General features: G+C 44.7%; 1 protein-coding gene across 1 annotated transcript; it reads right to left on the bottom strand.

Moving 5' to 3' along the window:
- Window positions 1–84,385: 84,385 nt before the first annotated feature.
- Window positions 84,386–184,712, bottom strand: HUNK (hormonally up-regulated Neu-associated kinase). Its single transcript, XM_031458775.2, has 11 exons — window positions 184,378–184,712; window positions 146,293–146,585; window positions 133,369–133,424; window positions 128,270–128,405; window positions 115,819–115,946; window positions 108,346–108,481; window positions 103,779–103,941; window positions 100,333–100,416; window positions 95,259–95,306; window positions 90,266–90,446; window positions 84,386–87,661 (listed from the first exon to the last, which is right to left on the bottom strand). The coding sequence occupies exons 1-11, from the start codon at window positions 184,636–184,638 to the stop codon at window positions 87,003–87,005; spliced, it is 2,145 nt and encodes a 714-aa protein (XP_031314635.1). The 5' UTR covers window positions 184,639–184,712; the 3' UTR covers window positions 84,386–87,002.
- Window positions 184,713–288,358: the final 103,646 nt, after the last annotated feature.

Raw genomic sequence — 288,358 nt, 5'->3', positions numbered from 1 at the left:
TCTTCTTGGTGAATTGTGTATAGGAAGGAAGACCATCACATGACATTGTGTATAACTCAGTACGTTACAGCTACGTTGGCGGGCCAAGTTGTTACAGTAATGGGTTTTTGTAAAAATTTAATCTGTATCTCTATTAAAGAAATGCATAGCCCTAGTTTAAAAAGTCAAACAGTATTAAAAGGCTTCTATTGAAAACAGCAGTCCCCTGACCCACGTCTCCCCTTATATTTAATTTCTCCTCCCCTGAGGCAAATACTTCCAAATGTTTTAAGATGTTTCTTATGGCTTGCCTCTGTGTTTCTAAATAATATGTGTATATTTCTGTTCTTTGATTTCTCTACTTTGGATGTTCTTATACCCCACTCCTCCCTCCCCCAGTACTCACCTACACTTCTCTGCCTCCCAAGATCCTATTTATATATATATGAAACAATGTTTGGTCAAAGAGTATTCAGGGTTTGTGTTTTTTTGACCATGTAAATATAATCACAGAAGAACCACAGAGCTGATCATGATTTCTTTTTCTTTCTTGTACAGAGCTTTTGTTTTCCTAGAGTTAGTAATTGCCTTATTTTTAAAATTTTGCTTAACTTTCTGTGTACTTGCCATTAATTTGTTATCTCTACCAGAGCTTAAATTCCCGTGACTATCAGTACATCAAGCTCCATTTTTATCTTAGATATATCTGTCCTGGACGATTTCTTGACTTGCTTCCAGAAAGACCCCAGACTGACCCCTGGAAAGACTCCAGACACCAATTCTGTCCCTTGCCTTCACACTCGTAGTAGGATTTCCCTTCATTACCACCATGACCGTTCCCTTCAGCTCTTTCCCACGTTGGCGCCTTTGTTTCCTTGGCCTCACATGGTCTTCTTTGAAAAAATTACTTCCTCTTGTTGGTGCAGCATCTTGGTAGGTGGAGTCTGTGAATGTCAGAAAAGAACTTCATTCTACCACCAACTCGATTGCTAGGTTGGCTGGTGTGATGTTTAATTTTCTATGTCAACTTGGCTGGGCTAAGGGATGCTCAGATAACTGGTAAAACATTATTTCTGGGTGTGTCTTGTCTGTCGGGGTGTTTCTGGATGAGATTAGCATTTGATTCAATAGACTGAGTAAAGAAGATCCACCCTCACCAAGGTGGGCGGGCCCAAATAGAACAGAAAAGTGAAGGAAGGGAAACTCACCTCTCTTTCCTCTTGAGCTGGGATGTCTATCTTCTCCTGCCCTTGGCCATCAGAGCTCCTGATTCCCAGGCCTTCAAACTCTGGGACTTTTACCAGTGGTCCCTAAGTTCCCATGCCTTCAGCCTCAGACTGAATTATACCACTGGCTTCCCTGGTTATTCAGCTTGTAGATGGCAGACTGTGGGACTTAGCCCCCATAACTGCATGAGCCAATTCCTGTAGGAAATCACCTCCCACCTACATTTGCATCTATGTCATCTAGAGCTATATCATCTCTCTTTTTTGTTGTGTTTCTTTGGAGAACTCTAACATAGCTGGGTATAAAATTTTAGTTCACAAATAATTTTTAATCAGTTTTAAAAGCATTGTTCTATTCTTTTCCAGATTCCATTATTACTATTAAAAAGTCTAATACCATTCTGATTCCAAATCCTCTATATGTGGCCTATTATTTTTTCCTCTCTTGAAGTTTTAGGGTATTTTTTTGTGCCAGCTCTTCTAATGTATACAACAGTTTGCCTTCATGTGGGTCTCCTTTTTGTTCTTTGAAGAAGAATGTAGCCCTTTCAATCTGGAGATAAATGCCTGCAGCTGGAAATTTTTTTCTGTATTTGTTCAACAACATTTTCCTCTCTATATTCTCTTTTCTCTTTTTCTAAAACTCCTATTATTCAATGTTGGCTCACTTAGACTGACTCAGATTAGATCAGATTTTAATTACCTTATCTCCTCTTTCCTATTTTACCTTCTTTGGCTTCTCTCTGGGTGATCTTTTCAACTTTATCTTCTAACTCTTCAATTTTTTTTCTTTTCTATTAATTAAAAAATTTTTTTTCTCTTATACTTTGACTTTCCAAGAGCTTTTTCTCATTCTATATGTTCTACAAACATTATCTATTTTTCTTAGCATCAGCTTTTTGTTTCAAATATGTAACACCTTTTCATCTTTCTGAGGAGAACTTTTGAAAGTTTTATTTAAAATTTTTTCTTCTACTCTGGTCAACCTCTGTCTCCTTTGAGTTCTTCTTGTCTGTGGTTTTTTCCATCTGTCATTTATGCTAGAAGTTTTCCATCAGGTTCCTAGTGACCCCGTGGTTGTCCCTTTTTAGTCAAAAGAGGGATTTCCATTTGGGGTGATGAAATGTTTTAAAACTAGATAGACGTGCTAGTTGTACAATATTGTGAATGTACTGACTACCACAAAATTGTTCATTTTGAAATGGTCATTTTAGATTATGTGAATCTCACCAAAATTTTTTGGAAAAAAAAGAGAGCAAAGCACAAAACTGCACTGGGACTAGGAGCTCTGTTGTGCATGGGTCAGGCCCACTGACTGGTAGACCTGCTCCCAGGGCACTGGCCAGGAACCCTGTCATCTCATTAGGGATTTCCAAGTGTCAGTGTCCAGTGGCCTTTCCCATTAGGCAGTACAGTTTCCCCAGTGAGGAATTTACAATCTCTTTCCTGGGTTTGGGTATAAACCTGGATCCCAATATCTGGGAACTCAAGAGTGAGGGAAAAGATGTGTTGACCTTCACCTAACCTCTTTTTTCTCAGTGTGGCTTTTCATCCCACCCTGCTACTCAAAGTTACTTGGGGTCAACCTCCCCAGAGCATAAACTCTAATGCAGTTTGCTGTCAGGTTAGGAAGGGACAGTCCCCTGGCTGCATTGATCTGGGAGCTTTTCCTCATGCTGACCCCGATTTTAGTCCCACCCACATCCCTGCTGTCGTGGGTTCTAGGATCTCCAGATCTTGAGAACTTCCAAATTTCTGCTTCCTTTTTGATACTCAGGGGTCTTTACCTACCCCTCAGACATAGAGTTCCTGTGTGTGTGTGTGTGTGTGTGTGTGTTTAAAACGCAAAGATGCCATCCTCTTGGCTTAAGATGTTCCTCTGGGAGGCTGCTGCTGAAGCTTTGTTCTCTGAAGGAGGGCAGTGTGGTGAGATGCATGAACGCAGGATAGGGGTTGAAAGTCTTAAGGTCTAGTCTTCACTTTGACTCCGGCTGTCTGCACTTGAATATGTTAAGGGGCTGCTCTGCATTCCAGTCTTGTGACTATTTCCTGATCTGTTAAGTGGTGGGTTGAAGGCAGATGCCCTTGCCAGTCCCCAGAGCCAGTGCTCGGGCAGAGGCCTTTGGAAGATCAGATGTCAGCCCCTTGGGGAGTTAAGAATTACTGGGAGTCCTTTTGAAACCTCGAATCGTCATTTAATCTCATCCGTACCTTTGGAGCAAGATTTTCAGCTGAAGGTAGAAAGGACTAAAAGTAAGAGAATACCTGAAACACAAGATAATCCCTAGGGGAGAGAACTATTGAATAGAACAGGAGACCAGGGTTTAGCCTGTTGACTGAAAATTGATACGCTTTAAATTTTCATGCGTAAAGGATGGCTAAAGTTTGCCTCACATTCCTCTACTCAATGACCTTTCTCCTTCCTTAGATCAAATTCTGGCTCTTTCTGGCTTCACACTGACTTTCCAAATTGCTGTTGAAACGGGTATATCTGCAGAACTCACTCTAGAGTGTCTCATCAGCTCATTAGAAAAGCCAAAACAAGCCAATGACGCAGAACAAATATTAATTTTCTAAAAAGATTTTAAAAAGTCAGCCTCGTTTATGTCCAGAAACCACTTTGGAAAGGAGGGGAGCCGCAGGGATTTGGGGAGCGGGTCTGGGGTACAGAAGAAGATACAGGCACTTAGTTAGGCAGGATGCCCTTTAGACATTAAAAAAAAAAAAAAAAGTAGAGCCCTTTAACGCTGTATTCAGAATCTAGGCTAATTCTGAAACTCCGCTGTTAATTTTAGAAAATGAGAATTGGAAGCAAGTTTGTGTGGTTTTGGTTTCATAAGTCTTGTGAGAACCTTCGCTTTCAGTTGTGCACCTCGAATGATCCCTTTCTCCCCCGCCTTCCTTCGTCTTTCACTCCCCTCTTCTTTTTATGTACTTGCCTTTCTCATCTCTTCCCAACCTGTCTCTCTGTCTCCCCTCCCACAGCCTGCCGGTTCCTAACACGGCTGAGACCCTGCCCCAGCCTTGGGGGCTGAGACGGGCACACAGACCTCCCCCCTCTGACTGCCCTTCCCTCCAGCTCATGGCCTCTCTTGTCTGTCGTCAGGCTAACCTCCATGGGGCCTCTGAATCAATCCCTTTGGGTCCCTGATGTTTCTCTTCCAAGTTGAAAAGTTTAATTGTAAACCAGAGTGAGGCCTTGGAGGCTGAGCAGGGGAGGGTGGACTCGATAGATTCTGCCCGACCAGCAGGACACGGTCCAATGCCCACCAGCGGGGTCCCTTGGGGTTCAACACCCCGCAAGGCTGTGCCCACTGACAACTAACCAGCACGTGATGACTGACAGCTTGCTCTCTCTACACGCACAGTCTGCTCTGCTCATTTTTTCATTGAAATCTAATTTTCCTCTCAGCGCGTCTTTGCCTGACTCTCACTTTTTTCCTCTTTAGGGTGAATTCTTCAATCCATATGTCTGTTTTAACTGAGAAGTGTTGGGGAGCACAGATGGTGAGAAGGGAACTCACAAGGTAAACTTGCATCATCCTGCTGCGTCCTAGCTGAAGGGTGGCTTGAAAGGTGAAAAGGGGAAACTCAGCTTCCTTTGATATGTTAAATCAAGTTCATCTTTTTGCCTCCTTGACAAATGAGTGGAATTAACAGCTGGCTTTTTAAAAAGAAGGGTATTTTTAAACATACCTGTAGTCCAAAGGACCTCGGAATGCCTGTCAAACGTGATGCAAAATCCCGAGCCAGGGAAGGAAGACTCCAGCTGGGGTCTCCCGGCGAAGATCACGCGGCATCCTGAGTTCCTGCGGTTCAGGTAGGAAGTACCTGGGAGGCCAGGGGATCCCCAAATGTGTCCCAGCTGATTTACTGTGCAATTTTGAACCATTTAGTCTCTGCTCCACTATTTCCTTATGTGCACAACCTAAAAGCGTAAAATAAATCCTGAGGGGACTTTTCATGGCACCTGGGGCCTGGGGAAGAAGGGTTTTGCAGTGTGTGCCCTCTGGCATAGGCGGGGTGGGATTGGCTGGAAAGCCAGTTGTTGGGCTGGTTTCTAAGGGTGGTTGTGCCTCAGTTTCTCCCTTCACTCGCCTTTTGCTGTCAACCTTTCCCCAGGAACCAAATTGGAAGATATTTAATATTTGTAGAGACAAAGATTTTCTCCTCTACCAAACTGTACTCAGTTGCCATTGAACTCTGCAACTAGGCCTTGACTTTTGGATTTTCAAGTTGGTCTCTGCATTGTCCAGTTTTAGCAAGAATCCTGCTAAGTCAGTTTAACCAGAATCCCCTATCTTTGATATTTGAGCGTCCTCCTCCACCACCCCCCAGGTGATGTCTGATCACTCTGACCTGCCTGCAGCAAGAATCCTGTTTGGTCTGTTTAGCAAGAATCCCCTTTTACCCCCTCAAGTTTCCTCTAAGTCATTTTCTGTCCACTGACCACCCCCCCCCCCCCATCCTGCTCCTTGGTTCCGAAATCCCATTTACCCATGCGGTACACAGAGATGAGTTCAATTTCTCCCCACTCCAGTGGTCCTACGCCTGTTGTCATGGCCCGCCTTGAATAAAGTCTTCCTTACCGTGCTTTCACAAGTGTCATTGAATGATCTGTCCTTTGGCAGTATTTTCGACTTAAATGATTCTTTCACTGCTTGTAATCCCAGCCTGCGACAGAGCTGTTGTTACGGTTGTTGCTTCAGATGAAGAAGAACTAAAATTCAAACAGATTAGGTGCCTCACCCAACCTCACACAGTCGGGAACTGAGTTTCACCACCATCCGGGTCTTTGACTCGCAAACCCACGTGCTTGCAGAAATGAGGCAGAAGTGAGGTGCATCTCTAGTCTGAAGAATCCTTGGAGCAAAAAGCATTCATGTCAGGGCTGAGTTAGGGGTACCGTTTAGGTGAGTTCTCACCCCCTACCCCAATGAACAGGGGCAGTTTTATCTGCTAAAACAGGAAAGTGCTAACTCTGACTCTACAATAACAGGTGCATTTCCCAAGAAGGTAACTATCCTAGCAGCATCTAAGCTTTGAAAAGTGCACTGGGAATGGTCTGTTGGATATTTTGGGCCAGATCTGTACCAGGGGAAATCATTGGAGTGATTTGGAAGAGCTTTTTTAAGCCCACCAAGCCCTGAAATGAGGTGGTGCGTCATCCAAGACGTCACTTGCTTCTTAAAGGCTCTCCAAGGCACCCGTTCGCACCAGCAAATCTCAGACGCATTGCCATTGGGTCAGACTGGGAGCTAGGGGACACTCTGGAAGAAATGGATCTGAAAGGAGCCCAGAGACTTTACCGTTTAGTCGACAAGCTCAGAATAAGGAACTGAAGAGAATATATAGTCCTCATCCGGGCTCTGCTGGGGTTGCTAGGAACTTGTCATTAAAGGCTGAGGGCAGTGGGTTTGAGATGAATGCTGCTCTTTATGAAATGGTCCAGCAAGGATGTTAGAGAGGAAATCCAGGGGAAAGAAAGTAGGAATCATGTGAATGGGGTCTGAATTCTGGACCAATTATTAACTACTCGAATGGCCTTGGAGAAGTAACCATTTCCCTTTTGTCCTCAGTTTCCTCATGTGTACAGAGGTAGTTAGGCAAGGTGATCCCATTTTTTAAGCCTCCTCTAACCATCTGATGTTCTTTAATCTTCAGTTTTCTGCCTCAGCTTCCTCAGAGTCCTGAGAAGGGTCAGGGCAGAAATGGGTATTTATAGTTACAAAGACTTCCATGCACATTATCTGAATTGTTAAGATAAGCAACCCAGTTTCCCCCAGGCTACTGGGAGGCCTGAAACAGACAGGGATACATGGAAAAGGCACATTCCTTGACCAATTGGAAGAGGCAGGGTAAGCCTCCAGGAGCTGACCACGCTCAAAACTAGACTAGCTGCTTCTCAGCACAAGCTTTTGATTAACCTCTGAGGTGATGATTCTGTTTGTGGTTGTGTGTTTTTATCCCTCCTTCTCTCCCTTCCTCTTTTCATCCAACCACCCCGCCATCCATCCTTTTATCCACCATCCATCATCCATCCATTTACCCATCCATCAGCCATCCATTTACCCATTCATCAGCCATCCATCCATCCACCCATCCATCCATCTATCCATCAACCATCCATCCATCCATCCATCATCCACCCATCTAGCCAGTTCATCCCTCATTATCTATTATTCTCCAAAAGTGTTTACTGAGAACACACTTGGTTCATAGGGGCTGTCACAGGCCCTCTGTGGGATACAAGGGACATGTTGAAGATGGGAGCCTTGTTTTGATTTGGGAAGATAAACTCCTGAAGCAAAAATAATACAGCTAGAAAGATCAGGGCTGAGGAGGAGTCACAAAGGAGTCGTGGGACCCTCTTCACCCCTTCCTCCTCCTCCATCCCCTTCATCCTCTTGGACGCTGGGTAGCAGGCCTATCCCTGTCAAACTCCTTCCTTTGCTGAAAGTAATTATGTGGTCATATTTACGCAGCTGAGAAAAGAAAGTCATGGAGTCACTTCACAAAGGCTTCCTGAGTGAACGGTTTTATTACTGCAGTGGGGCCCTCCTACTCACCCGGGGGAATGTCACTGCAGTAATTGGGCCCTGACTTGGTTTTCTCAGAGTGTATTAATAATAGTATTAGTAATAGTAGTAATAATAATAATAAATTAGATGTGTCCTCTATTGGACAGAGCCTGTTAGTGTAATTCCCATTCAGCTTGTCATTTTATCATTAATTATAAAATAAATGAATAGTTAAAAGGATAAGTGCTTGCTATGATGCTCTGTTCTGACCATCCCACCTTTAGGAGGTTGTGGTAAAGCTGGACTTTGTTCTATAATCAGTGTGGGGAGGTGGGCGTGGTCTATGGGTCATCTACCACATCAGCAGCTGTGGACGGTTAGCGTGGAGAACTTCCACATGTTAGAAGGGTTCCCACTGAAGAAGGAGGATGTTTGTCATGGGTTCACCTGCAAGGTCAAAGCTAAGGCAGAATTAGTTCAACAGAACTTTAGTTCAACATAAGAAATGACTTTTTGAAACAACCAAAATGTCCATCAAGTGAGAAATGGATAAACAAAATGTGGTATACCCATACAATGAAAGGCTATTCAGTAACAAAAAGGACTGAAGCATTGGCACCTGCTGCGATGTGCATGAACGTCGGAAACATGATGCTAAGTGGAAGAAGCCAGTCACAAAAGGTCGCAGACTGTATGACTCCATTTACATGAAACATCCAGAACGGGCAAATACATACAGACAGAAAGTAGGTTAGTGGTTGCTTCAGGCTGGGTGGTTGGTGGGAAATGGGGAGTAACTGCTAATGGGTACCGGTTTTCGGGGGGAGTTGGTGGAAATGTTCTAAAACTGATTGGGTTGATGGTTGCACAACTCTGTGAATATATGAAAAACCATCGAGTTGTACAATTTAAATGAGTGAATTATATAATTTGTAAGTATCTCAAAAATTAATAAAAATTAATTTGCCTGTTTTTAACTTATTTAAAAAAATGCAACTACTTTTTAACAAGGAGAGTAAAAGAATACATAGTGCTCGACCTGTGGAAAGCCCTGGATACCCCAGCTCACTTCTGTCCACTTGTCCAGCAATGGAGAGACTTAGCTGAGACAACAGGAGCTCCTGTCACCCCTGGAGACACCAGGAAATACTGGGTCACCATCTGTTGGTGGTACAAAGATGTTTCTTGCAGTAAGAGGAGGGTCTTGGTTTGGACTTTCTTGAAAGTAACACTAAGGCTTAGATTTGGGGCAATTCATTGGTTTGGGAAGCATCCAGGAGCCAGGGCGAGGAACAGGGGAAGAGCTCATGTTGGGTGCATTATCAAGGTCAATGCTGGGGGAGGGGCCTGACCCTCCTTGGAAGGGGTCCTCCTGGGATGCATACAGAATGCCTCTCCCAATGTTCTGCTTCACGGGTGGAAGGCTGACCTCCTGTCTACCACCTTCTCTCCCCACTGGCTGAGGGCCATCCCCAGGGTGTGTTCAGTCCCCTGCACTTCCAGCCTGTTTTGTGTGGGGGATAAAGGGACAACCACAAGCCCCCAGGGGTTAAAGCAGATCTGGAGTGGGATGCCAAGAGTGAAGTGGGCCTGGGCTCACACAGAACCTTCCACCATGGCTGTGACTGAAGTCAGAGGTGGCTCAAGGAGATGTGTTATGGACGCTGCGCACATCTGCCACAAAGGGCAGTTTTGGCTCACACAAGTGATTGAATGAATATAACTTTTTTTTTTAATGAAGTAAAATAGAATAAAAATGCTCTAAGGGGATTGTACCTGAAAAATATCATTTCGGGACATTTTTGTTTTGTTACCTGCTGAATGTGTCTGGGTGCATATGGATGTATTGGGTTATGACATTAGATGTACTCATTTCTAAGGCCACAGTGAAAAATGCTGTTCAGCTGGAGTAATCTCAAAATTCCAAAAGGAAAGTTCATTTTATAATAAGTTTTCAGGTTGTAGAGGAGAAAACTGAAGCATTGTGTGTCATGATGGGAAGGACAAGAATGAAGTATGACTCCAGGGAGATCTGGGCTCTGATCTTGTCTCTGTTTCTTAGGGATGATGTGATCTAGGACCGCTTACCCGACGTAAAGAGATTTATTTTAAGGAATTGGCTCACGCAACTGTAGGGGCTGGCAAGTCTGAAATCTGTAGGGAAGTCCACTAGGCTGGAAACTCAGTCAGTGCTTCCTTGTTACAGTCTTGAGGCAGAGTTTCTTCTTCTTTGGGAAATCTCAGCTTTTGCTCTTAAGGTCTTCACCTGATTAGACTAGGCCCACCTGCATTAAGGAGGGTAACCCCCCCCCCTTGCTTAAAGTCAACTGATTGTACGTGTTAAGCACATCTACAAAATGCCTCCACAGCAACACCTAGATTAGAGTTTGATTAAATCACCAGGGGCTATGGCCCAGCCAAGTGGACACATCAGGGTGACATCACACCTGACCTACAGGGATTTAGACCAGTAGCAGAAGGTAAGCTCATTCTCTGCCAGCCTTAGAGTCAAGTGCCTTAAGGAGATTAGAATTTGACGCCTGAGGCTTGTGTGCTCTGTTATCAGAAATTCTGGAATGTTTGAGCCCAACTCTGCTCCTAGCTTTCTAGCTGAGAGAACTCAGACACAGAGAATTTATCCCACACTGTAAAGGTTCCACCATGAACATGTGGCCAAACCCTTGCTCAGTGACACATCCTGTCTTTCTTAGAGAGAGTAATGGGTTCCAGAATGCTAGTCTGCTCCAGCCAAGTGGAGAAGGAAATGCTGTGTTTTCACAGTATCCCAACTTCACTGCAAGTGCTTCTTATTCTCTTGCGCAAGGAGATAGTCATGTTTTCATTTGATGGTGAGCATTACTGAGAGCACGTTTCCTGTGGAGAACAGACTCACTTCCCTTTCTCACAGGAGGATGAGAAGGACTTCTTGAGAGGAAAGGGGGCCACAGCTGCTCTGGGAAACTCAACCCACTCTCACATGGATGGGTTTTCAGTCATCAGAACCAGATGTGCAAGTGTGTCTGCACCCCTCCGCCTCCCACACGGTGGCCAAGCCCGGAAGCGGGGCTGTGGCTTCCTGAAGGCTCTTCCGTGTGTTGGGTGCCTGGTGGGGAGGGGGCTCTGTGGCAGGAAATGCAATGGTCTTTCTCTCAACCCTTCTCCCTCCTTGCCCTCTGGCTTTCTAATCATTTCAACATGGAAGCGACCAGCCTCAACTCGGGGTCCTCATCTTTATGTGTGTTCAGTTCTTGTGCTAGAGTTTCAGAGCGGTTGGAGTCGGTCAAAGCCCTAGTCTTCTCAGTGGCTTGTGAAGAGCTTAGTTTAAGCTGCACTTTTGTCTGTTTTATATGTTGCAGATCTGTGTGAAGTTTCCTTTGAGAAAAACAAATTCCACTGCCTATATAAAAAAGGTCTGAAAATTATTGCCAAAGATAATGGGAAATTATTTAAGGTGATAGCCTTTGATGTGATGAATGTAACAAAATGTTAAAACTTAAGGGAAAAATCACTAAATCACATATGACCCTCCAAAATCCTATTTTTCAATACCCTTGTTTATAGCCTCCTCTGTAAGAGTCAAAGACTCAAACATTCCCGTAGACAGTCAGAAATTATGGAAGAGGCAAAGGTGTACTTGACACAAAGCGAAACACAAACACATCTTACTTGGACAAAGTTGGGAGGGGACCCAGGAGCCCAGTCAAACATATACACGCATCAGGGCAGAGACTGGGCTATGGGGCGTGGCTTTTCTTCTCCAAGGGATGGGGCAGCTCCAGTCTTGTCCCTGTTTCTCTGACCATAAACAGGAGTCTGCCCATTCCAGCAGACCCAGCTGAACACCGGTTTACCCTCAAATGGACAATAATCTCCCAAGCTTCTCATCTCACACTCAGAGAACAGACCAGGTCCAGCCAGGAATACAACCCACCTTTTAGATGGGAGAAAGCCCTGTTGCTTACAGAAACCTCAAGTTACCCCTAGTTCCTTAGGTTTCTTCATGTGTATGTAATTAAACAAAATAAAACGATATTGTTTGGCCTCTGAAGGAAAATAAACACCTTCTGAAATAAAAAAGGCCTCGTGTGATGTTGACTCTTAGTCGTACTTTTGCTCATGGGACATAGTAGTTACATCACAGCCAGTAGTTACATCACAGCCAGTAGTTACATCACAGTAGTTACATCACTTTTGCTCATGGGACATAGTAGTTACATCACAGTAGTTACATCACAGCATGAGAAATCATGCTGGTGTTTCTGCCAAATCAAAAGTCCAATGACCATCTGACATTCTGCTCGAGTGGTGGCCTTTGCTTATATTGACCCAGATAATGGCAAGCAAGTGTATGCTCGGGCACAGGGGCTGATGCCAAGAATGGTGAGGAGGCTCCAGTGAGGGAAAGGGCCAGGCTGGGGTGGCTCTGTGACAGCTGATGGCAGCAGGGCATGTCTCTGGAGTTCTAGGAGCCACAGCATCAAGGAGCCATGAATAACATCCCACAGAATCCTGCAGGTGGATTTGTGGGTTTTCTGTCTCATGCATTCCCCCTCCCCGACACTCACCTCCCTCAATCACACCCAGGTGGACCCCATGATGGAAGAAGGTTCTTTTCTTGGTCTTGATCCAGGTCTTCTCTCTTAGGCATTTTACTGCTGTTGGGAACAGGAGGGCAGCAATGACAAAATACTTGGCTCAGATTTCCTAGTTGACTAACTTTCCCTGCTTCAGTCTTCATCTGAGAAACCCAAGCATTCCTACCAAGTGTCCTTGAGCCTGGGAATCTGCATCACCTCCCTCTTCTGCCTCTCAGCCCCCTTCTTCCACAGGAAGGCAGAAGTGTCCCCCACCAGGGTCTCAGTGAAAAGCAAGATGGCAGAAGAGGGCTGGTAGGAGAGCCAGCCAGGGCCACGTGCACCGCGGTGAGGACTTTGAATTTGATTCTAAGCAAGAGGGGGTGCACTGGTGCATTTTGAGCAAAAAGGTGACAGGGTCACTTCAGGTAATTCTGGTTATAAAGGCTCTCCACTTTCTGGGTGAATGGCCTGTTGAAGACAAAAATGGAAATATGGACACCAGTTGGGAGACCATGGCAGTAGTCTAAGGAATAGGATGGGGATGGGGCAGGTGAGAAGGAGGTGAGGCTGGAAGGGGAGAAAGATGAAGAAGAAGAGATGAAACTTGGCCCTGTAGCATCCAAATGCTCTGAATCCTCTGAATAACCCTGGCAGTGAAGGGTTAACTCTTATGCGAGTAGAAGGCATTCTCTTGGGCTTTCCTCTAACCAGGGAGAATGACCCTGTCCTGCCTGCATTAGCTGAGTGGAGAGGATTTATGCCCGGAAGAGCAGGGGTTTCCCCTCAGCCTGCCTTAGATTAGTCACCGTCCGTCACCCAGCAGCTTGAACTCTTGAGCCCCTTGTAGGGAGACCTACCTGGTGCTGAGGGGAGGAGGGAAGAATCTGGCCTCTGTTCAAGAGAACTTATATAGGGAAGACTGAAAAGAAACAAGACAAAGCTCACCATCAAATAAAATTCAACTTTCAGAAACACAGCTCCTCACTGTGTCTGATCCAGCACATAGTTTTAGAAAGTTGCTCTCCGGCTCACCCAGTCCCCAGACGAAGCACATGCTCTGATTAGATTTTAATGAGGGAAATATTTCCACCACAGAAATTAATCACCATGTGCTGAGATTTATAGGAAGAGTGATTTTGGTGGAGAATGATTTTTTTCCCTCCACAAATGACAGGAAAATGTTTCAATAGAAGACAGAGCACTGAAAATGAAACTTTATTTGGTTTTGGCATTGAGGAGAGAGTCACAGATAGTAGTAGCTGTCACAGAACTGCTTTAAGGTATTATCTATTAAGCGTAAAAACAGTGTATCACTAGCAAGAACAACCACACAAAATGTAAAGTCCTTGGGTAACATTTAAAGAGGATTTCAGCTACAAGAGTGCTTAGGCGATCAGGGTTTATTATAGTCACACACCAAGAAGTTACAGGACAGCATTTGCAGAGTTTGTGAACTCAGCAGCTTGTTGACATCAAGGTTCTATGCCTTCTCACTGAGATTTTCTGGGCTTTTGCCTCATGGTCACAAGGTGGCTGCCAGCACTCTAGGCACTGTATTTTTACATCATGGTGTCCAAAAGCACAAAGTGTGGATGGATGCCTCTTTGTTTGCCTATTTTTATCAGGGAGGAAATCTTTCCCAGAAGACCCTAGCAGACTTCCTCGTCTGAGTCCCAAGCCTACTCCTAAACCATCCCTGGCAAATTTTGATTTCCCGCCATGAAGTTAGGTGTACCATCTCTGAATGTATTGCTGCTCAGTATCTGAACAAAGTCCCAAGATGGGTTTCAAATATATCTAGCAACATACCATAGTGCTATGGATTGAATGTTTGTGTCTCCCCAGTAATCAATTCATATATATATATGTATTCATATAAATTCATATAAATAAATATATGTATATTTTTAATGTCTCTCTCTCTTTTGTTTTTTTTAGGGAAGAGGTAATTAATTCTATTTATTTTTAATGTTGTTACTGGGGATTGAACCCAGGACCTCGTGTATGCTAAGCAGGCACTCTACCACTGAGCTATACCCTCCCTTCCAATTCATCTACTGAAGCCTAAACCCCAATGTGATGGTTTTAGGAAGTGGAGCCTTTGGGAGGTAATTGAGTCATGAAGGGATTAGAGCTGTTAGACAAAGAAGCCAGAGAAGAACTCACTCTCTCTGTCTCTCTCTGTCTCTCTCCCTCTCTGCACATCACATTCCCTCCACATGAACACAAGCAGAAAGCAGCTGTCTGCAAGCCAGGAAAAGGGCCCTGGCCCTCACCAGAACCCAACCATGCTGGCACCCCAATCTCAGACCTTCATCCTCCAGAACCCCAAGGAATAAGTTTACGTTGTTTAAGTCACTTAGTCTTTGATATTTTTGTTACAGCAGCCCAAACTGACTGATACACTTAGTTTATTATTATAAATATATTATTATGATGATGATTTATTATTATATATTATTATTATTTACTGAGTAAATGAACCATGGACCAGGTCACTTGCTTTGCATATATTATCTACTCTTTATAACACCCAGTGAGTTAGACATCATCTTTTTGCAACTGAGGGAATTAGAACTTTGAAATGTAAAGCAACTTATCCACAGGCTCACAGAGATAAGGAATTCACATCCTATTCTAACCAGCTCTAATGCTTGAGCTATTAATACTTTCCTATGGTAGGTAGAGGGAAGGGAGAACAGATTCACCAGAAACCTATTTTTAAGGTGACTCCTGGGAGATAATGCATTCTGAGTGAAGAATGAGGCAGGCACGCCCAGACTAAGCCAGTGAGAAGACTTTGCTGGTCAGAGGGAATGAGCAATCTGGAATATAGCACCGCATCTGTTGGCTCAGTCCCTGTTGTCTGACACATTATAAGATATCAGGGTTCAAAGAACACTCCTTGGCTACCTCTCTGAGTTGAGTGGAATGATGTAGCAGTTCCCTGAGGCTGCCAGAACAAATAACCACAAATTTGATGGCTTAACACAATAGAAATTTATCCTCACAGCTCTGGAGGCCAGAAGTCCAGAATCAAGATGTTGCCAGAGCTGTATTCCATCCAGAAGCTCTAGGGGACATTGCATTGCCTCTTCCTGTTTCTGGTGGCTGCCAGCTTTCCTGGGCTTGTGGCTGCATCTGTCCAATCTCTGTCTGTCTTCATTGGCTTTCTTCTCCTCTCTCTGGTGTGTCTCTTATAAGGATAGTTGTCATTGAATTTGAGACCCATATAATTCAGGATGATATTGAGATCCTTAATTTAACTACATCTACAAAGATGTTTTCTCCAAATAAGGTCACATTCACAGGTTCTGAGGATTAAGAATTGAACATGCCTTTTTGGAAGTCACCATTCAACACACTATAAGCAGTATAAGGCTCTTTTGGTTTTATGTGACAGGCACACTACCCAAATTAAATAAGCTAAAGGAAATGTGTGGGTTTATGAAAATGGGAAGTATAGGGGAGGTTCTAGATTTCAGTGGATCTAAGTGCTCACATGACGTTAGCAGGGTTCTTTCCTATCTTTGATTCCATTTCTCAGCTCTGCTTGTCTCAGTTTCTTTATTCTTTCTGCAGACCTTTCCTGTGGGGCTGTCACCCCCACACTCATAACCTTGAAACCTTGCTGTTGAAGAAGACAGCAAGGGGTAGCTGTTCACAGTCCTTTGGAATTCCTAAGGAAGACTCTGATTGGCCACCCCAAGTCACATGCCCATTTCTACAGAGGAAAGTGTTGGGGGAAGGGCTTTACAATGATTGACAACCCCATTAGAACTATATGGAAGAGTGGAAGCATAGTTCCTCCAAGGAAGTGATGTTGGGCAGGCAAATGAAATATTTCTACCACAGGACATTCTTTCCCCCTCTGCTACTCGAATGAGGCACAGCTTTACATCTAGAGGACTGTAGGCCCCTGCTTCCGTGAGAGATAAGCAGCAGATAACACACTAAGTTACAAATTTGCATTAGGAGACAGTGGAATTTACTCATGACCCCATGTAAGAAAGACACCTAGGTGGAGTCCTCAAAATATTTGTTGAAGAAAACCACATAGCAAATGAGAGTCTCTGCATATATTTACAGGCTGGAGGGACTTGGAAATAATAACAAGAAAAAAATACCCAGAAAGGCCACAAATGTTTGCAAATTAAGCAACACACTTCTAAATAACCCATGGGTCCAGTAAGCAATCACAATGGACATTAGGAAATATTTTGAACTGAATGCTAAGTAAGTTGTGACATATTGCAGCTTATGGGAATGCAGCTAAAGCCATACTTAGAGGGACATTTATAGCCTTAAATGCATCTATTGGTTGGGGCAAGGAGAACTGAAAAAGTGAGCTAGACATAAATTTCAAAAACTTAGGGGCTTTGTCAAAATGCAGGAATTATTGACTCCTGTAACTGAAAAGTCCAAGTAAGACTCTGTCTTCAGACATCTAGATCAGAATGTCAAAAAATATCATGAGATAGTAGCTGCCCATCCTGTTTACCTGCTTGCCTCCAGGTTGAATTTATTCTCAGGTAGGTTATGTTCATGTGCTGGTGAAGACAACCTAGGTTTAGATCTTCCAAGCTGAGTGGGAGGATAGTTCAGTGAAAAGAGGAATAAATAGTTCTAAATGGCTCCAGTAAATGTTTCTCCATTGATTCTGAATCATCTGGCTTGGGCCCCATGCCCACCTCCAAAGCAATCAATGTGGCCATTGGAATCCCACTGGATTTGAATATGAAAAAGATGATTTGTTCACATTTTAAAATTTAGTGGTTACTAGGAATCAGCATGCATCTTAAAAAACAAACCAACCTCATTCATTTTTGTTTTTGTTTTATTTTTTAATTCAAGAGACTTCTCCTTTGCATGATTTGATTTCCACGAAGCATTTGAGAGTCTACCATGATACCCTTGTGGTGGAAGCGGCGGACTTTTACTCAGTGCATTTGTAGCCGGTTGACTGATGATGATCACTTCATTCTTTTTCTAACTAATTTCCAAGCCATCTGCTTAAAATTTGTTGATAATCAGTGTGACAGGATGCCTTTCCAACTGACGTTCTTCTGGAGAATTCTCTCTAGTGGGTAACCCAATGCTTTTTTTTTTTTCTGCCTCTGGCAGAATTTCTTTTCAGTATTTTTCTTAGACAAATGTGTAAGAAATTTTTTTTCTTCAGTTTTGAAGATGATAGGAAATAGAAAGGATAAGATCGTGCCATAAGGGAACATGTTGAATTTGACTAGAATTTTGTTTTGAAGGGATTAAGATGAACTTAAATAGTAATGAATACAAAAGACTGAATTTGATTTAAAAAATTCTCTTGTCCAAGTTTACAGGGTAGGGAAAACATAAGTGGCAGCAGCTTATGTGCAAAGTCAACATCAAAGTGAGGCACAGAGCAGCTCAGCTCCTAAGGAAGTGAATGCAGCCCATGTGTCAGGACACCAGACCACAGTATTCCTGCAGGATGGTTCCGTGTTTGCCCCGGGGTTGCCTGCCGCTCCCTCCAGTTCTAACAGTGGGTTTGGTTCCTGGGGTCTCATTTTAAGGCGGGGCATTGACGACCTTGAGAGTCCTCCAGTCTAGGCATTCTAATTAGTGAGGAATTCAGAACCATAATGTAGGAATACTGGATAGAGGAATTGGTTATATTTAGCCCAGGGAGCTGGAGATTAAAAAAAAGAACAGCTGCTTTTAAATATTAAAGGGCTGTGATGTGGAGGAGGAAGCAGTCTTGATCCTGTTACTCCAGAAGATGCACTAGGAGAACAGGAGGAATTTTTAAGAGAGTAGATTTGACTCAGGAAGAGATACTTCATAATAATTCAAACTGGTAAAAAAAAATTGAGCACCTTCTCCGGCCCCTGCTCATGAGCTCTGGCTGATGCTCGGGGAACTTCTTCAGGCAGAGATGGTATTTTTAGGAGTTTCCACATCTGTGAAGGTTGTAGATGGAACCTTAAAGTCCTGACTGAATTTCACCAGAATCCTAGGGACCCATGAAGAAAATCTGAGGGTCTTAATGAAACACAAGACTAAATGAGCCAAAACTGTGACAGAGCTACTGAAAAAAAAAAAAAAAAAAAGCAAATGTGATCATTTCAGACAATTCTGGGCATGTTCTCATTGTCATCTCATTGTCACCTGCCCCACCCAAGCCTGGCTCTGGACGTTCGAATACAGCTGTATTTGGTTGGCCTGAGTTAACTAGAAATTTCTATTGTTCTGGAAATGCTTTTAACCAGAGCTTTCTTCAAGTAGAGATAATCTTTGAAATGCAAACATTCTAGTTCTGGATAGTACCTTAACGTAAGCTCACCGATTCTAGGAACAAATTGCCAGCATCCTTTGTTCTGCAGAGTGCCTGATTCTCGGCGACTCCCTGCATTGACAGAGGAGGTGAGAAGACCCAGCTTGGAAGGTGGGGGGCTCTGGGGAAGTCTAGCTTCCATTCTTGGTGCCTGGGGCTGTGGGATGTAATCCCTCAAGACGTCTCTTCCTGCTGGGAAGGAGTTTCACTGTGAGTTCCAGGCTGTTCTCTGCAAGGAATTTCTCCAGGATGGAACAGTTGACAGAGAGAGAGAGAGAGAGAGAAAGAAAGAGAGAGAGAAAGAGAGACAGAGAGCAAATAATCACAAAGGCCAGGATCCCAAATACACAAGGGACTCTATTGGTGTGGGAGAGCTATAGCCTAGAAGAGAAGAGGCTGGAGGCTGGACGCTTTGCACAGTAAGGTCAAAGGAAAGACATGATGGGAGGAAGCAACTCAGAAAAGCAAGCATATCTGATGAAGATTTTTCAGTAACAGAAAGAACGCTAACGATGCCTAACATTGTCATGTATTTACTGTGTCAGGCATTGTATTCCCTCCTGCCTCCCTTTACATAGTTATCTCAGGTGACCAAGAAGAAACAGGTAAAGGATGAACAAGTTGTCAACAGGAAGAGGTCGGTCAAGTCTAATTTTCACCCTTTTTAGAGACTGATAATAGCAACTCGTCAGTGAAAATCAATAGCCAATCTAGGAAAGAAGTGGAAAATTTTCTTCAAGCCGAATTTGAGGATTATAACCTGGGAACAGCATCTCAGAAAGCTCTGAGAACTGTTCTGCCTGTTAGATGTCAAAACACAGTTATTTAAGTTTTTTTGAGTCAGAGGGCTGTGCATTAAATGATGTATAATTGACAGCTTACAGAATCCAGATCTGAGCGCCGTCATGACCCCTTACGAGATCAAGAAGGAATGTTATTTTTAAGGACTTGTCTTGTCGCTGTGAGGAGAATGCTGCTCTTTATGGTTGAGCGGGTATTTCTGCTGCTGGGGGAGGTTTAGTCAATGAATCACGCAGACACACAGTGCAGGGAGAGAGGAGGCCAAAGGGCAGAGAAATTTTTTATGTTTCAATATTTTTTGTCTTGCCATAAAATATGAATTTTATTTCACAAACCCTAGTAGTTGGAAATGTTTCATCTACAGTTTACTGAAGAGAAAACTCAGATACAGAATTTAAGTAACATGCCTAAGACCACACAACATGTGGAAGAGCATTTGAGCTCAAGTGTTTGGGCTCCAGGCTGCACCATGTCATGCAGAGCATGACCAGGCAGCTGGCTTTGAGATGAGTGATGGAAGTCTCTCTATCCCCTCTATGAAATCTTCAGTAAAATCAGTGTTGCTCACTAGTTCTTTAGGTATGCTGTCCTCTTTCTGGGGCCTGGGAAGAGAGGCTATGTCTTGCTTTGAGATGGACCAGGGATGAAAATAAGGGTACGTGTGGAAACAGGTGACATCAAGGTTACAAGAAGGCTGAGCAAAGGGAAGGAAAAATTCTTTCTAAGACCTAGAGCAGAGGTAGACTAATCTCTCCACAAAATCTCTCATGATGCAATAGTCTCCTTGCTTGCCCAGTCCAAGCCCAACCACAGCATCATAGAAAGAAGAGAGCCTGAGCCCATTTCCACACATGCTCTGGAACACTCAGAAAAGGTTAAGTCGTGCTGCGGTAACAACGATCCCCAACCCACAATGACTTACAGCCACAGAAGTTTATTTCTTGCATAAGTTTCATGTCCATCATGGGAGACTACATCATGCTTCATCTTCCTTGGAATCTAGGCTGATGAAGCAGCCTCTTTCTGGATCGTTGTCTGGCTTGTGGAAGAGGGAAAAGATACACAGAAAACCAGGCTTTGGTTCTTAAAGCTTCTGCCTGGAGAGGATGCATGTCAGATGACTTTTGCTTGCATTTTTGGCAAGAGCAAGTCACATTGCCAAGCCTGATGTTGGAGGATGAGGTGGGGGACAGTGAGGGAGCATCTCCTTCAGGAAGGGCCAGTAAATATTTTTGAATAATAATAATACCATCCGTGACAGTCTCAAAGCATTAAATCCTTGAGGACAGATGAAAAGTTCGGCCTTTAGCACCATGACCGTATAAAGCACTTTTGCCCTTGAAATTAACACATCCTAGGAGGAGGAATGAGGAGCATGGAAGAGAAGGGGGAGCAGAGAGGAGCCCCCTAGAGGCCAAAAGTATACATTACTAATGACAAGAAAAAGGGGACAGTACAGCTTCAGCTGGTTAAGTGATGAGGGTGAATGCCCTTGGCCCAGGGAGGAGGGGAGGTTACAGAGAGGCCCATCCAGAACGCAGGCCCAGAGGAGGAGAACCTGGCACAGCCTGGGGCTATTGTCTGGTTAGAAAATAGAACGACTATTTTCCTATGACCCAGTTTTAATACTGTGAGTTTGTAAGGAAGCTGAGGGAGCCAAACTTTAATCTCTAAAGAAGCTTAATTTCTGGTGAAAAAAAAAAGCACTTATCTACAGATAAGTACAGTTCAGTTCAAGTCTTAGACTAGAAAAAGTAAGTCAGAGAGGAGAGCGGGTCAGGGTGAGTGGCTCAGAGGGAGTGGTCCTCAGTCTTCTGAGTTCATACGCTCTGGGGTTGACAGTCAGAGGACAAAAACCACGGCATACACATTTACGAATACACTTATGTGAACTGGGCCAGAATATCTTAAATTAAAAGTGTTATCAGAATCTGGGATATAACATCATGGGGCCCTGAAGTTTTCCTACAACTCCTAAAACCCACTCCAGAGAGGAACCATCTGATTTGACCTTTCCATTGGCTGTTTGAGAATTTGAATAGTTTTTAAAGGGTTCTGGCCAACTTCCTCATCGAAGATATCATCCAGGGGAAAGTGATGGATTGTGTTGGTTAACAGGCAAAAGCAGGAGACGTGTGAGCAGATATTTCAACAGGAAAGAGTAGGTTTAAGTTTAACTCTCATGTTTTCCGGACACCAGTAAGTGTGCATGATAAAAAGCAAATGACTTACTGATCCAGGTAGGATACATTGGTTCAGCTGCTTTAACAGAGATGAAACTAGGGGCAACTTAGACAAGAAAGAAGGTTTGTTTTCCTCTCCTTTGAGGTCTGAGTTGTCCAGGGCAGTCTGAGGGGCTGGATGTACAAGCAGTTCTGATCCACCAGGTCAGCCAGGGAGGCGGGTCTTTTCTTCTTGCTGCTCCACTGCTCCTGTGGTCTCATCCCCATTGGACCTGGTTCACTCTCCCTAAGTCCACCTTCCAGCCCAGATAAATGGTGTGGCAGGCAAGCACTTCCCTGAAAGGTGAGATCCTGGGGGTAACACACATCACTTCTGCAGCATCCTATTTGCTGGAACTTAGTCACGTGGGCATGGCTGGCCGCAAGGGAAGCTGGGAAATGTAGTCCAGCTGGGCAGGTCTATACATCACGGGAGGAAGGGAGGGTAGATCCTGGGGAACCATGCTCAGTAAACAGTATATGATATACATCCCTACGAATCAAGAAACAAAACTCTATGTTGTTAAAAATCCCTGAATAGGATGCTATGGCTAATAACTGCAAATACGAATATTTCTCAAAGTTAAAAGAATCAATGGTCTTCAGCCCTGGGACCTCTCTTTGGCAACTTGAAGGTCTTTATAGCCATTCACCAGCATGACAGATCCAGAAGGGAGATGCTCTTGGTGAACTGGCCCATGGACCACATACTGTCTGGTCCCAAAGTCCCCCACTCAGGACAGCCAAACCTTCAGAGGTCCTGAGTTGCCCCATGACCTGGGACAAAATTGAGGAGAAGAGGGAGTTTGAAATGAGACCCTCCTCCCCTACTGTGTCTGCTGGACTCTAAGCGGCTGCAAAATTCAACATGCCTCTCATCAAAACAGATCCTCCTGCTTCTTTCCTGTGCTTTTCTCTCCACGGAGGAATGAGGCACCTTCCTGTCCTCTACCCCTCTCCCCACCACTCTCTTCCTACAGGTATAATGACCCCCCCCCATCAGATAGCAAAACAAAAGCCCCCGTGCAATTGGCAAGGTAATCCCTATAAAAGCTAGTTTGTGTTTGTGGTTCTTATATCGTCCCAAATCCCCATTTCAAGCAAGTAGCCAGGGTTTATAATTCTTCACCAGAGAAGCAAGCTGGGCCCACTGAGGGTGAGTGAGTGATGTCTCACAGGCCACGGACAAGATATAATGCAGAAGGACCTTTCCAGTGGTCCATCAGAGTCCCATTAGAGTCCCCACAGGCACTCAGGTTTCCACGGAAACTGCAGCACTGTCCTCGACTGTCCAGGCAGATGCCTCACAATGTCAGGAAAGCAGGCTGGCTGTCAGCAGGGTGGCGGGTGTCCCGTGACAGCAGGGAGGGAGAGCGCGGCATCGCCCGCAGGTCTGGGATGACAGTGTGAGGGTCAGGGCAGTGTCCCTGCAAGTTAAGCTGCTGCTAAAAATGGCAGCGGAGACAAGGTTTGCAAAGCAGAAGGACGTTCAGATTAGCCTGGCCTCCTTCCCCTTCCCTGGGGCCCAGGAGCTGTCTGTGAGCTGTGTCCGGCTGGTGCCACCATGGGCAGCCTGACATTCCTCATCTGTGTCCCTCACTGGGGTCTCCTAAGGAGATGGACAGATTGGGGAGGGCAGGGTAATGGATAGAAAAAGAGGGGACAGGAGAGAAGGAGAGAAAGAAGCAAGAGAAATGTTGGAAGGGGGTGGAGGGAGGGAGGGAGAGAGGAAGGGAGGGAGAGAGGAAGGAAGGAAGGAAGGAAGGAAGGAAGGAAGGAAGGAAGGAAGGACGGAAAGTTATTTTGTTAGCTCAGTTTAGGGGCCCAGGCATTTCCATTTCAAACTCCTCCTCATCCCAGGTGTTATGGGTTCAGTTGTATCCCCTACCCTGGAAAAAAAACAAAAAGAGACATGTTGGTATCCTAACCCCCAGTACCTCAGAAAGTGACCTTATTTGGAAATAAGGTCATTGCAGATGTAATTAGCTAAGATGAGGTCATATTGGAGTAAGACAGACCCCCTACTTGAATATGACTGGTGTTCTTTTAAAAAGACACAGAGACACAGGGAGAGGCCATGTGAAGATGGAGGCGGGTTGGAGTGATGCTGCCACAAGCCGAGCAACATCTGGAGCTACAGGAATCTGGAAGAGGCAAGGAAGGCTCCTTCCCCTGCAGGTTTCAAAGGGAACACGGCCTGGCTGACAACTTGATTTTGGACTTTTAGCCTTCAGATCTGTGAGATAATAGATTTCTGTTGTTCTAAGCCACCCAGTTTATGATACTTTGTTATAATAGCTCTAGGAAATTAGGACACAAGATTCTGGAATGAGGTTGAGGGCCCTTGAGGAAGGTGGCCACAACAGTGGAGCTGGCCACTCCTGGTCAAATGGTGGTGGATCCTGGGGGCTGAGTGGCCATGGAGACGGTCCTTGGCAAAGAGCCCACCCTTGGCATGGGGGTGGCAGAAAGGGTGAGGGCACAGGCAGGTGATGGGACATTTGCAGCTCATGAGGCTGGGGCAGTCTGCTGATTGTGATCTTTGCTGCAGGGTGCCTCCTGGACATGAGGACAGTGCCCCTTGTAGCTTTGTAGTGGCCATGTTTTCAGACTCCTTTAAACTCTCTTTATCCTGGCCTCCTCCACTTCTGCCCACATCCCTTCTAACAAAAGCTCTCATCTTTCCCTACAGATGCTTTGGTGGTCAGATGTAGAAAATACTTGGTTGTCCAGTAAAATCAGAATATTGCAAAGCTGCAGTGGGGGGAAAAAAGGAGTTCTTATTCCTAGAGCCTTCCCAGGGGAACAGGGGCTTCTCCAGAAGTGTGCTTTCTTCTGGAGGAGATGGGGTACTTGCGTTCCAGTCTGGGAAAGGTTTTCCTCTCCCACCAAGAGCCAACTGACACTTCTAAGAAGAAAGTTGGGTTGGAAGGGAGAGAGAAGAAGCAGGTAGTCTGTTTCCTGAAATTCATCCATGAAAATCATGTCTCTCTTCAGCTGTGGTCAGGAAAATGATCCCAGGCAGAAAAATAAAAGAGCAGTAAAAATTAACCCAAAATATATCCTCGACCCAAATGTAAAACACAAAACTATAAAACTCCTAGAAAATAACGCAGGAGAAAACACATGACCTTGAATACGTAGATGCTTTTTTAGATACAATGACATGATCCATGAAAGAAAGAATTGATAAGCTAATTTTAACTTAATTAAAACTAAAGCTTCTTCTCTGTGAAAGTCAATATTAAGAAATTAGAAGACAAGACACATTGGAAAAAATATTCGCAAAAGACACATCTGATAAAGGACTGTTACCCAAAATACACAAAGAAGTCTTAACATTCAACAGTAAGAAAACAAACAACGCAATTAGAAAATGGGTCAAGATTTTAACAGACATCCCACCAAAGAAGCCATACAGGTGACGAATAAGCATATGAAAAGATGTTCCACATCATTTGTCATGGGAGAAATACAACTTAAAACAAGGTATCAGTGCACACCTATTAGAATAGCCAGAATCTGGAACACCAACATCAAATCCTGGCAAGAGTGTGGAGGAACAGGAACTCTCACACATTGCTGGTGGGAGTGCAAAATGCTACAGCCACTTTGGAAGATAGTTGGCAATTTCTTACAAAACTAAACGTTCCCTTATCATATGATCCAGCAATTGTGTTTCTTGGTTTTTACCCAAAGGAGTTGAAAACTTGTGTCTACACAAAAATCTACACACGATGTTTATAGAAACTTTATTCGTGGTTGTCAAAACTTCAAAGCAAACAAGATATCCTTCAGTAGGTGAATGGACTTAAGGAGCCATCAAGATTAGAACCTACGTGGGGAGACTCCGTCTCTTTAGCTACACTGGACTATCTCATTGTTACACACTGGATTCCACTAATAATATTCCCCCCAAATACGGCAGCTTCAGTGAGCTGAAGACTTATTTCTCTCTCATGAAACAGTCCAGACAAGTCGTGCAGGTTCTCAGCACCACTTGTTCTCAGCTGTGTGTGGACCCAGGACCTTCCCAGCTCCTTGCTTTACCATCCATAAAGTCTTCTCTTTGAACAAATTGTCAAAGTTGGCTCTCCACCACCTCCACATCCCAGCCCATGTGAAAGGGACAAGGAAGGAAGGAAGCAGGAGCATCTTTCCTATTATGGGAACACCCCAGAAGATGCACCCTCTGTTTCTGCTCATGTCCCAGTGTCCTGAAACTGACCATATAATTGGTCATACTTAGCTGCAAGGGAGGTTGGGAAACACTGCCTTTTAGCTGGATTGACCAAGCTGAAACTTCTATTACTATGGAAAGGAGAAAAGAATATTGTAGGAAACAAGAGCAGTCCCCACCACAAAGCTAATAGGGATTTCCTTCATCAGAGCTCATACAGAAGGGATGAAGTTTGTCCAGGAAGTGGGCATAACCTGGATCAGGACTCTCTGATCTGTTTCCCCAACGTGTGCTCTTGGACTTCACAGTGACCTCCCTAGTTTAGGTCTTCAAGCCTCTGGACTATTTCCATAGTTGGTCTTTTTAGCTCCTGTTTCTTTCCCATATAATTTTATATATCACCAACAATATTCTAAGTTGCATTCTAAAATTCAAATCTAATTATGTCAATTCCCTGCTTAAAGCCTTTTGATGGCTCTCCACTGCCTAGAGGACCAAGTCCCATGCACTTGGCAAGGCACTGGAATCCTGGTCAACTTTTAACTCCCACCTTGGGCTGCCACCACATCATTACCCTAAGCTGGAGGCATGGAGACATTAATAGCTCTCAAACTGCTACAACCTCCCACTTGTATACCATGTTTCATTGCCCTTGTATATGATGTTTCTTCTGCCTGGAAGGCCCATCCTTGCTTTATCCTTCAGATGAACTCAGTCTTCAAAGGTTGAGGCTCAAGATGTAGTTCCAGTGTCCTTCCTCTGTAAATGTAAATTTCTTCACGCCCTCCAGGCAGGGTCAGTCGCACAGAGAGTAGTGGGAAGCTGGCAGGCCTTGGAGTTAGACACCCTGGATGCAGCACTCACCTCTGCCACTTACTAGCTGGGCGAACCTGGACAATTTCTTAAACTTCATTTTTCTTCATTTTTCTTATCTATAGGATGGAGCCAGTCATACTTACATCATACCATTATTATGAAAAATAAATAAGATTTGCATATACAATTCCTGACCCATAAAAGGTGTTCAACTCACAAAAATATTCTTAAAATGATTAGTCTGTGAGTGAGTTAGGGTAAAGCTGAACTACTGTAACAGGTATACCCTAATAGAATGTCTGGAGAAATGGAATGATCTTTATCTTGAGAGGAACTCGGGTTATGTGGGGGTGTATTTGTCAAAACTCAACCATTATGCATTTAAGGTTTATGCATTTCACTGTATGTAAAATATTCATGAAGAGGAAAACAGTTATTGAGGTCTAAGTAGTAATACACACGCCAACGTACTAAGGAAAAGTATACAGATGTCGGCAATATACTTTGAATTGTGTCCAAAAAGTGAAAAGGACTGAAGGATGGATAGTTAGGTGGAAAGATGGATAGATTTGCAGTTTTTTTAAAAAGGGTAGTGAAATATTAATGGTAGATTCAAGCTCTGGGCATATGGCTGCCCACTGAACAATTTTTTTTTAAACTTTGCTCTATGTTTGATATTTTTTGTAATAAAAACAAATAAAAAGACCCCATCATAAAGTGGCTTTAAATTTCTCCTTGTTTTTCTCCACCTCAAGTAACAGTTCCAGAGTGAGTGTGCCAGGTTTGTGGGCAGTTCTGTCCCATCTGCTCATTCAGGGGTGCCAGGCTTGTGGGCAGGGACTCAATTTTTTTCCAAGTTGTCAAGTCATTGCTCCATCAGCCTATAGACCCAAGGACATTGTCCTCATCTATGGCCAAAGCTGGACCACTCTGTCCCGGTTCCAAGGGAAAGAGTGTGATAGACATGCCATCTCTTGAGGCTTAGATTCAACTGTAGACAGCATGACTTTTGTCGATACTCCATGGCGAGAACTGAGTCTTGTGACCACATGTGACCTCAGAAGAGGCTGGGAAATAAGTAAGTCTATGCTCAGGAAGAAGGGGAGTATCCCCTACTCTGTGTTCTCTGAGGACACTCCAGACAGCCATTTATCACACTGGACTGTAGTCATTTGGAACCTGCAAACTGCTTGAGAGCAGAAATAGTGCTTTGAACCTCTTAAAATCACAAAGCCTGAAATGAGATAGGTGTTGAAAAAAACGTTTGGTAAATGAATGAATGCATGAAAATAAAAATGCATAAATAAATCAGATGAAGAATGAATAATACCTTCTGGAACCATACATTTCTCAGTATGTACCTACTCTTATTTATGGAAAGCAAGCTGTCTCTTGATACTGTAGATCTATAATATACCAATTCATCCAAATCAAGTAATTCCTTATTGAATTTAAGCCTGCCTCCCTCCCATCCATCCTCTTTCCTCAAGCTTTATCTTCATGAGGGATAAGAACTACTCTTTTACAAAGTTTACCAAACAATCTATGTGCCTTGGAAGAAGAACATTTAACCTGATTAAGAATGAAAACTATTTTCCACATTATTAAAGCACTTGAGAAACACCAATTTGGATTAAAATAATGTGAAATGGCACATGAAAATTGTCTACTTATTATAATCGACCCATAAGACTTTTACTTAATTACCATTAAAAAAAAGTCTATGTAGGTGCTTAGAAGTAATATAATTGTGTTTCTTCTATTATATTCTGTAATTCTAACTTTCATTAACTTGTATTGAGTTCTTTGCCAATTGATCCAAATTATTGTGTTTTTACCACAATTCTCCAACATTTAATCTGAGATTTAAGGAAACATGATAGTACTGTAAATGGCATTTAGCTCAAGTTTTAATTGGATCACTACTGAAAAAAAGAATAGAAAATCTAACTTTCTCTATTTTGATGAGTTTGCCTTATAAAACCTACAGAACTGTCCTTTCCAACTGTCATGTCTTTTTTTTTTTTTTTTTCTTTCTGCTGTTCAATTCAGGGACCTCCTGCTTTTCTGCATTCACATCAAGATCTCCACATGTAGCTGTGCGTTAAAGAGTGAATTTCCCAGGTTATTTTAACTGGATCATTTTGTGTCTGTATATTGGAACTTGTTTAAATCAAGCTGGTATGATATGCAAACGCTAGCCCAGAAGATGTGGTGAATTCTGAAGCTTCAGGAGTTGACTGTCACAAAAAGGATCTCATTTGGATAGGTATGAGCCTGGGTGTGTGTCTGATCAGAGAAGGCAGTAATACGGAAAAGTAAGAATTCTATAGGAGAACAAGCAAAAAGAAGGATGGCTTGGACATGAAGCAGTGAAAGCTGCAAAGGCCAACTAGGAGGTCAGTGGTGGGAAGAGGCCGCCGTAAGCAGCCTGGGAGTACTAGAGGAGACCTGTCAACTTGGACAGGAATAAGACTGGAATATCTCCAAAGTCTGGAATGAAGATGCTGATTGCTTCTCATGGGAATTCTGGCCAGGTGGGTTAATGCTGGAATTCCACTTTTTAGGGTTGCAAAGTTCAGGACTGCCATCACATCTGTCACTAATATGTTGTGGGTCTCCAAGAACATTTTCACTTTGACACCAATTGCAAGTTTGAGCCAAGACCATTACCTGAAAACTGGGTTTGCTTCTTGGTGGGTGTGGAGCCAAAAGATACAACCAGGTCAAAAACTGGGAGAAAGAAAGATTTATTACTTGCAGCAAGTAAGGCGGATGCTAGGGATCTGGCCCAAAGCAGTGTCTCTCCCAAACTGGGGAGGTTTGAAGCTAAAGGAACACGCGTATTCATGAAGGGGTTTGGGCGGTAGAGAGAGCCCAAGCTTTAGTTGATGGAAGAAGTCATGAGGGTCAGAAAAGGTCAACATCATCATCCCTTCGGTTCCAGTTGATCTGGTGGTTGAGCTCTTCAGCTCTTCTTTACAGTTGCCCCAGAACTGGGAGACTTTACAATTGACTGTTATCTTTGCTATTGTCAAGTTCCTTACCTAACAACAGTCATTTGTTTCTGCATTCTTTTGTTCTTTAAAATCATTAATTACTGAGACCTATGCAAGAACAAGCATTGTGGCTTAGGTCACAAAATGGCTCAGGCCAAAAATGGCTTCTCTTATGTCAAGAAAGCCATGCCTGGTTCTCATTCTCCAGGGACCCCCTACCCTATCTGCTTACAAGACCACCTTCAGGTTCAATAATTTATTAGAAGGACTCATAGAGCTCAGAAAAGTCATTATACTCATGGCTACAGTTTATTAAAGTGAAAGGATACTGATTAAAATCAGCCAAGGGAAGAGAGCATAAGGCAGGGTCTAAGAGTCATCAGATGCAAGCTGTACCAACGGCACCGAATTCTCCGTGATACTTTATGATGTGCAGCAATATGCATGGAATATTATTAACCAGGGAAGCCTGTGCCTTGGTGTCCAGGGTTTTTACTGGGGCTCAATCATGTAGACATGGTTGGTGACTGCATGGCTGACCTTTGTCTCCAGCCCCTCCAGAGGTCAAGTTAATACCACGTGGCCCAAGGTCCCCCACCATAAATAACATTGTTAGCATAAACTTTCCGTCATGGCCCAAGACTCCTGGATAAACAAGGCATACTTATCAGGCAGGGCATTCCAAGGGCTTACAGGCTATCTCTGCAGCTGAGGGCAAAGTTCCAACCTTTCTTTGAGCAAGGTAAGTCCTGTACCACACACAAGGGTCATTCTTGATTAGCGGCCCTATCCCCAGGGCAGATCAAAGGATCACGTCCATAGCAGAGCATCAGATAGAAACTCAGCTGTTCTTGTATTCAAGGGATAATCTCAGAATTAACATAGGAGATAAAGCTCCAAAGTCTGGACAAGGAAGATGAGCAGACATGAAGGTGGGAGTCACATCCAGGGCTGAGATACCAAGAACTTGTTCTTACTGGGTGCTTCTCCTGTGCTGCTTGGGTTCCTCTCTCTGGGTAAAAAGTCTGGGACTGGAGTGGCCCAACTGAAAAATATCCAACCAAATAGATATTTGGGATCACATTGGTTATGATGACTAATCTGGGCACCCGAAATTTTCCTTCTATATATAGTTTGACCTGGTTGTAGAGCAGATAATTGTATCCAGAATAACCAGCACTCCAATTAGGCTGATGGACAAGCACAGGGCCTGGGTGTAGGAGTAGACAATAGTCTCCAAATGGCATTCAAAGAGGCCAAGCTCCCCTTCTTCTTGCATTGGGAAGCAGGAGTGACCACAGGTGAATTCAAATTTCCTCAGGAAGATTCTTCACAAGCTCAAGAATAGCAGAGTCTATACCCATGTCTGTCCTGCCAGGAGAAGAAACAATCCAAAACCAGGCTCCTCCACCATTTCTTAGACTAGGTCATATTGGATTGGAATGGGATTACTGAGCACAGAGCATCTGTAAGCCAGAAATCAGATGGAAGATGCTTATAAAAAGACTTTGGCAAAGCCTGTAGCCAGCACAGTCACTTAATCAATTTATACTGAATATTTATTGAGCACTTCCTGTGTACCTGTCAGTGGATTAACTCCAGGGATATCACCATAAAGCTTACTACTAAGGAGCTTATGTTCCACTCTAAGTCAGACATTTACTGAATGCCCACAAAGTGCAAGGTACACATTCTCGTATTTGTCCAGGGTCTATATAGATTATGTGATGGTGGCATCTGGTTTGTCCATGAAAGGTAGTAGTTAGGGTCTAGTTGTTGCTCTACCTTCTCTTCCTGGATCCCCATGGGTTTCAGAGCTTTGGAGGAGTTCTAGAATCCCTAGTGACCAAGAAAAGGAAAATGCTGTGAATGATTAGGGAAAGGACTGAGCAAATCAGCTGGACACCTGGTACTAAAGTGAATGGCTGGAGTACATTCTGATCTGGCAGGTTCAACCCACACAAGTTTTTAATTTGGAATATCAATTTGGCTGGATCCTCTCCTGCAAGGGTCCCTCTCCATCAAGGGCTTTCTCTTCTCAGAGGAGTCCTGGGCTTGATGGACAAAGATTGCCTTAGAGGACACTTTCTGGAAACTTCCACTTCTCTCCTTGAATGATGACCTTTTTCTTCCCCACAACTTATAAGCCCTAAGGATTCATTTCTGGGCAATGAGCAAATATTAAGAATCATTTCCCTATTTCATTCACCTCAGGACCCAATGTGGTATTTGATTCTGATAAGGCTTCTTTGTGCGTGAGAAACTGTTCTGAAATCTCCCAACAAAAAAACAAGTCATATTATATTGCATGTATGGGAAATCCACACCATTGCCCCTCCTCCCTAGTGAGGGTAATTGCTGCCAATTCATGGTGCTATTGTGAAAATGAGTCATTTGGAGGGGTTCCAAAATAAGCAAAGAAAGGAGGATAGCAGATTGGACTGATGGATTTGGTGGCATTAAATCACAGATCTAAATGTGGTATACTTTGTAGAGTTGCATTTTTAATCTTTATTGAGAATGTTGATTAAAGAAAGAAGTTACCTTGATTTGTGACATTTGGTAATATGATTATATTACCCTTTAAAAATTTTTATTTTTGACTAGATAATACATGCACGTGTTTTGAAACAAAATGACATGCAAATGTCCACATTAAGAAGTCATGCTCCTAATCTTCCCCCATTAGCTCTTTCCCCAGAGGTAGCCACTTTTGCATCATTTTGTTTCTTTATGCAAATACAAGAAATGAGGCTTCATCTTTGGTTTGGGGAACCCCACACTAGAATTCAGAGCTCGTCCCCTAACTGTAAATTCAAATTAACAGATAACTCTCCAACCTTCTCCACAGCGAGGGCAAGATCATATGATCTAGGCTCAGCCAAAGTTGGAATTGGAGGGAGGTGACATACTAAAGCCAGCTCAGGGGAGAGTCTTTTCCATTGCAGGAGCAGCTACATCTCATTTCCAGAGCCAGTGAAGCTACTGGTTCAAACTGTAGCATTTGGGGTCCAGGGCCAATGGGATCAGCAGTGCACACTGAGGCATTTGCAGACCCAGATTAACAGTGAATCTAATGACTCAAACTCCAGGCCTCCTCACTCGAATGAGCCTCTTCCAAAAGCTGGAAGGGGGTTCCAGCAATGTATTGACACATTTTTGAAAAATCTGCAAAGGTCAGATATTTTAACTGCAATTAGTTAAGACTGTCTCTTTCCTCCCCAGCTCACCATTTGTCACACTTCCTTTTGTTCTATGTGGTGTTGGAATGGCTGCAGTATTTTGCAAACAAGCTAATTGTGGGGAAGCTGAGTTAGGGTACCTTTAATTTGGGTTTAGTGTGACACTTTTATGTGGTTCATGATTACTTCCATAGTCTCTGCTAGCCAACCTGGGGACAGAATGGCTGCCAGGAACATTTCTACTACCCACAGTGCAAATTCACCCAGCCTCAGGTCGTGAAGGTGCACGGCTAGAATTTGTACTGCAGTGTGGATGTGTCCCTGGAGCCAGGCCCTGGAACTATGTGGAGAGTGGAAGAGAAATGTACAATGTACAGTGCCAGAAGCTCAGCTATGGAAAAGCTTTCAAACTCTTGAGGATTACAAATGAAAATTCCCAAATCTGATGACAATCCAACTTTACAGGACATTGCTAATAATGGGTACGAAGCTGCAAAAAACTTTTGTAAATTATAAAAAACATAAAACCAGTCTGGATCTCAGCCAGGTGACCAAGGTTAACATCTGAAGGGATGAGAGTGGTACTTCATCTGTGTGGTTTTCCTCCCCAAACCTAGAATCCCAATCAAACCATGAGAAAAACAGACAAACCCAAATTGATTGGACATTCTACAAAATATCTATAAAATTCACAACTGGCAAGGTTACCAAAAAGGAGGAAAGTCTGTGAAACTGTCACAGACCAGAGGAGCCTAGGAAGACATAATGACTAAATGAATGTAATGTGTTATCCTGGAACAGAAAAGGGAGCTTAGGGAAGAATTAATGAAATTCAAATAAAGTGTGGAGTTTAGTTAATAATAATGTTTTAATATTGATTCATTAATTGTAACAAATATATACATAGCCCAAAAATGAAGTGGAAAAAATGTAATGTAGCCAGTGTGTCAGGCAAATAATTAAACTATTATGTAATATTTCTGGATTTTGTGATATTTATGATATATATCAATTTTTAAAATATTTAAATTTCTGTGATTTTTTTCTCTCATTTTAAATATTTGCTTTTGTGCCTAATTTTCTGTTCCTGATTTTTTTTTTAAGGATGGCCCCTTGAAATCCAAATCTGCCTCTGGGTACCAAGTCCAACCAAGTTCCTACTGCTCACCGCATAACAGGCCAATAAATCGAGAGATGAGCTGTTGGGGTGAGGAATATGGACTTTATTAGAGAAGATGGTGGACTAGTGGCCCAAAGAACCATCTTCCCCCAGTTAGAATTCAGGCTCCATTATACTAAAAGTGAAACGAGTATGTTTGGTTGCTGCAAACTTCTTGGTGTCAGAATGGTATCCTTTGTTCTTACAGCTGTCCAGGTAGGTCAGGTCACAATGTTCCTATAAACCTCCACCAAGACAAAAGTTATTCTCTGCTCTGCAACATGTTACCTCTCTACAAATGGAACCTTTAAAGGTTGGAGTCCTTAGAATGGGCCATCCTGTATATCTCAGGCTATAGGCAGCATTCTTATAGCAAAAGCGATAGAATACAAAGGTGTAAAAGAAACAGATCCCATATGGAGTCACATTTGTTCTTCCCTATTACAGGTGTATATGTACAGCAGTGGGTAGTAGTGTTATCACTGTACCAGTCTATAATATGGTGGGAGGCATTTGTATTGTTCTTTGGCCCTCCCAAAAGTCAGAAAAATATTTAAATATTATTTAAATAAATTCTTTCCTTTTTTTTTTTTTTTTTTCAGAAATCATCAATAGTTTGTTCCTGCTGCTTCTAAATGAGAAGTTGGACATCATTTAAAGCAGTGGTTCTAAGCCCTGGCTGTACATAAGAGTCCCTGGGGGTAAGGATGGAGGTAGGAGGCTAAAATATACTGAGGCCCAGTCCCAGATGTTGAACCAGCATTTCCAAGTGTAGGGCCTAGGTATCAATAGTATTTAAAACTATCCAGATGATTCTAATATTCAGCCAGGATTGAGAAGCCACTGAATAGAGTCTGGTCTCCAAGTGGTCCAAGTCAGCTATTTATGTTATGAGTCCTAACTTTGTGCCCATCATCATTGTGCTTGGTGTGACGGATGCACAGAAGTGTGAAACAAACCATCAAGGAGCCTTCAGTCTGGCCATCCCGGAGTGAGGTTGGGGTGTCTGGATTTCCCTGTAAGAAGAAGCTGAATAGAAAATTGAGTGCAGGCTGCCTGTGGAACAGAGCAAATGAGAAGTGTCCGGGAGAGCTGTGTCTTGCTTTATCAGGTCTAGGGGTGGTGAGAGATTCTTAAAGAGTGTTCTATGAATTCCCAGAAGCTTCCAACAAATTTAAGTCTATGAAGAACCTTCCGCCAGAACTCTCAACTTTGACATTAATGGGGAGAAAGATGATCTCAAATGGCCTGCAGACCCCAAGCTTCTGCCTTCATGGAAACAGAATATAAAAGCAATAGCAAGGTTTTGGCCTGTTGTTAAGAAAACATAAAGGGAGAGAGGGAGAGAGAGAGATCGATCTTGCTTGCAATAGCAACAGAAACACAAAATGCTGAGGAAACAAGAGATATACAGGATCTAGAGTCAGAGAACTACAAACTTTACTGAGTAAGTTTTTTAAAAACCTACTTCATAAATAGAAAGACTAGATCAGGAAAGCTTAACATCGTAAATCCCAAACTAACTATATACATTCATTAGAATTTCAGTCTGTACCCCAATAAAATTATTTTTGGAACTTGATAGTGATTTTAAAGTTGATTTGGCAGAAAGTGTGAAGCTGGTCAGTTAAAAAAAAAAAAAGAAGAAGAAGAGGGAGGAGCATTGATCTTTACCAAATATCAAAACATAGTTTTAAAGTGATAAAAATATAAACAGAAAGATACTATCTTAGGAACAAACAGATAAGGAACAGAATGAAAAGTACAGAAACAACTCTAAATTAATTATTATAAATAACCAGGATATGATAAAGATGGAATTCCAATTAAGTGGGAAAGAATGAACCACTCAATATATCATGTTGGAATAACTGGCTAACCATTTGGAAAAAATCAAGTTGGATTTCCTCCTCAGAATAGCCACAGTAATAACTTGCATATGGTTTATATGTTTAAAAAAAAACATAAAAGTACCAGAAGGAAAAAGAAGGTAAAATTTTATGTAAACTTGTAGTAGGGAAGCTTTCTAAGCATAACACCAAAGGAAGTATCAATAAAGTCACATACTGGGAGAGATGATTATAAAAATATTGTAGACTTATAAATCTAAAAAAAAAACCATGAAAGGTAAATCACATCTCGGAAAACAGCCATGACATATGTGACATACATAGGATTTAATATCCTGAAATACAAAGATATTTGACAGACAAAAGAAAAAAGTTTAGTATAAAATAAGAGCTAATTTCCTACAATAAGTGCACACAGCCAATTAATGTACCAAAAAAAAAAAAAAGCATTCAACCTTCTTAGTTAATAGAACTCATATGAAAACCAAGAGAAGCCACTTTGGTCTAAAAGATTAGCAAAGAGGAAATGGAGAAATAGATTCACCTCCAAAACATATAAACTGACCACATCATTTCTGGGAGACAATTAAGCATTAAATCTTCAGTCTTTCAAAGATTCATATCCTTTGGTCCAGCAGTCTCCTTTTGGGGAAGTCATTCTAAGAACCAATGACATAAAAGCACAAAGAGATAAAATTAAGTAAATGTTTAGGCATCGGCAAGGGAAGGAAATCTTTTTTTTTTTAAATAAAAGAATTACAGGGGTAGAAGAGAGGGAAGGGGGATGTAAGAGGTGCAAACTATCAGGTATAAAATAAGCTACAAGGATATATTGGCCAACACGGGGAATACAGCCAGTATTTTATAATAACTACATAAAAGGAGTAGAACCTTTAAAAATTGTGAATCACTATAATGTACACCTGTAACGTAATTTTGTACATCAACTATACTTCAATAAAAATTAAAAAGAAAAGAATTATATATTTGATATTTCAAAAAGGACTAGAGAACTATCATCATAGATAAACCAGAGTTTTGTCGCACCTTTTTTGTAATTTTACTCTTGGTTTTAGTCCCTCATTTGAACTAGATAAGGGAATGCAGTGGAAGAAACCATGACTTTTTTTCACTGTTTCATTTATCTTTAGATCTTGGTCTGCACTCTGCATAAGGACATTCAATCGACTATTAATACTTACAGTAATGAAAAACTAGAAAAAAAGATACACAAAACAATAAATGACCTGCTGAAAATGTATGACGTGGTCTTGAAATGGACTACTAGGAGCCACTAAGAATTATAATGGCAGATTTCTATTTATTGACATTGTAAGATACAATTTAAGAGGTAAAGAATAAAGTTCAAAGCCAATAATCTGGTAAGATCCTGTTTTCCTTAAGTAAATATTTAAAAGTGTATTTATGTATAAAAAAAGAACAGAAGAATACAATGAGTGTGGGAATGAGGAGAGAGGATGGGCAGCATTTTTTAAGTCTGTATTTTCTAAATTTTCTATGTTGAAAATGAATTACTTTGGGAGTAAAGAAGAGATGTTAATGGAAATTTTTAGCCACCCAGTTGTAATATTTTCTGGAACAAGGCAGGGTGTAAATTAATTATTTAATTGAAGAAAAATAGAGTCACTGGCTTCATTCGGCCAATCCTGTCTCCGAATAACTAAGCCGTGTGGACAACATCGTTATTACTTGCTGCAGATTCAAAAACATTTGATCTTTGTGCATCGGTCCTCCTGGTTTTCTTGGCTCCCCCGAAGGTGCCTGGGGGTGCTCAGCCCTTGTTAAAGATGAGTGAGCCCAATCCCAACAAGGGAAGTGGCCGGCCCGGTGTCGCGGGGAACAACAGCGACATCGCCGGGCCGAGCACAGGGCCCCAGGGCTGCTGCCTTCTATTGCACAGCTGAAAAGTTGGTTGTTTTGCCAATCCTTTTCTGTGCATTCTGTCCAGGCACCTCCTTTAGCAATAGATTCAGGGCCTCTCCCTTCCTCCTTTATTGCGATGGGGGGATAGGGGCAGGGGTCCCTTATTAGGCAAACAATTGTGGGGCATCCCCCCCTTCCGTGGGGGAGAGAGAACATGGACAGATTATTATGCTGTCTCAAAAGGAGTTGGTGGAAGCCTAAATACAGCCTGTGGGAGCCCAGAGCTTGAAAAAGGGTTGACACCTTAGGGGACGACACGACGAGGCAGACCACACAGATGGAACATGGTTACAGTTGGAAACCTGGGGAGCAAATAGGACCTGAGGGAAGGCAGCATGAGGCTTTTGGTCCGTGGAGCCCAATATTTCCCGGGCACCTTGACGGTCTCTCTGGGAGGCCTCATGAAGATTGTTCCCAAGCCTCTCTCCAGGTGGCCTGTGATCACAGCAAGGACCAGTGGGGGGCGCTCCCAGAGGCAGACCCCAGCGCTCCGGTTAGCCCCTCTTAGCCTTCTTTTTCATGCTGCCACCACTGGCTCACACCGCAAGCACATGCTGCCTTTCAGGATGGAGAACAGGCTTAGCCCAAGCTTCCTGCAGCATCGTGTTTGGCAGAGAGGTCGTCTAAAGTTCTACCTGTGGTGCAGGTGTTCCTGGGACAGAAGGAGCAATGCCCAGGGAGTCCCATAGTGCCTGTGTTGTGCTTGGTGTCTCAGCTTCGTTGCCTGTAAAGTGGGGATGCTAATATCTCCATGCAGAGCTATTAGAGAACTGAGTTAATTCAGGTAAAAGACTGGTGCTCAGTAAGCATCAGTTACCACTTGGACCGCAGTCTCTTCTTCTAGGAAAAATGCAAGGGTTGGTGGAGCAGCATAGGTGGTCCCAGCCAGCTCAGTTCTCTGTGAGTCAGTAGCAGGAGAGCCACCCTCCTCCCCTCACAGAGCTGATTGCTCTCAACAAAGGGGTGGCTTTTCACATCACCATAGAGTTTCCTGAACAGATTTTTTATATCCATTAGCTGGATGCTATAACTAGAATATCTTTTGTTTTTCTAGAAAAACATATTTTAGCACTATATTCTGGCGTATTTTATTCTTTTATCCTTGCTTAAAGAAAATCTTTCAAACTGCTTGTCTTCCATGGAAAAATAGATAGTACACCATTTCTGGAAGGATCTCATAAATGATTTAATATCTTAGCTTAAAGCAAATTTACTGTAAGATAGTTGCAAAGCTAATACTGACTTAAGAAAAAAATTTTTTTTTTGCCAGCTCTGCCCAGCTGCAGAGAGGGATCTCAAGTGAGAATCTGAAGTTTCAGCTCAAGTGTTACACGGAAGTGCATTCGTGGCTGGGCAAGCGCGAAGCAGCTGTCAGGAGGCGGTTCCCCTGTGGAGGTGGATGGGGGAGGTTGGGGGAGCTGGGTGGGAGGCTTTGGTCCGAGGGTCTCTGAGCTTGGAGTGTGCGGAGACTGAGATGGGCAGGGCCGGGCAGACACCAGCGAGCTGGGTGAAGGGCCCCTCCTGGGAGAAGTCAAGCTCGGGGGAGAAGAACGGGAGGGACTTGCCTGCCTGCCTGCCTTCCCTTCCTTCTCTGCCTCTTAATCTCCTCCTGCCCCTCCCCGCTTCTTCAGAGGGGATACAGCAGGCAGGGGAGCCAACCCACAAAGCATGCTGGGAAGGACATTCCCCCCGTGGAGACATGGAATCGAATGAGATAATAATGCATTGAAAGCATTTCCTCGTTTTTCAGATCACATCACAAGTGCTTCTTCACTTCAGACCCAACTCTCATCACCTCCACTTTGAGGAGGAAAGAGGGACACAAGGGGAGCTGGTGACTTGGCCCCCATCAGGGTGCCCAGTGTCTGGGAGAGGACGCCGGCTTGGGCCTCCTGCTTGCGGCCCACGCCCCTTCCGGCCTGGGCTACACCGTGCATCACCTTCAAGAACCCCTCGAGCAGGCGCTGTTATGCCCACACCCCGGGCTTGGGAGCCCAGAGCGGGTGAGTCACCTGCTCGTGGTCACCTGGGTGGTAGGAGCCCGAGAGCCCGCCCTCCCCAGCTCTGCCGCACTCACCTCGCTCCTCTGAGAGTCCACTACCCCCCGTCCACACTGAGTGTCTTGTTTTATTTACTGCTTACAAAGTCCCATTTTGCCAAGGCCAGATGACCAGTCCCAGGCCAACCATCAAGCTCTTGGAGTTGATCAAAAAGGCAGGACACATCCAGGATCTTCCAGCGCCCACCCAGGGCACCTCTCCCACACACAGGGGCTTGTGACACACTCAGCTTGGTCTGTGCTACAATGACAATAGCTGTGCGGGCCTCCCCGCCTCCCACATGGGGCCTCAGACGGCTCAGGTTCAGGAATCTTGGGGAGCCCTGGAAGCAGCTGGAGAGCTGGCATCAGCCCCTCCAGGAAGGTCCAGATGGGCCTGGAGTGTAGCCAGAGGCCTCTGCAAACCTTGGCTAATGCTGCGGAATCTCCAGCACCTTCCATGTGAAAGAGGGAAGAGGGGTTAATGGGTTTCTTCCCACAGAGGGGACCACCTGTGAAAACGGCGGGGCAGGAAGTCTAACCATTGTGAGGCTGCTGAGGGACCCTGAAGACGGACTGGTTTGTTCCTCTCAGGAAAAGACAGAGTGGCCCCTTAGAAGCACCAATTTTATCCCAGGGTCCCAGCCACTCACTGGGGGCAGCTTTACCTGTCCTGGTGTCCCCTGCCCTAGTGGCTTCAAGCCCACATCCAGGGCCTGCACAGGCCTCTTCCCAGCAGACACCTTTTTGGGGCGCACACCCTAGTCCCGAGGGGTGGCCGAGGGCTCTGTGCATGCGTGCGCGCGTGTGTGTGCAGGCTGGGACCCACACACAGCACAGAGGGTCCTTGTACATAAGCACAAACAGTGGATGCCCAGGACGAGGGGAGAAGAGCGGAGAGTGGGCCTCTGTTCGCACTCTTGTCCCAGCCCCGCAGACACAGAGAACGGGCCCGGGCCCGGGTGTCCCCCCAAGCCTCCTGACTGCCCTTTAAAAAAATTTATAAAAAGTGAAGCCAACAAAATAATACCCTGCATTATTTCAATAATATTACATAAACTTTGTAACGTATTTATGAAAAACACAGAGAAGAAAAAAGAGGAAAGAAAATGCACCTCAATTCCATCCCTAGAGACAATCTCTGTTAACATTTTGACATATTTCCCCAAAACTGAGCCACCGAGGCCTCCACCTACTGGGAAGCCAGCGGGCCTGCTGTGCGTGGGGTCGAGGTAAGGGCACGAGCCCCGGGCTAACACTGCTCTGCTCCCGTCCAGGTGTGCTGCCGCCGGCAAGCTCCTGAACCTCTCTGTGCCTGATTTTCAAAGCTCACAGGAGAGCGTGTGCTTCCTAGGCCTCTGTGTAGGAAAGAGCTTGGAGGTCAAGCTGTTTCTGCCTCTGTTGACTGGTCGCCTCTCTGACACTCATGCTGGCGACTGTCCATTCTGAGTTTGAATACCTCTTGCGTAAGACTGTCGTAAGGAGATGTGTGAAATGCTTGGAAGAGTTCCATGCACAGAGCAAGTGCTCAATACATGTTAGCTATTGGGATTCAGAAGGCCAGCAGTAAAGGTGCTTCATTTGTTCGTGACCCAAAGGAAAGAAATGGGATCAATTGGGTGGAGCTACTGGGAAAGATTTCGGCTCTATTGAGGAGTGGCCACAGAGGGGAGGGTAGTAGTAAGTTCCACTTGCTAGAGGCATTCAGACTCAGAATGGACAGTCACCAGCGTGGGTGCCAGAGAGGCGACCGGTTGGCAGAGGTGGGAACACCTTGACCTCCCAGCTCCTTTCTACACGGAGGCCTAGGACACACACAGTCTCCCGTGAGCTTTGAAACTCAGGCACAGCTGCCCCCAGGACTACCCCCTCCCTCTGGAAAAGCCAGCTGTTATGGGTTGAATGGTTTCTGTCCCCCCAAAATTCACATGTTGAAGTCCTCACCCCAGCACCTTGGAATGTGACCAACAATTGGAAATAGGGGCACTGCAGATGTGATTCGTGATGGCAGTGTCATACAGGAGCAAGGTGGCCCCTGATCCAACATGACTGTGTCTTCATAAAAGGGGGCCATCCGGACACAGACAGACACAGGGGGAGAGCACCACGTCAGGACGAAGGCAGAGAGGGAGCAGATGCGTCTCTAAGGAACACAAAAGAGCGCCAGGAAAACACAAGAAGCCAGGGGAGCGGCCTGGAACAGCTTCTCCCTCACAGCGCGCTCGGGAGGCAGCAACCCGGCTGACATTGTCCAGCCTCCAGACCCGTGGAGGGGACTCGGGTGTCGTCTCGGCCGCCAGCGTGGGGTGCTCTGTCAGGGCAGCCCGAGCAGAGGGAAGCACCAACCGAGGGCTGCTTTCCCAGCTGCACGGGAACAGCCACGCGCGTCACCTCCTCTGCGGGTGGCGGCCCATCTTCCCTCCCTGTTCTTCGAATGCATGCAGGGGGTCCAGCAGCCAAAGGGTTGCTGGTTGGAGGCAAAGCCATTCTCTAAAGGATCAGCCGTGGGGCAGCCGCCTCCTCTGAGCCCCTCCTGCGAGAGCAGCCTCCCGGGCGCAGGAGGCTCCCGCTCTGCTGAAGTTTTGAATGATCACCACGCAGGGAGAGGGCGGCCGTCCCCCTGCCAGCGGTCAGAGCCCCTCGGCTCAGATTAAAGCCTCCACGGGGCCACAGGACAAAGGGAGGAAAGAGAGAAAGAGGAGCACGGGCAGCCAGAAAGCCTGCTCCGCCGCCTCCTAATGACCTGCTTTTAGAACAGGCTCCTTTTATCCTGACAACGGTTTAATTCAAGCCACTGGGACTCTGCCCTTGGCCTAAGTTCACACCAGCTGTGTGTAGGCTGAATGCACCTTTAAAAACCAGAACCCACAGATCTCAGCATCCTGGTGTCAATCCCTCCGGGAGGACCTAGGCTGAAGGGCCAGGAACCTGGGCATCCACCGTCCCCTCTCAGCTCCTGAGACTCTGTAACAGCAACTCGCATCTGCCCAGCGCACAGTCCCCGTCAGGCACTACGACGTGCACTTCATGTGTTCTGCGTCTTTCATCCTCTCCCTGTTCGGGGTATGTGTGTGGTGGTGGTGGTGGTGTGGTGGTGGGAGGGTCCTTCATTAGCCCATCTCTCACACAAGGAAAGTGAGGCCTGAGGGACTAAGGAACTTGCCCAAGAGCTAGCGGATGGTGGAGCCCAGCTCTGTGCTCGTAACCACCACGCTAAACAGGGTCTGCCTTGGCTACGTCCTCCCCACTGTGGGGCGTCCTCAGGGAGATAGCAGGCAGGCCAGGAGGGCTGGGAGAGGCCCCTGAGTTGTGAGGGGCAAGGTGGAGGTCCCTCCAGAGTCTGCTGGCCCTGCAGAATGTAAAACCACATTCTGTAGAGCTGAACAGGGCCTTGACAATCATACAGTCCCCATTTTTTTTTCACAAAGAGGCTGAGATCTAGTGAGGTGAAGTGACTGGCCCCAAATCCCAGAACAAATTAGTGGCAGAACCAGGCCACGAGCAGATGTCCTGGTTTCCAATCCAGCAATCTTTGTTAAATACCATGTTCCATCGTAACAAGAGGGAGTTATTTTCTTCCACAGCCTGAGAGATTCATAAAGGATGCTGTGAAACGCTTTCAGATCGCTGAGGCTGTGATGTATTTGCTCAGGTTTGCCACGGCAGAGCTTTTGTCGAGTCTGAAAAATGGGGTAGATACTGTGACTCCCAGCTGGGACAAGTGCCCAAACTGCTGCAGGCAGACTTCCCCGAGGGAGAGAAAATGCAGGCTGGAATCTCCTGGGACCATATTTTAGGTGTGAAGTTGAGTGAACTAACCTTTTGCTAAAAGTCCATCAGTCCTATGTTTATTGTACAGATCACTGATTATGTTAGCTGAAGATAAGGGACTCGTTTTAGCCCAATATTCAGAGACAGTTAAGAGAGGGAGAGAGGAAGAGAGAGATCAACTGTTGGTGGTTCTTGAGGCATGTCTACAAAACTTTTCCATCCATTCAACCACTTACCCATCTGTTCATCTCTCCATCCATCCACCCATCCATTTATCTCTCCGTCCATCCATCCATCTGTCTATCCATTCTTCCATCCATCTTTTTATCTATCCATCCATCTGTCCATCCAACCACTCATCCATCCACCCATCCATTTATTCACTGTTCCTTACTCTGTGCAAAGAATTCTGCTAGACCTTAGGATTTACAAAAGAATAAGACCTAGTTCCTGCCCTTAGAGGAGCTTGGATTCTAGTGGTGGGGTCATGTTGTAAACTTAAAACTACAAACTCCATGTGTTCAATGAGGGAAATAGCCAAAAATCTGATTCAGCTGGAGAGGGCATCTTGGAGGGAGTGACATTTAGTTAAGTAGGGATTTGTTAAGCAGAAAATGGGGGAGAAGGAGGGCATTCCAGATAGAGAAGCAAAGATGAGCAACAGCATTGGGGTAGGTTGGGCAGTTAATGATCATAATCCTTGGGTTAATCTGGAGTCCAAATCATGTTTGCAAGGTGTGTTCCCAACTTTTGTCACAATCAATTCTCCAGCAACCTTATGAGGTAGGGAGGGTGATGCCAGGAAAGGAAATGTGGCATTTGCTCAGAGGCACAAATGACACCAAACAGTTCACGTCTTTTGAGCCCTCACTCTGTGGCGGATAGAGCCATCCTTGCAGGCACCACTCCTACTTTCTGGATGAGAAAATAGAGACTTAGAGAGTTAATGAACTCACCCAGGGTCACACACCAGCAGGTGACAAAGATCAGCACCAGTCTTCGAGCCCAGCCCAGAATAGATACACCCCAGTTCTTTTCGGTTGATTGGAGAGGACGAGCTTGGATGATGAAGTTGGCAGCGGTCCCAACACTGGAGTTTAAACCTTGAGTTTCAGCTTCCTCTTTGAGTAAAGATTTCCTATGAGTCGCTCTCAGATGAGTAGACAGGCTGTCCTGAGGAGATGCTATGAGCAACAAAACAGGCAAAGCAACCCCCGGCCCAGGAGAGATGTCGCAGCTGCCGAACGCACCTACTCCCGTAACAGCCTCACGTTCTTTGTTCCCCCGCGCTCGCTCCCATTCCCTTCTCTCTCCAGATGGATTTTATAAACAAGATAAAATCGAGACTTAAAAGCTAAACAGACTCCACGAGGTCTCTTTCACTGGCCAGGGCAGCCCAGCACTATTTTTCCATATGTTTTTTGGGGCCCATGTCTAGGAGGGGCCAGAGGTAAGGAGGGCGGGGAGGAAGCTAGGGCTGGAAGAGCAAGGGGGGGCTCAGGACCAGGTGAGGGCAGGGAGATCTGCATCCCCTGAACCAGCACTGTGCCTCCTTATCTTCATGTTTTATGACCAGAACCACCCCCACTTTCCTCCTCCCTCTGCCCCAGTAACCCACCCAGCATCCTGACCGCTCTCTTCCCAGTAAGGGGAGGCAGTAGGTCAGCCCCATACATCACCCTCAAATGCAGGCCCACAACGTTCCCATCATCTGCTGAGAACACGTACCCCGAGGCTGGGCAGGGATGGGCCAACCCCTGGGCTGCAGAAGGGACCAAGCTACCCTGTGTGCACTGGAGGAGGCTGGGCAAGGGATGGAGGCCCCAGGCGGCAGTGGTTGTGGGGCCAGGGCCTGCTGTGAGTCCCAGTTTCCTTTCTCTCTTACTAAGTGAGGTTTGCAGCGTAAAATAGGCTGCAGGTCAGTATCAAACTGTGAAACCACCAGGGCATTAAGACCAAAACCTTCATATTTTACTGTTTAAACTTGGTGGGGGGAAAAGGCAAAACTGCCATTGGACTGGCAATTTAAGCAAGTTCACTACATGTCGGTATCACGACTGCAGGGCAAGAGAAATGCTGTGACAGGCAACTATAAAAATAGTTTAAAAAAAAAAAAAAGGTGAAGAAGAAGAACCAGTGAAAGACCAGGCTGGGATGTGAACGCTAGGCAGTCTGGTCTAAGCGTCTGTAACCTTACCCGCTGCACCATGGGAGCCATGCGACATGCCTTCCCCAACATTAAGCATTCGGACTTCAACAGGCAAAGCTAGGCAGAGCACTAATCTTGTCAAGAGACCCAGAGGATAAAAACAACTGGACCCTCCACTTCCAGCTTTGGAACCTGAGGGACAGATAGGGTGGGAAGTCCTGGGAGTGGAGAATGGACTTCAGTCTGGTCTGGGGGCTGGGGAGTCCATCCTGTAAGCTCTGTTTCTCAAAGGGTCACCTGCTGAAGAGTCAATCTGAGGGATTGTTGAAATGCAGGGTTCTGTGCCCAGACCCACAGATTCAGAACTTGGGGAGGTGGGGCTCTGGGGATCTGCATTTTTAACAAACTCTCCCTACCCGCCACCTCCCACACTGGCCTCGGTGAGGCTGCTGCCCAGGAAAGCTGAAGGAGCAGCACGTTGACTGCTCACCTCCCAGTTCACCATCCGGACTTCACATCTCTCCTCCCAGAGGCCAGGCGCTCTGAGTGTGGGGTGTGGATAAGCAGGTGGCATCTGACAACACACAGACCTTTCACTTATTAGGGAGCAACTGTATTCACACGGATCACTAGGTTCTTTGGGATGTGTATCAATCAGGGTTCTCCAGATTCTCTAGAGAAATAGAACCAATGGGAAATACACGCAGATGAATGGATGGATAATAGATGATAGATGGATGGATCAGTAGATCACTAAATCCATCCACCTTTCATCTACAGGGTTTATTTTTAAAGATAGGCTCATGCAGTCATCGGGGCTGTTAAGTCCAAAATTTGTAGTTCAGGCCGCGAGGCTGAATATTCAGGCAGGAATTGATGCTACAGAATTTATTCTTCTCCCAGAAGCATCAGTTCTCTCCTTCTAAGGCTTTTCAACTCATTGCATGAGGCTCATTCCCTTTACTGAGGGTAATCTCCTTTACTTAAAAGTCAATTTATGTAGAAGCAGTTACATAAGTGGTTACATAAGTTGTAACCACTTCTACAAAATACCTTCCCAGAAACACCTAGATTAGTGTTTGATTAAACACTTGGGCACTATCGTCTCGCCAAGTTGACATATGAAACTAACCATCACCAGATATTTCTTAATTAACTTACATTTACCCAAGGTAGAATTGGAAGGAAAGAACATTTATTAAACAACACATAGTAATATAACTCTACAATTTATGGCAAAAGCTGACTTCAAAGAAAAAAACACCCCACATCTACTGCCAGATAGAATCTTTTTAAGCTACCCAGAGGCAGAGGGTCACTTCAGTACCAAGAATCTCAGGTTCAGCAAGCAATGGCCTTGCGTAATCCCAAAGGATTCTGTCTCATCCTGCCTCCTGGCAGACATGACCTCTGATCTCAGAATGAGCACTTTAATTAAGATGAATGTTTATAAGCACCGAAGAAAAGTAAAATTGTGCCTTAATTACTTTACCTCCAACCAAATAATCTTCCTAGGTACTCTTTCTTTCTTACCAAGAAACTTAAAAGAGACAGTGAGAAGGGCTGGAGCAGGGGGACAAGGCTGACGGAGAATTAATATGTTTGCCTAGGTTGAGGTTCTCAACACGGGGCCCGTGGGTTTCCTGCGAATCTCTGCTGGCGCATATAAAATGTGCACGTGTGTTTGTGCGTGCCTTTTTGATGTGCAGAGAAGCCATCCTTTCATCAGATTCTCAAAAGGGTGACTCCCAAATAGATTCATAACCTTCCCACAGCATTTGGGAAGATAATTCCACCTAGTTTAGAGGACAGTGAGGTGGCTGATCAACCAAGAACCACATAATGTGATGTTTTAAAATATACTTGAATTTTTAGAGCAGTTTTAGGTTCACGGCCAAACTGAACAGAAGGTACAGAGATTTCCCGCGTGCGCCCCACCCCCCGTGAATATATAGCCTCCTCAGCTGTCAGCATCCCCCACCACTGTGGCACATCTGTTCTAATTGATGAACCGACATCGACAAACGATTATCACTCAAAGTCCAAAGTTCACATTAGGATTTGTGCTTGGTACTGTACATGCTGTTTGGATAAATGTATGACAGGTGTTCATCATCAGAGCATCACACAGAGTGGTTCCACTGCCCTAAAACTCCCCTGCTCTGTCTTTTCATCCCTCCCTCCACTCTAACCCCCAGTAACCACTGATCTCTTTACTGTCTCCATAGTTTTGCCTCTTCCAGCATGTCACACAGTCGGAACCATGCAGTATGGAGCCTTTTCAGATTGGCTTCTTTCTCTTAGTAATACGCATTTAAGTTTCTTCATGTCTTTTCATGGTTTGATGGCGCATTTCTTTTTCATGCTGAATAATATTCCATTGTCTGCAGGTACCACAGTTTACTTACTCACTCACCTACTGAAGGACATCTTGGTTGCTTCCAAGTTTTGGCAATTATGAATTAAGCTGCTATAAATATCCATGTGCACATATTTGTCTGGACCTAAGCTGTCAACTTCTTTGGTTAAAAGGAACACTGTCGCTGGATTAATATGAATTTTATAGATCCATGAGGTTTTCTTGATGGACTTGAACACTGATCAAACCAGTAGATGGAAAAGCTATTCCTGAGAGTGGAAGGGCTTTTCTGTCTGAGATAGCAGGCTCACAAACTGGCAGGACGGAGGGCTCTGGAGCTGTGCAGTCCGGGTTCAGGTACCAGCTCTACCACTCACGAGCTGTGTGGCCGGGGCACATTACTCGCCTCCTCTGTGCCAGTTTCCTCATGTGTAAAACGGGGCTGGCGATAGCAGCACCCACCTCATGGTTCTGGGAGGTCTAAGTGAATTAACACATGTAAAGTGCGTAGAGCCACTCTTGGCACAGAGTGTGTGTTAGATTTGATCAAGCTGGGAGCATCCAGGGTCGGCCCAGGAATTGGCCTTTTTAATAAGCTCTCCTGGAGATTCTATTTGCAGGTGCAGTTATCCACTAACCTGCATGTGCCTGTTCACAGCAAATCACCACACCACTCACAATGCACAGGAATACCTGTGAGCCTCTGAGCCTTAATGCCTGTGCAGCTGGCAAACCAGCTGGGCACCGCCCTGGCTCAGAGCAGCCCTCTCTGAGAGGCACCTGTTACAGCTGCAGACGCCACTTCCACACCCGGGGCTGCGGCGATGGCAGGAATGGCAGCATGGCAGCTCATGTTTCCTGGCAGCACGGAGGGAACCACAATGATGGGCAGAGCATCCCGACACAGCCAGTGGTTCCCTCCAGCCCTGCCCCAGGCCACACGAGCACCACCTACACCGCAGCACCCACTTCTCACTTGCTTATGGATCCCTTCCCCAGGTGCCTTCTCCCACCCTCTGCTCCCCAGCTCCTCTCTCTGGCCCTGGCTTCTCTCTCTTGGGCTTTCCACTGTGGTCGCCCTTCACTGCCAAAGTTAGAGAGGACCTGCAACAGAGGGGGACAAGTCTGACTCCATATTGGATCTCTTTCTTTTACTTTGACCTTTGTATTCTATTGCTTTTGCTACAAGTTAATCATTAAAGGGATTTTGCCTCTGAGCTTAAATTATACATAAGGGCCCACTCTGGGAACCCTGCCTCCTAGGTAACAAGCATTAAGCTAAAATACCTTAGTTAGCTCCTAGGAAACAGCCTGACCAGGCCCACTTGTGAATGACCGCAGGACGGAAGAAATTAACACATCCCCTCCTGAGGCTGACCCGAGCCAGGATATATTTGACTTTACTCCTTCGCCTTATGGTATAAAAGAAGCCTGAATTCTAACTCAGGCAAGATGGCGCTTTGGGACACTAGCCCATCGTTCCTCAATCTGCTGGCTCTCTGAATAAGGTCTCTATTCCTTTCCCCAACAACTCATCTCTCGATTTATTGGCTTGTCGTGTGGTGAGCAGCACAATCTTGGATTTGGTAACAGACCGAGGGGACATTTAGGCTCCAAATTGTCCTAGAGGCTGATGGAGACAGATGACCTGGCCTCCTGGCCTCCAGGAGACAGATGACCAGACAGACGAATTTCTGAAAAATCCCTGGAGGCCTGCAGGCAGGGGATGCTTCCAGACAAATCAGCCAGACCCAGGCCCAGTCACGAAGGTGATGAACAGAATTGCTGGAAGCGGAGGGCTAGGTCCACAGGAAGCAGCACCTCGGTCCCTGGGCCAGCAAGAGCAGAGCCCCAAGTCTGGGAAGCCTCTGAACCAGGTGGTGACACGGTGGAAAAGGTGGAGAACTGGGCCCAAGGTGGAGCCCGACCTGAAGGCCGGAGGTGAGCAGAAAGAGGAGGGAGGCCTGTGTTGGAAGTGGATTAACTCAAAGGTGAAGGAAAGAGGTCATTGTCCATCTGCAGGAACAGCTCTCAGCTTAGCATTGCTCATGAAGACAGGGCCTGCATCCACACATGGACACCATCCGCACGTGGACATCCACATGTGACTCCAACTGTGAGGGGGCCGTACAAGAAGACATAAACGTGGACATCCACATGTGACTCCAACCTGGGACAGCCGTACAAGAAGACATAAACGCCCACGCTAACAGCGACCACTACTAGAGTTCAGCCAGGCATGCTTCCAACACGTGACAATAATGCCGTAAACTGAGCCTTAGTGTTACGGGCCCGGGGTGGAGACTCTGGAGCCAAGAAGCGTGGTTCAAACCCCAGCTCTGCCACTGACTAGCCCTGTGGCTTTAAACTAGTTCTTTCATTTCTCTGGTCTCAGTTTTCCAGTCTGCAAAATGGGTGTGACAAAGGTGGCGAGTGTCCTGGTTGACATCCCACATTGTCCAAATGGTAAAAATAAATATTTAGACAAATAAAATGGCAGAGTGGCAGCCAGTGAGGGGAGCACAACTAACCACTGGTGTGGCCAAGGGCCTGGCCTCCAGGAGACAGATGACCAGACGGACGAATTTCTGAAAAATCCCTGGGTAATGGGACACATGTATACACATTTGGAAGAGGGGCCTGGAGGGGGGTCTTCACCTGGATAGTTAGTACAATGTTTCAGCAAAGCTTGTGGGTGCACATGTGAATGTCTGAGGGGAGACGATGTCCCCTAGACTCAGGCTGAGAATTTAGCATCAACCAAACTGGTATCAGAGGCCTCCGAGGTGGGGCCAGGGCCAGAGATGGCCTCGGTCAACCAGCTGTTGGTCCTTGCTGAGGACGGCAGTTCTGGGCACAGGATCTTCAGTACACGATGTACAAATGGTCGCTGGCTGCTGGGAGCAAAGCCCTCGCAGGACTTACCGGGCAGCTTCCGAGGGTGGCTCAGAGGCTCTCTGTGTCTTTCCTTCCCTTCTTCCCTCCTTCCCCATCCCACTCCCCTACCCTCAAGACTGCAGGGTGGGAGAAAGTCATGCATTGAATGTTTGGAAAGGATTAGTCCATAAAGCCAGATCAGATGGTTAGCTTTGGGGAGGGGGATGGAGGATGAAGTTAGAGCCTTCACTTCAACCTAGACTAAAATTAATTCCAGATGGCTTGAAGAATTAAATATAAAACATGGAACCATTTAAAAAAAAAAACAACTTCAAAGGTGCAGCGGGTTAGAGGATGATCCCACAGATGAATTTCCCAAACATAAAAACAAAAGCAGGAGTCACAAAGAAAGGCTTACTGGCTATGAATACATAAAGATACAAAACTTCTCTGCACCAGAAAACCACCCTAAAAAGTTAAAGGGCAAGTCACAAAATATTTGTAACATATACAACAGGGTTAATAATTATTAATACTTTTAAAATTCTTACAAAAGAAAATAAGAAAGTGGAAAAAATTACCAAAGTGGGTAAGAAATGCAAATATATATATATATTTCATAGAAGAAATACTAATGGAGAATATATATACAAAATGGTAAAAAAAAAAAAACCTGGAAATCAAATAAATACCATTTAAATCAACAACAAAATAAATTTGACTTATCAAAATTACACAAATTTTGAAAATTCTGTCATTCTGAAGATGTGATTTTGATCACATGAGTATATTGCCATAAATTAGTGCAACTTTTTGGGAAAAGCAACTAGAAGTATGTATAAAAGATTTTAAATACTTGCCTACTCTTAGAAAGGCAATTCTTTCTTTTGGAATCTATTCTAAGGAAACAATAAGAGACATAAGACATGGACGAAGACTTACATTTTAAAATATTTCCTGCAGCATTATTTATAACATCGGGAAATTGGAAAAAGCCCAAATGTCCATCAGCTGGATATTCATTTGAAAAAGGTACATCCGTGTGATGTAGTATCAACTATGACACTCATATGACACTCATAACGCAATGCTAAATGAATAAAATGGCACTCATAACTCAATGCTAAATGAATACAACTATACCACGTTATATTCAAATATAATCCCAGTTGTGGAGTGTCTCTTTCTTCTCCATCATGTCTTTGTTTCTGGCTCTGTCTCTCTGTCTCTCTCTGTGTCTCTCCATTTCTGTGTCTCTCTGATACACACACACACATACACACACAAGTACAACAAAATTAACCAAAATATTAATAGAGGTTATCTCTGAACGGTGAGTGAATTAGTAATTTTTTGTACTTTCTAAACAAATATGTAATATGTCTATGATCAGAAAAACCCCACATGCATATTATAAATTATGCAGTGAGAGCCCCGTCTCATAACAACAGAGGGGTGACGGCACAGGCTTTGCTAGCTGGTTGAGTGCACACTTACACAATCATGGCCATGGCCACCCAGATCCCAGAGCCATGGTTTGGGTATTTTAATAGACCACAGAAAATGATGGCAATGTAGGATTCTGGTAAATTCTTCCACTTTTGTGGAAAATTCTCCCCTGAGAGTTACCCAACGTGGACTCGCCTCTCTGACTCCTAAAAATGATCAGAGGAAGTGCCTCAGGCTTGGGGAGCAACAGTTTAGAGCAGCCACCAGCACACTCTGGCCCAAGGGCCAAATACAGCCCACCTCCTATTTTGTACAGCCACAAGCTACGAACTGTTTTTATATTTTTCAATGATTATTTAAGTACCTACATAATATCTTCGATTTCACCTCTTGGACCACAAAGCCTAAATTATTTACCAGCTGGCTCTTCCCCACTTGGTATTTGACTTATTTGCAGTTGGAGCTTATGTACATGTTAGTCAAATACAAGCAGCAATTTTCAAAAAGTAGTGCCTTTTTTGAAAACTAACAAGAGTGATATTACCTGTGGTTTGGGAGAACACACACGCAGGGACAGTTTATTCTCTGGTACTACTGGGGAGGGTGGACATTTTTTATCTCGTTCTTTACTATAATTTGAAATTACATATTGCAAAGCCTTTACTAATGCAAACTTATTCAGTTAGCAATTCCACTTTTTGGAATTTATTCTAAGAAATATTATATATGCGCACAAAGATCTTGCTACACAGGTGTTCACTGAAACATTCACCATGGAATTGAAAAATTGCAACCAGCCTCAATGTCCAGCAATCAGAAATTTGTTGGATATCCATGGATGTTATATTATGTGGCCCTAATACATACATTGTTGATAGACATGAACAGATGTTCATGATATGGTGTAGAGTTAAACAAAATAGATTATGACAATTACACAGTATGAGCCCACTTTTTATTATTATTAGCATGCATATAAAATTCCCTAGAAGAATATAAACAAAAATGCCAACAATGGTTATCTCTGTGTGATGGGATTGTGGAAAGTTTTTATTTTCTCCTTTTTTGCTTATCTGGACTTCAGGATTTTTATACAAAGAACATACAGTATTTATGCCTCTGCTCCCTTCCTACCCCTGCACCCTGACAAAGTAGACCAAAAGCTGATAAACATACAGTCTTGCTGACATGTCTTATGATATCTTACAGAAGTGTCACACAAATAGCATTTGGAATTAATTTTCCTCTTGTTGAAGTGAAGGATCTAATTTTATCCCTCTCCTCCCCACCCAAGGCTAATCAACTGATCTGGCTCTATTGACTTATCCTTTGCAAATGTTTACTCTGCACGACTTCCTCTCATTTTATATATAATCTTAATTGTACCAAGAAGCTCCATGCTTCTGTGTCTTTGGCTGCAAAATATTATACCCAAAGTTTAGTGGCTTAAAGAGTCACCATTTTATTATATGCTCAAGATGTTACCAATTGGTTAGCGTCTGATGGGGAAGAGCTTGTCTCTGCTCCGAATGGCACTAACTTAGTAGCTGGAGCAGCTAAGGCTGGCAGAACTGTTTCAGCTGGGATCGTATGTCTGGGGCCTTGGCTATCACTGTGGGGTGTGTCCCCTATTCTCCACTTTATCCTTTAAAGCAGGTCCTGACCAGCCCAGATTCAAGGGGAGGGAGTCCTGGGATAGGCTGGTTTCACCAAAGAAGCAATCTCCCACACTCAGCATTGACAGGAATATTTCAGCAATTTATCTGGAAATATACTCTGGTTGATTACTAATATAATTTATATTTCCCTATATAGGAATTCTGAAATTCACCAATACCTGTGAAAGAATGGTTCCCTATATATATTTTAGTACTGGTTTGTACTTCTCATTTGACATAGTGTGTATTTGATTGGTTTTTAAACTGACTACTTTTATATATGCCCCTCAACAAGATAACTGTTCTTCAGATACCAACATCTACTTGTCATTGCCTTAATAGCAGCTCATAGCATCAATAAATTTGAGCTCAATACTGCTTTGGCTCCAGACTTCTTTGGTGAGATTCAAGTTAGGCTAAGTTTTTTGGATACAAATTCCCAAAACGCTTCCACCCAGATGAGCGTTTATCAGAGTGTCAGGAAGGACTAAAAGAGGCTAGAGATGTTCAGCTGAAGCCAGTCTGGTTATAGTGAACAGCAGGAGCGTTGCCCGGTGGGTGGAGAGGAGTGTGAAAACCTGGAAGGTCAGCAGTGAATTATTTTGACCTCCCCATCCCTCTACCCCCACCCTATCCACCTGCACCATCTCCCCCAGGACCAGAATCTTGCATCAGCTTTCTCTGCTCTCTTCTGTATTTTCAACTTCTCCTTGTCTGCTGGTTCATTGCCAAAATATTATAAAATTCAGGTCCATCTCAGATTAAGACCGTACCAACAACACACACTGAATGTCCCTCAGGTCCTTGTACCCCACCCATAACTACTGCCATAGCTTTCTTCTTTTCTGGTACCTAACCCCCGACAGAAGAGCCTGCACTCACTGTCTGCCCTTCCCCAACTCCAGCCCTTCATCTCCACTTTCCCCTGAGAGGTCCAGACAAACTCACCCATGACCACAACTACCAAGTCCCTCGTACACTCTCTTCAACTATGTGGCTGATCTTCTCCACAGCACAGGACACTTTGATGCTTCAGTCTCTTCTTGGACATTCTTTTCCTCGGCTTAGTTCTTAGAGCATCTTGGGTCTCTTTCCATCTCTCAGACCAGCCTCCTTCGCAGACTTCTTTTTCTTTGCCCACACCTTCAATGTTGATGTGCCACCAAAAGGCTATCTTTGACCATCTTTTTCTGCTCTCAAGTTTATTCCACACAGGAGAGTCTTAATCTTGAGTCCAGGACTTCATTAAGATTCTGGAACCAGAAACCCTATGAAGATTTTTGAGTGTGCTATTTTTCAGGTAGAAAGGCCAGAGCTTTTAGTAGGCTCCCCAAGAGTGCTGTGACCCATAAAAGAGGAAAACCCATTGTCTGAGGCCATTCCACCTGCTGTCCTGACTTCATCGACCCTCCACAGGCTGAAGATTTGTGAATCTTCATCTCTGGCCCCTAGAGCTTTCTTAAGCTCCAGTCCTATGTATCTGACCAAATGTCCCACAGTTACTCCCATGTGTCTCATAGCAAACTCAATATGTCCAAAACCCAATTCATTATCTTCCCCTTTTTCCTTCTTACCAAAGCTCCCAAGCTAGAAAATTATCTCTTTCCCTGTCCCCATATTCAGTTGGTGGCCAAGCTCATCAGTTCCACTCCTTTTACATCATTTCTAGGCCTGTATCTTTCTGCCATTTCCACCTTAGCGCCTTGGTTTAAGTCAGGAGTTGATGCAGTTTTTCTATAAGGATCCAAATAGTAAACATTTTAGCTTTGTGGGCCATTTAGTCTCTGTCACCACTGCCCAACTCTGTCACTGCAGCTCAAAAGCAGTCCCAGATAACAGATAAATAAGTGTGCTGTGTTCCAACAGAGCTACTCATGGACACTAAAGTTGGAATTTTATATAATTTTTACATGTGACAATATATTATTCATCTTTTGATTTTTCTCAACCATTTAAAAATGTAAAATCCATTCTTAGCTCTTGGGCCATACAAAAACAGATGGCAAGCCAGATTTGGACCATGGGCCGTAGTTTGTTGCCTCCTCGCTTAGGACGTCGCATCTCTTTCTGGAAACAATCCTTCTTCCTCCAGGATTTCCCCCATCAGTCTGCTTCCCACGGGGCTCCTACAGAGATCGTCCAAAGAAGGAAGACGTGAGCACCACTCTCCAGCTTAAAACCCTCCAACAGCCCCCCATTCACATAAGAGTAGGGTTTCTCAACCTTGGCACTATTGGTATTTGGGGCTGGGTAATTCTTTGTTGGGGGATGAGGGGCTGTCCCATGCATTTAGATGTTCAGCAGTAACCCTAGACTCTACCCAGGAGACGCCAGTAACATCCCTACCTCCCTGGTGATGACAATCAAAAATGTCCTCAGATACTGCAAGATGACCCTGGTTGAGAACCCGGGCCCTGGGAGTAAAGCCCGGGATCCCTGCAGCGCACACAAGGTCCTCCCAGACTTGACCCTGCCCCCACTCCCCATGGCCCCTCATACTCCCCGCGCTCTAGCCACGCCAAGCCAGGCACCGCAGGCTTTCCCCACCCCCGTGCCCTCCTGCCTAATGGGGAAATGCCCGCTCATGTTTCAACATTCAGTGCAGCCCTGTCTCGTGCATCTGTGCAGCATGGGGAGATTTGAGCTATCCCTCCACCATGTCCTCATGGCCACCCCTACGTACTCCCATCAAAGCCCCTAAAATGCCCTCCAGTCCTGGTTTTCATATTTGTCTCCCATCTTAGCTTGTAAGCCCCTTGAGAGCTTGGATTGTGCCTGATCTGTAGCCTCGGCGCCTGGTTGAATGCACACACAGGTAAACTGAGGCTCGGGCACTCAGCATCTGTAATGGTAGAGCCCAAGGTCAAGAATTTTCACGGTGGAGCAGAGGCAGAAGACCAGTCTGTCCTAACCCCAAGCCCTCTACCCACACTCATGCCACGTAGACCTCCAAGCCTCAGCTGTTGGTTTCGGTAGTTGAAGACTTGACTCTTACCAATAAATGGGAACCATTTAAGGTGGAAAGGACAAACAGGGGAAGACAGTTTAGACACGTGTTGCTGCACCTAAGACCATCGACCCCTATTAAAGATCTGGAACTCACTTGCCAGTGGGTGAAGGCAGACCGGCTTACACTGTGTGACCAGCCTCTGCACAGACCTTGACCAAGGTGACCTAGAGGCTGACCCAAGGCCGGGGGAGCCGAGGCAAGTAGGAAATAAACGCAAGATGCACCCAGATCCCAGCAACCTGGATCCTCGCACGTCACAGAGGTTTTTCTAGTGGCTGCCAGCTGAGAAAAATGACTATAATTAACTCATGCTAAAGAATAATATTATGACACATGATTTTTGCAGCAGGCTCCTGAGCATCCCGGAGCCACCGACAGCCACACTACTTGAGACAGCCAGTTACTGTCTGAGATGAGGCATTCAGAAGCAGTTTTAGAAAAGCATTCACAGGACCATCAAGCATCTGGTTTTGATTTCAGAAACCCAAACCATAATAAGGCCTGGGAGTGGCCCCGAGGATTATAAAACAAAGGCAAGAAGGTGACAAGTAGCCTGGACCCCGTGAAGGCTGAGGGCCCTCCTGTTTGTGCTCTAAGGAGAAGCAGTGCCGTGGGCATAGGGCGGCGAGCTGGCAATCTGACTCCACCCAACACCCCAAGCCTCTGGTTTTGACACGAAGGATGGGGTACGAGTGTTCGGACATCTGGACCTCATTCAAGAAGCTTCCTCCGCCTGAGTCAGACCCTCTGCTTCCTCCTGCACGTCCTTCCCACGGGTACCAACCACCACCAGTCTGTGCCTGGGCAGGAAGCAGGGAAGTCAGGGCACCTGCTCCTTCCCCCAGACCCCGACTTTGGAGCATCCAGGAGGAGGGGCTGGGGCAAGGGGAGCAGACCTCGAGGCCTGGCAGCTGGAGGGCAGCCTGCAACCATCCTTCCAACCATCCGTCTTTCAGAGGAGGCCTCTGAGGACCGAGACGGACAGAGCCACCTGCCAGACTGTGACTGAGGGGGCTCTAAGGCCCAGCCCTAGAGGATGTGTCCCTTAAATGGTGGGAGTTCCCCACAGGGGAGAACCATGCAGCCCTCAAGAGAACGAGGGTACTCTTGAAGGGCTGAGGGGGCATCTTCAAGTCACACGGCAGAGCAGAAAAAAAAAGCGAGATGCAGAACTTCACCTGGGTGAAGAAAGGATTGAATATATGTATTTGCTTGGATGCTGTAGTGGGTTGAATTGTATCCCCTCCAAAAGCTATGTCCAAGTCCTAACCCCCCAGTATCTGTGAATGTGACTTACTGGGAAATAGAGTCTTTGCAGATGTTATCAAGTTGAGGATCCTGGGATGAGGTCTCCCTGGATTCAGGGTGGGTCCTAAATCTGACAATGAGTGCCCTTAAAAGAGGCAGGAGAGGGAGATTTGAGACACGTAGAGAGGCCACATGGAAAGGGAGGCAGAGATTGGAATTACGTTGCCACAAACCAAAGAACACGTGGGGTGACCAGAAGCTGGAAGAGACAAAGAGAGACTCTTTCCTAGAGACTTCAGAAGGCACACAAATAGCCCTCTGACATCTTATATTTGAACGTCCAGCCTCCAGAACTAACAGAAAATAAATTTGTATTCTTTTAAGCTATCAAATTTGTGGTAGTTTGTTATGGCAGCCCTGGGAAACAAAATTCAGATGCTAACTGCAAAGGATATTTTTGGAAGTTAATTTAGATTTTATTGAATAGAAGATCAATATAAAAAATCAACAATCAATAAATAATTAGAAAAGATTTAATCTCTACCATTTATAATAGGATCAACTATGTTAAATGTCCTAGGAATAAATATAATGAAAGATATACAAGACCACTACACAGAAAAAAAGCAAAATATTATTAAGAAAAATGAATGGTTTAATAAATGAAGGTATATATTAAGTTTATGAATTGGAAGCCTCCATAATGTAAAGATATCAGTTCTCTCCAAATGGATTAATGCAATCATAATGTAGAGTCAATACAACCACAATGAAAATCTAGGTTGATATTTGTGAAAATGGATAAGCTGATTCTAAAATGTGTGTGAGAGTCCAAAAGTTCAGGAACAGACAAGACAATCCGAGGGACAACAGCGACGCTAGAACACTTACCTTCCCTGGGAATCGAGTCTTATTACCAAGCTAGTCATTAGCGTAGTGTGTTATTGGCAAAAAGACAAATAGACCAACGGAACACAATCGAGTTTTCAGGAACAGAGACGCATACAAAGGAACACTTCTGTTTTTGATTTATAACAAAAGATATGCGCTGCAGAACAGAGGAGAAATGGGGGCTTTTCAATAAATGGTACGGGGTCAATTGGCTATCCAGAGGGAAAAATATTTCTCTGGCCAGCCCTCTCCCACCATACACAGAAATCAATTCCAGAGCAGTTGAAGGTTCAAGTGCGAACAGCAGAACAATAACAATTCTAGAAACACAATAGGGGAATGTCTTCATGACATCGGAGGAAGCAAAGTTGTCTTCGAGGCACATAAAACAATAACCATAGTGGAAAATATTGATTTACTGGATTTCACCAAAATGGAGAACTTCTGTTCATCAAAAGACACTATGAAGAGAGTGGAAAGGAAAAAACATAGAGTGGGACCAGACAGCTGCATTCTACTTAACTGACAAAGGACTTGTATCCAGACTATATACAGATATCTACTAATTTAGCAACAATAGCAAAAGACAACCCAGAGGAAATGATGAGTAAGAGGTCTGAATAGGCAGGCACCTCACAAACGAGGCTATCCAAGTGAGCAGCGAAAATAAACAAAATCAATTAAAAAAAAAAAAAAAACAAGTTTGTGGTCATTTGTTGTGGCAACTCAGAGAAACTCATAAAGATGACCAGAACATTTTGGAAATGCGTTTAGATCTGAAGTTCCCTGTCACGGATCTGCTGTGGATTAGGCCCTGCTGAGGCCACAGCCAAAACGATTTTTAATTAGTTAAGAAAAGTAAGTGAAAATAAATAAAAAAAGTGCTCAGTCTCATTCGCCGCCAGAAAAGTGCAGATTAAAGTCAAAAGAAAAACCATAGATACCCACTAGAAAAGCGAAAATGAGAAAGACTGACCCAGTCATTTGGTGGCAAAGATATGGAGCAGGTGTAACTCTTCATAGGCTGCTGAGCAGAAGGTAACCCTGCACGTGGCCTTGGAGAACTCGGGCAGCATTGACTGAAGTTGACTTAATGTGGAGGGAAAGAACCCAGGCTTAAAAGAAGACAAATAGAAAATTTTTAAACACAGACGCAGGCATGGGAAGGAGGCCTGTAAACCCTGCTAAGTTTCCACCTCTTGAGCTGGACCGTGGCTTCATCCGTGTGTCCATTTGTGATAACTCCCTGCAGTGTACGTGCATGACATTTCTGTGTGTAAGGTACACTTGCATGTAGGTATCTTAGCTAGCAATGAAAATTTTCTTTTAAAAAACTTTAGAAAAGGCCAGAAAAGCTCACAGTGAACAATAACAACAAAAAAAGGCCTGAAAAAATATTCCTGCTCAGGGAGGTGGAAATGAAAGGGCAGTGCAATTTTTAAAAAGAAAAATTCTTTGGTCCCCTTTTCCCTCTTGCCGCACACCTTTAGGGAGCAGAAACACCTTCCACGGCAAGAGGGTGGGAGAGAAGGAAAAAAATGGGGAGAGAAAAGGAGCAAGAGGTATTGGAATCAGGAAAAAAACAGAAAACAAAAAACCTGCTTGACACTTCAAATCCCAGCCCTTTGGCTGCCCAGCATCATTTTAAAAACTACAAACGTTCCTGGCCGTCAGCCCCTCGAGGTGTAGAATGGGTCCAATGGTTAAGTTTCATCAATTAGGCCCCGCAGATAAGTATTCAGGAATGAGGCTACTAGAGTGGAAGAAAGAGAAGAAACTGTGACTTGTAAATCGACCCGGGGTGGGGAGGGAGGTCAGGCTTAAATGGCTGATCATTAGAAGCCAGCCTAAGGGCAGCGTAGAAGTCCCAGGCACACAGGGGATGAGGGAAAAGAGATATTCAAGAGCTTGGAAAAGAGAACCCGCCAGCCTTCCAGTAACACCAAGGGTCCACCCACCTGTGAGCGTATGTCTCACTCTCCCTGACCGCTGGTGAATGAGCTTCATTCAAATCCCACCTGGGCTGGCGGTTCCCCATCTGCAGGTGACCAGCTCTGCCTCAAAGAGCAGTTTAACCTCCAGGCTCAGCCCTGCCCCACCCTTGAGAGCCTGAGGGAGGACTACTGAAAAAGCTGGGATACCAAGGCTCAGCGAATCATGGTGGCCTGGGGCCCCCAGCAGCTTCCCCGTGGTCCCCTTTTACCTCCGGCAGACTTGCCTGAGCACCCTGAGGGCCCAGCCTGCCCTCTGCCGTCACCCTCTGCTCAGCCAGCCCAGGCCAGGCTGGCTGCACCTCCTTCGTCCCCATCCCCATCAGCTGGATCCCCACGCACCTATCTCTCCACGGATGGCCTTTTTGGTTTCCAGGTCTGGCTCACCCGCCGCCCCGGAGCGCCATTCAATCAAGGGGGAAACTGCTGCTGCTGCTGTAACTATGCGCTTAGGTTCTGCTCCGTGCCAGGAATTGTTCTGAGTACTTTATCATCTAAAGCGCTTTGTCATCATGTGACCTCATGCCAACAACAGGTACTATTTATTGGCATTTTTATTTTACAGATGAGAAACTGATGCACAGAGCAGTTGAGAGACTGGGCCAAGGGCACAAAGCTGACATGTGATTGTACCAAGACTTAGCCATGCTATGCTGAGTCAGGCAAAGAGGAGGCTAGGTCCAGCCACAAAATGACACCCTCAGGATGGGAGCGATCACATAGAGCAAGAGGGCGAGAGGCTCCCCCAGGTGAGGCTGGTGTGAGGCTTCCGCTCCGGCCACCTCTGCCCGCCGACGGGAGCATAGCCTCTCCACACCAGGCCGGGGCCCCAGCGCCAAGCAGGGCAAGGAAACAGCCTCAGCCCTGCGTGCCGGGCACTGAAGCTGCTGCCCAGGAGGGCTCTGTCATGGGTCAGGTCCCTGCAGAGGGTGGAGCAGCTCAGCTACAGCTTCAGAACAAGACTGTGATCTTCCCACCCCTTCTTCCTCTTCCCGGTTCTCCACCATCACCACCTTCTGCTTCGTTTTTATTGTCTGACCCTGCTCCCCACTGGAATATTAGCTCTGTGGGTCCACAGTCCTCAATGGGTGGTTTTCCCATCTCTGCATCCCGGGCACCTACGACAGTGCTGAAAGCATCAGAGAAGCTCAATAGATGCTTATGAAAGAAACATACACGATGGATGTGAAGAAATACAACAAAATACATGCACGCTTTAGATCAAATAGACTCAACTCTGCTGGTCATTCTCCAGATTCCTCTGTGCCCTTTTCTGGGCTGCTTTGTGCCGGGAGGCTGACTCCCCTGCCTGCACTACCCAGGCCCTCTGGGACGCTGGTGGCTGTTGCTCCAGCAGCCCATGGAGCAGGGGAGGGGAGAGAGCAGGCAGCTCTCCTCGTCCCCTCAGCCATTCCTCACTGGGCCCAGATGACACCACCTTCTTCCTCCTCCCTCCAGGCCCAGGGGTGGGGACAGCTTCCCCTCTGGTTGGCACCTGGGGCCCCCCTCCCATCCTTGGTCCTTCCCTTATCCCTGCCCGGCTCAGGTACTGAGCCTTCATCACAGTCTCTTTATCTACACCATTTGGGATGAAGTGTTTCTTGCTGGAATCCTGTCTAATAACCCAGGCAACTCTCCTTTTCTACGAATATATGAGTTAAGTATCTTTTGTGTGGAAACAAATTATGTGAGCATTATTTTTCTTTCTTTAAAAACATTAAAAAATTTTGGCAACTCTATTTTTACATTATTCTCTATGATTGACTTAACAACTAAGTGTGCCTTGTATCTACATTGTGTGTGTGTGTGTGTGTGTGTGTTACATCAAGGGAGAACTTTTATTATAACTGCAAAATTTAGAACCCTCTAAAGAACAAACAATACCTTAAACAAAACAGAAAAGGTTTAAAAATTTACCTTGCAAAAAAATGGCTGCAAAATTTTAACTCCTCAAGATTAGTCTGCAACTTTAGGACTAATTTATTAAAATTATTAAAAAGTTTGAATGGAGTGTTGTTGCTGTTTAGGGTTTTTTCCCAATTGTTTTTTTAAAAAATCAATCAAAATTTGTTCACTTAAATGTTACTTGTACAGACTTCTAATAACAGCTCATACAAAAATCATCTCTATTATTAAAATCATCTCTGTTTCCATGTTAGTTAAACTTCAGTGAAGGACAGAGTAATAGTGAACATTTTATTTAAGTAAAAATACTACAGTAGTACTTAACTAATTCTACAGGGTCCGATGTTGTGAAAATAATGTATTCATAAGAATTATGTTAAAAATAGTTTGAGACAAAGAATTCATAAAAATTGTATGAAATTAAACTTTATTTTAAAATATTATCTTAAGATTATAATGCTGTATCTACTTAAATAAGAGCAACCGTAACATCAAAAAATAGCAGCTAAACTAGAGACACATCAAGGTTGCTTGAAAGAGAAAACATATGAGGATGTTGTGCTGCAGTTCTGAGTGTTCAGGACTCGGCTGCTGTGGACAATGAGTGAAGCCTGCAGGTGACCTCAGATCCCTGAGCCCTCACGGCGGGGCCCTAACCCTCCAGTTCCCTGGGGGCCCAGGGGTCCAGGAAGTGCCCTCGCTTGCCCGCAGCTGTGGGCTGCAGGTGGAGCAGCTGGAGCACAAGGACCCTTGGGAAAAGGCTGGAACTTGGACTCCATCCGGCCAACATCTGCCACTTGCGGTCATTGTCTTCTCTCAGGTCCTCCAGCTTTCTCCCCATCGCCACAGCCGCTATCCAGCATGCTGGGCTCTTTCCTCATGGATACAGATCTCCTTCTGATGGGAGGAAGTGGTTCTCTCCAGTTCTTTGCTCAAGTCCTCGGCCATCTTCTTATAGAGGTCACAGTCCTGATCTGCAGCTTTTACTTTTTTGCACAGGCTGGTAAATTTCTCCTCAATTTCTAGGTGCCTTGGTGATTCCCATGGGGGAAGGAAAAATCATGAAGCCAGGATTCGGGTACCTCTTTTGTTTCATATCAATTAAAATACTAGTATTTCACTTTTTAAATGAGACAGGATCACCATGCCCTGGTGATGAGATGTCCTCAGCAGAGTTCTACCCAAGACAGGAGTCAGGATCCAGGACTAAAGTTCCTTTCTCTCCAGGTCAAATGCTTGCGAAAGAAAGGCGTTGGGAAAATAAATCTTAGGAGATGAGAGATCTTCCCTAAGAGACTGGACTTGGCCTTGGAGGAAAAAATGGGAATAAGGTGGGGAGGAATTAGCCAAAAGAGTGGGAGGTGATTGGTTGCTAGGGGAGGAGACTGGGTTTCAGAACCTTCCTCCTCTCATCCCTGCTGCCCACTCCCCAGCATCATCCCCACTCCCTTCTCATCTTTTCCTTAATAATCCCCAATAATTCCAAAATGGTTCCAGGAGAGCGCTGAGGAAAGAGATGTGGGCCAAAGGCTCGGGGAAAAATACAAATGACCAGTAAATACAAGATGCTCAGTATCATTAGGAACTCCGGAAATGGGAATTAAAAACAATGACACAATTCTTTTGGAGGGTTTTAAACAACTGAGGGAGATGGTCTCAACTCTTCCAGATAAGGAGACTTTCAAGCATATAATTCCCTGGGTCTGCCTTAAGATGGACATGATTCTGATTTCAGAGTTCTTTTTTATGATAGTGAAATAATACTATTGTACCAACAAAAGTTGCAGGTATTTGGTGATTTAATAAAAGCATGGTATCCAGGGTTTATTGAAATCATAACTCAAGGCAGTCTTGAGAGATGATAGTCATTTTTTCTTTGCAGTTATCATGTGGAGATTTCATTTGGAGAAATCAGAGCCGACAACCAGCACTGAGTTTTGCAAGAGGAAATTATGCCATCTCTGTGCTACCCAGACCCTTCTCTTTCTTCCTTCCTTGGACTCCGCTCCCTGCCTCTGCCCCGACCCAGTCCTGCCTGCTCATGTGTCCACTGGAGTCTGGGTAGTAGAACTAATAAGCTGTTCAGGGTACAGTCTTTGTTAGATTTTTCTCCTTCCATGCCTAGAGAAAACTGAGATGTGGGGGCTCAGCTGAGAACTTTCTGGTTGGGTTCCCCTCTGAAATGAAGCTGAAACCACCTAGCATCACCTGTGAGCAGAAATACACACGATGGAACTTCCACGTGTCCCCTCCATTCCTCACTTGTTGAAGAACTGATTTTTATTCGATCCTCCGAAAACCGTTTCCTACTTCCTTCCCTTCTCAGTCTCCTATTCCCACCAGGAAAGAAGAAAGTTAAGAAATGAACTTGAAACTTCCAGCATTGCAGAAATGCCATAAGGCATTTATTTCTCTTGTGAAGGGGTCTTTCCACATCCTACCTCATAAAGTGACAGCTCTGCAAAGTGTCAGGAATGCAGGATGAGTGAGGGTCGCCTTCCACAAGGAACCTGGCAGATCCCTTGAAAAGGTCTGCAATCATCCTGAATGAGATGAAGGGAGAGAAATTCTTGCATTGCATTAAGACTTCTGGAATCATTTCCCAGTATGAATGCAAGAAGATTTGGTGAGATTTCCCTGGCCCCCACCAGTGTGACCATCAGGGAAGTTCACCAAAATATTTCAATCAAATAGCAGGATGACGTGAAACAGAAATGCTGGCAAAACCTCCTATTGGGGGCTTCTTTTATAAACTGGTCTAACTCACTACAGTGGTACATTTGGCCTCAAGCCTTTGAAAATAACAAGCTGGGGTTCACAGCCAGCAGAGAGGACCAGAGCTACGGGCCTTGCCTTGAAATTCCCGTTTGTGTCCGCCCAGGAGCTGTTTGGCACCATGTGGATGGGGACAGGCTGGGCGCCAGGGCGACATGCCGATTCCAGGCAGCTGATTAGGATGTCTGAGAGGCTGCCTTTCATTCATAGTTTCCCTGCCCTTTGCCAGCGTGAACTCCTCTGGGAACCTCCCCACTGGTCACGCTGGAAGGGGGCAATGCCAGGGACGCCCCTGCCACTCACACTCCTGGCTCAAACTCCCTGCGGCTGCAATCAGCTGCCAAAAAGAGAGGTCAGGCTGGGGGAGAGACGGGGAGGGGGGCCCTCAGCAGCAGCGCCAGGTACACCTGTGGCAGCCAAGGCGAGGGTCCCACGTCATACATGTGATCACAGAGGCATCGAGTGGAGGCCAAAGCAGGATTAGGCTGCCTTTTAGGCTGTGTGTCCTGCTAATGTATCGGTGACCAGCCTTCGCGCGGGATGTTAAGGATGGACTTGCGTCTTCCCTGCTCCCTCCCCGCTCCAATTCTTATGTTGAGGCCCTAAGCCCTGGTGTGACTGGATTTGGAGACAGGGCCTATAGGAGGTAATTAAGGTTAACTGAGGTCATAAGGGTGGGGCTCCAATCCTATATGCCTGGTGTCATTACAAGAAGAGTCTTTGGATCCCGCTCTGCACTGGGACAGAGAAAAGGTCACGTGAGGACATAGCTAGTCAGCCCTCTACAAGCCAGCAAGAGAGGCCTCACCAGAAACTAACCCTGCCAGCACCTTGATCTTGGACTTCCAGCCTCCAGGACTGCGAGGAAATAAATGTCTGCTGTCCAAGACACCTAGCCTGGGCTATTTTGTTACGGTGGCCCCAGCAGGCCAATAGACTTTGTGTGAAAATGGGGAAGTCCAGGGAAAACCAGGACAGGTCATTACCCTACCTGGAGGTCCCCATGCCCTCCGCTTCCCCGCTTGGAAAGCCACAAGCGTGTGTACTGCAGGCCCCCTCCCACCATGGGAAGGCCATTGCTCTTTGCCTTCTTTCTAAAGTGCACCAGTCAGCACCGGGCCATGGGCCACCTGCAGGGGCGTGAACTCCCAGGCACTTCCCCTCAGTGCCCTTGCAGGTGAAGCGGATCCAGCAGCAGGCGTCCGAAGGTCACAGGTGCAAGCAGGTAGGAGCGAAGCACGCAGAGGCTGGGGGATGCACGCCCGGAATGGGTAAAAGGGAGCCCTGGAGCTCTGGACACCAAGAACGTCCCCCGCTGCCAATATCCTCCCATTTTACAGATGAGCAAAGTGTGGTGCAGGGAGATTAAGCAATCTGCATGAGACTGACGAGCTTCAGTTTGAGACTCCTTGATTTTAGACTTCTGGCCTCCAGAACTGCAGAAGAATGATGTTTGTGTTCTAAGCCGCTCAGTTGGTGGTACATCTTTATGGCAGCCACAGGAAACCAAGCCAGGAGGGCTGTGTAATTATGGACTCGGGGGCGTGGCTGTAAGGGCCCCAGGTGGTGGAAGGCTGTTCTAGTGAGTGTAGCCAGCAAGGGCAGCTGCTGCTGAGGTCCTCAGGACCAACTGCCCTGGCTTCGATGTCCAGGTCAGACAGGGTCTCTACTGGAACAACGCTGCCTCTGCAATCAGCCACTGTTAGCTTAAACCTCATCCAGACCAAAGCTGACCCCAGCCGGTTCTTTTCCTTCTGAGCCTCAAGAACATGTGTTAGGAATCAGGATGCCCTGTGGGCCTCCTAGTGTGATAGTTCCAAGCCTGGCGGCTTATTGCACCAATAAGCTGAAAAGGAGCATCACGTATCAGGAAGCCTCGGTTCTCCCCTTTGGCGTCCCCGCTCCAGGTCATCAGGCTCAGGAGGTCACCCAGTGACCTGCTGGCTTTGCAGCCTGGGCACAGTGAGCACCACGAGGCTGCTCCTTGTAAGACCACTCATGGCAGGGAAGCCACAGCGCCTCGGAGGAGTATGAGGCAGCCAAGGATAACAGTATTTATGGGGAGGTTTTAGAGGCAGGGCCAAATGCTTTTGTTATGTATCTATATTTTGTTACGTAAATAAAGCTAGTGGCCACACAAATTGCATATGCAGTTAAAAAGAAAAAGATAATTAAAAAAAATCATATATCTTGATATTGCCCTGTGGTTATATAAGATGTTATCACTGGACCCAAACATTAGGATGACTATTAACAAAATGATAGAATGTAGCAAGTGTTGGCAAGGATGTGGAGAAACTGGACCCTTTGTGTGTCTCTGATGGGAATGTAAAATGGTGCCACCGCTGTGGTCAACAGTGTGGCAGTTCCTCAAAAAACTAAACATGGAATTACCATTCCACTTCCGGGGATACAGCCAAAGGAAGTGACAGCCAGATCATGAAGAGACATCTGTACACCCGTGTTTATAGAAGCATCAATCACAATAGCCAAGAGGTGAAACCAACCCAAGTGTCCATCAACAAATGACTAGATAAAGAGAATGTGGTCCATTCCTGCAATGCGCTATTATTCAGCCTCAACAAGGAAGGAAATTCTGACACGTGCTACAGGCCAGGTGAACCTTGAAGACATTATGCTAAGTGAAATAAGCCAGTCTCCAAAGGACAAACACTGTCTGCTTCCACATCTGTGAGGTGCCTAGAACAGTCAAATTCAGAGACAGAAAGTAGAATGGCTGTGGTCAGGGGCTTGGGAGAAGGGTGATGGGAGTTCTTGTTCAATGGGTACCGTGTTTTAGTGTTGCACGATGAAGAAAGTTCTAGAGATGGATGGTGGTGATGGTTGCCCAACGATGTGAATGTACTTGAGGACACTGAGTGGGACTGTTAAAAGTGCTTCAACACGGTCAATTTTACGTTGTGTATATTTTACCACAATTTTAATGAGTAAAAAGGATATTATCACTGGGGAAAACTGGGGAAGGGTATGTGGTCCTCTCCATACTGGTTTTGCAACTTATAGGAGCCTAAAATTTTTTTTTTAATAAAAAGTCAAAAAAATAAATAAAGTGAGCAAATCCTATCAGGGTAAGAATGTATTTATGAGTGCGTAGGAAAGAATTACAAGAAGATACACCAAATGTTTTTAGACGTGGGATTTGGGGGAAACATTCTTCTCCTTTTTTTCTTATCTTCTAGGCTTGCTAAAATTCAGCCGTATTATTCCAATTAGGGGGGAAGAAACCCTTCCTTTTCAAAAGGCTTCTGCTGTTTTTCTAGTCAAATGCAGAAACACGAGTCTCTGATATTAAAGGGCCTAAACAGAGTCTCATTTTTAGACCTCCAGCAACTCGCACACAACTGATTTATAAATAAATATTTATAGATGTATAAATCTATATTTATAAACACAAAGAAAATTTTGTTGAAGGAATTATAATCACCGTCCCTCTAATCAGCGGTGAGATGAAAACCAGCAATTGCTGAAAAGAAAACAAAGGTGTCGGTCACAGCCCAGGCTGAGGACGGGATGCTCTCTTCTGAACAGGGAAGAATGTCATTGTCACCAGCTGACTAGTGACCTTGTCACTGGCTATCAGGAAGCTTTTCTATGAAGGTCAGTCACTCCATGGGGGCTCTGGTGTCTTTCATCAGACTCCTCTGTCCTTTTCCGGCCCCCCCCCCATCACATCGCACCCCACAGAATGTGGAGGAAGGTTTACTCCAGAGGAAACATCATTTTGAGCAAAAATTCTCATTTCCTAGCTGACTGGCTATTGTAGGTTAAATTGTGTTCCCCCCTAAAAAAGATAAGTTGGAGTCCTAACTCCCGGTACCAAAGAATGTGACCTTATTTGGAGACAAGGTCCCTACAGAGATAATCTCCCAGCCAAGAAGAGCCCAAGACCAGCAGGAGCTAGGAGGCAGGCCTGGGAGACCCTCTCACCGCCCTCCGGAGGAACTGAACCTGTCAGCTCCTTGGTCTCAGGATTGTGGCCTCCAGCCCCGTGAGACGGTTTGTTTGTTGTTCAAGCCTCCCGGCCTGTAGTATGTGGCACTTTGTCATGGGAGCCCTGGGAGACTTACACACTGGGCTTCACTGCATCTTCCCAGCGGCTGCTTTCCCAACAAGCCCACATCAGGCCACCGAAGGGCAGCCTCTGCCTTTGCGTCAGCTGTTGTTAAATTCTCCTTCCTGGACCCAAATCTGAAATGGCTGTTTTCCCATGTCAACCTCAAAGACACAAGTTTGTCATCTCCAGCCCTTTTGCATTATTATTTTTTAAGTCTGATGGATTGCTCACCAAAAAACTGACTCCTAATACTGACAACCACTTGGAACGCCCCTCTCCCAGCTCATCATGGCCACAGCCCAAAACAGGGACCATGGGACCTGATGACCTTCAGGACCCTAGACACCAGCCACACTGGGAGGCCAAAGGACAGGACATGTGGCCCTGGGGTAACCTTTCTAAACAGCTGTTATGCAGTCCTGCATTTCCCAGGTCAGTGGGGTGCTTGGGCATGGCCCCAGATCAGGGCACCAGGTTCCCGCCCTGGGAGGACTGGCAGGTGGCCCAAATCCACAGCAGATGGTTTGGCCCAGAATCAAGGGAATTCATAGCCCACACATCACAATGGGGAGGGTAGTTGGTGGGTCCAAACGGGATCACGAGCTCCAGCTCTGAGTGGTTTGGCAACATGAAAAACTCACAATACTAACATCTCCAAACCTCAAACCTCCCCTGTGTGGGAAGGAAGGACCTGCGGGGCGCTTTCCCCACCCCGATTCTGCAGGGCTGCCCTGTCTGTGCATCCTGACCTCCAGCCCCTTTAAAGTCGTGCGTGTTGCTCTCTGGGCTTGGTGGTGGGGGAGGGGGGTAGTTACGGGGGGAAACAACTTGTTGTGCCCTTTTCTCTCTAAACTACTAAATTCTTGAGCGAACTCAGCACACATCAAGTCCAGCCAAAGATCAGGTCTTAAAACCAGGGTCAGATCTCTATTCATGTCATTGTGCAACAAATGTTGGCCAAATGCCTATCATGCTCCAGGCCCAGCTGGGCCTGGGAATACAAGATGAGAAAGCTATGGTTCTGAAGCTTGAAGAGCAGCTGTGAGTAGAAGGGGCAAGACAGATGCAGAAACAGACAACTGTAAACTAACACAGTAAGTTAGTGCTCAGGATATGCACCAACAGTTACAGGAGAATCAGAGAGGGCCACTGCATTTGACTAAATAACGCCCTCCCCCCAAAGATCTTAATAATCCCCAGAACCTACAGGCGTTACATTTTATGGCAAAAGGAACGTAGCAGATGTGATTAAATTAAGGATGTAAGGATGTTACCACGGGGGAGAGGGTCCGGGATTATCTAGGGGGGCCAGTTAATCACAAAGGTCCTTACAAAATGGAAGGGGAGGGTCAGGGTCAGAAAAAAGAGGTGTGATGGAGGCCGAGATAGGTGCTGAAGTGATGTGCTCTGAAGTGGCCAAGCCAAGGAATACAGGCGGCCACTAGAAGCTGAAAAGACAGAGAAACAGATTCTCCCTTCAGAGCCCCGAGAAGAAACCAGCCCTGACAGCACCTTGAGTTTAGCCCCATAGGACTCATGTCAGACCTCTGACCTCCAGAGATGTAGGAGAATACATTTGTATCATTTAAGCCGCTAAGTTTGTGGTTGTTTGTTAGAGCAACAATAAAAAACAGGCATGTGGGGACCCATTCCAGGAGGGTAGGAATGGGGACAATGATATCTCCTTGGGGACAGAACATTGGCCATAGTCTTAGAAAATGGACAGGAAAAGTGAGAGAGAGGGCCCACCCAGCACCGGAGACAGCAGATACATGCAGGGAAATATGAGCAGCTGAGCATGGCTAAAGCACGAAGTTATAGGCAAGGAACGGTGAGAGTTGAGCTTGGAAGACAGGCAGGGGCCAGATTGCACTGAGCCCTGTGTTCTTGCTAAGCAGAGAGGAGTCTAGCCTATGGGTGTTAGGGAGCCAATGAGGGGCCCTAAGCAGGTGAGTGACATGGTCAGAGTTTAACATTAGGAAAAGCAGTGGCCAAGAGGACAAAGGATGGATTTCAGATCAGTTAGATAGTTGTTGCAATAAGCTTGACCCAAAATGATAAAGATTGTTGTAAGGGCTATTGAAAGGAAGTGGTTACAGTGAAAGGATGAAAAAAGCAAGATCCTGAGACTGGTTGAACATTGGAGCCAAAAGGGAAGAATCAAGAATGACAGCCAGGATTCTGGCCCCGGGGACCTCGGTGCAGAAGAAAGGAGAGAATAGAGGAAAGAGAGCAGATTTAGGTGGGACACTGGTCCTTCTGGAGCTGTACATGCTGACTTTGAGGTACCTAAGGGATAGCTGAGATTTCCAGCCAGAAATTGGACACTCACGTCTGAAGTTCAGGAGGATCTAGATGTTAACAACTTCAGGAGTTTAAACAACGAAAGTTAAGTGTGATGGCTGGGAGGTGAGGGTGGGAGGTGGAACACCAACATTTATAAAGCAGGTGAGAGAAGAGGAAATCCAGAGGGAGACCAAGAAGGGAGAGTCAAAGAGATGAGAGGAGAATCACAGGACTGGGAGAGTAGAGAGTTTCTAGGGGAAAAAAAATGTATGAGTCAGCAAAGGCTGCTGTAACAAAATACCACAGATTGCTGGAAGTCAGGGTTGGTCAGTAGGGTTGGTGTCTCCTGAGGTCTGTCTCCACAACTTGTATAGATGTCAGTCTTCTCACTGTGTCCTTACATGGTCTTTCCTCTGTGTTTTTGCATCCAGGGTGTATTTTCCTCTACTTATAAGGCCCCCTAGTCTTACCCTATTTGGGGCCCACCGTTATAACCCTGTTTACCCCTAATTACCACCTTAAAAGTCCTCTCTTCAAGTACAGTCACATTGGGGTTAGGGCTTCAATGCATGAATTTGGGAGGTGGGGGGCTTGATTCAGTCCGTAAGAGAGAGAGTCCAGTGAAATAAACAAAAAACATTCATTGTGTTTGGCAAGGAGGAAGTTTCTAATGATGCTGGAGAACACTTTCAGGGAAGAGACAGGAGAAGATGCCAGAAGACAGTGATGCCTGCTGGATGGAACAGCATGAAGAGACGGAGGCAGCGAATGTGAGGGCATCTTTAATAAATTTGGATCTATTGGGATGAGAAGTGAAAGAGACAACAGATCCAAGTTGGAACTGTGTGGGGTCAATGTAGGGCAGGACTGGAGTGGCTCACTGTGGTGTACGGACAGCTTTGTGGGGAATTTCTGGGGGTGGCTCCTCGCCAGATGACATGTGGTCCTTCTAAGGAGAGTGTATTATTCAGGGTTCCCCAGAGAAAGAAAACCAATAGATTATACATATATATAGAAAGAGAGAGAGAGAGAGATTTTTTTATGAGGAATTGGCTCCTGTGATTATGGAGACAGAAGTCCCACAGTCTGCCCTCTGCAAGCTAGAGACCCAAGAAAGCTGGTAATATAATTTCATCCAAATCCAAAGACATGAGAACCAGAGAAGCATCTGGTGTAAATCTTAGTTCAATAGCCAGAGAAGATGAGATGAGGTGTCCCAGCTGAGCAGTGAGGCAGTAAAAAAAAAAAAGGGGGAGAATCTCTCCTACCTCCGCCTTTGGTTCTCTCCAGACCCTCAATGGTTGGATGATCCCATCCACATCGGGGAGGTGAGCGTCTGCTTTTCTGAGTTCACTGATCTGAATGTTAATCTCATCTGGAAACGCCCTCACAGACACACCCAAAATAATGATGAATCTGGGCACTTTGTGGCCAGACATGTTGACAGGTAAAATTAATCATCACAGACAAGATAAACACTTCTACGTGTTTGCTCCATGAATATCTGCCCATCCACTGAAGTGGATTTCTGTGAATCCAAAGGGGTGCCCTGTGAGACTGGAAGTCAAAGACAGATCTTCAAAGGGGCTTGCTGTAACCTGTCTGCCTGGAGGCAGCAGGACCTCCTACACCAAGCAGGCAGGTCTGTGCCAGAGGGTTGAAGAGGACGTGACTGCTGCCTCATGCCTGAGTAAAAATGATGGTGGTTTTAGGAGCAAAGAGTCTCAAATTTTTGCATTAAAAAAAAACAAAAAAACAATGAGCAAGCTAGACATTTGACTTTTTTTTTAAAGCATTTGGAAAAAAAGCCAAGAACAGATGGCAAAGAAGAGAGTTTTTGATTGTCATGGAAGATTTAAGAAAGGAAGGAGACGGTTCAGCGATGGAGCAGGGGGGAGTTGCCTTGTCACTCAGAAGAGCAATGGAAATGCTGAAAGGTCAGCACGTTGGACAATTAATTGTGAGCATGACGGCTCAAGTGTTACATTCAGATGCAAGAGGACTTGAACACCAGGGAAATTTCTGTGAAAACTTGCCAAGGATTTTGATTGATGAACTTAAAAGCAAAAACCCTTGGCATTTGCTCTGACTTTTCAAGGGGTGTTTGAAGAAATAAAGAAACCACACATGTTTTTGAGAAAAATAGTAACTGATCATGCAACATGGTGTTTCTATTATGATCCAGAAGCTTAAGTGTCAACGTTTGTGGTAGAAAACTTCAACAACCCTAAGTCTGAGGAAAAGCACTCATTTCAAAACAAAAAGGAAGTATTCATTTGTTTTTTTTACATCAGTGACATTGTTCATGCTCAATTCATCTCGCAAAAGCTGAGAGTTGATCAGATTTTTTTTATGCATAAACAGAAAAGTGATTGGGAAATGTTAAATACTTTTTTTAAAGACTGTCTATGATTTGCATCTCACCACCGGCATTGCTTTGGCTCACCACTTACATTCTGTCACATCGTTATTTGACTCTATTACCAAACTATTTCACCAGATAAGATTCCAAATGACTTTTGGTTGTTGAAGTATTTTTTAAATCCACTCAAAAAGGAATTGGACTTGACACTGTTGGTGGCATTCGGAAGTACATAATGAATCAGAGCTCCTTAGAAAAATGGCTGATTCTAGGACTGGGGCAGAGAAAACACAAGATGAGCCTGGAGCACCTAGGAGTGCTAGAAAATAAGGGAGTGCTCAAAAAACAAAAGAAAAGAAGCATATCAAGGGGACACAGGAACCAATCTGAAAGTTATTGATGGACAAGACTGGACCAATTTGGGCGACAAAATAAATTGTGCATATTGAGTTATAACTTAAAGTACAGAGCAGATGTCCCTGAGTCCATACCAATATTAATAAGTGATTGAAAGAATAAATAAATGGGAGGAAAGAGATACATCTTCCTTAAAGAAGAATTTCAAATAATGTGTGTAATACTCCTTCTTCCAGGAGGTAGAGCTCGATTCCACCTCTTTCCACTTAGTCACTGACTTCTAAAAACTATAGTAGAGAAAGGGAAAAACAGGAACTTGACAATGGAGAAACCTGGCAAAACCTACCTTAACCAAATAACTGAGGGCCATGTCATCACCATGTAAGGTGATGAGAAGAGCACTTCTCCTCTCCTTACAAGGACCCATACACATCCCAGTCTAATCAAGGAAACCAACAGACAAGCCCAGATTAGAGACATTCTACAGGACACCTGGTCAGTACTCCTCCAGACTCTCAAGTTCCTGAAAAACAACAAAAGACTGAGAAACTGCCACAGACCAGAGGAGACTGGGGTGACATGACAACTAAATGCAATGTGGTTCCCTGGATTGGATCCTGGAAGAGAAAGAAGGCGTTCATGGGAAAACTGGTAAGATCCAAACAAAGTATCTAGAGTTTAGTTAATAGTAATGCACCAACATCAGTTTCTTAGTTGTGACAAATACACTCTGATAATGTAAGATGTTAACAATGGGGGAAACTGGGTGAGGAGTTTATAGGTGACGGGAATTCTTTGTACTATCTTTGTGAATCTAAAATTTTTCCGAAATAAGAAAAGTCTAATTCAAAAAGATATAGGCACCCCAATGTTCATAGCAGCACTATTTACAATAGCCAAGACATGGAAGCAACCTAAGTGCCCACTGACAGAGGAATGGATAAAGAAAATGTGGTATATATAATACAATGGAATATTACTTAGCCATAAAAATGAAATAATGCCATTTGCAGCAATATGAATGGACCTGGAGATTATCATACTAAGTGAAATAAGTAAAATATCAAGTGAAAGACAAATATCAAGTGTTATCACTTATATGTGGAATCTAAAGAAATGACACAAATGAACTTACTTACAAAGCAGAAAGAGACTCACAGAGATAGAAAGCAACCTTACGGTTACCAAAGGTAGCATCATGGGGGAGATAAATTGGGAGTTTGGGATTAGCAGATACAAACTACTATATACAGAATAGATAAATGACAAGTTTCTACTGTAAAGCACAGGGAACTATATTCAATAGCTTCTAATAACCTAAAATGAAAAAGAGTATGAAAGAGAATATGTATATGTACAACTACGCTGTACACTATGTTGTAAATCAACTATACTTCCATTAAAAATTTTTTTTTAATTTTTCAAAATAAAATCATTTTTTAAAAAAAGACTACTGTGAATTCCAAGGGCAATACCAAAACAGAATTCCACAATAACAATTTGAAAAATGGCAGGAACACTAGTTAGACTCTGAGTTCATTCTCTCAAGGGGCTGAACTCGACTGTTTTTGTTTTATTTCGGTGAGGCATCTCTCCCTAGGAAGTGAGGCAACTTCAATGCCGATCAAGGCTGAGAATGCAGGTCCCCCACTCTGGTGCTCCGTGTGACAGCACAACACCACTGCCACAGGATAGCTTACACTTCTATAGCATTTACTTTGTACCCAACTGTTCTAAGCATCTTGTATATATTAACCATTTAATCCTCATTTACCCTATTACCCTGAATTCCTATTTTGCAGAAGATTCTAGATTTGATGCGTCTTCCACTGCACCATGCTAAATGGCATGAGTGGAGAGTGGGTTTCATGCCTCCATGTGGAGTTTGTACCAGCCCTTGCTAGCCCTTCATCCTTGGAGGATGAAACAAACAGGATTTGTGAATGGACTAGATGTGGGAGGTGAGAGGAAAGTGTGGTCCAGGATGATGCTCAGGATGGGGCTTGGGCAAGGAAGAGTCTGCAATGCCCTTTATTACAAGAGGGAGCTCAAGAGAAGCTGCTCGGAAGGATGAGATCATTAGTTTTGGATACACTGAATTGAACGTGGACCTTCTCTGGGGCTTGATAAGCATGCTTGAAGCTCCAGAGAATATTCTGATCTGAATATAGAGTTTTAGGGCCAATCACATCAATACTTCATAAACCCCTGAACATAGCATTCCCACAATTAAACGCCTCCTCACCTCTAAGTTGTCCCTCTGAGTGGTTCTTTTGTGAAAGTCTACATCAGAAGGTGACCAGAGCATCAACCCGGCCCCAGAGTCTGCCTTCCTTGGGGTGGACCTGCCGGTCACTACACGTGATGAGATGTGGATTCCTCTCCTTCCTGCCTCTAAACATTCCAAAGGCCCTACCCAAAGCATCACTTCCTAACACCCTCAATTCTTGACATCTCAAGACTTCACAGAGTTGACTGTCCTGTTGTGCCCAAAGCCCTGTGTCAGGTCCAGACTTGCCAGGCCTCTAGACCTGATGACAGTGGGAGAGAGTCCCTAACCAGTGGATTGGGTTGAATAGTGTCTCTATGTCCACCTGGAGCCTCAGAATGTGACCTGACTTGGAAATAGGAGTATGACAGATATAATTAGTTAAGATAAGATACTGAGTTAGAGAGGGCCCTAATCCAATGACTGGTGTCTTTGTAAGAAGGCCATATGAAGACACACAAAGAAAAATGGCAAGTGAAGATGGAGGCAGACATTGTAGTCATGAGCCTACAGCCAAAGGTTGCCAAGGATTGCCAAGAACTGCCTGGAGCTGGAGGAGGCAAGGAAGGATCCTCCCTTAGAAACTTCAAAGAGGGCGTGGCCCTGCTTGATTTCAAACATCTCTTCACCAGCACTGTAAGAGAATAAATTTCTGTTGTTTTCAGCCACCAAGCTTGGGGTACTTTCTCACAGCAGTCCTAGGAAACTAACACAGCCAGATAATGCAATGAGAAGACCTGTGAGATATGGAACATACACATGGACAATGGCCAGATCACATAGAGCAATGGAACCCTGATTCTCAACCTCTGCAGTAACCAGCCTGCAAACCCAAACCACACCGTCTGCAGCAATCAGCCCAGCCTTCAGGACTTGGTCAGTGGCTGCCAACTCCCCCTAATTTCACCCCTGCTTCCAACTCTGCTCCCCTAACCAATCACATAGGATGTCCTGCTTTCAGTTAGCCTGCCTCCAGCTTCTCCATGACAACAGCCTCCAATGGAGCACACCTGAAGCCTTCCCTTGATTCCACTATGCAGCTTTCCCACTCCGCTGCCTGCAGCTGAGTCTCTGCCAATTGCCAAGTGATGGTTCTGACTCCCTTGCTACAGTGAGCTCTGAGAAATAGCCTCTGTTTGTTCTCATTGGGTGGTCGTCATTATTTCCACACCTGGAATCTGCGGGTGTATGAGTTACAAGGGTTGCCATAACAAAACACCACAAACTGGGTGGCTTAAGCAACAGAAATTTATTTTCTCCCAGCTCTGGAGGCTGGAAGTCCAAGATCAAGGTGCTGGCAGGTTGCTTTCTCCTGAGGCCTGTCTCCTTGGCTTACATGTGGCTGCCTTCTCTCTGTGTCCTCACTTGGCCTTTCCTCTGTGCTCAGGCATCCCTGGTGTCTCTCTGTGTGATCAAATTTCCTCTTCTTGTAAGGACACTGGTCACATTGGATTAGGGCCAACCCTAACAGCAGCCTCAATTTAACTTAATTACCTCTTTAAAGGCTCTCCTGCCAAATACATTCATATCCCGAGATACTGGGGATTATGGCTTCAATATATGACTTGTGGGAGGACACGACTCAGCCCAGAGCAGTTTGGAAGAGACCAGGTCAGCTGGGGTGAGACAGAGTTGTGTGAATGCCATCTTGATTAGCCATCATGTCTCCCTTGTAAAAATGCATCATCTGTTTGCAGCTTTTAGGTGATTTGTGAGCAGCAGAGCTGAAAGATGGGGGTGACAAGACATGAAGTAAATAGAAAGAGCATCTCAGAGAAGAGCTTGGGCCTCAGTAAACTGGCCTAGTCAACAGCTGCATGGGTGGAGGGGGAGCCAGGTGACTGTCCCAGCTTCTTCCATAATCACGGCACCTTCTTGCCAAATCTCCATATAGTCACCAAAGGGAAACAGTCAAAAGGACATACATGCATTTGAGAAATGGGGACAATGGCTTCACCACACAACCAAGACCCATGATTAGTTGTTTCCAGGGTGGCAAATGGGCCTGTGTTAGGAGGAGGCAGAACTCGGGCTGTGCTCTGTGAAAGATGCCAGTACCCAAACTTAGAGTCCTATTTATTTACCAGGTCCTCCACTTTAATGTTTATAACATATTTGAGGACCTGTGCTCTGGATTAGAGGAATATTTTCCTTTCCCTTAAGTGCCCTTCAGTCAACTACTAATCTTTCATCTAACTCCTCTCAGCATTTACTCTTAATCCTATTTATTCATCAGTCCACCTACCAATCATCCATTCGCTATCAATCCAAACTGATCACCAATTCACCACTATCCATCTACCATCCACTACCCATCTATCCATCTATCCATCCATCCATCATCCATCCATCCATCCATCCATCATTCACCCATCCATCCACCACCCATCAACATGTCAGATGTACTCATGGAGGACTAGGAGTGTTCAGGGGAAGGTAAGACAAATCATTTGGGAATGTGGAAACAGCAGTTCCACATACTCTCTTCCCTCAAACACAAATCAGTTTCCTTCTTTCTAATATGGTCGTCACCATGTCCATCCTCTGGCCCAAAATTTGCGAAAGGGAGCGAGCAGACCCCAGACGTCATGACACTCCTAAGCAACTCCAGGGCATCATTCAATTCTGGGCTCTTCACGCCAGGAAGTGGGAAGAGAACTGACCGTGAAGGTAGATAGTTGGAGTTCTTCGTGCCCCTGTCTCTATTCTGGCCTCAGATGCATCATCCGTACGTACCCTGACCTCTGCTTCTTAAAATTATTCCCTGAAGTATGCAAAGCTGAGAGGACAATCAGGGACGGAGTCACAACATTCACACTGATTTTGCATCTGAATCCATGACACATGGTAGTTTTAAGGGGGAAAAAAAAAAAGGTGTTACCTTTTTTTTTTTCAAATCAGCAGTGAGTTACAAAAACTCTGCTCCAAGCAGTCACTTCGTGCTTATCCTGGAAACCCGTATTTCTTGCTGCTCTTTGTGGACTGCCCCAAACTCTTGGGGGCACTGAACCCAGGACTAGGTGACCCCCAGTTCCTTGTGATTCTGTGACTTGGGCCTGGATGTTCTGAAAATGAGATTGGCTCACACAGTTGAAGCGGCCATGGGTGGGAAGGATCTGAATGGGCTCTTTGGGGCTCTCTGACTCAGACCGCTTTCCGCGGAGGGGATGCTGGTCCCGCGCTGTGTCATTCAGGTGTGAGTAATGGCCCCGATTTGTCTACGAGGCATCACACAGCTCCACATCTGCTCTCAATTTAGACTTGTTCCCTAAAACGTTGACTAAGCTCTCTCTTTTCATAAGCAAGCAAGAGCCCATTTTTGAGAGGCTGTTCACAAAGAGAATGGGAGATGTCTTGAATGGAATGCGATTTGAGTACCAGGGCCACGCTCTGTTCTGCGCAGAGGAAGCAGGGATGAATCCGAGATGGGGTAGGGGGGACGAAGTAGCAGCGGCAGACTTGTGACCAGGACACTCTCCTGACACGTCGCCCTGCCTGTGGAGGGCAGCCAGCATTGGAAATCTACCAAAAACAAAACAGGAAGGAGCTCTCTTTCTCTTTTTTGCAGGTAGTGGGTTCCTAAAATGAAACATCTGTGGTCTGTGACGGCATTAATCCTGGTTCTGTGAACTGGGCGAGCTACCTAAACGTACATGTGAAACAGAAACAACTCACCCACTTCACAGGGGCCTTGTGAGGACTAAAGCAGGAGGCCTGGGGGGGACGGGGGAGGGTAGAGCTCAGTAGTAGAGTGAGTGTTTAGCACGCATGAGGTCCTGGGTTCAATCCCCTGTACCCCCATTAAAATACATATAAATAAGTAAACCTAATTACTTGCCCCCCCCCCACCAAACAACAACAAAAAACCCAGGAGGCTTAAGGGCCAAAATCTGTGTGGCTTGTTCTTCTCTGCAGTTTATACATTTTTAAAGGGTTGTTAAAATTAAAGCAAAACATGAAAAAGAACATAGGACAGACTGCATGGTCATCTGCTAAGCGTAAAGGACTTGCTACCGGGCCCTTTACAGAAAAGTCTGTGGGTCTCTGGATTGAAGGAAGAAAGACACTTGAAAATACCTGGCACAGGGCCTGGCACACAGGGGACGCTTGGTAAAGGTAGAATTTCACCACCAAAAGAGGATGGTTTTCAGGGAGTAATTTAGTTGTAAGAAAAGGGTAAATGAGATTCAACATATGGGACAAAATCTGTAGGGTTTGTAGAATATATAAATATTTCTATTTGGCCTCCCCCCGTGTTAGTCTGCTAGGGCCGCCATAACAAAATGCCACACACCGGGCGGCATAAACAGCAGACGTTGCTTTTCTCACAGCTCTGGGGGCCCCAAGTCCAAGATCAAGGTGTCGGCAGGTTCGGTGTCCCCCTTGGCCTCGCTCCTTGGCTGGCAGATGGCTGCCTCCTCCTCGTGTCTTCCCATGGTCCTCTCTCTGTCTGGTGTCCCTCTGTGGGTCCAAATTTCCTCTTCTTAAAGAACACCAGTCAGACTGGATCAGGCCCACCCCGATGGAGGCCTTATTTTTATTCACCTCTTTAAAAACTGTGTCTCCAAATACAGCCACATCTGAGGTGCCGGGGGGTTAGGCCTTCAACAGATGAGTTTTGTGGGGAAAACAACTCAGCCCATAACACTCCCTTTTAAATTAAAGGAAGTAATAATAAGTAACAATGTTTATCCCTTTATTCAGAACAAATAATCCTTACACGCTAAGAGGTGTCACAACTGGGTAACAATGAGAAAGGCTGGTCCAATTTTAGGGGACCTTTAAGTGACAGGCCTCTGTACCTTCCTTGTGGCAGAAACTTTACCTGCATCCCAAATATCCACATGTTCTCCCACATTTCTCAGCCTCGTGCTAGTAGGCAGGCACAGGACTAGTTCCAGCCCTCACAGAGCACCCAAGGGCCAGTGGAAACTCTTCAGCTCACCCTTGCTCTGCTGTGGTGGCCAGAGGAGCTTCATTTTGAGTGAACAGGACCACAAGCTGGAAGCAGCCTGGATCCCTGAGTCACCACATGGAAGGCAGGTGCTCTGGAGTCAGCCAAATGGCATAAACATTCATGGGAGTAGGAAACAAACCTTTATGGGACAAATCACAGAGATTTGGGGTTTAATCTCTTCTCATCACCAAGTCTGATCTACCTAACACACTGGTTGCCAGAGAGGAGCCGAACACTTGTGATGGGGTCACAGAGGCATTCTCATCTCAGACCTGCCATGAATGCACCACCTAACCTTGGATGAGAAGCCTTGGTCCTGATACTGGCTGGCATCCCACCCTTGTCCAGCCGGCTGTGGTAACAAGGCTTAGAAAGAATACATTCCATTATTCTGGAGAGGCTTATATATAATATCAGCCAAAGATTTTCCTTTCAAAATAACTATGGGCCGCCTTCTGAGCAGGGAATATGTTGAGTAACTAGCTCAGGCCCTTAAGTCAGAGCCATTTTTTTTTCTTTTTTATTCCGTGAATGATGTAGCTTCCTGGCCTTGTACTCTCTGCAATGCCCTACTGGTTAGTTGCCCAACTCCAGTTGGTCCCTGAGTTTTCTTCACCTGTCTACTCTATACTCCCCGAGCTGGTGCCCCCAAACTCCTCCTTATCGGCACACCAGCTCAAACATGGATATACTTGTGGAAGGAAATTGCCAAGGCTGAGGTGTCCCCTGCCCTTCCCCACCCCCAGTCCCTTGGTGCCATAGACATGCGCTCTCAGAGCTGTGTGTCCTGAAAACAGGTCCGCAGAAAAGTGCAAATATAGACCCCATTTGTCTTTGGAACCAGATGTCTGAAAAGCTCCCTTGACAAAACAAACCCACCACAAATAATACACTCATTTACTACTCAGGAAATACACTCCTTTCATTGGAAAGTGATGACATTAAGTTGAACCAGCTCCCAGTACTGCTCTGAATTATTCTAACTGTCTGTAGCACATAGAGGGCCTTACAGAGAAAACAAATACAATAACCAAGAGGCTTCCAGACGCCCCCTAAAAATAGCAGTCTTGCATTCTTTCTGAACTTGTATCACTGTATGACATGACTATACAGAAAATACTTTATTGACTTAATCCAGTAAAACGTAACAGCCTTTTCACAGCCAACGCAGATAACAGGGCTGTCCAGGGGTAGATGTTTACTTGGGGGATCTATTGAGAAGGAAAGTCTTTTTGCAGCTTCGAGTCGATAGCAGACAGTGAGTGGATAATGTGTGAGGTTCAAATCTCAAGAAGCTGCACGATTTTGGGAAGGACTTAAAACTGCAGCCCTGGTCCATGCAGAAACCTCAGATCCCTGTTGTAATGACGGTTTGATCTGCTGTTGACTTTCCCCTCTGCCCACGGTGGCTGTGCTCTCTGATTGCTCTGTGTTCTTTGAGGGAGGAGCCCTGCTCCCTAAACTCAGTCTGAGGCCAGCTCACTCAGGGGCCCTGGTGAGTCCTTAAACCATCTGCGGCCCCAGCTTTCCCTTCTTTCATCTCTGGTCCCTCTCTGCTCTAAAATGATCTGATTCCTGAAAGAAAACATCATCATGAAAACTATATACACCTTCTTACGCCCCAACCCCACCCAACTTCAGAGAGAGCTTCATGCAGTGCAAACTGTGGGCCTCCTGCTTTCCACCGTGCCACCCTCTGAGCCCCACTGCACGGAGGACATGGGTGGTATAGAGGAAAAACTTTTTGTGAAGAGTTACGAATAAATTTGGAACAGGGCCAATCCAAACAGCCCATCCAGGAGCCCTCCCATTCCACCTCATCGCCCCTCTCCCCACCGCCCTCCCCAAGGCCTGAAACAAGGACAAAATCTAGAAGTGACGTTCACAGGTGTTATTCCTCATGTGCCATTTTCAGAGTCTTCAAGGAAGATCATGACCCCGGCCCCCAACCCAGAAAGAAAAATGCTGATTCGCCTTGAGCTGCCATTTGCTGTACGCCAGGCAGATGGACTCTGCAGACACACCTGTTGCAAGTGAAATGAAGCCGAAAATGCTTTCAAATACCCACAACGCGATTCCGTCTTGCATCCTGTCAGTTGCTGTGCCAAGAACTTTACCTCGAAGATGATACGATTATTTTGCAACCTCCTCTTAGTTTTCAGATTTATCAGCAAAACAAACAAAGCAGCCAGAGTGAGGGAAAAGTGTATTTCACAGTCATTATAAAAGCACATATATTTAATCATGGTGACATAAATACAGTCCTTACTTGTGACCAAATCATACAATTAAGGTTGACTTTTCCTCCAGGACGTCACACGATGTTGGTTCAGCCACCTCCGTCGGTTAAGTACAGGCTGACTGAGCTCACAGGCGCAGACTAATGAGAGACAGTCATGGCTCAAACGAACGACACACTTGGTCCTTACCAAAGGGAGAGTCAAGTTTTCCATATAAATATAATAAAATAATAAAAGAATTTAACATTTCTTCTTTTACTCAATTTCATAGATTGGCCAGGTGCTCACACACACACACAATAGTTTTCCACCCCCCACCCCCGCACCCCCTCACTGGGTTCAGAATTGACCTGAGTTCACAGTTCAAGTTGCCAATGGTGACACGGTTGGTCAGTTGCAGGACCGTCTGCAGTGTTCTTGAAGTGTGCGAGGGACGGGAAGCGTCCCAACAAGCTAACGGTGACACACTCATGTTCTCAAGGCAAGTAAAACACAAGAAAGAGACATAAAAGGCCAGACGAAGTTCACAGGCACAGCTATGCAGCCCTCAAACCTGCAGAGGGGGCCCCTGAAGCTGGAAACCAGCTTCCGAAACAGCTTCTTCACCCATCAAAAACCAAAACTTCACGGCAGATGGAGAAAGGGACCTTTCTCCGATGCTTCTTTTCTTTCTCTCTGCTTAAAAAGCTCTATTTTCAATGGAAAGTTCCAGAACCCGGTCTGGAGCCAAACAAAGGAATGTCACCAACAGCCAGGAGCCTGACTGCCTTGGGCTGGGGCGATCCCATCAAGCGGGAAGCTGCAGCCCAAGATCCTGTCAAGCCAAGACTGGGCATGGGGGTGGCTTCCAGGGAGAGCCAGATATCCGTGCCCTCCTCACTCAGCCAGAGACGTGTGGGGCAGAAGGTCACCGCTGGTGAATGAGGAACCACTCCCACTGCCCTCTGGCGCAGGCTGGCTGCCAGCAGAAGTGAAGGCAGGCTTTGCAATGCTCCAGGCCTGCTTCAGAATCAGTGAGCTGAGAGGACCAGCCCTGGGGTGGCCACAGCGGTGGTTTCTGGTCATGCCTGCACCAACCAACAGTTAAAGACTCCAAGCCGCAGTGTAACCTGTCTCCCAAGCTGACGGCTATCCAACCCGTGCTGATTCTTCTTTTTCCGGTTCTGCTCATGACTGAGTGGTCCCCACCAAGTGCCAGGGCCCAGGGGAGCCAGCCCCAAGCCAGCTCCAGCCAGACATAGTCACACAACATGGAGGTCCACAAAACACGTATGCAGCGACGGCATGGACACAGACCCGGAGATGTATCTTTGGTTCCATCCTTGGCAAAAGGTGTGAAAACAAAACAAGGACTCAAAGCCTGTTTGGGGAACACCGCTTTCTTCAAAGAAGACGTGGTGCTGTATTTTGAACGTGATTCTCTCCAGGCAAGCCTCTCACAGCTCACTGCCAACTGGCGGAGTTCTAAACCAAACTTATTTTCTTGGCAGCTGGAAAACTGCATTGCACAGAGGTAATGGTGCCTTCTAGGTACATCCATATCCAACCTTAACCATTTTCTCTCTTTCTAAATAACCAAATCTGACTATGCTCTATAGCTCCAGAAGGATGGGGGCTCTGAGGATATGATGGGAAGAACACAGGGCCGGCTGTGATCAGTGACCACCAGCCACTAAAAACATCACCTGGGTGGGCTCTGATGCCCTCCACGCATATCCTCTCACAAGAACAGGAGTTTGCCGAAATCACTTTCCATCTCTCCATCCAGGTTTTTAAGAATTATGTTGCTTTGATTCAGTGATATCACATAAAGAAAAATCATCTTTGGGAAAGATAATTCAACTATTAGCAAGTTTCAACCAAAAAAGAAAAAAAAAAAGTCAAAACCTTGCTTGGCAAATGAGTGTCCCCACTGGTCCTTTCCTCTCACCAGGGTCCCTGCTGTTTGGACCAGTCTTTGATCAGATGCCCCGTTTTGCTCAGAGGGGTTGGTGCTGGTTTCAGAGGCTCCTGCCCATCTTCTTCAAGGGTTCCTGGAGGCTGGTGCTCTGGGGCACCAGCTCTTGCCACCCTGCAGGGATTCACTTCTAGGAAAGGAGGGGAAACCGTGGCCTGGGTGAACCCCTCTGTGAACCCCTCTGACTGCTGAAAAGGGAACCACCCGCTGAGAGGCACACACAGAACACAAAATGGAGAAAGAGTTCGAAAGGTCTGTAATTGGAGGAGCCCAGAGGCCGATGCACGGTTTTTGCCTGCCCGGGCCCAGCTGGGAGGCGGGCAAAGGGTCGGTGATTGGTGGGAGGAGGGAGGCCACGCATGATCAGAGCTGGCTGCACAGAAGGCCACCTCCCCGGGGATCCCAGCATCCCCGGGGGAACCTGACTTGAGACCAGGGTATGCGGGCTCTGGGTCTGCAGGTTTCAGCTGTGGGGACATCACACGTCAGGAGGAGGTGGGGCCGGGAAAGATGCTCAGTGAGAGGCCTCTGAGTCTTCACACCCTGATGGACGCATGGAGCTGCTCACTGCTTCCTGTGGAAACACCCAGAACCCCGCTGCTGGCCGAGTTAGCACTGGCCTTTGACCCCGTCAGCCACGTTGAAGGAGAGGCTCACGGGGGCCGTGGGCTGCAGCGGGGGCATGCTGGCCTCCAGGGGCCTGTCAGCTGGGGGCTGCACACTCTGGTGCCGCTTTCTCAGCATCTGTCCGACGCCCATCATGGGGAACCTGCCTCGGCTTTTCACACAGTGTGGGCTCCCCAGGGGCTGAGTGGAGCCGTTACCTGGCCCTGGGGGTGGGGAACACACGCCCTCCTCTTTGGGGGGGCTGTTCTTATCATCGTAGGCAAAGGAGACCAGAGTTGGGTGCAAAGGGGTTTGGAGAGCGGATGGGCTTCCGGGCAGCAGGACGGGCGAGAGCGTCCGCTCACCGGGACTCCCGCGAGCCAGGCCCCCGGGGGAGCTCAGGATCCTGTAGTGATGGGATGGGGACAGCACTTCCGTCTGCTCGTCGCGGTCCACGGACTCGAAGGAGCGCACCATGTCCAGCATCAGGGGGTCTTCCTTGGCGGGGATGCCGGTGCTCCCAGGCCCTGGCTGAGGGGGCTCCGGTTTCTTGACAATCTTGGGGGTCCTGGGGGGTGGCACCGGGATGAACTCCATGGAGGAAGAAGCCACACAATTGGAGTCCGAGGTTTTGCGGAAAATATTACGGCAGCCGAAGGAATCTGCACATCAAGGAGGCAAAGGAAATCATGAAGATGGCTATACCAACAGGGCCAACGGCCCTGCTGCCACCTGCTCCGACCTCCAGCGTGACTGAGACAGTGAGAAGTTACCCAGGGAGGCCAGGAGAAACCGAGAAGCAAACGGCCTCAGCATCTGACTCACCCTATGGGAAACCAGATGGTCGTCCTAGAACAGAGGGGACAGAAGGCTGGTGACAGGAGGCCTCCTGGGTTCCGATTCACCTCGTGGAACCAGCTTAACATCCACTCTCCTTTTGAATTCTTTTTTCCCCTCAAAGTAAGTTTTTAAAAAAATTTTTATTTACTTTTTAAAAATTGCTTTTTAAATTTTTTTAAAATGGAGATACTGGGGATTGAACCCAGGACCTCATGCATGCTAAGCACGTGCTCTACCACTAAATTATACCCCAGCCCCCTCTGCTCTCCTTTTGGTTGCTTAAAATTCTGGACCCCACCAAAGAACCTTTAAATATAAAGGCACATGGCTCAACAGAATGACCAGAAAACTGCTGGAAGGACATGGAATCCAACATGCTGAGGACTTGCAAATTTGGTCCTCAGGTAATCAAAACTGGAAGGAGGGTTTTGCTCATGACTTTTTTTTTAATTATGGTAAAAAATACATAACATAAGTTTATCATCTCAACCATTTTTAAGTGCAGAGCTCAGTAGTGTTAACTGCATTCACACTGTTGTGAAACAGAACTCTTCACATTGCAAATCTAATAGCTGTTGCCGGGGGCAACCGGTCTGTGAATCTGACTGCTCTAGGTCCCTCATATGAGTGGAATCTACAATATTGGTCCTTTCGTGACTGGCCTGTTTCACTGAAGGTAACGTCCTCAGGGTTCACCGGTGCTGTAGCATGGGGTCAGAGTTCCCTTCCTTTTTGAGAACTCCCTCATGACTTTTGGTCTCCCCGGAGCCTCATCTAGTTCTGAACAAGGGAGAAACACTCTTCCATCTATATATTTAGGGCAACCAGCCAATCCCCATGGCTTCCATCTCAAGTTGGCATAGACTAGAATCTAGGTTTGCAGATTCTGCCAGAAAAGAAAGGGAAAATCCCCACGAATGTGGAGCCAAGGGAAGTAAAGCCAAGTTCCTGGGGAACAGGCTCTGTGTCAGCTGCCTTGTTTTACCGTCACATTTTACAGGCCCCGTCGGGGCCGAGTGGCAGGAACAAGCTGCCACCACCGGGAGTGATTTCAGGGGCAGCCAAGGGCACTGGGAATCCTCCTCGCCTTACATAAATAAACACACGGATCCCGAAATAAACCTCCTCCTCAGGCCAGCACAGATGCCTGAGCTTCACCGGCAGGAAGAAGTAAGATTTCATTGACGGCTAACGTCTTCCAGGCTTCCAGCTGGCACGGGCGCCCCTCCCCTCTCCCTGAGATGCGCGTGCTCCCACCTTGCAGCCCAGCTTGTCCCTCCGCCCAGCCCTGCTCCCTTCACCTTCCCACACCTGTAGATCCTGGGAGGCTGCCTCACACACTCGCCCTACAAATCTCCCCCATCAGAGTCAGCCCCGGGGCACCGACCAGACCCTGCATCCTTCCCAGCAAGGAGGGCGTGGACACCGGCCCGACCCTTGAGCACGATGCCAGCTCCTCTTCGCCCCGCCCTCCCGGGAGGCCGTAGGCTACACAGGCCTGGAGGGAAAGCCCGAGAGCCAGGCTGCGCGTTTGGGAACCTGGACTCCATCACTTCCCAGCTCTCCGACTTCGGACAGCTCTCTGCTGTTTCCTCGTCTCTAGAAATGGGGGTGAGAATGATCTCACCGGGTTGAGGTAAGAGTTGAAACAGCGCCTGCCACACAGTGAGTGGTCAGTGTTAGCAGTTATACCATCTCCGGGCTGTTCTAAGCCAACAGGCTCTCAACTCCCAGGAGGAAGGAAAAACACAAAGAAACAGAAGACTGTTGGCCTGGGAAGGTACCAAGGAATGGACTCCACCTCTGAGGCCGCACATTTATCCCAAATACACAGCAGTGATCTAGACTTTCTTGCGGGTATTTCCACAGGACGCCGCTGTCAAGGGCCCAGATTCGCTGCTGGTCCCAAAGCCAGAAAGGAGAATCTCCCAAGGAGGGACAAGCACAGGCCCTCCAGTGAGACCTGCAGGACAAAACTGGACCAAGCGGGGTTGTCCTTTCCGGGTGAGAGCCAGTGTCTCAGTGTCCGCAGACCCGTGCCGCTCGGGGCTGCTTCAGCCTCCCCAGCACTTTCCTGCTTCCCCAGGGAACCGCTGGTTGGTGTCAGACAGCCAGGGCCCTCTCTGAACCTCAGTCACTTCTATTTAAAACAAAGGGATTGTACTGAACCCCATGATCTCTCCCATGCCACCCCCTTCCATGTAACAAAGACCTGTCCTCAATACCGTGCACACCATCTCCACTTTCCCAAGTCCTGCCTGCACAGGTGGCCAGCACCATGCCGCATGGACCCTGATTGTCCTTGGGTACCTCACATGTGTTAACTCTGCTTTCCCACGGGCATGAGAATGGGTCTGTCCCGGGGGCCCACACAGCCACGTCGCTGAACACGAGTGGCCTGGCCAGAGACCCCGGGGCTGACGCACCTTTGTCGGGGAAGCCGGGCTTGGCGGCCTTCCGGTCCTTCAGCAGGGCCCTGGTGTTCTGAGTCTGCGTGAGGAGCGAGGCTGAGGGCTGTTTGTGTGGTGGCAGGTTCTTGTCCAGCTTCTTGGAAAATGGCCGATGAAGAAAGTCCCCTCTTTTTTCTTGTTCTTTGGGCTTTTTATCCTTCAAATCAGAAGGAAACATATGTACTCAGATGCACACAAGAATATACAATGTGATTCCTCTTTGAAGAGTTGGGGGAAGGGATAAATTAGGAATTTGGCATAAATAGATATGCACTATTATACATAAAATAGATAAACAACAAGGACCTACTATATAGCACAGGGAATTACAGTCAATATCTTGTAATAACCCATAATGGAAAAAAATCTGAAAAAAATGTATGTATAACTGACTCACTCTGATGTACACCTGAAACATTATAAATCAACTATACTTCAATTTTTTAAAAAAGCCACACCTTGAAAAATAAAAAGTTATCGAAGTAGAGTTAAGAAACCCCAGTTTTTCAAAACACAGTGCTCTTAGCTGCATGTTGAACAACAGAAGGGCCGAGGCCCAGTGATGCTCCGGGGAACCCGCCTCCCTCTCTCTGGGCACAGCAGGCTTCAGTCGTCCCTCGCTGTCTGCACTGTGCTGTTTCAAGGTGTTCCAACAAGGACAAGGTCATCCCTGGGCGGTCAGTGACTCCAGAACACACTGAACAAACCGAGGCAAAGCAGATGAGGACCTGAGGAAATCTGCCGTCTTACTGAAAGCAGGGCCCTAAGATTCTGCCCACAGCAGTGGTTTTGCAAAGGCAGCTTTGCAAAGGAAACATAACCGCTTCCATCTTAACCTCAGTGTTGGTGTGTTTAGTCAATCCGAGGGGGTGGACAACAGCCCCCCGGAGCCCGGAGCCAGCCTGGGTGAGTTTCTGACCCCTTTCCCACCTCTGGTCGTGGGGCACTTACTCGTGTACTTAAACTGGCTCGATTCAGCGTTTGCGCTGTCAGTCTTACCTTGACTGAACTCAATTAGAATGTCTGATGGGAGTGAATCTGACTGTTTTCTAAATCTTCAACCCCACAGCCTCTGGCATAAAGCCAAGGCACGGAGAGAAAGTGTAATAAACAGTTATTGAAATATTGAAAAACAAAAACAAAAAAGCCAGTGGAAGCTGAACTGAATTAAAATGAATTGAGTTCAAGCTTCTGGGAAGGGTGATGCCACTAAGAAGTTTTTTTCCTGGCCCTAAAGATCGTGTTTGATGCTTGCTGGTAAACGGAGGCAACCCAATCCCTGACCTCACCCCGAGTGAGGGGGGACGGGGCAAAGGGGAGACAGATTTTCACATTTTTGCCTTAAACTTTAAGAGCATTTGCAATTCAAGAGAGCTCATCTATTTTTCATGGATGTTGTTGAAAAGCTTCTCAAGGAAACATCTCCCTGCACTTGCAGAGCCCTTTCTAATGAGGATTTTCAAAGCTTTTTTGGATTGGGGTTCATTATGCCGGGGTTTTGAGTGGGAAAGAACAGCAGGGAAGAGAAGGGAAGTGGGGACCCCCAGCCCAGCTTTGAGTGTCACCATGGGGACAGCAGCTCCCAGGAGCCTGGGCCTTGGCTGAGGTGGCTCGTCACGCGGGGGTGAGGCGGGAGGAAAAGAGGGGTGACACTTCCACAAATGCCTCCCCTCCGGCATCTGAACAGCCACCGATGCCTTCACTGAGGATGCCTGAATGCCAGATGCTGCTCTGGCAGGACCCACGATGAGGCAAATCCTGTCCTCCCCTCTTCCAGAGGACCCTGCAGTGGTTAAATCATTCACGTAGGAGCCAGACAACATCCCAGATTTTCACCTTCCTCCCTGAAAGTCCGTGTTCTGAACCCTTGACTCCACGCTGCCTTCTGGAAGCCTGGGGCAGGGCCAGGCAGTACCAGGGGTGGAGAGAGAGGCTGGACACAGCGACTGGCCATGGGCAGGGACCACATTGTAGTTCGAGGGCTACAGGTCAGTATCCAGGATGCTACAGGGGGTGGGGGCCATGTGCAGGATGCTATGAAGGGGAAAGGGGACATCTGCTCCTGGTCATCTTGGTCAAGGCCAAGCACAGTTCTCCACCACCTTCCTCTCCCTGTATCTACCAAACATGAACAGGCCCCCTTCTCTACGGCAAAGGAGAGTGAGTTTTCACGTTGCCCCCTCCCCACATTCCTGTCCCAAAAAGTCTGGCAGAATTCCATCCTTTGGCTCCGTTCTTCCTATCTCTGTTTTTATGAGAAAACTCATTCGTTCTACCTGTTTACATCTTAAACATGAAAAAAGAAATCAAATGTACTTTGGTGATACGTTATAAAACAGCATTTGGAAGAAAAAACAAAACTGAGTGTTCCCCTCCCTCCATCCTGTCTAAGGGTGCTTTTTAGAAGGATGAGCACTCCGTCCTTCGGGCTGCTCTGCGGTCCCCACACCTAGAGGGCTTCCTGCGTGGCTCCCTGCATTCACCTCAGCTCCTTCCCAAGTCTCCTTGGGTCCTCACGCTGGAGGATCAAGATACAAACTTTTAAGGGGCCAGTATCACCACCCAGAGTTCATGAATCAAAAGGTGTCCAAGAATGATTCTTCTGCAGAAATAGACCAAGCTTGGTTCTAGAAGTCTCTGCTGTAACTGACCAAGGGGTATTTGGCAACCAGTAGAAAGCCCAGATGCGGGCAGAAGAATGGGTATGTGGATTTATTAGGACTAAAGATTCCGGGAAGCCCTGCCTAGGCCCCCCTGCTGAACTTACTAACCCCAGGGTCTTGAACCCTGGTGCTTCCTCCAAAACCCTCCAGAGCACCCTTCTCCAGCTTAAAAGGATGGCTGACTTCATAGTGACCAGTTTTCTAGGGGGATGCCAAGAGTTCATCACCTGACCGCTCCCTGCAGGGGACAAACCCCTGGGTCAGTCCACATGGAAGGATCACCAGCCCGCAGGACACAGGTTTGTTTACAAGCAGCCAACCTCCTGTCTTCCAGACACAGGTTACAAATGCAACCGATCATCCAGTTTTACCTTTTCATTTGCATGGCCTATTTTCTCCAAAGGAGGTTTCCGAGGGAGCAGGATGCTAAATTGCCTTATGTAACAGAAACAGATCTTCAGAAGGACTAATTATGTTCCCCCTTCGACAGGCCTGCACCCACTCCCGCGCCCCGCCCAGCAACGCTGGCTGCCTGCAGGCCTCTTTGGTGTCCTGCTGATTCTCACGGGTGGGCAGTGCACCCCTCACCCACGTGCACCTGTCGGTGGGCAATGGAGCTGAAGCTGCCAGTTTGGGGGTCTTCTTTGCCCCCGCCAGCACTCATCCCGCACCCTCAAGGCAGAGCCAAGAGGAGACCACGTGACACACCGGATGCAAGCAAGCCCCACACAAAACAGCTTTTTGTTTCCTTTAAACCATTTTCCACCCACCACACATGTGCAAGGACATTTACAAAACTGGACACTTTGAAAGTGTGGCCCTGTGAAGGATTATCTACCCAAGACGTGTTGGATGTCATGGACTGTTTAAGGGAGGAGAGGAAGAAGCCAGTGAGGATGACCCACTGGGCTCCTAGAGGGGGAGGTCTGCAGGTTCCGCAGCCTGAACAAGGAGGAAGCCGGTCCTCAGCCTCTGAGACGTGAGCTCCCGGAGGCTGGTGCCTCTAGACTGTTCCCTGCGACTCCAGGTTCCAGAGAGACCCCTCCTCTTGCCTTCCCAGTCTCGCTCCTGAAGGCATCGTCAGGTGACCTTCGGCAAGTCACTTCCCCTTGAGGGCTGCACCTCCCCATCTGTAACCAAAAGGATGGGTCCCTCCCAGCTCTTTGGGGATACAAATGAACCTCACATCTCACCTGCTTCATTGCCTGCAAGGCTAAGGCATCCATCTAACAAGGACAGATGTGGCAATGCCTCCTGAGCTCCTCCCCCCCACCCCCCCACCCCGGCTGTAGGAAGAAGTGCTGCCTGGGGGCGGGGGCAGGGGCCCCCCTCACCCCTCGCACAGCGAAGAGCTGACCCCAGAGCGTGATGGCGCGGCAGAGGGTCTCAAAGTGTCCCCTTTGAGAAACCATCAAGACGGGCTCAGTGTGGGCTTTCTGGAGCCTGGGGTCCCCGTGCGGATGAGGCAACCTCACATGGCAGTTTGGAGCATCAGAACTAGATGTGGACTGTGGACACCCGGGATGGCGCAGGGACCCAGCTGTCATTTGTTCGTTGATTTTGGTTCCTTGCTGCCCATAACATAAGGGAAAGCCACAGAGGCCTGATTTTGCCTTAGGAAACACACGAATGAGTTGAGAAAAAGAGGGCTTGGTTCTTAACTTAGGCCACTGAGCCGGGAAGCCCTGGACTGCTGCAACCCCCACATCTATGCAGATAGAAACATGAACGCATAGCCAAGCGTGTAGTTATAGCAAGACAGTTTAAAGAAACAATAGAAGTCAACTAAACATAGAAAGAACTGGTCTGATCCGAGGAGATTCTGATAAATCCACTTACAGCGGGATTCTGCAGGTTTTAATTCTGGACAAGATGAGGGTGTGTAGAGTCCAGAGCCCCGGGCAGAGATCCGCCAGCCTTCAGAGCCATAGTGATGGCTGCGTTCATGTGCCAAGTTGGCTAGGCCAGGGTACCCTGTGTCTGGTCAAACCCCAGTCTACACGTTGCAGTGAAGGTATGTTTTAAATGTGATTAACATTTAAATCAGCAGGCTTTTTGAGTTAAGCAGACTACCCTCCACAATCTGGGTGGGCTTCATGGAGTCAGTTGAAAGCCTTAAGAGAAAAAGACGGAGTGTCCTGAGGAACAAATTCTGCTTCCAGAAGGCTCTGGGACTCGAGCTGAAACATCAACTCTTCCCTGGGTGTCCAGGCATCACACACACACACACACATACACACACACACCCTTTTGGATCTGTTTCTCTGGAGAACTCTGACTGTCCATCACAACCCCCTAGTTCTTACCTGTACAGCATGAAATTCAAGGTCTCTTGTCCAGGTGTCCAGGGAGGCCTGTAAAAAGCAGCATTTTTCAACAATTCAAGAAGCTGCACCTGTTGTTTATTCCCTAAACTCTACCCCCTACCACTGACAGCTCTGATGAAAGATTATTCATTTCAATATTTATAGACAAGAAATCAAATAGTGGTGGAAGCAGGCATCAGATGTCCTAATTCCTGCCCTGAATAGATTTTCTAGGTAAGGTTTTTATTAAAGTCTAGGACACGTAATAGAGGGGGCGCTTTGATGACCAGTAAGTAGTTCAGTGTTTTCTCAAACAGCAGAAGCATGTATGGAAATGGCACCCTGATGAAGAAACAGAACCGAGCGGGCACCTGGAAGTCCCTTGTGCCCCATGTCCTCGCCCCGTCCCCAAAGGTAACTACCATTCTGATTTCTAACAGCACAGCTTGACCTGATTCCAAAATTTATTTTTAAAATTTGTACAAATTCTGCAATAAGATACAAAGCCAACATTGTAATACTTTACCTTTAAACTTATAGTCCCCTTTAAGTGTTTATAGTCCCCCAAAATGCGTATGTTGGAATCCTAAGCCCTAGACCTCAGAATGTGACCTTGCTTGAAGACAGGGTCAAGACAGGCCTGTCACATCCCCTTTGAAGCCTGGGGACGGGAGTGGGGGTGGAGGGGAGTTGGAGGGGTGTGAAAGCTCACTCTCCTTTGCCTTTGAGAAGAGTAATTGTTCATGTTACCTTTACAGAGGTAGTCAAGTTAAGGTGAAGTCATCTGGGTGGGTTCTAATGCAGTGTGACTGGTACCCTTATAGAAAGAGGAAACTGATCGCAGACACACACACACACACACAGAACACGATGTGAAGATGCAGGTAGAGATCGGGCTGATGCTTCTGCAAGTCGAGGAACCAAAGGTGGCCAGCAAACCACCAGAAGCTAGGGAGGCATGAAAGAGATCCCTCCCAGAGCCTTCAGGGGAACCAACCCTGCCGACATCTCAACCTTGGACTTCTTGCCTATAGACCTGTGAGATGCCACATTCCTTTGTTTGAGGCACTCAGTGTGGGGGACTTTGTTATGGCCGCCGGAGCAAACTCATACGGTCCCTCCGCCACCCTCGGCACCCCTTTTCTTCCCAAACTGCAATATTGCTTTGACACTACAGAGAAGCCCTCCTCGTGCTACTGTACAGTTTCCTACAAATCAGCATTATTTTTAAAAACTTGAACAAAAATGGCTCTCTGTGGCTTCAATAAACCAGTTTAAAAGTGATGACCACCCTTCCATGACCCCCACAGTCCTCAAGGGCCTCTGTTTTAGGGAAAGGAGTCTCAGAGGCGTCACATGCCCATGGTGCTCTTCGATGAGACAAGTGTGTCATGTTTCCAGACACACTCTGCCTGTTACAGGAAGAAGAGGTAGAGAAAGTGTTCAAGTCGTAAACTGACAGCACTGTCATCCCAAGGGAAGTTTTTTAATTCAACTTAATTTGGCTCCTTTGTCTCCTAGGAGAAAAAGAACTGGAATTGAGAAGAAGAAAGAGGCCATCACATGACCTCGATGCCTGGACACGGCCCCAGAGCCCGTCTGTGTGCAACCTTGAACTTCTGTCCACTGCTCCTGCTCCCCACCCCGGCTCCCCTGCCGCCTGGTGGCTTCTCCTCCGGGACCGCTGATGGGAACTGGAAGGAAACCCACAGAGGCTCTGAGTGGGCTTCACCTGGGAAACCTGGCCTCCTTCAGACTTTCTTACCACCTTTTCTAACTGGCCCCATTCCACTTTCTAGGTTCCAACAGAGCCGAGTTGGATAATCTAGTCATAGCCTGTAATTTAATTAGCACAAGGATCGCTGCAGTTTGGAGAAAACAAATGGATCATAGAAAACTGAAATGCTATTTTCCCACTAGCGTTCCTATTCAAACCCTAACCATTAAATATTTCAACAAATGTTTGAAAATGCTTACCATGTGTTTTGGGGCCAAAAGAAATAATCAGCTGAGAAAAATAAGCTGGATGGAAAAAAAGGGGGCCCCTTTTCCATCGTGGCTCCGACACGTTTGAACACATGAGCCGGGTCAGGTACCAGAGCGACGAAGGACATGGGCATCAGCCAAGTGGCTTAGAGGCCACCCGGGGCACACACGTGGGGGCACGTGGTATATCTCAGTTTGCATTATTACCTGAGGCCCTAAAAGGTCAAATGCAAAGCAAGAGGCAGGGGAGCCTAAGAGTGAATTCTGCAAACCCCGGGCCCCAGCCAAGGTGACTGCCCACAGTACAAATGACTGTAAGAAGTCCCTCCCTGCCGTAGGGCATGGCCATCAGGGGATGAGGGTTCAATCTGTGTACTATAGTGCAAGCAGTGCCTCTACCTTGATCAAGTTAGATGTCCCACCTGGCATGTTCAAGCTTCTCCAGGCGCTGGCTCAATTCTATTTTTCTGAGACTTGGGTCAAAGTCAACTCGATTATTTCTTTTGTTGATTTAGCAAATTTTTTCTTGAGCCCCTGCTGCATGCCAGGCTTTGTGGGGGCTCTAGGGACTTTCTCTGCTCTTAAGAACTCACAGTCCAGAGTGGGAAAGAGACATTCAAATAGTCCCTAAACAAATGAAACCCTGCCAATGGGACAAGCCCCAGGATGCAGAACGTGGTGTGACAGCCCGCACTGGAGGGGTGCAATCTAATGGCAGAGGTCAGACAATGGCAGAGATCCAGGAGAACAGGAGCCTGCCTTGGGATCTGAAGATATATAGACATCAACTCAGCAGAAAGGGGTGGGGAGAACATTCTGGAAGAGGGAACAGGGCGTGCACAGTCCTGGCAGCCAAGAGAGCACAGAAGTTAGAAGACCCATTGGACAGAGCACAAAGCAAGAAGCAGGGCTGGGGCTGGGGATGTGAGGGGTGGATGGGGCTGGGAGAGGAGACTGGAGGAGCTGACAGAAGCCGGTCCAATCCGGGACATGGTGGCCACGTCACAGAGTTTGCCTTCCAGGATATGGAAAGAAGCCTTTGAAAGTTTCGAGCAGGGAAGTGACACGGTCTGACTTGAGTGTGAATAGCTCACTCTGGCTAGTGTGTGGAGGACAGAGTGCCAGGCAGTCGTGGGGAAGGAGGGAGACCAGTTAGGAGGCTGTGGCAGCGGTCCAGGCAAGAGGGGAGAATGGGGATGGAGAGAGTGGGGGCGGTGCTGCTTCTCAGGGTGAGGGCAAGGAATCAAAAGGACTCCCGGGTTTCTGCCCTGTACTGAGGGCGGGGCTGCCATTTGGAGACAGAGACTAGGGGTCAGGAGAGAGGTGGTTCCAGGTGTGCTAGATTTGAGACATCTTGCTTATGCAAGAGGAGGCTTAGTTAGCAATTGGCCAGAGGCGTCTGGGGCTCAGGGGAGCCTGGCCCCTACACCATCTCCACCTAAAAGCCATGTGTGTGCTTGCAGCTCAGCCCCAGGCTGCACATCCCCCTCCAAAGGCTCACCTCCAGCCTGGGGTCAAGGCGAGGCCCACTCAGGCTGCTCTGAATGCACACCCCTCCCCACTCACCCCTGGTGTTCCTTCCTCTTCCCCCACCGCGGATCCTCCCCAACCCCACATCTCCAAGCAGAAGCCACATCCTCTCCTCATCATTGCCAGAGACCTATGCTCCCTGTCGTCACTCCCCCAAATACACGCGATCTCTTTTCTGCCTTTGCCACTTCCTCCAGGACGTCTAACTGCTCAGTTGTCACCACAGACCGTTTTATACTTGACCTTAACTGTGTCCTCCTGGGCACCCTTCCCTCCTGGGTCTCCGGCTGCTCCGTCATCTTTGACAGTTTCTCTGTCATCAAAGTGTCTCCTCTGCCTCCCTGAACCATGCCATCCTCCAGACTCTGTCTAGATCGGTCAGCCTCACCACTCCCCAGCTCCACACCTTGCCCACCTCCACACTTGGGGCAGCCACTTTTACACGTGGCATCTGGCAGCTCTGTACCCCATCACCTGCATCACCAGGTTGGCCTGGGTCGTGTCCCAATTACTTCCTGCTGTCACCAAGGAGCCCAGAGCAGTGTTCAGTCACCACCCCCCGGCCCCTCAATGCCTCTCAAAGACCCAGGAGACCTTCCTTCTCCAGTGACATGTGAGGCTTGTGGAATCAGGGTGAAAACTTATGGGTCAGAAGAGGGAAGAGGCAGTGGACAGGCCACCTGCCTCCCACTGAGCATGGAGGGCGGGTCCCTTTCTGATTTCTCCTCAAATGAAGGAATTCCTGGGTGTCCCAGGAGACGCTCTGGTGGCAGGGGGACTCAGGCACATGGAAGAGGCTCTGGAGGGGAAATGGAAGTGGGTTCCGTTTTCCATGGAAAATCACTGAGAAGGCAGAGGAGCCGCACTCAACAAAACAGCAAATGAGGGTCCCTGGGGGCACCGGGCTCCAGACCCCGGATCTGAATTTCCCAGGCATATTCTCTTAACAAGCGTGTATCTGGGGTCCAAATTTGGGATAATATGATACAAGTCTTTACCCTGAAATCAAAGAACCTTGGTATTTTCTCTCAGGTATGTTCTAGGTAGGTAGCATCCAGCCACCAAGGACAACTGCCTGGAAAGGCTTGATTCCATCTGACACTTTTTGCAGTTCCTCATCTTACTTTCTTCTTCTGATACCCAGTGTTACCTTCACTTCCATTTTTCAGCATCTCGTTTTCGCCTTTTGGAGCTCTGCCAGTGGTTTCCAACCTTGACTGTTCAAGGGAATCGTCCAGGGAGCTTTAAAAAAATACTGAACCCCACCCCCACCCCTTGAGATTCCACAGAATCAGTTCAAAGTGCGGCCTGGGCATCCGGATGTTCAAACGCTCCCCGGGGATTCGAATGTACGGCCCAGCTAAGAACCACAGTCTGGAGACTGAGCGATGGTGGTCTGGCTATAAACCATGTCTCAAAGGCTCAGTTAATTAAGCGAGTATTTGCCTTTGGCTACTTCTGTGTCCCATAATGATTGGTTTCCTTTCCACTCCACCCCCACAAAAATGGAAATTCACTCTTCCGGAGAGCTCCTGGTCTGTGTTTGGGGGTCACTCACCTCATAGGGCTCCTTGGTGGGCCTGCACTTTTCTATCTGATAGAGCTGGGTCTTGTAGCAGACACTGTCCTGGATGTCAGATTTCTACCAGAGAAGAGGGGAAAAAAAGCCTGGCTTAACTCATGGGAAGCAGAAATGTCCATTAAGCAGTCATTAATTTTTAAACCAGCGCTCGGCTGAGAAAGGGCAGAATGTGGTTGGCAAGGCCCTTAATTGCAGTGCAAAGCCTCATCGGAGGTCAGCCCGTAGGAGCCCGGGGAGAGCGCCGGGCCCAGAGTCAGGTGACCTGTCTCTGTTACTGGCTCTGCCAGGAAAGGGCCAGGCGGCCCTGGGCTCATCACTGCTCCTCGCTGGGCCTCAGCACTCTCACCTGTGCGATGAAGACCCCTCTAAGACGTGCAAGTGGAGACCGAATATGTGAGCAGGGAGGGACAACTTATTTTATCGAACTACTGACTAGGACACAGATCTTGCTTGTTTAAAAACAGCCCTAGTTCCTGCCCCCTCCCCCGCCCCGCCCAATAAAAGTCACATCCATTCATAATAGCGTTTCAAGAAGACAGATAACCACCCCTAAGATGACCCAGGAGCATGACTTAGGTGTAATGCTCTTTGGTGGCAGGTGTAATTAAATGACTGATTAATTGATCAACCAACAAATATTCATGGGATGCCTTTACAGGCTCTCCAAATTAAAGTCCAGGCCTCTAGGTCTTAGAAAGAGGAAACAAGAATCAAGGGAGAGGGGGAGAAATGACAAATAATTAAGGTATAATATTTACTTTTTAGTTCACTAGTTTCACTCTCAAAATTATACATGTTTGTTAGTAGCTAGCGAATGATATTATTAACTGGGACAGTGCAATGACAGTAGCCTTGTGTGGAAATTACTATCAGACCAGATATGACTGTCTGTGGGGAATAATTCACTCTTAAAAGCAGCCACCCACCTCGACAGTGGTTCTCAGACCAGCTACGTCCTATGATTTAAGGGTAAATTTTGAAACAGACACAATCAAATAAGAACCTTCTCCAGTTAGAACTACATTAGTTGAGTTTCTGGGAACTTCTCAGCAGATAAAACCACAGAGCTCTGCAGCCCTGCAACATTCGCAGCCCTGATGCTGGGCAAACAAAGCAGATGGCAAGACACCCGGAGAAACCAAGACACAGCCCAAGAGCTTCAGGCAAACCTCTCTTACATGGGAGGAGCCGCGTGATTGTTTAAGGGCGCGAGCAGCCAAAGTTTGCATCTGTAGATGTGGAGGTTGACATAGAAAGAAACTATTTTTAAAGCGAAAGCCCCTCTATCTTACTGATCAGTAGCCAGAGAACCAGTTCTGCCAAAAGAAGAATGTCTGAATCTGCCAGCTTACTTGAGAAAAGAGCAGTGTCATCCTTTAAATATGTGAAATCGTGAACTTTACAGCCAGTTTCATGGAAACACTTTTTAAAAACTACTTTTTGAACAAATTCATCATTTCAAACAGAAAATCAGTGTGTTGACCCTCCTCTGTTCCTTCTACTTGAGAACTACTAGTCTCCTGGCACGGTGGTCCCCCCAAATGGTGTGTGACCTTGAGCTCATAACGCGTGAAAAAGTTGTCAGCAGGCACCAATAATACGTGCATATTTATTTAAAAATTATAAGCATGTACTGTACTAATATATCACGTACACTATAAAATATGCAATAAAATAGGAATTTTAAAGGATAAGATAAGGAAGAAATATAGGGCATATGGTCTCCTTACAGAAGAGAAATGAGAAACAGCTTCAAGCCTAACATGTCTTTTATGCTCATCACCATAGGTGAACGGAGCCTCTGCACAGTACAGGAGAATCTCTTAATCACTCCTATTGCACAATAAAATGATATAATTAACACACTACGTGTCAAAGGTCCTGGCCTCCACGTCTCTCCGGCAGTAGCTTTCCTGTGACCATGGCACTGTCTCTGAAATCTAGCCTCAAAGTTGCATACCTGTTTCCATCCAAAGTGTCGTCCCATCACTGCTTACAGAGTGTTTTATTTTCCCCCTATAAAACATTACTCTTTTTAAAAAAGCCTTTTACTATAGAGAATGTCTCTTCTTGTCTACATCTTTCCTTTGGTGTTTCACCAAATAAAAGTTGTTCTGTGGGTAATTTCCTGTTGAAGTCAAACCTGTGATGGACCCTAAGCTGAATCCACTTAGAAACATCAAGACTGCTGTTCAGTTGTTTAACAAAACGCCCATAAAGCTCCTTCATCTGCTCGGCAATGTTTTCGAAATGCCTCCCAAATCTATTTGATAACAAGAGACACATTCTCACCATCTTGTCTTCCGGGCATCATTTTGGTCATTTTGGTCATTTCTGCCTCATCAGGGAGAATATCATTTCCCCAACTGTCAGTGGATTTTTGTCCTTCGCTCTAATATAAAAGCCTCACAAAAGGTTTCTAAGACTATTGTTTAGTGAAGTTTTGTGATATCCTGGGCTATCACGTGACTTTAAATTGCACTGGAAAACTTTAGAAATTCGTCTTCATGTTCTGGATTGTAAATGTCATAACAGGGACAAACCCCCACAATCAGATCTCAAGGCGCCACAGACACGGGGTGAAGATCATCCTTCAAGACAGTGGGTATGAAATCAGCTTTCAGATGGGCTCCCTGACAATTCCAAATTTCTCGGGCTGGCGTCCTGTTAGATCTGGTCAGCCCCCGTCACTCCGAGTCAGAGAAACAGAAGGAGTGATACACAGGATCTATCACTGCCTTTGATCCAGTTTTCTTTGCAGAATTCTTTTTTAGCCATTGTCCATTTAGAAAGAGTTGACTGGATACGGAAGCATGTAAATTCCCTTACCCAGGCACGTATGCACTGCAGGTGGCAGAAGGATGAAGGTGCCCAAAGCAAGCGGGTACCACCATCCCCCCCGACTCCCAGCTGTACCTCCCTCATCTGCGACACATGACACCTGGACTTTCTGATGCCCAGATGGAGTGAAGGGGCCAAAGTCAAGCTGGTGAAGTTCCATTTCATTCTTGTTTTCTAGCAAAGTAAATGTAAACAGTGGCTTTCTCATACCCCGAGCTTTAGAGGTGAATGCCTGAGAGCCTCTGCTCCCCAACCTTTAAAGCCACACACGTCCCTGGTGCCTTTTAAGTGAGGAACCCAAGGAGCTACCAGAAACTGAAGGAAAAAGAAGCTCGAACCTCTCCCGAGTCTGCCCAGACCTTCACTCTGTGGGAGAACATTTGAAAAACACCTCAGATCAAAAGCGCTCTCTGAGAAGCAGGTTTGGGTACTATTTTCTCCCACGTTCAGGAAACCCAGCCTTACATTCGCTTCAATTAACAGCTCAGATCAAGTGTCAGCAACCGGGAAGGAAACACTTTGGGTGTCAGAGCTCCTCTTTCCTCAGAGGGTAAAGAGAGCCGCCGTGGGGCCCCACTCACCCCTGACAAATAGCGCTCGAGTTTCTTGTTTAGGAGGAAGTAGATGGCGAGGATGTGACAGGCACGGTTGGACAGCACTGTGTTGATCACGTCACTGTTCTTGTAGCCCAGCTTCTCGGTCATGTGCAGCACCACGCTGGGGCTCAGGTCTTCCAGGGAAATCCTGCTCGGCAGAGGGACAGAGGACCAGTCACATCTCCATCCTCCCTGAGAGGCCCTGGGGCCTGCTTAGTGATGCTCACAAACATGGCAGCACAGAGACCCCCACCCCCAACACACACACACACACACACACACACGCCCCCCATGGACAACCACATCCATCATTCACTCTTTCATTCACTTGACTTTTTATTATGAAAAATCCATGTACAGAAAAGTAGAAGGAATAGTACGATTACCCTACGTGTGCACCCATACATGGCTCTACCCATTGTTAATGTGTCACCATACATGCTTGCTTGCTTTATTTATTTATTTTCTATAGTATTTTATATCCCAGACATCGTGACATTTCATTCCTAAACACCTCAGTGTGCATCTTTAAAAACCAAGGGCATCTCCTGCAGAATCACAATACCATCAAAATACTCAACAAAATTCTAGTATGTCTTAATCTTCTCTGATATCTAGAGTATATTCACATGTCCTCAATTGTCCCAAACGTCTTTGCAATTTGACATTCTTTTCCCTTAAAGTGTATTTACTGGACATGGGCGGAGCCCGCACTTAAGTTGGGTGGAAGCTGGTGTGGGAAAGGAGAGTGTTCAGGAGCCAGTCCAGCCCGTGTTTAAAGGAGCAATGTGAGCTTACGAGCTCACAAATAGGGGATCTGGGGCTCAGCCATAAAGTAAGATGCTATTTGAGAGGCAGCGAGTGTAGAGGTTCATCTAGACACTGAACTAGGCTGCTCGGGTTTGAATTCTGGGGCTGCAACTTTTGACAGAACCTCAGAACCGTAACACTCGGAGAAACCACACAGTACACCCCCATAATGGTGCAGAAGAGGAAGCCGACTTGCCAAGTCCACAGGCCAGTTAGTAGGGGCAGGAAGGGCAGACCCAGGTCTGCTGGCCACCTTCCACCACCCTCAGTGTAACCTACGTCGGCCCTCCCTCTGCTACGTTTGGCTAAGTGCCGGCCAAAGAAAACACACCCAAGAAACCAGGAGGTCTGCCTTCTTCACTCCTGATGGCCACAAAATGACAAATGCTAGAAAAAAGGTTGAGTATGGTTGGCATGATTAATGGTTAAAAATAATAACGTTTGTTTAAAAAGGATACAATTAACTTGAAGACTGCCAAAGCACTTAACACAGAAAGCACAATTGTTTGAAACTAGCCGGTAACATCCAAGTGTGGGCAGGCCTGCCTTTGGTCAAGGAGATCACCACCCCCACTTGACCCCAACCCTGGCCAGTGAGATCCCTGCTGTGCCCCTGACATTGGCCAATCAGACCATGGCTTCGTGGCCTCACCCCTAGCCAATCAGATCATGATTTTTGTGACCCTCCCTCCACCCCTGACCAATCAACCCACAGCTACATTGGATGACCCCACCCCCAGAAGGCCCTGGCTATCTGACATCAACCATGGTTCCCTGGGGAGCAGGCCCTGGAAGGGGTGCCACCCGGGTGGGGCTGGGGAGTGGAGGAGAGAGGAGGAAGTGAGCAAGGGCAGACACCCCATCTCTGCCCTTCATATCCTTTGTCTTCAAAAACACATGAGCTCTGCCAGCATATAGGCTGTGGGCTGACTCCTGACTGAGAGGAATATTTTAAATATTTTCAATAAGCAATGTGTATATTTGGTGCTTTCCTGTGTCAGTTACTGAACTTGTATCATCGCTCCATGTTTGGATTACAGAGACGATGGTAATAAAATGTTCCGGAACACTAGGTATAATTCTGAGTAACATGAATCCAATTTTATTCCACTGAGGTCTAATTCTGTCCTGCGCTACCATTGGCCTCCTTCCCCTCCCACCCATCACCAGCGCTAACTACAGGTGTGGGAGACTGACCAGGCCCAGGCAGCGCAATGGGAGGGGGCGGCTTAGGGTCTGCTCTGAAAAAAATGTCAGCTCCCAGAACAGGGAGGCCAGCCCGGCACACCGCAACATCTGTGACTGGCTGGCATGAACATTTATTACAAAAAGTTTACTTTTAAAGACATTTTCCTCTTGCCTCTTGGAAGTCAACCTGGAGGCCCAAATGAATGAACAGAAGGCTTTACAGAAAAGTGATGTAAAGCATGGGACCTTTATTTTCTTTCTTTCCCAGAAGTAAAACATTGACAACATCTAAAATAATTAAATCTGGGGCTACACATGTTGGGAAGCTATAAAATAGACCTTATAAAGAAAATATTCCTTTCCTGGTCACATAGTCTTACTCCATTTATCTGTGTGCTGGTAAAACCAGAAAGATAATTATCAAAAGCACTTTTTTGCCTTATATATTTTTTTCAAAATAAAGACTGTAGAAATTAACATAACTGTAAACCAACTATATTTCAGTTAAAATAAAAAGACTGTAAATAACACGTGTCTTCCCCAATAGTTTACAGTTCTGGTTTCATTATTTAAAAACCACACATGGATTTGGCTCTAGTATAAAATGAATAATGGGCTTTAACCAAACAGTAGGCACTGAGCTGCTGTTTTCGTTAATATACAAGATTTTAACCATTTTTACGATCTACCTAATTAATCACGTGTAGCCTTTATGCTTTTGACCAAGTCCAAATGCAAAAATTATCAATCTGGCAAAGCCAATACAGATTACTAGAATTTAAGTTTTAATCTACAAAAGCCTGCCTATAACCCAGGGAGAAGGTACAAAATGAGATGCCAGGGCATGAGCCTTCGTGGATGAAGACGCGGCCAGCAGGGAGGGAGGAGGCTGTATTTAATACCGGTTTCCCTTCCTTCAACAGCTGCCCCGTTGAGTGGATTGATTATGCTCATTTTGACAGTGATTACATTAGGTTAATGACTCATTTGGAAGCTACTAATGCCTCCTCTTTTAACGGAGAGCATACCTGTGCGCTTCAGTGCGGTGTGAGCCTTGGGAACGAGGCATGGGTCCTCGGCTCTGCTTTCTGTTAGGGTAATAATCCTGGTGTCTGTTTCAGACACTAGACCAGACCGAGCCAGCACTGGAAACCAGCAGTCTATTTCCAGGTTCCCTTGGTAACCTGAGTAGCCTAGACTTCGTTTAAATTACCTCCCATGGGTGAAATGCTAGAATTCTAGAAGGCAGCTGAGTGAAAGCACCCCACCTATGGCCAGGCGAGCATCAGTGTGGCCCAGTAGCCTAGATGCACATCCCACACCCCACCCCCAGACCCCCTGAAGTTCTCCTAGAAGGTCCTCCCCGAGGCAGAGCCCGGCCTGCCCGTCTCAGCTGGAGACCTCAGTGCTGCCTCCTTCATAAGGCTTGTGGATGCTTCCAGACCTTCCTGGGCCTTTTGAACATGCGATCACAGAGGACACCTCTTTCCCTAGCCTGTCAGTCCCCCATCTGTCCCCCCTCATCAGTGGTTCTTCTGTCTTCATCTGAGCTTCAGATCTAGAATGTGCAGGCCATTCTCGGTCTGAAGGAAGAAGGACTCAAGGTAGCTCCCAATCCTGGAGGGTATCTGACCCACGTGGTCTTCATGTTTGCTCTAAAGTCACCAAGGTGAAGAGTTAGGGTTAGGGTTAGGGTTAGGGGTCCTCATTCCCTCCCTCCGGTGAGTTAACAGTAGGTCAAATGAGAAGGAAAAAAGTACAAGGAAATGTCTTCCTTCCTGTACTTGTTCTCAAATCTGGAGTCGACACCCCCGCATGGGGACGCGTGGGCCATCAGGTGTCCCTCAGGGTTTCCGCGCTGTGCATTCCGGCCTGTAAGCCTTCCTGAAAGAGCCCTCCCCATGGAAACGGCCAAGGTGCAGCCTTCCTGGGAAGTCCACAGGGAAGCACGGCCTCGAGGGCTCCTGCTCCTGCCCTTCTTCCTGCCCCGACACTGTAAGGCGGGGGACCCAGGACTGCAACACACATCGGAGCAAAGAAGTGGCAGAACAGGAGCCCAGGGGTGATCTGAAAGGGGAGGGGGCAATTCCACAGGATTCTACCTGATGCTGGCAGGAGAGCTCTTGAGTGGACCACACACGCAGACACACACACACACACACACACACACACTCAAGCCATGGCTAGTCTAAACGGTCCCTTTGTGTGAATTAGAAAGAGGCACCACTCTGGAGAGATGTAAGTCCTTACATCCTCAGGGACAGGGTTGACCATGGGAGTGTGGCCTGGATTTCAGCCTGCACCCACCCGCCTCCGGGCACCCCCTGCAGGGTGCGCTCTGCACAGCCGCCTGCGGTGGCCCTGTCCACACCTCCTCCTATGCGCTGAGGTGGGCTCGTCTGCGGGCCTGGGGGTGCAGAGGGGGAAAGGGCAGCCAAGAGAAGATGCAGCTCTTCCCTGAATCACATACAGCTTCCTGTCCAGAAGTATTCAGGGCTTGTAAGACAGGGCCCATCTTGCCCAGGAAGGGGTCCCTCTGGGTGCACTGGATTACCTGTTGGGATAGGTGACGTTACATGGCACTTTGCCCATGTAATTCTCATTGAGCCAGCGGTTGGCCAGTGCTTGCTGGATGTTGGGCCTCTTCACAGGATCTGGTTCCAGGAGAGAACGCAAGAAGTTCACAGCTCCTGGGAAGACATTCGGCAAAGAACGGGCACATGTCACAAGCTGAACAAAGACTCAAGGCAGGCGGCCCGCCACGCCGCCAAGCCACGGCTGATCTATTTTCTGGCTCTCTGGGTACCACAAGTCCTGAGTTTAAGATATCTATCCAAGGGACGCACCTGGGACGTGGTAAAGCAAGAACCAGTGTGGGTCTTCCCACGCCCTGCACTTCCCAGAACCACCGGTGGTCTTTTCTGGAGGCTCACCTCTAAAGGTGAGCCAGAGAGGGATGAAAGGAAGTGAAAAGACAATGCTTGATCGCAAGGTAGGGTTTTGAGGACTCAGAAAGGAAACAGAAGGTAAAGACATTCTCACTTAGACCCTCCACTATGGCCTTCACCACTGATGCCCAGAGTCTCAAGAGGATAGGGACGTCCTGCTTTCCTTCTGGGCCCTTCTTTTACAGCCATTCTCCGGGGTCACCATTTACTCCCCAGACTCTGTGAACGGACGGTGCACTTAGCTGAGCCAGTCAGGGCAAAACAAATCCAGAGAGCCAGACTTGGTTAAAGTGTTAAGTAAACTCTGTAACAAGGACTCCAGTTTTTAAATTTTAGTTCATGGACAAAATTCATGCACTCTAAACCCACGTCAACCTGCTGGGCCCGCTCCTTTTGAACTGTCTTGGGCACAATATATGCCAATAAAGTTTGTCCTGACTCTCTAGCCCACCGAAGCTCGCTGCAGCACATCAGTCATGTGGACCGTGGGGTGTAAACAAACGATGTGTGACATGATTGACAAATCGTGAAATCCTCACCTCCCCTTCCCCTTTCATCCCAGGCAAAAATGGTTTTTTCAGATGCCCTGTTTTCCTTTCATTAAATAAACATGTACAGAGCATCTGTTGTCCACCCAGGCATTAGTGTTAGGAAACTGGTCTGTCCCTAAATGGAACATTTGTATCCTTTAAGATTATAAGAATAGTGAGGAGGGTATGGGTCAGTGGTAGAGCACGTGCTTAGCATGCAGGAGGTCCTGGGTTCAATCCCCAGTACCGCTATTAAAAAAAAAAAAAAAAAGGTTTAGAACAATGGAGACAACTACACAACATGGAAAAATATGTTTATAATGCACATGAAGGTCACAGCCTCCAAAATTGTTCAGCACAAGAATATGCAGGTTCACATACGGAAAAAGAATCCCAGGGATTATTTCAAAATGAAGATGGTCTGTTTTGCTTGAGCTGTGGGATCGTGATAGTTTCTTATTTATACTCGTTGTATGGAGCATTGTGATCACGTCTTTGCAAGAGAAAAAATACATGAACTCCAATTTCCAATATACCAAATGATAGGTTCTGGAAAATAATCTTCATTTGCTTGGTCCCCAAACTTTACTGTTCTTCTCTCCAAAGCTGTTTTTCAGTTTTCTAAGATAATCTAACCTTTCGAGGAAAAGTCATAAAAATTCTCACTTTCTCACAAGCTTTAGTTGTCATTTTAAAACTGTCCTTTACAGACTGATGCGTGTGACTGTCAACCATTTGTTGCAGGGTAAAAATGAAGGCATCAGAAGAGGGGCTAATAGGGATGCCAGAATCAACCCAAGAGAAATACCTTTTGCTAGGTCATGCCTCCAGGTGGGTTCCTATACCGTTGATGAGGTCACCAGAGGGTCATTTCCCTTTGAAAACGTAGTGGGTAAAAGTATATGTGTAGACGTCAGAGCAATCATGCGTTACATTTAATATTCTAAGTTTTATAGCTGGGTCTTCAAATAAAACTTTTCTAAAATGTTCTTCAATAGTCTGAAAAGCAAATGGGGCTCCAGAAGAGGGGTTCCTCTTGTTGGACCCTCTTCTCCCTTCTCCCGACTCCCCTCATTGTAAGAGTCATTAGGATGCTTAATCAGGGGCATCTATTGGTCAAAGAAAAAAGACACCGGCTTCATGAATTGAAATGGGGAGGCTATTCAGTTAGCGATGTTTCTGAGACATCTCTGTTGCTTACCCTCAAAGGACCTGAACAGCAACCCAGGCTTTTTCAGAGTATGATTAACCAGAAGAGCTAAGAACAGACTGGATGTGCGTGTTCGTTCTATTTTCAGAACCAAGCACTCTGCATCTTCACAAATTGCTGATGAGCACAAGTAATTTTAGTTCAGATCTCCACTGGTGAGTTTTCTTTCTTTGGACATCACAGATATTGCATTACTACCCGAAAAGGACTTTAAAGACATCCTGAGAGCCTTTGAAGTTTATGTTAGGGTCTTGAGTATCTCTATGACTCAGGAGCAAAAGGGATTAAGGTAGTCTCCATTGTCCTGGAAAGCAGTGGCGGGCATGGCTTCTGATCCAGTGCTTGGGGGTCTCCATTCAGACCTAAGCACAGGGACGACCCACATGGGGCGTGCTCCCGCTCTGTGCTCCACGTCACAGAAGGTGCACATTCTTTGGGTGCAAAACCTGCTTTCCTCCATGAGCATCAGCCTTCCAAAGCCTGGACTGGCTTGTGTGAGCACCCTGACCCTGTGTCTAGGGAAAGAGCCACAGGAAACAGACAAAGCCATCGGACTTTCATGCAGCCCATGGGATGCAAGCAGGGTCCCATCCCCACCTGAGGCTCTTCCCTCATCACCTCCCAGGAGAAAGCAGCATCAACAAGTATTGGACCGTCTAGCCTTCTTGGAAATCTTAATTGGTGTTGGCTCATCCCTTGCAAATGCTAACATCCCACCTTCAGCATCAATTCAGTGACTTCACGGTACAAAACCCTCTTGATTTAAAGTGAGTGCCTGGCATGCATTCTAAGAGCCATCCTTGAGGCGTCGTGATGGAAAAGCAAATGTGGAACCGATGAAAGGCAGTCACGACTCTGTGATGTAAAAGCACCAACAAAGCAGACAGAAACTGTCTAGAAGCCAGAATGGGAAAGCTCCCAACAGCTTATGCTTTCAACCCACATGGTAGAGAAGAGGGGCAATTCTTCGAAAGCGCGCAGAATGGGCTCCCAAGGGCAAGAACGCTGTGCTTTTTTTCAGCTCAAATTTGGCAGAAATTCTTCCAACTTAATCTAAAAAAGAGTACTATTATAATAGACGTGGCGAGAGCACTACAAGTATGAGTGACAGAATCATCAAATTAATAAAGATGTGTTAGTGAGACCCTTAAATGGCACATTCTCCAGTTGGACATTTCAATTTTGATATTACTCAAAACAGAGGCACAACAGATGATGCCGCTGAATCTGGGGTGGGGAGGGGAGTGGGGGCATCTTATGCTAAATAAAATAAGGAAAGACAGACAAGCAGCCCAGGATAGTAGGGAAATCCAGGTGTGGGAGTCAAGCAGGTGTAAATTCAGAAACAGAGAAGCTATACACCATCTCGCTGAGACTCAGTTTCCCCCTTGGATAATAGAACTTACCATGCAGAGCTGTCCTGACAACAGGAGATACTATGAAAAGCCCTCACCCATGGCCATTCAGTAAATGGCAGCTACTCTTGTTACTGGGAAGCTAGTATTATGGGATGTAAACAAGATGGTATCATAAATGAAGGTGAAAAGAAGTGTTGTACACTTGGGGTGCAAAGGACAAAGGGTTGGAGAAGCTGGGGGCTGGCATGAGGGGAGTGGCTGATGCCCCAAACTAAAGTCATTCACTCTCTAAACAAGATAAGATGACCTGGGCGTCCTCTGCAGCTCTGGGTCCTGCCGCATCGGGCCAGTTCCCATCCTCGAGTAATCCAGTGAATCCATGGGCTGCCTTCCCAGCCCACACACTTTAACATAAGTGTCAGCAACCTCGATTCCCTGAGCAACTACTAGGTGCAAATGTTTGCCTCATACCTGGCACAACGGGTTAAAGCCCGAGGTGAGTGGACATTTACATAATCCCAATAGTAAAAGAATCAAAGGGGGAGGGACAGGTCCAAATTCCCTAATTGTAAAATCAGACCTAGAAATGCAGTTCATGCTTGTTCATGTTTGACAGGTCAAGACCACAAAGTCTAGCAGGAGTGTGAAGGTGAACAAGCACACACGCAGAGCTCAAGGCCAAAGTCAAAACTGATGCTCAGGGCAGGAGCTAGGTGAGGCTGGACACTAACTCCAGTGATGCTAAAATTGCTTGGAACATTTCTAGTTCTTTCTGAGGAACTTCTTTGGACTACTTTTTTTAATAACATTTTCAGGGGTGCAACTTTTACTTATTTAAGGGTAAATTTAATTGTCACAATAAGAAAACACTTAGAGCCTAGCCTGCCAAGTCTGGATAATAGTATTGGGGTAAAAACAAGGTTGGTGATTCAGAAGCAATGACACTGATTTTCTTGTGCTGTTAATTTACCTGTCCTTGTCCAGCTACCCGACTCACCCCAGTGCTGATCGCCAGGTCCCACCTGCTCCTCCTCCTACAGCCTGCAGCTCACACTGATGCTGTTTGATCAACAGATATTCCTGGCTTTCCACCATCCAGAGTTCACTTCCCCAGCTCATTTAGCTGAGTGAAGCCATGTGACATGTTTTACAAAGTCAGGAGTTATGACTGGAACATGGGTGGGAGAGTTCATTACTGACAAGAGAACTTTTAGGCTTCTCTTTCCCCCTGCAGGGACCAGATTCGTTTGAAATGGTGGCTACCCCAACCATCTGGTATCCTGACTGACTAGGATGAGCAGAACCCTCCAACCCTTGATCCAACTCTCAACAGATATCTAGCATGAATAAGAAATGAATCTTTGTTGTCTTATGCACCTGAGATCTGGGAGCCGTTTGTTACTGCAGCATAACCTGGGTTATCCTGACTACTACAGTGAGAAGCAGTTCCAGTTCTTCAGTGTCTCGTTGGGATTCAAAGTGAGCACTGTCTGCTTTTTCCAGGCATGAGGGTACCAACATCCTCCTACTGTTCTTTGTATTGGACCACTTAGAACAAAACAGCCTCTAAACCATAAAAGGAACTTCAGAATCACTCTGAAAGGTGGCAGGATTTATGACTATATGACTCTTAAAAGAGACTACCTTGAAAGATTGCATTTATTTGTAAACATTAAATCTTATTTGTTACCACAATAAGGTATCATTAGACCCCTATCAGAATGGCTAAAATAAAAAATAGTGAGAGTATCAAATGCTGGCAAGGATGCAGAGAAACTGGATCACTCATGCATCGCTTGAGAGAACACAAAGTGTTACAGCCACTAGGAACAAGAGTGAAGAAATTCTTTACAAAACTAAATACGTGCTTACTGTATACAACCCAGTGATTTCACTCTTAGGCATTCATCTCAGAGAAACAAAACCATGTTCAACAAAAACCTATGTATGAATGTTGATAGCAGCTTTATCTATCATTGCCAGAAACTGGAAACAACCCAGTGTCCTTCAACGGGCGAATATTTAAACTATGGTATATCTCTACCATGAAATACTGCTCAGCAAGAAAAAGGAACAAAGGATTGATACATGCAACAACTTGGATGGGTCTCAATGGAATTACACTGAATGAAAAAAAAAGCTTATCTATCTATCTATCTATCTATCTATCTATCTATCTATCCACACACACATATATATATACAGCATTTTTGAAAGGACAAAAATTACAGAGTCAGAGAACAGGTGAGTGGTGGCCAGGAGTTAGGGAAGGTGGGAAACAGAGAGGTGGCTGTGGCTTTAGAGGGTAGGATGAGGAATCCTGGTCATGGTACTGTTCTGTATCGTGACTGCGGTAACTGTCACGTGGACCTACACATGTGATGAGATTGTACAGAACTAAGTACACAGCGACACGTACATCTGAATAAGGTCAATGGATTTCAGCAATGTCTTGGTGGTGATACTGAACTACAGTTATTTAAGATGCTACCACTGGGGAAAACTGGATGAAGGACAGATGGTCTCTCTGTATGAATCTACAATCACACCACACTAAAAAGGTTTTTGAAAACCTTAACCGCTTTAAAAAAAAAAAAAAAACTATCTTTATTCTCTATCCTCTTATCCTGATTTCTCTTATTTTCTTTAGAGCACTTAAACCACCAAACATCACATGTGTTTATCTGGTTGGTTTTTTGCCTCCCCTGCTGATAGGTAAGCTGTATATGGGTAAAGACTGTCTTACTTCTCTTCCTGGTGACGGAGCGTTCCTAGCACATAGTTGATGCTCAGTACATATTCGTGGAGTAAGTGGATGCACGTGAACTATGGAATGAGTGAATGGCAGTCACAGAACAAGTGAATGCATATGAAACGTGGAATGAAGGCACGAATGTGCTTTCACTGCAGCACTTTCAACATTTCTGAAAGCTCTAAAACCTAAGTATAACAACTCAGTCAACATTTCGCACATTTTCTAACTCCAGGAGTTACGGCTCTCAGTACAGAACTATTTCTTTTATATGGACGGAACTGTAACTCATCTTCCCAAGAACATAGTGCCCGCTTCGCTTTCAGCCTGCAGAGATTCTGCCCTCCCCAGCAGAGGTGAAAGTATGAACCGAACTAGGTAATTACGGACAAGAACACATTTCAGCTTGGACACCATTTGACAACCATAAATTCTGGGTCAGCTTCACAGACGCTTTGTAAACTCAAGAAAAAAAAAAAAAACCTAACAGTAGTAAAATAAAAGTGCTCTAGCTGAACCATGTATCATAAATTGAAATTAAATAATTACACCTTTTTTTTTTTTTTTTTTTTTGGCCACATGCCTTACCTCAGTGAAGGTGAGTTTATTCTAAGGAGCCAATTAAACGACCATCAAGGCCAAGCCGAGGCCAGGAACTTGAAGTGAATTGTGAACCAAACAAAAGAACAAATTGTACTAATCTGCTGGATCTGAAACCAAACCTTATAGGAACTGTTTACTGAAATGGGAACCAGCTAAAGTTTGAGTGTACTTTCCAAACACACCTGATGACTCAGTCTAATCGAGTAACTGAACCCATGTAGATTTAAACGCTTTTGAACGGGCTCAAAAACCCACATTGCAAAACAAATCCCAGACCAAACTCAAATGAAACTAATATCTCTTTAGAGTGGCTTGCCGAAGGAAGACACAATAGAAATGTGATGACAAACACTGTTTTCAAAGTCAACACTATAAAAGGGTGAGTCTTAAAACAACTCAGCCTCCATTATTTTTCCAATGGAGACTACGGTCCTTCTGACAGGTGTGTTTTGTGCAGGAGGAAGGAGGAAGTTAGGGGCTCAGAATTATGACAGAAAAAGGACTGCGGGCAGATGAGGGGAGTGGCTCCTTGCAGATAGGAAACCAATCGTTTCTTGAGACTTCGTTTTAATACTAGGAAGAGATCGAGTACCCTGGACCCTGAATCGGAGTAGCAGGTGCATTACCTGTGGAGAGCTGGGTGGGAAGGGGGTTCATTTCCTTGTCCACCATCTTCTGGTACAAAGCTCTCAGGCTAAAAGGCTCCACCGTGAAAGGCAGGGTCCCCGTCAGCATGGCGTACATGTTCACACCTCTGAAAAGAGAGACACCGGAGCGTGAGACCAGAACCCCCAGGAGAGGGTGACAAAGAGGCCACGGACCTGGCCCGGCGGCAGCCCTGTCGCTTTCGCGTGCCCCTCGATACGCCTTCTCCGTCATTTCCTAGAATCCTTAGCTCTGCCTTGAAACAGCAAATGCGAAAGGCATGGGCGAACTGTGAGGACCTGGACGATGGCTGTAAGAGGGGTTTATCCAGAGCTACCCACCCCCTTCAGGAGGGGAAACTATGTCCCTTCCAGAAGGGACATAGGAAACCAGGAAACCAGGCAGGCTGGCCAGACCAAATGATGTGAAAAAATACCTGGGGGACGACAGGAACCTTGAATAAAATTAGTTCTGCCACGATGTGGTTTTCCAAGTGTGGTTTACAAAGCGGAGCCTGGAGGAGGCCAGACCAAATATTCAGGGCAAGACCCTGCACGGAGGGGCAAGTCACAGCCTGGCCAGCCTGCCTGGTTTCCACGCCGCCCTTTGAAACAAGTCTTATACCCCAAGCCAGTGTTTAGCGCTTGCCTCGAATTCTGTTTGGACCTGTAACTAGAGAAATTCCTTTGTGAGGGGTCGGGGAGGGGAAGGGGAGGGGAGGGGAGGGGTCTCCTTCTCGCTCTTATGCTTTTATATCACTGTGTACTGTGAGTTTCTGCTACGTAGCCCCGGCCCAATATCTCAGATGTGGTCAAAAGGCCTTCCAAATGGGCTTAACTGCTTACGTCCAAAGCCAAACTAGAGAACAGCAACATCTCTTGGAGGATTTTTATTTTCCCGATGTGCAAACCTACTATCATTTTGATGCGATTTCCTCATGGGGATGAAATGCCTTGCCTGCCTAGAGGCCTCAAGTGCTCAAAGTGCCCAAGGGAATCTGTTTTAAAAACAGGCAACAGGATCTCCAGTCAAAGCAAATCCCATGAGACAGGTTGAAATGAAGATCCCTGGGGCCCCATTGCACTGAGGTGCCTCCGAACCACAGTGCTCTGGATAAGGACAGGTCTGGAGCCCCCCAGCTCCAGCCAGAAATCCTTCTCAAATTGCAGACATCCACTGAGACCCAGTTCCTGCTCTGCAAGTCACAGCTGAGTTAGAGAGACAGACACCTCCACATTCATTCCACAAATGCTTTCGGGCTGGCTCTTGGCCCCAGGCAGTGGTATAGATGTTGGCCTTGCGGAGGGAGGACCAGAAAAGGATTCGTCATCTTGGACTTAGAGTGGGGTGAAGGGACAGTCACAAGTAAACAAATAAATAAGCACAAGCCTTTCAAGCAGTGAGTGCAGAGAGGGTAAGAAAACGCTCTGGCTTCTCTTGACCCCAGAGGAGTTCAATTAAGGGAGGGAGAGGACCGTAGTAAGTACGTGAAGACGGGTGGCCTCTCGGGGGTAAGTATATGTGTGTGAGCGTATCTGTCTTTGGCTGCATATGAGGATAAACTGTATAGTCCAAGCACAGAAGGTAAGAATGGACAGAACACAGCCAGAGCTGCTTAGAGCAGCATTTCCCTGTATGTGCCTCATGGAAACCATTCCCTAGGGCAAGAACAGATGGTGGGGGGGGATAAAAGTTCTACAGCCAGATAATGTGGGGAGCAGTCATCTGGCATTAAGGGGAGGAAAGGGGCTCAGGACAGGGAGCAGGAGACTGTGGCAATAATTAGCACATTGAGAATAAAGTCCCAGCGGGAGGGGAGGTGTACAGTGGAAAGAGAAAAGCAAATATGCAATGGAGACATTTGAAGGGGACGAGGCAGGATGCAAAGGCGGAAAGCAGGACGACGATGGTGATGAAGTCGAAGAGGCTGAGAGGGGAGCCAGTTTGGGGGGCAGAGGGAGGGGGTTCAGGGGAGGTGACATGTTTGAGAACCTACGATGCAGTGCGGCACTGTGGGTGTGTCTGAGGCAGAGCCAACCATCCCTGCTTCCGTCAGCCCTGGAGAGTGACAGAGGGAAAGCTAAGAGGGCCTCCAAACTGTATCATTTTTGCATTCGAAGGGGTCTTGGACACAAGGCTCTTATGGCTGGAAACCTCGTAGGACACCCCACAGGGTTGTTGCTGGAAGACCCTTGAAGAGCCTCGGGGTCAAGCTCCCTAAGGCTGCCATTCAGGGCAACTCGATGCACGTGAAGGGGCTTCCAAATACTAAGCCGAAGTCTGTAACTTCCACCCACTGGCTGGGTACACCACCAGTCAGCCGGTCCCTGCTCACCTCTGTGTGCCTTAATCCTGGCTCCAACATGTTCACCCAAAGCTGAAGCACCTGGTACTTAAATAATATCATTTTTCCCACAAGTGAGTGTTTTATGATACTCAGTGATTCTCCCCCTGAGGCCCATGGACACAACCTCAGGGGGTCAGTAGTCCCACTTTTTTTTTTAATAATTTTTTTTAATTGTAAGGGGTTTTTTGGGGGGTGGTAATCAGGGTTTTTTTTTTTTTAATGGCAGTACTGGGGATTGAACCCAGGACTTCTGCATGCTAGGCACGCACTCTACCACTGAGCTATACCTTCCCCCCACAGCAGCCCCACTTTTGATTTTCTCTTGGAGACACACTAAAACACTTGACAAAGCCCAACCAGGGACATCAGACGGACACTATACTCCTCAGTCATCCTCCACTGTGCACACTTGATTTCATTTCATTTCACCTGCTTTTTGCATTTGTGACTTACCAACACACACTTTTTGCTAAAATATATCAGCTTGATTCTCACAGGCTAATGAGAAAGGAGCAGAGGCAGACTTAATTTGTCAATGGCGTTCCTGTATTTCTATCTGTGGGAAAGAAAGCCTCCTGATGATCTGAAGAGCACAGTGGTTCCCAAAGTGTGGTCCTTTGACCAGGAGCAGGAGCAGCATCTAGGGACTTGTTAGAAATGCAAATTCTTGGGCCCCACACCTTCTGAATCAGGCTCGGGGTAGGGGGGGCTCCCTGCAGGTGCTTTGGATGCACACTCAAGGCTGAGAGCCACTGGGACAGTGAAAAGTGATGAGTGAGCTGGGCCTGAGCAGCTCAAAGAGCCTGTGCCCAGCAGTGAGACTCCCACTCAGACTGCGTACAGCAATTCAGCTCCTGCGGACAGCAGCCATGGCATTTAATGAATGTTGCTACTTTGAATATTTGAGGGTCCTTTTTCATCTTGGTTAGATTTAACTTGTAAATTAGCTTTGGTTTTTCATTTGTACAGGACCCTAAATAAAAGGAGTTTAATTTTACATTTATGCCCAAGAAGTAAAATTTAAATAAAAATGAGAAGTCAACATGAGGGGTTACCAAGAATGCTCTTCCTTTACAAGAAGAGTGGACGATACTCAAGTTTGACGAATGCTGCCCTATTACCTTTCGTATTTCCCTTTATCTTTAGGGATGCTGAGCGTCCTGTCACAGGTGGGGTGCCTAAAATAATGCAGGATGCTACAGGAGGTGGGGTGTTATGGTAATGGGGCAGGGATCCAACTGAAGGAGTTTGGCGAATGTAATATGGGAACAGAGGACCAACTCTAAAATCTTCATGAAGTTTCTTTCTTCAAAGAGTTCTTAATACATTAAACTGCGTGTCTTCTTGTCACCCCTGGCTACAAAAGATGACAAAAATCTCCTCCAGTTACTGCCCCTCTCTGCTACCTGGTGGTGACCACAGATCAAGGAGAAGGATGCTTGTCTTAAAGACAGTGCTGGTGAACTCTGTGGTCAGACCAGGATCGAGCAAGTGGTTTTTACAGGCGTTCTAACTGATTATTTTACCAAACTCCCTCCAGATTTCCATTTCTCTTGGAGGAATTTATCATCAACAGAAACGTCCCATATCTGTAAGGAGGACACAGCTGTTTCATCCAGCGTCTCTCATCTATAAAATGCAGTCAGTAACAACACCTGCTTCTTAGGTTGTACGTGGGTCAAATGAGCTAAGCCACAGAAAATGCTGAATGCTATGCCTGGCAAGAATTGAGTGCCTGATAAATGTGATCTGTTGTTTCATCACAAACCTTTCAAAAACAAGAGATAAAAAGCTGCAAATACATTTGTACCCTATTGCCAAAGAATAACGGAAACCTTAATTAATTAAGTCACACAACCACAGGAGATTTTAAAAGGGAAACCAGATTGAGCATCTCAATTCCCCACCCCGGGAGTTTTCATACACGTTTCATATCTGGATAAAGAGAAATCTAGTCCCTTTGACTTTTCGGAAGTATGTGAGAATACCAAGGGGAAATGTGGAATGCAGTTTATAAACCTCCGTAATCCCGTAGAATTAGTAGGAGTTTCAAAACATGTTCAGAATTTCCTGATGTGCCTTTTGAAACATGGCCCAGGGGCTTTCGAGCTTCTCCACGGCAGACGTGGGGCCCCCAAGAACCACAGATAGTTTTAAAGAAAGTGATGAGATGGCAACAAGCAAATATAATTCAGGGCTTTCCAAGCAGGAAGAAATAAGGGTGAGTCACTGATGGATGGAAGCAAATCCAAGGAGACTGGCCAGGTGGAATACTCCGAGGTCAAAAGAGAAAGAAAAGCTGATGCTGGAAGAAGAGAGAAAGGGGCCCCGGAAACGTAGATGTGGAATCTTTGGGATTAAATCAGGAGCCAAGTTGGGGTCCTGATATTTAGTCGGATACACAAAAATAATCCTTGGAGGAAAAGCCGGGGTATCACTCGGCATCTCTGAAAGGAAAGACCTGGAGACACAGCTCCCTGGAGAAGTCAGACAGCAACTTTAACAAGACGCAAGGGACAAAGCAACTGACAGAGGTGTGGTGTCAGGGGAGGGTGTGAATACTGGTTCTCAGGGGGCTGGTGGGCAGCCCACTCTATACCAGCGCGCAGCTGAGAGAGCCTTCAGCCAACACAACTTATTTCTGCGTGATTCTTCAAGAAACTGCCTTGGAAAAATTAAAAACAACTCTCTGCCTAAAGGCAATATCCTTCCATCTTTCAGTATCAACTTTCAGTACAACTTCCGCTTTAACGTCTTAAAAGCAGAGTGGGAACAGATCCACCCGTTTGGAAAATCTCAAACTTCACGACTTCCCCGTTAAATGGTCTGTGTTCAGCAAGAATTTATTTTCTTGTGGATTTTAAGAGTCCCCCCCACCCACTCCTTTCTTCCTTTCCCCCTTCTGTTTTAAATGCACATGCTAGCAACAAAAACAAAAAGCAAACAACAACAACAAAAAAGTCTCGGATTTTATAACTGAAAAATCTCAGAAGCTAAATAAATCTTCTCTTTTAAAAGTCAGAAGCCCTAAAGGACCTAAAAGAAGCCATCAGCCTCCTCTTTCTGCCTCCTTCTCCTGCTACTTTCATTTTAAGGGGGTGTGAATGGAGAGGAGGCGCTATTTTGCCATATTTTGCCCTTGGAAGTAGCTGATGGTGTCTGGTAGTATTTTTACAAAACACGGCCTGAGGACTGGAACAGATTCTCCCACCCTCCCTCCTGAATGCTTAGGCCTATATGGGGATAGTAGGGCTGGAAACAAGATGGTGCCCTCGGCCAACTTGTCTACCCAAAGGGACAGTGCTGGGACAGAGGCTTTTCTCACAAGGTGAAAACAGACCCAGTGATCGCAGGAAGGTGGTCTGGGCATATCAGTACGACATTCCACTAAGCACCAGGACTTCACACAAACGCTTCCGCCACCTCACACATCCACATGAGACCAAAGAGCAGCTTTGGTGAAAAAAATGTTGCATTCTCAATCCTTCCAGGATAGAATTCTCAATTCCTGTTTTCCTTATCCTTAGAGACTCACCAAAGTTCTCAAAAGGCCATTGTAATATTCTGAAAATTAAGTTAATTTTGATTCTTTTCGTTTAAAAAGTACATCTGCATTAAAGTTCTTTTTTTAATTAGCATATATGCCACTCTGAGGACAAGTCAGTTAGCAATAAAAAAGGTTCGCTGCACCAGAATGAACATTTTATTTTTGTGTCTGAAATTTCAAAATCCATTAGAGATAGAGATATTTCATTCACACGGACTAAGGGAAAGAAGTGAATGAATGTAAAAACATTCATATATGATTCCAAATATGAAAACAATGACCACTGAAAATAATGGGAAACCCTCAAGATAGCAGGTGCCATCTTCCATTTCCTGATTCACTAGATGAGGAGGATCTTGGGGGCCCCATTTGTGGGGAGGAGCTTTCTTTAGCAAGGTTTCCTTGAATGACAAGCTGGTTTTCTTCCTAAGTCAGTCTCGGAAGTCTTGAAGAAAGGCCCATTTGTCTGCCAAGGTCCAAAAAAAAATTCTGGAGACAAGAGTTTGCTTTTGATTTTGGAAGTGAACCCTTCATTCTGTCGTTGTTTCAGAGCAATAAAAAGGGATGTTTTAAAATAACAGTGCCTGACCCGGGGAGAAGATCGGTCCACTTTCATTCTCTTTTTAAACAGCCTTTAAAATTAAATTCTTTTTGGGTCTTCCATTTCCAATTCTGGCAGCAAAGTCGTGGGCACCAAAGAGAAACCTAACCAGTTTTCCAGACACAGACCCGACCAGTTTCTCAGACATAACACCCCAAACCGGTGGAAAATTGAATTCTTAAAGAAGGCTCTGAAGTTTTGTTTTCTCCAAGATGAAGAGCAAGAGGAAACAGATTTTTCACATCTTCTTGACTTTGCATAGGCTGTTCCCTCTGCCTGGAAAGTTTCCTTTCCTGTTGTCCACCTGGAAAAGTCCACCTCACCCCTCAGGAGCAGATTCAACTCTCTTCTGATCCTTCTTGAATTTAAGCTAGCTGGGGGCTTTGTTTGTTCTCTGCACTGTGCCTCCTGACATCCCCGCTTTGTTTTCAGGTGTGACTTACAGGTCATCTACCTACAAGCAGGTATCTTGGTCAACTCAGGCTGCCATAATAAAATTCCACAGACAGGGTAGTTTAACCATCAGAAATTTATTTTCTCACAGTTCTGGAGGCTGGAAATCAGGGTGCCAGCAAGGCCAGGTTCTGGTAAGGTCTCTTTTCCGGGCTTGTAGGCAGCCGCCTTCTCCCTGTGTCCTCACATGTCAGAGAGTGAGCGAGCTCTCCGGAGCCTCTTCTTATAAGAACGCTAATCCCATCGTGAAGGCTTCACCCTCATGACCTTCCCCCCAAAGGCCCCACCTCCAAATACAAACACTTTTGGGGGTTAGGGCTTCAACATATGAATTGTGGCAGGGGGGACATGATTCAGTCCATAGCAATAGATGAGTGTGTTCAATTGCCAAAAAAAAAAAAGGCCACAGTGGGGAGGGTAATAGCTCAGTGGTAGAGCGCATGCTTAGCATGCACGAGGGCCTGGGTTCCATCCCCAGTGCCTCCGTTAAGGGGGAAAAAAAGCCACGGATGTCTTGCCACTCCCTCCATCAAGGGGTGGAGTCTACCTCTCGTCTTGATGCTGGGCTCGGCCATGCGATCTGCTTCACCCAAAGAGACGTAAGCAAATGTGACACAGAGGCCTCTTGAAAAGTGCTTATGCACCAAGGCTTGTCCTCTCTTACTCCAGGGACTCTTCCAGCATCATGTGAACGAAGTTCTACTTGTGGTTTTCTTTTGCTTCTGGTTTTCATGCAGCCAATAATGTATGGCCTACTGGAGACAGCCAGGACTGAGACTGTGGTTTATTGATCTGACCATGGAGTGACCTCTGTTGGGAGGACTGACGGAGACTTACACTCCACTGTTGGGAGAAGGATGATGAAGACTTCAGTTAGTCCGTTTCATCTGTCAATTAGCGAACTTGATTCAGTAAAGGAAATATTTCATGTACCCTGGGAAGGAGAATGGCTCTTGGGATCTGGCGTGGTGAGTTTTTACTCCCCTTGGACCTTTCCTGAGATCACAGAGCTTAAACAACAGAAATGCATCACCTCGCAGTGCTGGAGGCTCAAAGTCTGAGAAGCAGGTGTCGGCAGGGTTGGTTTTCCTGAGGCCATGAGGGAGACTCTGTCCCTGCTGGTCCCCAAGCTTCTGGCAGGCTGCTGGCCATCTCTGGCTCCTTGGTTTGGAGATGTGTCATCTGATTCGTGCCTTCATCTTCACATGGCCTTCTCCCTGGGTCTCTCTGTGTCCAAACTTCCTCTTTATAAAAGGACACAGTCATGCTGGACTAGGGTTCACCCTCATGACCTCGTTTAATTAATTAAAGACCCTGTTTCCAAGTAAGGTCACATTCTGAGGGACTGGGGTTTAGAGTTCCAACATATCTTTTTCTGAAGAACACATAACATTTTGTTACCCACCTGCTTACGAGCATCCAATGGCCTCTCATTCCCTTTAGGACAAAGTCCAAACCCACACCTTACCCTCCATCCACAGCCTCCACACATCCTGTTCCGTCTGCCTAGAGCCTTCCCCCAACACCTCCCTCCTCCCATAGCTGAGTCCTCCTCATCCTTAGGATTTGACATTGAGGTCTTCTCAAGAGGCCTCCCCCGAATGTAATTTGGTGCAGCCACTATGGAAAACAGTATGGAGATTCCTTAAAAAACTAAAAATAGATTTACCATATGATCCAGCCATCCCACTCCTGGGCATATACCCAGAGAGAACTCTAATTTGAAAAGATGCATGCACCCCAATGTTCGTAGCAGCTCTATTTACAATAGCCAAGACTGAGAAGCAAACTAAATGTCCACTGACAGATGAATGAATAAAGATGTGGTATATATATATACTGGACTACTACTCGGCCATAAAAAAAAGAATGAAATAATGTCATTTGCAGCAACATGGATGGACCCAGAGATGATCATACTGAGTGAAATAAGTTAGAGAAAGACACATATCATATGATATCACCTATAGGTGGAATCTAAAAAAATGACACAAATGAACACAAAAGAGACTCATAGACATAGAGAACAAACTTATGGTTACTAAAAGGAAAGGGGGCAGGGATAAATTAGGAGTCTGGGATTAGCTGATATAAACTACTGTACATAAAATAGATAAACAACAAGGTCCTACTGTATAGGACAGGGAACTATATTCAATATCTTGCAGTAACTTAATATGAAAAAGAATATATATATATATATATATGTATAACTGAATCACTTTGATGTACACCAGAAACTAACACAACCTTGTAAATCAACTATACTTCAATAAAAAAAGGCCACCCAATCCTCGTTCCCTGCATCCCCCATCACCCACTTCCTTCACAGCAGTGACCACACTGAATTTACAACTTAAAAAAAAAATTTTGTCCGTCTGCCCCACTAAAATGTAAACCCTCCAAGAAGAAGGACAACAACACAGGAGGAGCAGCAGAGGGTGATGAGGCAGACTCGAGCCCAACCAGCTGGTTGAGTCCTGGCTCTCTCACACACCAGCTGTATTATCTGGGCACGGGCGTCAGTGTCCTCATCTGTAAAGTGGGACAACAGAGCATTCCCTCGAAGCGTTGTTAGGCAGGTGAGATGAGCTGAAACATGCAAAGCCCTTAGGACACTGCCCATCACTCAGTCGGAGGGTGTGAGGGTTAACAATGATCATCACAGGAGCAGAACAGACCGAGGCTGTCTTTCTCACCATTGTGCATTCAGAACTCGGCTCAGCGCCTGGCTCCACGAATATTTGCCGAATGAACAAATTTCTAGTAAGCCAACATTTGGCTCATGCAGCTTCCTTTTGTTTTTTTTTAAGCTTCATCAACAGCTTCTAAAAAGGGCCTAGTTTATATCATCCCCATGAATTAGGTGTGGGTCATGGGGTCTCACCCCCTAGGATGGAGTCGGCTAACACAGGGTTGCTCCAGGCAAACCTCATTTCTAACAAAGATTAAAACACGGTCCTTTGTGGCTGAGCAAGGGTAAAACTCTCCACCCCAACTCCCTGCCACAGGGCACCCAAACAGGGACTCGTGGGGCTGTGGTTTCCGGTCTACCTGGAAATCCCACGTGGGACTCCGGAGCTTTGCCGCGATGAACTGAAGACCAGAGTGTGTACAGTGCATTACTGTGTATCAAAGGCTTTTGCATACATTACTTGATGGCATCATGACTAAGAATAAGGCCTGATTAGAGCTTTCAGGAGATCTTCAGCTGCAAGTCACCTTCTTAAAAAAAAATGCAATTAAGTGGAGGTTAGTAAAGGCCTCAGTGTTGGTTACAAGGCCAGGTGCTCTCCTGCAGCTCTGACGATTCACACACTCCTTCCTTCTACCAGCAGCTCTAGACCTTTTGGAGATGCCTGCTGTATCAGCCACGGACTGGAAAGGTCCCCCTTACACAGGCTGAGTCTCATCACCATGACAACCGGTGATGACACTGTATTGTCCATTCCCCTCAAGAGCAGGATCTCAGGAGCACACTGTAACCTCCTCTCCAACCTACCGACCTTTCTTTCCCTTTGATCACTATGCCGCCCACCCTGTTCCCTGTTGCCATAGTTATGAGACACCCCTGTACTTCCTGGTCTTTCAGACGCCCCATTCTCCATAGCCTTCTTTTTGGCACATAAATTTTCTCTTTCAGAGTTTCCCATTTAGCATAAATAAGTTATACCTAAGGGAAGAAGGTGATTATAGACTCAAAACAGCTCTATTCATTCATGAATAAATAAATATTTATTGAGAACAGATTATGTGCCAGACACTTATGAGACCAAGAATGGATTCCACCTGTATATTGACTCTAATCCACTGGTGTCGGCTGTCTGGAGGGCTATGTTGAGAAGGATTCTGAGGCCCATCTGGGCACCATATAAAAACTCTGTGATTAGCAATGCCGCCCAAGCCACCCGGGGCACCTCAAAAGAGAAGGTGTCCTCTGCCGCTGCTCCCTGCTATCACTCCCACCCACCCCGGCGACCCCTGTCCCCCTTCCTGCACAAGTCATCAGCACCCACACACTCCATATGCAGCCTCCACTACACCTCCTCTCGAGAGGTAGGAAAAGAAACCAGGAGCTCAGGCTCAAGCACAAAGCACAGCTCCGCCGTGGGCAGGCCGTGTGTCCCGGGGCTGCACTAACCACTGAGCATCCCCTGTCTGTGTAAAGCATGCTGAGATGGCCTCACACACTGTCCTGAGGACCACGGGGGACAGTTAACTCTATGCAATCAGCAGCTGTCCCTGACTAACCCACTTCAGCCCCTGGCTGAACAGGCTAAGCTGGGGTGCCAGGGAGAGCTGGTCCTCTCTGGGAAAGTTCCAAGAATTCTGGTGCCCTCAGAATCGCATTCTTATCTCTGGTTCCTCTGAATAATTTCCAACCGGAACTTCCTGAAGTCCCCTCACTGGGTCACTTTCCTTTGCTTCCTCTGCCAACTTTAGCCCAGATCCTCCGGCTTCAGCTCACCTGGACCAAATGCCTGTCCCTCCTTCCCTTCCTCCCTTCCCTCCTTTTTTCCCTTCCTCCCTTTTTTCCTCCCTTCCTCCCTTCCCTCCTTCCTTCATTATTTCCTTCCTCTCCAGCCAAGGCTCTATGCTGGGTGCTGAGAAATCCCTGGAACAACAAGAGATGGACCCTGCATGGTGACACTGGATTAACACTGGAACATGGGACTGGACAGGCCATTTGAATGACCAGGAAACGGCATTTCAGGCAAAAGAAATAGAGAGTGCTTGCCAGAGGGAAGGGGGGTGGGAGGTGGGGCAAAATAGGTGAAGGGGACTAGGAGGTCCAAACTTCTAATTCTAAAATGAGTAAGTCACAGGAATGTAATGTACAGCATGGGGAATATAGTCAATCACATTGCAATAACTTTGTATGGTGACAGGTGGTGACCAGACTTACTGTGGGGATCAATTCATAATATATATAAATGTCACATCGCTATGTTGTACACCTGAAACTAATATAACATCAACTATATTTCAATAAAAGAAAAGAAATAGCAAGTGCATAGACCAGAAGTAGAGAAGATAAAACAGGCCAACGTGTCTGAAGAACCGGGAGCTGAGGGTGGGGTGGTGGGTGAAGAGGCAGGAGGGGTGGGCAAAAGCCAGACCCGCAAGGAGCGTGGCTGGGCACCGAGTCTGGGTTTGACGCTGATGTTGATGGAAACCTTTGGGAGACTTTGATCCGGGGAAGGACATGAGTGATGCATGAAACCAGCACATGATCTCGGCGAGTGCAGGGCAATGTTTGCTTCTCCCTGGGCACCTTAACAAATTTTAATAAAAGCCTCTTGGGCAATTTGTGGATAAAAGACAGAAAGAACAGAGATGGAAAGTGGGACCCCAAAGAATCACTGGATACACATCCCAGAGCCTATAACTCATTCTCATCAAATACTCAAATGTTGTTTCATAAGAAGGAGACGGTGGAGACAGCAGGAGGGAGCATTCACTCTCAGAAGCTCAATAACTCACATGGACCAGACATCAATTTTGGGGCCATATTTCTTCCTGGCAAGGAGTTCGGGAGCGGCGTAGGCGGGGCTGCCACACTGCGTGCTGAACGGGTCGGAGTGGCCCAGGATCCCGGCACAGTTGCTCAAACCAAAGTCTGCAAAGAGGGGAGGAAAAAAGGCTCTGAATTAGAAAACTGTGGAAGTGAAGGAGAGGGTGAGGCAGCGGGGCAGGAAACATTCTCAGGCTAACACATCGTTTCACATCCAAAAGGAAAACCAGCAGCTGGGAATCATAACCTCTGGATATGGGTCTCAAGACAAAAGAATCTCAGGCAGTGGTTCCCTCGCTGAACTGGAAACAGTTTCCATCAGGCCTCCCAGGAAAATCCAACTCGAGCTAAAACGTATGTTGAACCAAAACATATTTTCATCAAATCTTGGAAATGAGTCATCCAGAAAAAAGATAGTCTTCGCTTTCGAGGACTAAGGCAGGAAGAGAGAACACGCAGAAGTCCTTGGAGTCAGCCTGCTGGCTTCCAACTGGCCAAGTGGGAAAAAGATGAAGGAAGATCGATTTTCTCTGGCTGGCACTAGTGTCATCCCAGGTGACACGCGATCCTACCAGTTAAGAGGTGACTTTTGCGGCTGAATGTTTTCATTTCATTTCATGCAAGTCTCTTAAAAATGCTCCCAACGCATGCGGCAACATATGGTGATTTGAAGAGGGGGAAAAAATACACCCAGCGATTCAGACAATGCTGAATGTTGGCTGGAAAAATAACGCCAGAAAAGATAGCAATGAGAACCAGACTAAGTGACCTCGCAGCACTGCTTTGATCCTGGCAGCGGGGAAGAAGAAAGACGAGCCCAGGGCACCTAAAGGGTCCGTTACGCCTTTTGTGCTGTGTTTACTTCTGCTCTTACAGACTCGGCAACTGACAGGTAATTAGAGAGCTGTTAGTGTCAGGGCCTCATCTGATAGCTTTCCTCTATCTTTGTTGATCTCAGAATTAAGACCAGGGCTCCTCCTTTGAACTTCAATGTAAATATTATGGTTCTGGTCCCCAAACAGAAGACTCAGCCCACAGGGCTCAGTCAGAAAGGGGCTGTGGTCAAAGACAGGCTTCACGTCTGGACAAAACCCTCGCACTTTCTCAACTGGCAGGATTTACATCTAATTTTGTTACTGTGTTTTTCTCCTCGACTTTAACACGTCTCCACCTGCAAAGCCGTGGCTCTTGGGAAAGCTGTAGGAAAGCTCAGGAAAGGAGAAACATCAGTAGGGCGGAGGGTAGAGCTGTGAGTCCACGAAGTTACAAGATACACCGCTAAGAGTCCTCCCAACAGTCGTTGGGTTAAGCTGTATAGTCAAAGAGCGTTTCTAAACGGAACCCCATACTTGGAACGAAGAATCAGAGCCAAGACGGAGACTGGCAAACCAACCAGGAATGCTGCCTGTTCACACACTTTTCTTTTGGGGTTGGGGTTGGAGGGGACGGGGTGTATGATTTTATTTTTGCCTCTTAACCTCCCTCCTCCTCTCTTCCTCTGCTCCCAGTTCTTCCACTCCCACCCTCACCTGGCCCCCGTTTCCTTTCCCATCAGCCCAGTCAGCACCAGTAGGCCCCACACAACCTGCCAAAAAGGCCCTTCATGAGTCCCAAGGCTCTCTTGGATTTGTATTTTAGGAGGAGATTGCTGTTCAAAAGGATCTGAGGGCCCCTGATCTCAGGCCCCACCCCGTAGTATCACGGAAGTGGGAGAAGGGTGTGGTCGGAAGTAGAAAATCTTGTTGAGCTTTACATTGAATGGCCCTTTACAATTCCTAAAGGAAACTGAAGGAAACAGCCAACGCGTAAAGAGCGCCCTCTATGGTGAGACGGAGACATAGCACCAAGGAATAAAGATTATATTAACTGGAGCAACATTTTAAGGAAAATTTCATAAACAGTGATTTAGAGCCCAATCTCCTAGGAGCCCCTAAAAACCTCCCTTCCTAATCTCCATGGGGTTCCATTAACTCCTTCAGTTTCTTCCCTCAACTTTTGACTTGGGTCTACGACAAAGCGACAAAGCGCTTGATTTTACAAAAGGGCAGGGGAGGAGAGATAAGAGGCCAGATCACCCCCCAGGCTCCCAGGCAAGCTTGCTAACACAGCGTCTTGCCTTGTCTTAAGCACAGTTTCAAGAAGATAAATTAGCCGAGGATCTGGGGAATGAAGAAGATAAAAATCTACATTCTAAGTGACTTATGTTGACCCAGCCAAAAGGGCTTAATTTAAAATACCCTGTAGAGGAATAACTGGTATGTTTCACATGCTTAATTGTAAGCATTAGAGTTTTACACATATGCCTATAATTAGAGTTGTGGAATGAGGGAGAAGTTCGCCTCCCCATAATGCCACACTGGTCTGCCTCAATTAGATTTGGTAAACACATAAGCCAATTACCATTCAATTTTCTAAGAGCTACAAAATGAATCTCAAAAAATGCCCCAACGAACGCTGTTTTGGAAAACTGAAGTGCAAAACTGTTGTAAGTTGTGGCTCTTACATTTTAAGATTACACTAAACTAAAAACATCAGCCTGCTTTTTTTTTTTTTTTTTTTTTTTTTTTAAGGAGGGGGAACCCTGATTATATCAAATCTTATTCTGGTTAATTCTAGTTAACTTGAAACACGGCTTATATGGCTTAAGTAAATTTATTTAAATCAAATTATTTCAAAGAAAGAGAAACTATTAAGAGAAAATGCTAATAGCTATAATTAACCTTTGAATAAGCAACTAGGTAATCCCTTTGAAGAAAAGGTTCAAAGGGCTTTCAAGTTGCAAAGAGACAGTTGTGGAGGCATTTGCTCCAAATTGCCCAACCCAGGGACAAGAAAGCCCACAAGACACTGGGCCTTCCTTGCCTCCAGCACTTTTCCTTCCCTCCTCCAGCCTACTCTGTAAGAAAAAATGAGGGAATGCAGATTCTGCTAAACTAAAGGCAGTTCGCAGCTGCCCTCTGGGATGGCAGAATGTCTCTTTCCATTGAGTTGTGCCTTAGGGCTCTTGGGTTTGAGCTGGTCAGGAGAGAACTGGGCGCCAAGTGAAAAGTTCTAACAAAGGGACATCCAGGGATAGGAGCCTCCTTCCCAGCAGTTTTGGGAATTCAGGTTTCTGACACCTGGTTTCTGACATTTTGTCCAGATGAGCTGCAATGCCTATGTGGGTGCCAGTCCAGTGACTGCCAAGCTAAGAGGTGACAACTCGAAGGCACTTGAATAAAATGGTTCCTGGTATCTAAAGGGTCCCCCCACTCACCTCCAGGGGAACCGTGGGCTCTAATTCAGGTCTATCCTTCCTTCATCTTCTTTGCGCAGGTCTCCTCTAAGAGGGTTTATTAGGCGACTAATCTATGAGCTACTTATAAATTCATCCGCTATTTAGAGGTTGGTTCTTTCAGAATCTTCTCAGCAATGAAAACGTCTGAGCTTTTCAACATCGTTTATTCCTTCGGACACACCTGCTCTTATAAATGGTCACCTAAGGCTTGAAGAAAGAGAAGAGAGAGCAAGGACAGAGGCAGAGAGGGAGGCAAAGTGAGAGGAAGATGCGGGATGCTGAGCAGGAATGGAGACCACCCTCCGTGGTCTGCAGTTTGCCAGAATTACCAGCCTCCATCTAGACGATGCACAGGGAAACGAATTATTCTAACTCGTACTGGAATGTGCATCCGGCCTTCACACAGCCTGTTCTCTTACAATCTCTGCTGCTTTAGGGAAACCCTGTCACTGTCACCACCACATTATCTGAAGGCAAGTCCCAGAGCAGCCTGCCAGGGAACTTACAAAACAATCTCCTTTCCTCCATCCCTCACCCCCGGACTAGGACGTGCCTTTGTTTACGCCACAGATCCTGGAAACGAAGGCCAGAAAGACATCCTACAGGCATTTCAACGTCTGCCTTGAATGCTGCTGTATTTGGCCCTCAGGACAACGAAAATGCAATAGCAAAACAATTTGATAAAAAAAAAAAATTCTTCAAATTGCCCAAGAATCTTTTAAGAATACATCCTATAAAATCTTTGGGGGGGGGTGGCAGGAATCAGTTTCCTCTTATTAATCTTCTAATAACAACGAGTGCGTTTATCGACACCTGTCAATGGTGCTTAATCACCCAGCCAAGGCGTCTGGTGTCCCTGCAGCACCTTGCCTGTTTCTGGGTTGGAAGCCAACTGGGATTCCAAAGAATGTAACTGGTCATCTGAATGATATGTTTTAGAAAGTCTTGAGATGGTTTTCAGTATTTGCCAAACAGAATTTCCTTCTTGGGTATGAACGTTAAATTCACAAAGTTCTACTGATTCTTCTCTTTACTCCTAATATAAAGTTGTTTGAAGTTGATCAAGGTGGAAGAAACTACTTGCATTTGAGGTGGGTAAAGAAAAAAAGGAGTAAAAGATGGTGCTCACATCTGGGTATAAAAATGATCCCCTGAGAGCCTGCCAAGAGCAAACATACAGGCAAACAGAAACAGGACTCTTCTAAACAGTGAGTGTGAATTCACTTATGGACCCTGAATTGTAAACTGATGGTGACTCACTCCATTCCAGAACCTCCTTCTGATTGGTACAGACCTCTAAGTAGCCCTCCGTGGGGGTTTCTCTCTGCATGACCACCAGTGTACTACAGGGCTGGGATAAAGGGATTAAAAAGAGAAAGCAAGTCACGTTCCTCTTATTTCAGTGCCTCTGCATTCACTGAAAAGTGGAATAAGGCGTGGTCAAGCTAAGGGCAGCATTTCTGAATCAAACTATTTTCCACTATTTTTAAGAAGCTTTCTGGTGAATTCAAATGAAAAGAGCCCCTAGAAAAGTTCAGCTCCACCTGAATTAATGGAGAAGCAGAAGTTTGAATAATCCTAAGAACTAGTTTTATGTTTAAATTATTATTAAAGTTAATTTTCATTTTCAAAACTATTATTAAATATTGGAGGTAAAAGGTGATGCTCTAGAAGTATTGTCAGGGGATTAGAAATAGACCATGATAATTTTCAAAGTCAGAAAATAAATAATTGAGAATTGACAACACACCACTTGAAGGATAATCTTGCTTAAGGAAAAAAAAGTCATACCGATCAGCTTGATATTATTGTCTTCATCTAGCAGCAAGTTTTCTATCTTCAAGTCTCTGAAATAAAGAAAACCACACAACATTTCAGATAAGCACTTGAATAACATTTTGCTTCTGAAAGGAAAATGTTTAAGAGCCACTTTGAACCAACTCATAAAGCTTTCTGCCAAAACTCACGCAATCGATAAGTAAATATTTATAGAACGTGATATAAGTAATTGCTGCAGACTGAAAAAGCTACATGATTTCGGAGAAGACAGACAGCAAGGAGGGCAGAACAAACCAGTTTCTGGGAAAAGCGGGACCAACACTGAAACTTGGAAGTGAAGGAAACCGGGTTTGGGAGACGGTGGAAGTCGTCATTCCAGGCAGGCTCCGCTAGAACAGTCGGGAAATGCAAATGTGGCCACGTGTTTGTGAGTCGGTGAGCAACACCAGCCAGAGTAAGAAAGATTGAGGAAAGCAGTTTAAAAAAAAAAAAAAATGAAAGCTGACATAATTATTAGTCCTACAACCTCCAAGCTTGGTGTTACCCACAAATTGGTAGGTGGTAATAAATTAATCTATTTAGCAAGCAGCTATTACAGTGGGCAGAAAAATAAACCCCAAAGATGTCAGGGTCCTAATCCCTGGTATTATGCCTAAGGACATGTTAACATGACATGACCAAAGGGAATTAAGTGCTAATCAGATGATGGGTGACTTTGATAGTGGACACTGAGCTGACTGGAGGAGGTGGGAGGAAGAAATGCACTCAGGGTCATGCTGAGTGAGGGGCCTGTGGCATCCGTACAAGCTGACTGTCAACCCTTTGAAGGCAGGAAACACGTCTGCCTTACTTACCACTGTGCCCCAGTACCTTTGCACATTCTATACCTAGTAAATATCAGTGCATCTAATTATCAAAGTGATTGTTTAGAATTCCAGAATTTAAAAATGTGGGCAAAATAATAAACCATCTACGTCAATGATTATGAGCATCTTACGTTGTAGCCTCTCAACTCAGACACACCATGAATATTAAATATAGAAGAATATTCCTCCCTTCTATACACACACAAAATGCTTTCTTCCACTGTCTTGAAACATAGCATCCTTGGTCCAGTTTTTATTTTTCCCACTTGTGAATAGAGATATGGGCAAAAGAATTATTTTTGTCCTCTTATCTCTGTTGTAAGAACTAGAATAGTGTGGTCATGGTAAACAAAAACAACAACTGATAGCAGGTGTCAGAAGAGCTGAGGCAGAAGGGAGCAGCTTCTAGGACTGTGGTAGCCCGGCAGAGCACGAAGTGTCCCATCTAACGGGGACAGCAGCTCACAGCTCGGTCTCAGCACAGCCACCTCCTCCTGTTTTCCAAGAGAAGCCAGAAATCTGGATTCAATCCCAATTTTTAAATGTTGGCAACAAATTCACATCTGAAACAACAATAACTACCACAATGCGTGGGCCAACCTCGCAGGCCAGATACAACCCACAGGCTACCAATTTTCAACCTCCGTATGGATGGAGGTTGAGCCTTGAAAGGACAGGAGATGCCCAGGGAAAGGGAAGAGGATGATGGGGGCGGGGGAACCAAGGATGACATCTTGGTGGGAACACTGACATTCAGAGCTGGCTGGGAGGGAACAGTCGGGGAAGTATCAGCACAGGAATGACAAGAGGCAGCATTTCAAGATGAGAAGAGTTAAGTCAAATGCAGAAAAAGACCAGCTCTGAAAACCTGACCGGAGGATTGCAAAATTGGAAGGCGGCTGGTAGCCTTAGGGTTGGACCCCTGGATGAGAAGGGAGATTGCGCTGAACCTGGCAGTTGGGGAAGATAAACAGATGGTCCCCAAACCACACACACACCCACCCACCAATGGGAGGAAGAATTGTATACCTTCACTTCAATTCAAACGAAACAGTACACAGAGTACTGAAAAACTGCCCAGCCGTTAAAATATATCACATGTGTCCAAATGCAGGGTGTCCCCCAGTATAAGGTGATCTTCCTCACTCTTCCAGTGGGTAGACCCTGCCCCTCAGGAGGGGTTTTGAAAAGCACAGAGATATAATTTTTAGAAATGCAATGAAATTACCAAATGATTATACTATTTATCTATAGAGCTGCACAGTCATATTCAAGATACTATAAGGTTAATATAATTAACCTTAGAAATATCACTCCCATACTCCACATTTTATGAAACAGTTTCATTCAAACTTGTCACAGGCAGGAGCAGGATGACAGAGAGCATCATCACAGGGTGTTTCCAGTGTAACGTGATCTTTAGGTGGACTGGATGTTTGAGATGAAGCACTTTTCAAATCTGTGCATGATGCACTTGCTGGAAATACTATCCTAGGCGTCCATTCTGAATGTCTATAAATTCACCGTTCAGTGAATTGAGTTTAGAGTCGTCTCACAAGTGCTCACAATTATGTCATATCCCTTTAGAAGTTATTATTAAAACTATATAAAATGTCTTTGCCTCCCTTTCTATTGGCTTCCTCAGGTGACTTCCAGAGTTCCCAAAGTCATCAGTGGGTCAGGTCAAGGTTAACTGGTACTTTGTTGTTGAAAATAAAATAATTGAGATTGTGCCCTCATACTGTGAGACACTTGGCAAGCACTCTGTAAGGCACCTCCTCTTCCCTGGAGATGATGGGGACAGAATATAACCTTAACCTTATATTCAAGCATATACGGTAATTCCCAGCTACTTGCAAAGACTCACAAAACAGTGTGCCAGCAATAGCCCAAACTGTGATTCTGTGAAAACTGATTATAAAGCAGCAGCACTATTTTCATCTAAAGGAGGGCCACAGTTTGTTTCCAGCAAAATTAAACCTCTTTCCCTGGGAAGAATGGAAGCCACACTAAGGCATTAAAGGAGAAATTTGGTTCAGAACAAATACTATGGAGAAAAACCTCTTAAAGACAGGAGGTAAAGGAAAGCAATTGACAAGAATAATAAAACTAAGCTGGATAATTCTGGGGCCACAAAAGCCCAGGGAACAACCACAATGATTAGAAAAATGATATAAATGGAAGGCTAAAAATAAGAGAAAATGCAGAAGAAAAAAAAATGCCCACTTTTAAAATCAGGAAAATGTCATAAAACCAGGGGAGAAAGTATTAAAAGGTAATTATTAGGCAAAATGAAAAAAATGAAACCACGGTTTATTTTCACCCGTTGCATCCCATAGTAACCTACCCCAGCCCATGGGAAAAATGCTCAGCGCAAATCTGGCTAACTGGTTGTTTATGCAGACCTTACCCTTTTGTTAAGGTTTCTAAAAGATTTCAGCAATAACCAATCTAACTGCCTAAAGGTTCCAGGACTAGTTAATGGAAAAGTAGCTACATCTGTCTCTGTACTCAATCTACCCAAATGAAAGGAACATTAGACCTCTTCTGGCTTTATTTCCACCTCCTGCTTTGTCTTTGGAGACTTACCTAGAAGGAGGGGATGGATACTTTCCTTCCAACTCTTTAGGGAAAAAGGCTCTAAAATTACATTTTTAAAAATAGTTTTCAGGGAGGGTATAGCTCAAGTGGCAGAATGCATGCTTAGCATGCATGAGGTCCTACGTTCAATCCCCAGTTTCCTCTAAGAATAAATAAATAAGTAAACCTAATTAATTACCTTCCCCACCAAAATAAAAATAGTTTTAACAACACTGTAAATCAATTATACTTCAATAAAAAATAAAAACAAATAAAAGTAGTTTTAGCCTAGGTATCTACCCAAACAAACAGAAAACTTATGGACATGAATGTTTACAGCAGCTTTATTCATAATTGTCAAAACTGGGAAGCAACCAAGATGTCCTTCAGTAGGTGAATGGATAAACAAACTGTGGGGCATCAAGCAACAAAAAGAAATGAGCTATCAAGCCATGAAAGCCATGGAGGAGTCTTAAGTGAATGTCTTTAAGTGAAAGAAGGTGATCTGAAAAGACTATGTACTGTATGATTCCAACTACATGACCTTCTGGAAAAAACAAAACTATAGGCAGTGAAAATGTCACTGATTGCCACGGTTGCAGGAGGAAGGGTAGAGTGAAGAGGTGGAGCACATTTTTTTAGGGTGGTGAAACTTTTCTGTATGGTACTATAATGGTGGCGACATGACATCATGCATTTGTCAAAACCCATAGAATGTACAATACAAAGAGTATCTTAATGTACTGAGTACCCTAAGGAACTCTAATGGAAACAATTAATAATAACATATCAGTATTGGTTTATCAATTATAACCAATGTACTATTCTATTGTAAGATACTAATAATAGGTCAAACAATGTGGGAGGGAGGTGGGAACTCTGCAGTTTTGCACAATTTTTCTATAAATTTAAAACTGCTTTAAAAATTAAAGTCTATTAATTTTTTTAAGTAGTACCTGCATATCTCCCCTCTTCCTACGAGGTCAGTACTAGGAATGCTATGGTTACCACCAACTGCCTCACTCAGGATGTTCACGCTCGAGCATGCTTACCACCTGAAGTTAATTAAGAATCCATTCAGCACAGTGGGCCACTCAGACCCTCTGCCCGGCTACTCAGCAATGACCCCAAAGGCCACAAATAATACCAAGAGGCCACAGAATTGAAAGATATTGTCTTGAATAATAAACAAAGGATGAACTTATTCTTAAGGTTTTAGTGTTAGTGTATTACCATGTAACATTTAAAAAAAAAATACTGGCAGGCCTCTATTATCCAGAAAGTTCCCTGTGGTCCAAGTGAAAAGCATGAGGTTTACCCTAGCTCCACCCCGAGAGCAAACTAGGTGGCTGTGTTAAGTGTCAGAGCCACCGGATGGGAAGGAAGGTTCTGACAGTTGATGGTTTGCACTTAATGATGGGGCGATGCTCACTTTCGCATTAACGCTCCTTGATTGGATTACTCACTTTGTGGTGAAGAGAGAGTAGAGGGCTCTTCCTCTAGTCCTACAGTGTGAGGAGCTCCTCTCCGTGGCAGGCAAACTTGATATGGTGTGAACTTATAACTGAAAGCCAAAGGGAAGGAATGAAAATGGTCCCTGCTGGAGAGGCAATAGCTTTTCCTTGGCCAAAAGGGAATTCCAAGAGGAGTCAGTGTTGCTGGCAATTAGGTTCTTGTCTCATCCCAGAAAGAATTCAGAGCCAAGATGTGGAGGTCAAGAAAGTTAAGCGAGTATTTATTAAGTGATGGACAGTACCCTTTCAAGGGGAGGGCAGGCAGGCTCAGGTGAGCAGCTTCACTGAGTTTCTTGGGCATCTGGCTACCTTGGGTGTAAAAACGAATGGGTGGAATATTCATTGGGGAGGGAAGGGCTTGGGGTCCTAGTCCTTGACTTTCATCCCAACTCCACCTACCCGAGGGGAGGAGGGGTTTTGTCCTTATTTAGTCTGGATCGGAAGTGTCATGGCCTCGGTGCATGAGGGGTACTTCTAATCTGCAAGGCTAATTTTATTGTAATGAGGGCATAATGAGCAAAATTACACTTGGACACTGGAAATTTCTGCCCTTTCCCACCTTTCTTTGCCTGCCTCCAGGACACTTGTCACCCCCTAAATGTGTCATCTCTTATCAGTCCAGAGGTTCCTCCTTTCTTCTGTCTTCCCAAGGACCCCCGCTGTTCACAAGATGTATGGTTTCCTGCCATTTGGCCCATGCCCCCCCCACCTTTCTCTGTTTATATCTAGTTATCTGCCTGCTCCAACATCAGGACAAGCAAGAAAAGGGAGGGAGCACGTATGGAGGACCTGGTGACTAGGACAGTGCTAAGGGGCAGCGGTGGGAACAGTGTGTCTTGGGAACAAAGGGAAGTGGCCAGTGAAGTGGCCCTTCAGCAAAGCATGAGGAGGGAGCCCAGCCCAGAGGAGGCCAACCAGAGTGCAGGTTCAGAGGCTTCTGGACCCTTCTCTGGTAACCAGGCCATTTCAGGGAGAAATGCCTAATGGGGCTCATCATGGCAGCCCTTGGCAGACCTGACCTTGGATTCTGTTCCCTGCACTGTTTGGGGGTGGGGAGTCAGGGTGGGGAGGCATTTTTCCAGAGACTGAGAGAAGGCCCAGGGGAGAGCCCTAACCACCAGCCCTTTATTCTAGGTTATTTCAAAAGAACAAGCTCAAACAGGCCATGACTAACAATTAAAGTTCACCCACGGGCTACCAAGCACGCCTCCCCCTCCCCCCACCCAACCACTCCAAGGTTCCTTCCATTTTTTAAAAGATGGTAATCTCTAGGGTTTGGAGACTGGCCACAGTGAACTCCAATCACTGCCCTCCCAAACAGAGGGGTGGGGGGGTACCCCATTGCCCTAAAAAACACAGAGTCCCCATGCACTGTGGTTGGGAGTGGGGTGGGGAGAAGTAGCAGCTGCTAGGACCCTGCAGAGCAGAGGCAGACAGGAGCAGCACGGGGGAGTGGGGAGTGGGAGTGCGTGTGTGCACACTCACCTGAGTCTGTGCATGGGTGTGCACGTGTGTGGCAGTGCACACACTCCATGGAGGGGTACGTGTATGAGGGTGCACGTGTGTGACTATATATGTTGCATGCGTGCCTGCAAGTGTGTTTGTGAGCACACGTGCCCATGTGTACACATGGGCATGCTCTGTGTGTGTGTGTGTGTGTGTGTGTGTGCACGCACATGCTTCCAGAATACTGGGCTGGGAACAAAGGAAGTTTCTCTCCTGGGCCTCACCAGGCCATGCAGCGAAGGTCGAAGGTCGGGCTACTAACAAGCCCCAGGCCTCAACGGAGAGACAGGAACTCAAGAAGGAGCCTGCGGGAGCCACCCAGGGCTGAGACCCAAAAAGAAAGTGAGGAACCAAGAGGCAGAAAGCTGCCAGGATTCCAGGGAGGGGAGAGAGGGTTGGAGTGGGACCTGGAGCAGCTGGTGAGGAGCCAGCAAAGGCCCAAAGTCGGGGGGCTGGGCAAAGACTGGACAAACAGGGCAGCCTGGGGAGGCGAGAAAGACAGGCAGCCGAGGCCAGGTCTCTCCAACGACCCTCTGACCCGCTGAGTGGCCTGGGGCAACTTGTTTAAACTCTCTGAGCCTCGGCTTCTTCTTTGGAAAATGGAAAGGGCCGTTTGCAGGTGGAAATGAGAAAGTGGGCCGCTCCCAGCTGAACAACCTCTGAAAAGAGGTGAGAGGCTGGTGAGGTGAGGTGAGGGTAGGCCGTTAAAGATTCTAAGACAAAGTGAAGGGGGAGACTCCAGAAAAGACTTGAAACAGGTGGTTCATTTGGCGATAAGCAAACAGTACTGCGAGGCACGAGCCCTCAAATGAAAGGTCAGAGAGAAGGGACTGGGGCAGGAGGCGGGAGGCTGGACCAAGCTCACAGAGGATTAGGTCTGGGGAGGAAGCTGTGCCTGTGCAGATGGCCACAAGATGGATTTCAGTAATAAGCTAAGAATAAAGCATTCAAGAAAAGTACGTAACTCCTCAAGGCAACAGGCATTTTGCAGAGGTTGAACAAGAGGTTTTTTTTTTTGGTTAGGTTTTATCTTCAAAAGCGCCGTATTAAAACCAAGTGATTTTTTAATCTTTGATTTATTTACAATATGAGCAATTTGGTAAAACACGAGAATAATTTGTTAAGCGTGTACCTAATTTATTTATTCAAAACGAAACCTGTATTGAGCTCCTACAATGCCCCAGGAACAAATTCTGTTTATAAAATGAAACAGCTAGTCATTCACTAAAAAGATGCCACTCTACAAATTGTGACCTGAAAAATAAACAAATTGGTACGACGTCAATGAAGAGACTCCCTTGAAATTCCAGGGAGAATATGAAACATTCCAGAAAGAACATGGAACTGGCTACCAGGAAGCTTCCATGCCAGTGCTAACTCCGACACTAGCTGTATTCATTCAGTTTCCCTTCATTCATCCAACAGTCTTACTGTGTGCGTGCTGGGCTGGGCATTGGGCTAGGTGGTGGCCTGTGCAGAGGACAGTTACCAAACAAGCAAGTGATCATGTGAAGAGTATTTGGAGATCAAAGTAGAATTCCGGCGAGTCTATGACAGGGGCGGTGGGGGGTGGGGTGCTTAGCCTGGAGGGCTTCCTGGAGGAGAAGCTGGGACCTGAAAGATGAGCAGAACTCAGCCAGCCAAAGACAGCAAGGCCAGTACAAGCAGAGAACAGCTGTGAGGCCTTGAGTACACAGAACTCGGCCTCTGTGGATAAAATGAATGAGGTAGACTGAGTAGTAATCACAGCAAACACGTACTCAGTACTTACCAAGGGTCCCAGTGTTAAGCACTTTACATGAATTGACTCATTTAATCCTCACAACAGCCACGTGAAGTGGATAATCCCTTATCTCTATTGTGTAGCGGTGGAGAGAGAGGCACAAAAGCCTGAGTGATCTGCCCAGGGCAGCTTCTAAGAGGCAGACCCGGCATGTGGACAGACGCAGGCGGTCTGGCTTTGGAATCCACACGGCTAACCACTGTACATCACAATCCACAAAGTTGTGGGGCTAGAGCTCTGTAAAATCTATTTCCCATCATGTTTTTTCAAGCCTAATTAAATGAAAAGCCTTTGATCTATATAATCAGCACTTCCAGATAGGTGCTCAGGCCCTGGGATCTCCAACAGCCCCTGGGTGTGAGCAGAAGTCACTCCCTTCTCATCTGACTTCCCCTCCCTCCTCTCTCCGAGAAAGCCTGAGTTAAAAGAACTTCTTAATACCCCACCAGTACAGGTTTGGGCCTGCTTCTTGTCAGGCCCTCGAGAACAAAGAAGGGTCCCCTCTCTTGCCCTGCATTCCTCCCACGTGCAGAAGGCCCTTTCCCAATGTTGATGAGTGAGGAAGGTCATGGCCCTGGGAGCGGCCGTGATGACACACAGCCAAGCCCAGGCTCCGGTTCCCTTTGATCATATGTCATTCTTTCTCTCCCAGTCCTTCGGGCCCCCATGGCTTGTCTCTTCCTGCTTAGGGACAGTGGTATTGTGGTACCCTGGTATGTTTTGTCTGCATAGCTTGATTGGACCTTGTTATTCTGAATGAACAAATGAATCTCAAATTAGCCTCTCAGCAGAATCAGCATTCTTGATGATGGATGTTAAGAGTCAACGGTCTACCTAGATTAGGGGACCATCAGATTTTGGCACCCTGCTGGGTAAGCATGGTTGAGAAAAGAAAAAAAAAACTCATTAGATTTTTAAACTCAAAGTATCTCAGGCAATCCAAAAACGATGTAATAAAGAAGTTAAGACCATACTCTAACTTTGCAGAAGTTAAAAACAGCCCTATTGCAGCAAAAGACACAAAAGCTATGGCAGGTCCAGTTTAAAACGAAGTTCTCTGCCAGCTAAAGAAGTCTGCTTTATAGACGTTTTGTTTTCTTTTTCCCCGTCTACTTGTCATAGTTACATGATTTTTAAAGATCTTCTTCCTTTAAATGGTATTTAAATAGTTCCATATAGATAATTAAATATTTAGATTTAATTTCACAGGAAATGAGGACTCTGCTATTAAGATGCATTAAGTTGACGATGACATGACGATATGGTATCAGCCTAATCGGGAACTTTTAGAGCATCCTCTAATACACACAACCAAACACCCTTTAAATCACATAATGTAGCCAAATTCATCCTAAATCCTTTCGGATGATCCGATCTGTGTGCTCAGAAATCTGCCTGCTGGGGACTCCGGGACATCTCTGAAATGCTATCTAAATTCTCTTACTCATTTGAAAAATCTAACCTCAAAATAATTTATGAAATTCATTCCACCTTTGCAGCACAAAGGAGAAAATTCTCCATCACTAAAAAGGGCTACAGGATATAACCAGCAGGGAGCCAGATATGTCTACTAAAAATTAGTGATATAGAACTTTTCAAAGTCAAGATATTCCATGTAAAGCCACTCATGAGTCTATTCTAAACAAACATTGTCCCGGGAGGTTTCAGCCACCTAATCACTTGTATCCGTGTGTGTTGACACTCATTAACTTGATTTCTAGCGAGGAAAATGAAGAACTCCTCTGAAATGACACCTAGATTTCCAGTCTTCCCTGACTGGGAGCCCCAGACCTCCCCACAGTGTCCCGCTAAGACACAGGACCTGAGGCTTTGCCAGGATTGGCTTATGAATATATTTCCAAAGAGGGAGGAAGAATTAGAATGCTGGAGAGCAGAGAAAGAAAAGGCACACCATCTTTGCTATCAAAACATTATTAAATTCATTCCTTTGACATTCTGACAGTAATTGCGCTGACAGGGATTGGATTTTTGTTAAAATTACTTTAAAAGGGTGTTGAGAATTTCCTGCAGGAGGGACCAGCCAGCAAGGCGCAGCCTTCACTGGCTTTTCCTTTGTCGTCCTCAAAATCTTGCGAAGTCCAGTGTGCATCTGACTTTTGACAGCAGGAAACCCTTGTAATAACACCCTGAGTCCCTCAGAAAGCTCTTCCCCTGGTTCTATTTTCCGCCGTGACCTGCGGAGTCAGTAATCCAAGCTGATTCATTCGTGAGGTTTCTGCCTTTGTCATCTTAATCAACGGAGACAGAACCAGGCACTCTGACGACCATCATTTTCCTAATAATGGCAGAACTATGACACGGCAGGTTACACAAGGGTATTGTTGGAGAGAGCCAAAAATAGTCTTATTCACTTCAAATTTCTGAATGTTCCCTTCCTTGTGGATCGAAACTCAAAGAGTTCTAATGAGGCGTGATTTCGTGACAATATGTGTGACTAAAAATACGTACATGGAGAGGTTGCCTTACCTTGGTGAGGAAATGATCTGCTTGAATGGCGCCTGGCCAAGGCTGGCTCCTGGAAAGCTCTGAGCCCCAGACCTCCCCACAGTGTCCCGCTGAGACACAGAACCTCCCCTACTGTGTCCCCCTGAGCCCAGGACCTCCCCCACAGTCTCCCTCTGAGCCCAAGACCTCCCCACAGTGTCCCCCTGAGACACAGGACCTTCCTCATTGTGTCCCCCTGAACCTGGGACCTCCCGTACACTGTCCCAGGTTCTAGCACAGAGGGCAGATCATCCCCTAGTGCCAACCCCACTGGTAGAGAGACAGCCCTCTCCACCTTGAGTTCTACTGATTAAAGACCTGGAAGCTGCATTCTCACTGATCAGAATATGAATGGCTTTCAAACAGATAAAAGGCACCATTAAGAGCTGAATTTTTAAAAGACATGTTTCCTCAAAAGGTTAAACTTTGGAGTCTGCCCTGTGATACAGCCCTTCCACACCTAAGAGTAGAATTCCCCAAAAGAAATGAAAACATACGTTCACACAATAACTTGCACGTAAATGTTCATGGTGGCATTAGTCACATCAGCCAAAAGGTGAAAACAACCCAAATGTCCATCAGTGGATGAACAGATAAACAAAATGTGGATTATCCAGAGAATGGAATGTTATTCAGTCATTAAATGAAGGAAGGACTAATAGACTGCAACAGGTATGAATCTTGTAACATTATGTTAAGGGAAAGAAGCCAGCCATAAGGAACCACATATTGTTTCCATTTATATGAAATGTCCAGAATAGGCAAATGCATAGAGACAGAGAGATTAGTGGCTACCAGGGGCTGGTCAGAGGGGCAGGCATGGAGGCTGACTGCTAATGGGTATGGGGTTTCTTTGGGGGGTTGATGGAAATATTCTAAAAAAAATTTTTTTCTTGGGGGGTAATTAGGCTTACTTATGTATTTATTTATGTAAAGAAGGTACTGGGGATTGAACCCAGGACCTTGTGCATGCTAAGCATGCACTCTACCACTTGAGCTATACCCTCCCTCTTTTGAGCTATACCCTCCCCCTCTGAGCTATACCCTCCCCCCTTAAAATTAAATAGTGGTGATAGTTGTACAACTCTGTGAATATGCTGAAAACGACTGACTTGCACACTTTAAAATGGTGACTTTTATAGTATGTAAATTGTATCTCAATAAAAATATTTTAAACACGTGTGTGCATATATATATATATACACACACATATATATAATTTCCTTCCTCTTGATTTTTAAGTGAGAATCAATTAAACATCAGCCCTAATCTTTCTCAACAACTCAGAGTAATTATCAATTATAATTCCATGAAGGAAGAACAATGCATTTATTGGTGAAGTCAACACTTTCTTGGGAGGAAAAGAGGGCACTTTCCTTTTTCATTTTACTGTATTGTACTGATTTTATTTCACTCTAGCATGAGAAGTCGGTACCCACCACCAATGGCAACACTGCTAAGAATCCTGTTTCTGTTCACTTTGCCTGCAAAGCTCCTGCTCAGGAGGAAGCAGGCTGTTGAAAAAAAAAAAAGGTTGATTTTCATAATAATTTGCAAGGTGGGTTTGGCTTACGGGGAACATCCCTCACTTTCAAAAGCAAGTTCACAATTCAAATGGTGATTCAATTCAATTGAATAAAACAGCTATTGAACAAAAACCATATGTAAAGCAAATACAATGAAAGCACCATCACTCAGTGAAAAGCCATTTCATGCCATCTTAACACTGATGCTTCTTTCGGGCACCTGAGTAACTGTTCTCATAACTTTACAAATAATTATAAGAGCAGCCAATACTTAACAAGTCCGTAACTATGTACCAAACACTCTTCCAAGCTCTTTCCATATATTAACTCATTTCCCCTTACACCAACCATGAGATATATATCATTATTACTCCCATTTACAGAAGAAGAGACTGAGGTTCAGAGTGGTTAAGTAACTAGCCCACGCAACTATTAAAGGATGGAGCCAGGATGCAAATCCAGGCACCTCTGGCTTCAGACACCACTCTTTTAACCCCACATTAGCATTAACCCAACTCACAAAACAGTTCCATGAAACGAAAATGTAGAAGAACTGTAAAACATGCTACAAGGACTCAGCCTTGTTTGGAGCACACTGTGTCAGCGCCGTCCATTTGGCACGGAGCTGGCGATCAGCAGCACGGCATGGCCCTTACCTGTGGACCACCCCGGCCCGGTGCAGGTGCTCCACCGCCGAGATGAGCTGCCTGATGTATCTGCGGGCTTCAGATTCCTCCAGCCGCTTCTTCTCATATATCTTGTGCATCAGGTTGCCCCCAGGACACAGCTCCATGACCAGGTAGTAGCTGTTTTCCGTCTCTAAGATATCGAGGAGCTGGGTGATGTTGGGGTGGCGGATCATCTGCTGGATCTGCCCCTCTCGCCGAAGGTTTTTGGTGACATAGGTGTCCTTTTTGGCTCTCTTCTTGTCGATGACTTTTATGGCCACCTAAAGAGACACCAGGAATATGGCTGCACTCAGACACTGCAGGCAAAATTTATTCCCTGACCATTCACAAAGCCCTAGGAAAACACACAGCGACTCCTCTGCACCAGGAGAAAACCTTATCTGAAATAGCATCAAGGGAAAAAAAGAAAAATGGAACATCAGCAAAGCTCTAAAGATTCAATTATTAGAGAAAAGAATGAAATTTACTTAAGCAAACTTGAATGGTTGACTGAAAGGCTCAGTGAAGAGTCGGTGTCAAACCTGGTTCTCCGCAAAGTGAAAACATAAATTCTCCTCCAGCAAAGGCCCCTCCCTACTCCCTCTCAGGCCTCAAAACCATCCCTCAAGGTTGCCCCCCCCCACAGCGCCTCCATTTCTGAAACACCAAATCCGCCCCCATCTTCAGTTCAAGGGCATGGTTCGGGAGCTGGGGGTGGCAAAGCCCAGTGATGCAGCACCCCGCCCCTCCCCCTCAGGCCAGGCGGCCTCTGCCCTCCGATGGTTACCTCTTCCCCTTGTGATCGCTGCACAGGTTAACTCTTGGCCCTAAGCCAGGCCCCAGCCTGTTGCTGCCCCAGAGTCCCATCTCAACTGCCCATTGGACATTCTCCTGGGCCACTTCCCTCACAACCAAAATCACATGTGTGGACCTCCCAGCATTGTATAAAGATAGGGAAAGAGAGAGGGAGGGAGAGGAGAATGGACCTAAGGATGGAGGGATGGAGAGGAAGGGAAGATCGTCTTCTGCCCAAATCTGCACCCTTCCCCACTCTCCCCTGTCTTTTGACGGCTGTCACCAGTCCACTCACCTGGCCTTGAAACACACCACTGGTTGCCCTCCTTTTGTCTTATATCTTCACTCCTCTTGAATGTGACCAGCCACATTGATTCCTTCTGCTGACCGCCTCCCTCACTTTTCCTTCCTCTCTGTTCCCACGCAGATCAGGTTCATTAAGGACCTTGCCTCATAGCACCCAGACGCGCTGTCTCTAGCAAGATGCTGGTAACCCAAGGAACATTCTCATACAAGGTACTGACTCACTGGGCCCCAGGACGAAAACAGTGGGCCTTCCATGTCTGTTTACTTCCTTTTTTTGTAACTGCTTCATAATGCACTCAATGTATAAGTACAGAAGTGATCAATCAATAGAAGATTGATAAACAACTGACTGACTGGTAGGTAGACAGATACATGTTTGCAGTGAGGGGTTCAAAAGTTATTTCCTTGACATAGGTTTCTGATTAAAAAAGTAATAAAAGTCTGGCCACCACTAGCTTGGACTATGACATCAATATATTCCTCCTGGACCCCTGAATACACTCTATGCTCTGCCCTGAAATCAGGTCTAAAACTCTGACTTCCTGCTTAAAGCTCTCTGGAGGCTCACTGCCACCCACAGGTCCACAACCCCAGCCCGGCCCCATGGAGTCCAGCCCGACTCCCAGCACCCAACACAGGTCTCCTCCCAGAACGCTCAGTTACGCTCCAAGCTTGTACTCACACCACCCCTTCACCCATTCAAATCCCCTCTCCTGCAGAGGCTAACCCCAGTCCCACCGCCTTCTAGAAAGTCTCTTTACCTCTCCTTCCTTACGCTCCCACCACATCCACCACTTGCGATACCATTTAAAGCACCCATCCCTTCCTGCGGGGACCCTCCTCTCTTCACCTCACATGGTACTTTGTAAACAAGTGACCACTTGGTCACCAACTGAGGAAATCAGTGAACTTTTTTTTTTTTTTTTTTTGATCATTGAAGCAAAAATAGCTATAAACAGCTTAATCTGTTCTCTCTTCTGGAGAACAGTCTTTTTTGTTTGTTTGTGTTTTGTTTTCATTTATAAATTTAAACACCCTTCCAATTAACATCAATTTAATGGACCAACATTTAAACATTTAATGTTTAGAGAACAGTCTTTTTTTTCATTTTTAGTTTTTGAGTTGAGATATAGTTGACATATAACACTGTATTCGTTTCAAGTATCCAATAAGGATTTGGTATATGTATATACTGGGAAATATTTATCACAATAAGTTTAGTTAACATCCATCACCATCATTACAAGTTTGTGTGTAGGATGAGAACTTTTAAGATCTTCAGTGTTAGCAACTTTCTAATGGACAATACAGCATCGTTAACGATATTCATCACATTTTACATTACATCCCCAGGACTTCTTTATCTTATAACTGGACGTTTGTACCTTTTGATCACCTTCGCCCATTTTAATGGGGATTTTCAGGCCCATAATGACTAAGAGGGGATAACGAGCCACTGGACCACACAAGCCGGGTGCCTGCACTGTCCCAGGGCAATGTGAGGGTGATGCTGTCCACTCACAGAAGCGGGCTGTAGTTTGACCCCCCCTAGTTCAACAGATACTAGACTAAAAGCTTTTAAAACTGTACACATTTGTGACTATATATATATATATATATATATATATATATATATATATCTCCATCATCTTGTGGGGGGTGGAGAGAAAAAGGGATGCTGGAAAGTACAATAAGATTCCGTCTTTGCTCGAGTCTATGTTACAATGTTTTAAAAATTACACCCTTTGGCAATGAAACTCTTAAAAGTACTATGAATAAACAACAGCCTGAAAGCCCAGCAGTAATACGATCTGCCTTCCCTAACAGAGCACACGATTATCATTAGGATATTCTGCTTCACCCTTTAATTGCCTGTAGCAGGTTATATAACAGCTACCCAGAGACACTAAGTCCCCATCCTTGGACCACGTAAATGTGACCTTATTTGGAAAAAGGGAAGGATTTTGAGATGAGATTAACCTAGATTGTCTGGGTGCACCCTATCTGTCAGCACAAGTGTCTTTATTAAAATAGAGGCAGTGGGAGATTTCACACACATTCACACAGACATCCAAGTGATGAAGGGGGCAGAGATGGCCGTGATGGGCCACAAGCCAAGGAGTAATGCAGCCACCAGAGGCTGGCAGAGGCAAAGGACGGATCCTCCGGAGCCATCAGAGGGAGCACAGCCCTGTCGACACCTTGATTTTGTTCCAATGAGATTGATTTTGGACTTTTGGCCTCCAGAACTGTGAGAGAATAGATTTCTGTTGTTTTTAAGCCACTCAGTTTGTGATAATTCATTACAGCAGCACAGGACACTAACACACCAGGTGTGTGCCCCACCACCCTCTGACTTCTTGGTTCCCAAGTTCTACTGATTCTCAGAGTCCCTCAGTGAAAAACCTGGACCCTTAGGCAGCCTTACCTGGAGAAGGTTTCCTGTAAAGCCCTCTCTCTATTTTTAAACACCCTTTCTTGTAGGCATCCCTAAACTTGTAAGCTCTGCACTGATAATGCTGCAAATAGAATGCCATTCTTGATTACACAAAATCATTTCATCAACTTCAATTGTAACAATCAAAATGGGAAAACTGAATGGGAAATGAAGGAAAAGGCAATGATCAATGATTACCAAAGGGAAGCATCTAATTTAATTTGACAGTAATCAGAGACTTACAGGCACTGATCCTACCAGGGTGGAGCCCAGTGTGATGATGGGTCTCTAGCTGAAAAGATAAACTGCTTTAGTGAGGAGAGTTTTAAAGATTAAATCTGCGCGGACTGACTGAGGACCAAGTCCAAGGACTAGACTGGAACTCCCAACCTGGTTCTCTTCAATGGATCCCAGTTGCAAAGCCTCCTAAAATTTTACAGAGGAATCTGTTTTCACAGACTGCCCCCGTATTTCCGAGTGGCGGGAAATTAGTAGCAAGAGAATGACACGGCTCCTGAATAGCACAGCTGAACCGGATTATTCAGCAACTTCCCTCAGTGTGAAAAGAAGTTGCACTTTTCACAATATGGCAAGTCCCACCTCCCACCACCAGAAAAATACCTACCAGTGATGGACAAGATCAGTAAACTTTTAAATAGCTAAGCCCATAAGAAAGAAAAGGAAATCCCCAAAGGCCAAAAAAAAAAAGAAAAAAAAAGAGCAGATTTAAGAGGAAGAGGCAGCACCTGTGGGGCAGAGAAATAGAAGATACAGGAGAGAAGGGAAGACTTCAGGCAAGGAGTTCCTGAGGGAGGAAAGGAACAGGGGGAGGAACTCCTCTCTGCAGGGAAGAGGGGCACCACTGTCCCCCACCGTCCCCACCGCAGGAAAGAAGGAACGGGAGTACGTGGATCCCAGGTCATTAGGAGAGGGGCCAGCTGCAGAAAGGCATTCACGCTTCACGGCCCTGGCTATGTATCAGGAGAAAAATTCCAGCGTAGAATTTTACTTAGGATGCACAAAGGCATATGGCCCCGGTCACGGCTCACACCTCCACAAACCAATCGGTACCTGAGATAACGTACTGTGTAAAGCACTCAGAACAACATCTGACACCTAGTAAATGCTCCTGAAATTGATGCCCCTATTATCATTACCATTTTACTTTCACTGAGGCAACCTGTAGAGAGGGCGAAAAGCATTCAAGCTAAGTTCAGCTAAGAAAAAAAAAATGTGACTTCCTTGACCCGGTGCTTTAGCATATTACAAAGAAGAAGGAGAAGCCTGAACTACATTTCAGTGTTTTGAACTCTCTGGAATAGAGTCACTTTTAAATCCCAAGGCAGTGGTTTAATATCAGTCTAGTCTCCCATCTTCTTTAAATATTGACTCAGTGGAGACTGTCTACATGGGATCAGAGTTAACAGGATTTAAAACGCATCCCTTCATCCCGAGTCACCCTTCACTGCCTTTAAATTCATTCCTCTGCAACACATCAAGGATTGTTCATGTAGCCAATCTCCAGAATGAAAAGGCAGATGTAAAACGGCTGAGGAAGGAAACCCCTGATCAAAGACACTGCTCTTTAAAATATCACAAAAACATATATGTTTACCCATTAGACAATGTATCATGTGTTTTTGTAAGTTCAGTCTTTCTTTTTTTATTTATTTAACATTTTTTATTGAGTTATAATCATTTTACAATGTTGTGTCAAATTCCAGTGTAGAGCACAATTTTTCAGTTATACATGAACATACATATATTCATTGTCACATTTTTTTCTCTGTGAGCTACCATAAGATCTTGTATATATTTCCCTGTGCTATACAGTATAATCTTGGTGATCTATTCTGCATTTTGAAATCCCAGTCTGTCCCCTCCCACTCCCTGAGTTTGGTCTTTCTCTAATCAAAGTGCTTTTATACCGTGAAATCTTAAATAATCAGAACACAAAGAGAATAGGAGGCCCTGATCAGCTGGATTTTCTTTTTTTTTTTTTTTTTTCAATTTTGTTATAGATTTTTTTCATTTTTTCTAATGAAAGTCCTGGGGATTGAACCCAGGATCTCATGCATGCTCAGCATGTGCTCTACCACTGAGCTATACCCAGCCCCCTGAATTTTCTTTTTACATGGAAATTAGCCAAAAAGAGATTTGTTTCCAAAACATGTTGGTTTCTTAATGAATACTACATGTTAAACGCAAATGAATCTTTTCTTCTTCAGCAAACATTTATTAAGCACCTAAAATATACCTGACACTGTCCTACGTGCCAAACGCACACTATGAAAGAGATGTGGACCTTCAGGCCCATTTGCAGGGATAATTCAGATTTTGTTATAGTGGCTTAAGACAGCCACTCATCATGGGCTGCACTGTGTACCTCCAAATTCACATGTTGAAGCCCTAACCCCTAACGTGACTATATTTGGAGATAGGGCCTTTAGCAGTAAAAAGATTAAATGAGGTCATAAGAGCGGTAGGACTGCTGCCCATGCAAGACAAGGAAGAGATACTGGAGATCCCTCTGCCCACATATGCACAGAGGAAAGGCCATGTGAGGACACAGCAAGAGGACAGCCACCTCCAAACCAAGGAGACACGCCTCACCAGAAAGCAGCCCTACCGGCATCTTGATCTTGGACTTCCAGCCTCCACAGCTGTCAGGAAACAAATGATTGTCATTGAAGCCACCCAGTCTGTGGTCTTTTGTTATAGCTGGCCAAGCAGAACAGACCGTCTGAGCATCATACAGTTCTAAGGGTTCCCTTGCCCTGCAGAAGAGCCTGACTCTAAGTAAGAACCAAGGGCTAGCGTCCATTCTCCAAGGGCCGGGGTCAGATCTGATGGCCCCTTTCCTGACATCACCCTGCCTTCCACACTGTGGAAGTTCAGATGGTGGTCCGGCACAGCAGCTGGGCACCCAGGCTCCAGGGCTGGGCGCCTTGACCTCAGAGCCTGCCTCTGCCACCTGAGTTCCTTCACTGTTATAAAAACTGAGGCGGAGAATAGTGCCTACCTCACAGGGATGTTGGGGATATAACTGAGGAGACCCAGGAAGGATGCTGAGTGCTGGGCACATTCATGGGAGCCCTCAATAAGGGTCCACTGTTAGGATTTGCATATTTTGTGCAGGAAGAGTGAGTAAAAGCAGAAGCCAGGAAGCCCCCGTCACCCAGCTCCCATCCCCATCACTGCCTAAGTCCTTGCCAGGGTCCCTGGTGCCTCCTGACCACCCAGTCCATGAGGTCACTCCCTCTCCTTGCCGTCTGCGGGCCTTGCACCTCCTGTTCTTCCTCCCAACCCAGCCTTCCCGAGGGTCTCCTCCCTCCTCACATTAGGGATGTCCCATCCATCTCTTCCACTTCTGTGACTCCTATGACCTTCCATCTGCTGAGAAGTGCCATCTCCTCCATCCCGCTCATACCTCTGTCCCGAGCTCTGACGGGCCTGTGGATATCTCCATCTGGATGGTTCATGGGCTTCCAAAGCCATCACTTACCCCTGTTCCTCCCTGAGGCTCCCCAGCTCAGCCCAAGATACCTCCCTCCACAGGCGCCCTTGAACCCCAGCTGTGTATCATCCCCCACCCACCGCACTCCTAGTCCCACAGCTCATTCATCACCAGGGCCTGTCACCTCCACCTCTTAAAATCTGTCCTCCCCATTCCCCTCCACTGCGTGCTGCACCACCATCCTCTCTGGCCTGGATGGGGCTCCTCTCCCTACCTCCGGTCTCCTATTCCTGCCTGGAATCCCCTCCCACCCAGCGCTCTCCATCTGGCCAACTCCCACCTCCCAGTCCTCTCTCTGACCTCAGATTACAGTTGGCTTCTCCCCTCCAGACTGGCTCGTGTCACCCTGCACTTACTTCCCCAGCTGTCACACCCATCACACACACACTCTGAACAACTGGGGACTCCCTCCCCGCTGTCATTTCCAGGAAAGCAGGAGTTGTCTGGCCTCCTTACTTTTGTGTTCCCGGCTTCCAGCCCTGGGCTTGGCTCATCAAGACCAAGGACAGGAAGGAAAGAAAGAAAAGAAAGAACAAACGATCCCCCCAATCTGCCATGGCCGGTCAGGATGGTGAGTTTGGGGCCATCTCTACGCCTGCCTTGGGTAACCTAGCCCCTCAAGCCCTCGCCTTCCTCAGCGACAACACAGGGGGACCAAAATCCTTCCCTTCAACCATTAGAATGATCAAATGTGATGCCACCTGTGGACGTGGTTTCAGCTCATGTGCGACTGTGGTGCAGAAACACAGCCCCCACCCCCCACTTCTCAGAGAGCCTTCCCTAACCGGCCTGATTAGAGCTGCTCCCACGCCCTCCCCCCACCTCCCAGCCGGCAGCTTCCACAATCCCTTTACTCTATTCTGCTTTTCCACTGGGCAACAATAGGACGTTCCTTCTCCCGGGCACACATTTCTCCCACTTCCAGATCCCCTCCCTAGATTCTGGAATTAGCCCTGCTGGATCCTTCTTGCTCTTCTTCGAGCCTCGTCCTTTTACATAGAATACTCTTCTAGAACCCCGTTCCTGGCACCAGCCCCCATTGTCACTGCAAACATCACTCACCCTTCCATGCCCAGTGCCTCGCAGTGTCAGGAACAGAGAAGCTCAATAAACATGTACTGGACCAAGAACACAGCCAACGTCTGGGCAAGTTAAGGAAAGAGGAAGGAAGGGAGGAGGCCAGGGGAGAGGGAGGGTGGACAGGTGGCCACAGCACCCCCATTACATGCATGCCTTACAGAAGCCAGACGACGCACACTAAGGTCTCCTGCTAGAATACAGACCAGATGACCCTGAACAAACAGTATCCCTGGTGACCCTCTCGGGTGAGCCAGAGCAGAGACTGAAACTCAGGACCACTGCCAAGCTAAAGGCACAGGGACAGTGGTCTCCTGCTCACCACGTGTGGACCGCAGCTGTACAGCCATCTTGCTGCAGAAAGCAGGTTCTTACTTCCTGAAAGTCTGGCTGAGAGCTGGGAGAAGTCACTACGGGGAAGGGGTGCTGGAGAAGATAGCCATGATCTGCGTTAAAGCCTGCTTTCTGGGCACCTGGCGTCCATCAGGGAAGCAGCCTCATTCTCTCATCAGCCACGCCCGTGTGCCCTTAGTTCCCTCCCACCCCAACGTCTAATTCTGGGCTGTACCCCTGCCAGGTACACCCTTTCTCCCCCCTAAGCTTGTCTGAACCATCTGTCACCTTCTCTAGAACAGCTAATCTCAAGGGACAGGAAAGTTCTCCCAAAGCAAGAACCAACCAGAATCCCATGTCTCCCATAGACTGGAGACCCCACACGCAGCTGCCTATGTCTCTGACCGCATCCCCCTCCAGTCTCCTCATTCTCTCTGCTCAACCACTGGCCTCCCTGCAGTTCCTAGGATGTGACAGGTGTATTCCCGCCCTGGCCACAGACTCACTCCCTCGCCTCCAAGACTTGCCGAGGTGTCACTTCAGAGGGGCTCTCCTGACCCACCTAGTGACAGCCACACCCACTCGGCACTCACCATCCCCTTCCGTCTGCTTGTCCCCCTCATACTTATCCCTTCTTTAATCCTACAGAACTCATCTACTGAGTGTAGAACCTGCTTGACCCATGGCAGCTCCCAGAGGGAAGAGACAGTCCTCTGTCTCCTCCGCTGTCATTTTCTCAGCATCCAGAAGGGTCTCTGGCTCATGGACAACACTCAGTGAATACATCTTGAATGAACGAAAGAATAAATGCAAGTGCAGTTGGGAGAAATGATTCTATTAACTATGTCGGAACCTGTTATGGACCGAATTGTGTCTCCCCTCAACTTCACATGTTAAAGATTCAACCCCCAAGGTGACTACTTGGAGTTCGGTCTTTACAGAGGTAATTAAGGTGAAGTGAGGACATAAGGGTGGGGCCCTAAGCCAATAGGACTGGTGTCCTTGTAAGAAGAGGAAGAGACACCAGGGATCTGCCCACACAGAGAAAAGGCCATGTGAGGACACAGCAAGAGGACGGCCATCTGGGAGCCGAGGAGAGAGGTCTCGGGAGAAATCAAACTGGCTGACACCTTATTCCTGGACTTCCAGCCTCCAGAACAGCGAGACATTGAATGTGTTGTTTAAGCCACCACGCTGGAGTATTTTGTGGTGGCAGCCTGAGCAGACTAACACAGAACCTTCGTGAAAGTTATGAGTGATGACAGGATGGCTTGCTTTGTAGATGTTACTACAACAATCAAATCTGGGTGACAAAACTGGATGAAGTCCACTGAGCGGGGCTGAGCTGGAAGGGACGCCCTGAAAGCCACAAAGAAAACAGCAAGGGGCCGAGAGCTCTGAGGCTCCAGGCTCCAGCCCAAGCCTGAATTCGGTGTAAAAGGGCTGAAAACTGTGGTGATTAGCATGACCCAGTGGGACATATTGGAAATAAATTGGTTTCACGCCTTCTTTCCGAGAAACGGTTGGTGTAAACGCATCGGAGTGAAACGGGCGCCTGTGTGGAGGATACTTATTTAACAGAAAGCAGAAAATATCCCCAGCCGGCTTTATAATTAATTTCAGGGTTGCTCCAATTCCCGGAGAAAGGATGCTAGACAGCAAGGCCAAATTCTTTTCTAGGGGCCCATTAATTGCTGCTATTTATACAGCAAAACAGGACAGCTCTGACCCCGGGCCCCCCGCCGGCCACCCTCCCGCGGCGGCACGCTCAAATCTGTCTTTGTGGAAATGAGGGGGAAAAGTTGCCTTCCCCAGTTTAAACAACAGAGCTCATTAGGACCGATCCTGGCGACAAGAGCAGAACCCAGAGCTGGATAAATGCAAAGAGCTCAACTCTAGTTTAAGAAAAAAATCAAGCCAGCTCACAATGCAGGGCTGGGAGACCCTCCCATGTCCTCCCCGGGAAGTTCTGAAGCCACGATAACCGGGTCTCTGTGCCATGAGTCCAGCTCTGATTCAGAAAGCAAATCACGTCCTGACACCCTGGAAACATCCTGCTGGTGCAAAACGAGAAACTGGTTCCTGTGAGGGAGGAAAAATGCAAGAGAATTTTGAGACAGCAAGGTGGCCTGACCAGGTGCCTCAGGAAGGGCAGAATTGTGCAATTGTTGGAATTCTTGCCAAAAGCCCATCTACTTCATTAAAATATGTGTGCTTCCTTTTCATCAAAATGTATTTATTATCCATAAGGATAAAAGTAACCCCTAATTCCCTGCCCAGCTGGAATTCACCAAAATTCAGGAATCCTAAGGGGAGACGAGGTACGAATTAAAACAGGTAATGCTAGAATCATTCCTCCTTGGTTTTGGAAGAGAGTCAAAAAGCCCCAGCTCAGTAACAAGAATACAAGTTTTTTGAAACCAGGGGTAATTCATTTTGGTATTCCCCACAGCGCCCGGCTCCCGAAGCAAAAAATACATTAAATCACTAAATACATTGGTTAAAAAACTGAATGCCCATTTGTCTCAAATACCCTTCAACACCGATCCCCCAGCAGCCTCATCCTGCTCCATCTCTCTTCCAACTCAGCCCCATTTTTAATCACCTAGAACGTAACTCGGGGACAATACTGAGGAAGCCTCAAATTACATCATCTAGAAGCAATTGATCCATGGAATCCAAAAGATAATGGCATGGTTCGGCATGACTACCTCTCCCCAGCCATCACTGTCAACTGGCTGAGAACAGCAACTCCCCACTGCCCCGGGGACACCCACATGGACAGCCTGCAACCCAAACCTCCCATCACAGCCTCTCCAAGAGCACACCCACTATGTTCCTCCCCTAAGACAATCGCTGTCTGTGCTCTCCACACTGAGGCCATCATCCTCCCCATCTACTGGCTGAGCAGTCCACTCCCTCCACCCCCTTCCCCTTTCCCCAGAGATAACCAATCACCAAGTCTCTTCTGTAAGTTTCCTTGCTCACCACCCCCATTGCTGCTGGTCCAGCCTCCTGAGGGCTCCCTGAGGTTCCCTCAAGTCTCCAGCTTCTTCCTTGTCTACACACTGAGGCATGTTTTCTTTCTAAAGATGGTTATGATCATCTTCTGTGCTCAGAAATCTTTAATACAAACTTGATTCCTTAATAAGAAATTAAAAATCCTTCAAAATCTGGTACTAGCACCCTGCCACCCTTACCTCCCCCTCTGCTTCTTTTTGAACCAAATTTTATTTTGACTAGCTTGCATCCCATCAACTTTCATTTAGCCCAACTGCTTTCAGTCCCATAAAGTCTTCATTCTTTAAATGTTTTCACATAATAGTGAAAATAGACATACACACTCCTTAAGTTCTTGTCTGTTTTTTTCTTATTTATTTTGATTTTGATAAAAGACACCTAACAGAAAATCAAGCATTATCAAGTACACCATTCAATGGTATTAAGTATATTCATATTGTCATACAATCATCACACCCATCCATCTCCAGAACTCTTTTCATCTTGCAAAACTGAAGCTCTGTACTCTTAAAGCAATAGCTCCCTGCGACCCCTCCTCTGGTAATCACCTTTCTACTTGTTTCCATGAGTTTGATTTTTTTTTAAGATTCCATATAAGTGAGATCATGCAATATTTGTCTTTCTATGTTTAGCTCATTCTACTCAGCATAATGTCCTACAAGTTTATCCATGTTGTCACAAATGGCAGGATTTCCTTCTTTTTCGTGGCTAAATAATATTCTATTATATATGCATTATGTTACATTTTCTTTATCCATCCATCCGTCAACAGATGTCATCTGTTAATTTGTTTCCATATCTTGGCTATTGTGAGTAATTCTTAACAAGACAGTTTTACATTTTTTTCACACTAACTCTCTGAAATTTGACATGTATTTCTCGCTCTCAGCTGATCTCAGTTGAGATCAAGCACACTTCCAGTGTTCAACAGGCAAATGTGGCAAGCGGCCAGGGTTGGATAGTGCAGTCTTGGTTCCATGGCTCTGGCCAAGTCACTCACCCTCTGAGCCCAGGACCCCGCACAATGTCTGCCTGAGACTGAGACAAAGCACTCAACTAGCAAAAAGTCTGGTGAATGAAGAAAGAAATGAAGAAATGCTCCCTTGTTTTCATCTGCAAATTGTGTAGGAGATTACCAATCACACCAATTTGTAGTGAAAATAAAAGCATGCCTTCTGGAGCCAACCAAGGTCTTGCCTCAGGCAAAAAACTTAACCTCAGTAAACCTCAGGCTGTTCATCGGTAAACTGAGGGATGATGATGGTGGCCAAGATATAGCACGTAAAGTGCCTGGCACAAAGTGAACACATTATTTGTAGTTAAAACTGAGCAAACAATAGTAAGAACACAGTAGGATCAGGATACTGCTGCTCTAGTGACATAGTGCTAATGGGGAGAGGAAGGAAGGAAGACAAGGAGGGAGGGAGGGAGGACTGCAGGGGGAGAAGGGAGTGTCTCATGGAAACCTTTGCAGAGGAGGGATGTGCTGCTCAAGGTGGAAAAGAGTTCACCGGTCCTCACGATATGGGGGAGGGCAAAGGCCTGGGGGAGGGAGAGATGCGGCTCCAGGAAAGGATAGAATAATAGCTGTGCACTAACTGAGCGCAGGAATCCTCACCAGCCCTCCCGTCTCCAGCGCCCCGGACGGACGGCTGATGCCCTCTCCCACGATGTCCTCAATCAGCGTCTACTGAAGGCTTCCCTGTGCCACGTGCGCACAAAGCTTCCTTCCTCTCCCCTTAAATCACGCGTTAAACATCAGGGCTGGCCTCAGAGCCTGTGTTCATCAGAAAGAGAAAACTAGGTCTTTTTCCCTCTCCGCTCTGATTTATACGCCTCCATTTATGGTGTCAGTCTGGGTGAAAGCAGAATTTGTGTTCCTGCAGTGACACCATAAATCCTTCTGGTCTCCCTTCCTCTTGCTGGGAATCCTGAATGCTCTGCTCCCACTGACAGCAGATAATGGCTCTTAGGGGAGACAAGGAATTCACAAGCAGGTCACAACGGGACTAGGAGGGAGGGGCGTGCGTGTCTGCCTGCGCCTGTGCGCGGAACGGGGACCGCGTGGAGAGTGCCTGGGGGAAACCGTAGGACACCAGCCCTTGATTCTTTTTTCTCTTTTTAATATAGATTGTTCTGGCAATCACTTTAATTAATGTCTCCCAGCGTATTTGTTCGCGAGCGCTGCCATGAGAAACCACATCAGACGGGCAGCTTCAACAATGGAAATTTATTCCCTCAGGGTCCTAGAAATCTGAGATCAAGGTGTCCACAGGTAGGTTTCTTGTGGGGCCTCTCCTTGGCTTGTAGATGACTGTCTTCAGCCTGCATCTTCATGTGGTCTTCCCTCTTGCATGTCTTTGCCCTGATCTCCTCTTCTTATAAGGACACCAGTCATATTAGGTTAGGGGTCACTCAAGTGACCTCATTTAAACTTAATCACCTCTTTAAAGACCCTAACTCGGGGGGGGGGGGGCGGTTAGGACTTCAACATCGGAATTTGGCGAGGAGACACAACTCAACCCATAACATCCAGTAAAACGTCTCACAAACTTTAAGAGAAAGGAAGCAACGAATCTAAAGGAGAAGGAAGCTCACCAACAATGTGACCTGAGTAAACTCAGTTCCAACAATCACACTGCTTTGAGTTTCTTTTTATTTGTCACCTGTTTTCCCTGCTTATGACTTTCAACATACTTACTATCTTAAGTTACTCACTTTTCTACAAATAAATATATCTCCTGCATCTTAATTTTGGACATTTACTTCCTCCTCATCTTCGAAAAAGAAGGTCACCATCTTTTTATTTGCATTTGTCCTTGTGGTTTTCTTTTCTTTTCTTTTCTTTTTTCAACTGCTTTTAGTGATGCACAAAGTTTAGGAATCAGATAAAAACACTTTCTACTCTTTACCATTTGTCCATTTAAAGTTTAGAAAAAAAATTAACAGAGACGGAAAGAGGATGCAAGAATAGACTCAAAAAGATTTCCTGAAGCAAATCCATGTCAAAAATCTGCCAGGATTTCAATATGTGAACATAAAAATCCGGTCCTTTGTGGTGAATAGTCATAATCTGAATGCTGAACAGAGAAGCTGTGAATAATTGCTTAGCTTACAGGAAAGGGGATCTCGAGATGGTTCTAGGAAGGAACAGAATTGCTTTTTGCCTCCATCCTCCTTAAAGAGGTCTTTAAAACTCTTGTAGTAACTTCAAGTGTCAAATGAGAAATTCACACCCATCCCCAAGGAGCCTATTTTTCCATTAATACTGTTTAGTTTTCTTAAATGGTATCATGACTTAAGAGTAACATTATTTAAATCAGCTATCAAAAAAAAGAGGAAACCACTTTTAAGCAACGTTGTTCACCCCATTAGATACAACCTGATTATGTTTTAGAAAGACTTAAAACCTTCCTCTTATTTTCTCTAAAATCTCTTTCTTCTTGTGACAGTGCATTTTTCTTAGCACATCTGTCTGAAAATGTGAGCAATTAAGAAAGGATTGGGAGTTTAGTTTTGTTTCCACTGATGGGAGGGAGTAAATTGTATTTAATAGGAGTTCTGGGACTTCTCGAGGATGATGCAGACAATGTGGCAATTCCCTGACTGGAATGTAATTATTCCAACTTGATCCAGGATACCAATGTTCAGAATTCTTTTAAAATACAGGCTTTTTATTCATCATTGAGTCAACTGCCTGCTGCAAAGGTAATTTTGGGGGCAAGAATAAATTAATCTGTTTGGCCAAGAATTAAAATTATTTTGAACTCAACAGTATTGTCGGTAGCCAGCAAACATTTTTTATTATTCCAATGGCAAAAAAGTAACTAATGAAACAACATGAAACATACACACACAGCAACATGAATATTTATATAGTCAAGTCCAATCAAAGAATCATTTCAAAAGAGCAGACTATCATCGACTTCAAAGAGATGTTTCCCACTTAAAAGAAAGTGATCACTATGAAAATACATTTTAAATTCTGAGATATCTTTTTTTCATTTTTGGTGGAGGGGTATCTGTGATTGGAGTTATTACTCTCAGTTTATGATTTCCAACGCTACTGGGTCCCATAATGTGAATTTGGGTCAAATACCAGTTATCTATTTCTTCCATCAAAATTAGGGGAGCTTTGTTGTGTCAAAATCCGGATGGAAAGATTTTAATAGAGTCTTTCATAGGAGACAAGATTTACCCATTGCAAACACCACCTCCTCTCCCCTTCCACCAAAAAAAAAAAAAGACACTTTGATCATTATCAAGTTTTTTAAGTGGATCAGTAGTGATAATCTCTTTATATTGAACACATTTTTTTATCATTACAGAAAGAAAAGATTAATAGTGTGAATAGTATTAAAAATTCATGTTGTAACTAGGGGTCATTCTCCCTAGTCCAGATAAATCGATCAGTCAATCAACTGAATAACTAAAAGCTGTGTAAATATTCAAACTGGCTGGGGATCCATTTCATGATCTAAGTTGTCTAGCTGAGCTGTCTATAAGCATAAAATTAATGAGCTATTTGGACAACTGCCATTTCTTTGCCAGTTACCCGGGGTGAAAACATGAAAGGCACACGTGTAGACCACAGTCACTGAGCCACATGAAGCTCAAATCGGAACTAGTCCTATTCATTAAGCACTTGCCAAACAAGACTCTGCAAGACGTTCTACATCATTTGTCCCATGTGTCTCCCACAACCCTACTACTTTCCCTTTTTACAAGAGAGGAAACTCTTGGTTTCCACAGATTAAGAAACTTGCCCACAGGTGGCCCAGCTGGGACATGGTACAGCCTGAGTTTGACTCTCAACCCACAGCTAAGTTGCTTCTTGCCATGTAGAGGGGCTGTTGGATCTGGGTTGGAGTCCAAGCTGGATGACCCAGTGGGTTATTTGATCACTGTAAACTGATAAATCAGGTAATTCAATATAACCCAGAAAAACAAAAACAAAAACAACTCATCTTACTATGCACAACGGTCACTTTAAAAGCATAATCCCAAGTCTCTACACCATTCCACTGCCTCCTGGGACATCGTACGCTACCTGTGCTAGCCAAGAGGAAGTAGTCCGGTCCCACTGATGCTCAGAACTTGGCTAACAGAGGAAGAAACAGGACAGGTGGGACAGTGCAAACAGAAAAGGGCAAGTCCCAAGTTTAAACATTAGCTAAACACAGGTGTGACTGATGCAAGGTCCTTAGCTCTGAGACCTCAAAAGGCCCCTCCAGGAGGGACTACCAATTCCTGCGGACCAGTGCCCGCATCCCCGAGCCCAGCAGGTCACTCCTCCATCAGGCTGAGGCCTCCATACAGAATTGCTGGTGATGCATCAACAGCCAGGCGCACAGCCCAGAGGTGGCTTCCTAGGACCACAGGGAGCAGCGCGGATGGGCACGGGCACCCTCTTCTCCACACCTGCTTCACCTCTGAGCGTGCATCCCTCCTCCCTGGCAGACATCAGTGCCTCACCCAAGGCACCCAGGCAGGCACACCCCTGGCCCACAGAAGAGCCAGAGCTCAGTGCTGTCACTGGTTGAAGTGTGCCCCCAAAACATTCACTCTGACTTCCCAGCCCCCCAGTACCTGAGAACGTGACCTTTAGAAATAGAGTCGCTGCAGATGCAATTAGTTAAGATGAGTCACTAGGGTGACCTAAACCTATGACTGGCATCCTTGTAAAAAGGGGAGATTTGGACACAGACACACGCAGGGAAGAGGCCACGTGCACATCAGAGTTGCGCTGCCACAGGCTAAGGAGCACCCAGAAGCTGGGGGGAGGGGGCCCTGCAACACAGCCATCCCTAGAGCCTGCAGAGGGAGCCTGGCCCGGTCAACACCTCGATTTGGGACTTTCATCCTCCAGGACCGTGAGAAAATAATTTCTGTTGTTCTAAGCCACCCAGCTGGTGGTACTTTGTTACCCAGCCCCAGGAAACCAATCCAGGACTCATCCCCAGTGCACCCTGAAACCTCTGGGAAGTCCTTCCCAAGCCCTCCACATCCAGTCCATCAGGAAGTTAAAAATAAACCACGTAAACCGGAGGCTGACTTGGGATAAAGGCTTACTTCCAAAGTACTGATTAACTGAGGTCTCACACAGGGCTCAGGAGAGTCACGTTGTCCAAAGGAAACCTCTGGATGGTGACAAAGCCTCAGAAGAATGGCCGGAGACTCCGCAGGAAGACCTGCCTTCCACCAAGCTGTCCGGGACTCACCATCTGCGAAACACCAGGAGAGGCACAGAGGAGTATTTATTCTGAACAGCTCAAACCTGGTTCTGCCTAAATAACCCGGCAAATTGATGAAGGAGCTAACACACACTCGCTTATGCCCAAGATGTCACATGAGTGTGAAAGGTGATGGGGGAGGGGGGACCCAGAAGCAGGAGACATCTCTTTGAACCAGGCAGATCCGGGCAGGCTCCCTGGAAGAAGGTGAATCTCAGCAGGGCTGGAAGGGTGGGTCTGCAGGTGGCACCAGCAAGGAGCAGGGGCACACGAGCACGCCCCCACAAAGGACATGCGGAGGACGGAGAATCCACCTGGCCTGGGCTGACACAAACGCTGGTGGGAGAGAAACCAGGACACAGCTTGGGGACTGAGTACTGTGAAGCCCGGATGGAGGGGACCAGGACACGGCTCGGAGACTGAAAACTGAGAAGCCTGGATGGAGGGGACGGCATTTGGAATCCACTCTGCAGACAATAAAGGCACCAGCCAATCAATATCTTTTAATAATCTATAATGTAAAAGAATCTGAAAAAGAATATATATGTATAACTGAATCACCTTGCTGTACACCTGAAACTAACACAACATTGTAAGTCAAATATATTTCAGTATAAATTAATTAATTTTTTTTAAGTTCAGACAAAAAATACAAAAGAAAACAAAAAGGTATGTTGAAATCCTAACTCTGAGGACCTCAGAATAGGACCTTATTTGGAAATAGGGTCATTGCAGATGCAATTAGTTAAGACAAGATGAGGTCCTACAGGAGCAGGAAGGGTCCCTCATTCGATGTGGCTGGTGTCCTTATAGGAAGAGACGGGACACAGGGTGAACGCCTTGTAAAAACGGAGGGAGAGACTGAGTGATACAGCTATGAGCCAAGAAACACCAGAGATTGCTGGCAAAGCACCAGAAGCTGGGAGAGGGGCAAGAAAAATCCCCCTGCAGGCTCCACGGGGAGCCTGGCCCTGCCCACACCTTCATTTCAGACTTCCAGTCGCCAGCACTGTCAGATGAGGAATTTCTGTTGTTTTAAGCCACCTTGTTGGTGCTTTGTTTTAGCAGGCCCAGGAAATGAACACTGAATGTGAAAACAGAAGACGGAAGGAGGGTTAGTTCATCGGGAAATCACTGCCAGCTTTTTAAAGGCATCTCGTCCACAGCACAAAGTGTGGAATTTGCTTTTCCTGGTTATACTCAGATAACTTCTACCAGCACAGTGGGAGAGGGTATCACTTACAGTCACTGAGACTGTCTCCACTGTAACATGCATCATGAATGTTTGTAACGTTAAGCCATAAAAGAGAGTAAGTTCACTAACCATATCCCTCAAGAGGCTCCCAACAAGCTATGTGGGCGCATTGATTGGGCTTTGTGCATATCAAAGGCTTGGCTTTCAAATCAGTCTCTTTTAGTATCAGCAGAAACTGCCTTTCCTCCAAACTTCTGGTTCATTACTTCACCCAGGGCTAGTCTCCAACCAGCCTCAGCCCCATCCCCACCCTGCCCCACCCCAAAGTTCAACGCCAGGCCTCTCAGAGAGGTGACCAAGAGACAGCGGACAGGCCTTCAGAGTCTGGAAGAAAAGAGAGCTTGCAAAACGCACATTCAGTACACTTACTTTTGCCCTAATAAAACCACAAAAGATAAAGCGTGTCCTGATAGTAACCCCGAAACATAAAATGGTTTTGCCAGGTGGGGATTAACCCAGGGGCATGCGAGTGAACAATAAGGCTGAGAAATACTGCCCTGAGTCGCTCACCTCTTTGCCTTCCCCACGGAAGCCCGCCCACCCGGGGCTGCGAGCTCAGGTGGAGCTCAGGTCCGGGTCCAGGGTCCAGTGTGTCCTCTGATGTCTAATTAGCATCACCATCCGCATTCCCATGACACACCTCCCTTGAGCCTCTCCCCAAGTGAACTGTCCTCCACCATGAGCCCCAAGCGCCCTTAACAGTGACTAGCATAGGAGGGAGTGAGGCTGGTTGAGTACCCCAGAAAGCTAGAACGGGGGACAGGGGTGGATAAGGGGGAACAGAGGGGTTGAAACTCCATAGAAGGTCCAGGCAGCTCGCGTCACCTGAAGCCCAAGGAACACCAAAGCCCGGGCAGTCTGTATTCTGGCCCTAACCACTCCACTTCCTTCCCCTTGACCTCATCTGTCTCTTGCTTTTTGCTTCAAGGGTCCAAAGGCCTTTTAGGGACGAGTGAAGTGAATGAGAAGGGATAAGAAAGAGAGAAATCCTAACACGATGTTATGGGTTGCATTGTGTCTCCACAAAAGAGGCTAAAATCCTAACTCCCAGGACCTGTGAATGTGACCTTATTTGGAAATGAGGTCTTTGCAGATGATAAAGTTAAGATGAGGGCATTAGATGGGTCGTAATCCAGCATAACCGTCCTTATATTAAGGGAAATTTGGACACACAGAGGATAGACAGTGTGAAGGTGCAAGGAGAGTGGCATCTACAAGCCAAGAATTGCCTGAGGCTGCCGTCCTTCCTCAGAGCCTCACCAGGAACCAACCCTGCCAACACCTTGATTTCAGACTTCCCGCCTGCCTCCGGGACTGGGAGAGAACACAGTTCTGTCGCTTAAGTCACTGGTCTGTGATACTTGGTTACGGCAAAGTATCTAGGAAACCAACACACCTGACAAAATGCTGTCGGCAATAATAACACTTTCAGGGTAAACACACTGAGGTTCACAGAATACGCTTTTGGGTTCACATACATCATATGCAAATTATTCATAAGCCACTTGCCAATATTTCATAAACAAACAAACTGTAAGTATCTTTTCGAACTGTCTTCGTGATTTCACACCCCTAAATGTGTCCTTTAAGAAATTCTAGTAGAAATTTAAACCGCTTTTGTTCTTCTGAAGGCTGTAGAAACATATACATCAGGAAAACAGAAATCACAACCGGGACTAAATGTTTTCAGAAGGATTATTTATTTATTTATTTATTTATTTATTTATTTATTTATTTATTTATTTTTGCTTTTCCTACATGGAATCAGACAGCCTGCAGCATCATACAACAGCAACAAACCAGGAGTTCAATTGGCCACATCACTTTCCTTACTGCGAGGAGGTGGCTGTTTCCAGAGATTATAGTCTCTGGACAGAAGGCAATTCACTACAGAGCAGAACTCAGTGAGGCAAGGAGTGTGAGGGAAAAAAAAAAATCTCAGGTCCTTTCCAAGAGGAAAAAAGTACTGAAGAAGCAAGAGGACGTGGTCTCGATAACCCACGGAAGTTTCCAGGCACGATTCCTGAGGCTGGCCCTAGCTTTCGGGACACCCAGCCAATTTGGATATATAAACACTGTATGCATTTGCCACAAAATACCACAATGCAGGTGACTTACACAACAGAATTTATTTTCTCATAGTTCTGGAGGCTGGAGGTCCAAGACCAAAGTGCCAGCAGGGCTGGTTTCTCCTGAGGCCTTTCTCGTTGGTTTGCAGATGGCTGCCTTCTGGCTGGGTCCTCACATGGTCTCCCTCTGTCCTAATCTGTGCCCGGGTCCCGTCTTCTTATGACAACATCAGTGGTACTGGGTTAGGGCCCATCCACACGACCTCATTTTACCGTAATTATCTCCTTAAAGTCCCAATACAGCCACATTCTGGAGTCCTGGGGGTTAGAACTCCAACAAAGGATTTGGGGCAGGAAGGGGGACAATTCAGCCCATAACAAAAAACCAAAGAGATGCAAGACTTGGACCTCTGTGTGAGGATGCTCAGGACAGTGGATCATAACCACTGCAAACACCAAGCACCGGCTTACAAGCCCTTGGGGGGGGGCAGAAGCCACACTGAGCAGCTATATTTAAAAGGTTGCTTATGCCTGGGCACCAGTGAGGCATGGCCCACCCAGCTGTGTGTGATAAATCAAAAGTTACCTTCCTGCTGAAATCCTCCTCTGTCACACTGAGATAGATGTGCCTCTCAGCTGACACACAGAGAAACCCCAAACCATTACGCTCCTTTCCCAGAAAAACAACAGTGAAAACCAACTCTGTTCAAAGACTCTTGCTCTTCATTCTCTCCACTTGCATGTAATTGTCACCGACCCCTTATTAAACTGTCACACTATTTACCCATCCAAGGAAGGGATCGTGAGAAGGGGTCTGAGGCCCAATCAGCACTTTGGGGGAATTCTTCTGTTCGGACTTGTAGAGCAGGATCCATGGGACTCCAGTTGAACAGCTGCTGCAGCTCTTAACACACGGGAGATCTGAGCCTCGGGCCTCTCCATCGGGTTGAACGATGACTCAGGAGACAGGGGGTCACGGGTCTTGAGGCTCCAGGGAAGGGCATTTCCCCCAAGATCTTAATGTTACATACGCCAGAGTATGCCTCGGGTCTCCCAGGCAATGAGTAACACAAACACAACTGAATTTACTTCTCATCCAGATTCTTCATCTTGCTTGTCTTTCTCTTAGAGAGGACTTTTCCAGAGAGGAAGCAGGATTGATTCTGCAGAAGTTTACTTGAGATTTCCTAAAAGCCTAGGACACTTCATCTGTCACTCTTTGAGGAAATGTATTTCCCATGATACCTTGAGTTATGTGTCTGTGGTTCACGGCTTGGTTCTGACTCTAAAAAGTCCCCGCTTTCCTGAGGACAGATCTGATTCTTGTGCCTGTTCACAGTGCATTACACACACACACACACACACACACACACACACACACACACACACACACAAAACATCCACTGGAGGGGGCCATTTTGGACAGAAACCCAGACTCCACTTGGCTTGCCAACCCGTGTGGCCTGGTGGCACCACATACCATGGAGCTGCAGCCACTCAGGAGGCGCCCATTTCCAACTGGTCTACCAAAGGGGATGCCTTTTTCTAAACAGTCTGCCCAGGGCAACGTCTTTTTCTAAGAAGTCTACCTAGACACATATGCCTTTTCTAATTTACACAAAAGCCCATACAAGTGGCCAGCAACTCTGCATGAAGACGGCAATCAATAAATGCCTGAATGAAAAAACACACGATCATCTCCAAGGGCCAAGGAGAGATAAGGCTTTCTTTAAAAACTGTTCACAGCCGGGAAATGTCTAGCCATGAGCATTCTGACATCATAGTACACCTAGCCAACGGCTTCAGATTAAGGAATAAATCTTCTAAAAGGATATTATGGAAATGGGAAGGGTCTTCCATGAGTGTAGACGGAATGATTTAGAACAGAGAGAAGTCATCAGCTGTCCTCTCTTTTCCATTCTCTTTCTTCCCTTCCCTTCCCCTCGGCCCTGGACGACCTTCCCTTGTGTAACAAAGAGATCTTAGACATGCTATCTTCAAAAGTTGGCGGTTAGTACTTTAAACTCCAAAATGAGCTCTAATTCAAGAAGCATTCCTGTCCCACAAGCAACAGGAAACAATCAATATTCTATTCTCACATCACAGGACGACTGGCGGCCAAATGGAGCTGAAAAAAGTACAAGAATAAAGTTGCCTTTGAAGCGGGGGATAAGCTTGGGGGGCACTACAGGAACTGGAAACACATATTTTGGCAGTAATAATCCAAAAAAAAAAATTCTTAACCCAATCCTGGACTCTAAAGAGATCTTAGAACACACTGGAAATAACAGAAACTTCCAGCAACGGGCCAGTTAACAAATGTAGCCCCATATCCCCCAAACCACAAATGGAGAAGAAATCATAACCCCTAAAGACAGTAGAATGTTTTACTGAGTGTTGAGGAAAGAGCTGGCAACCAAATCAAAAACATGAGGAATTAAGTTGTCTAATAAATTTTCCTAAACTGTACCAATCTGGGAACTCATGGGGAATCACCTATAAATTTACTCTTTCTTCTATTGTTAAAATGATTTTCTACTGTTAAAGGATGCTCAGTGCCAAAAAAGGAGACCAGAAGGTCAGGACAGTAAGGATTCAGCAATCAGACTTCCAAGCACTATGTTCCCAATTCAGGAAATGTCAGGGAAACAACCCTTAGAAAGGGAAAACCAGGAGGCAGAGATGCCAAAAAGCAGAGAGGATGGCAGACAGAGGAATGTTCTCTAGAGTCAGAGAAGTTCCAGGCAGAGGAAGGGAAGGGAAGAGGAATGTTTGGAAAGCAGACATCCAGACCCCTGGGGAGTCCTGCAGACCCTCCAGTCCTCAGGGCGGTGTTTCCTGCAGAGGTGGGAGACACGGCCCTAGTCATCTTCCTCACCTCCCCTTCATCCTTAAAATACACTTCATCGTCCATGATAAATTGAGTGGGTACCTGTTACTTGCTGTCTAAAGAGCCTAACTAGCACATATCTTTAAGGGTTAAATGTAAATGTGAAAGTCTAACAGAAGAAAATAACCCACTGCCTTAGTTCACTAACACAGCACTGAATACATTTTCAGACTAATGATGTGCTTTACACATATATACACATAAAAGTACGTAAAACATACATGTATGTATATTATACATATGCATACATACATATTTTATACACAGATTTAATCAAATTTCCACTGAATACCATTGAGGTATTATTATCATCATTTTACAAATACAAAAAATTGAAGTTTAGAGGGTTTGAATACCTTACACAAGATCACTCAGCTACTAGGTAGCAGCTGAAAGGCCATAGGAACCCAAGGCTGTCACCTCTTGAGTCTGTGCTTTACTACATGACCGCATTAGGTTAAATCATTACGCAAGAGGTTAAAAAATTCAGTCAAAAATACCTGTCCAACACAAAGATTTTTCTGCAGACAACAATGAAACACTGGCAAGACTTACTGATCATTTATAAAGCAAAACCAAGAACAAACCCTCTAGTTTACTTAAGCATCAAAAAATAAGAGAAAACTAAAGAAAAAAGACTAATTGGTTTGGCTAGACAAAATATAAAATTTTTATGTACCCCCCCAAAAGGAATCATAAAATGAATCAAAACCTAAATACCAACTGGGAGAAAATATCTGCAATAAAGCAGATAAAAAGCTATTATCCTTAATATGTAAAGAGTCTGTACAAATCAATAAGACAAACAGGAAGAAAATGGGGGGAAATTATTAACAATAGTTAATAAAAGAGAAAACACATTTTCAATCAAGTACACTAATTATGATACACCCTACTAATTATCAAAATACACTTTTTTAAGTGTATATATACACACACATATATATGTATGCGTATATATATATATATATATCTGTATCAAATGTAACCAGCTCGAACACCTTAACCCAGTGATTATCACTGGGTAGTGTGATTACAGGTGATTTTTATTTTCCGCCTTGTGTTTCTGTTTTCATTTCCATGAGGAACCAGGGGAGGGGGGAGAACGGAGGTGGGGGACAGGGGAGAATTATGTTTAATGAATCAGAAAAAAAACAGGATAATTGTTTTAGGGTATCTAAAAACAGAAAAGGAGTAGATGATGAAATGTATTTAGTCAAGTGTGGTAGCAAGTGGCAGAGTTAAGAATGAAATATTATTTGTAAGTGGCTATGCAAGAAAAAAATACATGGCAATTAACAAATATTAGCCTAGGATTTATCCTGATTTATTAAAAACCTCAAATATTCTAGAATGTACCTGTGACTGGACTAGTTTAAAGAATCCTAAAACACAAGTTACTTAGTCCAAGATATTTTTTTAAATTATTTTTTTAAATATTTATAGTTGATCACAGGAAAAAACACTAATTTATATTAGATGATTTATATATGATTTATTTCATTTATATATATATTTATAAATATAAATATGCCCCATTGAAACATGTAGGACATTACTCTAAGTCTGATTATTGGAAAGAAACTTCTTGTTATCCTACACACTCTCAGGTGCTTTAATTTGATGGCCCTCTATGATAAAAAGCTCATTCTTGATCTAAGAAAAAGCATCTCAGGTTAATGAATTGGGTGGGAGTACAACAGCCATAAAGCACCTTCCCTCCAGAGGGCAATTCAAGTTTCATTATGTCAAATTGGGCTTGAAATTACAACTACTGCTCACAAATGTTAGTTTTAAGTAGAATAAAATGTCATCCTGTGGGACTGACACTTTACAAACCTGAAGAAGTGTTTTCAAAACAAGTTTTTTATTAGTGGTATAATGTAAATGCTCAGCTGAGAACTGAGTCATCGACTAGTTTCTCTAATTAAATTTTTAACCTGGAATAAAGAATGCACTTAAAAAGCCAGACTTCTACATCAGAGCACCAGTAATTCCGACTGAAGACCAGATTTACGTCACTGATAACACTTATCTTCATCCCTTTGGTTTCACTGAAGTAGGGCTCAGATAAAATGCTAGAATATTCTGATCCCAGACTTTACAGCCAACTTTTTCTGAAGCTTCATTTTCGCTCGGGCACTTCCTCCTTCCATCTGCCTCTGGTGACCCTTCTCAGCCCAAATGGGGGCTGAGCAAAGGCTTCCAAAAGCTAGCCTAGCTCCAACCTAGTGTAAAAAGCAAGACAAAGGCACTGGGTGTTTCGCTTTGTTTTTAATAAACAATCTGTGTTCACCCTTGAAGGAGGGTGGTCTAACAAGGAGGCTCTAACAGACTGTTCAGTGAGCTACGTAAGAAGTCCTCTTGCAGCTTCACCATTAGATTCAAAAATCCTCTCTCCCCAGTGAACAGATGGAGCACAAGGGATTTTTAGGGCAATGAAATTATTCTATATGATTCTGTAGTGGTGGCTACATGTCATTATGCCTTTGTCAAAACCCATAGAATGTACAACATCAAGAGTGAACCCTACTGTAAACTATGGACTTTGGTTGATAATAATGTGCCCATGTTGGTTCATCGATTGTAAACCAAATATGCCACACTGATGAGGGATGTTGACAGTAGGGGAGTATGTATGTGTGGGTGGGGAGGGCTATGTGTGAACTCTCTGTATTTTCTGCTCAATTCTGCTGTGAACCTGAAACTGCTCTAAAAGAATAAAGTTTATTAAAAAAAAAATCTTCTAAAAAAAAAATCTTCTCTCCCCTCATACAGATTTTTCTTCCTCCAGGGCAAAAAAATGGTACTAAAGCTAAGACCAAACGCTAACCAGAGCAACTCAAAGTAGCTACCAGTCCCCACTGCTTCCTTCATTAAGAAAGTCTGCTACTGACATACCATATCACTTATATGTGGAGTCTTTAAAAAAAAAAAAAAAAGGATACAAATGAACTTATTTACAAACCAGAAATAGACTCACAGACACAGAAAACAAACTATGGTTATCAAAGGGAAAGGCGGGGATAAATTAGGAGTTTGGGATTAACATCACACACTATTATATACATACAAATAAATAAACAAGGACCTACGGTATAGCCCAGGGAACTATATTCGCTATCTTGGAAAAGAATCTGAAAAAGAATATGTATATGTTTGACTGAATCACTATGCTGTACACCAGAAACCAACACAACATTGTAAATCAACTATACTTCAATTTTTCAAAAGTTTAAAAAAAGAAAAATCTGCTACCAAAAAGTTGTGTTTAAAATTAGCTTGGTACTATGATGTTTATTTAATAGTACACACACACACACACACACACACACACACACACACACACACAGACACACATACATACACCCCAGGCTCAAGCTCTTCATCTCATAATGAACTTGGAAAAGATGACAGCCCAGTACCTCTGCCCACGCTTGGAGACTTGGAGTGCACTGTGAACCTAGCACATTGGAGCCAAGGGGTGGGAAAAGGCCCCCCTCACTACCCGGGACCATCCATGGAGGTCATCACCCACAGCAAGCATCCCAGTTATGCCCAGGGCTTTGGGCTTTGGGCTTTGGTTCATTCATCCCTGATTCACAATCTGATGAATTGCTTTTTAATACTTGTATCTGAAAACCTTTAGTAAGATTCCAAACATGGATGAAACACTCCCTTGGGTTCATCTGGTTTTGCTGTTACCTGAGGAGTTTCCCAAAATTCGGGACTTTCCAGACTCTCGGGCACCTTAAGATGGCTGGTCAACCTAACTTGCAAAATCGGGACAATGGTACCTACTACAAAAGGTCATTGTAAGGAATAAATTTTATTATGCAGCAGAGAGGGACAGGGTTTTCAGACATAGCCTAGCGGATGGTATGCAATCCATAAATGTTAATTATTACCATCGTTATCAGTATTACATCCTCATGGTCAAAGCCAAGAGGAAGCACTCAGTCCTTTCCTGTAGGTTTTGGTGACTCAGAAGGTCACAAAAGCCCTGCTCTGCTCCAGAACCTGAACTTCATCCCATCATCCTAAACAGTCTGTCCCTCAGCACCACATGCAGTGTGTACATCCATCACCGCTGTCCACCCTCCCGGGTGCTATTCACAGAGCTGACAAAGAGCAAGTCATGACCAGGAGAGGAAATTCGTGGAACAAGACTGTCTCAACAGAGTCAGAAAGATGGCCAGACACCTTCCCAAAAAGCCATGGGGCAGGATGTAAGACAAGAACTCACAGGAGATTAAAGTGACAGGAGTAATGCAAGGAAAGGGATGAGAACAGAGCAAATGGCTCAGAGAACGGGCAAGAGAAGTAAGCAGGTTTGCTAAATGTTTTGGCAGCAATTTGGCCAAGAGACTGATAAACTTATTTAAAAAAAAAAAAAACTGCAGTCAAAGAGACAGAATCCAAAACTTCATATATCTCCATGGGAAACATCCAAAAAAAATGTATGTTTGCAAATAGCAACTTCGCCCATCTGCTGCACTGTTGGAACATTTTCTCAGGAAAGAACTGAGGGTCCGTTAACAGCCCCATGACATTGCAGAATATTCCTCTGCCTTGCCTGGTCACTCTGATACCGAGTCCCGTAACAAGTCCCTGCAGGAGACACGGCTGTTCCGGGGCTGGGATACTTCCCAAAGAGCGCCAGTTAGACAGCCTGTCCCATCTACTCATCGCTCACACACGCACACCGAGGGGCTGCAAGAGGTGAGAGAGACAGGGCTTTCAGACCCATCCCTGGCCAAATGGGGACACTGTCGTCCAGAAGGCTGACCTCATGTCCTGGGGAGAGCAGAGCATTCTTTCATCCATTCAAAACATGTTTACTTACAGAGCACCTCCTGTACCTCTGTACCAGGTACTATTCTAGCCACCGAGGACGGAGCACAGACCCCTTCCTCATGGGGCTTCCAGTCTTGTGGGGAGACAAATAAACACCTGAACAAATAAATATATACCGTGGGATCAGGTGAGATTTTGAGCTGAACTGAGTACCCCCCCACCAAATTCGTATGTTTAAGACCTATCTTGGTCTGTTCAGGCTGCTATAAAAAGAAATACCATGGGCTAGGTAGCTTGTAAATAACAGAAATTTATTTCTCACAGAGTTGGAGGCGAGGAAGTCCAAGGTCAAGGTGGATTTGGTGTCTGGGGAGGGTTCTCTTCCTGGTCCACACACAGCCATCTTCTTGCTGCGTCCTCACATGGCAGAAGGGGAAGAGCCTTTTGGGGTCTCTTTTTAAGACCACAAACTCCATCATGTAATGACCTCCCAGAGGCCCCACCTCCTAATACCATCATACTGGGGATTCGGTTTTAACTTATGAACTTTGAGGGGACACAAAACTCAGACTATAGTAGGTTCTAACTGCAGTGCCTCAGAATGGGACCTTATTTGGCAACAATGATCTTGACAGAGGTAATCAATTAAAGAGGGGACACTAGGGCGGGCTCTAATCCAGTATGACTGGCGTCCTCATAAAAAGGGGACATGCAGACACAGAGAGAGACATGCACAGAGGGAAACTGTGTGAAAAGACAGAGAGAAGACAGCCATCCACAAACCAAGGAGAGCAGCAGATCCTTCCTTCACAGCCGTCAGAGGGAGCCAACCCTGCCAACAACTTGATTTTGAACTCTGACCTCCAGAACCGTGTGACAATAAATCTCTACTGTTTAAGCCACCCAGCGCGTGATACTCTGTTACAGCAGCACTAGCAAACTATACAGCCGGTGAGAGCAACCCCACTCCTGGGCATGTGTCTGGAGGAAACTAATTTGAAAAGAAACATGCACCCCAATGTTCACAGCAGCACTATTTACTATGGCCAAGATATGGAAGCAACCTAAATATCCACTGCCTGGGTAAAGAAGATGTGGTATATATACACAATGGAACACTACTCAGCCATAAAAAAAAAAAGAATGAAATAATGCCATCTGCAGCAACATGGATGGACCTGGAGATTGTCATACTAAGTAGAGTAAGTCAGAAAGAGGAAAAAAAACTTACCATATGGTATCACTTATATGTGGAATCTAAAATATGATACAAATGAACTTATCTACTAAACAGACTCACAGACACAGAAAACAAACTTATGGCTACCAAAGGGGAAAAGTTACCAAGGGGGAAAGGGGAGGGAGAAGGGGTAATTTGAGAGTTCAGGATTTGCAGATGGTAACTACTATATATACAGTAGAAAAACAACAGGTCCTACTGTATAGCAGAGGGAACCATATTCAATATCTTATAATATCCTATAACAAAAAAGAATGTAAAAAAGAATATCTATATATGTACAACTGAATCACTATGCTGTACACCAGAAACTACAATGTTATGTTATACTATACAACTATACTTCAATTTAAAAAAAAAGAATAAACAGGGAGCAGGCAAGATGGAGGAGGCTTCAAAATATATCACTGAAAGAGGACTAACTGCCTTAATATATAAAAAGGGCCTATAAATCAATAAGAAAAGGACCAAAAACCCAAGGGAAGATAGTGAATGGACATGAAAAAATTAGCAGAAATGAAAATTGTTGTTGGACATATGAAAATATGCTCAACTCAAAAATACGAGAAATCCACATAAAACAAGATACCATGTTTACTAGATTGGCAAAGATCAAAAAGTTTGAGACTGCCTTATATTGACAAAGATGTGGAAAGATACTGCCATACCAGGTTAATGGAAGTATAAACTGGGACAACCTCTATGGCAGGCAATATTCATCAACAGTTAACATAATCATACCCTCTCACCTAAGACTAGGAATTTATTCCTTAGGTATACTTGAAACATTTACAAGATGACACATAGGCACAGATAAAATTTACTGCAGCACAATTTGGGAGTAAAAAAAAAATTGTATACAACCTAAATGCCCATTTTTCAATTGTGCTCAATTTTTTAAATAACATCTATGGACTGAATCAGCAGGGAATGGAAAAGTAAACACGGTACCACCATACAATGAATACTATGCAAGAATTAAAAAGAATAAGGCAATTCTGTAGTAATTTAGGGAAAAGATGTTCAAGACATATTGCTAAGTTGCTAAAAAAGCAAGATACCGAACAGCATGTACAGTGTAAAAATACATCTTTCTCTCTACATTTACAAATGTATGCACATAGAGTATCAGATGTATGTACACTTATATGCAGATGGAGTATGTCTGGAGGGCCACACAGGAGGCTAGAAGTCGGGCTGCCTCTGGGGAGAGGAACTCATCACTGAGGCCCACAGATGAAGGCAGAATTACCTCTCACTGCTTCCCCCTCTTGAAACTTTTCCATTGTAGACCATGTGTCTGCATTACCTATTCCAAAATGTAACCATATGAATCTTAAAACACGCACACGTGAGTGATTAACAACCAAAAAGAACCTAGTAATTAGAAATTGCAAAGCTTGGTAGAGCAGTGCCGGTGCTATGAAGGAGAAAGTGGTTAAGAGGATGCTAAGAGATGGCTCCCCAGCCCCTCCAGCAATCTTTCTGTCATCCCAATGTCTGGGACCGTGACTCTATTTGACAGTAATCCAACTTCCCACAATTCCAGAGTGATGGGGGAGGGAAGGTCTCTCCCACTGTCTCATGATTAGACAGACACACTGGTCAACAAGTTCGCCAAACTCTGTTGACATAAATTCCTCAAGAGAAAACACAGAGAACATATGAAAGTGCCCTAAAAGTACCCACAGACCAGAGAGCCCTGAGGATCCTCACTGCAAAGAAACGTGAGGCCAGAATAGTCCCAGGATACTCAGAGCGTTTAGAACATAGACTCTGTCGGCTATTCCCTCATTTCAGGTGGAGGCACCACAACTTGGTCGGCAAAGTGGGCTGGGGAAGCTGCCCACTTTGTTTATGGAACCGGCTTGAACTCAGATTGAGACCTTGTGCTCTGGCCCTGTCTCCCCCAGCAAGCCGTGGACATCCGGCCTCACTGCTCACTTTTCTGGGTTAAGAACTTCCTCCCCAGCTACTGCTGCTGCTGGCTGTCTGCTGTGAGCTCACCAGAGGAACTGTCCTCAGCAAGTGTTCAAAGCCATGCCCCCTCCCAGGGCAGCCCCCATCTAATGATGGGTCCAAAAGTATAAAGGCCTGGTCCCCTCGCCCCAATGTGGACACCTCAGCCAATATAAAGATATAGAGCCCCAGCTTGGACATCTCAGCTCCCGAGCTCACCATGGCAAGGGTGGGGGCTTCGGCTGGGATGGCATCAGGACCCAACTTCTTCCTCTGCCTAATGCTGCCTTGCTGCCCTCCCTCTCTTCCCCTCCCCTCCCTTCCCTTCCCAGGTGCTGGTCCTGCGTATAAGCCCTAAGACCAAATCCCTCTCCTTCTCAAGGTCCACTTCCCAGGAAATCACCTGCAACGCAAGCTTCGTAGCTAAGAAGGTGTTGTGGGTTGAACTGCATCCCACCAAACCAAGTGTTCAAGTCCCAACCCCTGGCACCTGTGAATGTGGCCTGATTGGAAATGGGGTCTTTGCAGATGTCATCAAGTTAAAGGGCGTTCCTACTAGTTTAGGGGTGACCCTAAATCCAACGACTGATGTCCTCATAAGGAAAGGGAGATGTGGCGCCCAGGAAGACACCTAGAGAAAAGAAGGCCACGTGAAGGCAGAGGCAGAGATGAGGGTGCGGTAGCTACATGCCAGGGGACGCCAAGGATTGCAGGCACCAGAAGCTGGAAGAGACATGGAAGCACCCTCCAGTTGAGCCTTCAGAGGCTCTACCAACACTTTGATTTTGGTCTTCAGGCTTCTAGAAGTAGAAGAGAAGACATTTCTGTTGTGTTAAGTCACCCAGTTTGAGGTCATTTGTTAGGGCAGCCCGAGCCACAGAGAAGAGAAGGGTTGAGGAAGAATCTAGCCAGGGCATACCTCCACATGCTCAACAGGGATAAGGACACCGGCAAGTTGGTTCTCACACACCCAGGGTCACTTCTAGCATCTAATGAGAAAATGCATGGAAGACCCTGAATACACCACAAAGCACTATACCACTGAGCTGGTGTGTAGGAGAAAGGAGAGGCAACAGCTCTCTCCACCTGTCTCCTCGGGTGCCATTCACCCCTCTCCTGCTCTGGTCATCCTAGCAAGCAAGAGCATCTACGTTAGAGAGGGTGAAATTCAATTCAGGTCAGCACTTGAAAGTGTCCAGAGCCCAGGCTGAGCGGAGGAAAAGGTTTCACCAGTTTGCTAAAAATAAGGCTCGGGGATTATCTGTGGGTTTCAATTAGCCAGGGGAGCAAGCAGGTCACTCGGTTATCACGAATAATTAAGACGAGGTGTCCATCCCCAGGTAAATGATACTTCGTGCCCAAACCGCCTTCCCACAGAGCACACCCCGCCTGGCCCTCCCCCCAGGCAGACACCGCTGCCGCCCCCCACACCTTCTGGGACGATAAGCCCTGGGATGGACGACTGCCACGCAGCCGGCGTTGTACGACATGATGCAGTTGAGCCCAGCCTGTGCCGGTGACTCCACACCTGCAGAGAAAATTGAGGGTTGCACTCCTCTTCGTGGGCACCGCTCAGCACTGTTGTGCCGACTCCAAGCGCCCTTTGAAGTCCATGGGACCTGTGTATCAGTGAACACTGAGAAGCCAGCCCTAAGTGCCAATTTCCACCGTTCGCAAGGACTTCAAAAAGATGAGGCCGGGCAGGAAGTTCAAAAAGCTTATGCCTGCAAACTGCAATCTCGGAAATTATAGGCACTGCCTTGTCACACATGACATGCTGAGCAGGTGCTTCTGCCAAACGCCTCTTGCTTGCCAAGAAATCCCTGCTGAGGATTAATAGGAATTTCCAGTTCTCTTAAGTATTTCTTATTCCTCAGAGCTATTACCCCTAAATTTCTAGCTCTTACAAAAAAAAAAAACAAAAAACAAAAAACAGGATTTAGCACCTGTTTGTTTCAGAAATACTCGTTAAAAACAATCTGCCAAAAGGCGATCTCTAAAATTAGTCATATTTCCTGCTCTGAAAAACATAGTGAATTGTATTTTTAGTAACTCCTTCACTCCAGGTATCTGGCACTGTAGGGCCCGAAGTATAATTATTGGCAACTTATTAAGCAGGCAATCCTTTTTTTAAGCCCCAAAATAGCTCCAATGAAAGTGATAAACAGGCTTTTTTTTTTTTAATGGAAGTCCTGGGGATTGAACCCAGGACCTCATGCGTGCTGAATACATGCTCTACCACGGAGCTATACCCTCCCCTCAGGGGTTTTTTTTTTTAAACCAATGGTTAGAACAAGATATTGAAACATCTTAACCAATCATTTTATGTACCCAACTCTGTCTCTTAGGGAGACAATCACAAAAAAGGTAATTGTGGCATCAACTCTCTGCCCGTTTTTGCAGCTTTGCCTGCCTGTGAAACCAGCTCGACACCTGAGATACACCTGTGCTTTTCTCTGTAAGCCTCTGCAGCTACACCTTATCGTTTTTTAAATGCAGTAACAACCTGTGAAGTGCCAGCGATTATGCGCTTTCCAGGTTTTGAGGACCAGCATCAGAGGTCGCAAGCACACCTCTCTCTGGGTCTTTTAAAGTTGTCACTTGATTCTCCTGCTCAGCAACTTTGCTCTTTGTCTCAAAGCTACCGAGAATACTTTTCAAAGTCTGATTTTGTGATCGTTTTTCCTCGTCTAATCATCAACTAGTCCAAGACAGACTGAGAATGCGCCGATTAAGAGTTTCACATGATCGAGTGAATTATTTACTTTTAAAGCCACATTAACGGAGGTCGCACCAACTCAAAGCTAAAGGAGGACAAAATTTGGTCTTGCCCAAAGCCAGCCTTTATTTTCAGGCAGTAAAAGGGCAGTCCTGATTCAAATGACTTTCAAACAACTTCAGTAAGAGGCAGGCAAAAAAAAAAAAAAATACTGTCCTGCAGGAGTGGTGGGGAAAGGAGCCTCGTAATAAGACAGGATTGAAGCCTGAAATGAACGTCAGGGGGCTCCTTCTGTCAGTTGGACTCAGTAATTCCCCGCGAACCATGGGAGAAACCCAAAACGTTTTGGGAATATGTGCCAAGTCAAAAAGCAACTCTCTCTCTCTCACACACACACACACACACACACACTCTAAGTTCCCCCAAACCAGCAATACTCTCAATTGTGGCATAAATCACCCAAAACAATGTATACAGTTTGAGACTTCAACTGTGAAGCAGACCAAATGTGGGGCATCTCCTCTTCCTCCCTTTTTCCATCCCCCCTTTCAGATTTTTAATGAACTGATTCCTCACAACAACTTCCTTGGATCCTTCCACCCAGGGGGTGGCATAAGGGGCTACATCTATTTCTTACTACAGTGTTAATGACTTAATTCCCCTCTTGCAGTGGTCTGTGGCCTTTCGAAAAGGAAAGGAAAAAAAGTGAAGTGCTTTCTCCAGAAAGTACACCCTCCGCCAAGGAGGGAAGTATTGAGGTGAGAGGCCTTCCTTGGACATTAACATCACCCTCTGGGGACACCTGTTACCCTGCCTCGGGTCCTGTCATCTCAAGGTCTCCCCTTGTTTGGCTCACAGGATTACTCCTTTCTCTGGGCAAAAACCCTCTTAATAGCTCACCTTTTAATGAGACCTGAAGGCTGCAAATAGTGTGAGGTTGACTTCACCTTTGTCCTGGCCTTAGTAAGACAATATCCAGAACATGAGTGGGGGCGGGGACTCATGAACTCAGCAATCCTTCCCAGGCAGAGTTGTACACACACACACACATACACACACACACACATCACTTGAATCTCTATGACCTGCCAAAAACTAAATCTATTAGTTAAGCATTAAAGGTGTTGGATTTGGAAGATAAGGGCTATGAATGACACCCAATGTTTCCTTAAAGCTGGCAATTAAGTAAACTAAAATCCAGATTTCTCACGATTCTTACAGTCCCTGGAGTACCGATTCTCCTGGCTGAAGTAGACCACGTCAGAAAAATCTCCCAGCCCCTCCTCCATCCTCAGAACCATCCTCCTTCACTAGATCCAGTCAGTCCAGCAAAATAATTTTACATCCAATTTATAGTTCCTCCTGACGCAGAAATGAAGTGAGATTCACCACTTAAGGAAGAAGAAGAGATAAATGGGCATGAGCACCTCAGGGTGCAGAGGGCTCCTCACTGGACCCTATTCGGGCAGGAGTCTCCCGCATTCCAGTCTGCCCATGGGCCCCGCACAGTGTTCCGGAACCCAAGCACCCGGCTGGGGACTGAGCTCTGAGAGCATCCTCGGGCAGTTCCGCCAAGGCTAACAGCCTGATATTATGGGGCAAAAATGCACCGGGGAGGAACTGGAGCCACAACACCACGCAGGAAACTGTCAACATAAAGCCTGGTCTCTTTTTGTTAAGTTTCAAGAGGAAGCATACACAACCTGACTGAATCCTACACATTTCGAATGAAAATGAAGTCCTGCCACCTGTGCCAAGAGGAATTTACACAGGGACGGAGAATTGAGCACAGTGTAATCAGCGAGCTGGGCCCCGGGCATCCTGGAGCCCGGACGGTTGTGTAAGTTCTCAGCCCACTGAGAACCCAGGAGGAAAGTGCGCGGCGCTCCCTCCAGACGAGAATGAGGCTTGGAGGATTTTTTTTTTTTTCCTTCTTCTTTGAAGGGATCCTCAGTTCAGAAAGTAAATTCTGAACACGTGCCTTTTGCATGGAAATTCAAGCAAGAGGCACTTCCAAAACTACTCACTCTAACCCCACTTACTCAAAACAAAGGAGCACCCCACCCAGAGCAGCTGCAAAACAGAGGACAAATGAGATCTGCACTCAAATGCAAGGGGCTCCAGGACACAGTAGGGAACCAAGGATGGTAACTAAAGATAGGTGAGGCTGGGGACCAGAGGGCAGGCTGCTAGCCCTGTAATCAGAGGTCACTGCAGAGCATTCCCAGGAACTCCCAGGCTGGGCAGAAGATGCCAGGGCAGAGGGTGGGAGGGCAGGTAGGAAGCCAGGGGCTCCTTTGGCCCTCCCATACTGCGGATGCGTCCCTGGTGAATGGGCCACATAAAGGGCGTACTACCTCACCTGTACTAAGCAAGCCCCAGCCTGGGGCAGAGGGGCAAAATGGGGAGCCTTGAGTCTGAGGTGACCATGAGCTTGGGGCAGCCCTAGTCTGAAATAGTTCCAAGCTTGGAGTAACTCCCAGGCTGGGGCATCCTCACCTAAACATAAGTCATCATATTTTTAGTGTCTTCTAAGTTATAACTTAGGTCTATCTGGGCCGTGCCTGGCAAGGGCTCACAACCCAACAACTTCTCACAAGCCTGGAGGGGGTGCTCCTCCACAACTCTGGGGGTCTTCCTCTGCTTTCCCCTCTTCTAGAAAGATAAGAGTCTCCCAGCCTCTGCAGTCTGGGGGTATCAGTGTGTGCTTCTGTACCTGCCAGAGCAGGGTCCTGACTGCAGCTCCCACCCCAGCAACCGGAGTGAGGACCCGGCGGTGGGGGGGGGGGGGTGGAAAGATGGGCGGTGATAGCGGGATGCAGGGGTGGGGAGGGTGGGTGGAGGGAAAGGCAGCGTGTGAAAACTACTCTGAGCACGAAAAAGTTCCCCCTGCCGCCCCAGTACACAGGGGGGAATGCCCCTGGGATCTCGGCCTTTCCCCCACCTCCTCCCCACAGCCTAGGATGGGGATCAGACTACAAGTTCCCCCAAGGGCTGGCTAATCAGCTCTCCCACCCTCAACAGAAGGACCCACACACTCCAGCCCTGGTTCCCGCCTCCGCGCTGATCTACAGCCCCTACCGGCCCCGAGCGCGGCGTCCCCCTACCCTACCCCCCGCGCCGCTGTCCGCCAGGCGGCGCCTTTCGAGGAGCAAAAAGGCTGCGGGCGGCTTCGCGGGTAAACCAGCCGCCCACCGGGGAGAGCGACCCCAGATCACCCCTCGGGGAGGGCTGCGAGGGCCTGCGCGCGCGTTTGGCTCGACCGCTCTTTCAACCCGCGAGCAAAGGCAAGCGGAGAGGCAGGCGCCCGGCCCGGGCTCCGCAGCCGGACTCGCAGCGCGTTTCTCTCCACAGAGGGTCCCGCTGCCCCTCCCGCCCCGAATGCCCAGTCCGAGGGCCAGGGGCCGGCGCCCCGGGCGGCTCACCTTCTCTCCGGTCAGCACGTGCAGCCCCTCGCGCACCTTGGCGAAGGAGCCCTCGCCCAGCTTCCTGCTGCCGATGAGGTAGTTGCCCACGCGCTTGTGGTGCTGGAAGTCGCGGAGCCGCTCGCGGGGCACGCCGCTCACCCAGGCCGGCAGGAAACTTCCCTCGCAGGCTGCCGCCGGCCTGGCCGCGTCCTCAGAGCCGCAGCCGCCCCCCGGCGCCGCCGGCTCGCCCAGGAGCCCGTCCCCCGCCGCCGCCGGCATCGCGCTAGCCCGCGGCCCGCGCCGCTCCGGCTCGCCTCCCGCGCTCGCGGCTACTCCTCCTAGTCTGGCTCCCCGGCTCCCCCGGCTCCTCCTGCCGCCGCCCCGGGCTCGGCCCCGCCCGGCCCGCGGCTCCCGCGCCCCGAGCCGCCGCCGAGCGCTGCGCGCAGACAATAGCGGCCGCCTGGGCCACGGGGTCCCAGGGACCCGCCCCCAAGAAGTTCTTCGGAGGGTCACCCGGGCCCCTTTCGGGACCTAGAGACCCCACTCCGGGTCCCGTCCGGGCGGCTAGTGACAGTCGCCCTGCTCGGGTGTGCAGAGGGCGCGCTGGTCCCGGAGGGGCGGCGGGGGGCGCGGTCCGGTGCCGGGTCCCGGGGCCGGAGTGCCTGGTGCCCGAGCCCAGGCGCCTCCGCAGCCTCCGCCCTCGCCGCCGCCGGCTGGCCCGCACGGGCTCGGGTCCGGCTCGCTGGCTCCTAGCTGCGCGCCAGGCGGCCGCTCCCGCCCGAGAGGAGCGCGCGGCGGGCTGCAGGCGCCCTCTGGAAGGCAGCAGAAGAAAGCCCCATTCAGTTTGAATTTGCAGAAATTTAATCCGGTCGCGGGCGGCGGGAACAGATGCGAGCTCCACTCCGCAGCCTGTGCACTTTCAAATCCCTCGTAGCCCCTCCTTCTCCGAGCGCAACAGCCAAACTCGACCCTCGCCGGAGAGGGGAGGGCCCGGGGAGGGGAGCGGCGAGTGGGCGGCGGAGCCACCTGAGCGCCAGACGGGGAGACCCCGCGCGGCCGCTGAGACGCGCGCTCCCGGGCCGCCCAAGTCGGGCCGCCTCCTGCTGCGCCTCTTGCCCGGATTCTGGGCTTGTGCTTTCTGGTCCTTTCCGCGATGAAATCCCCCACCACTGGCCGCACCCACCAGGGCAGGAGGAAGGGAGGGAGGCGCTCTCGGACCTGGTGGACTGTCGGTTAGGTGCCCTGTGGGTGTACAGCCCAGGGCCTTGCACACAGTAGGGCCCGCTGGACCCTGGATGGGTGGAAAATAGGATGGATGGAAGAAAGGGTGGAGAGGTGGCGGGGCGTCTGCCCGGGCTCACACCAGACGGGAGCACTATGTTGGAGGAGGAGCAGCCGCAACAATAATAGTAGCAGCGGTAACGTAGGAACCAGGGCGCTTGCTGTCGCTGCTTGTACGTTTACACCTTTTCTGCTTTCCATTGAAATGATGCGGGCGATTGCAGGAGGAGGTGGACCAGCGCTCCCTGCTCCTGGAGGCTTTTGTTCTGTGCGCGCCCTGACTCTGCTCATCCCTCGTAAACAAGTGCAGCTGCCCTGACGACTCTGATCTTCTACGGGATCCCCAGTGTCTTCTCAAACCAAAAATGAAGACTCGTGAGGGAGAAGCGGGGGGAGGAAGAAGGTAGTGGGAGGCATTTACAAAATGCTACCTGTTGAACAGCCAGATAAAAGGCGCCAGCGTTTAATGCACACTTAACCCCTGATATTACCACAGCAGAGTTGAAAGGGAGGATTCGGTCCTAAACAAGTTCCTTTCTTTCCTAGGTAAACAATTATGGCACAATCCACGTAAATGCTCGTAGATTGGGGCGGGACTGGGAGGGGGTACAGCTGTCAATAATCCAATGTCTTGGGGGCTTCCTGACCCATCTGAAAAGTGACCCAGACAAATGCCTGTTTTAAGTAGATCTAATATGCTATGATCAACTACTCACGTGTTCTGACTGAGCGTGTTTTTTCCATCAGTCTTCTCATTGTTCCCTTCTGCCAGTATTAAAAATACACTTTCAGATGTTTTTCTTGTGCTTAAGGAGCTTCTTCGCGGCCACTCCACCCCTATCATTTCTGCAAGGCCAATCTAATTGCTATAATGTCTCCTATTCAATCATCAGATTTTAGGACAATAACATGGAGGGAGAAGGGAGCTGTCGGAATAGCATAGTGCCTGCAGAGTGAACGCTCAGCAAACATCTAAGGGATGAGAAGCTCACACTGAGATCAAAACCATTCGGAATCTTCTTTCAAAAAAGGTTTTAGAGTTTTGCAAATTAATAGCGTATGTATTAATAAAGTATGAATTTCTTTCAATTTTAGGACAATTAGCTCTAGATGAAAATTTAGAAATTACTTTATTATAGTAAAGGCAAATAAATGTCAGAGACAGTTCATCAAAGGATCTTTATGGCCAAAAAAAAGTTAGCTTACTTCAAAAATGGTGGAAGACTTACAATGAAAGAGATTTTCTTTCCTTTTAATTATGCTCTCAGGGTGGAGGTCAGGAAAGAGGTGAAGAAGAGAGAAAATCCAGGCCCATTAATTCTTTTTCAAGCCTGATGCCTGGGTTTGATTCAAGTTCACTGCTAATTCCATCAGCTGGGATGGATGCCAAAGAGAAGTCCAAATCCTACTCTGCCTGGGCTTAGTAACTGGTTTTTGAACCACAGGTCCTGTTCCCTGAAACGGCCCTGTTTAATAAGGAATAACCCCAGAAATTCCTTTATGTAAGACAGATTAGGACACAAAACATTGTACTGCCCGCATATTAGATAGATGTGCAGAAAACATCTGGTTGAAAGACAGTGGTCCAGCACTGATTTTCTACCAATTGTCCCAAACTCAATCCCACTCCTGGGGCATCTCCCTGAGCACTACACTTCAGCTGTCTTCATCTGGGATTGACTTCCTCACCTCTGCACCTTTGCATCTGCCACCCCCACCCCGAGTCTGCTGCCTCTGACCCATCTCTACCTAGCACAGAGGTTCCCTTTCCCATGAAGCCCTCCATAATCAATGAACTAGAAGAGACGGGTCACACCTCCATTCTCTCTTACTATATATCACTTACTCTCCTTAAGTCCAATATTACTTCCTGTGAAAGTCCTTCTCTTTTAGACTCATTGAGAACTGGAGCTGCCTTATTTCATATTCGATTTGCTCTAGAGCACGTAGGACAGTGCCTGAGACATAATCATCTTTCAATATATATTTGTCAAATAAATGAATGAAAGTTATCTTTCACTGATTCTCGAGTGAGTGGAGCTTCATTGTTCCAGACAGCCAGACCCCATCTGTCCTGGGGAAAGATATTTCAAATAACTTTCTAAAAGCATTTGCAGTCACATAGTTGGTTACCCTTGGGGGTCAACAAATATAACTGTTTGTCTCGTCAAAGATGGGCCACTCTCTAACTTGGGTGAGTTAACCCTTTAAAAAAAAAATCACCAAATTGCAATGGGCTGGAAAGCCATGAAAAGCTTTCTCAGTTGACTCATACCGGCTGCTTCCTTCCTCCCTGTCTCCTTCCCCATCTCCTTCCTCCGTATGGCTGGGAGACTGTCTCTGTGCTCCCACAGAACGCCAGCTAGGAGACCCAGCTGGAAGCAGTCAAAGACAATTAGAAGTAATCAGGCTGGCACAGCCAGGAAATGAAAGTTGGCTAGAGGGGTTAGGCTGGCAGAAGCTGGCTGGTTACTGGAGAAGGAACGGATAGCAGAGCAAAGACAGCCGGCAGGCATAAACTGCCTGGAAGACATTCTGTGAACTCTGTATGTTAATTCTCCTCCAAACAAAGCTTCCAATAAATCATAGAGGCAGGACTTGAACTCATGCCCCCAGAGTTCTGGTCCACCGTTACTCTTTGCACAGCGCCCAGCTGTTGAATGTTCATGGTGCAAAGGCTGAGGAAGGCAGGGTCTTTCCACCACAGACTGGGGTGTTGGAGACAGCGGAGCCTGGTACTGGCAAGCAGGCAGCCTGCAACACCCTGCAGTGAAGTTCTTCTCTAAAAATGAATCGTGACTCATCACCTCTCTGTGCCTGGGTCTCCTTCATCTGTAAAACTGTGATATTAAGGAAGTGTGAGGATTAAATGAGATTATGCACAGAAAGCTTTCAGCCCAGTACCTGGCACTTATAAGCTTATGGTGAATTTGAGCTCTCATTCCTTCAGTCAATACCATCATCATCAAAACACTGGGAGCAGTCACTCAGGAATGCCCCAGGATTCCACAAACACAACCGTCCTTATTATGGAGGAAACCAAACATTTTCTCCAGGTTGGATCACTTCCCTGAATCCAGAGTCCTGTGACCAGCACTCTTCTTCTCCACCAGGCGGTCTCAAAGGGTCTCAGACTTCACCTGGGCTCAACACACAAACACACATACACACACACACACACACACACACACCCCTCCCCACTCCAATCCTAGGGCTTCACCCAAATTCACCCCAAAATCTGAGTCATCCTTTGCTGCCTCTTCTTCCTGAGTCTCACATCCAATCCCTCAGCAAATGCTATGGGTTCTGCTTTCACAACACACGCATATGTGACCACTGCTCATCCCCCTTCACCTCTGTCACCCTCTTCAAGCCCCCATCATCTCTCTCCTCCTAACTGGTAACCCTTGATGCCTCACTAGAGCCCAAACTATCTCTTAAAAATGGAAATCTGATCACAACATCACTTCCCTTCCCCAAACTATCCAAGAGAACCCCATCACAGAAGAGATACCCCATGTGCCTTGTTGCACAGCCCCTGCCTCCCTCTTCAGCATCCGACCTCCTGAGACTGACTAGCTGCACCTCCCTCTCGCTCTTCCTACAAGCCACCCTCAGGGCTTTTGCCCTTGCTCTTCCCTTTGCCCACAACAAACTTCTCAATCTGCATATGGTCTGTTTCTCCATTCATTCAGGGCTCTGCTCTCTGGATCAGAGAGGCGGGGAGACCTCCCCAGGTCCCTTAATTGCCATCTTTAACCCACACTCCGCTCAGTATTTCCTCAAGCCATTCGTCAGTAGCTGACAGAAGAGTGCACATTGGTTTGTGTATGTGTTTATTGTCTCTCTCTCCCTCAAAACTCTGTGCACGCAGCCAGGGACGTTGTCTGTATCGCAACCCCTGTGCACGGCAGGCATATTGCAGGAGCTCAGCAGCACCCAAAGAACCTCATCTCAACTCCTGGTCTGCTCGTGCGTAGAAAGTGGCTGGTGATACCAAGTCTGCCCTCCCAGGACGGCTTCCCAGCAGCACCCAGCTGATATCAGGAAGAGAAAGGGGCATTCTTCAGACAAGATCCTGATGGCTGCCTCTGGGAGAGTCCAACTCTATCATGGTTGTACCTCCATCAGTCCCCAAGAGTCGGATGCCACGGCTGTTTTGTAAGAAAAATCTATCCCCCACCTCACAGCCACAGGGGAACCTGGGGCTTTAGGAGGCCACTCCTTGGGGTTTGGGCCCTTCTTTCAAATCCCAGATAGAGGCTACTGAGGAGGAATGGAAGTTAAAATACTATATAGTGAGAGGGCGTCACACATACTCCTCCGGACCGTTTCTCCTTGCATGCATTTCTTATTGGCGGTCCACCCCAGCACCATCCCCACGGCCCCTGAGGCCCCTCCCGCTCTGTGACCTACACCCCTTCCCCATCCTTTTACTTCTCTGAACTCACCTCCCCCTGTTCACTCTGCCACAGCCACACTGGCCTGCGTGCTGCTCCCACACATGCCCAGCTCACTCCAGCATGAGCTGGCCCCCTCACCATCTTTGGGTCTTGACTTAAATGCCACCCCTTCTGTGAGACTATGTCTGACCACTTCGTTTACAAGGCAGACTTCCCCCAGACTCCCACCTCCGGGACTCCCTCTTTTCCTTCTCTGCTTGATTTTCCTTCCTGGCACTGAACACCACATGACAAACCCTATAGTTTCCTTATTTATGTTGTTTCCTGTCTGTCTCCCTCCTTAGAATGGAGGCTCCATGAGGGCTGGGATTTTTGTTCAGTGCTCTCTGTGTGGTGCATGCCCCCTAGGAAGGATGCAATACAAATGTGTTGTGATTGAGTGAATTTGTAATTTACAGGTTCTCCCACTGCCAAAGAGGGGACCATAATACATGAGAAAGCAGAAAAAAGAAACCCAGCAAAAGTGAGTTCTGCTGAGGAAAGCATGCCTCATAAAGACAGATTGGGAAAAAAAATCAATATTCATGCCACAAAGATAAACCTCTAGAACAAGACACACATTTGTACTCTGGCAGGAAGGAAAAGGTGGTTATTAGCACTCAGGCTGGAAACTGATGGCCTCCATATATGGGTGCTAATGACTGTCCATTTCTGGCTGCGGACTGGGCAGAACCGAGCAGGATCATTGGGTCTGCAGTGGCACCTGGAGACTGAGCACACAGTGGGACAACTCTAAAATGTGACCAGTGGGTGGAGGGTCAGCAAAAGGAAGGGCATTCTGGAACTGAGCCCACTCACCAGTCATGGGTCTGGCACTCAGACAGTGAGTGACTGCAGAAGCCTGCTCAGGATGGCAGTGGCCAGACCCAGACAACGAGAGTCAGGCGCCCCCTGCTGGTTGACTCCCCTCTGCTTTCCCTCACAGCCTGCCAGGAAGCCCAAAGAACCAGTCTGGAAACCCAGAACCTCCCTCACCAGCTGGCCTGGTGACCCTGAGCAGGGCATTTATCATCTCTGAACATCAGTTTTCTCCATCTGTAAAGGGATTAACTCCTTTCAGTACTTCCTAGTTCCCTGGACTGTTGCCTGGATAAAATGAGGCAAATATATATGAATGTGCTACAAATATAAAAGCTACCTTGGTTATTGTCATCTTAAGTCAAAGTCGAAAGTGTGTGGGACATACATTGGAAAACAATGAATTTAAAATAAAATGGAAGGTGAAGGGTTGAAAAGATGTGGTCATTTAGAGCCTCTTCCTTCTGAGGTAGAGGCTTTCTGGGGGATATTGACATGGGTATAAGCATCATGCTTTGTGCCTACCATCGTAGGACCATCCACATGCCTCCACCTCAGACCTCCTTAACGATGATCTTCCTATGTTTCTCCTTCCAGGTCCCTGGTCAACTGACAAGCCATTTGTTACTGCCGATGAATCTGTGTGTATAGATAATAGAAAGATTGATGGTATATATTCTTCATCTGGACCAGTAGGTGACCAGTTGCACTGAAACTCCACCCATTGGAAGGAACTCCCCTCCCTGTTGTCTTCAAGGCCAATTCTGGGGGCAGCTGTAGTGCAGTTACTGTGTATTTTGGGCTTGTACCCACACACACCAAGCAAGAACAAAGCTCGTGCATTGGCCTCTTCCATAAGTATGTCATCAGGGATCCCCCTTCCAAATGTGGTCATATATACGAGCTGATAGAGAGTTGCTGGTGCAACAAGGATGCAGGTTATGGAGGTCTGAGCTACCTGCTTCAGTAGCTTGCTTGGGCCCTCAGGCCCTCCTCATGTTCCATCCCCGAAGGCATGACTGGAAATATGGATGATACAGTTCCAAGATGCAAGGATGGGAAGTTCATTCTGGCTGTTGGCAGGAGGCCTCAGTTCCTTGACACATGAACTTCTCCAAGTGGTGGTTCGAACATCCTCATGGCAAGGCAGTTGGCTTCCCCCCAATGCAGTAATCTGTAAGAGAAGGCAAGGCAGGAGCCTCAATTATTCTGCTTTCCTGAATTTATTGAGTTTTAATTGACAATTTTGAATTGTGTATATTTAAGGGATACAACTGGATGGTTTGAGACACAGATATAGATATAGCTATACACACACACATGTGAAATATTCTTCATAATCAAGTTAATTAACATATCCTCACAGGGTTACCTTTTTTCATATATGTGGTTTGAATACACTGAAGATGTACTCTTTTAGCAAATTTGAAGCATCCAATGCAATATTGTTAACTATAGTCACATTATTGTACATTAACTCTCCAGAACTTATTTATCTTGTATGACTTTGTACCTGTTGACCAGTATCTCCCCATACTCCCCTCCTCCCAGTCCCATTCTACTTTCCATTTCTATGAGTTTGACAATTTAAGATTCCGCATATAAGTGAGAACATTCAGTATCTGTCTTTCTGTGTTTGGCTTATTTCACTTAGCATAATTTCTTTCAGGTTCATCCATGTTTTCTCAAATGGCTGTATTTCCTTCTTGTTCGTGGCTGAATAATATTCCACTGTATGCATACACCACATTTTCTTTATCTATTCATCCATGGACATTTAGGTTATTTCCATATCTTAACTATGGTGAATACTGCTGACATAAACATGGGAGTACAGATATCTCTTCAAGATACTGATTTCATTTCCCTTAGATATATACTCATAAGTGGAATTGCTGGGTTATATGGTAGTTCTATTTTAAGTTTTTTGAGAAACCTCCATACTGTTTTCCATAGTGACTGCACTAATTTACATTCTTACCAACAGCGCACAAGCGTTCCCTTTTCTCCACATCCTCACCAACATTTGTTATCTTTTGTCTTTGTGACAATAGCCATCCTAACAGATATGCGGTGATACCTCATTGTGGTTTTGATTTGCATTTCCCTGATGATTAGTGAAGATGAGCACCTTGTTATGTATCTGTTGCCCATTTGTATATCTTCTTTTGAGAAATGTCTATTTAGGTCCTTTGCCCATTTTTTAGTAGGGTTATCAGGGTATTTTTGTGTGTGTGTGCTCTTGAGTTGCATGATTTCCTTATAGATTTTGGATATTAATCCTTTATCAGATATGTGGTTTGCAAATATTTTCTCCCATTCTGTAGGTTGCCTTTTCATTTTGTTGATGGTTTCTTTTGCTGTGCAGCTTTTCAGTTTGATGTGATCCCATTTGTCTATTTTTATTCTTTTATTGTCTGTCAGGTCCAAATACATATATTTATTTATTATATGCATATAATTATACATATATTTGCCCAGCTTGTTAGATCCTATATCTCAGGAGAGTACTCCTAAATTGACACGCTGTCCTTTATCCAACTGTATGTTCCACTTCCCTTCATCCAGTACCTGAGAAGCCAGTTCCTTCTGTTCTTTTTGGACTTCTGCCAGTACATGTTGGCTGGGTCCTGCAGCTCCTCCAGCAAATGGTTGTGTTGCTCCCTTATGCACACCAGCACTCCACCAGTTGTATTATGTTGTGACTTAACCCTAGCTATTGGTCTCCTGGCCAGGAGGGGAGGTTGGACCAAGAGACCAAGGCCTCTATACCATGCCCAAGCAAGAGGGAGGTGCTAGCCTTTAACAGGGAGATGAGACTATAATGGTAAAGAAAAGTGCATCCTCCAATGTCAAGATGGGCATGAAAAGTAAAAGAAATGCAAAGGCTAAATGCTATTTTTAGATCAAAAGCATAAAACTTAAAATACAAAGCAATCCCCAAAGAGAATCTAAGAATATGCACATTTTAGCTTATACAAACAAATCTAAACACACAACAGCAAATTCAGAGTCCAGACTTGTACTAAAACTGTAATAAAAGATTTCAATGAGGTCTACCTTAATTAAAGTCAAAATTATAGCCTTGTTAGTGATGTGGTACACTGTGCAAAAGAAAACAGGCAGAAAAACAAAGTTTGGTGAAGGACCAATGGTGTGTCCTCACTTCCAAGAGAATGCTGACGACCACCAAGGAAGAAAAACCCAGGCAGCAAGGTGAAAACAACTTGGTGGAAATATACTGAGAAACCGCTGGGCTTTTTTTTTTTTTTTTTCTTTTCGTATTTAATAGTCAGGAAGAAAAAAATGTGAGGAGGTATCATTCCTGAGTGGAGATAGTGGAGTATTTCTGTTTTGATTTTCTTATGCTGTCAATACATTTCTGGGCTTCCCGGGATTTATTTTCTTCCAATTTTATTGAGATATAACTGACATACTTCACTGTAAAAGTCTAAGGTGTACAGCATAATGATTTGACTTAATTATGAAATGATTATGACAATAGTTTAGTGAACATCCATCACCTCATATAGATGTAAAATGAAAGAAATAGGAAAAAATTCCTTATGATGAGAATTCAGCATTTATTCTCTTAACAACTTTCATATATAACATACAGCAGTGCTTATTATATTTACCATGTTGAGTGTGACAGCTCGAGGGCTTATTTATCTTATAACTGGAAGTTTGTACCTTTTGACTGCCTTCATTCATTTCCCCCTCCCCACCCCCCACCTCTGGAAACCACAAATCTGATCTCTTTTTCTCTGAGTTTGTTTGTTTTGAAGTATAATTGACCTATAACATGATGTTGGTTCCTGTTACACAGCAGAGTGATTTTGGTATTTCTGTACATATCAAAATGATCACCATGATAAGCTTGGTTATGCCACTACACAGATACTACATAGATATTGACTATATTTCCCACACTAAACATGGTAGTATATACACCTATATCTGTATCTCTCTGTCTATGTATTTATCTAGCTAGCTAGCTATCCATTCATGTGTGATTATTTGAAGTTGCTGTTCTCTTAAGTTCAGACTCAATGGTCATGCATTTTCACTCACCCCACCATCCAATGTTTACTGGTTTTGACGTCATATTTTACATCTTTCGGTTTTATGTGTCCCTTAACTGCTTCTCATGGCTATAGATGATTTTACTGCTTTTGTCTTTTAACCTTCGTACTAGCTTTATACGTGTCTGATTTACTACCTTTATTGTATGCTTGACTTTACCAATGAGCTTTTTCCTTCTGTAATTTTCATGTTTCTAGTTATGTCTTTTCTTTTATGCTTAGAGAAGTCCCTTTAACATTTCTGGTAAAGCAGGTTTGGCGATGCTGAACGCTTAGCTCTTGTCTGTAAAGCTTTTGATCTTTCCATCAAATCTGAAGGAGAGCCTTGTTGGGGAGAGCATTCTTGGTTGTAGGCTTTTTCCCTTTTATCTCTTTAAATATATCATGCCACTCCCCTCTGGCCTGGACAATTTCTGCTGAAAAGTCAGCTGACAGCATCTTGGGGGTTTCCTTGTATGTTACTTGTTGCTTTCCCCTTTCTGCTTTTAATATTCTCTCTTTATCTTTAATTGTTGCCATTTTAATTACAATGTGTCTTGGTGTGTTCCTCTTTGGGTTCATCCTGTTTGGGACTCTCTGTGCTTCCTGGACCTGGATGTCTCTTCCTTTCCCAGGTTAGGGAAGTTCTCAGCTATTATGGCCTCAAAAATGTTCTCTGCCCCTTTCTCTCTCTCTTCTTCTGGAACCCCTATAATATGTTAGTACACTTCATGTTGTCCCAAAGGTCTCTTAAACTGCCCTCATTTCTTTTTATTCTTTTTCCTTTTTTTTTTTCTGTTCAGCAGCAGTGATTTCCACCACTCTTCCAGCTCACTGACCCATTCCTCTGTATCATTTAGTCTCCTGTTGATTCCTTCCAGTGCATTTTTCATTTCAGTTGTTGTGTTCTTCATCTCTGTTTAGTTCTTCTTTAGATTTTCTACCCCTTTGTTAAAACTTCTAACTTCTCACTCTGTTCATTCCTCCTTCTCTTGAGCTCTTTGAGCATCTTTCTGATCATTACCTTGAAGTCTCTTTTGGGTAGACTGCCTGTGTCCACTTCACTTAGTTCTTCTTTTGGGGTTTACCTTGTTCCTTTGTTTAGACTATGTACCTCAGTCACCTCATTTTGCCTATTTTGCTGTTTTTATTTCTATGTATCTCACAGGTGGGTGATGTTTCCTGACCCTGGATAAGTGGCCTTTTGTAGGATGCCCTATGCATCCCAATAGTGCACTCCCCTCTGATCGATGTATGCTCTAGAGGTGCCCCCTATGTGGGCTGCATGGGTCCTTCTGTTATAGCAGGCTGACTACTGTGGGTGATCTTGTAGGTACGGCTGGCCCTCAGTCTGGTTGGTTGCCAGGTCCTGCCTTGTGCAGAGGCTGGTTGATGAGGCCAAGTCACAAAGCTGCTGGCTGCAGGGCCCCAGAGGTCCCAGGGCTGGTGCTGGCCCAATGACGGGCAGAGCTGAGTTCTGGGGTGGGTGGTTGTGAGGCCAGGGAGCTCAGATCCAGCAGTATAGGCCTGCTGGAGAGTGGGGCCAGTTCCTGACATAGCTGGCTGTGGGGTCTGGGATGTCCCAAAGCTGGTGTCGGCTTTTTTGGTGAGTAGGGCTGGATCCCGGGCAGCTGGTGGAGGGATCCAAGGTGTCTCAGTGCTGGTATCAGCCTGCAGGTAGACAGGATCAGGGCCCAGGGGATCCCAGGGCTGGTGCCAGCTCATTGGTGCATGGAGCCAGGTCCTAAGGTCTCTGGCTTCAGGACCCTGGGGGTCCTGGGAGCCAGGTCGTGGGGCCTCTGGTGGTCAGGGCCACATCTTGAGGCAGCTGTGGGCTCAGAGGGTCTTAGGTCAGCAGGCCTGCTGGTGGGTGGGGTTGTGTCTCTGCCCGGCTAGTAGGTTGGCCTCCCCTTACTGGTGCAGAAAAGCTGGTGGATGGGGCTGGGTCCGAAAGCCAGAAGGATGATTTCAGAATGGTGCTTGCCAGCACCAGTGCCCACATGTAGAATGAGCTCCCAGAATAGCTGCCGCCACAGTCTCTGTCTCCCGAGTGAGCTCTGGTGGCCTCCTGCCTCTCCAGGAGACTCCAAGATCAGCAGGTGGGTCCCACCCAGGCTCCTTTCAGATGACTGCTCTGCCCTGGGTTCCAGGGTGTGTAAGATTGTGTGTGCACCCTGTAAGAGTGAAGTCTCTATTTCCCACAGCCCTCTAGCTCTCCTGAAAGTAAACCCCATGGGCCTTCGAAGACAAATATTCTGGGATCCCATCTTCCCAGTGCAGGATTTTAAGACCAGGGACCCCAGTGTGGGGCTCAGACCCCTCGCTCCTCAGGGACAACCTCTGCCGTTGTAGTAATCCTCCTGTCTGTGGGTCGCCTACCAGAGAGTGTGGGGCTTGACTACTATACCACGTCTCTGCCCCTCCTACCTGTCTCACTGTGGCTCCTTCTTTATATCTTTAGCTGCAGATCTCTTGTGCTAGGCTTCTGGTTTTACTCACCAGGCATTGGCTTGTAAAGAGCTGTAACCTTGGTGCGGTCGTGGGAGGAAGTAAGCTCAAGGTCTTCCTACTTCACCATCTTGGCCAGTCCTCTTCTTGGAATTTTAATTAAGAATAAAAATATCTTAGGGGTATTTTTCACAACTTCTGCAAACTCTAAATAGGATCAGACAAATCTACTGTAGACCTGAGACCCTGTGTGGGGACTAGGGAAATATCTGGAATTCTTCACCTTCTTGCTCAATGGTGAAAAACTGACAACTTTTCCTCTAAGTTGCAGTGTCTTATGCCATCCATCATGAATTACGAATACAGACCACCAACAACAGGAGTAAACTTCTTTCTGAAGGATGTTCTGGACCTCGTAAAAATGACAAGAAATAATACAGATACTCCTATGTGTCCATTGTTATCTTTTAGGCTTCAGACATCCCTAGAGCCCTGTTAACCTCATCCAACTAGGAGACCCTGCTACAAATGCATAATTCTTGCATAATTCAAGCCCCAAAGCCCTAGCTGATACAGAGTACAAATATAAAAAAAAAATGTTCTTGGTCTAAGAAAAACAAAATGTGGCCTGAATCCATTAAATGAACTTACATGAGCTAATTTCACATCTGAAAATTTTTTGTTCCTTAATTTTTAAAAGAGATCTTAAACGGTTAGTTAGTTCATCTTTTTAAAATTCAATTTATATTCCCTTCATGTACAAATTTTCATCTTCTTCCCAGAACCCAGAGAAGCAACTGGAAGAAAGCGCCAGTATCCCTAAAGAAGAAGCAAGGGTTTGAGTCCATCACCACATACTGAAGCATGTAAAGCTGTGGCTGGACCAAGATTCAAACTATTTCGAAGAATTCCTCGTGATGCTAGAGGTCACTTAATTGACACAGGAAGACAACATGTTAAAAGGGCGAGGACTTAGAAAGACTCAGTAAGAAACCCTTACTGAACAAAGATGTCAGTACTGTTCATTAGAAGCTGGCATCAGTAGTAGTGACAATGTCATTGAAAATGAACTCTGCTGCAGGATAGTAATCTGCTGCTGCTGTGAAACAGCCAAAGAAAATTACTACAGATCATCTCAATAGATGTAGAAAAAGCATTTGACAGAATTCAACATCTGTTCATGTATAAAAGTCTCAACCACCTGGGTATAGAAGGAACATACCTCAACATAATATAGGACATATATGTCCAGCCCACAGATACTGTCATACTCAACAGTGAAAAGCTGAAAACATTTCTTCTAAGATTAGGAACAAGACAAGGATCCCCACTCTCACCACTTTTATTAAACATAGTACTGGAAGTCCAGAGCAATAAGAAAGAAAAAGAAATAAAAGGCATCCAAATCGGAAAGAGAGAAGTAAAACTGTCTCTACTTGCAGATGACATGTATATATAGGAAACACTAAAGGCTCCATTAAAAAAAAAAAAACTGTTAGAACTAATAAACAAATTCAGTAAAGTTGCAGGACATAAAAATCAGTATATAAAAATCAGTTGCATTTCTATACAATAACAATTAAAAAATCAGAAAGATAAATTAAGAAAACAATCCCATTTTCAGTTTCACCAGAATGAATAAAATACCTAGGAATAAATTTAACCAAGAAGTGAAAGATTTGTAGATTGATAACTACAAGACATTGATGAAAGAAATGAAAGAAAACATAAATAAATGGAAAGATATCCCATGCTTGTGGACTGGGAGAATTAATATTGTTAAAATGTCCGTAATACCCAAAGCAATCCATAGATTAAAATGAAATTCCTCTCAAAACTCCATGGCATTTTTTACAGAAATAGAAAAATAATTCTAAAATTTGTATGGAACCACAAAAGACCCTGAATAGCTGAAATAATCTTGAGAAAGAAGAACAAAGCTGGAGGCATCACACTCCCTGATTTCAAACTATCTTACAAAACTATAGTAATCAAAACAGTACAATATTGGCATAAAACAGACACATTGATCAGTGGAACAGAATAGAGAGCCCAGAAACAAATCTGTGCTTGTATGATCAATTTATAACAAACAGCCAAAAATTTACAGCAGAGGAAGGGAAGTCTCTTCAATAAATGGTGCTGGAAAAGCTGGACAGCACATGCAAAGAAAGGAAACTGGACCACTCTCTCACACCACAGACAGCAATCAACTCAAAATGGATTAAAGACTTGAACATAAAACTGGAAACCATAAAGTTCCTAGAAGAAATCATAGGCAGTACCCACCTTAACATCAGTCTTGACAATTTGTTTTTTAGATTTGACATCAAAAGCAAAGGCAACAAAAGCAAAAATAAATGAATGGGACTACATCAAACTACATCCTTTTTAAAGGAAACCATTAAACAAAATGAAAAGACAATCTACAGAATGGGAAAAAAATCTGCAAATCATACTTCAGCTAAGAGGTTAATAACCAAAATACATAAAGAACTCATACAACTGAATAGCCAAAATATGAACAATCTGATTGTAAAATGAGCAGAGGAACTGAGTAGACATTTTTCCAGAGAAGACATATACAAGGCCAACAGGTACATGAAAAGATAGGCAACATCACTAACCATCAGGAAAATGCAAATCAAAACCACAATGAGATATCACCTCACACCTGCTAGGATGGTTGTCATCAAAAAGACAAGAGATCACAAGTGTTGGCAAGGATGTAGAGAAAAGGGAACCCTCCTACACTGTTGGTAGGAATGTAAATTGGTGCAGCAACTACGGAAAGACAGCATGGAGGTTCCTCAAAAAATTTAAAATAGAGCTACCATAGAATCCAGCAATTCCACTTCTGGGTATATATATATCTGAAGGAAATAAAAAGGCTATCTTGAAGAAATATCTGCATCCCCATGTTCATTGCAGCATTATCTATAATTGCCAAGACATGGAAACAATGGAAGTGTCCATCAACAGATGAATGGATAAATTATATATACATGTGTGTATATATATACACACACATATATACATACACACACACACTATATATATATATACACACTATATATATAGTGTGGTTCCTGCGCACATTCACGTTCAAGAAACACGAACTTATAATTTATATATATACACACACACACACACAGAATAGAATATACACACACACATACACACAATGAAATATTAGCCATTAAAAGAAAGAAATCCTGCCATTTGGGACGACACGGATGGAACTTAAGTGAAATAAGTCAGACAGAGAAAGAAAACACTGTATGATCTCATTCGTGCGGACTCTAAAGAAGCCAAATTCATAGAAACATAGAATAGATTGGCAGTTGCTGGTGGGAGGTGGCTAAGGTGGTCAAAAGGTACAAATTCTAGTTATAAGATAAGTCAGTCTGAGGACGTAATGCACAGTATCATGACTGTAGTTAACAATACTGTATTGTATATTTGAAATTTGCTAAGAGACTAGATCCTAAAAATTCTTATTATAAGATAAAAAATTGTAACTATCTAAGGTCATGGATATTAATCAGACTTATTGTGGTAATTATTTAGCAATATATATCCAAGTATCAAATCATGTTGTACAATTTAAACTAATACAATATTATATGTTGATTATATCTCAGTAAAAGTTGGGGGAGAAAATTACTATGAATCATTTTATTTTTAATAAAAAAAACTGGAAGCCTTTAGCATTTTATTCCACTAATAGCATTTGCCCGAAGAGAGACAAACAGATAGATGCATGTTTTTTGCAGGCCAACTTCCCAATACAATGGTAGCAGTTGAACATCACACTGGCTAACCTAAATATTAGGTACCACGAAAGCAACTGATTCCTAGAACGTGCAACTTTTAAGCGTGTGGAACTTACAATACAAGCTTAGGGAGAGCTTGATTATATATTGACAATAAATTATAAATGCAGCTACAGACACATTACATAATATGATAGGATAGCAAGTTTCTTTACTCTGCACCTTTAGCAAGACTATAAAAGTTAGATTATGTGTCAGTATAACACCCATCATTAATATAACTAAAGGTGTGCAAAAAATGAAAGAGACAAGACAGTCCCTAACCAGATGAAAACCCATAGAATACAATCGTGTTCTAAGAGATGAAGTGTCATATCACTATCATAAAACTAAAAACTTAAATTTTCTCTTTGTGGACATCTAGGCTCCAGGGTTTTGTTCAAGCAAGTTTGCAAGCCATGTAGCACAAGTAATGAGCTACAGGCACGCCTCTCACTCTGCAATTTTCTTTGCTACATAGAACTGAGATGAATTGGTTTGCAGGGGGATTCGATTACTAGGGACACATTTCATTTTCAAATCTGAACGTTCCTGTAAAGATGGATATTTTTAGAAAGCCTCCTGATACTTCTTTTCAAAAGCACTACTGACTTGATTGAAATCAAAAAAGCAGAAGTCATTAAGACAAACATGTAGAATAGACAAAAAGACATCTACACTTTGTTGTTTTAAAGAAAAGAAATTGAATTTAAAACATGCAAGAAGGATTTTGCTGAATGTTCAGAAATGAGAAAATCATAATGTATACATAAATGTGAAAGATGTTGAAAATATGTGTATCTTTTGACCCACAATTTTACTTCCAGGAATTTATCCTTAAAAGAATTCTTAGAAAAGTGTGCAAAGACACGTACACAAATATGTTTATTGCTGCATTTACTCACAGCAAAATACTGGGAAATATCCAATTGCCTAATACTAAAGGATCAAATACATAAAATCCGCTACCTCTGAAAATGTGCAACTACACAGCCATATGTGGTGTGGAAGAATATTTGTGGACATGGGGAAGTTTTAATATTAAGTGGAAAATATTATAATGCTAATGGTATAGCATTAATAGTTGAGTAAAAGGGATGTATGTGCATACAGTCCATGCACTGAAAAAATAGAAACATACTTTACTAGTGATTATCTGTAGGTAGTGCAATAAGTGTGATGTGTATTTTGTTTGGCTTGGGCTTTTCTGTTTACGCCATCAACAAACATGTGTTAATTACCTTCTACATGCTAGGAACTGTGTTAGGGGCTGAGCATGTGACATGGTTTGAAAACATTGCCTTAATTTTTTTTTTCAGCTGTATTGAGATATATCTGACATAGAACATTGTGTAAGTTTAAGGTGTACAACATGATGATTTGATATATGTACATATACAGTGGGATGGTTACTGGAATAAGGTTAGTTAGCACATCCATCATCTCACACAGTTATCTTTTGTGTGCTGTGTGTGTTTGGTGAGAACATTTAAGGTGTACCTTCTCGGCAGCTTTCAAGTATACAAGATAGTGTTGTTAACTATGGTCACAACGCTGTGCATTATGTCCTCAGAACTTACTCATTTTATAACTGGAAGTTTGTATGCTCTCGCTACCTTCACACATTTTCCTGCCTCCCTCCCCCTGATAACTGCCAAGTCTTTTCCGCCTGGCTCTCTTAGAAGCTCACGGTCTAAAGACTTCCCTTAAATGCTCCCTTGCTGAACTGAGTTGCTGTGCTGTGAGACACTCAAGTCACAGGCAAGGCACACAGAGGTGCTCCTGTCCACGGTCTCGGTGGAGCCGGCCTTGAGCCAGCCCAGCCAGGCACCAGGCAGGTCGATGGAGAAGCCCTCTCAGAAGTGGGTCTTCCTGCAGCCTCTGCTGTTTCAGCCCCAGCTTTGAGTCTCGCTAGCTGAGACTAAGGCAGCATGGAGTAGAAAATACTCATCCCCCATGTAACCTTTCAAATGATTGATTGCTGTCTAACGTCACTAAATTTGGGGTGCTTTGTTACACAGCAAAGATAACCAGAACTGCATGTGATAGTGTCTATAGTAGCAGGCAAAGTAGACAGCAGAGAAGTTATCAAAGAAGATAGTTACAGATGAATGTAATGAAGGAAATGAACAAGCTTATGGGGGCTTTCTCCAGTGTTTTTTTATTACTATCTGCTGTACTATGTAATCTATTTTACTTATTTATCTTCTCTATCATGTTAATAAATGTTCTTCAGAGAAACATAACCAATGGGAGTATCTATATCTATATGTGTGTGTGTGTGTCTCTCTCTCCTTCCCCTCTTACCTCTCTCTCTCTCTGTATGTACGTAGAGAGAAAGAGAGATTGATTGATTTTTAAAGAATTGAGTCACATGACTGGGAGGCTGGCAAGTCCCAAATCTGCACAGCAGGCCAGCAGGCTGGAGACCCAGGAAAGAAGTGATGCTGTAGTCTCAAGTCGTAAGGCAGGTTGGAGGCAGATTCCTTCTTCTAAGACTTCAGTCTTGTCTCTTAAGGTCTCCCACTGACTGGATAAGGTCTACAGACATGGTGGAGGGTGATCTGCATTACTCGAAGTCTACTATTGTATATGTTAATCCCATCTAAAAAAATACCTTCACAGCAACATCCAGACTGGTGTTGGACCAAACACTGGGTACCAGGACCTAGCCAGGTAGACACACAAAATGAAACATCGTATCTGTTCTCTGATTCTCATCACTGGAAAGTAACCTCCACATGGGCGGGAATTCTCATCTGATTCACGGTTCCAATACACAGAGCAGTGCGTGGCCCATAGCAGTTGTTCATTAAATTTACAGAACCACAAAGTAAGTGTGTGACTGGACTAGATTGGTCGCTTTATTTAAGCAGTCAGGGAAGGCAATATTCGGATGGAGAACTGAAGATTGAGAAGGAGTCATCCACATAAAGCACATTTGAGACAGAGAGACCCACAATGCAGAGGTGGGGAGGAGCAGGTTCGCAGAGGGAGGGAATTCACCATGGCTGGAGCCATGGAAACAAGGGGCTGGGAAATAAGAGATGATGCTGGTGAGAGAGCAGAAGTCGTGCCACTGGAGTATCGTAGTCAAGGCACCTTTGCACAAATTAGAGAAAGGTGGCCTCTCCCCAGAGCAGCAGTTCACTCCCTGGAAGGACCCAGAACTGGGATCAGGCTGGACAGCAGCGTCTTGGCCACGTTGGCCAAGAACCCAGAGCAGGACACAAACTGCACCCAGTGGCTCCGCTTACAGCTCCCTGGAAGGAGCCTGGGCTTCATTCTGGGACCATGAGGATGACAACTGTTGATCTGCATTTTAGTTACACAACTGGCTTCTTGGAAAAGGACGGAAGCAGGAAGACCCTAAAAAAGCTCCCATGCAGATGACTGACAACAGGCCCTTGGGCGAGTGGCATGGCCACAGTGTGGCAGGAGGGGCACAGATTTGATGTCTGTTTTGGAAGTTGGACAGACAGGACCTAATTATGGATTCAGTGTCAGGGTTGGAAGGAAGGAGGAAAGGAGAGTAATGAGAAAACAGTCATCAGTGGCTCCAAGTTTGGGGCTCAGGCAGCTGGGTGGGTGGGTGCCCCGGTCAAGACAAGCCAGCCCGAAGAGGACTGAGTGTCTGCTGTGGGGCAGCAGGGGGGTCGGGCACAGGGAAGCAGGAACTCCATCAGACATCCATGGACACACGAACCTGGGACTCAGAGGAGAAGACTGGATGAGGCTGTAAGTTTCGGCATCCGCAGCATGTCAACGGACTGCAGCTGTGGGCCTGGGTGGGCTTCTCTAGGGACTGGGATGGAACAGACAAAAGCAGAACAGTCAGGCCAAGCCCTCCAACTTTTCTGCATGTGCCTCTAATTTCCACGTTTTCTGCACTAAGCATAAAACAAATTTGGATTAGGGAAAAGAAATAAATATTATCTTCCAAAAGATAAAAAGCCATCATATCAAGGTTCCTTCCATGGGAAACAGATGGCCCACTGGGAAGAGAAATAGAAGCTAATTTAGTGAAGGGAGGATGATCCAGTGTGGGTAGTGCTGAGAAACCAGCAGGGAAGGGAAGCCCTCTGAGGCATGGGAGAGCCGAAGCATCCCTCAGCCCTGGGCCTGGAGGATCAAGAGGAGGCAGGAGTGTGGGGCAGCGAACGGCAGCCGTTCCACAAACAGCGCCCAGCAGGGAGGCAGCTGGGAGGATGTGCTCCCATCTCTGTCTCTTTGTCCACTCTCAACTCTGCTGTGGCCTCCGGATGCCCAAACCCAGTGGGAGTCCACAAGACCAGGAATCGAGTTGGTGCTGATTGGGACTTAGACCTCTGGGATGCTCAGGAGGGTGAAGGATGCTAAGGGCACCTGGAGGGACAGTGGGGGTGCAGAGCAAGGCAACCTCCTCCTCTTGCCTAACAGAGGAGCGAGTAGTTACAGATCCCTGAGCATAAGGGTTTCTGGCATGAGCCAAACACCAGCCTACAGTGTCCCCCCTCTACCTCGCCCTTCAGGACAGCAGAGAAGCTCTCTCAGTGGTCCCACTGGATCCCCTTTCCCTAGACTTAGGAAGAAGAGAAAGCACCCCTACCTCCCTTTTGAGGTGGAGAGACTCCAAATTCAACAATCTTCTCTAAAGAAAATCCTCCTCTAGCTTCAACCTTAGTTCTTTTATGCATCCTATTTTTTTAAATTGAAGTACAGTTGATTTACAATGTTGTGTTAGTTTCTGGTGTACAGCATAGTTTTTCAGTTATATATATGTATGTATATTTTTTTTCATTCTTTTCCATGATGGTTTATTACAAGATATTGAATATAGTTCCCTGGGTTATGCAGTAGGGCCTTGTTGTTTATCTATTTTATATATAGTAGTTTATATCTTTTAATACTAAACTCCTAATTTAACCTTCCCCTCACTTTCCCTTTTGGTAACCATAAGTTTGTTTTCTATGACTGTGAGTCTGTTTCTGTTTTTTAAATTAGTTCCTTTGTATCATATTTTAGATTCCACATGTAAGTGATATCATATGGTGTATGTTTTTTCTCTTTCTAACTTACTTCACTTAGTATGATAATCTCTAGGTCCATTCATGTTGCTGCAAATGTCATTATTCCATTCTTTTTTATGGCTGAGTAGTATTCCATTGCGTGTGTTTGTGTGTGTGTGTGTGTGTGTGTATACCACAACTTTTTTATCCAGTCATCTGTCGATGAACATTTGGGTTGCTTCCATGTCTTGGTTATTGTAAATACTGCTGCTGTGAACATTGGGGTATGCACCCTAAATTTTTGAGGGGCTAAGGGTCATAAAACCCTTCTGCCAATCTTTCATGGCGCTCCCACATAGAGTGGGACATGGCATCTCTTGAGGACTCAGCTAAAATAAGACGAAAACAGTTCAGTTCAGTTCTCATTACCTATGTATAGCTGGGAATTTAATATTTGACACAATGGACATTTAAATCAGAAAGGAACCAGACCAGCCATTCAATAAGTTATGATGGGACACATGGTTATCAATAAAGACAAAAATTAAATCCCCATTTCACACCATTAATACAGATAAATTGCATCAGGATTAAGGCACCAGTTTTAAAGTATTAGCTGGAAATAGAGGATAATATGTTCATCCACATCCTTTTTAAGAGACAAAAAACAAAAACCACACACATTAAAAAAGGACCTCACCTGCCAGACTCTGAATTCCATCACTGTGTGACTCTGAGGCCATCCACAGGCTGCTCCTGGCCAGTGATTGAGCATGGTGGGGACACTAGGACAAACCACTCGTGGAAGCAGAGCTGGCTTCACAGGTACAAGACCCAGGTAGTCGCACAGAACCTTGTGCTCAGAAGGGCCTCATGCTTGGTTTAAGACTCTCCTGTTAATAATTTGTTAACAAGAGGTCTTGTGTATTCATTTCACATCAGCCCCACATATTATGTAGCTAGTCCTGCCTGTGAGACAGGTGACCCCCAGGGGGGCTTGAGGACTACCCAGCATCCTTACAGAATCTTCCTTAAATTGCATGTCAGTCTGGGACCATTCCACCCAACGCTTCTTTTCTTCTTCTCTCAAGGATTGCTGGCTCTCCCCAGTTTTTCTGGCCTCCCTCCCCATTTTCTCACAGGCATCTGCCCTAACAAAATCCTTGCACGCTTAAGCCCATTTCATTGTCAACTCCTTGGAGGACCCAGATTAGCTTAAGTGGTGCCAAGGGAGGTCAGACAATACAGGCAGAAAGATGGAAATTTGTGACTTCCTCACCCGCCACCTGGTGGGCAAAGAGGATGCAGTCTGGGTTGGTAGGTCACAAAGTAGCAGCTCCGTTGCTAAAGATGTCACTGGTGGTGGCCTGGGGAAATGTCCCAGTGGGAGGGAGTGCTGTGGCAGGGGTAGGGATGTGGGCATTTGATGTGGGGGGAAAAGCCTACAGAGAGAGCATCGTTGGCTGAGTTATGCTAAGTCACACTGCTGCTCTGCAGAAGGAGAAGAGACAGGTAGCTGGTAACCAGCAGCACATGGCAGAGGGTGAGAGCCAGAGCACCCTAGTGGGAGCCCACTAAGAGATCACCCACCCAGATCAGCTGCAAAGGAAGGACAGACATAGGCCAGCAGCAGGCTAAAGACTTGATTCTGTGGGTAGCTCCAGAGATGTCTGAATACTCAGCCAAGGCAGGTGTGGGATGCAAAGGCCAAGGCCCTGGTGAGGAAAACCTGCATGGATGCAACCCAGCCTGTAGACTAAAACCAAACAGAAACAAGGAGAGAAAGAGACAAAGATGATACAATATGGCATAAGCCCCTGGATCCAGCCATACCTAAAGCCAAATCTATCTCTGGGCTTTTCAGCTTTGAGAACCAGTATTATTCTCTTTTGCTAAAAGTAATTTGAATCTAATTTTTGCCATTTGCACTGCAGAGTCCAATCATAGTTTCCCTTTCTGTATCTTTTTGCACAGATAAGCATCTTTCTTCTATGTAGTCCAGCTACAGCAAAAATAGCTAAATGCTTTCCTTCATTATTTTTGCAGAAAAGGGAGAAATCATAGACTCACATAGAGCATGATTTCGTAAGATAGTCTTGTTTTGATCAAGAAAATCCTCATGGTCATCTGGAATTCATTTCATTCCTTCATTCTCTGCAACCCCCTTTGAGGCTTCCTCTTGGTGGACAATTAGTTTTACATAGGATGGCTCCAGATTGCTTTTTAAGCCCCGTCTTATACAATCTGGCTCTGGAACTAAGCCCCTCAGCTCCTTGGGGTTTACAGCCTGGCTTCCTGCTGATGCAAATTTCTTCTTAATCCTTAGAAGTTCCAGACCTTTTTCCTTCTAATATTTTACAAGGCATTTTGAAAAGACACAATAGATGTGGGGTTGAGGGAATGGATATCGTGGTTTCTTTACCCACAGATGGAGGGGAGTTCTTACTTAGCTGTGGTAATAAAAAATCATGAGATTATTTTAACCTCATTTCAGCTTTTCTCATAATTCAAAGAAGCATACAATCATGGACTTCTACTCAGAGAGAATGGATTGTATGGTTGGGATTTGGGAATGCATTGGTACATGGTTATTTATCGTATGGAATTGTCTAATAGACAAATATTTATTGAGTCCTTTGGCATGTGGCATTATTGTCCTTAAATATTTGCTGCCCCTCCCTATGGAAAGATTGTATTTCTCTGCGCCAATGACATCAGGCGAAGCCATGTACCTTGTTTTAGCCAATGAAAAGTCCATTACAGTGATGTGTAATTTACAAGCAGAAGCTGCAGTGTAAATTTGGCTATGTTTCTGCTTTTACCCCTGCCAGGGGCCAACAAAGTTCCAGATAGAGGCTGCTCCGTCAGCTCACATCCCAAAGTAGGATGCTACGTAAACAGAACCACAAGACGAGCAATGGACATACAATACAAATAGGAAATAAATCTTTTTGCTGTAAGCCACTGAGATTTCAGGATCATTTGTTACAGCATCTTAGTATCAACTACCCTGAATAACACACAGTACCCACTATGGTACTCATCCTTGTGCTGGATGAATAATTTATTTACACATACAACTATAAGGTCATAGTCCCCAAATGGCTTTGCTTAATAGGAGCTTCTTTTAAATAAGGGCATTAGTGTCATAGAAGATTTCAAACTTTCTTTAAGCAGCAAAAACCCCCCACCTTATGCAGAACATCAACTATTAAACTGATACCAGCAGAGTTGCTCTGTTTGAAAGAGAGAGGGCCAGGAACTTGGCAGTTCTATCTCCCCAAAGACCATACTCAAGCCAGTGCCAGACATCTGGCCAGCACTCAGTGAATATTTGTTGAATAAATAAACAGATAGATTATTTCCTGCAGAATTCTTTGAGGACTCTCTGGGGAGCGCTATATAGATCCATAGAGCAGAGTTTAAAATTCCCAGAGCAATGGTATGGTCCTATAGGAGTTTTCAGATTTAGTTGTCAAATTCATATATACAGAATAAGAGAACAAGAGCAGAGATGGTAAAGATTCAGATCTTACTTTAGCTTATTGTTCCTACATCTTTCCAATCACAGTTCCATCTGTGGTGCTAATGATTGTTATTAAATAGTTTTGATAAGGGTTTCCTATGACATCTTTTTTTTTTCTTTCTTTTTTTTTTTTTCTGGACTGGTTTCTTCTGGTCCAGCCAACAGAATAGATACTAATAAATAGAGGGGGGAAAAACAAATAAAAAGATCTAATAATTCACATATTGGATAATTAGTCCTAAAACAATAATTCAACCCCCTGTGTTCAGACTGTGTGTTAGGGAAGATTTTAAAAAACTGATAAACCTAGAGAATTGGCTCAAAATTATATTTCCAATGTAAGAAGAATTTCTTTCCTTACTAAATCTCTCTCTCTCTTCCCATAAGTGTAGCCTGCTAGACATATGTGCCGAATGCTCATATTATTCCATATTATATTAAGAGATCCACAGTGATCTTTTAGCAAAAGACTTTATAAAAACAATAATGGTGGGGTGGTGAGCTGCGCTGGCAAAATGACAGGCTAAAATAAACCTTCCTCAGCAAACTCTTAGATACGCTGCCTAAAATATAGTTTTTAAAAACCCTTTTAAATGTTATAGTTGAGCTCACAAGAAAGAAAGAAGAAATCCCAGGGCCACGAAGAAGGAAGAACTGAAAAACTGCTGTGTGAGCTGACACTATAGGTACTTTTTTTTGGCAGGGGGGAGTGCAGTACTGGTCCAAATGACCAAAGGACTTAGGTTTCAATGTTCATTAGGGAGCTGAGGTCCTGGGAGAGATGAAGAAGGAAGAGTGAAAAATTCCTGCATGGAGCTGACTTGCAACCTCAGCAAGACAGTGGACCAGAAACATTTATCCATCAGCACAGCCAGTGGTTAAGGAAGAAAGCTCATCTGTCTTCTGCTTAGGCTCCGGGTAAAAAAAGAAAAAGAAATTAAAACTTTAAGGCATTGCTTCATGTGTCTGAGATTCTGATTTATACTAATTGTAGAGTCTAGGAAACAGCAAAACTGGAAATTAATACAAAAATTGGTCTTGGACTAGGGGAAAAACCCAGAGGAGAAGAAAATGCAAGATGATTCAGATTCTCTGCAAAGAAAGCCACACTAGACTGACACAAAACAGAAGCCTTACTAAAGATTAACTTACAAATATATTACACCATATATAGTATATATACATATGTTCACATATTTGTATGTGTACACACACACACACACACACACACAAAATCCACAGGTATCATAAGACAAAACCAACAAGAAGATTAGAGACCCTAAGACTTTAAGATTTTAAAAATCAAGAATCTGGAAAATAATATAAATTAAATATGCTAAAATTTAGTAAAGAACTAAATAGGGGATATGAAACTATGAAATCCTATAAAGTGAAGGAATAACTATAAAGAACAAGATTTAAAAAACCAAATAGAAATTCTAAAAATGCAAAATATATGAAATGATATTAAATGTAAATAAACAGAAAAGCAGCAGATTAGACACAGCTAAAAAGAGAATTGGTGAAAATGACAAGGTCCTACTGTTTAACACAGGGAACTATAATCAATGCCTTGTAATAACCTATGATGACAGAGAATGTGGGAAAGAATATATATATGTATTTGTATGACTGGATTAATAGGCTGTACACCAAAAACTAACACAACATTGTAAATCAACTATACTTCATTTGAAAAAAAAAAATCAGCGAAATGGAAGATAGATGTGATGAAATTACTCAGAATGCCATACAAAAAGAAAAACAAGGTACAGCTACTATGGGATACAGTATGCAGGATCCTCAGAAAATTAAAGCTAGAGCTGCCATATGACCCAGCAATTCCACTTCTGGGAATATATTCAAAGGAAATGAAAACACTAACTCCAAAAGATATCTACACTCCCATGTTCATAGCACCACTATTTACAAGAGCCAAGACATGGAAACAACCCGTGTGTCCATCAATGGATGACTGGACAAAGAAATTGGGTAGAGAAATCATATATATATATATATAACAGAATATTATTTAGCCACAAAAATGAGGAACTCCTGCCATTTGAGATAACATGGATGAACCATGACAGCGTTATGCGGAGGGAAATAAGTCAGACGGAGAAAGAGAAATACTGTATGATCTCACTTATATGTGGGATCTAAAACCAACAAACAAGCTCAGGCTTGGGGTTAACAGAGGCAGAGCGGTGGGGGGAGGGGGAACTGGAGGAAGGTGGTCAAAATGTAAAAACTTCGGCTATAATATAAGTAAGTACTAGGGATGTTACATACAACATGAAGACTCCAGCTAACACTGCTGTATGATATACAGGAGAGCTGTTAAGAGAGTAAATTCTAAGGGTTCTCATCACAAAGAGAATTTTTTTTCTTTTTTCTTTTCTTCACTTTTTTATTGTATCTATGTGAGAAGATGGATATTAGGTAAATACATTGTGCTAATCATTTCACAGTATATGTAAATCAAACCATCATGCTGTACACCTTTAACTTATACAGTGATGTATGTCAATTATGTCTCAATAAAACTGGGGGGAAAAGTGAAAAAGAGAAAGAAAAACAGATGGAAGAGTGGTTAAGAGATTTGTAGGGTAAAGTCAGAAGAGCTAACGTAATTCCTCAGAATTTCATGGGAGAGAGGAAATATTGGAATACAGAATAGGTGAAAATTTTCTAGGATCTCAGCATTTTAAATACGACACTAAAAGCACAGCAACTTTTAAAAAATAGGTAAACTGGACTTCATCAAGATGAAAACCTTTTGTGCCTCAAACAATACCATCAAGAAAGGTGAAAAGACAACCCACAAAATGGGAGAAAGTATTTGCAGTTCGTGTATCTCATAAGAGGCTCGCTCCTACAATTAAAAAAAAAACAACCCTACTAAAAAGTGGGGGAAAGATTTGAGTAGATATTTCTCCAAAGAAGACATAAAAATGGGCAATAACCACATGAAAATGTATTCAACAGCATTAGTCATTAGAGAAATGCAAATCAAAAACACAATGAGATACACCCGTTAGGATGACTATAATCAAAGAGAGACAAAAAGTGTTGGTGAGGATGTGGAGAAACTGGAACCCTCATACATTGCTGATGGGAATACGAAATGGTACTGTCACTTTGGAAAACAGTTTGATAATTCCTCAAAAAGTCAAGCACAGAATTACTGTATAATCTAGTAATCCCACTTCCTGGCATACACCCGAAAGAACTGAACCTGGGTGTTCAAACAAAAACATGCGCATGAATACTCATAGCACTGTTATTCGTTATAACCAAAAAGTGGAAATAGCCAAGTTGCCCATCAACTGATGAGTGGATAAACAAAATGTAGTCTATTCATACAACGGAATATTTTTTGGCCGTAAAAAGGAGTGCTAATACATGCTACAACCTGGACGAATGTTGAAAATATTACGCTATGTGAAAGAAGCCGGTCACTAAAGACCACATAATGTATGATTCCATTTATATGAAACACCCCAAATAGGAAAATCCATAGAGACAGAAAGTAAGTTAGTGCTTGCCAGTGGCTGAGGGAAGGGAGGAACGGTGAGTAACTGCTTAATGGCTATGAGGTTTCTTGTTGAAATGATGAAAACATTCTGAAATTAGATAGTGAAGATGATTGCACAATTTTGAAATACGCCTAAAGTCACGGAATTGAACACTTTAAAAGAGTGAATCTTATGTTAATTATATCTAAATTTTTTAAAATTAAAAACTATGAATGGGGAAATAGACAACCCTAAAAACAATAATGCTTTGATTGAAAAATGTTTGCCAAGAAAAGAAAGAGGTTAAAAATTAATTATGACGTTTAAAAAACACACACACACAACTGCAGAGCTTCCAGTGCTCAACTCACACTGATACAGGTTTTTAAAGAGCCAGGACTGCCATTCTGCAGCGTTACTAAACTGGAAAAAAATTATTTGTTTTCAGGGAGGCTACATGGAGCTGAGGCAATAGTAGAGAGAAAGAGCCAGACTGCCGTGCCTGGCAGGGAGGGAGGAACGTGAAAAGAGACCCCAGGTTCACTCTTCTTCTGCCTGTGGCCTCCTGCCAGTGCCTTCCAACAGCCAAACACAGATAGCATCCCGAGGTCAAGGAAGTCTAGAGATGTGCTCTGTAAAGATTAAATTAACAAGACACTGAGCAGGGTGGATGGCTGGAGAATGCTACTGGAGAGACAAACGGAGAAGGCACAGCCCCCATTCTTAATTCATTTTGTGTAAGATTTAAGTCAGAGGAGAATCCAAGTTGCCTGGTTTGGACCCAATTCTTACCTCTTGGGTAGGGAAGGGATGAGCATCTTGACTTGTATCACATTGAGACATTGAGATGCAAATCAAGGTACTTTAAGGAAAGTAATGCAGGCTGGTTAGTAGACAGTGATATATGCACATCTTTTAAAACTTAAAAAAAAAATACTTTAGTGCTTTTGTGATCCCAGACAACTGGCTATAATACAAAAATGAAAATAAAATTTTCATTTCCTTTGTAAAACTGTGATCACTGAGTCCTCCCTAGCTATGAGAGGTTAAAAATCCAGTGAAAGGTTCAAAATTAATCTCTGCAAACAATGATAAAGGAAGTGCTTCCCTCCTCGGCACAGGTCTGTGTTAATGTATGTGTGTGGGAGGAGCGGCGCCTGACAGCTCAAGTCTAGGTCACAGAGTTGTATTTCTTAATGCCATCCCAGGGACACAGACTCCTAGATCCTCTCTATCAAGCATTGGATAAGAAACTGTAGCACACAGTGGTCAAAGTAACTTGTCCAAGATCTCTCAGCTGGTATGTGGTGGATCCAAGATCAAAACAAGAGCCCTTTCCATACTGCCTAGATGTACTCTGTTTAACCGTAAGCTCTGATGTCTAATGAGGCAACTAGGGACTACAGAGAAGAGAGTTGCCCAGTGTCACACAGTAACTGAGAAAGCTAGAATCAGATAGTCCTCTGATTCCGAAATCAGTGCATTTTCCATTACATGATGTAGAATAGAGAGAATTTCATTATCTCACAGTTTCCTGTTCTTCCCATCATGAAAGGGAAGCCAAAGGGATGAATGAGAGAGAAACAGGAGAAAATATCTAACTGAGCTCTGTATTTTATCTAAGTCCCTTTTCTTTCTTTGGGGATATGTGAGCGAAACTGACATGAATAGCTCTCTGTGTTCGTCTAATACCGGAGGGCACCATATAGAGCAGTAAGAGTATACACCGTCAGAAACAGTATGCAAATGTGGGTGTGAGGAAAACTCATTTGATTCTCCATCTGTCTCCGTGTTTAATTACTTAGCCATAAATTAGCACTTTTTACTAGCTACATTCAGCAAATGTGATCAATTCATTGACTTTAATGTCAAATATGGAATATTTTTGACTTTCAAGTATTTAGCCTTTTAATTTACATTCACATTTGGAAATCTAAATTAACTATTGAAATCTACCCAAATACAATGTTGGAAATTTTTCCTATTTGTCTTCTCAGTAAGATATTTCTTTGATTGAATCATTGATGAGCTGCATTTCTGAAACATTGCTTTTTCCCCAAAGGGTAAGAAAAGAAAGAAGTTTTAACATTTAAAGGATATAGTTAGGAAGCATATCATGGATAGGGTGACCTCAGGGCCTTAAAGACACAGAGCCTGTAACTCTGCTTGAATTTGCTTACATCCCAACAAGATGACCACATCCTGCCTTCTCTACACTAACCTTATCAGACTTTGATCATCGGAAGAGGAACAGCACCTTCCAGCCCTCTCTTGCACATATTCTCTTAAAGGAGGGCAGCTTTCTGGGGGAGGGGTATAGCTCAGTGGTAAAGTGCAGGCTTAGCATGCATGAGGTCCTGGGTTCAGTCCCCAGTGCCTCCATTAAAAAAAAAGAGGGCAACTTTGCAGTTTGTCCATTGGTGAGATCATCCCTTATTGTTGTGTATTCACAATGGATCAAACCACTATGTGGCCTAACAGAGAAATATGGAGGATGAGGTTATGTCTGGTATTAGAACATTAGGGATGAGAAAAAGCCCACGTGAGGCAGAAAGTGTTAAGGAAACATGTAATAGAATAACTACAAATATGTATATGCGTACACTTGCTTTTACACTGCCCTGATACCCTACTCCTCCTTATTCCTTGTCCACAGAAGCCCAGTTTTGGTTAGGAAGGTAACATACCCAGCTCCGAGCAATGGGTCAGGATTGGTTGAAGCCAATCATGACAATCCTGCTCCCCAAATTCCCAGTTCTCTTGCAACTGCAGATAGCCATGGGTACAGATAGCCACTCTAGCTGATAAAATTTAGTAGGAAGACTTCTGTGGACTTCTAGAAAGCTTCTGGCTCCTTGATATAAGCTCTGGGCTGCCCCTCTCACCCTTTCCTGTTATGAATGTAGATGTGATATTTGGAGTGGTGAAGCCATCTTGAGATTGTGAGTGAAAGGCAAAAAGAACTTGCCAAGAAATCTCGGAACTAACGCCAGGAACCACCTACTTTTGGACTTTTTATTGTATGATAAAAATGAATCTTCTATTACATGCAACTGAGTGCATTCTTAGCCAATACGTATATGAATTGCCAAAATATATTTAAGTACGAAAGTACTAAAATAGATTCATAACAGGGGAAGAGTTACTGGAAAGCCAAGTGTTAGTTCAATGTCTGCTTCCCAATTAGCCTCAGAACACCCAGCTGGTCCAATTTCAGTTCCTCAGTTGGGTGCTGATTCATCAACCCACTAAGACAGTGGGTTCTGAAGTGTGGTCTCCAGGCTGGAACAAATGTAAGAGAGAGATGTGTTAGTGTTTTGAACGATGCACTCAGCCAGTACTGGGAGGAAAGGCAGGCACTGAACGTTCTGACTGGCTTCACTGCTCCAAACTCACCTACTCACCATGGACAGAGTGCTGGGCAGTTGCTGAGCCTCCTGGATAAGAAGTTCCAAGGTTAGATCCTCTGAAACCAGCTGAGAAGCTTCTCAATAGTCCTAGTAGTCCCAGAAAAAAGCCAGAGCTCGACCCAAAAGTGAGCTACACATTCGATGCAATCTCTATCAAAATTCCAACATTAAAAAAACAAAAAAGCCAATTCTCAAATTTATATGGAATTGCCTGGGTGGGCTGAGAGGCTCTGAATAGCCAAAGCAATCTCGAAAAAAAAAAAAAAAAGAACAAACTCAGGACTCAACATTTCTCAATTTCAAAACTTACCACAAAGCAAAAGTAATCCCAAATATGTGGTACTGGAATAAGGACAGACCTAGAGACCAAAGGAAGACTAGAGAGTTCAGAAGTAATCCCATACTTACATGGGCCAATTGATTTTTGACAAGGGTTCCAAGACCATCCAATGGGAAAAGAACAGTATCTTCAACAGATGGTGCTGAGACAACTGGATTTCCATGCGCAAAAGAATAAAGCTTGACACTTATCTTATACTATATATAAAAATGAACTCAAAATGAATCAATAACCTAAATATAATCATTAAAACCACAGAAGTCTTAAAAGAAAACAGAGGTAAATCTTCATGACCCTCAATTTGGCGATTCTTAGATACAACACCAAAGCACAAGGCACAAAAGAAAACAAACAAACAAAAAGTTTCTTCTGTATAGCACAGGGAACTATATTCAATATCTTGTAATAAACTTTAATGAAAAAGAATATGAAAATGCATATGTGTATGTATATGCATGACTGGGACACTGTGCTGTACACCAGAAACTGACACATTGTAACTGAATATACTTCAAAAATTTTTAATTTTTTGAATTAAAAAAAAAAAAACAAGAAAACAGATAAACTGGACTTGATTAAAATAAAAAATTTTATCCATCAAAGGACAAAAAAAAAAAATCCTACAGAATAAGAGTTAACATTTGCAAATCAGGTTTATGGCAGCAAAATATCCAGAGTATGTGCCCATCCCTCAGCACAGTGCCTTATGTGCATGGAGCACTCACTGGCCTGATGGAGAACATGTGGATCTACAACCTAGCCTTCTGTTGCCCCGGTGAAATTAATCACTTCATTGTGCTGACCCACCACTGATTAAGCTGGCTTGTTCCAACACCTACAACAAAGAGTTGTCGATGTTTGTTGTGGCTGATTTTAACTTCATGTAGTCTCTCTCATTACCCTCTGATAATATTCCTTTGATCTACATATTCCCTGCCACCCTGAAGATCCATTCCACAGAAGGCAGGAGCAAAGCCTTCTCCAATCTGTGGCTTTCATGTGACAGTTTCGTGTGACCATATTCTATGCAACTCTTTTCTTCATGTATCTCAGACCCCGTCAGAAGAGTTCATGGAACAGGGGAAAATGATGGCTGTGTTTTATACCACTGTGGTCTCCATGTGGAATCCCATGATCAACAGTCTGAGGAACAAGGATGTGAAAGAAGCTTTGACCAAAGAACTGTTCAGTAGGAAATTGCTTTCTAAATAAACTTCAGTGCTAATTAAAAAAAATTTGCAGATCATATATCTGATAAGGATTTAATATTCAGAATATATAAAGAACCCTTACAACTCAACAACACAAAAGACAAACAACTCAAATTTAGAGGGGGCAAAAGACTTGAATAGATATTTTTTCCAAAGAAGACATACAAATGGCCAATAAGCACATGAAAAGATGCTCAACATCATTAGTCACTAGGAAAATATAAAACTGCAATGAGATATCACTTCACACTTAATAGGATGACTATAAAAACAAAAATAACAAGTGTTGTTAAGAACACGTGGAGAACCGGGAAAGCCCACACATTGCTGTTGAAAATGTAAACTGGCGCATGGCCACTGTGAGAAACAGTTTAGTTAGCTGTTCCTCAAAAAGCTAAGCATGGAATTACCATGTAGCCCAGCAATTCCACTCTCATATCCCCCAAAACTGAAAATAGGGATTCAAACAGATCCTTGTACACCCATCTTCGCTGCAGCATTATCCACAATAGCCAAAGGGTGGAAACGACCCGAGTGTCCATTAATGCATGAATAAATAAACAAAATATGGTCTATCCATGCAATGGAATACTATTGAGCCATTAAAAAAGAAAGAAGTTCTGACACATGCTACAACATAGTTAAACCTTGAAAACATTATGTTTAGTGAAAGCCAGACACAAAAGGACAAATATCATATAATTCCATTACGTGAGGTGCCCAGAATGGGCAACTTCACTGAGACAGAAGGTGGATTAGAGGTGAATGGGGCTGTTGGAAGGACAGAATGAAAAGTTATTGCTTAATTGCATGGGTTCAAAACCTGGGGAGCCTCCCAGGTAAGACCGGCTCCTGTACACAAAGAGCAAGGAGAGACCAAGGAGGTGGCAGGCCACTCCAGATCAGCAGGCAGCAGTGTCAGTAAGCAGGGTGAGTAGGTCTCCATACCTGCCTGCCAGAATCTCAAAAGTTTATATGAAGGCTTCAACAGGGTTCACTCACATAGAAACCATCCAGATGGTCTCAACAACCCATTGTTCTTTCAAGGCTGCATCCTTCAAAATGGTTCCCATGCTGTATAGCTCAGTGACAGAGTGCATGCTTAGCATGCCTGAGGTCCTGGGTTCAATCCCCAGCACCTCCATTAAAATAAACAAATAAGTCTAATTGCCTCCCCCGCCCCACCCGTTTTTTTTTTTTTAAGTTTCCACTCTGGGAACAGTGGGCAGAGAGCATCCATTCCAACGACAGGGGAGGGGGCTAAGGAGCCCAGGTCTAGCTTATGGGTCAACAGGGGTCACATCCTCTGATGACTTCCTCCAACAAATGGGTACAAAGTTTCTGTTTGGGGTGATGAAAAAGTTTTGGAACCATACAGTAATTATGATTGCACAACATTTTGATTGTACTTCATGCCACCTTAAGTGGTTAAAATGGCAGATTTTATGTTATTGCTACTTTGCCACAATTTTTTAAAATTACGTTAAATTGAAAAAGCCAGAGCTGGGGCCCAGAGCCCTGATGAAGGGTGTCACATCCGACCTGCTCTTGGTTCTCTTGGTTCTATGGGAACCCAATGATTCCTGACCAAAAGCCCTGGAAGACCTGCTCAGCAACCAAGAATTCAGAGTTTCAAGGTCACTGCCCTGAGGAAGTTGGGTTTTTCTGTAACCAAGCAGGACCCTGTGGGACCTTCCCGGGACAGACCCTTCTGTCGTACCCTCTGCTGCAGCTCCTCTCTGAGGTGCTGAGATGATGGTATCTCATGTATATTTCCTGAGTTTTTCAGATGCTAAAAACTGCCACCAAATGGAAGAAATTAACTACCTGATGATCGTGGTCACATAGCCCCCAGATCGTCTGGTGCCTAAGGACTGATCACCATCAACCAGAGAATTGTGCACAAGCTGATCACATACCCTGTGACCCCGCTCCCTCACCTGGCTTTGCTGGAACTCTTCGGGGAGTTCAGGGGTTTTCTTGAGAATGAGCTCCTCGTTCTCCAGTCTTGGCCCTGCAATAAACGCAGTAAACCTTTCTCTGCTCCAAACTCTGACCTTTAGGTATTTTTTTTGGTCTCACTGTGCATCAGTAAAATTTCCACCCTCTTTTCATTCGTGATCACAGCTGGTTCGAATGAAGGTATTTTTCCCATGGGCTTTTCTCTGAGAGAAGAGCTGCAGACCAAAGTCTGAGAAGCACGTCAAGCACCATTCTTTGATCTGAGCGTAGAGATTTGTTTCATTCCATACTCTTCTTCTGTGATTGGGGTAGCGACTGCTAACTAAATAGCCCCCACCCGCAGAGCAGCACGGTCTGTCCTTCCCCTATGTAAAGCTCACCTTCCTTTCAGCCAGGCTTTCCAATATGGAGCCCACCTGGTCTAGGAGCCACACAATCCAGCCCTCGGTGGGGGGCAAGAGTAAATTATTAGAACTCTCGTATTTATTTCCCATCTCTCCCTTTTTTAACCTCGATTTTTACATGTGTTTTGTAATGCTGATAATATATTAGAATAGTGGCACATATACATTATTGACAAAAATAAACATACCTATATATGTGAGGCACACTTACAATTTTTCTTTACTGATAAACATATTTGCTCAAAAAAGGTAGAACACCAGGGCTTTTGGATCTCTCGGGGGAGAATTTGTGGCTCAACCCTTCTGAGTTGGGGCTTACTATGGAAAAATATTTTATGATTCCACTCATATGAGGTACCTACAAAGGCAACTTCACAGAGACAGTAAGTGGATTTTCTACTGCTTCCTGCCTCCTGACTGATGCTCTTGGTCCCCTTCCCAGGCTGGCCCTTCTCCTGGGCCTCCTCTTTATCCACAAATGACCAATGACACAAAACCAGTTTGCACAGCAGAATTACTGAGAGTTTGAGGGCAATAGAAGGGGATTATAACACAGAATAGTCAGCAACTTAAAATTAAATATTTGACATCAATGTTCTGGAATGTTTCTTGTTTATTCTCACCATTGGGAATTTTGCTTGGCCCATCTCCTCCTCAGGCCCTGGCCTCCTACCAAGTCGCTGGGCCCCTCCTCTCTCATGAGAGAAGCCTGCTCCATCTTTCTAGAACCTCCTCCTTTACAGGTCTCCAATAATTTCCAGATTCCTGCTACTTGATTACACAGAACAATGCAATGCCATCACTGCTCACATCTCTTCCAGACTCTCTGCAAAGGCTTTGCCTTTGACAACCAAAATCTGCCTATGGAGGTATTTCCATAAACTAAAAAGCAGTTCCTTCCTTGGGTAGATTCTGCAGTCTTCCCAGATGGTGATTCCCAGAATGTGAGCCTCAAGCGTCTGAATCATGTAAGCACTTATTTTAAACCCAGATCCCCAGGCCCCACCAGCCCAGTGCTGCAGAATCCAACTGCTGGTAGAGGTGGCCTGGGAACCTGCTCCCCCAGGTGATTCTGGTGCACACCCAGGTTTGAGAACCACTGGCCTCGAAAGTAGGTGACTCGCCTGCAGATACAGATGACCTTTGAATAATGCAAGCATTAGGGGCACCCACCCTCCATGCAGTTGCAAATCTGAGTATAATTTACCGTCAACTTTCCGTATACATCATTCTCCATATCCGCGGCCGGGATGTCATGAAGTACTGTAGTATTTACTGTTGAAAAAAAAAAAATCCGTGTATAAGTGACCTGCTCAGCTCAAACTCATGTTGTTCAAGGGTCAATTGTATTTGTTTTTCTTTCTGTCACAGCTGATTTGCTACCAAATGTATTGAGGGCAAATTTATCTTTTGCCCTGTTATCCAACCCACACCTGTGTTCAGACTACTTTTCCAAACCACACACACACCTCTGACAAGTGTTTAAATGTAACCCTCCAGGTAGATGAGTTCCACAGGTTCACCGTTTAGTGACCTGATGGGGGCCCTGTAAAGATTAGACCAAGGCATCCCTTACTCTGGGGACAAAGCCCCACACCAGGGTGAGATGCTTACCAAGTGGATGTGGACTGGGGTTCAGCTGGGAACTCTTGTCAGTAAACAACATACATACCCTTGTCTTTGGAAGAAACCCACCAAAATAATAATCATCTTAGCTCCCTCTCTCAGATGTGGGCTCCCTAGAGGAAAGTGAGCAGGAGCTAGTGCCTAAACTTCCTGGGACCAGGATAGCAAACACCTGAAGCATCTATAGCCAAGCTGCTAGGAAAGGTTTGTCTTCTTGATAAGCGTTAAAGAACAAATTATTCTGACACTTATTAAAATGGTAAGGAAGACTTTATTTAGGACTATTGCAACAGGTGTCAAGACTATCCCAACAGGGGAGAGAACTAGGGCTCAACTTCAAATACAAGGACGGGTTGGAATTTAGAGGCAAGGAACAGGGGGAGGGGACCAGGGATGGGAAATTACTGAAAGGAGACATCAAGGGTAGGGGATTTTTGCTGAAGGTAACCAAGGTGATCAGATATCAAGGGTGGAGGATGAAGAATTTGATGAGATATCAGAATGTTCAGATACCAAGAGTGGAGGATTTCTTTCTAAATTGACTTAGCAGGATTCTTGCTACAACTAGGCCACGCAGACCCCGAAAGGAGCAGAAGCAAGGTGGAGGTCCAGTTGAGAAGAAGACTCAGAGGAGCTCGACTAAAGTTTGGTCAAAGAGAGAATCTTTGTTATTACTCAATTGTATCATAGTTTGTCTTCCTAATTGTTCCACGAAGTAATTCTGGTCTAAAACACAGCAAAGTGCTATCGAGGTACGCTGGGTGGGTTTGTTCCTTCACCAAATGGCCCCAGTAGATGGCTTCCCAAGTTCTTAAGTCAAGTTCTAATACTTTGGCTGTCACTATTCCTACTATTCTGGTAGTTGTCATTTTTGCTATTGTCACTAGACTTGCCTTTCCAACTTGCTGCGTCCAGTCTGCCGAGAACTAGGGAGCCAGACTGCTAGCTTTGTGCGCAGTCTGTCTCATTTGAATGTTGGAACTAGGATGCTAGAATCCTGGTTGATTGCTCCCCCTGGTCAAATTCCTCTTTAAAAGCCTCGGACTACACATCCTTACCATTTATCATTTTTCTCCCTCCTTATGGGAGAAAAGACAATAATCATATCCATAAGTGTTTTATTCAAGAAATAAAAGCCAGGTATATCTCATTCAGAGTTGTAAATTTCACAGCGTTGCAAGAAATTAAATGCATGGAAGCTTGCAAATCTCTTGCGAGAAATCTGTTCCAAAGAAAGGAAAGAGGTGGGCCCATTAGGCTTGCCCCAGTCAGGCAACGGAGAGGTGACTGGGCATGCTTGCTGTCAGTCACATTTGCCTCGCGAGCGAGCGGCCGTGGAGGGTCCCACACTTTCTCGTCCTTCTGAGCAGACCCTGGTTGCAGGCTCCTCTGAGAAGAGGGCTTCTTGGTCTGCTGAGACCCGTGCGAACGTAAATCATCTCACTGGCAGAACTCTGCTTGATTAGATCTAAAGCTGTATTATATTTTTTGAATAGAAAATAAAAGGAAAGCAAAGTGACACTTGGAGGATTCCAGGTGTCCTGAAACATTCACTGACCTCAACACCAAGAATTGGGCTTGAATCAAAGGAGAGAATCCACTCTTGATTCTGGCCAACAAATGCAGTGCCTTTTTAATGTTTTAAAGTTAAAATAATACTTCTTTTTCAACTGTTAGGGTCTAAAATAAAAAGAGAGAGGTCGAATGAGGACCAGAGGAGCTTTCCTGTGAACACAGTTGGTAAACTTCAGGGCATGGATTTTGTGACACAGGGGCTTACTGACTTGTAAAGTTTCCAGCTTTCTTCAAAGCTTCTGGGTTAATTCCAAATAGCTGAGCTCACTGGGTAATGAGTTGCTCCCTTGAAAAAAAAAAACAATATAAATAATTTGCACTTAGAGAGTGCTGCTTTGTCCTAACACACCTTCTTTTGCCATGCTGAACACTGGAGTTCACAGACGGGGTAGGCGGTTGTCCCTCTGCCGAGCCAAGGGCTTTTCTTTCAGGCTCCTGAGAACACAGGTGGCCTTTGCTTTCTCCAGCAGTGGGTCTGTGTCCTGTCGTCACCATCCTCACCTGGATGGCTGCAAATGGCCCCCATGGCTGGCTCCCTGATTATGGAAATGGTGTAGCCTCATTCTAGCTCAACGTTCTTCAGAAAGTTGAGGCTATACATCTATGTTAAGAGAGTGTGAAAGTGTGTGTGTGTCTGATTGAAATTTAAAATTTCACGAAATAATACTTAACCCTTGTTTTAATTTGCTAGGGCTGCCATAACAAAGTTCCACAGCCTAAGTGTTTTAAACAGCAATTTATTTCCTCACAGTTCTGGAGCCTGGAAGCTAAGATCAAGATGTTGACAGGGTTGTTTCCTTCTGAGGCCTCTCTCCTGGCTTGTACATGGCTGGGTCCTCACACAAGAGGGTCTTCCCTCTTCTCCGTCTTATAAGCATTGGATTAGGACACACTCTAATGGCCTCATTTTAACTCAGTTACCACTTTAAAGACCCTACGTCCAAATATAGCCACCATCGGAGGTCCTGGGGGTTGGGACTTGAACGTGTACATTTTGGAGGGACACATTTCAGCCCATAACACCCCCTCTGCTGCATCCAGGTGCAATCTGTTATTTTCTATTCTGTTCTGTTTCAAAAAATACTAGGAGAGATGCTCTAAATTTGACTTCGTGACCCAATGATGGGACACAACCCAGAGTTTGAAAAACACTATGTAGCATCTTGGCCTTACCCTGTGATCTGATGATTGGCAGATAAAACCTTGATAAAGAGTCAGAAAGCACAGCCCTCAGATCATGACTGGGATCCTCGCCCGTCCTCAGGGAGACGTGGTGAAGTGAAAGGAGCAAAAGCTTTGGGTGAGTCACACCCAGCTAGAAACCCCAGCTTTATCACTCACTCCCTGTGTGTTCCTGATCTGTGAGAAGGCCTGGAGCAGAGGGACCACTGGAACATCCTGGCTTCCTTCCTTCCTGATTTTGTACATCCAAGATGGTTCCCTAGGTCCTGATTCCAGAATTAAATGTTGGTCCTGCTATGTCCTTTCATCTCCCCACACAGATTAGGGGCAGAATGGGCCAGTACTTCCCCAAAGGAAATTTTACTTCTCATTCACACAAATTCCCCCATAAATCAGAAACTTCATTCTCTGTGAGTGTGTTTTACAGTCATCCCTCTTCCCCATGCCTCAGAGAACTGAGTTTCATCTTATATAAAGGAGTTCCTATAATTAGTGTTTCTAATTTGAATTATTTTTTAAAAGGATGGTTAACATCCTTACCTTTTTTTCGATTTCATTCCCAGTGAATTAATGCTAAGTGAATTTCTTTTGTGCAAAATTAGATTTTTTTCTTTTGAAAAAAAAAAGCCTTTAAGTATTAAAAAAAAAAGTGAGCTGGTTACTAAATATGAATTTAAATTCTTGCCACCTACATCTCGATGTTCAAGGAAGTTTCTTGGGCCCTCAACATCAAATAATCAGTCCTGATAGCCAAGCAAGGCAGGCAGGTGCTGTGTATGAAGATGAGGATGCTGCTTCCTTCCTGGAAGAGGTGCACAGAGAAAACCTGAATTGGAGATCTGCAGGCTAAGAGAAAAGGAAAATTCAGACACAACTACCCACAAAGAACACTGTACACAAGAGAAACTAAAAGGAAGCATGTGCAATAGGAAAAAATGTGGGCCCTGTGGTACCCTGAGTTTCTAGGATAGCAGACACTTTCATCAAAACCCACGCTGGAGCATTTTCCACTTTCTGGCTGAGAAGATGAGGTGAAAGGTGCATTTGAGGAAAATGATGCCAACACCATTTTTAAGAACAGAAAGGATCCCTGTGGTGGCTGAGTGGGGAAACATTTCTCGACTACTTTTTGATTATATGTCTCTCTTTTGTTCTCCATTTTCACCCACTTCCTTCCATCTCTACAATCTCACCCCCTTCTCTCAACCCACCACCTCGCTTTCAAAGTTATTTTTTCCTTCTCTTTTGAGTTTCCTTTTTCACTCTCCCCTTTTAGAGGCATCTTCAAGCAGTCCCCAATACCATGCATAAGCCCTCACCCCTCATCCATATATCTCTGTCCCACGATGTGGAATTTAAGGCATCAGAGTCTCTTGACATGGATTCTAGATTTTGTAGTACACACACTGCTGTGCTATGCTACCCTTTAGTTCCTGCCGTCTGAGAGCTTACAATCTACAAAAGACAACATATAGTGATCTGCTTGTGCTGGGTAACAAACAATCCCCCAAATTTCAGAGGCTTCCAGTGTCAAACCTTTATTTCTTGCTTCTGTGATAGGAGGACTGCAGGTCAGCAGTGGCTTTGCTCCAGGTGGCAGTATGACTTCAGTTCTGCTTCACAGGTCTCCTCACTCTGGGACCTAGAATGGAGGAACAGCCCCATGCTCATGCTGTTCTCTTGCAGAGGGCAGGAGTACAAGGGGCCAAGCCAAACCACACAATTGCATCTAAAGCTTCTGCTCTGAGGTGGCCTCAGTGATGTTTGCTCACATTCCGTTAGTGACAGCAAGTCGCATGGCTGAGTCTGTCAACATGCCCTATCTACAGGGAAGGAACAAAGAGTTGTGACCAAAACTAAACCTACAACAAACAAGTGTGTGGACATAGGAACAAGCAGGAGACCAGCACCAGACAGGAGCAGACATCTAGTAGCTGATGATTAATGAATTAGCATTTTCATCAATCTGGGTAACTGTCTTTAAAAAAAAAAAAAAGTGTTATTTGCAGGATAAAAAAGTTAATTGTGGTTATTATTTTTAAAAATTGGAAGATACAGGGGTAAAAGAATAAACAGGATAGAAAAAAAAATCCATAATATTGCTACTCAGAGACAAGTTTAGTACATCTTCTTCAGGAATTTTATCTATAAGTGGGTGTGAGGGGGAGAGGATAGTTAAATTGCGATTATATGTCAAGGTTTTATATCTTGTTTTTGTTCATTAACATTGTGTGCCTTTCCCCATGTCAGTAAAAACCCATCACAAATCTCATATTATATAAATGTGTTATTTTTATAATGTAGAAGAACAATTTACATCCTCCTATTATTGAACATTTATTGGCCTCTGAATTTTTATGCTACTGTAAATATTTCTGCAATAAACATCCTTATAAATACATTTTTATGGTATCTATAATTATTTCCTAAAGATGGAATTTATCAAGGTATAATTGACATACAGTACACTACATATATTTAAAGTGTGCAATTTGATAAGTGTTGACACATGTGTGTAGACACACATGAAACCACCACCATAATCAGAAATAGATGGTGAACATACGCATCACCTCTAAAATTTCCCTTCTGCCTCTTTGTAATCCCACCCTTTCACTCCTCCCTACCCTATTCAAACTATTAGGCAGCTGTCACTATAGGTAAATTTGCTTTTTTAGAATTTTATGAAAATTAGAATCATTTAGTATGTACTTTGGGGGGCTGGCTTCAATCCCTCACATAATTATTTAGCGATTCACGCACGTTGTTGCATGTATCAATTCAGTAGTTCCTTCCTTTTTATTGGGCAGTAGTATTTCATCATGTGGACACATTTGACTGTTCATGGATATTTCTATTGTTCGAACAATGAAAACTTGCTTCCAGTTTTTGACCATTACAAATACAGCTCATATGAATATTCATGTCCAAATCTTTGTGTGGACATATGTATCCATTTCTTTTGGGTAAGTGGGTAAGTACAAAGAGTAGAATGGCTGGTTAAGTGAGAAACTGCCAAACTGTTCCAAAGCAGTTGTACCATTTCACATTCACATCAGTGGTGTATGAGAGTTTCAGTTGCTTCGCAGTTCATCAACACTTGACCAGGCCAGTCTTTTTAATTTTAGCCACTGTAATAGGTGTGTAGTAATCTCTCAGTGTGGTTTTAATTTGGTTGTCCCTAATGACTAAAGATGTTCATCTTTTCATATGTTTATTTGCCATCCATAGATCTTTTTGGGTAAAGTATCTGCTCAAATTTTTGGCCCACTTAAAAACTTATATTGTTTATTTTCTTATTATTGAATTTTGAGCATTCTTTATATATCCTGTATACAAGTCCTTTATCGGATATATGATTTGAAAACATTGTCTCCCTGTTTGTGGGTTGTCTTTTTCATTCTTTTATAGGAGATTCTAAAGAGCAAAAATTTATATTTTTTAAAAATTTAATGTGTATATAATTCCCCATTCCTTCCCTCTCTCCAATCCCTGGTAACCACCATTCCACTCAGCTTGAAGGAATTCCCTTCTATTCTAGGTTGCAGAGAGTTTTATTAAGAATTAATGTTGGGCCCTTTTGGGCTCCCTCCTCTTCGGATACAGCCCACAGTCTGTCTATGGGGCGTGTACCTACTTTTGCTTTAACCTGAGCACCCAACTCCCACACCACCTTCCTTGCTTTTCTTCTGCCTTACACTCTAGGCAGTATGTATCTCTCTAAGTAAATCTACCTTTACTCAAAAAAAAAAAATTTAATGCTGCATTTTGTTAAATGTTTTTCTGCATTTATTGAGATGATCATATGGTTTTTCTTTTTTATTCTGTTCATGTAAGTTATTATTTACTTTATTTTGTTTTATTATTATCTTGTTAATATAAATTACATTGATTGATGTTCATATGCTAACTCAACCTTGCATTCCTGGAACAAACCCTATTTAGTCATGACAAATTATTTATTTTACATATTGTTGAATTCAATTTGCCAGATTTTTTTCCTTTTTTTCTTTTCTTTTTTATTAAGTTACAGTTGATTTACAATATTATATTAGTTTCGGGTGTACAACAGAGTAATTCAAAATTTTTATAGGTTATACTCCATTTAAAGTTATTATAAAATATTGGCTATATTCCCTGTGTTGTATAATATATCGTTGTAGCTTATTTATTTTATACATAGTAGTTTGTACCTCTTAATCTCCTACCCCTATCTTGCCCCCACTCTCTTCCTTCTCCCCACTGGTAACCACTAGTTTGTTCTCTAGATCTGCTAGTCTGTTTTTTTGTTGTTGTTATAGTCACTATTTGTTTTATTTTTTAGACTCCACATAAAAGTGATATCATACAGTATTTATCTTTCTCTGTCTGACTTATTTCACTAGTATAATACCCTCCAAGTCCATCCATATTGTTGCAAATAGCAAAATTTCATTCTTTTTTATGGCTGAGTAATATTCCTTTGTAACTAACAGTGTCTGCCCTGGAAAGCTCTTATAATTAGATATCTCAGAACTATATCTTCATTGATAGAAGAGACATCAGTCTATTGCTGAGATTTAGACAAAAAGTATGTGTTGGGTGGGGGAAGGGGCCATAGAGTCTTTACTGAAGATGACTGGTGAGTGCCTTGAAATGCCAGTGCTACAAAAGCCTTTCCCTTTCATTCTTTCTTTCCCTTACTTCAATTGTGTTTGTCATTTTATTTTTACAACTGCCCTCTTCCCCCCTCCAAATTCCTTTATGACATTTCCTGCTTGAGGTCTTTTTTCTTTAAGTTTCTAAATTACCAACCTCCCTCTGGGCACTAAACAAAATGATAAACAAAGCATCTGTGAAAGCCCTCCGGAGCACAATGAAAGCTGTTAGGTCTCTGCCCTCTGCCCTGGAGTGTCTTTGATAGCTTGGAAAAGATACAATGAGAATCAACAAAGGAGAAATTTCTTTATTCCAAACCAATAGTCATGAAGCTGAATGTAGGCTAAAGGAAAGTGGGGGTGGGGAGGAGAGTACACGTGGGAAGGGAAAAAACAGAAAATATTGACTTCAAGACTTACAACACATAAAATAAATAGAAAACAAAGCAATATTCCCACTGATGCCCTACACAACACCCTACACTCCAAATAAGTTATCCTCTTCTTCCTGTTTTCTCCTCGCTGTGTTTATCATGGCAGTTAGCACATAGTCAGCTAGAGGTAATAAAAAATGTAAACTCCTAGGGTATTAATTTTTTCACATATTAAGTCCAGAGGGAAGCCCTTTCTGCCATTAGTTTAGCTGCTCAAGCTCATTAAGAACCCAACTCTTCACTCTGCCACCCTCCATTTGTTGGCTTTTTGTCTTTGTGTCTGTGGCTTCATGGTCACAAGATGGCTGCCACAGCGCCAGGATTCACAGCTGCATTCAAAGTCAGGATGCAGTGAGGCAGCCAGATAGAGAGGGCTGATGCTCTTGCCTTCCATCAGGGGAGTCAGGAATATTTTTCACAAGCCCTCAACAGACTTTCCCTCTGTCTCACTAACCAACTTGGTCACGTGGCCCTTCACTAGCTGCAGCAAAAGTGAGTACCTAGCAAATGGTATTAGCTTAGCCATGATTGGCTTAAAACAAATCACAATTCATCCCAAAGAGCTGGGCAAATTGGTGTGCACCCCACCCCACCCCACCACAAATAATCAGAACTCTGTTAGCAAGAAAGAAAGCAGAGAAATGACAGGTCACCAGGTCTGCCAAGCTCATCTACACATGCACCTTTCATCCTGTTCACCTATCCTGTAGTGGCCTTGCTGGCCCCCTCCTCTTACTCAGGGTCATTTCATACTTCAAGACCCCAGCTGAACTTGCTGCCTTTAGGACCCACCCAGGACCTCAGCCCCACCTGGAGAAGAGGCTCAGCTGAGCAATGACTCTGACCCAGTAGAGGAGTCTGACTTCCAGGGTTTGAATCCTGGCCAAGCCTCTTTTTGATTATGGCCTTTTAGGAATTGCTTTGATCTTCCAGGAATGAGGATCCTTCAGTTATTGCATCTGTACAAAGAATGTGAATAGAATGACTGGCACGAAGCTGTCTTCAGTTTTAAATAATGGTTTGATGGATGGATGAATGGATGGATGGATGGATGGATGGATGGATGGATGGATGGATGGATGGATGACACCTACCCCCACAGAACTGAGACAGGAGGAAAGGGGGCAGGGCACAGCCATTCAACAAATGACAGCAATTTAACACAAAAATGGTGGAAGATTCAACTCCCAGTTGGCCTTGAAGATTAAGTTGGGAGGTTTGACTTCTAGCAGACCTTGAGCTTCATTATATGCTCATTGTAACAGCATGATAAATAACATGCCCACGGGCACCATGACAGTCCCAAGGCTAATGCCAAAAGGCCAAAGAATGGGTAGTGGCCCAGTTCCTGGGAATCCTAGCCCCTTCCCCAGGGTAGTTGGAATGATCCCACCTGTAGGCGTGTGAAGTTACTGAGACCATAAAAACTGACACCATGCCTTGCCGCCCTTTTTCGCTCCCTCCCCTCCAGAGATGGCCCGCACTCTGTCTATGGAGTGTGTACCTACTTTCACTTCAACCTAAGCACCCAGTTCCCACACTTCTTTCCTTGCCTTTCTCTTGCCTTACACTCTATGCAGTGTGTATCTCTCTAAATACATCTACCTTTACTCAGCTGTGGCTCACACTTGAATTCTTTCCTGTGTGAAGTCAAGGACCCACACTTGGCGGGGCACGTTCCAGGAGCTCAACCGAGACCTGGGACACGGCCCTCCTCATGCTCCGCATCCATTTTCCTGCATCAGCACCACTGTAAAGATTAAATGAGACAACGTATATGAAAAGACTGAACAACTCCTGGCACGCAGTAAATGCTCACTAGACACAGGGAGAACCAAAGCTATCACTGCCCCTGCTTCAAAACCTTCAATAGCTTCAGTCCCCCTTATGGAAAAGGATCAAGTCCAACTGATGCAGGAAAATGGATGTGGGGTACGAGGAGGTCTGTGTCCCAGGTCCCAGTTGAGCCCCTGGAACGTGCCCCACCAAGTGTGGGTCCTTGACTTTGCACAGAAAAGAATTCAAGTGTGAGCCACTGTTGAGTAAAGGTAGATGTATTTAGAGAGATACATAATGCATAGAGTGTAAGGCAAAAGAAAGGCAAGGAAGGAGCTGTGGGAGCTGGGTGCTCAGGTTAAAGTAAAAGTAGGTGCACACTCCATAGACAGAGTGTGGGCTGTCTCCAAAGAGGAGGGAGCAAAAAAAGCCACTGGGCGTGGTGTTGTCAGTTTTTATGGTCTCAGTAGCTTCACACATCTACAGGTGGGACCATTCCAACTGCCCTGGGGAAGGGGCTGAGATTCCCAGGAACTGGGCCACCACCCATTCTTTGGCCTTTTGGCGTTAGCCTTGGGACTGTCATGGCGCCTGCGGGCATGTTATTTGATCCCGCTGTTACAATGAGTATATAATGAAGCTCAAGGTCTACTAGAAGTCAAACCTCTTAATTCTCAAGGCCAAGTAGGAGGTGAATCTTCCACCATTTTGGTGTTAAATTGCTGTCATTCCTTGAGTGGCTGTGCCCTGTCCCCTTCCATCCTGTCTCACAACCTGCTTAAACGATCTGGCCCTTGCCTACGTCTCAGGGCTCAGCTGTCATGCTTGTGGCTCCTGACCCTGTCACTCACCTGCACACCTGCTCCTCCCACTCATTCATCATGCACTAGCCCTCCTGGGACCTTCAACTCTGCTCCTCACAAGCCTAGCCAGGTAAGGTTTCTGGGCAAAAGGAAGTTAGAAAATCTGAAAACTTACTCAGGGAGAATTTTTGGAGCTGGCCAGCAAGAAAGCAACCTCTCGAATCTGTACCGCCAAGACCCCAGGCTAAACCTGGGAGAAGCTGACAGGGCTCATCTTGTTCTGCATCTGGGGAAACTATGGGAGCGAGGACTGCAGATCAGACCACGATACTGCTCAGGATGGACCTACAAAGAGGAGCAGTTTCTCAAGGAACCAGGCCGAAAAAGAACTTGGACAGACTCCACAATTACCCAGGAACCTACATGGTTACAATCTCCTGAACTGTCTCATTTTCTAATAAAGATTTTCTTATACTTCTGCGTGCATGTCTAAAGTTAAACTGTTCATCTTCTCTTTCTTTCAGCCCCTCCTTCCCCACTCTCTCTGCCCACCTCCCAGGCATTTTTCATCCTTGACTCTCACGCCCTGCCTGGTTGGTGGTCCTCACACCCTTCCCAAGGCACCTGCTCCCTCCACGGCCCCACTGCGCATGCTCAGACCCTGTTCTCACTCCTCTGGGGCTCCCCACCTCAGGCCCCTTCCTGCTCCCACCCGTCCTGCGTACAGAGCCCGCAACCCTTCCTAAACCACCGCTCTCATCCCCTCGGCTGCCTGCTCAGACGCCTCCACAGGCTCCCAGGCGTTAGGTGCAGACGTCTCACCTTTGCAGTGAGTCCCCAAGTGCCTTTCTGTCCATCTCTCATCTGGCCTCCTCCTCCCCTTTCTTCTTACTTTATTTTGAAACATGTCATACATTTGTGAGTGTTCATAAGAGATGTACAAATTGTTCTTATAAAGACCACACCTGTGAAACTGCCGCTCACGGTAAGACTCAGATATGTCGACTTATCCTCCCGCTCCTGACTCCAGCCATTGCAGAACCATCCCCTTGATTTATTTACAGTTGTGCCACCCATTCCTAAAGGGCATATTGTTTAGTGTTGCCGGATTCTGAATTCTCTATAGATTCTATCATTCTATGTTTATTGTACTGTGACTAGATTTTCCCTTTTTAATGGCTTTTTTGAGATATAATTAATATACCATGCCATTCACTCATTTAAAATACACAGTTCAGTGGTTTTAGCATATTTAAGCTAACCATCATCTCAATATAATTTTAGAAACCCTTATCACCCCAAAAAGAAGCCCTGCACCCCTCCACCCTGGGCAACCAGTAACCGACTTTCTATCCCTACAGATTGGCCTATTCTATTCTGTTTCATCTGAATGGAACCACCCTCACTTGGCCTTTTGCACACGCTGTGCTGTCACAGAACCAGGCCACTCTTCCCCGTCATGTGCAGGAACACTGGTCATTCTGCCTGGAGAGCCTCCCTGACCATTGCTGCCCAGCCGGGGCTGTCGGTTTCTACAGGACCTGACCCAGTCATCTCTCTTCCATGAAGCCATTCCTCTTTCCCACTCCACCTCGTGTGTTGCTTCCTTCATCAAATTCTTAAAATACGTTGCGTGTCAGTTTGTTTTGGGGGTCTAGTGTCTCCCTACTAGACTGTCAGCTCTGGGAAGGGTCAGGGCCTTGCCTGATTTCGTCCTCTGCTGGTCCCCGGAGCCAGCTCAGAGCCCGGCACATAGCAGGTGTCCAACGGGCATGTGCTGGGAGAGTGAGGGACGGGCAAGTTATTCTGTCTTAGAGCATCATCACGTGCTCATAGAACTAGTCCTCCAATGAGCGGGATCCACTGGTACAATCAGGAGTGATGTTTCCTTTCTCCTGAAGGGGCTTGTCTAAGCTGCTCTGTGGGGCTGGCTCATTCCCTGCTCCCAGATGAAATCTAAGGTGGGCTCTGTGGCTCCCTGCTCACTCTCAGACAATTCATTCCCAACATCCAACCCATATAATGGTCAAATCTCCATTTTAAAGTTGAAGCCCCTCCCTGGGTCAGTTGTGGTCTCCTCCTGGCTGGCCTCTTCCCTTGCCTTGCTGACTGCAGCCTCTGATCTCTCCGTGGTTAGAATCAAGGCAAACAGCCACCGGCCATGTTGCGTGTGTGAAGCCAACTCTTTTTCTGAGCCTCCCTCCTTCCCCCAGAAAATGGTGATACTTCCCACCTGTTGTGCCCTTGACTCAGGCAGAAGCATCCCATCTAGTTGGTCACCTAAGAGCTCTCCCTTGGTCCCTGGTCACCTATCAATGTCTCATGCTTCCTTCTGCTCTCAGAATTCTCCAGGATAATCCCGCAGGACTCTCTCTGACATGGTTCACCTCTGGTCCACCGTGACTTGCATCTTTGACTGTGGTCAGTAGAAGTGCAGGCACACAGATCCTCCTATCTGTGGCCTCAGCCAGCCCCTTGCCTGTGAGAGTTCACATGCCCAAATCAGACTCTGGCCCTTGAGTTACCTAATTTCCTAGGGCACCGAACAACCTCTCCAAATGGCGTCATTGAAGCCTCCTCAGAGACTGTGGAAAGAAGGCAGCACCACGCCCTTCCTCCGTGGAGGGATAAAGCTGACGGCACACGGCCTGCTTCTCTTCAGAGAGATGCTCTCTTTAGTCTCCAGACCCTCGCTCAGCCTGTCTGATGGTTTGTACAGGCTGCAGCTAGGTGATCAGCTGGGGGCCTCAAAGCTGGTTTCCAACGACCTCCTTTGTGGTCCTGCCCGGGAAACCACACACCTCACTTTGGAATGTGACTATTCTGGCCACCTATTGACTTGGGGCCTCGGTCAAAACTGACACAAGCCCCATTTTAACATCCTGTTCTTGTGTTATCCTCTCGTGAGACTCCACACTCCTGGGAGCAGGAACTCTGCCATTCTCACCTGCATTGCCTTCTCTCTGCCCTAGTGCGTAGCAGTGCCGTACTCAGGGTGCTAGAGGTATTTTAGAGGAAAATCTCCATGGCGATGAGCCAGCAGCATGAAGAAGTGTGGAAGAAGAAAAGGCAAGAGAGTTCAGTTCTGGGGTGATGAATCAAAGAGGAGGCTGTAGAAGTTTCCTTCTAAAGTTACTCAGGCTTGGAAGCTATTTTTCAATGAAATCAGACCTCTCCCTGGTCCGAATGCCTCTGGCATTGAGTCAAAAACTACATAACATAACTAATGTCATATAGTCTGGCCTTATAATACTGAGAATGCACAAAATAGGATTAGTGAGATTTAAGAGAAAACAGACAAACAAAAAAAATCACTCTCACTGCACATAGGTCCCTCCAGTCATTTTTCTGGATCACCCTGTTCCCAAAAATCAGACCTGTCATCAACCACTTCTTTTGGGCATTAGGAAACATATTGGTCCATTTGTTTAGACCTGGTCAAGGCATATGCTCAAGGTCTTGGGCACATAGAGAGGCAGAATTTGTAGTAGGATGGAGTTCTGGGATAAGACAAAAGGCATCCAACTCCTGGCTAAGCAACAGATCCTCGGTGCTGCATCGAGAAGGGGATCTCATCCCTTTGCACTCAGGGCCTCTGTTACGTCCTAAACTTACGAGGTTATACTCATTTGTTTGTCAAATATTTCCTGACACTTGGTACGAATTCTGAGTTAAGGGCTCTAAGCCTGTCCCTTCTAAATTCCCTGCCTTTGTGTCAGCCATCAGCCTCCTCTCAAAATGTCCACTTTAAAAATGTCCCAGAGCTATGACCCTCCTTTTGCCCCCATTGTCGATATTGCATCTCCCCACAAATACCATCCCAGTCTACCCACTCCTGTCTGTCCCACCACAGCCCCATCAGGTCTTCCCCATCACTCAACAAGTGGGCTTGTACAAAAGAGCTTTATGCATGGCTCATTTCGCCACCTGCCAGTCTTTTTTATCCAATCTAACTTCAGCAGACATGCCTGGTATGGACTTAGTTGTGTCCTCCCAAAATTTACTTGTAGAAGCCCTAACCCCCAGTACCTCAGAATGTAACCATATTTGGAGATAAGATCTTTAAAGAGTATGTAAGTTAAGGGGGGAGGGTATAGCTCAGTGGTAGAGTGTATGCCTAGCATGCACGAGGTCCTGGATTCAACCCCCAGTACCTCCACTAATATATATATATATATATAAAATAAATTATCTCCCCCAAATAAATAAATAAAAATTGGACATATTTTTTTAAAAAGAGCTTAAAAAAAGCTTTAAAAATAAATTTTAAATAAATAAACCCAATTTCCTCCCCACCAACAAAATTTTAAAAATAAATAAAATTCTTTTTTAAATAAATAAAGAATACATAAGTTAAAAGAAGGTCTTTGGCCAGGGTTGGGAGGAACCTAATCCAGTATGACTGGTTTTCTCATAAGAGGAGGAAATTCAGACACTGACACGCACACATAGAGGAAGATTGTGTGAAGACAGACGGAGAAGATGGGGAGAGGCCTCAGAAGAAATCAAACCTGCCAATGCCTTGATCTCAGACTTCTGGCCTCCAGGATTGTGAGAAAATAAGTGTCTGTTGTCTCAGCCACCTAGTCTGTGGTATTTTGTTACGACAGCAAATTAATACAATGCTCATTAGATTCCTACACATAAATCAGCACGTTGTCCGTTTCCTTTGGGATCAGGTTCGAGGTCCTTAATATGGCACATCTAGTCCCTCTCCCAAGCCCACTAGGCCTCTTTGACATCATCTCCCCCTTACCTGTGCTGGCCTGTGCCACCATCCCCACCCCACAATCCAGCACATCAACACAGACCTCAGAGCACACTGTGCCTTGACCACCTCCCTGACGTGTTGCATCTGTCACCTCTGTCTGGAATCACCCCCTCTGTGCCTCCCTTGTCCTTCAAGGCTTGCTCAAATGTCACCTTCCCATGAAATCTTCTCCCACACAGAGTTTGTCCCTCATCCTCTGTGCATTCCTGGCACTTTCTCTATTACAGCGCTTGCCTCTTTGGGTTGTTACTGTTTGCATTGAGTTCCTTGAGGCAGAGACAGTGTTTTACTCATCAGTACAACTATAGCACACAGTAGGTGCTCAAAAAATATTTGTTGAATAGCTGTGATGTCCTTTTTTTAAATTATTATTTTTCTTTTTTGTGAGGGGGGAGGTAATTAGGTTTATTTATTTATTTTTTTAAGTGGAGGTACTGGGGATTGAACCCAGGACCTTGTGCATGTTAAGCATGTGCTCGACCACTGAGCTATACCCTCCCCACCTTGGTGTTATGTTCTTAATGTTTGTCTTCCCCCCTAAATTCATATGTGAAGCCCTAACTTCCAATGGAATGGTATCTGGAGATGGTGCTTTTGAGAGGAGATTAGGGTTAGATGAGGTCATGAGGATGAGACCCTCATGAAAGGATTAGTGCCCTTATTAGAAGAGACAACAGAGAGCAGTTCCTCCCTCTCTCTCTTTCACCTCCATCCCTCTCCAGGAAAAGAGCTCTCACCAGGAACCAAACTGGTCAGCACCCAACCTCCAGAGCTGTGAGGAAAGTTAATCTCTGTCATTTAAGCCATCTAGTCAATGGTATTTTGGCATGGCGACCTGAGCTGAGTGAAATAGCTGGGTGGCCAAATAATGCAGGGGCTCCCTCTCACTATTTTAACCAAGGACTCTTCCCGGCCCTGGGAATTGCTTCCTTACGTGGTCACTGCCTGACACCTGATCTCAGGCAGGCCCCGTCTGTCTTGTTTCCCTGACCATGATGAGCTATCTTAGACTCTTAGAGCTTTTCCAGGTGTATGGCATTGTCTGTGCTAGATCGCCTTTTTAGCCACTTTCTCCTTTCGGGGCTTAATAATTGCAATTGACTTTTACTAAAAAGTCTGCACTTTATTTTTTCTGCCTTGGACATTCCTTGTCCCTTTCTTTTGCCAGGAACCTGTTTATGTAAGTCAACCCTTCCCAGTCATCTTCCTTATCCCAGGTCTTTGCCAATATCATCTGATTACAGTCAGATTACTCTGTCCTGGAGAGACAGTGCCTTAGTCAGAAGCTTAAACCCAGCTGCTTTCCTCCACGCCAACCCAGGACTCTTCAAATCTCTTCAAATTCTTCTCTGGTTACGTAACTGTAATTCCCACATGCTTTCCCCTAAAACATTTGTAACATTGCACCTTCAAGCATACATAACTCTAAGAACTCACATTAGTTTAAGCATACGTGAAACTGGAATAGAAATATAACCCACCTGGGACTCAGGCCCTTCATTTCAGGGCTGGTCATTGCTTTCCTCTCCACGTAAGCAGATAGACTTGTTGTGTCAACAAAGAAAATGCTTGGCGAAGAACTGAAATTTTCTCACGCGTATCACTAACATTTCAGTAAGCCTCTCCCAACCCACCTTCCCACTCACGGTGTGAAGGAGTCTGAGAGCTTGCAGAGAAATTGCAGGGCAATGAGCTGAGTGTTTGCTTTCCTCCTCTGGTGTCAAGGAGCCTGGAGGGGGGCGATGGAGGGTGCCTGGATCACCTAAGGGAAAAAGAAAAAAACTCAGCTGAACTGAGATTTGGAGGGTGCAGCCAGGGAGGAAAGCCTTGGAGCTACATCCGTGTTCTACAACAGCGCTGTTCAGTACTGTAGCCACTAGCCACCTGCAGCTATTTAAATTTAAATGGTAAAATGAACTAAAAGTTAAAATGCCATTTTTTAGGCGCACTGATCACACTTGGGTGCTCAAGAGCCACATGTAGATAGAGAACATTTCCATCACTGCGGAAAGTCTTGTCAGGCAGCACTAATCTATAACGTAAGCAATGCTTATGAGGAAGACCAAAATGTGAAGTTCCTACGTTTAAAATGAGTGTTGGAAAAATATGAAGTGGACTTAAGATATAATTTTTTCAAAAAGGCATTCCGAGGTTCTCTACGGACAATGGTGAAAAATATTGCAGCAACTGTATGTGGAAGGTAACCTTTAAAAATTGTATAAAAATTGTAAATTTTTTTAAACAAAAAAAAGTTGAAAAATAACAATGATGAAAGAAAGGGATGAAGGGCAGAGGGAAGACAGGAAGCTAGTCAGATGGTTGTCAGCACTATTTTGTCTCACTGCAGATCAAGGGGACCCATCATCTCTACAGCACGGGAAAAGCAGTGGCCAGGGACCAACTTGTTGAAGCCCTGTTGGGGGGAGACAGGCACTTTCTCATCTGAAGGAGTGGCTTCAAATGTGTGATCATGTACACATTGAGTCACGGGCCATTCAGGTATTAGATGTGGCTGTTTAAAGACCTAATATGAGGGAGGAGAGGATGTCACCTTTAATTAGCTCCTAATCCCTATTTACATATCACTTCCTTCTCTTAAGGCCACTTTGGATGATGGGCCAGTTGCGCAATAACCTACGTGAGCGCCACTGCTGGGGAAAAAAAAACACCCACAGGCAAAGGAACTTGTTGCCCTCACCTAAGCCTGCCAAGAGAGAAAGCCCAAGAATCTATGATGCCAAGAAGTCCTGGTTTTCAGACTCTGGGGCTCATGACAGTGAGTGGTGCCCGTGTTCTTGGCTTCTCTAACATCCCATCCGACCTCCCTGGGTTTTTAAAACTTTGCTCTGTTGAGTAACATGCCATCCCTTCCTCCACTGTGAAGTAGTAAATGGCTAGTGTACATTCTACCGCCATCTTGATTTTTCAAGAATCGTTAACAGCGATCTTGCAACATTCTTGACGTTTAGACTCTGAAAGTTTCAAAGAAAATCAGCTTTGCTGACTCCTCATTCCATTCACCCTGTCTGGTGGACTGGCCAAGAATTGGAATTATCCAAACAAGCTCTGGAACTGGGCAGGACCACTCACGTGAGCGTGACCCAGCCAAGGCTGACTTACCAACATCTGTGCTTTTTTATCCATGAAATGCTAGCCAAGTGTGGGGCCACAAAACACAATTCATATTCTATTGCTTAGCAACAATGACCAGGTGAACTGCTTCCAGCAGATCCACAGATTGGCAGGATGTCTAAGACCAGTTATTGTTCATGGCGTAACTCAGCTGTAATCCCCACTGCCTCACACTCTGACCAGGAGAGAGGCGATGACAAGAGGCAAGTCCAGGCATGGAGACAGGCCTCCCACTCAGCCTGGGCTCTGCTCCTGCTACCACCCCCCTCCCCCAGTGCTGTCTCACATACCCGCTCCACAACCAGAACAAGGAGGAGGGGAATGTCTCTGCACCCACATTCGGGGGTTGGCAAGCCTGTTAACCAGCTGAAGTCCAGAACATAACCATCAACTTTCTGTGATCCCTCAAGGCCATGTGCATGTGTGCACATGGACACACACACACCATACACATATATGCATCATTCCCCAAACACATACATAGTCATATACACATGTACACATGCTCATACCCACAGACATGTACATAACATACAAACCAGCACACGTGTGCACATGCAAAACACACACTTAAACACATACAGACCACATGCACACTCACACATAAATACATATACACACATACATCTATATACAGGCATGCTTTTGGGAGTTCAGCCATCCACCAGCGCTGTTTTGCTTGGCTAAGCTTTAAGCTGCCCATGAATAGGAAGCAGGCTCAGGAAGTGGGGCCCCAGCTCGCCCCTCCCCTTCAGCAGCAGCTCCGGAGAGGGCAGGAGCATCTGTGCTGAACCCTTTCCCACTTCTGCCCCATCCCAGAGGCATTGGGAATAGGCCTGAGCTCAGGGGAGAGTGTGGGCTGCTGCTCAGTGTTTTTGGCCGTAATGTCACATTAGCACATTTCTAATAACAAGACAGATGTTATCTATTGACAATGTCATATGGTCTATGATGGTACATGTACGGTATGTGAACGACATATGAGAGATCTGTAAAGGATATCTATGAACAGGCCAACCAGAGGAGAGGCAGGGAGGAGAAAAGCAACAGCTCTCGATCAGGAAGCCCACAGCACACTTCAGAAATTGGCCCAGCTACCCACCAGTAACGCAGTCTGGGCTCTGGGCTGCTTGCATGTAATCCCTTTTACACACAAGTCAGGCACCATGGCCTCTCTATTCTGGTGAGAGGTTCATGCTGACATCTGCAGGGAACCAGCTATTTCAAAGGAATCGAGAAGAAATAAGGGCTGATGGAGGGGCAGAAACGTGAATTTTTGAAGGTGGCTCTAGCTGCTTAATGATATCCGGGTTTCCGGGCTGTGCTGCACATGCTCCGAGGCTCCTGCAAACATGAGCTAATTAGCCTGTACTCGGAGGTGGGTGCGCGTGTGAACTGTTCTCTCTCAAGCTTGCAGAACCACTTAGCTCTGTCACACTTCTTGTAGCAACATGCCAAGTAAGCACTAAAAACACACTGGGTTTTAAATGCCTGGATCTAAACTGATAGTGCCGGGAATCTGTGAAGCCGCTGAAGCATTCGCGTTAGAATTCTCCCCCTCCTCCCCTAGCTCTTGGCGGCTGTAGGTTCTTCTAGACTCTGACGCCCACTCAGTTGTCTCCCTCCTCTACAAAGCCTTCCCCAGCTATGCTTGCTTGTAAATCAGTCCTTCTCTATAGTGACCAACTGTCCTGGGTTGCCCAGGACTGTCTCAGTTTTAACACTGCAAGTCCCATGTCCCAGGAAACCCCTTGGCCGACCGGGATGGTCGGTCACCCTGAGACTCTTCTGACCCTGCAGGATCAGTACCATGTGATTTTGCCATTAACTATGCTGTATACTGTCTAGTAGATAATCTACTGATTCACATGCTAAACTTGTCCTAAGATTATGAACAAGTGTCCTTTCTTCATCTCCTTGGTATACCCAATTTGGGCACCGAGAATTGCACATTGACTTCATCACCTTAAATACTAGGTCTTGGCTATGACACAATACAAAATAAGACCCTCAAAAGGTTTCACCTCTAAGGTTTCACTTCCCACCAAGTGATGTCTTGAGCCCCCATCCTCAAGATTGAAGGTCCAGACCAAGAAGGGATTTTGCCCTGATTGGTACAAGAGCTCTGAGAGGCCAACACTTCTCAGTCAGTCCCAACCGGGGTTTAAATGCAGGTTCCCTGAGCCCATCCTCAGAACTTCCAATTCTGCACTGCAGCTCCCCTGATGATTCTGATTCAACTGGTCCTTGAAAAATAGAGTAGAAGCTCGGTCATCAGTTGGGACTAGTTGCTGGTTGCCAATCAATAAAGACCACTTATAGTGAAAATCCGTTTAAGAAAATAAAAAGATACATACTTACCGTAAACACTTCTTTTTAACTTAAAACATGTAAATGTCCATTTCTTCACCTACCTTCTAGGAATACCCAAAGCCTTTCTTGGGTATGGTTTTGCTGATTGTAAGTCTTCGTTGTTTTTCTTGTATAAATCACATCCATATATTTCTAGTTTTGACTACTTTCAAATAGAACAAGAATTTAAAGATACTTGTGAAGTGTTCTGAGTGTGAAATCCTTCTAGATTCTTGCAATATTTTTTCAAATCTTTTTACAGTTGTCTCCGCCACAACAAATGAAGCATAATTTTTGAGCAGCTCACATTTGTTGAGTCTCACAGAAGCTTTCAGCTTAGTTCTCATAGACACAACTCTATGAGGTAGATTGGTTTTTGCATAGAATATGTTATGTGAAAAAAAAATCTTTGTTTCTTTGTTTACCAATTTATTCCAAGCATGAAGAACAAAAGCTTGGCACTTTGTTGATGTTCAATTTATTTTTTAAAAATGGTTCACATAATATTTAATTTGATTAATTAGTTACAGTAATATGTACAACAAGCATACAAATATTTGGGAACTAAAACCTGGCTTGATAAACACAGCAGCAAAATCTGAAAGTGGATGAGAGTGGTAAGTTAGCATGAAATTCAACTTACCGCCCATCCGTTAGCTTGTGTTTTGGGGGGAATGGAGAGTGTCCATTAAGCTGGGGAGTCAATCAGGTGAAGGTTTGTTATGAGACTTCCCTCTCTCCTGTTAAGATAAGGAACCCGGGTCAACTGAGGAGTGAGAGAGAGTCAGAGGAAAGAGTCAAGCAGAATTTCTCCCATTTCTGGTTTGTGCAGAAGTTCTTCTCCCAAAGAAATCATTTGAAGTCCTTCAACCTGTTCTAAGTAACTAGGGGCTGCTATAAATCACATTGTGGGGTATCTATCCTGCTGCCATTTTAAGAGCAAAATATCCACCAGCTTCTTTTTTTTTTTTTTTTTCATTTGTTTATTGAGGATACAAAGGTAATTAGGTTTATTTATTATTAATAGAGGTACTGAGGATTGAACCCAGGACCTCATGCATGCTAGGCATGCACTGTACCACTGAGATATACCCTCCTCCTACCAGCTTCTTGATGTTCTTTATTCATGTCCTTCTTCGCCAGGAAAGCATCTGATTCAAATCATTTGAGATCACATTTAGAATAACATCAGAGAGTCAGACTGCCCTGTGCAGATTGTGGTGTTAGATCAGCAACGTGAAACCCTGGACAAGGTCTTCACCTTTTCTCTACTTTGGTGATAACACTTCGTAGGGTTACTGTGAAAACTGGATAAGAAAACACATGCAAAGATTTTGAACCCAACGTGTCATATATTTGTATCTGTGTTCTGCTTCTTCACCAAGACCTATGGAGTGTCAAAAAGAAGTAATCAATTAAATAAACAAAAAAAAATTGTTGACTGAATTTCTGCTCCTGATCCATTGTATGTAATTAACCTTTGCTTCTTCAGATCACATTGGTTTCCGGGACAGCCATGACTCATGGCGAGAGGCAAGTAGAGAACATGATACTTTGAGACAGATTTGGAAAAGTTGCAGAAGAGTCAAGGAATGACATGGGCCACCTCATTGTCCAACAGGATCTCTCTCAGACCCCTGCTCTTTAGAAACCTAATACATTCATTGGATGAAATCTTACCTAGCCATTAAAACTGATTGCATAAAGGATTTTCATTGATAATGAAAAATTGCTAAAATACCAACTTAAGCTGTAAAAAGCAGCATTTAGGCAATGATGCCATTGGCAAATAAATGAAATATATGTTCTTGTAAGATGGCTTAAGGTGAAGCATTATAGGATTCTTGGGCTGTGGGCTGCAGCTAATGTTTGGATGACTGGTCATGAACTTGAAAAGAACAACATTGGAGAATTAGTAACAAGGAGGTTTGAGAAGGCACGTGGATGTGCTTCTGGGAAAGTGCCCCAAGTGTATACTCACCTAAACATTCTCACTCCCCAGAAGGAAAGGTACTAAATAAACCAGCAGACAAGACATCCACTCCTGTAACTATTGGTCAACCTTCTCCCCAGCCACCCCAGTGATTGTTCAATGGGCCTGTAAACAAAGTGGCCACGGAAGTGGTAATGGAACATACTGATGAACTCAAAGACACAGATTTCCCTTCACTGAGGCTAATCTGGCTCCCTCCAGCATGAAGTCCAACTTGCAAGCTAAGGTAGCATGAACCATCCTTTATCCTCCTAATATTGTCTTCCCTGGATGGTAGTGAATTGACTGAATTTATTCCTTTCTACCATGAGGCATCAGCATTTGTCCTCATGGATATAAACACTTATTCTGGATTTGGACTTGCTTTCTACACCTGCCATTTTTTTGGTTAGCATCACCATCAACCATCACATTGTGCCTGTCTAAAGAACACACGTTGCAGGGGAAAAAAGTCCATGGGCTGCTGAATTTATAATCCACTGATCCTACATTGCACATTTTCACCCAGAAATAGCTTGTCAAACAGACCAAAAAAAAAGGGTGGAGGGGAGATGTGATGTTGGTTGAGTTTGATTGCTCTTGACTATCAAGGGGGAAATAGGGCTGCTCCTCCAAGCTGAAGGCAACCAGGAGGTAGATGGAACCCACGATCCCTGGGCTGCCTCCTAAAATTGCTGTGTCCAGTGGTAAAGTCAATCAAGGGTTATAGAAATCCTCTTCAGGCAAGACCACCAATATTTCCAAACTCTTGGAATGAAGATTTGTATCATTTCATCAGGTACAGAATTCTGGCAAGGGGAGGTGCTATTTGAGTTCAAAAAACACATGGTGGTAGTGAAGGGAAGATATATTTATCAGCTTTATACTCTTGAACAAATACAGAAATGAGCACCATAACTTTCTTCCTCACTAAAATATACATGTTGGTACTATAATTAATTTTCTTCCTTCTCCCACTATTTTGTATCGGGTGATGGTGATCACTTTTACAACTTTTCCCAGAGGTTACAAAATATCAAAACGGGTTCATTATGGAAAAGATGAGAAATGGTCATGGTCCAGGGAGCCTGAGCTCCAAGCTGGACCCAGAACCAATGAGACTTAGGAGCGGGGAGCATATTTTCAATGGCATGAATGATGGTTGTTAGGTAGAACGTATAAGGATAAGAGTATATGCTGCTGTTGGGCCACCAAAGGGGTGGCAGCTAAAGGACCATTGTCGTTCTCCCTGACTAGCCAGCCTCTCGTTCCCCACACTGAGTCTCCAAGGGATACAAAGGCAACCTGATAGATGCTGAAAATGGCAGGTGTTTTCTTCTCCAGCCTCCTTGAACCCAGATTCCTTACATCAGACACATCCACCTGGACTTCAGATGAGGAGTAAGTACTGCTATGAAGCCAGAATGGCAGGGAATTCTGCATATGTGTGTGTGTGACAGTGGCAGGAAGACTGAGGTAGAGGCAGCAGTGGCAGCAGAAATGGCAGAAGGATGGTGATTCGAGGCATGGAGCTCCTGGATCAGCAACAGAAACCACGGCACTGGGGCAGGCTGTGGCATCAAACTGTCCTCTCCGTGATGTGGTTTTAGGCATTTTTTTTTCCCTTGCTTTCTAGTTCCAGAATCTTCCATGAAATGCCTGTTAGTCTTGCAGCAAATTCCTTTTCTACTTTAATCAGCCAGTCATTTTATCCTGCATACAACTAAGAATACTGGCTGATTCAGTATGTGCAAGAAGGCTAATTAAATATCCTTTCCATAGCCCGCCCCACACATCACTTCTGATAGCCACGACTGGGCTGCTTTCAACTCAACTTCTCTGCCTTCTTTCTGTTTTCACATTTCAGCAACCTGTCTCGATCCTGATTCCTGCCTCCAATATGTACCTTTGCCTAATCTTCCCAGGGGGTCATCCAACTCCAGGGCACCAGTCTCTCTGTTCTGGAAAAACAGGATTTTCAGACTCTGACAACTTGGGTCAAAACAGAGATCATATTTGGTTTGGAGGAAGGCTCACCAGGACTTACTACTGTGTTTCTAAGTTTCTGTTAAATGTCTTCTCTTTTTGGAGGAGCCTCATGGTCTCTCATTTGATGTTTTTGTTCACTTTGTTTTCACTCTTTTTTTTTCATTATTTGATGGTCTAGCTTGATGGATGCAGTTTTTGCTACTGAAAAGTGATTAGCCATCCTCTGCTACCAATGCCAACGTCCAAACACCTCTCCCACTGCTTCTGCAGGGCCCTTAACACCAACACTGTCCTCCCTCAGTGGTGACACATGTCCAGGGCCCCAAAACATAGCCTCACACTTTCTGTTGAAACTAGAGAGCGTTTGAGAGACATTATCTAGTACTATATCAAACATCTTGGTCACTACATCGGAACAGGAACCTCAGGACAATCAGGGCAATCTCAAGCCATTTCCCCCACCTTCCTGAAACACTCAGATGCCTCCTGATAACAGCCACGGTGGGCAGGCTTTGCCTCCCTGATTAGAGCCAAACTGCTCAAGTAGGTATTCTAAGACTCAACCATGAGTCCCAGCAATCTCTTCACCATTTCCAAGGAGATTTGGAATCCCTATGCAAACATAATTTCTGGTTGCCTTATGATATCTCAGTGTCCCCTGGTGGACAGACAGGTTAGGCCGAGATCATGACCCTCATAGGCTATGAGACACCCGGTATAGTCAGCATCTAGGCAAACTGCCCTGGTCTGCCCTGGACTGCGTCGGTTTCAGCACTGACAGTCTTGCATCCCAGGAAAATTCTCAGGCCCAGGAAATCTGGGACAACTGGTCACCTAGCAATCAGCCAAAGTGAGAAAAAGAATGTCTACAGGCTGAGAGCAACCAAAAGTTAAAGTAAAATGATTTGATACCTTAATGTTGGTACAAATTAGGTTTTTTTTTCATTGTGTCTACACACAGTGCGTTTTCTTAGACCTACCAAAATGCTAAAGTAATTATGCCCCCTCTTTGTCGTAGCTTGAAAATATTCATAGAAGTCCTTCCAGCCGGCTGACTGCTTAGTGAAGCAGTCCCTGCTTAGCTGCTTCAATCTTCCCCTCTTTTCATCATTCTAGCTGATCTGTTCTGAACCTCTGCCAATCTGTCTGCATCTTCTTGAAACCACGGTACCCCGGATTGAATGCCAGGCACATTCATGTAGACTTTCACCTCCTCGTCTCATTAGGTGCCTCAGGCAGTCAACGCAGCAAAACCATGTAAGCATCTTATCCAATTATTGCAATTGCTTTCAAGACACATACACAAACAGAAGGATATGCTTTGCTAGTCAAGAGAATTAAATACCTCCGAAGGTCAAAAACCACATCTCTTTCAGTTGGAAAAAAAGGCAGGACAATAATCTAGCAAAATTGATGAGCGTAACAGTCAGAAGAGCAGTGGATGGAGCACCGAGGCTCTTGTTCGAGCTCTGCCCCCACCAGCTGGGAAACCTTGGAGAAGCCGCTTCGCCAGCCTGGCTTTCCATTTCCTCACACATAAAAATGAAGGGCTTGGAGAGGTCACCACAAAGGTCCTGACATGCTGTTTGAGAAAAGACAAATGCTACCTCAGGATAGCATTTCATCCAGTGGATCTCAGTGGGCGTGGAGCTGAATCACTTTTGCTAAATACACCTCCTTCTCTAGCCTGTTGTCTGCCGCCCCCGCCCGCCGAGGCATGTCAACATGGGGAAAACAAGGGGAAAGAGGCTTTACACACTCTTCTAGTGATTATGATGGTGACTGTGGTAGGCATAATAATGATCATGTCCCCCTCCTAACCCCTGAAATCTGAACATGTAAGTTTACCCGTCAAGGGAGAATTGAGGTTGCAGATAGAATAAGATTGCTCATCAGCTGACCTTACAATAAATGACACTGGATTATCCAGGTGGGCTCAGTGCCATCCTGAGGATCCTTAAAAGTAGATGAGGGGGCAGAAGAAGAGGTCAGAGTAAACATTTGAGAAGGACTCTGCCTGCCCTGGCTGGCTTTGGAGATGGAAAACGGCCACAAATCAAGAAACGAGGGTAGCCTGTGGAGGCTGGAAAAGGCAAGATTCTCCCCTAGAGTCTCCAGAAGGAACACAGCCCTGCCGACACCTCAACTGTAGCCCAATGAGAGCCATTTCGGACCTCTGACCTTCAGAAATAGAAGACAATAAATTTGTATTGTTTCAAGCCACTCAGTATGTGACATCTTACAGCTGCAACAGGAAACAAACACAGTGGCTTCTAGGGCCAACATGCAGACAGGCACTCTCCTGTACAAACGCCCACACACTCCCACATTCACACACACTCATGTGCACACTCATGTACACTGACACACACACGTGTTCATGCAGTCACATGCACTCTTCTGGCACTCACACCCAGGCACTCCTCACACACACACTCCCTCACATAAACACACTCACTCACACACACACTCACATGCTTGTCTTTAAGAACGTATCCAGGGAAGAAGGTATAGCTCAGTGGTAGAGCACATGCTTAGCATGCACGAGGTCCTGGGTACAATCCCCAGTACTTCCAATAAAAATAAATAAACCAATAAACAAATAAATAAATAATCTATCTCCCCACCAAAAAAAATTTAAAAATTAAAAAAATAAATTAAAAATTAAAAAAAAAAAGAATGAATCCATTTGACCACCCTGGATTGGATGGAATAATACCTATGGACTTTTCAGCATCCCCAAGAGAAAACTTTAAATTTCTTCTAACCAGATCAAGAAATAATTTGCAGTGAAACAAGCTGTGGAACATGACAGGGGTTCTGGCAACCTCTACTTCTGCCAGGCCTGCTCTTTACATAGCCCCGCCCACGCTTTTCCAGGGGAGAATCTCTCCTTCCTCCCCCCACCCCCCCCACTCTCCATCCCCCTCAACGCCCCCTACACACACCCCACCTTGCCCATCTCCCTCCCTCGGCCTGAAAGGAGCGCCTTACTTTCTCTGCCACACAGTGACACACAGTGACCTCTTAGACCAGGATATTAAAACCATTCTCCCTGTGCCTTTCCTCCCAATTCCTGGCTCCTCCCTCCCCTACGATGCATTTGAAATGCTCTTCCTGATGCCAGGACCTGATTTTTTTTCTTTGCTTATAGCTCCCCCGGCATCTAGTGCACAACTTTACCCTGAAGCTGGGGAGCTGATCTGATGGGAAAAAAACTGGGCAGGGAGTCAAGAGTCCTGGCTGCTCCCGTTATTTCGTGGTCCCTTAATTACAAAATATGTCACTTTCCACAAAATAAATTAGATTGCTGGTCTCTAAACCCCACACAAAATGTTTCATTATGAATGTATTTATGTTCAGTGGGAATTTTCTATGTCCCCCAGAAATTAAAAGCTCCTTCAGGGCATAAGTTGAGCTTCTATTTACTTTTAATTCACCCTCATATCTAGTAAAATGTACCACACCCTGTGGGTGTCCAGTAAATGTGGGTTGATTGACTGCTGCCCTCAAAGGAAGAAAGGTACTCAATTCAAATATTGCAAATCATGAACCCAGTTAGGAAGAGAGACTGCTTTGCTGGTATGCATTTGGATTGTCTTCATATCACCAGTGACCTTCTGGGAATCTATATCTAAATGGAGAAAATCACTTTTAGCATGCTATAAAATAATTACTAGCATCATTATAGCTTCACACTGTAATTATGTTTTTATAGCAGAAAGTGTTCCATGTGAAAACTATTAGACTTTCTTATTTTATTTGGAAGGCAAGCGTTACAGGCTAAATTGTGTTCCCCGCAAATCCAAATGTTGAAGGCCTGACCTCCAGGACCTCAGAATGCAACTGTACTTTGACATAATGTCGTTAAAGAGGTAATTAAGTTAAAATCAGGTCATTAGGGTGGCCCTAATTCACTGCGACCAGTGTCTTTATAGCAGAGGAGATTAGGACACAAACACATACAGAGGGAGGACCATGTGAAGACCCGAGGAGAAGACGGCCGTCTACGAGTCAAGGAGAAAAGACAAAGAAGAAACCAGTCTTGCCGATACCTTGATCTCAGACTTGTAGCCTCTAAGACTGTGAGAAAGTTAATCCCTGTTATTTAGGCAACTAGTCTCTAGTTCATTCTTACGGCAGCCCTAGCAAACTAATATACCAAGTCTATAGACAAATTTTATTTATTTTAGATGTTTGTGGAAAGTATATTCATTTCAAAATTACATTCAATTTAATACATGGTTGTTGTAAAAGAAATTTCTGTAAACAGAAAACAAAAATTCAATGAAATTTAAACCTCCCCCTCCCTCACCACTGGTGCATATCTTTCCAGAACTTTTTTCGAACAAAAATATATGCATATAAATATATACAAGTTTTTGAAATGAATGATACACATACAGCCTATAGTCAACTTTTCCACCAAATATATGTCAGTTTTGTTCTTCTGTTTTAATAAATGTACATATAATTTTAATTTTAATGGCTATCTAGCTCTCCATCGTGTAAGTATATAATAACTCACTTAATCAGTCCTCTATTGTTAACGGCTAGACTTTTTCCTGATTTTTACTTTCATCTGATGCACAATGCATACTTGCTCATCCACCTTTGCACAATTTCCTAGTAATTTCCTTAGGATAAGTACCTAGGCGATCGCTATATCAAAAAGGGATTCAGTTTCCAGACTTTTGATACCTTTTTTAAGGGACCTATTTTGTTCTCCCCCACGTCCCCCGTACCTCAAACAAGGCCCAGCACAAAACAGAGGCCAATCAATACTTTTTTAATTAATCAGTTTTGTCAAATGAGGTAGACATACTCATGACATGTCATTTCTAAATCTATCTTAAGATGCCATAAAATTAAAAGTTATTTGAAGACCCCAAATTCATGGATAGTCAGAGAATGGCAGAAACGAGGGCCAACTGGTGCCCTCAATCTCATGTACATCTGAGAATCTTACCTGGTAACTGAGCCACAGGTGATGTCATTCTCAAAAATCTGGTTTTTGTCAGTGTATGTATGGACTTGGAGGGAGTGGAGGTGGGTTAGCCTAAATCAGTTACCACTATCAGAAAAACAAAAACAAACAAAACACACACACCCACACATACACATGCCACTCAAGCTCAGCATACTAGAAGGCCAGCACATAATGCCTCTGTATTAGTCCATTCTGGCTGCTATAACAAAATACCATAGACTGGGTCACTTACAAGTAACAGACATTAACTTCTCACAGTTCTGGAAGCTGGGAAGTCCAAGATCAAAGTCCTAGCCAAACGTGAAAAGGTGCTTAAAGTCGCTTATTATTAGAGACATGCAAATCAAAACTACAATAAAGTATCACCTCACACCGGTCAGAATGGCCATCATCAAAAAGTCTACAAATAATAAACACTGGAAAGGCTATGGAAAAGGGGGAATCCTCCTACACTGTTAGTGGAAATAAAAATTGGTGCAGCCATTCTGGAGAACAGTATGGAGGTCCCTTAAAAAATGAAAAATAGAGTTACCATATGATCCAGCAATCCCACTCTTGAGCATATACTCAGAAAAGACAAAAACTCTAGTTTGAAAATTCGATACATGCACCTCAATGTTCATAACGGCACCATTTACAACTGCCAAGAAATGGAAGCCACCTAAATGTCCATCAACAGATGAATGGATAAAGAAGATGTGATATACATGTGTGGAATATTACTCAGCCATAAAAAATGCAATATTGCCATTTGCAGCAACATGGATGGACATAGAGATGATCATACTAAGTGAAGTAAATAAGACAGAGAAAGACAAATGCCATATGATATCACTTATATGTTGAATCTTTAAAAATGATACAAATGAGCTTATCAGAAATAGAGTCACAGACATAGAAAAACAAACATGGTTGCCAAAGGGGAAGAGGGGAGAGAAAAACTAGGAGTATGGGATTGACAGATACAAACCACTATATATAAAATAGATAAACAACAAGGTCCTCCTGTATAGCACAGGGAACTATATTACTATATTCAATATCTTATAATAACTTATAATGGAAAAGAAGTTGGAAATATGTGTGTGTGTGTGTGTGTAACTGAATTACTTTGCTAGACACCTGAAACTAAAACATTGTATATCAACTGTACTTCAGTTTTTAAAAGGTGGGGGGAGTGTGAAAAAAGGAGGAGCTAAAAAAAAAAAGTCTCAGCTGATGCAGTGTCTGGTGTGAATCTGCTTCCTAGACAGCCATCTTTCCCCTGTAACCTCACATGACCTAGAGAGTGAGACCCTCTGGGGTCCCTTTTATAAGAACAATAATTCCATCACCAGGGGTCCACACTCATGACCTAATCATCTCCCAAAGGCCCCCACCTTCTAATGCCATTATATGAGGGTTAGGTTTCAACGTACAAACTTTGAGGTGACACACTCAGTTGATTGCAACACCCTCTTCGACAGAGATAAGAAAAGCAACCCTTTGTCTTTAGCAGTGGACTGTCTTTATATTAAGTATTTGAATCATCTATTTTACTGCCCTAAAATGAAATCGGTAGATAGTATGGCCAACCCACACCTGAAGTCATGCTCACACTTGACTACAATGGAAGACATCACTGAGTAGTCAGATGCTTGTGTTCCGTGCAGAACTCCAGGAACAGGACAGCTACGACTGCTGATTAAAATGGGTGTGTCACATTGGCAACTCAAATCCCAGCAGAGTGTTGCCATCAGTGATGATATTTTCAGAAACGGTGACTCCTGGTAACGAGCTCTCACAAACCAGAATGCAACGTTATTTCCATTTATATGGTTGTAACTCAACTAGGATTTATTGCATATTAAAAGTATATAAAAATAATTTGTGTTACATATAAACTAGAGTTCAGGTCTAGGATTCAATCACTATCGGCCAATTTTTCACCTACATGAATGACCAACAAGACATTTGAGAATAATGTAAGCCGAGGGACAATTCTTCATTATGAGGGAAAACCTCACTCATTGTAGGATGACAAGCAACCCATGCTCCAGCCTACTAAGTGCCAAGAATGTCCCTAATCACTGTAACAACAAAAAAGTCCCACAAAGATGTGGAGAATTGGGAATACCTGTGCACTGCCAGTGAGAATGCAGACCAGTGCAGTTGCTAAGGAAAGCACCAGGGAAGTTCCTTAAAAAGAATTAAACATGGAATTACCATAGGATCCAGCAATCCCACCTCTGAATATGTACCCAAAAAGATCTGAAAGGAGAATGTCCAACAGATGCTTGTATGACCATGTTTATATCCGCATCATTCAGAATAGTCAAAAAGCGGAAGCAATCCAAGTGCCCACCAACAGATGAACAGATAAACAAAATACGGTCTATCCCTACAACACGAAGGGAAATAAGTCATTCACAAGATGACAAATACTGTGTGATTCCACTTTAGTGGTATCTAAAGCCGGCAAATTCATAGAAACAGAAAGTAGAATGATGACAAGGAAATGTGGGAGTAGAATGAGGAGTTAATGCTTAACGGGTACAGAGCTTCAGTTTGAGATGATGACAAAGTTCTGGAAATGGACGGTGGTGATGGTTGCACAACACTGTGAATGTACTTAATGCCACTGAACTGTACGCTTAAGAATGTTTAAGATAGTAAATTTTATGGTATGTATATTTTATGTATATTTTAACACACACAGAAAAACCAGAGACATTGATAACATAGAAAAAATAAAATAAACAGGAAAAAAAATTCCCACAGATTTCCAAAACACTCCAAGTGTGGAACTGCCCAATGAACCATCATTGCACCGATATGCTTCTCAAAACAGAAGCCCAAACACTAAAGTTTGAATGGGAAGTGACGGAAGTGTGAAGAACATCTCAGGGATGCCAAATCGGTTTTCTCTCAAGCGCCGGTGGTTGCTGGAAGTTGACTAAAGCTCTGTGTTGAGAAGGCGCCTTAGCACTGCCTTTGAACTCAGCAAGGAAAACCACAATCTATCAGTAATACCTTCCACGGGCAAGAGCATGAGGCCAGGGTGGCCTGCAGGTCGCATGTGTGCAGGCTCAGAAATGTAAACCCTCGTATTCTGAATGTCTTCCACCTATGACTGGAGCCTAAAATCAAAACAGCTTTTTGGCAGGAAAAAACGCAACTGACATATCAAGCTCCGTTTTCCCATATTTTGCAAAACATTTCGGAATTTAGAGCAAAGAAGAAAATACTGGGTTCAAATACTCAAAACTGTATTTATTTCACCCCACAAGAGAAACTCACTGTGACAGAGGAATAGGAAAATAAAAATAGCACTGCTTAGTAGATCTATAAAGCATGGTTTGGGAACCAGTCTGGGGAAATTTACATGCAGGCAGATCCTAAATTCAAAACTCGAGTAAAATTCTTACATTTATTAACTTTGATCACAACTTCCTTCCACAGTCTGCCCTTTGGTGATGTTAATATGTAGAAAATTCATCTGAGATTGAATTTACTAAGGGAAAGGGGGAACGTAAGGAGATAGAAGTCAAGTTTTGCCCTTTTGATGGATGATGGAAGGAAAATGCCATGGCTGCTGCTGGTGATGATGATGGTGGTGATGGTGTTGATAACAATGATGGTAATGATGGTGATAATGATGTGATGGTGATGATGATGGTGGTGATGGTGATGTTGATGATGGTGTTGATAATGATGATGATGTTGATGATGGTAATAATAATGACAGCGGTGACAGTGATGGCAGTAATACCTAATACCTGTGTAGCATTTCTCTCTGTCTGGCTCTATTGCAAATGCTTTACATACATTCCTTAATTTAATCCTCACAACAACCTTATGGGACAGGTACTTTTATGATCCCAACTCACATAGGAGGAAACCGAAGCACAGCGAGGTTATAGCAGTTGTTGAAGTAACACAGCTAGTAAGCAGAAAGAGGTCCCAAACACTGTGCTCTAAAACACTGGTTAAATAAAATTTCCTAACGATTTGTTCCTAATTGGAGTTTCTCTAAAATTCTCTGTCAAAGGAAGAGTATAACCTGGTAACTAAAGGCCATCGGTTATTCACACATCTATGTGAAGCACCTTAATCAAACATTACTCCAAATACTTAGGAGTTTTCACTGAAGGTGGGAAGGGAGGGGTGGCATTGGAGAAGCACCTAAAGAATAGGTTTTGGGGTAGGGGCTGCAGTAGGGGAGGGGCTTGACTCAGGCTGTGGTGACAGCCTCCCAGATAAACAAAACGTGTATTTAAGAACAGGCTTGGGAAGGTTTAAGTATTCATCTATTGTGTTTTAATAAAAGGGAGAGGGAGTGGGGTTGGGAGGGTAGAAAAGATGATGCAGGTAAGTAGCCCTGGGGGATTGGTTTTACTTAGCATAACTCATCTGTGGTCATATTTTGCTTGGATTCCCCTCTAACCCCGATTCTGAAATCACTGAGTCTCTGAGTGGAGTGACAATACTAAGGGGCTGTGGATGGCACCTCCATGACAAAATAGCATGCTTTTGCTTTGATATGGTTCGTGGAATTATGTCAATAGATGGGATTTGAAAGTAAATGTTTTATTAGGGACACGATGTGATTTGTGGTGTGAAATAAAATTCATATTTTATGGCAAGACAAGAAACATATAAACATAAAAAATTCTTCTCTGGCCTTTGGCCTTCTCTCTGCCCGACTGTGCACTGTGTACCCATATTACACGTGGACCAGAACTCCCCCATCAGCAGAAATAGGAACTCAGCCATAAAGAGCAACATTCTCCTAGCAGCAACACATAAAACATTATCCTTAAAAGATAACATTCCTTCTTGATCTTGGAAGGGGTCACGTGACCCACCAGGATGACGCTTAGACCTGGGTTATGTAAACAGTCAATAACACATCATTTGATGTACAGCCCTCGGTCTTGAAAAATTATATAACTGTGCCTGGATTTCTAACGAGCAGAACAGTTCTCAGAGCTTTCTGAGATTGTTCTTCCTGGGTTATAATCCTTAAATTTGGCTCGAATAAAATTTTCCATTTCTTTCTTAGATCAACTGATTATTTTTTCGTCAACAGTAGGTAATATCAGCTGGTGGTTAAGTATTTCATAGATTGCTCAGGTAGGGTGAAAAAGAGTGAAGGGCTTCCCTGAGCAGATGATGCTTAAGCTGAAAACTGGATGCATCAAAGGAGCTGACTGTGAGAAGACAGGGAGCCCATGTGTGCAGTGTCCAAGGCACGGGAAGGAGCATGTTGGGAGACAGTCTGCAAATGTAGGAAGGGTGTGACCAGGTGGACTTTGTAAACCACGGAAAGGATCTTGGCTTTTGTTTTAAGTGCTATGGAGAAGCCTAGGTGGGTGGTGGGTGGATTAAGCAAGGTTGTGGCTGTGATGTGATTGTTTTTAAGAACAGTGTGTTTGAGGAACACTGGCTGTGGTTGAAAAGGACAAGGGAGGGGGCACGGGAAGCAGGATGAAGGTTCTTGGCAGAAGCGCAGGCCAGCAATCCTGGCGGCTCGTGCTTGGCTGGAAGCAGAATGGGCGGAGAGAGGAAGGCAGAGTCGGGATGTGTCTCAGGAGAGTAGGCAGGACCTTTTTGGGATTAGTGAAAGACTGAAAAAGAGCTGAATCAAGGATTTGATGTTTTGGCCTGAGCAGCTGGGTGGATACTGGCGCCATTTATGGAAATGGGAAAGACCCAGGATGGAGTAATTGGTTATTTTTCTTTTGGAAGTGGTGAAGTGAGCACATCAAGAGTTTATTTCAGCCCCATTAATTTTGAAACACCTACTTGACATTGGGGAGGAATTCCAAGCAGGACATTGGAGATGCAGGCCTGAGATTCTAGAGAGAAGCCAGGCCTGGAGAGGCAGTCAAGCATCCCATGTGTGTAGGTAACAAATACGCATTAACACAGCATCTTCCGGCTCACGGAGTACCTTCCGTGGGCCTCAGCTCACTAACCTCACAGCCGTCTTGTGAGGTAGTTACTGCTTCCACAATTTTACTGATTAATAATAACACTTTGTGTGTGTATCTCACTTTAGAGTTACCACACCACTTCCCCAAAGGCTCTTCCTGTCACATTTTGCTCCTTTTAATCACACTGGGAAATAGAAGGCGTGGTGATGATGGCTGTGAGCACAGGATTATACCTGTCAAACTTACACCTGTAGAGGCATGCAGGTAACGACATGGGGTGTGCATACCTGTGCTTATTCTCTTGCGGGAAAAAAAAAAGGCAGTTGATTTTTTTTGTGACGGACATAAGAGCCCTCTGCTGTTCAGACTGGGCGTATCCATTAACTGAGGGTTTTTTTTCAGCTGAATAGTGTAAAAGTATTGAAACAGAGTTCTCTAATTTTTGTAAAATGCTCTTGGGCTAGAAATACTGTGCGATGACCACCAAACATTTTTAGAACAGTTTAGCTTGTCATAACTAACAATAGCTCTATATTATAGAATCCAATATTTTATTTTTCGAGAAAGCAACACTGAGTGAGAAAAACAAAGAGTTTTATGTTTGGGACTAACTTTTTTCCACCGCTAAATACCCAAATCCAGATATGGTCCTCACACAAAAGTAGCAACTGCATGGCTAAAAGAGGAATGAAAAGCACCTAAACCTTTATAATAGCTGTTGCATAGGAACGCCACGTGAAATCAGTAACTGAACAGCTCAAAACATTTTTGAGAAACCTTGTCCTATTTACCAGTGTGCTTTACCAGTTCATAGGTAGAAGGGCATCTAAAGGGTGCTGATTTATAAAGGGAAAGGTATGAAAAAATAAAAATATAAAGGGAAAGGTATGAATTGGTCTTTGATGATGTAGAGGTTGTAGAAACAAGTGGTGAAGGGGATGCCGGACAGAAGAAATACCTTGAAGCCATGAGAATCCTAGGCCCTTGGGCTGGGACAGGAAGATGGAAGAGTGTTCCAGCTGGGCTGACTGAGGGTCTTCAGCACCAGCTGGGTTTGGCCTCCACCGGGTTGACAGTGGGGACCCCAGAATACTCATTCACCGGATGGTGACATACATGATCAGGTCTGAGCTTTACTGGAGGCTTCGGAAGGGGTACGTAGGGCAGTCAGAGCTGGGAAGGGGCAGGATAAATAATGGCCTTTAAGTGGCTCGTACAACCATCCATCAAAGAAATCACAAGGTCCTCAGCTAGGGGTAGTGGTAACGGGAAAGAGAAGCCAGAATAAAACTGAAAGGAAGAAAGCAAAAAGGAGGAAAGATGGTTGGGAGAATGGAAGAACCACTACATTAACTATTACAAAGAAGACTTGGAAAATAATTGCCGTTTAAATCAACAACAAAACAACAAACATTGTGTACTTCTCAGGCCTACCTCTACGCACTGCATCTTCCTATACCTAGAGCTGACTGGCATGATTTCCCCAGGCCCATAGTTGCCCCTAGTCCTAGGACCCATTCTAATCTTAGACTGGTGCCAGTTAAGTATCAGCTGAGAGCATTCCCACCCGTAGGGGGACGTTTGAATATGCATGAGAACATCTTTCATTGCTAAAATGATTAAGGGTGGTTACTGACATTTAGGAACCAGAGATGAAAACATCCTGAAATATTTAGGAAAGGCCACACAATACAGAATTTAACCATGTGTAACCAGTAGACCCATCGCTGAGGAACTCGGCACAATCTCCCTGCCGCAATCCCCTTTGATAAACAGGCATTTGCTGTGTTCTCTGTAGCATCTCCCACAAGACTGGATGTATCCAGAGACCTATGAACACAAAGCTTTAACACTCAATTCCTGCTGCAAACATTTGATATTCTGCCAAGATCACTCGAGTCACACTGCCTGCTTTCTCCATATTTTGAGAAGTTACCAAGTACCTAGTACTGTAGTCACAGCTGGTGGCCTAGAGAGGCAGGAAAGTAACCCCAAGTTTAGTCCCTGCCCACAAGGAATTTAACACCCCTCTGAGGAATAAAAGCCTAGCCCACAAAAGAAACCCTTAAAGCAAACTGGATTGATATGTGTCAGTATATAAATCAGAGTTGAAGTTCTTAATACAAACCAGAAGGATTTTAGTGGTTCAGAGGAGAAGGGAATAATGAAAACTGGAAAAGAGGAGGGGTGACTAGACAAATGCTCATCAATAATTCCCAAAGTGGGTTCCCTGGAGCACTTGTCCAATGGAACAGCAAGTATCATTAGTGGGGTGGGGTGGGGGTCTGGGCTTAAATAAGTTTGGGAATTGCTGGGCTGAGCAGAGTTAATCAGGTTTCTTTATTCCAGGACCTCTTAGATTGTCTAATAACTGATAACTGTTGTCTTCTCTGAGAGTGGGTTTTCATCTTCAAAGTTTGCTCCATTTATTTGAACATGGCACTCTTTCTCTCTCTCTCTCCCCTCCCCTCCCCACCACCTTTTTTTTTTTTTTTCAACCAAGGATTTCATGGTCCTGGGGTTGTATGGCCATAATCTTGGGAAAGACCATTCTAATCAGAACACCAGACACATGGAGGCATTGGGTGGGAGAGGTGGGACCATGCATGAAATAGTGAGAAGACAGGCATAACCAAGGAGGAGGGGAAAGCTGGGGCAGTGGGGGGCAGCAACCAGCAATATTTAAACTCTTCCATCAGACCGTAAAGGTTCAAGTACTACCTCTGCCGTCTACAAGCCACGTGAACTTGAGCACGTGACTTCGCCTTGCTGGGCCTCAGCTTCCTCCTATGTAAAATGTGGTTAATAATAGTATCTGTCTTGTAGCATTGTTACCAGGATTAAGTAGAGTAAAACAATTAAAAAGTACTTAGGACTGGTCCTGACCTAGGATGAAATCATTGTAGGCCAATGTGACGAGGCTGGAGGGGCCAGACTTGAAGGGTCTTTCAGTTGGACAGAGAGATGTAGGTGCTATGGGAAAAAAAATAGTTTCAAAAAGGTTGTTTATTTATACATGTTCCTATTACTAAATATTACATACAAAATAAAGAATATATGTATATACATGTAGGTGTGAGTGCGTGTGAGCAGTAGATGCAAGATTTAAAGAATTATAAAATAAAGACCCATTACCCAGCTAAAGAAATGGAAGCTCACCAACACAACTACCCTCACAAAGCCCTCCCCCGTCTCTCTCCTTCCCTCCCCGTCAAAGGGAACTGCCGGTCTGATCTGGGCAGTCATCATTCCATCTTTTATCTTGGTAGTTTAACTACCTCTGCATTTCCCCTATATACATTAGTCAGTTTGCTGATTCCTGAACACTATATAAAGGCAGTCACACTGTACTTATTTTCCTGTGACTTTCTTTTTTTGTTCAACTTTTCATGACCCTTAGAATGGACCTGACAGTCTGCATGGCTTGCAGAAAAGCAACTAGTTAAAAATTGGAAATTCTAATATATTTCCCTGGATCTGTTAAAAAGCATCTGGACCCAGGCAAGGTAGTTTGCATCTTCAAACCTCATCCTTCTCGTCTCTAAGTTGGGCATTATTATCGGCCCCAGGAGAACTGTTATGTGGCATAACAAGTAGTTAGTGGCAAAGGGCCCATGGCACCTATAAATCCAGATGTCAGCATTCAGTGGTACGAACAGGTGATGCTCACATTAGGGTGGAAGTGGGATCGAACGTGATTGGCGTAAATCGTGCTTCCCTGCTACAGCTTGAATCTCACTAAATTTTAAACCAGTTAGTTCCATATTTTCCCAGACCACTGGTTTCCCTGGCCTCCTGCACAACTAAACAGGACAGCCCCCGGACCAGTAGGAGGGTTTCCTGAGAGGTCACACCTCCCTGGGCAGGACCGGCCAGCATCCCACTGGAAAGCCATGGCCTCATCTTCATCATCCATCAAATCTTGCTTAACCCAGCACAAACAAGACCAAAACTCATCCCTCTGGCTGCCTCCTGCCTTGGGGCAGTGTCAAGTGCATGGAAAGAAGTGCTGATCCCAGCAGGGGGTGACCGAAAGAATTGTTACAATGCCCTCTTCTCATTAAAAATAAAATGTGTTACGAAGCAGGTACAAATCATTAGCGGTCCAAATACAGACAACTGATGCAGGTAGGTGTTCTGATATGGCCTAACTGGGGTGCTTTTGGAATAGCAGTGAGCCTCTAATTTGTGAACCACTGCAGCGCAAAACTGAGGACCAACAAATGGTCTCTGAGAGGGACTGCAGAACCCTCTCACCATATACCCGAGGAGGGCAGGACCAGGAGGCTCCCTGAAGCATGTGGGTATATCCTAAACCACCCAGGAACAATCCAAACATCAAAACATAGTAAAGGAATAGATTAATAAAAATGTGATATATCCATAGGGTAGAATTCTAGGCAGCAATAGAAAGACTAGCTAGATCTCTCTCTTTCTCTCTCTCTCTCTCTCTGTGTTTGTGTGTGCGTTTGGTTGGCTCTCAAAAATACAGTATTGAATGAAAGAAGTAAGTTTCTAAATGAATATTCAGTATAGTATCATGTATTTTATAAACACATAATGTTCACAGAAAATATATTTAAAGGTATGCAATATATATTTTTAATGGGCCAGAAGGATCCTTGGCAAATTTATAGCACAGATTATCTTAGAAGAAGGAGAGGATACTGGAACTGGAGAAGGACTTGCATTCAATCTGCAATGTTTTTTTGTTTGTTTATTTGTTTTGTTTTAATTTTTTTATTTTATCTTGGAGGGAGGAAATTGGGTTTATTGTTTTTAACTGAGGTACTGGGGATTGAACCTAGGACCTCACACAAGCTAAGCATGCACTCTAACACTGAGCTCTACCCTCCCCCCAATCTAAAATGTTTTATTTGTTATATTAAAACAAGAAGACAAAGCACATATCTTACGGTTAACCATTGTTCATCTTGGTGATGAGAGGAGAGACAGGAAGAAGGAGCCAACCACTTTCATTTGGCAGACAGGGCTCTGGACATCCAATCCACAAGGAGCGTCTTCCTGCCCTCCCCGCCACATTGTGAATGGGGAGGAGTCTGTTCCCTCCACTGCACAGGCTCCCAGCATCACGCCCAAACAGGATGCTTAATGTAGCTCCCACTCCATTCCCCCTCCAGCTGAAAGCTTTGCTTCTCCCATCTCCCTCCTCAAGGCCACAGACAACAACCGTGCAGCAGGGACCCCTGTGATGTCAGCCCAGGAGAGTCACAGAAGTGTCTTATAGGCCAATGCCACGCCCCTTCCTGGTAGCATGTTTACCGATAAAGCTGAAATTTACCAACAGAAGAGAAAAGCAACAAACATTAATTATCAGGCCAAGGACAAATCACAGTCCTTGTGGCACCTGCGAGGGTCACTGTCGCTGTGTCCAGTTACCCAGCTTAGAAGAAAGTTCCCTCAGTTCAACCTGACCTTGGTCAGGGGAGACTTGTCCCTTCCCACTCTGCCCATCTCTTTTCACCCAAAGGAGCCTGAGTCCCAAGCGTCTGTCCAGCACATTTGGACCGCTGGAAGCTTCATGCTTCTGCCTCCTCCGCTTGGGGCTAAGGACTCTGCTCCCTCCACACTGTGCCCTTGTCCCTGTCCCCTCGCAGCCCACAAGATCGTCCTACACCCCCTCCTCTACTCCCTGCCCCTTCCCAGCCTCCAGACATCCTTCTTGTTTGGGATCAGAGAGTTTGTCTCTGGGCTTCAGCATCCAGATCTTTCTTTCATCCAGGTCAGTGGTATCCCTTTCTGCTATGAGTCCTTGGGGCAACCTTATCAGGCAGGAAGGAAAATATCCAGAAAACCAACTGTTTCTCTGCTCTGACGGAGACCCTGGCTCCCTGCCAGTTAGCTGGGTTGATCCTTCCACACTCTTGGGAAGTGGATTTTGCTATTATTCCTATTTGGCAGATGAGGAAACTAGGGCTTTGAGTTGACCCCATGCCTGTAATCACTAAGGAAAAGTTCCATCTCTTTCCTTCCTCCTCCCTCCAAGTCTTTTGAGACAGAGAACTGGGAAGGAGAGAAGGAACACAAGAGGCATGCACGGGAGAGAGCAAGGGTCAGGGGGGTATTTTAGGCACTGGAGGTGGTGGTGGTGGTGAAAACAGCACCTGTGTTGTACATTTGCTGTGAATGGGAGCAAGGAAGGGGGATTTTCAGAGCTGCTGTTGGGTGATTATGAGTTCCCTGGAGTTCAAGAAATAGATGAAACAAATCTGAGTTATCTTGAAATGATGTTTGGTTATTTAGCCTGTCTTGTTTTGAAGGCAACAACATACTATAGCTGATCCATGAGGTTCTTACCTTTATAAGCTTCATAGTAGTGAGTAAGGGCCAGGATCTGGCCTGAGACCCCTGGGCTCTGGCACCCTGTCCTTTCCACTGGCCCGAGGTGCCTGTCCCACTGTTCTCACAGCCCGGACCCAGACCTGGGGTGAGTGGGCTCTTGAAGAGCCCATCAGTTAATGCTCAGCCTCTGATGTGCAGTGAGGCCTGTGCAGCTCCTGCTGGGGGCTGGGGGCTCTCCTGCAGGGGTGCAGTGGGCCTTAGCTACAGCATCCTCTCTGCTGGAGAAAATCCACCCTGGGTCCTGAGCCTCTGCCTGCCCCTGCACCACACTACTTCCTCCTCAAGGTCACCACCCGACCAGCGAGGGGCCATGGAAACAGGATGGGACGAGGACGCTTCTCACTGAGACTGTGGGTAAGCAAAAAGCCAGAGAAGAGAGTAGAACTTAGAAATATGGAGAAATAAGAGGCCAGGGACCAAGATGACCAAAGGGGAATCTGAGGAACCAGAAGCAGGTCCCAAAGCGTGCCATTCTGGTAAGCCAGGCATCCCGTCACCCATCCGTCTCTTCATTCATTCACTCACTCGTTCATTCACTCTACAAATGAGTCAGGCACTAAACCATGTGCCGGGAGCACTGTGGAAAAGTTCACCGTGCTCCTAGTCCTTGAAGTGCTCACACAGCAGTGGAGGTCAGACATCAAACAGCCCCATTTATAACATAAGGGCAAACAGTGGTAAGTGCTGCAAAGCAAAACGAGTTTGAGCGAGGGGACAAAGACACCTGGAGTGAGGCTGGCTCCTTCAGCTTGAGTGGTCAGGAAAGGTCTCTGAGAAGGTGATGTGGCCGCTTGGATAAAAAGAGAGGGTGTTCCAGGCAGAGGGAATAGCAGGTGCGAAGGCCCTGAGGCAGGACGTTGCTAAGGAACTCTGAGAAACCAGTGTTGCTGACCCACAGGGAGCAAGGAAAAGAGTGTCAGAAAATGAGAAAAAGGAAACAGCAAAGCTTAGACCATTGGGCCTTTGTCGGCCAATATAAGGACAGATTCTTTTGTTTTTAAGTGAATTGGTAATCCACTGAAGTTTTAAGCAGGAGAGTGTCATGATCTCATTTTTCTTTTAAAAGGTAGTGCTACCCTGGCCACGCTCAAGTCGGCTGGGCCCTCTTTTGAGTCCCAGAGCCAGAGATCTCTGAAACTAATCCATTTCTCAGCCCTCTTCCTAGATTCAAATCTTCTTTCTTCCCTTCCCAGCTGTTTGCCCCATTTTTCTTGTGCATCGATTCACACTTCCAGCCCCCAAGCCTGCCAGCTCCAAGATGTACTCCTACAACACCTCTGTCTCCTATCTGTCAACGTCAGGCCCAGGAGACCCAGCAAAAGTCACAAAAGGCCTATTTGCATCTCCCCCACAACAGGAGAGCAAAAATGGGGCATAGCTGTAATTAAACAAATAATTGGAGGTAGGAAGCTCTAAAGCAAAAAGAGAAGGGAAAATTATACCGACACAACTAAATATAGATTCTGCTGTGGGCCATCTTGCTGAGGTGCAGACTTTTACAGCAGGTGTTCAGTTTTGGTTAAGACCCTTTGCAATCATTCTTAAGCTGTACAGCAAGGGGCCCTGAGGAAGAGAGCCCCACCAGTCACATCACAGATGGGGAGCTTGAGAAGCAGGGGGGTGAAGTAGCTCACCTACGGTCACACACGGCTGCTGAGCGCCAGGGCTCAGCTCCATCCAGGCTCGTGACAACAACCAAGGCCTTTTTCGACAACCCTACGTTGTCTCTCAGCAAAGATTATGAAAGACTGAACAACAATAAAATAAGCTTATGCAACACTTCCCCCGGATGCAAATTAAGAAACTGATTTCAGGAACAGAAACTTTGTTATGGTTTGCCTACCTACAAACAGCACAGCAGAGAAAGTTCAATACTTAAAATAGAAGAAAATAAAAGAAGAAAATGGTCTCTTGTGTGACTGGGAGCATTATTTCTGCTCTGAATACTGTGGGGATTGCCTGAGAAAAATCTTACACTCAAACCTAGAAATGTCGAAGTCTGATGTAAACTTCTCCAATATACCAAAAAATAGCCACTATTTGCGGAGTTTACTAGTTTACAAAACAAAGTCAGCGTAAACATCCGCTCATTTAGTCTTCACAATAATCCTGAGAGGGCCTGAAAATCAGTATTGTTATCTGCATTCCATAGCTGAGGAGACTGAGGCTCAGAGAAGTAAATGACTTCCTAAAATCAGGCAGCTGAGCCTTGAACCTCAGGCTGCTGAATTCTTTTCATTAGGTACAGAAGGAGGAAACACAAGCTTGAAGTTAACAAGATGTGGATTTGAATTCTAACTTTGTTACTCACCACACCGAGGCCTTGGTTGATGCATCCACAAAGCAGGGAGAATAACCCCTACATCGTGTGAATTAAATGAAGAAATGTATAAAAAGCACCCTGCTCAGTGCCTGACACAATGTAGGTCTCTGTTATTAATATTTACAGTTTCTTTTTACGCATCTCAATGTATACCCTTTCCAGCTATTCTTTGCAAGACACGTGACTGAAAGATACAGAAGGGAGATGTCTTTTTTAATGATCTCACTCCTTCATTCATTGGCCTGGTTCCTTATTGAGAAAAATATCGGCGTGGTATAAGCAAAGATTCACCTGTCAAAAGAATCAATCGAAGGGGAGGGCATAGCTCAGTGGCAGAGCGTGTGCTTAGCATCCACAAGGTCCTGGGTTCAATCCTCAGTCCCTCCATTAATATAAACAAACAAACAAACAAACAAACCTAATCATCTCCCTCACCGCTCAAAAAAAAAAAAATCAGTCGATGGGGTCACCAGAAGGTAAACGTGAAGGAGAAGAGGGCCAGCACTTCATTCATTTATACAATAAATATTAATGAAGTGTCTGTGACAAGCTGAGCTTTAGGGGCACCATGGTGAACCAGGTAGGGACAGCCCTGTGCTCAGGGAATTACAGCTACAGGGAAGACAAACATCAAGCAAGTCATTTGAATTACCGACATCATTGTCTTAGTCTCAAGCTGCTATAACAAAATACCACAGACTGAGGGTTAGAAACAACAGAAATTTATTTCTCATACTTCTACAGGCTGGAAGGTCTAAGATCAAGGTGCTGGCAGATTCCGTGTCTGGTGAGAACCTGCTCCCTGGTTCATAGAGGGCTGCTTTCTCACTATGTCCTCACACTGTGGGAGGGGAGAGGGAGCTCTCTAGGGTCTCTTTTGTAAGGATACAATTCCATGACTTAATCACCTCCCAAAGGCCCTACCTTTAATGCCATTACCTTGAGGGTTAGAATTTCAACATACAAATGGTAGGGGGACACCACCATTCAGACCACAGAAATGACTTAGATACCTCTGGTCCCTTGGCAATTTGAGGGTTCAGAAATAGCACACAAATGGAGCTCTTTCCTCCCCTCTGCTTCCTCCACTTATGTGCGAAATCATCTCCAGTTAATGAGCATCAAATCTAAGCAGAGAAAATAATTCAGTCTTTAGTGACTCCCATCACTGCTGCTTGCATTCCACTGCTGAGAACTAATCACATGACTGTATTGGTCTGAGCCGTGACTTTCCACACCAGGGAGGGGGGAGCATGAATTTGTGGTGGTCAACTGACCACCTCTGTCGCTACTAGAAAGAAGGCCAAACATCAGTAATTAATTATAACACCTAATGAAAGTAACATAAAAATCAAATATAAGGATGTGGAAAGAGAAAAAGGCACATGCCAGGTACATATAAATATTCACTTCACACAAAATAAAATTCAGAATGAAAAGCACTAAAAGGAATGTAGCATAGTTATAAAATTACCACCTACCAAATATGCCATAAACTTTTATGAACCTAAAAATCTTGGCCTCAAAATATAGAAAGCAAACCCTGATGGAAATGCGAAGAGACATTGACAAGTTCTCATAATGGGTGACTTTAAACACATGTCTCAGAAGTTGGCTGATCAATTATTACAAAAATGAATAAGGCTTGAGAAATCCTGACTAATAAAATTAGCAATTACAATTTAATAGATATATGGAAAGAAATACTTTTAACATAACAGAGATTATACAATCTTTTCAAAATTTCATGAGACATTCTCCAAGTGTCTTAGGTTACAAAAGAAATCACACCAAAACCCCAAAAGGGAAACTCTGACAGTACATATTCATGAACTATAATGGAATAAATTAGAAAATAATAGCAGAAAGATAACCAACAAAAATCAATCCTCTTAGATATTTTACAGTCCTCTGCTAACTAAGTCACAGTTTTGAAAGGAAATAAAACTGGGAATAACAAGCTATTTAGAATCACAAGAGCACTACATACATATCAAAGCCCATGGGCTTCAATAAAGCAGCATTCAAAGGAAAAAGATAGAGCTTTAAACACATATAGTAGAAAAACAGAAAGGCTGAAAATAAATGAATCAACCAAGTTTCCAACTCAAGAAGCTGGGGGGAGATGGGGAGAAGAGAGAGAAAAAAGAAATCTGAAGAAAGTTGAAGGAAGGAACAATGGGGGAAGATAAAAGTAGAAGTTAATAAAAATTAAAAAACAGAAGACAATAGAATTGAGTAACTAGTTCTTTGAAAGAATTAATGGAAAGACAAATCTTTGCATGCCTATAAAAAGAACAAAAAAAGGTAAAATATCAAGGCAAAAATTGTAAGAATGTTGACCTTCATGGCAAGCATTTTGAAAATCTCTAGATGAAATAACTAACTTCCTAGGAAATATTAAGTGTAACGATTAATCCAAGGAAAGGTAGGAAACTTGAATAGAATCTCAACCATAAGAGAAATTGAAGGGCTATTCAAAGATCTACCTAAAATAGGCATCAAGTCAGAGGGCATTTCAGGTAGATTCTACCAGACCTTTAGAGGAGAGAGAATTCTATATACAGTGTTTTCAGAACCTGGAAAAGACAAAAAGCCTACCTAATCCTTTCACGGGTTTCAAGTAACACTGATCTCTTTCTCTCTCTCTCTCCACATATATGTATATATATGATATATATATATATATATATATCACTAATAAAGATACAAAATTCCATATCCAGCAGTATATTAAAGGAATAATTAAAAAACTGCCATTCTAGGAATGTAAAGATGTTTCAATCTTAAGAATCTATCAAAGAGATGAAAGTAGGAAAACCATATGATTGTATTAACAGACTTTTTACAGGCATTTGCTAAAATTCAGCACCAACTCATGACAGCAAATCAAGAGAAGAAATGTCTAAAAACTGATACAGTATGTTAGTAACTTAAGCAAGAGCCACTTTATGGGTCAAATATCATAAATCCCTCCCATAAAAATCAGAGATAAGACAAGATTCCTATTCAGTATTGTACTGCAGGTACTAGAAAATACACTAAGAACAGAAAAGCTAGTACCATTCATTGACAAGTCTTTCCTTCAGGTCAAAAAATGGAAACAGTCCTCTATATCTGTTTGTACTTTGCAGTGTACAAAAGAGTTCTCTAAGCACTGTCACCTGCGACCCTCACAATGTCCAGGTGAGATGTGGACAGAGATGTCATCTTTGTTCCCAGCTTTAAGGGTGAGGAATCTGAGAGTCATGGCATTTTTAGATTTCCCTAAAGAAAAACAGCTGGTAAGCGTGATGGAGGAATAGCCCCAGGTTTTTCTTAATCTTAATCTTAATGGATGCCACGTAGCCTCAATTAAAACACTACATAACTCATTGCTACCAATCACTGACACTGGCCAGGCCACTGTCCCTCTGAACAAGTTAAGTTGGAGCCTCAGGAGCAAACTGGGGTGAAGACGGGGGACACTACATGGTGAATAAGACAGAAGGAAGACAGAGAGCCCTGAGGACAAATGTTCTCGGTGCTGTGTTAAGTAAGCTGAGATGCTGTTTGACAGAGGAGGCTGGCCAGTGCTCAAGTGTGCACCAGGTGCTCCTCCAAGCACCTGTCTATGTCAGCTTATTTCATCCTCAGAACAATTCTCATGAGGTTGGCACTATGAATATTAGTCCCATTTTACAGGTGACAAAGCTGAGTAACGCACCCCCACTTACAGATTTAGAAAAGATAGTGTCAGGATTTGAACCCAGGAAGCCTAGCTCCAGAGTCTTTGCTCAAAGTCACTACATTATAGTATCTTGAAGGCAAAACCCTGGTTCCGGGGGTGAGACCAGAAACCAACATGCTGTGTGTGTGTGTGTGTGTGTGTGTGTGTGTGTGTGTGTGTGTGTGTGTGTGTGTGTGTGTGTGTGTGTGTGTGTCTCCTTAATGGAGGCACTGACGATAACCCAGGACCTCGTGCACACCAAGCATGCGCTCCACCACTGAGCTATACCCACCATCCCCCAGACTGTCATGTGCATGTTTTAGATATAAAAACAGTATCATCAAAGAACCAATTTGCTCAATTTTTCTGATATTACTGAGGCCAGAAACAGGGGGAAAGTTCTAATGCACACACAATCTACTTAGAAACATCCGTTTTTATTATCTGCTTTGCTGCCTCCTAAAATTAGACTTAGCACACAGAAAGGAAGCTGTTCCCCTCAGCTTGTTCCCTTCAGTCTATAGACCTGTACACTGAGTCTTACTCAGTAAGAGCCATGAAAGAAAATAAGAAAAAAAGTTATGATTGCTCTGTTAGCACCCTAGATAGGGACTATAAAGTGTTATTTAAAGAATGATCCATGTAATTATAATTCATTGCTCAAAACTTATTTTATCTGCAACTATATTCGTTTCTTATGTCAGAGGTCCTTGACTTCTTTCCCATACCCCTAATCTGCTTCTAGACCTTGCTGCATCTCCCAGAGAGAGCCTGATAACACTTCGGTTTTGTTCCCTTAGCACTTACATTTATAAGCGTAGATTTAGATAATCTCAACTTTGTATTCATATAGACCTGCTGGAGATTATCCAAACAGAATTACTTTTTTTTTGCACAACCTGTGCCTTCACCCTGGAAGAATTTCCTCAAACCCTTTAAGACCCAGTTCACCTCTTCCAGGAAGTCCTCCTTGATGACACCATCACATGGGCTCCAGGAAACCCATACAACTCACCCATGACAGTAGCTCCCTTAGCACGTCCCACATTACAATTTTTTTCCTAAACTTCTCAAACTCTCACTTGAAATTGCAAAGTCCATGAAGGCAGGGACTCTGCCCTATTCAGATCTGTGTCTCTACTGTGTTTGGATTAAGGAATACATTAGTATTTCAAGATCAATGCTTTCAAGAATATTAAATATATATTATAGTATTTTTAATAGACTTTAAATTTTATATTTTCATAAAGATTAAGCATCACATAGAGACACCTAAGAAACAATTTATTTCTAGTGAGAGCATTATAAATAATGTGTATAAGGAAATAATAAAACAATGGTCCTTTGTCATTAGCAATATATTTGGAGACTTCCTTAGGAATTTCGTATAAAAAGCCCATGAACTATCTTAATAAATCAGAACGTAGACAGGGATTGGGAAAGCTACTGCCCTTTAGATAATAATATTTCCTTATCAAAGTAATAGAGAAAAATATCCAAGGAAGTAAAAGAAAAAGAAAAATCTTTGAATTTATACTTTGTGTAGGGGGAGGGAAAAGAAAGAGGGAGTTATGATTCTGATAAATGAATGGAGGGAAGATCGGGTATTAAATTTTACCCAGGCTGGGATGGCAATAATGTCACTTTGCAAAAAGAAGTCAATGGAAATGTCATAGATAATAAGTACAAAATCTGTCAATCTGAACAGTAACATACATTAAAGATTAATGATGCAATGTCATTGCATTATAGAGTGACAGGAATTATGTCTAGGGGAGACAGATTCTTAGAGTGGCAGGTATTACAGAAGAATACTGGGATAATTTTAAGACAATTTAAAGACAAATTGACGAAAATGATCTGTGAAAAGCAATTCCACTGAAGGAACTAGATGTGAGATAACTCTCACGCAGCCACTAAGTCATAGATCATTTTAAAACATAAAACATCAGGACATTAAAAAATGATATAGCCACACGTCAGGCACTTAAGCTCGGTCTGTTTATGCAGGAGACACGTGTCATGTACCCTAAACTATTTTTCCAGGTGTGAAATGGATCAAGGAAAGCATTTGTCATTGTTTTTGGCTGAGTATCCTCTGAATCTCCCTCTTATGGTTGGGGTAAGAATCTGGATTTATTTCCCCAGATTATAAATCCTCGTGGAAAGCAGACTCTATCCAAATTCTTCTCCTTGAATCTCTTACAAGCACAGATGTAGAAGACGAATATCCAAGAGTAAGAGGGTGACAGGCAATCATGAAAGAGTGGAAAGCTAGCTGTTATAACTGGGGATCAAACTTGGGAACTGCTCTGGTCCAGGAAGTGTCAGTGAGATGGGGGGGTGGGGACAGCATAAGACGTAGGCCCCTACTCTGCTTTGATCTGATCTCAGGGGGAGATGAATCACTCCTTTGATCTCAAAGGAGTGCCTTAGATCATAAGACATGTTTGAGGAGGGAAATGAGCCTCCTCAAACACAGAAGAGCCAAATCCACAACTTCTTGGCAGGCGTAGGCTAGGCAATGACAATCTGCACTTGATGTAATAATAACAGAATAAGAATAACAATAATAATCGCCCCTTATCTGTGATATAGGAAAGGTAGAAGAACAGTTTTATAGGAATCATTTATATTTGTAATCCAATAGAAGTAAGAGGGAAATATTTAACTTTTTTGAAATTTTTGAATTTAAAAATTTGAGATTTCCTCTCTCTTAAAGACCTTAAAACTTAAAAAGATGTATCTAAAATAAGTCAGCAAGCATTTTGTGTTAAGAGTCAGGTTTTGCAGGCCATATATTCTCCGCTATAATGACACAACCCTGCCGTTGTAGCATGAAAGCAGTCATAGGTGATATGCAAATGAAGGGGCGTGACTGTGTTCCAATAAAACTTTAATTCTAAAAACAGGCGGTGGGCCACATTTGGCCCGCAGTATGCCCACCCCAGTCTAGAACACTGCACAAAAAGTAACAAAGAATGCTCTTTCACTTAAAACATTCTTTCACGCATAGTAGGTGAAGACAAGCCAGATCAAAATGACACTGGTATTTGAGGAGAAATACTTGAAAGTGAGAATTAACGGTGGGGATGATGGGAGTAACGAGGGAAGAAAAAAGCTGGTTTATTGATTATTTAACAAATGCCTACATAATGCTTACTAAAGTTCCAGGCTCTGGTCCAAATACTTCATAAATTTTAGCTCATTTAATTCCCAGAACAACCCTATCACAGACCACCATTATTATCCCCATCTTACAGGTAAGAAAACTAAGATGCGAAAAAGCTGTCACCTGCCCAACATCAAAAAGGTAGTAATCATGGAAGACAAGAAAATCAAATTAGGAGAGACTCTCATAGAAATGTTATCAGAAGACCGAATTACAATTCTCCTTCCACAACTAACTATATAGACAACACAACTAGCTGGTACGCACTCCTCTCTAAGAACTTTGGAAAGTTGTCATCACAGTACTGCCCTCCCTCTTGACTGCACAGAATCCCTGCATCTATCAAATGTGATTATGCATTTGAAAGCGGTTCATTACGTCTGTCTGCTCCCACAAAATGTTAGCTAATATCAGTACTCAGTTATCTAACATATATATATATATATATATATATGTGTGTGTGTGTGTGTGTGTGTGTGTGTGTGTGTATACACACAATACCAATTATGAAGCACTGGGAGATACACCCCAATGGACTTGTTATTTTTTCAAATATGAAAAAGAACAATCAAAATAAGAAATGCAGGATTGATACTAGAACTAAAATTCATGATCAGTGTGACCACCTCATCCTTGTGGAATTCAGATAAACAAAACCTGCCACTACACTGCCCTCAGCTCCATAATGATTTTCATATATATGAATTAATTTGATACTAACAACAATTGTTTTGCAGGCTAGAAATCTAGGATTCAGAGAATCAAATTCATCTGCCTAAGGTTATATTAAAAACCAGTTCCCTGGACTCTTTCCGAGGCTTTACAATAATAAAGAAGCTCAATGTGAGGGAAATGGTGCAGTGAGGCCTAAGTAGGTTTATTATTTTACTTGTATAAGTCTTTCCTAAATGCTTAATAGTGTCTCATTTATTTCTATTACTTAGAATTGAATTATCAATATACTTAAAATGTTTGGCAACTAAAGTGTATCTCTTATTATAAAACTATACATTTCAATCATTCTTTAACTTAATCAATATTTATTTCCTTTCACGACAATACTCACATTTGTTACAGTGCCGTCTTAGTCCAGATTCCAGTCACTCCCATCCTGCAGGACAGTAGTAATTATTATAAAGGAATAACAGTTCTGGGGGATGCCATTAGGAGCTATAAACACAGAAGATCCTATATTGAGTCAGTTAGGATATTTTCAATCACCAATAACAGAAAACCCAATTTAAATTGGCTTCAACAATAAGGAAATGTATTGGCTTTCCTAATTCCAAGCCCAGAAGTAGAGCAGGCTTCAGGGTTGGTTTAATCCAGCAGATCTAGCTCCGCTTTTCTAGGAGTCTCCTGGTTCTGCTCACCATCTAATGGCAACTTCATTCTCAAGCTGGTATCAAGATGGTTGCAGGCATCACGTACAGAAGATGCTACTTTCTTTCTGTCATTCTCTGGAACATGAGAAATTTCCCCCAGAATCTCCCCGACACATCCTCTTGCATCTCATTAGACTAAAATGTGTCAGATACCTATTCCTGAACGAACCTTTGAGGTCAGAGGAACATCCTGTGGAGCTGGCTTAGGTCTGCATTTCTGAACAAATCACTAACAAGGGCGATGACATTATTAAACTTGTCCTGGATAAAGCATGGGCTAGCCTTGGAGTTGAGATTAATCTAAACTTCATAGTTGTTTGACAGTAGAGGGGTGAAGTAGATCAGGGAAAGCATCTGTCATTGTTTTTGGCTGAGTAGCCCCTGAACCTCCTTCATATGCTTAGGATAAGAATCTGGATTTATTTCCCCAGATTGTAAGTCCTGGTAGAAGGCAGACTCTAATCCCCATGATTGAAACTGAAAGATAGATTTACCCCTCCCCAGGTGCTTTTGTAGCTAGGTGTGGGCCAGTGGCTGAAACTTGGTCAACTGGACACCTCCCCTGCCTTACGTCACCCCCAGGGAGTGAACCAGGAGCAACTGACCCAAGGAAGCAGAGTCAGGGTAGAATCGGAACAGTCTGCCTGGCAGGGATCTCTCACCACGGCGAATTGACCATGAAATTTCCAGGACCAAACTCATAAAAAGCCCACTAAAGTGTCTGATAACCAGAGTCACAGTATGAAACGTTTCAACAGAGAGTGTCAAACCCTAGACTTGAATTCGTTCACAGACCCAGAGCCTCTTGAATGAAGGAAAGGCCAGGAACTCCTGATGGAGAACAAACACAGTAAGATCACAAACACGTATTGAAAATCCTCATCCTTATCGTCCTCTAAAACAGTTACCATCATTAATCAGGATAAGTGTGTACTAGAGAAGGGGACATACCTAGATCTTCAGAGGATTATTGGAAACTGGATCCATTACTAATGCTAATTCCTCTGGAACCAGAATGCCACCATTGTCTACCAGTCAGAGAGATTTATGGGGAGTAAGGTAATAAATTGAATTTTGACTTAAGTTTGTCTAGGCTCAAAGAGCCCCCCAAATCTGTGTTTATTTCCTTAGCTTACAAAGGTATGAAATGAATCAACACATACAACAAACAGCAAATCTCAACGTTGGCTCTCTAGTCCATGAAGTAAGGGCCATTATGATAGGAATGGCCAAGTGCAAACTCATGGAGTTTATACATAAAACAGCACACCACAACCGATAACACAACCCTAGGAGAATTTCGGAGATTAAAAGGCCTCAAAGACCCACAGGTGATGATTGCTACCACATTCCCATTTAACTCTCTGGTTTGGCCAGTAAAGAAAACCATATGGGTCTTGGGGAATGACAATAGATTATTATAATCTTAATCAGTTACATCTGCTGTTCCTACAGCCTTTATTTTACAAAAGCAAATATACAAACACCCAGGCATTTAGTATGCATCTGTGGACTTGCCAAAAGCATGTTTTCTCTATCCCAACAGAGAACACCAGAAGCAAGTGTTTGTTTGTCTGTTTTACCTGGCAAGGACAACAGTACACCTTTATCATCTTACCTCTTCGTATTATGTTACTTCTCTGATCCTGTGCCACAGTTTGGTGTGCAGGAACCCCAATCGTCCAAAGGAAACCAAGTTGACAGAATCCAGGGAGCTGAAGTAGCAGACACCCAGGATGACTAGGTGAGACAACTCGCATCAAAGGATGGAAGACAAGTCTCACAAAACTACATCAGATTTGGGGCGGTGGGTTTGGGGCAGAGGTGGGGGAAAGGGCTCCGATAATGGAGAGCATGTTGGGCTCTCTTTCCAAAATGACAAGTAAGTTGTTATACCTTGCAAGCTCTATGACTAGGAATCATACAGTCATATAGTGGGCCTATACAGGGCTTCAGACTTGATTAATACACCGGTTGTGCCATCTGACTCCATGGGTGACACAACTGGCTCTCAGCTTTAGAATGAGAAGGTCCAGAGCAGGTCCAGGCTGTAGTGCCAGCAACTGCCCCTTAGCAACTGGGATCCAGCTGATCCAGTGAGGCCTAGCATGTCTCTGGCCAATTGGGATGCAACAGAGTCTGTGGTGGGCCCTGATAGGAGAACCAAATGGATGACCCTGTGGTTCCAGGAAAAGTCAAGACCTCTCAGCAAATAACAAACCTTTAGAGAACCAGCTCTTGGGTTGCTATGCCACAAGGCAGCATCACGGAGTGATCAGGAGCTCTGGCTGCCTGCATTTGAATCTCATCTCTGCCACTTACTAGCTATGAGGCTGTGGATCATAGCTTCTTTTCCCTTTGTCTCAGTCCCCCACCCATGAAGCTGGCTTAACAGTCAAGACCTGATGGGAGGATGAAATGTGCTCACGCATGAGAAGTACCTGGCGTGGTGTCTGGCACACATGAGAGCTCCATAAATATTAGTTATTGTATTCACTACATTGAACAAGCATGGGTCACGCCACGAACAAAATCTTCATTCTAGTTCCCCTCACCACCTTCAAGCTCTGTTCAGTGGAAGTAATCTCCTCATGAGCCTGGATGAAACTCTAGCAGATCCCACAGCTTTTCTACTAGTTTCCAGGTCATAAATGAGTCACACTAAGTCACAGTTTCAATTTATTAGAGTGTCAGAAAACTCAACCTGACAGTGTTAAATCTTTGCCCTTCCCCGACTTCTTGACTAGAAGCTTCTACTCCTCCTCTCCTTTGTCCACGTCCTCTCTAGCTTGCCAGGTGTTGGTGTGGGGCCACCAGGCTGAAGCAGGAGTGGGGAAAGAGGAGAAGAAGGGTCTAGACCAGTTCTGATTTGGCTGATGGCTTCATGCTGAGTGTCAGAGCCGACAGATGGTGAGTGCTGGCTCTCGCTCATGGGTGCTCTGGTGGGCTCTTTAGAGGTTCCTTCCAGGATCCTTTTCTCCCTCTCTTCCTTTGACCACAGAGATGTACCTATTCTGTCTGGTCTCTTGCAATTCCCTCTTTCATCCCTGGGCATGCAATTCCTGGTCAACCCCAGCCTCTTTCTGCTGAGGTCCCCAGGTGTCTTATCCAATAAGACCCAAAACAAACTGCATCACTGCTTTCTGTCTCCCACTCAATCCTCAGTCACTTCCCCTACCCACCCTGGATCCAGGTGTCATGGCACTCGTTCTCCCACTAGAAAAGGTATTCAGTCCTTTGCTCACCCTTGGGATTTTGTGGGAGTCAGACCTCAGCCTTTGGGCTACCTTAGTTGCCTTAGACATAGTTTATATCTGTCTCCTGCCTCCACAGAACACATTTCAAAACTCTTCCAGTGATCCCTGAGGATCATGATATTCATGAGGCATGAGGTTAGAATAAGGGTCAGCCAACTTTTTCTGAAGAGAGCCAGGTAGTGTATTTTAGGGTTTGTGGGCTCTAGGTCTCTGTGGTAACCACTCAACTCTGCATTATAGCTTGAAACACAATATATAGACAATATAGACAATATGTAAACCAATCAGCATGGCTGTGTCTCAATAAAACTTTATTTATGAAGAGGTGGTGACCAGATTTGGCCTGCAGGCAGAAAGTCTGCCAACCCCGGGGTCAGAGGTAACATTTCCTCCACCTCTCATTTCATGTCCCAAATAGGTGGGGTGGCAGCTGAAGAAAGACAGCCACTTTCTTATTACCAATCTCCTTACACCGATTCCCATCTCTTTGTACCCTGACCACTTTTTTTTTTTTTGATTGAAGTATAGTCAGTTTACTATGTTGTGTCAATTTCTGGTGTACAGCACAATGTTTCAGTCATACATATATATACATGTATTCGTTTCCATATTCTTTCCCATTATATGTTACTACAAGATATTGAATATAGTTCCCCATGCTATACTGAAGCAACTAGTTGTTTATCTATTTTATATATAGTAGTCAGTATCTGCAAATCTCAAACTCCCAATTTATCCCTTCCCATCTCCTTTCCCCTTCTGGTAACCATAAGTTTGTTTTCTAGGTCTGTGAGTCTGTTTCTGTTTAGTAAATAAGTACATTTGTCTTTTTCGTTTGTTTGTTTCAAAGATTCCACATGTAAGTGACATCATGTGGTATTTTCCTTTCTCTTTCTGGCTTACTTCACTTAGAATGACAATCTCCAGTTTCATCCATGTTGCTGCAAATGGTATTATTTTATTCTCTTTTATGCCTGAGTAGTATTCCATTGTATAAATATACCACAATTTCTTTACCCAGTCATCTGTCGGTGGACATTTAGGTTGTTTCCATGTCTTGGTTATTGTAAATAGTGCTGCTATGAACATTGGGGTGCATGTATCTTTTCGAATTAAAGTTCCCTCTGGATATATGCCCAGGAGAGGGATTGCTGGATCACAGGGTAAGTCTATTTTTAGTTTTTTGAGGAATCGCCATACTGTTCTCCATAATAGCTGCACTAAAATACATTCTCACCAACAGTGTAGGAGAGTTACCCTTACCACTTGTATTATCTCAAAGTGGGGATGAGTTGTGCAACACTTTCTCAGACATTTCCCTTGAAAATGCGAATTAGCCTCACAATCAGTTTTGTAGCTGATGACAAACTGGCACCTTCACTGAAAATGAGGCAGGAAATGTTTCAAATGCGTTGAGCTAGAGATGGCTGCGGGCTCCAGCTGGCCCATCCAGTAGAGACATGAAGGCTGTGCCTTTAAAGTCACAGGATGAACTGGCTCTAGTTCCTTTCTCAAAAAAAGACATAGCCATCGCCCTCCATTTTATCAGAGGCTGTCTTGCTTTCTTAAGCAAAGAAGTGGCTCACGCCTTCAATTTCCTTGTCACCTGGGCTCTGACCACACAGCAGCCTTATTGTGACTTGCTGTAAAACAGATGCTACTGGAGGGGCCCAGAACTAGTTTCCTTTAGAATGAACGGGCTGGAGTGGAAGTGGGGGTGGGGGGTATAGCTCAGTGGTGGAGTGCATGATTAGCATGCATGAAGTCCTGGGTTCAATCTCCAGTATCTCCATTAAAAAAAATTAAAATGAAATGAATGGCCCTGACACACCTCCCCTTTGCCTTGATGAGTTCTTGTGTCTGCTTTCTACAGATTTTTCTCTTTCCTAACTGCCAGCCTCTCAGCAGCCACTTCTTGTTGCCCCAGTTAGCCTAGCTCCAGCAGCCTCCTTCCCTATTTTGCTACCTTTAATGTGTTTGGACTTAAAAATCAAAGATTCAAGCTGTTAGATTTGGTGGATAACTGTACTAGGAGTGAGGGCTGAGTAACTGTCTGGTTGGTGGCATGTACCTTTTTAATATGTGGACAATAAGACATCTATTTTGGCTGTTTACTGATTTGTTTTTATTTGTTCATTTAGAGGGAACATCTACTGTGGTTGCTTACAGACATTTATTTAATCATTCACTCATCCTTCACTTATTTGTCTTTTGCTTGAATACAGATACTCAGCCATGCTGCTGCTATTTTGCCTCAAAAGATGACTTTTTAAAAATCTTCTAATTGATTTATGTATTCACAAATGTACAGAATTTGATGTAAATGCATACATGTGATCCATGTATTTTTAGGGCACTTTTTTTTCTTGCCTCCTCTCCTGCCTTCATCCACATTAGGGCCCCTTACCCTACTGTGATGTAGCATGTACCAGCAACTGGGTATATATCCTTCCATATTTTCTGAATGTGTATACAATCATACAACATACACTCACACAGGGGGTGTGTTTTGTTTGGACAACAGTTAATCTTTGTTGTCCACTCAGCAGCCACAGTTTAGCTCCCTCCTCCCCCTTCTATCTTGCTAATAGAATTTATTTGTTTAAATAGTAGGCAAACATCTCTTAATATGAAGAAAGTCACCCACATTCTAGCCCTAGTGAATGAAGCTCGATTGGTTTTAAATAGGGAATCTCATTCTTTTTTTCATTTGTTTAGGGATGAACATATGGCTCAGTTCTGGTAAATAAGAGCTAAGAAGAACTGTGTGGATAAGTTCCTTTCTTCACAAAGGAAATGTAGTGTGAGTGCTGGATTTCGCAGTGGGTTCACTTCAGATTTGTGGTCATGAATATTAACTGAGAATCAAACATTTCAATCAAAATACCAGTAGAGCTTACTCCTTCTCCAAATTGATGAGCTTTAGCTAAAATATATATGGAAATGCAGAAGAACTAGAGTACCAAGATAACCCTGAAGAACAACAAAGTTAAAGGACTTACATTTATTTCAACCATAAACTATAGTAATCAAGATACAATGGTATTAGCAACCAAAGGAACAAAATAATAAGTTAGCTCATAAATACATATGCAGCCATTTATTCACAAAGATGTCAATGCAATTCAGTGAGGGGAAGAAGGCTATTCAATAAATGAGGATGGAACAACATTTTAAAAAATGAAACTTGAACCCTATCTCACACATACACAAAAGTTAACATGAGATGGACCAGAGACCTAATATGAACATTAAAATCATAGAGCTTATAGAAGAAATCATAGCAGATATCTTCATGACCTTAGACATGCAAAGATTTCTTAGCCAGAGTACAAAAAGGATTTAAATATGAAAGGAAGAATTAATAAATTTTACTCCATAAAAATTAAAAGCTTCTAGAAACTTCTGCTTCTAGTGATGAAGTAGTAACAAAGGTTCAGAATTACCCTTCTACCATAACATAAATTTTGAAAACTGGAAAATATATAGGAAACAACAATTTTCAGACAATGGACAAAAGGCAAATTACTGACAGAGGAACAAATACAAGAATTATTGAAGACTTCTTATGAGGAACTATGCACACCAGAAAACAATGGGAGAACATGTATAAAGTGCTGGGGGTTGGGGAACCCTGAAATGTAGTATTTTATACCTACTGAAAAATATCTTTCAAAACTAAAGATGAAGTATAGAATTTTTTCAGATAAACAAAAGCAGAGAGATTTCAGTGACAGCAGACATGCACTAAAAAAATTATTAAAGGAACTTCTGCAGGGAGAAAGAAATTGACACCAGATGGAAACTTGGATCTATACAAAGGAATGAAGAGCACTGGAAATGTTAAATATGTGGGAAATATAAAAAGCATTATCTTGGTTTTTAAAGTCTTTGAAAGAAAAATGACTGCCTAAAGCAAAAACAATACTAATGTATTGTGGACATATGTAGAAGTAAAATATGGGACAGCAATATTGGAGGATTGGAGAGGACGCAAGTTAAAAGAAAAAGGATGAAAAAATATATCATGAAAATACTAATCATAAGAAAGCTAGAGTGGCTGTATCAGTAACTGACAAAATAGATTTCAGTCTCAACAAATTTAAAAGGATTGAAATCAAACAAAGTATAATCTCTGCCTACAGTGTAATTAAATTCTAAATCAATACCAGAAAGATACTTGAGAAATTCCCAAATATTTGGAATTTAAACAGTGCATTTCTAAATAACTCATGGATAAAAAAGAAACCACAAGAGAAATTACAAAATACTTTGAACTAAGTGGAAATGGAGACACAACACAACAAAATTTTGAGAGGGACAAGGGGAGGGTATAGCTCAGTGGCAGAGAGCATGACCAGCATGCATGAGGTCATGGGTTCAATCCCTGGTACCTTCAGCAGAAGTAATAAACAAATAGATAAATCAAATTACCTCAGCCTCAAAAAAAATTAAAATTAAGTTAAAAAAATTTTTTTTAATTTTGAGAGGGAAATTTAAAGTTTTAAGTGCTTATACCACAAAAGAAAACGTCTCAAATCAATGATGTAAGCTCCTACTTTAAAAAATCAGAAAAGGAAGCGCAAATTAAATACAAAGCAAGCAGAATAAAGAGATTAATAAAGATAGGAGTGAAAAATCAATGAACTAGAAAGTACACAAACAATAAAGCTAATCAATGAAACCAAAACCTGTTTCTTTGAAAAGATCAACAAAATAGATAAATCTCTAACTACACTGAACAAGAAAATTCTAAGAACATTCAAATTACCAACATCAGGATTGAAAGAAGAGATATCACAGATATTAAAAGGATAATGAGAGAAAATCATGAAAAACTTTATGCCAATAAATCATCAACCTTTAAATAAAACTGAATTAGTAACTAAAAAAAACCTCCCCAAAAGAAAACTTTAGACCCAGATGGTTACACGGGTGAATTCTAACAAAATCTTAAGGAAGAAATAATATCAGTTCTATACAAACTCAGAAAACAGAGAAGGAAGGAAACACTTCTCAGATCATTTGATGAGGAAAGAGTACTCAGACACCAAAACCATTACAAGAAAAAAAAAAAAAACTACAAACCAATATCACTTATAAACATAGAAGGAAGTGGTCTTGACAGAATATTTGCAAATTGAATCCAGCAATGCATAAAAAGAGTAACACCCCATGTCCTGTGGGGTGTATTCAGGAATGCCAGATTGGTTTAACATTCAAAAACCAATCAATGTAATTTAATTTATCCACTAAAACAGAATAAAATAGAAAAACCATATGAGCCTCTCAATAGACACAGACACAGCATCTGACAAAATACGACACCTACCCATGATTTAAAAGAATTTTTTTTTTAAACTCTCACGAAATTAATAGAAAGGAACTTCAACCTGTTACAGGGCGTCTACGAAAAATCTACAGCTAACGATGTAAGTCATGGTGAAAGAATGTTTACCCCTGGGGTAGGACACAGGATAAAGATGTCCACCTTTCGCTTGTTTTATTTAACATTGCGCTGGAGGGCTAGTCAGTGCAGACAGGAAAAGTAAGTAAAAGACATACACAGTGGCTGGAAAAAATAAAACTTCCTTCTCACAAGACATGATCACGTATAAAGGGCCAATATGCATATGAAAAAATGCTCAACATCAGGGCCAGGTGTTGGACTCTGGAGAAGTAGTTCCATGAGGAAGGAATGTATCTATTTTTGCTCACCAAGAAATCCTAATACCTAGCACAGTGCCCTGCACAGTAGACATTTGTATGTATTTTGTGAATGAATGAATGAATGAATGAATGGGCAAATGTTAGACTGGGGTGGTTCAGTCCTAAAAGGTGACATTTCACTTCAGTCAAGACTTGATTTTAAAACTTCAATTTTGGAAAATGGCTAGGAGAAAGTGTTTTCCTTTAGTAGTTACTTGTGATAGTTAATTTTATGTGTCTTACCAGGGCCACCGAATGAAATGCTGAGATTAGCGGTTTTTAGGTATGTGTGTGAAGGTGTTTTGGATGAGATTAGCATCTGAATTGACAGGATCAGCAAAATCGACTGCCCTCTCCAGTGCAGGTGGGCATCATCCAGTCCACTGAGGGCCTGAACAGAACAGAGGTGGAAAAAGGAGGAATTAGCTCTTTTTATTTCCTGCCTCACAGCAAGCGCTGGGACAGCTCATCTTATCTTCTCCTGCCCTTGGATGGAGATTTACATCATCCATTTCCCTGGTTTTCAGACCTTGGCCTGGGACTGACCACCAGTTTTCTTGATTCTCTAGCCTGCAGATGGCAGATGGTATGCATATATAAATCCATATATATATAAATCTCTATATAGTCATCCTTTGGTATCTGATGGGGATTAGTTGCAGGACCTGCCACACAGATACCAATATCTGGGGAGGCTCAAGTCCCATAGTCCATCCTCTGTATCTGCTGGTTCTGCATCCAAGGATTCAACCAACTGTGGATCATGTATTAACTTTGCTATCCACGGTTGGTTGAATCTGTGGATGCAGAACTCAAAGATATGGAGGGCCAACTGCATATTTATCAAAAAAAAATCTGCATATCTGTCTCAAACCTGTGTTTTTCAAGGATCAACTGTATATAAGATATACATATGGAGGAAATACTATACATACTATATATAATGGTATATGTATGAGAACACATATTTATATAGAGAAAGAGTATATATGTGTGTGTGTATGTGTGTGTGTGTGTATATATATATATGTATATATATATATACACATATATATATATATTCAAAAGGTTCTATTTCTCTAGAGAACACTAATACATTACTTATATGCTCACATGCTCACATGCTCACTGTCATAGCTAAGATTATCTATCCAAAGCATTTCAGGTTTGCTGTACACTTAATCTGCATGATTTCTTTTTTTAAGGAGCTTCCTCTTTCCAATTACAAAAGTAATACATGCCTTCTGTAGGGAGTCTAGAAAGTGCTGAAAAATTAAGAAGAAAGTGAAAATTCCCTAAAGTCCCATCACCTCAACTGCCACTGAGCTCTTCCTTCTTCTGCTTCCTGTTTTCCTCATTGTCTGCTGTGCTATTTCAGCATCAACAACATAAAGGGCATGGAGATAGAGACTGACACAAAAAGAATCAGGTGGGTTGCTTGGGGACAGAAGGGGACAACCATGTGGAAGTTTCCAGCAGGGAGTTGGAAATGCAGTTGTAAACCAGGAGAGATTTCAGATCTGTAAGTGGGGAGGGAGAGGGATCCCAGAGGTGTCAGCTGAAATTTCAGGAAGGTGAGGAAGCTGGCCAGAGAAGGAAAGCAGACCAAGAAGAAAGGAGGAGTCTTGTACAGTGTAATTAGTTTATACTTGCTCCAGAAAGTATAAGGGATAAAGCATTAGAAAGAACTCGCTTTCTCTAGAATTCTTATCTATGAATATTTTCCTGGGCTCTTCAGGAAATGCTCTCTTTCTGTATTCTCCACACCTGTGGACCACAGCCAGCATTCCTCTCAAGAGAATGAGTTGACATGCAAAGGGCACAGAATTAACCAGAATAATACTTTTTGAATGCCATTTTTTCTTTCCTCTGAAGATTGATTTCATCCACCCTCTTTAAAAACACAAGTCTGTTTGGAATGGCTCAGAACTGTCTATTTCCACACCCACATTACGAACACATGAATCTGTTTAAATCTTTGTTCTTTGAGAGAAGGCTAGTTTGCAAGTGAATAAAATGTCTTGCTGATTTTTCTCAGTTGCATGTATTTATGATCCTCCAGCCATCCTTTTAATAGGCTGCATTCCTACTGCTTCAAGGTCTGCTCATGAAGGACAGTCCTCGTGAGTTTTTGTTATCTGACCAAAATGTCCTATTGGAGGATTTGACTTGTCTGCCGGGCAAGATAGAGATGGAAATCTGGTAGCAGCTATGCAGATGGCTGCCAAATGTCCCAAAGCAGACAGAGGTGCTGCCATCTTCTGAACAGAAACATGGTAGAAAATGCAGCCAAGGCACCCAAAGCCTAGCTGATAACACATATGCCCCAACCAACTACCAACATATAAACCAAACAACCCTATCCAGGAAAAGAACTAAATTAATCTAATTTAGATAATCTAAATTATCTATCTCAAACACAAGGATATTAGACATCACATCTTGTTCCTCGTACATTCAAATCTTAACAGGATGGTGCACAGAAAATGTTCTCCTCCAAGCCATCATCCCCTCAGTTCAACAGCCATTACAGAGCTCAACAGCCATAAAGCATTGAGGTCCCAAATGCAAAACGATTAAACCTGAACTCTCCACCTGTCCCCCAAGCCCTTCTTTCCTATCTCTACTCAAGAGTTCAAATTTCCTAAGTCAAATCCATTTCCCTGACTCACAGGAGGAAAGAAGACTGCAAATATGAACTGGGGGACAAGGAATTCCATCAGGCTTTGTGGGCCCATTTTTAAGTTCTGCCACTGTTCATAGAAAGGGAGAGGAAAGGCACAGCAGACTTTTTTCCCCCCTTCTAATAGCAATACAAGGTCATATCTGCTATTAGCAGGATCATGGAAGCATATGCTGGGAGATGTTGAGTCTGGATGGGAGGAGAGTTAGAAAGCTTTTCAGCATAATGCTTAACACAAAGTAGGTGCCTGATAAGTGATTAATGATTGAAAGGAGGTAATATCTGAACATCAACCAGATGTTCAATGGGCCTGCCTACGTGGAGGAACAGGGAGGGATTTTACATGAGAGCAAAGGCCAAGCTGTGACAATTCTCCGACATGCCCAGGGAATGACAAAACTTAGGTTTTGCCCTGGCAGTAGGTTGGAAACATGGTGTGGGGATCTTGGACAGTATTTGGTAGACAACAGATACCCAGAAAAGCCAAGGGGTACATTTACAAAGAATTGTACTTTCCAATGCAGTGCTGGTGGTCCTATGGATGGCTACTACTCTTACAGAAGCAAAATGGGTTTAAAAAACATAATGGTAGTTGATGTAGAGGGTATAACTCAAGCGATAGAATGTATGCTTAGCATGCATGAGGTCCTGGGTTCAATTCCCAGTACCTCCTCCAAAAAAATAAAACACCTAATTACCCACCCCTCCCCCAAAAAACCCAAACATAATGGTAGTTGAGCTGAGATTAAAAGGTAGAGATATGAAATAGATGAGGGATGGGCCCAAAAGAATATTTGGGATCTATTTTGTTTTGTTCCTTCAACAAATAATTACGAGTGTACTTCACATATCGTGAAAGAAACAAGCACACTCTTCCTTCATTATACAGCTTCTGCCTGGAGCACTCACAAACTTGCCTTCACAATCAAGTCTGTGAAGAATCTTCTGCTGCCTTCCCTACTCGAATGCACATCAGTTTGGCTTCTGCCCTCTCCACTCCTGCCAAAGTCCCTGCTGAAGGCCTGGTTGCTACCAGGTACTTTCCAATCTTTACCTTGCTAAGTTCTGGCTTCAGCACCTGGATGAGGCTGACCACTTCTCCCATGCTCTTTCTTGACTTCTTCTCACTCCAGCTTCTTTACTCCTCACACACCTGCGTTCCCAGGCTTGTTTCCCCTGTTTCAGCTCCTCCCACCATGCTGTGCATTAATGACTCGCAGATCTCCACCTCCTCTCAGCCATCTCCCCTGACTCCACATGTGTTTACCCAACTGCCTCCTAGACATCTTCACTTATTTGCCCCAGGGGAAGCTCAGACTCCACAGGCCCCAGAAGGAAGTCCTCTGGCCTTGGGCATGTCAGTTAACCGAATTGGGCCCCACTCCCTGAACTATAAAACAGGGCCATTACCAATAGCCGCCTCATACAGAAGCCCATTATGAAGATTAACTGAAATAACACAGAATAGCATGTCAGTTAGACTCCGGCACATGGTAAACAATCTACAAGTGTGAACCATTATTCTGCCTTCATTTAAACCTATTCCTTCCTACCACATACTTCCGAACTTAGAAACCCACCACCCATGCCCTTCATCCAAGCTAGAACCTCCTAGAGCATCCTCCTTGACACCTCCCTCTTCCTTAACCTCAGTTGTGTCCCAGCCCATCCATTCCACTTAAGTATCTGACCTTGTCTCTCCTCTATTCCATTGCCTTAATCCCGCAGCATCCCCAAGGACTAAGGCTATTCTTTTCCTGACTCCACTCATGCTACTCTACTCCTTTCTGGGTAAAGAGCACATTCCATGACAGCATCCTCCTCTTATAATCTTTCAATGGCTCCCCACGGCCTTGGGGACAAAATCCAAACTTCTAGTAAGGGCACAAACTCTTCAGAGCCTGGTCTCAGTCCACACCACTCCCTGAGCTCCAGCTGGTCCTCCTTGGGTAATGCCACAGTACTCATCAAGCTCAAGTCCGAGTGTCTTCTCCAACCACTCTTGCTTCTTCC

Source organism: Camelus dromedarius, chromosome 2, assembly GCF_036321535.1.
Source record: "Camelus dromedarius isolate mCamDro1 chromosome 2, mCamDro1.pat, whole genome shotgun sequence".
In the NCBI taxonomy this organism is placed as follows: Eukaryota; Metazoa; Chordata; class Mammalia; order Artiodactyla; family Camelidae; genus Camelus; species Camelus dromedarius.
This window is presented reverse-complemented; position numbering and strand designations above follow the sequence as displayed.

What these genes read in the sequence shown, in the direction of transcription:
- HUNK (XM_031458775.2), bottom strand. Translation starts at nt 184,638, where the DNA reads ATGCCGGCGGCGGCGGGGGACGGGCTCCTGGGCGAGCCGGCGGCGCCG. An exon ending in CCACCAAGGAGCCCTATGAG is followed by an intron (nt 95,307 to 100,332) that starts GTGAGTGACCCC and finishes TGCTTTTTACAG; the next exon opens with GCCTCCCTGGACACCTGGAC. An exon ending in GCCCGGCTTCCCCGACAAAG is followed by an intron (nt 87,662 to 90,265) that starts GTGCGTCAGCCC and finishes CTTGATGTGCAG; the next exon opens with ATTCCTTCGGCTGCCGTAAT.